Source organism: Buteo buteo, chromosome Z (assembly GCF_964188355.1).
Source record: "Buteo buteo chromosome Z, bButBut1.hap1.1, whole genome shotgun sequence".
NCBI classification, from domain to species: Eukaryota; Metazoa; Chordata; class Aves; order Accipitriformes; family Accipitridae; genus Buteo; species Buteo buteo.
The window spans coordinates 41,685,493-41,973,850 of NC_134204.1; the positions used below are offsets into that span (position 1 = coordinate 41,685,493).

General features: G+C 40.9%; 4 protein-coding genes and 1 long non-coding RNA gene across 13 annotated transcripts in view; 2 read left to right on the forward strand and 3 right to left on the reverse strand.

Moving 5' to 3' along the window:
- Positions 1 to 3,661: 3,661 nt before the first annotated feature.
- SMC5 (structural maintenance of chromosomes 5) lies at positions 3,662 to 58,992 on the reverse strand. 4 transcript variants are annotated; one of them, XM_075019685.1, is made up of 24 exons: positions 58,840 to 58,992; positions 57,033 to 57,174; positions 55,825 to 55,877; positions 53,325 to 53,487; positions 47,084 to 47,218; positions 45,846 to 45,986; positions 41,342 to 41,503; positions 36,734 to 36,805; positions 35,561 to 35,816; positions 34,224 to 34,378; positions 32,406 to 32,519; positions 31,219 to 31,313; positions 30,883 to 31,015; positions 28,699 to 28,872; positions 28,393 to 28,562; positions 23,919 to 24,042; positions 20,802 to 20,924; positions 14,859 to 14,984; positions 14,084 to 14,179; positions 13,581 to 13,685; positions 13,267 to 13,386; positions 9,003 to 9,182; positions 8,814 to 8,909; positions 3,669 to 5,963 (listed from the first exon to the last, which is right to left on the reverse strand). In XM_075019685.1, exons 1-24 carry the CDS (start codon positions 58,974 to 58,976, stop codon positions 5,823 to 5,825), a joined length of 3,213 nt encoding a protein of 1,070 aa, XP_074875786.1. In that variant the 5' UTR covers positions 58,977 to 58,992; the 3' UTR covers positions 3,669 to 5,822. The 4 variants fall into 4 exon arrangements, with proteins under 4 accessions (XP_074875788.1, XP_074875787.1, XP_074875786.1 ...); XM_075019687.1 differs by lacking the exon at positions 9,003 to 9,182 and having other exon boundaries at positions 3,662 to 5,963; XM_075019686.1 differs by lacking the exon at positions 32,406 to 32,519 and having other exon boundaries at positions 3,668 to 5,963.
- Positions 58,993 to 63,423: 4,431 nt separating this feature from the next.
- MAMDC2 (MAM domain containing 2) lies at positions 63,424 to 127,305 on the reverse strand. Of its 2 annotated transcripts, XM_075020398.1 has the most exons (14): positions 127,199 to 127,305; positions 126,952 to 127,065; positions 94,609 to 94,874; positions 93,836 to 93,920; positions 92,736 to 92,873; positions 90,170 to 90,426; positions 87,130 to 87,223; positions 84,317 to 84,463; positions 83,187 to 83,452; positions 72,693 to 72,786; positions 70,868 to 71,020; positions 65,813 to 66,069; positions 64,667 to 64,751; positions 63,424 to 64,380 (listed from the first exon to the last, which is right to left on the reverse strand). In XM_075020398.1, the coding sequence occupies exons 1-14, from the start codon at positions 127,227 to 127,229 to the stop codon at positions 64,319 to 64,321; spliced, it is 2,049 nt and encodes a 682-aa protein (XP_074876499.1). In that variant the 5' UTR covers positions 127,230 to 127,305; the 3' UTR covers positions 63,424 to 64,318. The 2 variants fall into 2 exon arrangements, with proteins under 2 accessions (XP_074876499.1, XP_074876500.1); XM_075020399.1 differs by lacking the exons at positions 63,424 to 64,380; positions 64,667 to 64,751 and having other exon boundaries at positions 65,845 to 66,069; positions 70,872 to 71,020.
- A 51,208-nt stretch (positions 127,306 to 178,513) lies between these two features.
- On the reverse strand, positions 178,514 to 186,319 carry LOC142026678 (uncharacterized). 4 transcript variants are annotated; one of them, XR_012648883.1, is made up of 4 exons: positions 185,901 to 186,319; positions 185,614 to 185,774; positions 180,174 to 183,355; positions 178,514 to 178,726 (listed from the first exon to the last, which is right to left on the reverse strand). It is a non-coding gene; the product is annotated as an uncharacterized LOC142026678 (long non-coding RNA). The 4 variants fall into 4 exon arrangements; XR_012648885.1 differs by having other exon boundaries at positions 178,514 to 183,355; positions 185,614 to 185,771; XR_012648884.1 differs by having other exon boundaries at positions 178,514 to 183,352.
- A 96-nt stretch (positions 186,320 to 186,415) lies between these two features.
- PTAR1 (protein prenyltransferase alpha subunit repeat containing 1) lies at positions 186,416 to 227,535 on the forward strand. 2 transcript variants are annotated; one of them, XM_075021814.1, is made up of 7 exons: positions 186,416 to 186,547; positions 193,774 to 193,943; positions 208,919 to 208,985; positions 214,288 to 214,392; positions 218,175 to 218,388; positions 223,625 to 223,941; positions 224,523 to 227,535. In XM_075021814.1, exons 1-7 carry the CDS (start codon positions 186,462 to 186,464, stop codon positions 224,869 to 224,871), a joined length of 1,308 nt encoding a protein of 435 aa, XP_074877915.1. In that variant the 5' UTR covers positions 186,416 to 186,461; the 3' UTR covers positions 224,872 to 227,535. The 2 variants fall into 2 exon arrangements, with proteins under 2 accessions (XP_074877915.1, XP_074877916.1); XM_075021815.1 differs by having other exon boundaries at positions 224,526 to 227,535.
- A 27,648-nt stretch (positions 227,536 to 255,183) lies between these two features.
- The window catches only part of APBA1 (amyloid beta precursor protein binding family A member 1), a 100,181-nt gene continuing 67,006 nt past the window's right edge, over positions 255,184 to 288,358 (forward strand). The window contains 1 exon segment of the mRNA XM_075019500.1: positions 255,184 to 255,321. The gene's annotated coding sequence lies outside the window, so the exon portion shown is untranslated.

Sequence of the window (288,358 nt, forward strand, 5' to 3'; positions counted from 1 at the left end):
GGGAGCAAAAGAATAGTGGAGAAAAGCTGGTGGAATTTGGTGGAAAGCACAGAGATGGAACCACTGGCAGGGGATGGCACCACTGGGAAAGAGCTGAGCCACAGGAAAGGATGTCAGCAGGTAGGCTGCTACAGTGCTGGTTATCACCTCTTTCACCTTCTGCCTCTGCTGTTGCTACTTGCCATTATTTTTCTGTGCTTTCCCTGCTGGCTTTCAACACTGCCACAGTAGTGCCTGAAAAGCTTTCAATGGCTAAACACATCTGGTTCCTGTACCCACCTCTCCTCTCCCTGTTTAACAGTTCAGCCTTGTCAATAGCTAAAGTTAGCACTGAAGTAAAATGAAGATTAGTAACTACTAAATCACCCCCTGCATACAAAACACTGCCTTTCATCCAGGCTGTCCTAATATACAAAGGACAGCTGGATCACTGAGCCTTACAGAAGCGTGGCTTTTGGCAAGCCTAGTCTTTGAGTCCAACAGCAGAGAAACATTCCTGTGATTTTCAGACGTTCAAGGCTGGGACAGAGGGAGGATTTTTCTTGGAGCGGAGGTGGATTTAATTCCCTTTCCCATCTCCTTCCTCTCCAAATTATGATGTACTGAATCCTGGTTTTATTCTTAATTAGCAAGGTACTGGGGAAAAAAAATGCTTCTGTAACAAAAAGTTCTAGGAAAATTTATTTTGGACATTGTGTTTCAGTGAGTCAGAACTGAAGAGAGTAATTCTGGCTCAGAGTTATTTACAGTAAAGCTAGAGTGCCAAGGTTCCCCCTCGCTTCCCGCGATGTAGGTCTCCTGCCAGACACCTCCCATCAGATATCATGCCAATCAAATCAGAAGAAACTACAGCATACCTTTCAAGAAGCAGGCCAAATAAAGACAAGAGTGAGGACAGGGAAATGGTGCGTGCAACATCAAAACACCTTCCATAAAATGACAATACATTTTGATGCAGAGTTACTAGGTATTGCTGAGCCAACATAGCCCTTCTCCTCAGTGTGGTGCTCCTTTCCCAGCACAGGTGGTGCTGAAGATTGTGGGGTGCAGTGACAAGGGAAGGAATTATGCATTGTGTGGGACCATCCCTTAGGCAACCCCTGGGGACAGCCTGTTCAGCTTAGCTGAACGCTAATTTAGGTGAACACTGAGCATCTTGAATTATGGACCTCCTTCTCACATCCTTCCCTCCCCGAGACAAACCCCACTATCCAAAGCCTAAGCATGGACAGCATAGACAGTATCAGACAACATGTTAATGTTATGCAAGTGTTTGTAAAATAGAATGACAGATTTCACATCTTACATACCTGCTCTAACACTTTGCTTTCAAGAAGACACCATGGAATGGCACGGGAATTGGGCAAGGAGGATGAAAATTAAGGCCTATTAGTAAGAGATGTTCAGAAAATTAAGCAGCCTTGCAGTGCAAGGGAACAAGCAGGAAACTGCAGGCTCATAGAAGAAACCCAAGTCAGTTTCCACAATCCATAGGAAACAGTGTTTGAATATCATCCAGAAGCTTCTAAAAAGGAAGCATCAGCCAGAGAACTTAGTAACAAGAGGGAGCATCTTGGCATGAACCATACACAAGAGCCTCTAGTAGCGTTTAAGTAAAATTTGCCATCAGGCCTGGAGCAGGTGCCTATCCTGGCCTCTGAAGAGCACCTACCACACTTTTCAGTAAGCATCCTGCAGCCCAGACCAGCTCTGTGTGTTTCATCAGCTCTCACTAACTCCAAAGCCTGGAGAATAGATGTTCCCAGTCAGCAACAGCCTTAACAGGCCTCATTTATTTTATTTCTAATAAAAGTCCAAGCTTCATGTAAGCATGTTGAAAGCACTGTAGCTGTGCAAGGGTCCCTCATTCTAATTTGCTGCTTCATCCAGTTAAGCAATGACTCCTAGTTAACAATAATGTACATGCACCAGTGCGGTTTACAGTCACAAAATACAGTTAAAGGTGATTTATAAGTGCTTGTCAGTATTTGGTTTCTCAAGATCTTTTTATTTCTCACAGCAAGTCACAATTTCCATGCTGCTTCTCTCTGTCTCAATACATAAGCAGACACAGATGTTTGTCAGAACTGCAGATGGTGGTGGAAGAGGATCTTTGCCATAGTCTTCAGCTGGTCTAAACAACAGGGAAAAGTACCTATTTTTGGAGAAAGCTCAATTTATACTTCAGCTGTCAGGACTATTTAGGGTCTTTCCACTTCTACATTTTTGAGAGGTCCTGCCTAGTCAGCAGGAAAAGTTGGATACTACATGTATATTTAACCTAAACACCCCCTTATCCCCCCCTGCTCAAAGTTACAGTGAAATTCATTCCATGGGTTTTTATAGCCAGAATCCCCAAGGAGCTGAATAGAAGTAGCAAAGCATGAGGAACAGCAAGAAAGCTGGCAGCACGGAAGGGGCCTATATGCAGGTAAGGAATAGCTAAATAACACTGTAGCTACACTGAGCAACTCGGTGTGGATTTTCATGACTGAATACACTATCCCGTTCAAAAGACCTCCTTTTAAGCCAGAAGGTCTCCGTTTGTGGACAGGATGCACCTGTCACACAAATTAGCAGGTTACTAATGGGAACGGGTGTGGGAGGCACACAGTCATGTTGTATAGCCCATCTGCAAATAGCAATGGCTGCTTTTATATACTGAGTTTGTTTTATGGTTCCTGTTTTGAAGGCTTTAGCTAGCAGAGCTGCTAGATAGTGAGGCTCTGTAGATCAGAAACATGACAGTGGTACGGTTTTGCAGCTCATTACACTGTCTGGGGTAAGTTAATATGAATGACAGTGTCATATTAAGATTGTAGCCAGACAGGTCGAAATCAGGACCTCTGGTCAATAGTTGACAGACCTCCAAGTAAAAAGCAAACACCCACAAGGCCATCATTCTCTTCACTTGTGCAGTGTGGCAGGCACGTATCCAGAAGACATCGTCTTTGAGATGGGATCTGAAGTGCCATCCTCTTGCAATAAGTCAGACTTACATTTCATACCTCAGCCTGAAACATGAGAAAGGAACTGAACTCTAGGAAGAAATCCCATGATGTTCTAAGATGACAGCATTAAGAATAGATAGCCAGTGTTGTCTAGCCATAGAAAAACTCAGTCCTGACACATGTTCATGTAAGTAGTTTCACTTAGACACTGAACACAAATTGCACTTTTCATATAGTGATCCTCAGAGACTAAGCAGAATGTTTCCATTCAATTAAAAAAAAAATTAAGCATAAAGAACCCAAGTATTTTGAAGATCAAAGAACACATTTAAAACCCAGATCTTGCAATAGCATGGACAGATAAACCTGAAGCCTCAATTAGTCGAGGATACTCTCCTGGCACACTCAATCCTGGGACCACAGCCCAAGTTTCCACTCCTTTAGTTCTTCTGTCAAATATTTGCGTATGGACGCTAATCCTCACAGAACTTATTCCAGGAACTCATTTCACAGTCAGACAGACCTCCATTGATCAACAGCGGCCTGCAATATAAGAATGTGTAGTTCTCTATTCCTTTAAAGGCTCATCTATTCAAAACAAGAATTACAGTACTTAACTTCTAATACCCGAAACCTTTCAGATCCTAGCTTAATTCTGCAGTGGGTTATTTTATTTCTAACATTCTAACATAAAAAGCCTGACATTATCAATTCTATTGGCTAAGTTCATTGACAGGATGCTGCTAAGAAAAACTCCCACTCAAAATCAATTGGACACAGAATTTTCTGTAAAATTCTATTGAATTACACTCCTCCTGTGAAAACAAGGATACTGCGTATTTTCAGATGGTGTCCTGGGACTCAATCACTTTTACATACATTTTACATACCAATCAGTTTCCATTTCTTTACAAATCATACTCTTCACAATTCAGCATTAATTTTTTTTATAGTTAACTAAATAACTGGTGCTTAATTTTAGGTATTCAGCATTCTGTTGAGAACATCCACTTTCAAATGCTTAACAGTTATGGCCAAAATCCCACCAATGAATTTTATGGCTATCTGTTGAAAATCCACTGCATATACAATCACTCCAATGCAGCTGAACCCTTGTAAAAAGCTGTCATGACCCGGGCTGGACAGACCAGGGAGTCGTGTTAAATTCGGAATTCCCTCAGGCTAAATTAAGGTGAAATGACACCAAACGATGAGTTTTATTCATGGCAGAAGCAACCTGAACTTGTGAGCCCTTAACAGCAGGTGCGGGGATTTCTCACAGCAGGAATTGGCATGGAACTGCCTCAGTGACCCGTGTAACCTGCGGTAACCATACACATCAGTTCAGGGAAGGCAATAAGGAGATCCCTCCCGCTGGGTCACGAGGTTCAGAGCAGACCCCCTTGCTTTCTAGACTCCTTCTCAGAGAGGAGCCCAGGGGCGGCTGGATCTGCTCTTAGTCCCAGACTTGGTCAGCGGTTGATGTCTAAAGGGATGAGTTGTGGGGGTTATGGAAAAGGAAGAAGAAAGGGAGAACAGGACAGAGACAAAAAGAAAGAGAAAGATTTCACCGGCCCTGGGTTCGGCGTTGGTCCCACCAGCCGAGGGGTTCCGGGTCCTGTTCTGGAGTGCACGCAGCTGGGGCTTCAGTTTGTGTCCTTTTATCATCTCCTAGCCCCTACTTCGTGTGGGCAATCGAACTCATTAGGCTAATTAGGTGTCTGGGCACTCGAACTCATTAGGCTAATTAGGTGTCATGCATGGTTTGTGAGCCTTTGGGCTTGGGGGTCGATTGGGGGGTAACTTCCCCTTCCCTGCAGACCTGAGCTGCCCTGCCCAGCATGTCAGAACAGGGCACTGTGCACCCTCCGGTGGGACCTCCCCCTCCTGCTGCTGATGTCCAGTGCTGATGGGCTTCCTTTCACCTGTGGTTCCTTGCTGTGCAGGGTTCTTTATTATGCAGAGTTCTTCTCAAGCAGAACTTGCCCCACCACAATGTTTGAGACATTAACTCTTTCAGTCTCTCACAAAAGCCTCCTGATTTTAACTTACATGTGAAATCAGCAGGACTACTTATCACCAAAAAGTTTCACTTGAAAAAAAAAACCAGGAAGTTATATATTGCTTAATTTTACTTCTGCAAGCTAACTAGCTCATTGTTTCAAAAAAACCTGGCTCTTTGTCAGTCTCCTTGCTGAGAGAGACTTGCTAGAAAAATAAAGACCTTATCCTTCCAGGAATACAGAATGGAACATTAGCTCAAAAATAATAAATAACAATAATAAAGTATATTACTCTAACAATAACATATTCTTTATATTAACTTTAGGTATATTTTCACAAAAAAAACCAAAAAACCCAAGCACAGCTACTTACAAACCATTCCCTTCCTACACATCATCTTCTTCATTCATTTCCATTTCAATAGGAAAAGTTTGGAGAACATGCATAACTGTGTTAGGAGAACACTATTTACCAAAAGCAAATTCCAATTTTTGGAAAAAACACACACAAACAAACCAACATCCCACTGACACAGAATTAGTCCAATATAACCTAGAAGCATTAACTGTACTTCTGATGCTACATTACTGACAAAACAGCAAAACACAAGAAAATTCCATTTTATTTAGAACTACTACTGAGAAAAAGTAGGCTCTTTGGTGAAAGAGGCCACTTTGAAACATCTGAAACAAAATAATGTGCTTCAAATCTGTTACACTTTTATACCTTTTAAGAATCAAAGTTCTTAATTATCAATTTTTTGCAGGTTCTCATCCTTCACAATTTTTGAAGTCTTGAAAGCCAGATGTTCCAAAAAGTTCTAGAAAAACATTATATATTTTTTATATATATAAATGTATGTATGTATCACTGTTCATCCATCCTTCCAAGTCGCCGCCGCCGCCTACAGAAAGACTTTAAGTTCCATTTGTTTGCCTCCAACATAAAAGGTCCATTGTAGACAAACAACACCGTCATCTTGTCATTGTAAGTGAGATTCTGCAGGAGCTGGTGAAAAACACAAAAACCAAAGTCAAAATAGCTAGAAGGCATGTTCCTCATTATCTAAAAATGGTGAAGGAGGTCTGCATAAAGCCTTAGATCTCAAAGGTTAATATAGCAGGATTATAACCTTTCTGACAGATGATGCATATTTATTCCTAGAAATTCCCCAAAGAGACTCCTCATTCTTCAGGCAATTTCCATGCTTCACTATTCCTACTACAAGAAAATGTTCATATCTAATCTGTACCTTCTTGCTGCAAATGAGGTCATTACTCTTTTGCCATATCTACAATGGGCAGGGAGTATTGGTTATTTTTCTTTTTTGCCAGGGCAGGGCAGGAGGTGGAGTTAACGTGGGCACAATTATTACATCTCTATTCAACCTCGTGCTTCTCTGAACTAAGCAATTTCCATTAGCAGAAACTCAAAACTGTCAAAACTTCTTAAAAGTTGCACTGCTGTCTTCTGGAGTAACTCCAGCCACTGTACTAATTTTCCAAAGTGTAACAGCCAAAACCAGACACTTACCATAGTCCAAATCTTATCAGGCGCAAGCCCAGCAGACATGTCATGGAAGCTGTAGGGTTATCTGCAGTGCTCAGGATGACTTTTAGCAATTTACTTGCAACTGACATTCAACTTGTCACCCACCGTAAGTTCTCTCTCCCCAGTCATTTAGGCATTTATGCCTTTGACCAGATGCTGCTGTTGATTTTTCACACTTAAATACCAAGTCCTATGCTTGTTCTGTGCTGAAATGCATCCTGTTTTCAAATAAAGTTACCTAATCTAAGATTGTTTTGAATTCTAATCTTGCTCTACAGCAAAGAAGCATTCACTCCCAATATGGTGATTATTTGCATGTTTAATAAATATAATCTGTTTCAGCATAGATTAATATTGAAAATACTGATTTTTCAAACCCAAGACTCATCTACTCCTTCTGACAGTGAATCACAACTATTCAGAATACAATTTTCCTAATCAACTCTACTGCATATTAATCTATATCGCTTCCCCTCTGTAGCTTGCTTAAAAATACAGCCGGGAAAAGTGTCAACATACTGAAAAAACCCCATGGTAACAGTTTTTCCTGTATCCACTGGATACATACACAGAACTTAGCTTAGTATGACAATTTGTCATACTGTCTAGTATGTGATTACATACTTGCTTTCTAGTAAGTGATGACATATAGCGTAGGCTCAGGAACTGCAGGTGAGCCGCTGGCACAGACGAGTCTGGCTCTCTCCTCAGCCTGCTCTGTACTGCCTTTTAATTACCCTCTGATGCAGCCCACTCAAACTATCTCATTGGCTAAAACCTTTACATGAAGTGCTACCTCAATAATGTTCTTTGTGGTAGGTCATTACAACTTCACTGTGTCAACTGTGGTGACCACCTACTTGCAGTTGAGCAGGGAGTAGGGGAGAGAGAGGGAAGAAGAAATACCTTCAGCCACCTCTTCGTAATGCCATCTCTCACTGCTGAAAGTGGTGCAACACATTCCTTCATCTTCCTCTTACCATAATGTTAAATGGAGGGGTTTTTTTGTAAGCCTCTGAAATTTCTTACTTCTGCTGTCTCATTTTTACTCTGATTTTTCTGGTTAGCTCTGCATGCTCAATTTTCTGCCTTCTCTATTCTTAGCATTTGACAGTGAGCTCAACTTCTAAAACAGACTCTGAACCCTAGACTATCATCTTCTTCAGTTCCTCATATGTGGGAAGTATTATAGTTAGTAGAGCTACCTCTATCCTTTCAACATCCAAACCACTCTCCTGTTTCTTGAAGTAGGAGAGAGCACAGAAAAGCAGATCCAATGAGAGAAATTGCAACAAGACAGAAGGGGACAGATAACACACAGAACAAAAACGAAGTAATGTGGACAGGAAATGACCAAACTGTGTGGAGGTAAGTAGACTGCAAGATCAGAAGGAACAACATGCATCACTGTCCTCCTATTTTCAGTCAGGTAAACGCTGTAGGTGACTTTTCTCAGGTCCTTCAACTGCTATTTGCAGGAAAGAGTAGCACACACCAGCCAGATTTTCTAAAATACAGTGAAGTATGGGATGCAGGAGAACTGGTATCTTAATAAAATGCATACAGCCCGTTACTGAATGCTTGCCTTCTCGGTCTACAAGTAACCTTTCCTGGTTCAACGTGTCTTGGATCAAGTTGAACACAACATTAGTCTGTGTTAAAGGCGCAGGTGAACAGCCACCCTACTTACTAGTCCTTTCAAGCCACAGCATCACATCACCATGTCACTTAGTAAGTCAGTTATAATTTTTTTTATTTTAACAGAAGAGCACAGTTAAGCACTGGTCATTCTTCACTGAAAAGCCCTCTTCAAGACATTCTCCATGGAGCATAGCACTGGCCTTTCCTGAGCTTCTAAGTCTCAGATTATTACTTGAATAGTTTTCCCCCATTAATATGGGACTCCTCTAGTTCTTTTGATATCAGCAGCACTAGCCTGTTCCAGTATCATTATCCGAATTGTTTGGAAGCTGGTCTCTGCTACAATCCCAATTCTGTGTGAGCTAGAGGCATTACATTTGACAGGTTTGTTACATGGTACCCCTATCCACTGGTAATTAACTTGTGATACTTCCACAGGGGCCACAATTCCAGAATATGTTTAGGAAAAGATGAGCCTTGGTCTAAGTTGTCTGAATTCCTGCCAGGACTGTCCTTAAAATGGACAAATTCTCTCACAGTAATATTAAGTATAATTAAGTTCTTAGGTAAACCAGAGATAAGTTGTACAGTGTATACAGGATTATTATCACACAGAACTCAACTCTCTTACACATTAAACTTTCAATTTCATTTTATGCCACATACCTTTGGTGTAATAAAGAAGTACTGAGATGTGCTTTCTTTACAAGCAGTTTTCACAACCAGTTCAAAAACTCTTCTCTCATTCATTGGATCCATTCCCTAAAAGAAAAAAGAAAAAAAAAGTATGTTATCTCCACTATGTCATAAGCATCTATATAGTAAGAGGTTATATACTGCACTATTGAACCTCACCTGATTTATTTCATCTACAACCCTGAAAGGACATCTGTTGAGTTCCTGTAGAGCCATCAGGTACAACATAGTGGAAACACTTTTCTCACCTCCACTCTGATGATATGGAGTCAATTCATGAAGTTCAGTGCTACGGTGGAATTTGACTCTAATGCGAATCCCGTACTTATCATACTCCTCCTATAAAAGCCAGTATCTGTTAAATTCAGTTTCTCTGTACTACAGCTTATTTGATAATGACATGCAAATTAAAGGAAAATTATGTCAAGTGTTCTACAGGGGTCTACAAACTACTCAGGTTTGACTTAAGATATTAATTCAGTTTCATATATTTTCCTTAACTCTGATCTATTCTTGTTAGATGGGAGAATTTTCAATACCACTCCCTCCCCATGACAATGACTTGTTAATTTCTGAATCCCTGCTAAGAAAGACTTCATACATATCAAGAACACTGACAAGAAAAAAAGTTCTTGGCTAGGAAAAGGAGGAAGCAGTGTCCCTATAAATTCCATTCATCGGAAAAAATGCATTATGGTACAGGATGCCATCAACTTGAACAGTGGGGTGATAGGGTGTGTGTGTGTGTAGGTTAAGACCTCATCTGAACCTCTTCAAGCGCAAGCAGTCTAATAAAATCCTTCACTTTTCCTCCACTAGCAGATTGACATACAAAACCCCTACAAAATCCAAGACAACAATTTGCCTTTCATACTCAGTCAGGAAAACCACACATGACAATTCCAACCCTGGCTTTTCCTTTAACAGAAAACTGACACTTGTCAGAAGTCTGAGTCAATGATGTATAGGTGTGGGAACAACAGACGTGGTTCAAAAGAAGGCCCGTGCAAAGAAATACATTCATGATTCGCAGAAAAAAAGAAATCTTTGGAGTACTTGCTAGTATTTCTGAAGTTCAGGTAAACTCAGTGCAGGGATGGGAATGGAATCCCCAGTGCAGAAAGCCCATGCTGATTGCTTACTGTTTGGTCTACATAAAACACAATCTTTATATGCACCTAACAAGTTAATGAGAGCTACAGGGAAGATTCAAAAGTTTAAGGAATCCGAGTTCCAAGAGGTCTATCCATATTCACTGTGGAAGCATAAATCCTGTACTTGGAGGTCATCGACTCATGTTCTTCTGATAACACAATTGTAATGCTTAGGGTAAAAGAAAGGAGTGGAGGTGATTCCTGATGGTTACTCACAGAATACTTCTAGATTTAGAAAGGATAGTTGTGGCAAAGAGACAATGAGAAGCCCATCCCATAGAAGCTGGCACATGCCAGTTTGGTTCAGATTGCCACATACCACAGTCATCAAAAAGCATATGAACCTGGGTGACCTGGCAGAACAGAGTCCCATTGGAGGGCTAGCTTTTATGAAGAACAAGGTCTAAAAGCCACTATGAAGTAAATAAGCCATACCATCTTAAAGTCCTAAAACTGCCTTAAGGAACTGCAAGTCTGTAGGAACAATTTTCAGCTTCTTTGCTACCTTCAGGTCTTGTTTTGGGAAGAGTAATGTACATACCAAATAGCATCTAACATTGGAGAGGATCTATCAAATCCTCTCAAATCAGCTAATGTGCTAAATCAGAAGACCAAGCCATCTTTTGGTGTTCCTGGTGTTTTACTACACCTGCAGGCAGACAAACATCCTCAGGACTGGAAAGTGTAAGGTCTTACACTGGTATTTACTTTCACGTACTACAAACCTCTGGTGCTTCTGGTGTACCAGTATTACAGAAACATGAACTGTGAAAGCTTGAGGCTGAGACAAATGCATACACACTTTAGGAGAGAATGAAGGTGACCTGACGTAGTTATAAACTCACATTTGTAAAGTGCCAACTTTTTCCAATTTTGATGACAGGTCACCATTCTTCACCCTCGATATTTTCCCTGCTGGCAACAGGCTGGCACTTTCAAAGATAAACTGAAGACCTGCCTTGAGAAGGAGTGTTATATGACCATGACAGACACACCAGAAGAAAGCAATGCTTAATGCAACTAAAACTATTTGCAAGCTGATTTTGGTTACCATTTCATTCTCCCCCACTATGGAAGAAATTTCTTCTTTGGCATTTAATGCAGCTTATCAGAAGAATAATTAGCTTCTTGGATTTGCAGATTGTAGTTTGATAGCCATGCCTCAATCAGGAACCTAAGAAGGAAAATCATGGGGCATGCTTTCAAAACAAACGAATGTTCCTGCACTGACCTTTCTGGAAGTGGTATTTTGCTAAGGGGAGCTAATAAGACATTATCCTAATCAGTGAAGATAACAGCACTATAGCTTAGATGAACTTTCTCCATTTTAGTAGGATTTGGTACTTGATTGTCAGGATCAATCTCAACACACCCACTACTGTGGTTGCTCATGTCCCGGAACACTTAGTATAGCAGAATGAAAAAAATATCCTTAAGTTCACAATTTAGTTCCTGCTTCTCCTCTAACAGATACTTGCAGAGCTTTTACTATACTCTTTGTAAAGGGATGGAGCTGTGGGACATCAAGAACACAACGACTTCATGTAAGGAGAAATAAACAGGACCTAAGGCCTCTAAGCCCACTGTACTTTCAGATGCACTGGCACAAACTGAAATGAGGCTTGGAGAAGTGTACAAGCTACACGCTGGCAAAACCTCCAGTAAAAAAGACCCACCCTCCAGCACAGCCACAACAGCATCAGAAAGTCAGGCCTTTGTTGCCAGACTACTGGGAATGCCAGTTCATGTAACTGACAGATATTCCAGGACCTGTCAAGAATGATGCTCAAAACTCCCTGTAGGGAATCGAGGAAGGCGAGGGTTATTACTACTAGCACTCTGAATTCTGGTTACCAAGTGCTACCAAGGAAAGTTAGAACATTCACCAAAGTTTCTGCTAGGATGTCAAGGAAGAACCTAGTGAAGTGTTTCACACAGTAGGTACTATCACCAAGGACATCATCAGATGCCAAGGTTCCTGCAGGGCAGGCTAACAGAGGCTTGAACTTCACTGTCACAGGAATATTTCTAACAAAGATAATTCTGCCTCAAGTGTCTCTCTTTTGATAGTTGCAGGTCAGGGCAAAATAGTCTCCTGCAGAGAAGAAGGGTAAGGAATCCAAGCTCTAGAACAGATCATTCACCTCTCTATTACAGGCATTGATCGCTTGACGAGAAAGTTTTAGTCATTGGCTCAGTACCACTAGCTAATCTCTTAAACTATTTGTGACATCTTTGCAAGAGAAAAGCAAGACCTTCCAAAGAACATATTCAGAAAGACAGCTCAGACTCCCTTTGCTTTTTAATTGCTTTACTGTTTTTTCTGTATACTCTCTCCCAACTTACTTTTAGATAAAAGATAGTATTTGTGTAATATAGATCTGATCCTGTAGGGAGCTATCAAAAGAACTGAAAAGTCCATGTTTTAATGTCCTAGTGTTTTATAATACTAGTTTCTATGCAAACATTTTAATGCAGTTCATGTAAAGAGCCTTGTCAGTCACTATTCTGCCTCTGATAATAACTACTGCTTCAAATACTTTAAGAAAAGCTGTTTGAGTAATTTACAACAGCAAAAAATGTTTAAAGTGTCAACTTTCACTATTATGGAGTCTATGCATTACATATGACAGTCTTAAAATCATCATGACAGAGATCAATTTAAAACAAAATACCTAATTTCTCTTCAGCCCACTGCACTGAGTATTTCTCCCCAAGGTACTATTGATGCTTTAAACTCTTCATCAGAGCTAAAACCTGCCTATAAATGTTACTGGCGGCATTACAGGCTGGGCCAAATGATTGCTACTTCCAAAACAGACAAAATGCCAGCAGACTTGAGTAGCAACTACATGTAGAACCAACTCAATACAACACAATAATAGTAGATTTAGATTTATCATCTAAATGATAATAGAATAGCACAAATTAGCTAAAAACGGAGAATTAAATCACTAACTTTATAAATCTGAGTTACAGCTAAAGTAAATACAATGTTTCTAACCGAGCCCTGTAAGTTAGAAAAAGTTTCCAAAAGTCAGTGAGTTGAAGTTCTATGCATCTGGACAAAGACTCATTTTCCTTTAATCAGACTGATAAGTCAGTTCTAGCACAAAAAAAGTGTGTTCGTCAGAAAAAGTTTGGGTTTTTTTTTAAAAGAACATCTTTCCTACAATCCAAATGGCAATTTGTATTTTTTTCTCTAGCAATATACAAGCAAAAGATGATGCACGAAAATGTTATTCTTCCATATGAAAAATAAATCATACCTCATTTTCCACATGAAGATCAACTTCACCAACACACTGCATAGAACTAAAGAAATTACTGAACTTCCCATTAATTTGCTCAATCAGCTTTTTCAAGGGGTTTAGCCACCTTTCTTTGACCTAGAAGTAGACATATCCATGTAAAACCATTTTTAATAACTGAATTTTCCTTTAGAGATAGCTTTTAAATTCAAAAATATCATAATTACAGAAGCTAACAGCTCAGTTTACACTCAAGACAACTTGGAATGTTACTCTCTATTTCTGTATATACATTCTATTCTAATAAAGACATACTGATATGATACAGTTACCTGTGAAATGTTTTGCTTATAGTTATCCAATTCCTTTTTCTTTTCCTCTAGATACTCTGTCAACTGCTGTATTTCTTCTATCTGCTTATTGTATTCTTCAACAACCTGCCAGAATAAAAAAAACCAAGCAGTCAACAAAATGTTTGCTAATTCTGACCTTGACTGTAAAAATACCACACTGCACTGGTTCTGTTCAAACACAATTATATAGATCATTGCACTGGACACTGAACAAGACACCTTCCTAGCTGTAAAGTAAAGAACTGGATAGCATTGCTTATTTCAGGATACTGCAATTTTTTTTTTTTTTTTAAAGGCACAGAACACACTGTTCTTTCAGAAGAACCTACTTAAAATTCTAATAGATGCAGAATCTGGCATTTACAGCACATTGTTCCTGCTGTCTAGCTTATTATACCAAGAGATCTAGCACAGAGTGGGAAGCGAGTACAGTACAGGTGGAGGGGGAGGAACGGAGGGCGGAGGGAAAGCAGTGAACATACCGAAGCATTCAGGCCTGTGAAACAGGAGGCCCTGGTTTTCTCTTCATTCAGAAAAGCATCAATTTCCTCCAATGTGGTAGGAAGAGCCTGAAAAGCCTACAAGAGAAAGGATGCACATGTTACACAGCAATGCTAATGAAGGACTCAAGTTCGCTAAAAAGAAATTGAATAAGCCATAAAATATTCTACTACTTTTAATCAGGATGTCACACATTCAAAATTTAACACAGGAAGATTCCCTCACAAACTATTCTGGACAAAAAAGGCTGGAAGGGCTACTACATAACAAAGATTCACAATTAATTGCTCCTTAGTTGCCTACCTTGTGCAGGTACGGATGCTTATGGACTTGGTATAAGCCAGGGGCTATGCTAGTTAAGCCATGCAAATACTTCTAGAGGCTGGGAAGACCTCCAGGTAAGTAGGCTGGCCCAGATTTCAGTTCTTTTGCATTGCTCCATCAGAGCAAGATGCTAGAAAAATACGGCCTCTAATTATTTCTGTGAACAAAACACTATGGATTTTAATTGAAATTTCAGATCAAATTTTCACTCCTCTGTGCATAAAACAAAGTGATATAGGATATCCCAGCGCTATTTAAATGTGCTTTAAAAGGGTAAGTGACAATATATGAGTCAACAGTAACAGAAGTAAACATGATCCTTTACTGGTAGCCTTCCAATAAAAAATATGTAATATTCTTTGCTGGAGAAGTTAGAATGGTGTACAACATCCGAAATTTAAGAGACATGTGGAGATTTGTTTTTGTACATACAGTTTGAAATTCTTTTGGAAGACGTTGATCCGGACTGAGTTTGCAGACCTGTTGAGCTTTTTTCAGCAATTCCTTGCAGTTCTCTGTAAGAAGTCGCTTCCTCTCATCCAGTTCACAAAATCGTTGCTGTGAGAAAAGATAGTAAAGATATTAAAATACACTTTTTTTTTTTTAACTTTATTATAAATTTCCAGAGGTGATACTAGCAGACTGGCAACAAACAGCATCCGAATCAGGGAATGTAGGTAAAATCTGACTGCTTAAAGATCGAAAAATCTTTGTTTCGACACACAGAACTCATTCTGCCTCTCTGCTCAGAGTCAACAGATGCCAAAGTAAACTGATCAAAAGCCTGTTTTTTTAATATAGCTAAATTTATTTTCTCTCAACTAGAGGACTGTGTACGTAGATTCAATATATGCCTCAAAATAGGCTATTTTACAGGAAATCTCCTATAAGCCAAAACACAACTACTGTGAAACTTCTTTTTTATTAGCTCCCATTTAACTGTATTTATCTGCTTAGGAGAACATGGTGGACATGATGTACACCAAATGGTATTTTAGCTGAAATTTTACAGAGTAAACATAATTATACTATCAGAAGTACTTTCTTTGCTGTTTCATATCCTACCTCTGTAATACAGCCAGCAAAATACAAAATGGAAACACACATGATTTTTAAACTAGTGCTGAAAAATAAGTGAAAAGCAGGTACCATTTCTGGTTTTGAACACTGGTCTCAAGGCTAAACTATTTGGAACTTACTACAGGTAAGTGGCCAGCCCAGCCCTGTGACTTTCACAATACAATGTTACCACAACCATAATTAAAATACAATACACAAAATATGATACCTTCATGAAACACCAAGTTAAAGATTATCTCAAATAAGCATTGTTCAGGCAAAAAACTTGGGAAGCCTTAAGTATCTCCTCCCCTCTGCTCCCAGAAATCTCACTCACCTATCTCTATATGCATGGTTCCTACCACAGGCCTGCTGCTTCCAAATGCTGAGCAGCAGTGCTTGGGAGTGACGGCTTGCTGCTATCTCCTGGCTCAGGTAAGCACCCAACTGCAGATAGCTGGGAACTGCCAACCACTTAGAAGTGAAAGGAGTACATACTAAGATACTGGAGCTTTTAATCCAAGTTATTTTACTACAATATATCTGCAATATATCATTCTAACAGACATTACACCATGGGAATACACCGTTTTCATTTCTTTTAGAGGCACAAAATTCTAACTCAAAATCCATACGCACAGTATTTTGCTTCAGAACTTTCTTCTGACAGTTTGGGAAATTTAATTATGTTCCTACATTTGGGAGAGCTTTATCTTCTCAGTTTTTGTTGTTGTGTATTTCAGTTAAATATGGGAGCCCTCCAGTGGCACAAAAATTTTGAAGTGTTCATTTGGAGATTATACAGTTAGATAAATGTTTGTTCTACATTTTTAAAATACAGGACACAGACACTGATAGCAACTCGCATTACTTTCTGGCAATTTAATTAATCTTTATTTACTAAATACCACAGAAGCAGTAGTAACAGATACAATCATGAGTGATCATCAGTGGAGTTCTCACACTCACTCAAGAATTAGGGCTGCCATTCTCTACAGAGTATATCAACTCAAAAATCCTGTTTTTCCTTCCCTCCACCAAGTACTAGGAAATAGATTTTGCATTAGAGGTAAGCATTTCACAATCTTCACAAACACACTGTAAAGATATTTTTCTACACTGTGTCGATGTTTTCAGAAGGGGGGGGGAAAGGACTTTTTTAGATTTTATTTTATCCCTCCCCCCCTTCATAAAGTCTATTGTAGAGAAGGAGGGAAATGTCACATGGGGGCAAGAAGGACTGGCGTTACAGCTATACAGATAAAACAGCAGTAAGTGGAGGATGGCCCTCCTTTTGGTTACAGCCAAGATCTTAGTCATTCTGAATTAGCACAAATAAAACTGTGCACCACAATGCTTATATTGCATTACGTATCTGTGTATGCCCTGTAATACATTCAATAAACAATTTTTTAGGAACATTTTAGAAAGTTCTAAATTAAAACTGGACTGTATTTTGGATCTGAGAAATTTAAAAGCCAACTGGCTTCACCTGAAATATATGTGACCTCATGATAATGAAGGCAAAAGATCCAGCAAAAGGCAACACACCTGTACTTTTTTATACAAGAAACATGACTTTTATACTTATGTGTTTGACCATTTCCAGAGCCAAAGTCAATTATGAATCATCTGAAGTGGGGAACTGCAGCTCTCAATGGTACATAAAGCTCCCACCCAAAAACCTGCAGAGCTGCATGAAGCAGGATTTTAAGCTGATCTCTAGGCACTGAAAATCTGAAATAGATTCAATGTTGAATATGCCTGACCCAAGACTAAGGAAAGTAAAATTCTTCAGGGTGTGAAAAGGAAAATACATGTTTGGGCAGAGGAAAACCTCAGCATTCAGCAAGAAGACTGGGAAGCAATAGACATTTGATGTGGTTATGAAGCACGCACTAGAATAAATGCACTGACAGTTCAACAAAAAGGTTAAGTCTCAATTTTCATTCAGCTTTACCAGTTGATTGTCATGGCCACATGCTAAATAAAAGTTAGATAAATATAAATATATGATAATACACAAGTTTTGACTCCTTCTCCCTCCTATATATTCAAAAGTGCATGGCAATGTTAAGGTTCCTGTTGATTTCTTGAAGATGCCTCAATAAAACCATCTAGATAAAAAAGTAACTCTAAGTAGAAGGAAATTACTGTTTTGAACACAGATGCTACCATGAAAAATCATAGCCTAGACAGAGCTTTAAATTCGTTTCAGCCAACGGCATAAGAACCAACTTGGAAAGAGCTTTATCTGGGAAAGTTCCGTACTAGTGCAGGGCTGCAATTACAGCTTCCTGAAAGGCATCTACCAAACAGGAGAAACCATTTATATTCTATATGCACAAGCAGTTTGTATTCTGTCGTACTCATCAGTATTGCAACTGGTTTTGTGCAAAATAAGAAGCTGGTTAAAGAAAATACAGTTACCATTAGCCAATGTTTTCTCATGAATTAGTGTTTGGATGCATGCTTGGTGACAGCATTTAATTATTTGAAGTTTGGAAATTTATACATAAAAAACCAATCTACATTTTCTTAAAACTTGGGTTAAGGAGCAAATGCTATGGTGTACATATTGAGTATTAATACCAATTATTTAAACAAATTTACACCAAATGAACCTGAAAATTAACAAGCTATCAAAGCAAGACAATCAGGCAAGACTCTTTGAAACAACCATCATAAACATGCAGGCAACTGTGCCAATTATCTAATGAGCAGATGGGGCTAACAATCCTCCCTAATGTTCAGTATGGGTCACAAACACATTTGCTTCTTAGGCTCATTAAATAAATTAAATACAAGGAGTTGTCAAAATAACACTAAGGTTCCCACTTGAACTGCAATGACAAAACACAAATCCCAGAAATCTGTTGTTGCTAGCTTGACTTGTTCGAAAACATGTACTTTTTTGGCCTTTCCACCTAAGTGATTAAACCCCCCACACACCATAAAGCAACAAACATGCTGCTGTCTCCACAGTATCCCAGTGCCAAGACCTCACAAAAGGAACACACGTGATCTTCTCTTAGATGTACTAAGTGGGGTTTGTGTTTGCTTCAAATCTTAATCAGATACTTACTCAGGTATTATAAAAACTCAAGATTGCTTGACAAATAAACACCATGAGTAAGCACTAAGTATTAACAAAGTTTTGCAGCTTCTTCAGCTGACACCCACCATTCCAATTTTAACAAATGCATCACAACTAGCATATGACCCACAAAAATGTCTGATGATTAAATAGAGAATTAATGGTCCCATAATTGTAACATTTAGGCTCCAATTTAGTTCACAACACAGCTTTTGTACAACATACTTATTTCTATTCCTGTTTGGCTTCCTCCTTTTTTGCAGGTTTATTTATTTTATAAAAACGTGCAGTAACTGTGCAAGACTTCCTTGAAGTGTTGCAATGGCATCCTCACAGGCAGCTTTGGAGCAAGACTACCTTAACACAGTACTGCTGTAGAAAAAAATTTATCACAGCCAAAGTCACCAAGTTAGAGGGAAGGGCCAATTTAAAGATACTATTTCAAATTAGAGATGAAGCTGAGAAATACGGAGTCTTCCCCATGAAAGTGCATCTCTTAAGGCTGAAAATAAGAAATAACACTGAGTGTACAACATACATCATTCACAGGGCAATACAGGAAAGAGGACTTCTAAAAAGCAGGCTAAGGACTTAATTCAAAGATTCAACATCCAGTAGTATATGGGGAAATGTGGCTTTGGACTTCCATGTACGTGAAAACTTAAGATGTACTTGAATACTCAGAATAGTTTTCCTCTGGAGCAGTTAAACTTCTCAAAATTCTACTCACTGATTTTATGGGGGTTTTTTGCTGTGTAGTCACTGATTACTGATTTTACGGGTTTTTTTTCTGTTTTAATGTTCCTAGAACCAATCAGCCAAAATGTAAGCTCTGATATGATTCCCTCTACTTATGTGGTTGAATGTACCCCAGTAATGACTAATAGGACCTCAGCTAACGCAAACACATCTTCACTAGGGAAGGAAGCAATTTGTGTTTAACCAAGAATTATCAGAACATTTACCTTACAAGTCCTCTCTACTGATCTGATCAGACCTATGCACCTACCTATGCACCAGCCCAAGCTACTCTCTAAATGATGACGAAGATGGGGACAGAGAGAACTAAAAACATTAAATAAATTTCCCAGTGATGATACACGCTACTCATATGAGGTTCACAGCTTTCTAATACATTCTTACTCCTTACTGAGCTCCAGCAATGAAGTGATTTGCACTGGATTTTGATAAAGTCTGAATAACAGCTGCATCATGTGAGAGAACTGATGAAATAGTGATTTTCCAAGTACCATGCTGGACTTGCCTCTGTCTTCAAGTTACTTTTTGCTCCTCTTAGGAGGTTCTCCTCTTCCTAATTTTCTGCAAGTGATGACACGTATAACCTCAAGTGGTTTTCTGAGTACATGCCAAGGCCATTCTTTTTGGAAGCGCATATCCATCCAAAATAACTATCACCTACCTTTTGAACTGCTTTCCAATTTAACAGCATTTTTTTTTTTGTGGATCAGATTGAATTAGCAGTAGGTTATAGTTAACCTAACTCTTGCAAGATAAGGAAAAAACTTCCCATCCTCTACTTAGACAGTTTTTTCCCTAGTACATCGAAAGACCGTACTACTACACAAATATAAAAATTGAGTTCTATGCACCAATCCATGAGAGGTCACAGCATCCTCTGCTCTTTGAAAAGAGTACTTCTCTTTGGAACTAATCTCTCTAAGACTGCCTTTTAACCTGAACACAGCATAGCTTCCTAATATGATCAATACAAAGACCATTTATCTTCCTTTCTGTCCCCCCAAAAAGGCATTTAATTACAGTAGGAGGAAATAAGCTATGAAAGAAAGGTAAAACAACTCTGCTCTACTCTGACACAGTACTTTCTGGTTCACCTTGAGCTTGCATCTCCCATGTGAGTTGGGGCTATTTGTTTGTGACAGACTCAGAAGAAAAACAATACTTCCAAATAACAGCTAGCCTTTTTACACACACCATGCATTATAATAAAAAGATCCAGAACACGATGACTGTTCAGCACATTTTCACAGAAGCTTAGCTGTCTTAATTGAGGAAGGCAAAGCTCCTATTCAGCTTTAAATGAAGAGGCTGAAGTCAAACTACAGAAATCAAGGCTAAATATTTAGTAGTACCAATATCCACTTCTAAACAAGACACAGAAGCATCCTTTTCTACACCATAAAGGCTTCCACAGAACATGTTTTCATAGTAGATATCCCAGTATTCATAGCAATGGTTACCTCTGCAGCTCTCAGCTGTACACTTCCTTCATTACACTCTGATTCTAGTCTGTTCTTCTCAGCAGCCACTGTAGTGCTCTGAAGAACCAAATCTGCTTTGAGGATGTTCAGCGATATGCAATTCTACATAGGAAAACAGAAAAATGTTATTTTTTTCCACAAGAGGCTCAGAACTGATATAATGACTATCAGGCTTTAGAAACTATCCATTTTTTAGTCATAGAACACAATCTCACACCATGTTCAGCTCTTCAACACTGCCGTCTGTCAAACTAAATGAAAAAGAAAGGTGACTTACTGGTGACCCAAACTCTTCAAGATGTATAGTCCCCATGTACTTTTAATCTGTAAACATATAAATATCACTTGCAACCAAACCATTTTACACCAAAAAAGCACATTCTCTTTCCCTACAGCATATACTCATGCGTGAAATGTAAGAAAAGACAAAGCCATCTGAATTCTTTCTTGGAAACAGAATGAAACAGGTAGATTTTGGTGGACTACTTAAGTCACACACAGAGATGGAAAAAGGTCAAAAAATAAACACATTAAGATATATGCCTCTCTCACTCACAATGCAAGATGACTGACCGGATGTACAGTGACTCTGGTGTCTTGTGTCTTAACTGGAACAGCATATGACAACAGAAGGAGGCTCCATTTTGGAAGTTTCATAACAGGTTTTAGTGATCCCCAGAACCTGGTTTGACAACTTTGACATTAAAGTGGTTGCTTCTTTATATGAGTCAGCCTCAGGAATGGTCTTGAGGCTTCAAAATCAGCAATATATTCTTGACTGTGCAAAGCGTAGCTTCAAACCTCGAATTATGGGGCACTGAGAACAACAGTTGACCTTTTTTTTTTTTTTGTGATGGTCATATAAATACAAATGAATCCTCTCTCTTAATGAAAGGGAGGACAAGGTTCCAACTGTAGACCTAGAGGACCTACGGGATGAAGTTTTGAGATCATAACAGTGAGCCAAGGTCTGAGATCTTTACTATTGTCATTTCAACACAAAGTTTCTACAGTGTCAACTTGGACATACAATAAGTTTATTTGTTTCCAACCCATTTAAACAGTTTTAAAACAATTATTAGAGAAGTAGACTGAAAAAAAAAAAAGTCATAACGAAAGGAGATGAAAAATGGAAGCAGTTAAGATTATTCAAAGACAACAGCACAAAGAGAACTACATGCAAAAGCAGTGCCAGAATCTGAAACAGTGGCACAAAGCTGGTTCTGTCAAGTGGTTGTAAAGTATTGATGTGTACTAGGTATGTGCCAGGTATGCTCTGCCTTGTGTATTTGTGTAAATATACATGCAGCCTGTCACTCTAGTTGACTGTTCTATACAAGCCCCAGAACTCTTAAAAAAGTAGATCATATTGCCACCACGCAAACACATACAAATCCTATATATGTTTTAAATTTCCTTTTGTGGCAGGAGTATTTCTGAAACATATGACTGCCTAATTTTTTATCACTTTAATAGCCTACAGCTAGTATAAGTACAAAACCTATTGAAGAAAGCACATAGACTGCCATGAACTTGGAAGCATTCATGACGTTTTGTTTCAGGATGACCAGAAATGTATGGATTTCAACAATTTTGATAAAACATATAATGAAACATCCTTCTTGTATCTGACTGTCTTCCTCTCTTCAGTATGTACTAGCATATATTTCCTACAGCACACAAAGTGTGAAAATTAAGCTGATACATAACTGAAATAAATCCCTTTTGTAATCAATAACTATTTAAGGCAAATACTATCCATCCTCCCCTACACCCCTGGTATACTGAGAAATAGACAGTATGTGTCAAATCTGTTTTCCTATGCTGGGTGAAAAAGAGATTAAGACACTCCTTCAGGCAGGTCATACAGCAGTCAGTAAACAATTTCGGCTGCACTTTACAACTGCAACACACTTGGACAGTTTACATAGTGGGAAATGGGCATCAAATACAAAAATCAAAAGCATATTCTAGAAATTCCTGTTTTAAATACAGAGCATTTGTACAAGTTTTGAGAAGAATTACTTTTCAGTACTGTTATTACCTGCACAAGTTCTGTAAAGTAATCTACAGCCTAAGCAACCCTTTTAAGATGGCAGGTGTCTTCTGCCATTCTTTGGCATTTTCAAAATTGCTTTGGCTAATTGACCAAAAGGTGATGTCTGAAACACTCCAACTGTTGCAGTCCATGCCTATCAACAAACAGAAACAGCCCACACACTTGGAACGGTTTTTTCTTTACTTATTATATAAATACCAGCAACTGAAATGTACTGAAATCAGCCTCACTTCAAAGGTACTACCCAACTCTTCTCAGGGGTAAGCAAGAACACATTTCAACATTAGTAAGGCATGGCAAAGGAACAACATACACGCTCAAAGTGGTTGCAAGAACGACACCATTTCTTGATGACTGCAAAAGCACAAGCAGATTCCCTTGGAACTAAAAGTAACTGTTTCTTGTTTCTTAGTTATTAAAAAAAAAACCCTAAGCAAATTCACTTTGTGGCAGCTCCCATTATTAGGGCTTACAGGCTAAGCTAAAGCAATAATTAAGTCCAGACTGTTTTCTTCTTTTTTGATTTAAAGAAAACCTCATGACATTGGAGCCTGAGAGTTGAGTACCTCTCCCATCCTAGCCCTCTTCCACAAGCACAGATCCTTACAGTTTCAGGCCAATTTTTCACATGACTAACGACTACTTTCTTTTTTCAATAAAACAACAACAAAAAAAGGGTGAATATGAACTAGGCTGGAAGCAACAGTTCACAGAATTATGTGCTATTCTGAAAATGTACAGGCTGAAATGGTTACAGAGTTCATTCCTAGTTCATTCCTGCATTTACTGAATGAGACCATGGGTTATATGACTTCAGTCACTGAGAGTCTAAATCAATGCAAGCAAATGATCTACAAATCAAATCAACGACAGATGAACAAGTTCAAGTTCATAAAAGCTTCAAAAGATGTTTACTCTGAAGCAAGTTAGCTCGTAAATATTTACAGTAACACATCCAAATATCGCATACCTCCTACTTAAGTTACAAGAATGGGACTTTTCACAATAGTGTAACCACACAAGTTAAAAATACATACCTTTATGTGATGCATTAGTTCAGTAACAAGCCTTGCTTTTTGGGTATTTATTTCTTTGATCTTTACATTTGCCTGTTGATATTCATCCTCTAGGCTGATAGCATCTTCTTCCAGCTGTCTTAAACTATGGGGGGAATCAATATTTGATTAATTTTAATTAGAAATAAATTGTACAAAAATTCTTAATCTTGGTGATGAACCAACAGTTAGCAAGAATAGGAATTTGTATACTTAAACATTCTGAACATTAGAGGCATTCCCCATCTATGCATTTTAAACCTAAGAAATTCAAAAGACAAAGAAGTCATAATTAAAGAAACTTTCATTTTGGCTACTAAGAGCACCACTCAGCAACGATACTCCTTTACTGGTGTACATTTCAGATTTAAAAAAAAAAAAATCAGCGTAAGAATTGACATTTTTCTTCTGCTGCTAGTTCCATGCAACAATACAACACAGGAGAGTTCAGCAGGTTTGCTTAACTCTTTTTATGTGTACTAGTAAAAAAACCTGTGTCCTCAACCTTCATATGAAATAATCACGATGTTTAGTGAGCTGCAAAGCATTTGGAGATCTTAAAAAATGGCCAAACAGGCCAAGAGGATGATCCAGGAAACTAGAAACCAACAATTCTTACTTTGATCCCTGGGAAAGTTGTGGAGCAAGTCCCCTCAGAACATAATTCTAGGGGCATAAGGGAAAAGGTGATAAGGAAGAATTACCAAACATTTACCAAGGGTACATCATACCTGATGAACCTAATCATAAAACAACTGGATGACAGGAGATCAGGTTGCCATTTACCTCAAGCTCACCTGCACACCCAAAAAGGAGAGACAATAGCAAGTGGGGGAAGCCCAAATAATACCCTACCCCAGCCACCCCCAGGCCCATCACAGGAGCCATCAGCCCATGAAATGCCCATCTCCACAAGCCCAGAGCGGCATAGGGGCACACTAGCAGGCAGGAACCCAAATTAAGCACGCAGAGGAAGGGACACCCTGTCCCAGGACAGCCTTAGCATCAGTGTCCAGGTGTGAAACCCAACAAGGGAAGTCACCACCACATCGCCCTCTGGACTGAGGAGTGCTGTTCCCTGGGGGTATAGGAGACATTACATGATGCAGCAGAAAAGCATTTTGTGACTGTGCAGGACTTACTATTGGATATTCAGGAGAGAAAAATGCAGGGAAAGGGAGGGATCTAGATGACTCGGAGACGAACAAGTGTGGGAAAATGGAGGGATATGGGGATAAAAGGGACAATTACATGTAAATAGCTGGCTGGTCAATACAGTTGTCCAGCCATGCCCAGTTGGCACACTCTCTTCTTAATTCCATTTTTCACTTTTTTCCTAGGTGAGGGACTCTGTTCAGTATTCATGTGTGTGTATGGGAGTCTGAGTGCAAGCAGCTATAGTCAGATCACAAGTCAGAGGACAGGGCCTGCCATTGTGGTGCCAGCAACTGGAGACCAGAGTGAGTAGACTTAAGTGACAGCCACTAGAGTGGGACCACAGGTCAGTGGCCAAGAGTCCATGGTGCCAGCATCTGGTACAAGTGCAGGTACATGTTTGATCCCCAGCCAAGACCAAGACAGACTAGCTGGCAAGTAGGTAAAGAGGCCTGGGAACCAAGGGGGTATGTGTGTCACTAACAGTGAGACCACAGGAAGAGATGGCTATTGGAGGGACCAGGGTAGTCCAGCCTGGCTGCCAGAAACCATGAGATCTGCTGTATCTAGGGGTAAGACCTGCTGGCATGTGTATGTATTTAAGGGTAAGATGACAGGGGTACTGGCTACTGGGGGGGGTCTAAGGGAGTCATGGCTACCTCTGCACATTTGTATGCCTCTGTGTCTCTGAAAGCAAGACCACAGAGTTAACTATTGGGAGACCAGGGACTCCCAGCCAGTTCTGCATGTGCAAGCACATGCGTGAGTGAGGCAGCCTGTACGGGCAACAGGAGGAGGGCTGCAGCCTTGGCAGTTTGCATATCCAAGTACCAGCAAATGGGGAGACTGAGGTCCAGCAGCAGCTACTGCATAGACTCAGTGTCTGGACCCAGCTGCTGATGGGATCCACATTGCCTCTATATATGCATAGGTTTCACTAAGGGAGCCCCATCCCCTAGGAAGAGTAGGAACATGATGAGGGCACTCATGCTGTGTTTGTCCAATTGCCCTGTGTGTCCATCTGCGCTGTATGTGAATATGTACATACGTGCTGTTTAGACATGTTCACCCAGAGCACATTTACTGGGTAGACAGGCTCAGCATCACCACTGGTTGCACTTGGGAGCATTAAGTTGCATCAGCCCCACCTTCCTCTCAGGCTGCTAGATCCACACTCATTCCCCTAACTTTCTTAATGCTGTCTCCCACAATATTGTTGTACTCAAGTTGGAAGACTACAGTCTGGATGGATGGAAGACTACATAGCTAAAAAAAAAAGTGGTTGGATGGTCAGGCTCAGAGGGTCATGATTAGTCTGTTGTATCCTGCCTGGAGGCCAGTATCAAGTGGCGTCCCACAGGATTAAGTTCTGGGACCTGTCCTGTTTAACATCCCCGCCAGTGACACGGAGGAGCAGACAGAGGGCGCTCTCAAGTTTTCAGACAACACTAAACTGGGGGGTGCAACAGGCCTGCTGATCTGAGGGGTCTGCTGAGGCTGGAGGCAGGGGTCCACAGAAGACTCATGAGATTCAGCAGTAACATATGCTGAGTTCTGCCCTTGGGAAGAAAGTGGCTCTGGCAGTGATACAGGCTTGGAAGAAGGATACTGCCTGCAGAGAAGCTCTGCAGGGAATGACCTGAGGTATTGGTGGACAATAAGCTAAGCATAAGCCATCAGCACGCCCTGGCAGCAATAAGGTCCCCCAGCATCCTTGGCTGTATGAATGGAAGCACAGGCAGGTAGAGAGTGATTACTCTTCTTTGTTCAGCACTGCACCCAGCTATGCCTCCTGCACCAAACATCAACAAACTGGAACAAACTTGAAAAGCAAACAAGATAGTCAGGGGCTACAGCACAGGCCCTGCAAGGACAGGATGAGGGTGCTCAGCTTGCTCTCCCTAGACAAGAGACAGCTTCAGTACACCTAACAGCAAGCCCCCACTATTCTTCCCACAAGGAAACCACTGACAGGATGAAACCAGGCTCTTGTAAGAGGTGCATAGTAGAAGGACGACAGACAGTGGACATAAGTTGAAACAAGAAAAATCCAGACTAGATGTCAATAGAAACCTTTTCCCCATAAGGACAGTCCAACCATGGAACAGGATGTCCAAACAAGTTGTGCAGTCTCTATGGAGACTTTCAAGATGCAGTGGGATACAGGCCTGAAAACCTGGTCTGAATTCAGTGTTCACCTTCCTCGGAGAACATGGCTGGACTACAGACTACACGAAGTCCCTTCCAACCTAAGGGATTCTGTCACTGTGTATTACTTTCAAAATTATATCTAGCTTTATTCAGATAGTCATATCAATTAGAAACATGAATATTTGAAAATAGTTATAGTCACTGCAAGGATTATTTACATAATTTCTATCTCTACAGAAAGACACTAATTTTTTTGTATAATGTGGATAACAGCCTTGTCTGTAGTTGTGTTAGGATTCTTACCCCTATTCAAAATTAAAAGAGTGTAATTATTTTTTCAAAGGGAAGGATTTAATCAATATTTGTTTAGGTAAAGGGTCCACCTCCTGCCTTCAAACTGTATTCTGTATTCTAGTAAAACACCATGACAATACATGTATCCCTAACAAGAAACCTGAGAGCAATACTTGGCTTTGGGGCTAAGCTCACATCCACACTGTTTAAAGCTGCTTCTTTTCAAGCAAACTGGACACTTGAGACTATACAGCAGTTGATTCTGGTCCCTCTAACATCCCTGCAGCCCTATTTTTCTTTTTTTTTTCCCCCCTCTCAACACTCTTTTCAGTTTAATGTACCATAAGTAATGCAGAAGTGACTGAGCAGCTGCGTGGTGTTTAGTTGCTGGCTGGGGTTAAACCACAACACATGCCCAGGTTCTCCGTTATGACAAAGCAGTAACAGAAGAGCTAATTGCAGAGGCCCACAAACCCAGAAAATACATTAAGACAAATACTGTGGACAGTCAGGGTCCAACTCAATCCCTGACATGCTTACTTAGTACCATTTATGTCTATTATGGTATTAACTAGATAAGTGCTACCAAGACAGAAGACGATGGTAATATTTGAGTAAATGAGTGCAATGACCTCTCACTGGAATCCTACGAATTTTTTACATTGTTACATCGTTTCTCAATTACTGTCTTAATCTCCATTTCTAAACACCTTCTTTGTCTTGATTATCACCTGTGTCTGATGCTCAACTACTGGTTGCTTTGTAAGTGTAAAAGCACACTGCAGTAAGAGGAAGCTGAAATACCTTTGTTACTAAAATTGTTCAAGTTTTATAGATAATATGGCTTGTTTCCTACCTATCATACTTCACACCAATTTTTGATTCCAACTGTCTCCTCCTGTTTCCTCTCTCTAAAAGCTCCTTCTTCTGTTGCCTGAGCTCATTGTCTCTGTGTTCCAGATGTTTCTGTGTCTCAAACAATGTAGTCAAATGCATATCCAATGACTTTAGTGTGTTATTAATGTCCTGAAATAAAAGAAAACACACCACTAGCATTATTACTACAAACATACCATACTAACGCATGCAAGTAGGCTATGCTTATTGCACAATAAAATTGGTAGTAGCTCACAACATATGCAGCACAGAAATAAATTCCTACCTGTTGCTCGTTTTCCAACTGCCTTCTTTCATCTGTATCCACTGAACTAGTGAGGAACTGTGCTTCTCTCAGGGATGTGTTGGTAGTGAAGGTTAGGTTTGTATAAGCAGATACTTTAACAATGTATTTTTCTTCTGCTGTGTATATTTGCCTAAGTTTGGTTTCTTGTATGACCTAAAAACCACACAAAAATATTAATCTGACAAAAGCATTACTTAAGGCAACATTTTTCAGAACAAGGAATAAACTAGCTAAAACCAACAGTAAAGAACTTCGGCTTATGCAAGACTCTGACTTGTTAACAAGCCTTTGCAAAAAGATGATGCTACGTTTAATGCACTATTATACTTATAATTCAGACCGGTCAGCAAAGAACTGTTAAAATACTGTCAAACACAGTATGTTACCATCACCAGTTAAACAAGTTCTGATTACTCTGATATTACAGATAGACGCTGGAAAAGCCTGTTAACATTTGTACTGCATCATGAACAAGGATTGTACTGGCTGTAGATGCATAACATGCAAATGCAGCCTGTGTACCAAAGAACCCAAAGTGCTTAAGAAATTAACAGATGAAACCATAAGGTGAGCTGTAATGCATAAACTTCAGTGAACCAAATGTATCTGTAGGAAAAAAAGAAGAGGCATTATAATACTAGAGTTACTATTTTTAAATGACTTATGTAAAAAAGGATATTATAAATAACCAAAGATTTACCATAATGCAAGGTAGAATAGTACTTCAAAAGGATATAAAATGTTAAGTAAATGAGGAACAGCAAAAAACCTCCACAGGACAACGTAAATTTGACTAAAGATTTTTTCAGTTTACATACACAGCACCAGCAATATTGTTGATTTCATTCCTGGACACTGAAAACCTTTACAGCTTTACAGCTCAGACTGTGGCTGATGACATTTCCATCCTAGTCCTCCCACCACATGCTCAGCTCTATGAAACAGGTCTCCTTTAAAAGTAAAGATTTCTCTGGCGTATGTGAAACGAAATGTTGCAAACAATGCATTTCTCAATGAAAAATAATAAAAACAAAGAAAACTCTACACAACTGAACTGAGAAAGTGCCATGTGCAACACATTCAGAATAGTGGCTCATCTTTGCCCCTAGACCAGTGATTTTTCACTTGCTGCCCACAGAGCTCTGGAAAGGAGGGAGTACCTAAGGACTAATTCTGACTGGTTTACAAAAATGTAACTCAAAGACCTATTATATAGGTAATCTGCTTCATCAGGCAATAACAAAATGGTGGAGGAATTGCAGTTTAAAGAAAATAATTCTTAGAAAAAACATTAAGAGAAGAGCTTTTCATCTAGGACTCCCTCCACTTTTACTTTCCTCTTTCTCATTCTTCAGAGCCTCAGAAACATAGAAAATAGGAAGGACCAACAGCTATCCCAATAAAACAGGAATGGTTCTCAATTCACAGAGCCTGTTCCCCAAGTTTCTCAAAAAAACAATTCTTATGGTTCTCAGAGAGCCCAAAGTACTCTTCCAAATTCAAAGAAGAGTTCACTCTCTGTACAAGATAGACAACAGCTGTCCAGCATAGACAGAAAAGTGAAAAAGGATTTAAGTTGAAAATTGTCATTTGTGTTACCCATTATAATCCAGCAATGATAGGCTTGCAAAAACCCATGAAAGACTAAGGTAGGAAGGTTACTGCTAGTGGGAGCTCTCAGCCTATTCCTAAGAATCCAAAAGGTTTATATACTATTTACCACATTAATTCTGACTGAAGCTATACAGCTGTATTTGCCAGAAACTGAACATCTTAACGTAATTAAAAAAAAAAAAGCAGCTTCTAATTGTTGCTTTAAATATGACAGGTCAGCATTGTCATGTACTACTAACTGTTTGATTACAATTTTGCCCAGAATATCTCGGGCGCTTAAAGTAGAAGTTTTATTATAATAAAACAACTTCATATAACTGACTTGGAACAGTATGCAGGTGAAAGATACATTTAACTTTCTGTGAAGTACTGCACTAGACTGACTGGATTTGTTAAAATGTCTTGCAATATGTTTGTGTATAATTAATAGTTCTCACTTCTAAAGGCCAAATAAAAGGCTAAAGCAATTTTTTGTTTTCTCCACATGAACTTGCCAAAGAATTTCTGAAATAAAACTCAGGTGTGTTTGTGCAATTTAGGACATCTCACCCTTTCAATCATGTTTCTGGTCTTCTCTGTTCCCACAGGCACATCATGAACATGGTACTGGGAGCAAAGATAACTCATCACAGGATGAGGAGCATCAAATAACTCTCGTAAATATGAGAAAAATCCGTATCGGCTGAAGAGGAGAAAAAAAACATGCATCAGAAATAAAATTTGGCAGGTAAGCAAGCTGAAGTTACTGAAGAGTCAGAAAGAAAACCTGCTAACCCAGAACAAACTTGATGAAAATTTTATTTTCATAGAAAATTCTAATATATAGCAACAACACCAAAACATTGTATTTAAAACCATTCCCCACTGATATAATCTGATACATACTGCAATTCTTCAATAGGTCTCGAAGGGAGGCTTTCAGCACGTGATTCAGCAGGTGCACATACAGCATTCACTCTTAGTTTCTGATGATCACGCATCTAAATATAGATTATTTGGTAAAAAAGAGCAGAAAAATTCACTAGATGAAAATCAAGTATTTATTCTTGGTTCACAGAATTAGAATTATTTTAAACTGACAACCTCTGAAGAAACCCACAAAAATCCACTCTGGCTCAGGCATGACTGAGTTCTCTAAAAGCCAAGCTCAGGTAATGTCTCTCCATGAAAACACCATGCATTAGAGAAAATAAAAGCAAAGAAAGAAATCCAGAGCCAGGTGCTCATCTAAATAGCAGAGCTAGATGTAACAAGAAAGCCTCTTCTTTCAGGCTGTATGGCTATTTTGCACAGATAATGGCAGACCACTGGCTACAGAGACTCTGAAAAGCCTGATCCTAACAGGGCAGAAAACATTGAGGATACAAATTAAAGATCAGTTTAGCTGGTTAAAGCAGCCTTGCACTGGGTTCCACAACCACAGAGGCAAGATAAGCTCCCAGAACCTCAGGTATCACCACTACTGTTCACACATATAAAACTTACTAGCTTCTGTGAAGGGCAGATACATCTTCAAAAATTGCAGGAGAGTTTGTCATTAATCACACTATTCTGTGGACAGTAGTTAGGAAGCATTATGACAGTTAATGCCAATACCTTGTGGCTTTTTCCTCCTGCATCATCTAACTCTCAAAGGGAACAATCTCCTTATCCCTCCAGGGAACAGCAGTATTAAGAAAATATAAGCTTGATTTGCTGCTCAGACTACTGTGTTCTCACAAAAGATGCCCTCTCGCCTCTTCAGTCAGGAGGCATTGGAAAAGCTCAGTACTAAATTTGTAGCTTCCTGCTCTTGCCATTTTCTTGTACACAGTATTTTCTCCTCAGTGATTGTCAATGAAGACAAAAGTTATTCCTAAAAAGAAATATTTTCTTAATATTCCTGCATCCCTTCAGTTGGTCTAGGCATTAAAAAAATCTTACTCCAAAGAAAACCTTTGAATACTTTGTATTAGCTATTGTGCTGATCTTGCCAATCTGAACTTAATAAATACAGACTTACTTGGTAGACTCCAAAGTTTAGGGCTCCTACATCAGTATTTAATCAATTTTTAAAATTGGTGCCTACTTGCCTCCACAAGAAACTTTTCCATATCTTCTTGACTCTCAAAAACAAAAGCCCTCATGTCATTGGATGAAATGTGATTTTCAACATATTTAGCATGTCTATTGTCTTTCATATTGATCTGATAAAGAAAGGTAGTGAGAAAGTGACTTAATACAAGTGGGCTTAACACCCCCCCCCCAAAACATTTTAAGCATTCAGATGATATCCTCCATTTAATGAAAACAATGTTTAAATGTCTTTAAAGCCATATTCCCTGCCTTTTTGCAACCAAATATCTTGGGATGAAACCTACAGTAACTCACATGTCATTGTGTTTAGTTTTTAGCCTTCCATATCCTTTCACAGCATTCCTGGAGCTATCAATGTCTCTACCATACCACCTCCCCCTCTTCTGCTCCACCCTAACCTTACAATTGCAACCACCACCATCTCACGCCTAATGGCTCTGCTCCAGTACTACTGAAGGTGTCTCACTGTTTATAAACAATTGACCTAAGGAATCAAAACCAGAAAATGCCACACTCCACAAATTATTCATATGCAGTTCCCTTTGATTTGGACACAGTGGGTATCACTGAATACAAATATAGAATTGTGAAGCCCTAGAAAGGCAGAGATTCACAGATTCATTGAATTCTCTTTGAATTCTTAAGAAAAAAAAAAATCCACGTTTTAAGATGGATGAAGCTTTTCATATGCAAATGAAATGTTAATGTCAGAATTATTCAGTAACTTTCACTAGTAATGAGACATTATGTCACCATATGTGACATACAAAGGCAAAACTACACATACCTACACAATTTAATAACCTAAAGTTAGCCAATGGCTGGGTACACTTACCAGCAATTTGAGAGCTAGAATTTATAAGTACATGAGACTAACTTACATTATATCAAAGAAAACAAATTCAGACATTAGTGGATGTTACAGAGGTTAATGAGGCCTTAAAGTAAAAGCAAAGGCATCCCGTCAAGGCATTTTTAAAATGGGCTTGATGTGGTCTTCTGGGAAGAATTGGAAGTTCTGGTAATAACAAGAAATACTTGGTATTTATACTAAACAAAAGGAATTTTGAACAGTTCTAGCACAAAAAGTAAGAGTTGGTATACAAATATTCAACATTCAACTAATTTAAACTGTAGCAACACACTATTAAAAAAAAGTTTGCAATTCTGAAAAGAAAGAGGAGTGCACTGGAGTTTTTCATCCTCTTCACATTACATGGAGCACATATTGCAAGAGGCTGGGATAATGGTGGAGGAATGCACTAGAAAACCAAGAGTCTCTTTGAAAATTTAGCCCTGCTATTCCTAGCTAGTACAGTGTCCATCAAACCAAAACACAAAACAAAACTAGGGATAGATTAGGTGTTTCTATGTCTGTAGCTGGCTGTGCAAAGCAAACCACAAAAACATCTGGGGATCACAGCGACATGTTGTAACAGTTGCTGAGCAGGTTGTGCTATAAGGGGAGGTATTCAATTGTAACTACCACTGCTTTTTTAAGCAGCAAATAAGTACTTAAGTCTAAATAACTGGATGTACTTTAGAGGAAATCTGCAATGGGCCCCTTAATAAAGGACTGCTCCTTGAGGAGGGAAGGTGAAGGAACCACCCCATTTTACTCAATGTTGATTATTACTACATTGCCTACAGAATTAAAATTACAAATAGTTCACCATGCTAATGTATCCTGCGTGTAATTGGCAGCTCATTTCAAGATGTGTCTTGAAAGTCTTAAAGTCATTCTCTAAGTCTTGCAAGGGAAAAATAAACTAAACGTTAACTGGTTAGAGTGACATGCAAGTAAATTTTCTTACTTCAAGCATCATGGGTTCACAAACTTTTTTTTTAAACTTGTCTTTGTTGTTTCTTAGCCACATAAGAGCAGAGTGCGTGTCTCGGAATTTCCCTTTAAGATTCTCTTCCTTCATATTCATTATATTATTAAGTTGTCCAAGGCGCTCAGTTATTCCTGTAATTTAAGACAGTTTTGTAAACAGAGTCCATAGCAAGTACACACCAGTATTTTCCACTATTTATTGACTATACTACTCCGGCAATAAGGTTGTTACACTATAAGAATTAAGGGTTTCTCTTCCCACGATCAAGATACTGCTTATTCAAAGGAAATCTTAAGAACTGTTAAAACTTAAAATCTGAAATAAAATGAAGACTTACCCAAAGGATAACAAAATGTGGTAGTGCAGTAAAAGCACAGGAATTTAGTCCTAAAATACCTTTCTTCAATACTTCTACTACCTTTGTATTTAAAACAAAAAACATCCCAAGAGGAAAGAGGTGGGACTAGCAACATGAAATCTGTGTTATTTCACGCTTGCAGATAACACAATGTGTGACAACAGACTGTGTGCAAAAGCATTTGCTATTCAGAGGAAACAGAGTTTGACTACTTTCTGTGTTTCTCAAGGTAAATATAGTGTCTCCTTCCCTAGGTCACTTGGTCTCTCTATACCTCAGTTTCTTCTTCAATTCTATGACAAGTTAAGTGCCAGACAGATAGGTACATGCAAATGTACTACACTCATCAAGGAATATATGCAACCTTACCCATCAAGCTAATTTTTAAATTTTGTTTCTTAGAAAGAACTACTTGTAAATCCTAGGCTAGTATAAAGAAATTTACTATAACTAAGGTTAGCTCAAGTTCATCTAGAAAAGACAAAAGCAACATCAGTAGCTAATATACTGCCAAAGAGATAATTTTAAACACTGCATCTTCAAAGCAAACTGCTTTTGCTTCAGGTTTGGGTTTTTTTGTATCCTGCTAACAGTATACACCTTCATTTAATAACAGAAAAAAATGAAACTGGCAAAGCAGCCTCCTTACCCAGAGATCTGAGGAAACTAATTTTTTGGAAGGCTAGTTTTAAGGTCAATTGCCACTTCTGAATCTTCTTGTTCTTCCTATTTTGAAAGCAGTTTCTGTTACTTTTAATAAAACTGATAATAGACAAAAGGACTGCTACACATGTAAGATACATGTGAGGTAAACATTTGAGGTCTCAAATTATTTCACTACTATGACGCTTGAGGTAAACAGCTCAAATTATTTCACTACAGTAGGACAACAAGCAGATTCTGTACAAACAGTCATAAAAAAAGAAAACAACAAACAAAAACCCAGGTAACTTACTTTTCTCTTCCCTCTTTTGGTTCATTTTCTCTGCTGTTAGATCACTGATATCACTATCAATATTTGCCCTTTCTTCTTGTAATTTTTTCAGCTCATTATTAACAGCATCAGTTTGTGGCTGAAGATCTGCAGAGACTGCCATTGTACTGAGCTCATTCTTCCACTCCTCTATCATCTTCTGAGTGTTGTGTATTTTCACCTGTCTGTCCATTTCTTCATCTTTTTTCATTCTCAAAGCTTGATGAATTTCCTCAATCTAAGAATTTTGAGTTATTTCCAACATTAAAGGAGTTTAGTATAAAAAAACCTGTGACAAATAACCAGGGTATCTGTGCAACTGCTATTAAATGCTGATGTAACAATGGACTAAAACCATAAGAGTCTGTTAGAGTTCCAATATCCCTATGACAGTTGAAGAACTGGCAAGATTTTGTAAAGATTTAGGAACATTTAAGCAAAAACACAATCAAGCCTTTAAATAAAATTTTGAAGTTCCTTTATTTTTACAAAAGCAAAAGCTTAAAGCTTAAGACCTTCCTTAATACATTAAAGGTTAGTTTAAGAGTGCATAAAACCTATAGCACAAACACAATGTGCAACATTGACTCTGCACCCTTATACATTTAATTTATACACTTCTTTACCGAGTGCTTAGGTGAAGTTCTGTAACTGTTTTACAACACACCTCTGCGTTTTCTTTTTTAAAAATGCTAGACATATACACTTAACAGAAGCAATAACTCTAGAGTCTCTCTCAGAGTATGTGAGGGCATGTTTAATGCTGAGTCCATTAGTGTAATAGAGGCTGTAGCTTTTCAAGGAAAGCCTGTAATATATAGCATATATACACATTGTCTTTTCCTAAGTTTGTTGCATCAAGGTAACTGATTTTATGCAGCATACACTTGTCCCTTAGTAACACCTGTTTGACTAACAGGCATTTTAAAGATCCATTGTGTACTGCAACGAGTGAGGTGTGCAGGCAGTTGCAGCCTCTTCAGAGAAATTTCCCTCTCCGCTAAATGACGAGCAGACAACCCCCCCCATATCTGTGTTTTACTGCAGAATTTAAGTAGCAGCATTCCGCCTGAATGCAGCATATACTATAGCTAGTACTGAATTAATACATTAGCAAAGAAACACCAAAAAAGTCACAAATATCAAGACTCTTACTTGTTTATCTTTCATCTCCAAAGCATCTTGTTTCTGTTTACATTTCTGAGAAACGTCTTTAATTTCAGATGCCTGCATACAATGAAATATTTCAATTAGATAGTAATAAATTCAGTTATATTTGTAACAAGCAGTCATATTTTAAAGACCATTCTGTATATGCATAACTTGAGCATTTATTCCACATTACTGACAAAGTCATACTCACTAGCTTCTTATTATTCTTTCTTGTATCTGTAACATGTTTATTTTCAGCAGTTTGTGAAGAACTGAATAATGGCATATGAACTGTTCACAACCATTCAGCTATAGATCTGCAAATCCAGGCATGACAGACAGAGGAAGTCTCCTAACCTAATCTAAAATTAGAATAACTCCATCCCCGATTTCAATAAAAATGTTACATTCAGATCCTTGCACTTATAAAATGTTCTCACCTCTTTTTCCAAACTGACTTTACCAAGGAAAGCTTATACTTAGAGCAAGAAAGGCATAAGTTCCTAGGCACAGGACAGCCAAAACAGAATTTGTCAAAATCATCCTACCTCTGAAGTGCATTGTGCTAAAGCTATATTCTAGACAGCTGAGCTTGACAACTCTTCAGCTCATGTGCAGGCACCCCTGTCTACTCTTTCTCTATCCTTCTCAGCTTCTATAGAGTTGTAGAATAATATAAGTCAGAAGGGACTTCTGGGCATCACCCAGTCCAATACCTTGCTCAAAGCAGGTCTCACTAAGTCAGGCTGCCCAGGCACTTCCACAGGTGAGTCCTGAACACAGGGGAAGTGTACTATGCTTTCTCTACAAAATTACTTCCTCCTTTCCTGAACGCTCAAGGCTGAAAACAGTGCAAGCAGAATACTGGAAGACTGCAGAAGGATGGACTGTAAATTTCCAGTGCAGACATGGAAACAAACACACACAGCACTCTTGCCAGAAGAAATGTCTTCCTATGAACTGAGTTGCACTGAAAACGCTAAGATGCGTCAAGAATGGAGAAAATAAAATTACACAGGATCTTTTCTCTCCCACAACCTGACAGATGCACAAAAACTTAAGACCCTGACTCTACAGCTGTCTGCATGAAGGCAACTTGGAACAATACATCTTGGTCTCACAGTTGACTGCTACGCAGTACTGATTCTGTGATGCTCTCTCCAAAGACCTCAGGCAGGCACTCTGAAGCAGAAGCTCTCTCCCAGGAAACTAATGCAAAATATTGACAAAACCATTCTGAAGGCTCTCAAAATCAGGACACTAGTAAGGAACTGGAATTCAATTTTTCAATTACCATTATATTTTCAGTTGTTATATTTATATATACCTACCATACAGAACAGATTAACATCTGTAATTGTCTTTATGGTTTTCAAGGTACAACCACAACACACTGCTTTATATTGTCAAATATTGCTAAAAAAATTGCATTGTACAGTCCACTCTGTTCAAATGCCTTTAAAGAGCCTAAAGCGGAAACTATTCTAGGCTTCTCTCACACAATTTCATCAACCTCTTCCTACAAAATGGGCCAATTTCTTTTCTTCAGAAACTACACATCCTACACACCCAAAGCACAAAACTTTACTAGGAATTCTTAGTCTAACCAAATCCTTAAAAGGGTTTAAACACAGAGAGAGACAAGAGAAATAGTTATGCAGTGTCTCCATACATTAATTTCTTCCCAGATTTAGCTCTGCCAGTCCAGCTCCTTCCAGGCAAAATCTGTAACACCATTCCTGGCTTTTTACCAACAAAGTGCAAACAAGACGTAATGAAGAGGTGGTTTATCTCTGTTCTCACATACATATACTCAAGCCAAGAGCAAGATCTCAAGAAGCAGTCAGGATTACAGTTATTTGATAATGGATATAAGCCTGGACCAAAGGGTCTGAAGACAATTATGTTCCCTTCAGGTCTGTGTGTCCAAAGTAAGGAGGACTTAAAATGCCTTCCCTTACTACCAAATTGAAATTTGACCTGAAAAAAACAACTTTTGGGCCAAAAATAGAGTTATACTGTTTTTATAATTAATCAACTTCTGCTGGCTTACAGCATAATGGTGTGAAGTGCTCACCAAATGCTTGCATCTATAAAGATAAAATTCTAAGTTACAATAAATTCAAGCACTATCTACAAAAAAAGTGAAGAACTAATGAAGAAGGAGCAATTTAAGCAATTTTAAGGTATGGTACTTAAAAGCCTTGAGGCTTTGCCTTAGGTCAAAACTATCTCCTGACAATGCAAGCAGCACTGATTCTCCTTTGAAAAAACTTCATTTTCACAGCCCAACTAAGAAGATATGTGGGAGGGAAACAGATTTCAGTACCCAAAAAAGAGCTACTGTCAAAAGTTCAAAAAGTAGCAATACATTTCTAACATTTTGTTAACTTGCTTGATGTCATACAAATTATTCATGTCGTAACCAGCTATATAATATATTCCCTTAAGCATTTTTCCACGATTTTGGACTCTATGGGGGCTGGGCTTCTTCAAGACGGAATATTAATCACTCAAATTAGACTTGGACATATCATTTAACATCAGAACCAAAACTCAGGTTTGAAAATGTCTTATAATATTATATAAAACATAGTACCAGCTACACATTACAATCAAAACAGTGGTAAATAATCACTGGAAAGCAGAATTAGAATATCTCAGCAAGTCTTAAATAAATTATTTATTTCAAATGTAGCATCCTTCCTTCTTCCCATCTTTTTGGCTTCTGAAATGTTATAGAACAAAATGCACCTAATTCATTCTCTGGGCCCAAATTAAACACCACTTCAGCATCCAGCTAACCTTGCGAACGTTTAATGTGTGAAAGCCTTACTACACAAGTTTAGATTGAGCAGAAAAACATGTTGATTTGAGATTATACGTCGATCAGCTAGTACATTCCTCCAATTTTTCTTTCACAGTTCTGTAGCAAATAGCCTATGTTAAGCATGTTAACCTGCAAGTTGAAACTAAAATGCTCATTGTTTTGTCCTAGGTTTCTCAAACAAACAAGAGTATAACTTATAAAGAAGATAACCTTTACAGAATATAGCATAATACTTCTAAGATTTGTGGTAGCAATGGTTCAGCAGAATTTTTTCCTGTTTGAAAAAATATATTAGGATAACATCAATAAAAATGAAAGATATGAGTAAAACCTAGCAAGATAATACCAAGCAGTGAAAACGAAGCTTAGCAGTTCATAAGCATGAAGGCACTTACTGCATTATGAAAATTAATTTCAAACTTCCAGCTGTTAACTTTCCTCTAAGGAAGTACACTTACTCTTAAAACAACAAAAAACCCAACCACGCCCCAAAAAAGCCCACTTCAATAGAACTACAACATTTTTAAACATTTAGGTATTTTTAATCACAGCATAATAAACTCTTGCAGTACTGTAGAGCACAAAATTAAAAGGATACATTTAGTAAAAGGTCTTTCTTAATAATAATAATAATAATAATAATAATAATAATAATAATAATAATGTACTTGGGTGTAGTATTGTCTGGTACAGTTTATATCACAACAAAAACAGAAGTGGTGTGAACAACAGTCTGTGGTTTTGGTTGTCTGGTCTTTATGGTTTGTTTGTGGGGTTGTGGTTTTTTTTTTTTGGGGGGGGGGGGGTGTCTTTGTTTAAAGAAAGCACACGGACAGTGTATTAGCTCACAGTGCACTAAATGCCACTGAAGTTTCAGACCCTGATTCTACAAGATGCTTCATGACAGCAGTCCTCTACAGATGTCACACGTGTCTCCACAGCAAGTCCTTTGATCTGATCAGTCACCTTCAAAGAGAACTCACTGCAGCAAACGTTCTCATGTTATCATTTAACTTTGGTTATCCATTAAAAATTTGTGCAGCCTATGCATACAATGACTTACACAGCCTTAATAGTCCATGATAGTTAAAATCCTGCAGAGAATTACAGTACTTTCCTGTTTGTCATAAAGAAATAGTAATTTCCCATATCCCCAGAGAGTGAGCAGCTATTAAAAAAACAGTTAGTAAGCTGTAAGGCATAGGTAGGTTTACCATTAAATTCTCATATGCATAAAAGTATTCACAGCTGATGGAGGGTTACCACCTAATAAAAAAATTATACCCTACTTATGGAATTAGGTTAAATATTAGAGGAATGCTTTCAGGCTAGAAAAGTTGTAATTTAACTTAACCACCCGAACTGGCTACATTTTAAGAAGATAAACAGAGCATCCACAAACCCAAACTACAGAACAGATGAAAACAGGCAACTAATTCAACATAAGGATTTAACTCAGGGAAACTGTAACATTATATCCCTGAAGATTTTGAAGGTTCTGTGAATATAAAATTTGTGTGCTCTTATAATACCAAGAGAGTGGACTCTCCGAGTTGCTACTGAAGGTTTACTAAGAAATGTATTCCTTGAGTTTTACTGCTTTTAATGGAATAGAGACATGAAGAAGGCAGTGAGAACCAAGGGCACAAGTACTTCAGAAAAACTTTTCTGAAACCCATCATTACGGCACACTAGAAGAGATTATTGCTTTACACTATACAAAACTGAACACAGACCTCCTGAAATATTACATACGTTAGCTGAGAACTTAAAACACCTACCTTATCTCTGATTTTTATATCCAGATTCTTAAAATATTCTTCAGTTTCTTGGATTTTTTTTTTCACTGGGAACTGCATTTCTTTCAGATTCTTCAGTTCTTCCTTGGCTTGGTCTCGGCTTTGTTTCACTTCCTCATGCTGCTGACGAACATTTTCATATTCCTTGGAGGAATTGAAAGTAAAATCATTAAAGATATTCATCTTCTATTCCAGTATTTTATACTGCTCTAACATTTTATTTAATTGTACATCAGTCTTAGGAGAAAAATATAATTCAGAAACTAGTATTAGAGCAACTACTTAAGTAATCCTCTTGTTACTAGTCACTGTGACTAGGAGATGTAGGGATCATTCAGTCCCCAGTGAACAAGAACACACATTTAATGGTTCTTCAATAATATGCAATTCAAGTAGCAGAAGAAATGACCAATTTGTCTGCAATTACCTTGCCTCTAAATCCATCTGGGATCGGTGTGGAAAAAGTAATTCTTTAGCCCCTTCTGTCCATAGTTTGAGCACTACTTAGGCAGACGACCCCAAGCTAAGGAGCAAATCACCACAGAAAACTTCAGGAGAAAGAAAAGGAAGGAGCTGGACAGATCATCAGAGCCAGTAACAGACATAACCCTGAAGTAAACCAAGGAGAGAGACAGAGCGGAACAGAACTTTGGAAAACAAACAAAACCCCCAACATACACCACGAATACCTACTATCTAGGGAGCTGAACTGGAGATGCATCCCTGAGAAGAAAGAGATGGTAAGCAGTGTGGTGACCAAGAACCTCCACTTCAAGAAGGTGGGAATGTGGGGGAGAACGTAGGCTGAAGGACTGATTACTAGTGAACTTTTGTGTGTTATGCTCTCTGGACTAAAAACAAACAAACAAACAAGACACGTCCCCCCCAACACCCAACCAAAAAATACCCCAAACCAAAAAAACACCCCAAAACCCCAACCAACAACAACAAAAAACCCCCAAACCAAACAAATGGAAAAAAAAAGAAAAAAGAACATGGCATTCTATGACTGTTAAGGGTTCATAAGAAAAAAAGATACTCAGAGGACCAGGAGGACAAGTAGATACGTGTACATGGGGGTGCAGAGGAAGAGAAAGCTGTTGGATTTGGCAGGCATTAAAGAAAGCCCCTGTTTAGAGCATTTGCCTGGATTATTCCAAGCTTTGGAGCATTAAAAAAAATAATAAACAAAGATAGCCTGCAACCTCTATCTGTAAAAGCTAACTTTGCTTTATCTGCTACCACTTTTTCCTACTTAGTTAATTACCCTGCTTGTAAACCACACATGATTAATCACAAATAAATCAACCTAGGCTATTAAATCCAAATTCTTTCTTCATAGTACCTTTTTCATAAAGCTAAAAAGTATTTAAGAAAGTTGCTGTAATTCTGTGATGTGGAGTACAATCAGTAGCCACCATTACAAAGTTACAGAAGCAAAGCAATTATACTTCCACTTAGCTGATAGAATAAGCTTAAAATTTAGCTCTGCTCTAAATAAGGTATTATATTTCAAGGTTGAAGCAAATGCACACACAATTACACCTCAATTCTTCAGACACAAAGTACAGGCAAGTTTCCCCGGAAATTCTCATGAAACGGTTTTTATACAGCAAATCCCTTTAACACTTCAAGACACTTTGGTAACCTTTAAGCAAATAACCTTGATGCTTGTAATTATGCACTTAGCTTCCAAAGGATTTCAGCCCTCCCAAGAGATATTTGTGCCTGAACTATATAACAAATCTTTTCTCAGCTGTGAATGGAAGAGAAGGAAAAGAAGAATGGACACGGCTTGGTCTAAAACACATCTTCAGAAGTATGTGTTTTCAGGACATTTGCAGCAGGAGGAACCGCACCTCCTGCTGCTAACTACCTTAAAACAGTATACCTTAGTGTATACCATACTACCTTAAGCTTAAGCTTGGAGGGGTAAGAAACCCCTTTTCTTTAAGACCCTACAAAAGAAGGGCTATCTATGTCAAAAAAACTGTAGCTCCTTAAATCTGCTCACTGATTGTAATGACACGATCATTTGATGGAAGTCCCATTAAAGTACACACAAGAACATAAAATGTCCCTTAAATCCTTGAGTCCAAATCTTTAACGTTGTAGTCCTAGGATCCATTTTAAGGAATTCAAAACAGATGCTGAAAAACTTATTAGACACAGACATGTATAAAAGTGGTGTATAATTCTCCACATACAGAAGCAGCTGGCACTGACTAGAAAAAACACTTGACTAGAGAAGTGTTCCTCAGGTGAAAAGCAGTGGAGTCTTCAGAATAAAAACGCAGTTCTACAGTGGTCAAATAGTAAAACAAGTTCAGCAGACTTCCTGTTTGCCACTAGGATCAAGAGATAATCTAGTGTCACATTTCAGTTGACTTGTTTTCAGGCTGCCTATCTTCTCCATTTCATAACATACTGCAGTATTTATACATCTGCCTCCTGGCTGATTTGAAGGATGACCTAGCTACTCTGTTTTGTTACAGAGGCAATTCTAAAGAGATAGGTATGTTTGGTCTACAAGTAGAAACCTACCTTTTAGGGACGACTGTGGAGGGGGAAGATGCACAGAAGGAAGAGTAAACTCCAGTACTACTCTCAACTTTGGTGAACCCAATTTTAAGACATCAAAAATGTTTATTCTTAGGATTAAACAGTGCTAGAACAGATGACAAAGAAATATGCCCTTGTAAGAGGACGTGTTTCTTCTTTTAGAGAGAGATTGATATTTGCAATATAGGAGAATATCCAATATAGGATCCCAAAGAGCTATCTGAAGGATTTGACAAACCACAAAATAGCAATGATCTTACACACTGAAGATCACAATGGAATGTGAAATTTTGTTGCAGCCTGTAAATCAAATATCTTCTACCTAGTAAAAAAATTACGTTGATGACCCTTGACTTCAACTGTAGATTTTCCACAGGCAACTGACTTCTGGTAAACAATCTGGTACACACTACTGATTCTGTACGACAAATCAGAACTTCACACAGGTGTCAAAACACACTGTTGTTTCTATGGATTCAGTGGTCAAAAAGTTAAATTTCTCAGAATTGAGTGCACCCACCAAAAGTATTTAATACACTCTGCAATGCAAACTGCCTAGAAGACAGCAGTGAAAGAGTATGGTGTGAAGAACTCTGTCTAAATCTGTTTAAGAAATGTGTAACTAACAGCAACATTCTCAAACTTATGGAAGGCAATTTAACTGACAGCAGGTAAGATTCCTAACTTAGCTTCCCTCCTGCAAGTTTCTGACCAGCCTTCAGAGTTCTGTATCTGCAATATTTTATAGTAGAGAACAATCAGTATCAGTTTACATTAACTATGCAAGACCTATACCTCTCCTAATAAAGTAACTCTCTCTTCTTGTTAATTAAACCAGGCTAATGCACATGCAGTAGGAAAAACCTGCATCATTCAGCAAGTGCGGAAGTCCAATCCTAATGGCACAGAGCGTACAGCCCACCTCCTTCGCACCTACCACCATCCATCTATTTCAATTACTGCTCCTATACTCCTCTGTGCTGCTAGCACAGAGGTGTGAAGGCAGTGAAGGTACATGCCCTGAATCCAGTTGCTCTCAGGATACAAGGGACATAAAGTTCTTTGTATACCCATGTGAGGCTTTGTTATCTTCAAAATTGCAACAAAATACCTTGCAAAAGTTTTCTGCATCCTCCACAAATATTACATGTAAGTTTTCATAAGTTCTGTATCTGTATTTCATGAATTCTGTAGTGCTTGCAAACAAGGCAAACAACGTATTGCTTCAATATAGTAAAATCCACGTCAGCTTAAACTGTTTAGACTAATTTAATCTGACTATTCAACAATCAACTAAACTACAATCATCAAAGTGCTGTTCAGAAAGTCCTGTTTTGCTTTGTATAAATGACCTGTCCTTGACTCTAGACTCTTCTAAATTTATTTAAAATTTCCATCTCTCCAAATGCCAACATTTTTGAGATTGGCAACCTATATTCACCATGATTTATGTCATGCACACCAAACCTCAATTAATAAATAAAATTAGCAAAGGGGGAAGGCAACCTGTAAAAAAAAAACCAAAACAAAACCAACAACAAACTTGTTCTATAGAAGAAAAAAGTTACAGCTGGAAGAAGCAATTGGAACTGGCTAGGCACTTGAATTAAGCCAGTTGTGTCAGCAAGGAATAAAGGGAGTACTGCTCTTGGCCCATATTGCTGGCTTTCCTAAATGGGCAGTACCTAAGTTACTTCTTCAGCAACTTCTTCAGCTGAGCTACATAGGCAAGCAAACCTCTGATCAAAGCTAGGCCAAGAACAGTATTTCAAGATCTGGCCTGTTTGCGCTAAGCAACTGTAATGATGTTCAAGTTACTCTGGTCAAACTTCTTTTAAAGAAAATTTTGGCATATTTCTAATATTTCAGTATTAGGAAAAATGGGTTGGGTAAGAAAAAAACTGAAAAGAAAAGAAAAACTTACCACCCAAGGCCTTTTCCTCTCAAGCATCTCAATTAAGTCTAGATGGCGCTTGCGCTCATGGTATCTCTCAACATCTTGCTTGTATCGTTCAAGCCTCTGTCTCATTTTCTCCAAAGAGTTAGTTTTGTCTCTGAACAAGTTCTGTAAGAATATAAATTTTCATGTTTTACAGTATCTACTTTGTGAAAACACTTTTCAGAAATAGTCCACACCTCAACTGTACATTAAGCAGAAATTTAACACTAGGGAGGACATTTTAGTACAGTAGTAATTAGAGGGGAACAACCCAACTACGAATAGTTGTACAGCTTTTTCAAGTACGTTTATCACATAGTTTCTTTGAAAACAAATCTAATTTAAATGGAAATCTTAATCTGAAGAAAATACTTTAATTTTTTAAAATACATTTTCTCAGGAAAATGAGTATTGCCTAGACCTCAAGCATCTATTAATCTAGACATTTCTAAACCACTATAACTGGGTTTGATAAATACAAGGAGCAAAAATGCTTGCGAAGTATCTTGTAGAGATCTCTAACAGAAACATTAAGGTTGGTATTTGAATGTAGTATGTGTGAGCAGAAATGCATGTGTGTGCACAAGCACAAGAAGAAACAGCAGAACAAAGGATTAAAAGAATGGCCTGTTTGGCTAATGACAGACACTGTTCCCAAGACACTATTCCCAGCAAGGGACACATTATTTCTGCAAAGATTACTAAGCCTGCGCTCTGGTAAGATCACAGTACAACTAACTGTAAGGGAAAAACCCTGCAACCCAAAACCACGATGGCAACAAGGTTGCAGCTTATTGCATACACTATCCCTTCTCCTCTTTGTTGATATTCCAAACCAGGAAAAACAGGTAGCAGGCAACAACTTGTCCATAATTTATGGAAGTTGAAGTCAGGAAAATTAAAGCAAAAGACCACCCTATAACAGCTGATGACTTCTAAAAGATCTGTCCAGAAAAGTTGTTACCAGTCAAGAATCCCAAAGAAGTGACAAGTACTTGACAACAGGCATCCCTTGTCCTCTGTGTCCAGACTGCTTGTTCATATGTCTTCATGCTTATGAGTATGTGGGTGTCAGAGTGAATGAATTCTGAGAGAAGGGTAAAATCAACTTACTGCAGGCTTTGTAAATAAATATCACCACCTAATTCTCTAAGATCTCACATTAAATTTTATTATGCTAATTTCCCTATAGTCACTGCTCTCTCTCTAATGTGCTTGTTTACCTCCAGTTCTCTTTCCTTTTCCCTAAAGTTTTTCAGTTCACAGTGAAATTGGTACATTTCTGGAGGACCGACAGATTTTTCAGTGGCTTCAAGCAACTCAATCTTACTCAGTTTTGCAAATTCTCCAACTCTGTCCTACAAAATAAAAAAAGTTACAGAAATACAGTATTAGTTAGAACAGTGCAATACAGTAATACCGGATTAAAATACCACAACTTCTCGTGACTATCACCTGACTTACAGTTCTATGCCAGATAGCTCTGGAATAGTTAAGTTAAGCGTAGGATGATCATCTCATAGCAACCAAACCTTCCTAAACATTTGTAAGATTTGATACATGGTTTCGTCGGAGCTGTTCTGGAATGATTCAAGCTTAAACCTTAGCTGTTCTTGGCTGCTTGGCAGCTTTTGAGGGTAGCTGCTAAGGCCATGGATTGGTTCATTATTTTTGAATTGGCTATCATTCTTCTGAACAAGACAGTTTAGTAAAATTAAAGCTTTTATTCCACTGTATTCTTGTTCTCAGGCTGCTGAGGCCACACCTTCCCAGTATAAATACTATGATCAACTAAAAAATTAAGCAATGTAGAAGATAATATTAAGGCTGGCAGCCAAGGGTATCAGGAAGCATTGCTACTGTCCAAGGCAGCGGAAGAGCTCAAAACTCACCAAGGCGATCAGTTTCAGTGCCAGCACATTCTGCAGCAGAGCACGGGATCATGGCATACAGGGGGGTGTCCTGAGCAGGGGAAACCCCCAAAGAGCAAGGAGACCTGCCAGCTCTCAGGAGGGAGAGCTTCTGATGAGGCATGGGGGGGGGCAGGACTAACGGCCATTGCCCCCAACTCCCACCAAGGGCAGCCCGCCACCAGAGTGGGCAAACAGGGCCTGGCACAGCAGCTGGCATGGGAGGGCGCCTCGTCAAAGGAGGGCATTCCACTGGACGAGTGGAGAGGCTTGAAGTCCACATAACCCAGCAGCCAGGCACCATTCTGTGACCACCTGTGCAGGCCCTGGGCACCCATCTACCTGACCCTCAAGGCAGAATGGTGGGCACTCACCCGACAGCAAAGGCTGCAGCTCCGGCTGGGGGGTCTGTACCATCTACCCCAGCGGTGGCTGATGCCTCAACCCAGACGGAGCTGCTGGAGGGAGAGGCAGCAGTGCAGACCTCAGACTGCAGGAAGTGCCTAGACCTTTCTCCTGGGGCACGGACAGGCAGCAGACCTGCCTGCAAAAGGTGTGCCCACGTGGAGGACCTCCTGCAGCAGGTGGCTAAGCTGCAGTAGGCAGTGAGAAGGCTGTGTAACATCAGGGAGGCTCAGAAGGGCTTAGATAGCTGGTTCCAAGCACAGTCTGCAGGGGACCCACAGCCCACAGCCAAATAGCCAAAAACTCCCCCACCAGCACACACAGAAGGGAGGGGGACCAATAATGCACAAGAAGGGAAGCTTGCAATGGCAAAGACCAGCTGGAGGAAGGGACCTCTACCGAAGCCTGAGGTGCCCTTGCAGAACCACTTCACCGCTCTGCAGACGAAAGACCCATCACATCAGCAGAGACATTGGAGCTGAGTAAGGCAGCCCGATCTGCTCCCCATGTAACAACCAGCACAACTAAGAAAAGGCGATGGGTGATAGTAGTAGGCAACTCTCTTCTGAGAGGTACGGAGGCACCCATCTGCCAACCTGACGCACTCTCTAGAGGGGTGTGCTGCTTACCGGGGGCTCCTATCAGGGATGTCACCGAGAGACTACAAAGTCTCCTACAGTACACTGACTATTATCCGCTGCTGTTGTTTCACGTGGGCACCAGTGATACAGCTAGGAGCCGACTGAGGAGTATCAAGGATTACAGAACCCTGGGAGCAGCCGTAAGGGACTCTGGAGTGCAGGTAGTTTTTTCCTCTATCCTCCCAGTCAAAGGGCAGCGGTTTGAAAGGGCCAGTCAAATCTAGTGAATCAACAAACGGTTATGGGACTGGTGCCACAGCCAGGGGTTCAGCTACTTAGACCATAAGACTCGCTTTGAGAAACCTGGTCTACTGGGGGCTGAGGGGGTCCATCTGTCAGAGAAGGGGAAGAGCATCTTCGGTCATAGGTTTGCCAAGCTGGTGGAGGGCTTTAAACTAAAGTTGCCAGGGGAGGAGAACCCAATCCATCCCACTCCTACCAGTTTGACACCAGTGCCAGCAATAGATGCCCAGAGCCTGGAGAGGGATCACGAGTCAGCAGGAGAGCACCTGAAGAGCAGCACAAAGAAATTCCAGCTACTCCAGCCAGTAAGTCAGCTTCATTGGGGGCCCAACTTAAATGCCTCTATGCAAACGCACATAGCATGGCAAATAAACAAAAGGAGTTAGAGGCGTGCACACACATGCAGGACTATGATCTTACTGGTATCATGGAGACGTGGTGGGATGGCTCCTATGACTGGAGTGTTGGAATGGAAGGATACAGGCTCTTTAGGAAGGACAGGCAGGGGAGACAAGGAGGGGGTGTTACTCTCTGTCAGTGACCAGCTGGAGTGCATGGAGTTCTGCCTGGGGATGGACAAGGAGCCAACAGAGAGCTTACAGGTCAGGACTAAAGGGAGGGCAGGGACAGGTGACATTATGGTGGGGGTCTGCTACAGGCCACCCGACCACGAAGACCAAGCGGATGAAGCTCTCTATAGACACATAGGAGCAGCCTCATGTTCACAAGGTCTGGTCCTCATGGGAGACCTCAATCACCCCAATATCCACTGGAGGGACAACACAGCACAGCATAAGCAATCCGGGAGGTTCCTGGAACGTGTTGATGATAACTTCCTTCTCCAAGTGATGGAGGAGCCAACAAGGAGAGGTGCTATGCTGGACCTTGTTCTCACCAACAAGGAGGGGCTGGTAGGGAATGTGAAGCTGAAGGGCAGCCTTGGCTGCAGTGACCATGAAATAGGAGAGTACAAGATCCTTAGGGCAGCGAGGAGGGCACACAGTGAGCTTACTACCCTGGACTTCAGGAGACCAGACTTCTGGCTCTTCAGGGACCTGCCTGGTAGAGTACCACAGAATAAAGCCCTGGAGGGAAGAGGGGCCTAAGAAACCTGGTTAATATTCAAGGATCACTTCCTGCAAGCTCAGGAGTGATGCATCTCAACAAAGAGGAAGTCACGCAAAAAGCACCAGGAGGCCTACATGGATGAACAAGGAGCTCCTGGACAAAGTCAAACACAAAACAGAAGCCTACAGAGGGTGGAAGCAAGGACAGGTAGCCTGGGAGGAATACAGAGAAATTGCCTGAGCAGCCAGGGATCAGGTTAGGAAAGCTAAAGCGCTGATAGAATTACAGCTGGCCAGGGATGTCAAGGGCAACAAGAAAAGCTTCTATAGGTAGATAAAAGCATGATAAAAAGTGATAAAAGGAAGACTAGGGAAAATGTGGGCCCTCTCCGGAAGGAAACAGGAGACCTGGACCTCCAGGAAATGGAGAAGGCTGAGGTACTCTTTGACTTTTTTGCCTCAATCTTCACTGGCAAGTGCTCCAGCCACATTGCCCAAGTCACAGAAGGCAAAGGCAGGGACTGGGAGAATGAAGAACAGCCCACTGTAAAAGAAGATCAGGTTTGAAACCATCTGAGGAACCTCAAAGTGCACAAGTCCATGGGACCTGATGAGATGCATCCACGGATCCTGGTGGATGAAGTGGCTAAGCTACTATCTATTATATTTGAAAAGTCATGGCAGTTGGGGGAAGTTCCCACTGACTGGAAAAGGGGAAACAAAACCCCCATTTTTTAAAAGGGAAAAAACGAAGGCCTGGGGAACTACAGGCCAGGCAGTCTCACCTCTGTGCCCAGCAAGATCATGGAGCAGATCCTCCTGAAAACTTTGCTAAGTCACATGGAAAATAAGGAGGTGATTAGTGACAGCCACCATGGCTTCATTAAGAGCAAATCGTGCCTGGCAAATCTGGTGGCCTTTTATGATGGGGTTACAGCACTGGTGGGTAAGGAAAAAGCAACTGACAACATCTACCTGCACTTGTGCAAAGCATGTGACACTGTCCTGCATGACACCCTTATCTCTAAATTAGAGAGACACAGATTTGATGGATGGACTAATCGGTGGATAAGGAATTGGCTGGATGGTCTCACTCAAAGAGTTGCGGTCAACAGCTTGACGTCCAAGTGGAGAGTAGTGACGACTGGGGTTGCTCAGGGGTCAGTATTAGGACCAGCACTGTTTAACATCTTTGTCGGCAACATTGACAGAGGGATTGAGTGCACCCTCAGCAAGTTTGCTGATGACACCAAGCTCTGTGGTGCGGTCGACACACTGGAGGGAAGGGATGCCATCCAGAGGGACCTTGACAGGCTCGAGAGGTGGGCCTGTGCGAACCTCATGAAGTTCAACAAGGCCAAGTGCAAGGTCCTGCACATGGGTCAGGGCCATCCCAAGCATAAATATAGGCTGGGCGGAGAATGGGTTGAGAGCAGCCCTGAGGAGAAGGACTTGGGGGTGTTGGTTGACAAGAAGCTCAATATGATCCAGCAATGTGCGCTTGCAGCCCACAAGGCCAACTGTATCCTGCGCTGCATCAAAAGAAGCATGGCCAGCATGTCGAGAGAGGTGATTCTGCCCCTCTACTCTGCTCTTCTGAGACCCCACTGGAATACTGCATTCAGCTCTGGGACCACCAACATAAGAAGGACATGGACCTGTTGGAACGAGTCCAGAGGAAGGCCATGAAGGTGATCAGAGGGATGGAGCACCTTTCCTATGAGGACAGGCTGAGAGAGTTGGGGTTGTTCAGCCTGGAGAAGCCTCCAGGGAGATCTTATAGCAGCTTTCCAGTACCTAAAGTGGGCCTACAAGAAAGCCAGAGGGACTTTTTACAAGGGCACGTAGTGATAGGACAAGGGGTGATGGCTTTAAACTGAAAGAGGGTAGGTTTAGATTAGACGTAAGGAAGAAGTTCTTTACTGTGAGGGTGGTGAGGCACTGGCACAGGTTGCCCAGAGAGGCTGTGGATGCCCCATCCCTGGAAGTGTTCAAGGCCAGGCTGGATGGGGCTTTGAGCAACCTGGTCTAGTGGAAGGTTTTCCTGCCTTTGGTGTGGGGGGGTTGGAACTAGATGATCTTTAAGGTCCCTTCCAACCCAAACCATTCTATGATTCTGTGAAAACCAAGACTGGAGTGAAAGGTATGCTTGCCATTGCTACAGTGGCAGAGAGCAAATAAATGAAAACTTTCAACACAGTATTATTCACTGAACTGACATTTATGTACTAAAGAAAAAAAAGCTGTTTTAAATACAAAAGTTATATTGGCAGAGTATGCAGAAAGTTCTACTTTAAACAAATATCGTGATTATGTAAATGAAAAAAAAAAAACCAACCCAGAATATTTGTTTCCTCAGTATTAGCTTTCTAAATTCTAGTGTTTTTCAGCATGTCTTCTTCAATGCACTTCTCCTTGAATAGAACAATAAACCCATGGTTGGCTAGGCTCTGAGAGCGTTTCCTTTTACTGCCACCCCTTATGATCCACGTGAACTGGGAAGGTCTTAGTAAGGAACCTGCCATAACTTTTTTTTAAGGTGCAGTTGTGAGGCAACTTAAGTTATCTGCACAGAAATCCCGACATAGCTGAGCATGGATTCAGATATGGAAACTGCTTGTAGTATTTGTTAATCTCTCTCCTTTAGGATGTATTTTCCATCAGGATGATTTTACTCCTTCGTAATTTGATCTGAAGTATTTTTAACTCCTACACTACACTCAAGAATCTGTTGAGCCACAGACATTACCAATAAGGCTCTACTAGCAATCTCTGCTGCAACTGTAGAGTCATTTAGTAGGACTGCTTTTTGCTTTTTGGAGAAAGAAATCCAGAGAACTCTTCCCCTTCTATAAGATCTCAAGATCTTAAACAAAAAATCTGCAGGGAAATTTTTATAAGAACATCCCTACAGCAGCACAGACAAGACAGAGAGATACCACTGCTAGTGCTGCTACTCAAACACCAACGTGGGGAACATCAGCAGCTTTCCTTTCAATGTCAGCTGACAGCACGTACAAAACTGTCACACAGTGCCTCCCTTCTTTCAGCATCACACCAGTATGGCTACCTCATCCCTCTCATTCTTTGTGCTGTCCTGTTAAATCACTGAAGTGCTACAAAAGCTAAGCAGCAACAAAACCCTCTCCAAACACAGCACTCCATTTGTAGCCACTGTCTTTCAAAATTCCTTCATACCTGAGGAAGAAACTGGCACAAATTGTCCACCTGGATGTTTAAGGCTGCAATCTGCTCTTCTACTGTTTTCAGGGTTGTTGGCTTTCTGTTGATAAACCATGTTGATGTGTTGTTCACCACTTGAATCTCACGTGTGATGATGATGTTGTCAGGTGTCTTAGCCCTGATTAATAAAAAGATGTGTCTACACTTTTGAAAATATACAAAGGTTACCAAGTGCCAAAGTATGTTAAGAGTTACGGTATTAAAACTTTTAGATATCTAAATATTTAATATAAGTTAACTGCACAGTAGCAGCACATTCACATTTTATGCTTCAGAAAATGTCCAGTACTTCAGTGATGAATTAATCTCACATGGAAAACATCAAGAATATCTGCAAATCTTAACTCAGAGGAAGTTATTCATAGAAATGACATACTCATGCTGAATGTGGGGGCTGGAACCAGATGATCTTTAAGGTCCCTTCCAACTCAAACCATTCTATGGCTCTATATATGAACCATTTAAAAGTTGTTACAGATGAGAATAGTTTACATAACAGTGTAGTTTTTTATATGACATTTATAGTAAGTTTTAAAATCTGTATGCAGGAGGTGCACAGTAACACTATGCCTTTGAAATAAAAAATATTAGTGTACAGAACTACATCTATAGTGTATATACATGTATACATTCCATTTGGGATTAAAAATAGTATCGCACAGTATGAAAAATACTAATTTGTTTTCATTTTCTGCTTTTAAAGAACAGCAAAGATGCATCAGTTGGCCACTTACTTCTCTAGCTCAATACTTACCTTCAAAAATTTGGTCTGGTTAAGATGCATCAATAATAAATGAGCAATGAGATAGTCATAAACTCTTGAAATTTTGGTCACCATTTTGATTTAGAAATTGTCTAGTGTCTGTTCAGTCAGTATATTGTTAAACATGGAGGATAAGGGCTCATAACAGTTTGGAGTCCATGTACCTTAGGAGACTTAAGAATAGAGGTCAAAGTAGAAGTGAGTAATTCAACAGCTTCCAGTGTTTGCAATAAATGCCATAGGGATATGAGCCTACTTCTTGAAGACTGTGTGATTATTTCCTCACAGGTATCCACTACCTTATTTTAATATACCAGAATTCCTTCAAAAGACCTACAAAGCCATGCTCCTTTCTTTTATCAAATTAAGGACTTCTTAGTACTATAACTCTTGATTTTAGTTACAATCCAACAGCCAAATTCAATCAAGAGACTGCATGCTTATAGAACTCAAATTTTAAAATTTCTGTCAAAACGCAATCTTCTGCATCATTGGTCTCTCACCCTAGATGTTGCATTTAAATATCTTCTACCAATTAGACGAAGGACTGAATTACCTTGCAACCACTACAGTAAAAATGCTAAGTCTTCACATACTGCAAGTCTCTCTTCAGACTTTCAAGTAGCATTGGGATGTATCTATGTTGAAACAATCACACCATCTACCTGAAAGACATCCTACCTCCTGACCCATTGCTTGGCCACTCTCCAAAGAATGTCTTACTTGATCACTCCCATAAGAACAAAAGTGGATAAGATTTTTTCAAAGACCTGTTCCAGTATATCTTTTTTCCTTAACACAACCTTTTTATACAATTTGGTCAGGGTGGCCAACTCTTATACAAATTAACTCAGGCTCTGAATCAGTTGATTAGTTCCATGTTATATTTAGCTCAGGACAACAGATCAGGTCAAGGCTTATCAAAACCACCTATGCTATTGCAGCTTCATGTTAAGATCTCCACAAAACCCATGCATTTAGGAACTCTACTAGGACAGTCTCTCTTTAGTTGGCAAAAAAACCCACCCCAAACCTTATAGGAAGCATGTAATATTGCCCTGTAACCACAAGCTACTGATGGAATTTTACAGAGTAAGTCCAAATGACTTTCAGTTGCTCTGTTTTGCAAAAGCTTACCTAGAAGACTGCATTAGCTGGAATTAGTCAGATCTACTTTTTTTCTTTTCTTCTTTTGTTTCAGTATGTGATGTTTTCAGCAAGAATGTAGAGGACCCCCTCATACCAGCAGTATCAGTATAAGAAAGTGAAGGTAGAACATTTGGTTTTAAAATTTAAGACTTTTTTTTTTATTATTATCTTTAGAAATAATTTCCAACCACTATGTCATGATGGCTGTACTGACTATACCAGAATCATCTGAACCTTAAATGTAATCAAGCGCTAAACACACCATATACATCAATCTTTATCTATATATTCTTTGTACATCGAAACAAGATAAAATGCTTCAGAAAGAGAAACAAAGACCAGCTATCACTGCTTATTTCTTGCATGGTAATTATTTAACCTTAAAATTTTGAAGTCTGGATAAAAAAAAAAAAAAACAAAAAGTAAATCACCAGCTTAAAGACAGATCTCTGTACACCAGATTTTTTTTCACAACTTTATGAGTGACTGTGTTGGGAAACAATATAACTAAAAATGCATGAGGTAATACATTTAATTACTTACAGTTCAACTTCTACTACACCTTTCAAGCACCCCTGCTTTACGAAGAGACCAACCTACAAAGTTAATTATAGAAGTTATTACTGCAAAATAACAGTGTATTAAAATGTAATCTCTTACAAAAATATCTATTTGTATAATAGAGTTGCTGTAATGGGATATTTTATTGAAAACTCACAATTAAAAACTAAAATTTATTTTGGATAAGTATTAACTAAAAATAAAGGAAGACACTATTATCTTCCTCATCAACTAGCAGCATTAGAACTTCCTCCACAAGTTAACAATTTCTGGTCAATTTCAACCTTCAAAACTGCACAAATTATAACCAACAGATCCACGGAAACAAGAATTTCTCATGAATTCAGGGAACAAAGGCAATACAAATGAAAGACATTACCAAATATCTGTACTAATAGAACTGCAAATTCTAAGAGTATAAAAATACATAAACATGAAAAACCAATAAAAATACCAACACACAGTGCTGCCATGCAGTCAATTTCCATACTTATATTTGCTTAAGACTGAGCTGCAACCAGAGAATATGTACATTTAGGTATCCAGATTCAGTGCTCCAAAGGTTTGCTGAAATATATCCCATCCAACCAGAATATCCAAGAAAGCAAGGGCAAAACTTAAAAATTTGACAATACAAACTTCCTATTATAATGTCAACACATGATATCTCTTGGGATCAAAAAATGAAAATAATAGTAGAACAACCCAAAACAATCCAAATTCCATTTAAATCAAAGATCAGTGGCTCCATGCTATTAGATAAGTTCTCAGACACACTAAGGATATATGTTATTTCTACAGATTCTGTATACTTGGAAACATAAGTTAGACTTTTTTTTTTATTTCTCCTTTATTTGGTATTTCTGATCAAATGTTATTTATGCATTAGGTGGCATTTCCCTTCCCCATTGTGGAGGCTTAGACATCTTCAAATATAACCTCTAGTCTGCTCAGGTGCCAGTACAATTCAGGTGCTTCCATTTCATAATTCAGCCAAGACAAGTAGTTAAGTAAGACAAAACCCCTTTGGTAAAAGCCTTCATCTCTGGACCAGGTTATTCTACAATTTGGACACCTTTTTATAAAAATAAAGCAAATCAAGGAAAACAGTCTTTTTCCCCCTCCTCTGCTGAACAGGGCTTTTAATGAAATTCAGATTAAACATGAAAAATACGAAAGTTCATAGTTACCTTATCAGCCCGCCCTATGAAAGAAGGTTTTCCAGCCAGTCCCAGGCAGATGGCACAAACAATGCTTGACTTTCCTGTTCCATTAGCACCTACAATCATGTTCAGGTTGGGTCCTGGACGTACTTCACACGTGTCATATGTTCTGAAAATCACAGTAATTTTTTGAACCTTACAAACAGTATGTCATCTTAAAAAAAATTTACTTGCTTAAAAACACTTTATGATTATATCAAATAAGACAGATAATTTTATCATATCTAGACTCAATCCTCCAATACCATTTTGTAAGAAAACATCGGAGTGAAAACTAACACTACAATAGAACACTGTGGAATACATTCCTACCAGCCAGAGTACTTAGAACAACTTTCTTCATAACAAATAGTTATAAAGAATGAAATCCAACCACATAATGACAATTTTTATTGACCTTACTAGGAAATCATATTATTTTACATATTTAAAAAAAAAAAAAAAGAAAGAAAATTGACTGAATTCAGTCAAGTCTGTTACATTTAATTCCAGCTGCACTGCAGTCACAGAAGGAGATTCCACTCATCTAACCTGTACAACGTACTTGGGTCTTAAGCTCTGCAAGAATTCTGTGGAACTCTGTATCGGTACATCACTGCAGTAGCCTTCTTAAGTTACAACAACCTAAAACATTAGCCTGTTATCACTGATTTTTTTTAAATTGTATTAGACATCTTTCATCATGTGCATCCAGCATGCCTAGTGCAATAGCAACTACAGAAAGAGACCAAGCCCCAGCATGCAAATTCAAGACAAACAACTAATGTTGGTATGATCAGTAAGATCCCAAATTCGTAACGAACTTCACCATTTGATGTTCTGTTTCCGCACTGTACCAAACACACAGAGGGGAACTGAGACACTAACACCAAGGAAGAAAGAGAAAGCAGTTAATGGTAACACAGTAACATAATCCATGTACTTCTGGAAGAGAAGGTATCTGAACCCTTAATGCTGAGGCTTAAACTACCATGTTTGAAGCTTCACTTAGATCTGTAGTGTGACCCGTGAACTACACTACTCAGAACTGTTATCAAGGCTGACATGGAGCTATCAGCATACCAGCCACAAGAAAATGGCCTGAAAACTTCTACTAGCAACTGCAGACAGAACAGTATTCCCAATACAGAGAGGCTGGAGAAAGTACATACAAAAGATAACACCAAGGCCAGTCCTTGCTGCCCTATTAACATCTCCTGCACTCTCTCCTACTCCACTGCTTGACAATCACCTAACTGGGAGAAAAAAATGCATGCAGAAGCTGACATGGACAACTGGAACCACCACCTTAGGGGATGAAGGGCCGACACGACCACCACTGGGGAACGCAGCCCCAGGGAAGCGACACTGCACTAGGAACATACAAGATTCGTAATCCACAAAGCAGGTGCTCCCCGCTCTGAGCAAGGCATCACCTTCCAAGGAAAAAATGTTTCACGCACTCCGTCTTCCAGCCCCGACTCGCCCCGGTATCCAAGGCCTTAATAAGGCTCCCTGTTAACCGAACGTGACTCCTCGCTCCGTGCACCACGGCGGAAAACAACAGCCGCGAGCAAGTCCCTGCCTCGCCAGCCCGCGGCTCCGGGTCTGGCCTTCCTGTCTTAACCGCCAGCTCCCGAGCCCCGCACCCACTTTTAAACGGGACTGAGGGGGGGAAGGAAGCCGAAGCCGCCCAAGCGAGCCACCGACCTCTGAGGCGGCCGGGAGTTCACGGCCAATGGCCGCCGCTCGCCCGCCGCTACCTGGGAGGAGAAAGCGCCCACCGCTCACTCACAGAAAGTTCTCCATTAAGACCCTGACGATGGAGCCCTCGACGAATTGGGGGCGCGCCGCAGAGCTCCTCACCGCCCGCTGGCTGCCGCCGTCGCCGAGCTGAGAGGCGCCCAGGCTCCATTTCCCCGCCGCCGCCATCTTCGCCCCCTCAACCCCCGGCAGCGGGACGTGCCCGCGCCTCGCTCTCATTGGCGGGAGGGAAACGGCGGGCAGGTGAGGAGCGCTCTCATTGGCAGATGGGGCGGGACTAAACCGCGATGAAGCTTTGAATTGGCTTGCAGCCTGTCGTGCTGGTGCCCATTGGTCAGAGGAGAGCGGGGTGCTGAGGGGGTCCGGGAAGGAAGCCTGTGGCGTTGCTTTTGGTTCCAGACAAGGAGTCGGGAGGCGGCGGGTCTTGGCCGTGCTCCCCAGTGCTGAGGCAGCTGCGCGGCCTGAGGCGCAGCTTTGGCCTCTCCCGGCCGGCGGGAGAGATCCCTTCCCGCCTCGCGGGCTCGCAGCTCCCGGTCAGTGCTGCGGCGGGAGGGCGGTGACTCCCGGCCGGCGTGCCCCGCGGTGGGGTGGCTCGGGCCGTGGAAGGCCGGGCGCTGCGCAGAGGGAAGGTGCCGATGCCTGCGCCGCGCCCCCCCCGCAGGCGGCCTCCCACCCGTGCTCACCCCTCCGAAGAGGGGCGACCGGCACCGGGGACCGTCTTCGGCGTGCTTCCCGGAGGCCGCTGCCCGGAGCGGCGTGGGAGGGGGTTGGGCAGGCCTCGGGGCTGCGGGCCCCGGCCCCTTCGGCTGTCACCGCCAGCTGCCGGCCTTTCCCCGGCGGCGGGGCAGCGTAACGCTGCGCGGGAGAGTGGCGATGGCGGCTTTCCCACGAGGTGGCAGCACAGCCGAGCAGTTGGGCGGCCAGTGCTTCGGAGGTATCTTCCTTCCGTACTGGGGACAGGGTTGGGTTCCGGGCGAGCGAACTCTGCTTTCATAGTTCAGCACGTGTCTGCGTTTGTTTAGTTTTTCTTAATTTTTGGCAAATCAACAGAAAAAAAACATTTTTTACATGTGTTACTTCAGAGATCAGGACGTCTGTAGGAAGGATAGGTGTCCTTCAGAAATGATCCTAGAGGAATGCATGTATGTGAGATTTTGGCACCGTGACTGCAGGGCCATCACCAGTGGTGTTGCAGGTGCCTTACTTTTCCCACATGCTTTATCTTTTCTCTCAGACCAAGAGTTCCTGCTGGAGCACAAGGCCTCATAACTAGCCAAAGCTTTTATGAGGGACCAGGGGGCTGATTAAGACTGCTGAAAGACAGAGATAAACTGCTTGTGCTTAAGTGGAACTAGGTAAAGGAATTGACACGTAACTGGAGTGATTTGTCCTAGAAAGTTTACAAGTTTTTCCAGTATGAACCAGATACTTGGCATGTGGAGGCTTGCAAGGCCACTTGTACCTAAGCAGCTGTATCTGTAATACCCTGCAAAGACTGAGACTGCCATAATACCCTGCCAAAGACTACTGAGACAACAGTATCTTTGGGTGGGGATGTAGCAGAATTGGTATCAACAAGAAAAAAGTAATTTAAGGCAGGTTGCTTCTTTGAGGGTAATTTAGGTAGATAAAGAGAGGTACAAGGGCAGTGAAAAGGTTGTTCCAGATACAGGGAAAAAATGGGGAAAGAAAGATTAAGATCCATTAAATAATGAAAGGGACTTCTCCTCCAGCAGTATTGAGTGCAGATGCCCACAGATAGTAATGAAGGTGACCTGCATGTCCAAGCCCACCAGGACATCAGACAGCTGCTTTGGATAACCCACTGAACTCTACCAGGTCCAGGAGACCTGGTGCAGAATGATGAGCATAGAAATGAACCCTAGCACTATGTGGTATGGAGGGAAAGGATAATGAAATTGAAAGTATGTCATTCATATGATTTGTGAGAATAACTTTGTAATGGCTGCGTAATAGAGTGCGAAATTGTATCATTGTAAATTAGTAACACTGGTGTGTCTATTAGTTAATTAGAATATTACTTGATTTATTAGTTGGTAATGTTTTATTTAATAAATAAAAATTGTAGTCTCTGAAATCAGTTGTGTCTCAAGCTTGCAGACTAAAAGGGTAGAGTTAGACTCATTAAGTAACCAAACAAAAGAGAAGGAGGCGGTAGATTAAGAAACCATTTCAACATATTCCCACTACAGACTGCTGAAGAGATCCGTTTTTCCCAGAATTTGTCAGGGAGCGTTTTGCAGGATCTGGTGAGTATGCATGCTGATAAGAGCTGGAAAAAAGGAGATGGCAAAGGCTGCAAAGTAGGCCAGGCTTGGACCAGGCGGAGTTCTTGAAAGAAGAGAGGAAGGTTTTAAAAGCTAATACAGAACATAAGAGCAGCAAGATGTAACATAGTACTATAGCAGTGAGCAAAGGAACATAGCAGGGTATGCAGTTGGCAAAGAGACCAAAATGCTGATATTCAGAAAAAACATATGCACAGAAAGGTGCAGGAGGTGGACAGGAGAACAACAGAGGAGGGATGGGAAGAAAACAGCAAGGTTAATACAGATCAAACTTATGTAAAGGAATATTGAAAGTTTATTCATTCATACTTGAGCAACTAAGAAACTTGAAATCACAAACTGAAATGTTTTTCCAAAGTAAATGTTAAAATTAAGTAAATTTCACATTTGACACCTAGTGTTTTGTTTGAGGTAGGACGAGACTGATGTTTTCTCTTTGACAAAATGTGAAGGTTAGAACCTTTTGACTCTGTCATGTTGCAGGAAAAGTGTACTCTCTTCAGCCTTTTACCTTATACAGCGGTCCTTTCGGAGTGGTGGGTCTCTCGAGTGTGGGCAGTCACACTTGTGAGCTGTGTTCAGATCAAGGTAGATAAAATGCCAGGTCTTTTAGTGCTCATCTTGTGCTGTCTTAGTGAAGCTTCATGACTGTAAAGTTGGATTTCTGTTAGGTTTATTTTGGTGTGACACAATAGTCAACCAGAATATGGTTTCATTTGCATTAGCATAAAGCTAGAATAACAATGATATTTTATGTTGTTATTCTGGTTTTCCGTTGGTGTAACTGAGATCTGAATTTGGCCTTCTTTTTGGAAATTAATAAGCATAATGACAAAATGTCAACTAATGGAAAATATTTAAAGAATAAAGAGTATTAAACAAGAGGGCAGTAAAAGGCTTTTTCTTCTGATGTCAGGACAAGTTCAGTCCCACTCCAGCACAAAGCTATATTTAGAGCAATCAAATACAAGCCTGTTACTGTTTGGGGTGTTATAGCTGCTTTTGAAGGTTTCTTTTTAATTTACATTTTATGGACTGTGCCACAACTGGGATCAAAGCAATTACTTGTAGGTTCTTCAGTAGCTTTTGAAGAAATTTTCAGACAGTAAACAGGCCCAGTACAGCATGCCTCAGAACTGTGCTTTGCCCTGCTGTGGTCCCTCTACAGCTACTGCAGCAGTGAGAACAGAACAAATAGTAAATAAAAATGGATCCAGGGCAGAAATTAGTTGCACCAGGAGTTTCCTATCTGGACAGAGCTGATGGAATGTTTTTTATCTCACCGTAAAACTGAAGTTTGCCAGTGGAGAAATCTTAATGCACCTTCCCTAGTTTTCAGATGTTTGGCAGCCATTCTTTCAATAGTCTGTGAATTTCCTATTCTATAAACCGATATTCAGCAGGCACTAAAGTAATTTAAAGCCTCCTTTGAAATTCTCCTTCTGTTCTTTAATTCGTGCAGGAAGAAATGGGTGTAAAGGTGCTGTTGTTCCCTACTGAAAGAAGAACTTAGGCTTTTTTTGCAGTCAGGACGGTGCTACATGCCCTGTGGATAATTACTACCCTCAGCGAACTGACAAAATCATTGCACTAGTGAGGTCCCTAGAGAATGCTCAATGGAGAGTGAAATAGAGTACTTTGCTTATGTTCTTATTAATAATTTGATCTGAATGTTGATACCAAAGCATACGCCTTACAGATAGTGACTCTTAGGCAACAGTCCATTGTTTCTGGTTGCTTTCATTTTCAGAATAATAGCAAGAGTGATGTGTTCAGAACCAGCTGCCAATGGGGACTGTAGGTAGCTAGGATAGACAGTTAAGATGTCAATTCCTTTTTGCTCTTCCTCAGTCTCTAGGAAATAATAAACTGCTTCCATCTGTGTGGTCAAACACGTTAGTACTGAATGTATTTAACTGAACAAGCTCTTCAATTGTTTGTGTCATCAAAATGAAAACTTATTAAAGATGCAAGCGGCTAGATTGTCCCAGGTGCTGTTGATCCTTATAGGCCATTAGGAAAAATGTGTACTTGTTCTGAAAGGAGAAGAGGCTATTCCCCCGTTTGAGGGCTCACATCTTGCAGCAACATCTTGAATGTGGTGGCTGTTAAGAATAATTTCTATGGCTAAATACAGGAACTTCTTACAGCAGATCAGATGATTGCTTTTTGTCAGCTATCTTAGGTGATGTGACCCACACATTTCATTCTCTTCATATACAAAATACTGAATTCAGGCTACTATATTAGGTTCAGTTGTTTCTCATTACACCAGTAACTATAAAGTCTAGAGCAGAACAATAAGATAATTTTCAAAGTTACATTTTATTAGGAAGTTATCATAATTTCAAAACAAAACCTTACACACAAACACATAAAATCTTAAAAATTAACAAGTTGTGTGAATTCAGTTTCCTATTAATATAAATGCAAGGCATCTGTAGTGGGTAAAGTGTAAGTGCATTCTTTTGAGTGTACAAATTGATTAAAAAAAATCCCCAAGACTTGTAAGCCAGAAAACATACAGCTTTGAACCATTTCATTTAATACAGTCCAAAATGTCAGCAGCTTACACTGAATTATACTGGAACTCTAAAAGTGAGTTTGTTATTGGCAAGGACGACAAATATATTTGTTATAGTAAATGAATACAAAACCACAAAAAATTGCCAGCAGAGTGTTAAGAGTTTCCCAGAGAGATTTGTCAAGAATAATTGCACTTAACCTGTAGGCTATTACTAGTAGCTAATACTATTTTCTTTATTATTTCAAAATATTTATAATTTCCTTAACAAAAATCCATTCTGTACCCAACACGAAACATTCACTGAATGCAGATTTAAAAATAACACAATATTGGATTTTAATTGTGCACCCTTACTTTCTTCTTTTTAACTATATACCAGAAAGGTTAAAAAAAAAAAAAAAGAAAGCATTAAAATGACTGATCTGTGCAAAATGGGAAGCCTTTATATAATAACTGATACATCATGCAAAAGAGAAAAAAAACAGTCTAAGAAGCCCTGAGTCGATAATTTGATTGCAAAGGCAAGGAACATGAGTGCTCTGAGTTCTTCCTATATATTGGTGCATATTCAAACCAGTCCAGTATTTACTTAAAAAATATTTTAAAATAGGCAGTTTGTGCAGTTTCTCACACACAAATCTTCTACGCACTTCATTCCTTTCAGCAGACTGTATTTAATACTCAATTTCATTTAAGTTGTCAGGATAGCCTGATGAGAACTGAATTTCTTCCACTTCTAGAATACAAAGAAGGGGGAAATACTGTAATTATTTGTATTTTTATCATACAAAAGAATGTGTAAGACAGAATGTAATTACCATGCTGGATTTAAATGGGACCACCACAGCATGTTTACTGGTCCAGATTCTGAGCATGGTCTCGCATCTTATTAGAACACAAAAATTCTGCACTAACCAAGCAGCATGATACTAAATTCAGATCCATTCAGTGGGGATTCAAGGGAAGACGTTATCACCTACCTCATTACTAAAAGCACTGTGAATTGCTAGGCTTAAACTTACCTAAACAGGGTCCTGCCTGGAACAGAATATCATCAATAGCAGTGTCACTTCTCATTGACACACCACGGATTGCCTCAAAAATAATCTGTAAAGGTAAGACACAGCTTTTCATGAATCCCACAGGATGAAGGACTAAAAAAATGTAATACCCATGCAGTCTATTCAAGGATCTAGTGTGTCCTGAAAGCCTGCTTCTTGGAAAGAAACTTCTATGCTCCATCAGTGGACTGATTGCCCTGGTCAGAGAATTTGGGTGTGTGCTATGCCAAAGGAAGCAAATCTGTTCTCACAGTTTGTTAAGAAATTGCTGTGTGTTATAGACCACTGATGAATTTTCTCTAGTGATGTGACATTTCTATCTTGTTTTTCAGCCCAAATGTGCCATGGTGTGTTGCCCATATGCAAGCAAGACTTGAGGGGGAAAAAAGGCATTACAATATTATGTTATGGTCTTACTGATGAAGCTAAACTTGCTTTTCTGTAAAAGGTTTCCCCTCCCCACCCCGCCCCCCCAATTAATTTTCAGGCTCTTAAGGCAAAGTGATTAAAAAACCCCACACAACAGCTTTCGTTAGTGATCTGTGCAGTTTTGTGCCCAGTGCTGTTTCAGTCAATAGCAATTTCAGCTTCCTCTTTGACAGAGAAACTGAAGCAGGCTTTATCTCTGGCAATACTGAAATGATGGCACTGTTGAAACCAAAGGCAGAGTTCTGGCTTTGCATCATTCCTTGCCTTTGGTGCCACCTCAGAAAGACTATCCTGCAAGAAGCAGCTGTTTTATCACAGCTTAGTGGTTATGTCAAATCTAGACAGGGCTTTAGACAGCTGAAGGAAAAGAAATTGCACAAGTGATCTAAATAAAAATTACCACCACTGACAAGAAATGATGGGAAAACAGCATTTAAATACTTTTTTAAAAATTTTGAATTAATGAACTATTTTCATACTTGCAGCCTATTAATGTCTTTAATAATTCCCTCCCTACCTTCATTTGTAAGAAATTACATGTTACTTCAGCTTGTTCAGGTGTCCATTCAATGCTCTCTACATTTTAATTTTTTTTTTTATACAACCCAAAACGTGGATTCTAGCACATAGTTCAGTTCAATATTCCATTTTGACTGCTTTTTGTTTGTTTTTTCTTACCTGGTAGTTTCTATCGCTTTCATATTCTATCAGTCCCCTTAACCATGAGATGCTTTGTTCCCCTGTCCTCCTCCACAAAGGAATCTCTTCATCATCACCTTCCTTTTTTAGATAAACACTTAATAATCCAGTCCCAGCTCCATACATGTGATAGAAAAATGTCAAGCACTGTTTTCCAGTTCCTCTTAGTGATCTTGAAACTAGGTAGGCTCTCTGTCCGTAGACCATGTTGGATGCCTCTATATACATGTAGTATCCTTAAAAAGATATACAAGCAAATATTAGCAAAGTAGAATACATTCTCTCAGCATGTTCATTATGGTCAACATGCTCATTATATAAAAAATGACTGAAAATTATTGAAACTATTTTGATACAGATATTTATGCTGTAGACTCTTGTATTTGTGAACTGTAGTATTTGTGATATTGTAATAATTTTGTAGTGTAATAATGGTAATATTTGTGAATGCTAATATAAGAACACTTAAAGACTTGTTTATATCTGATGAAATACATAGCAACAGAAAGGAATACAAAATCAGCTGTTCATAAACCGGGAATGCACTCTGACATTGGTCAATTAATTGGAATTCAGAGACAGCTGCATGTACATCTGAGGGTACAGTTTATGCAATGTGTGGAGCTGATGCTATTAACAAAGCAAATGAATTGAAATACCTCTTTTAAATCACATATGACATCAACAATATTTTTCTTTCTGTGATCAAGACGTGAAGACACAAGTGAGGAAAACTAGACTCTCTAGAATCCATGAATGAATGAAAGATTGTCATGAACTCTAATCTGTGGAAAAATTAGTCATTAATTGGTGGCAGGCAAATTACACATCCCCCCACCCCCAATCCATTATTCTGTTATTTCCAGTTGGAGGAAACTGAGGTGTGTCAGAAGACTGAGGAGCATCCCCACCTCATCCCATCTGCTGCTGCATGTGGCAGCTGTTCTGTGTCTTGAGATGTACACTCTGCCAGCAGGCAGCAAACTCCGATTTTGCAGCAGCTCTTCATGCAGTCCCACTGCTCCCTTTTTGTGGTGGTGGAGAAAACAATTTGCCCTTCTGCCACCACAAGTTCTGGCACTGAGATCACCCTCAGGGGGAGAGGGGATTCCTAACAATCAGTAAGGCAGGAGAAAAGCTGAGAGTGGAAAGAGCAGCCAGTGGATGCTCAGGGTGTCCCTCATGATACCCAGAATCCTATTATCTACACAAACCCATGCTGAAGACATCCCTTCTGACCTGGGTTGTAGTTTGGTGGTGAGCAGCAGTGGAGAGAAAAGGTGAAAAGGAAAATTATGTACAGCTGTAGGTCTGTAAAGAAAAGATAATTTCATACAGTGTGTTGGAGAATTCCCAAGGCTACTTATACAAAACTTAGTGCAAGCCATTGTGGGAATTTTGATGTTCACAATGCTTAAATGTTCCGTGAGTTAAAAATCAAAGCCTACAGCTCATACTACAGTTTAATAAAATAACCTGCCTTTAGTTCTAAGGCCTGAATCATATTATAAACTTGTTGGAAAGACTAGATCAGCTCTTAGTTTTGTGAATTCAAATCTATGCATTTCTCAGCACATCTTGCTGCAAAGAGATGTGTGAAATAAGGAATAAACATTGTTGTCAGAGGCCAGGCTTAAAAGATTCTCTTGCTTCACCAGTTCTAAAGTTGAGCCATCAGCCTCGGATCTCAGAATCAGAAGCCTCAGATCTTAGTGATCTACATAAACTGAAAATAGGTCTAAAGACAGTTTCTGCCTTACAGATCAAGAAAATTGTGCTAACGGCCCATTCCAGTTCTTGAGTAAGAAACAAGTGTTGCTTCTACTATAAGGAGATGGTTATTGTCCTTGGAAACACAAGAGCTGGGACATATAGAGTATTTGAAAGAGGAAGAATAAAATATATTATCTAGGGAATAACCCGGGGGGGAGGGAAGGCATCAAAACAACCTGAATGTTAAATCCTTTTATGGAATTGAGTTTGGTTACCTACCAAAACAACCGGCAACTTTAATGTGATGTAGTCCTTTTGGATTATATTTTGTAGAAAAAGAACGGTCTGCCAGACAATACAGAGATGGTGTACAGATGCTTCTCCAAGAGTCTCACCCACATTTCAAAATAAAAATTCTCAAATGAACTTTAAAAACTGTTAGGAAAAATTCTCACTTATTTTAAAGCTGGTGGTCACATGTCTAGTTGATGCAGAAGAACTGGAGAGCATGGGTAAAAAGACTTAGAGACAGTACGTCATCTAATTCACTCTAATGTCATCTAATTTTTAAATTGAAAAGGGACAAGAATTTCAGTATTCCCCTTTGAAAGTCATTCCACAGTACAAAGGTATCATTATTGGGAAAATGTTCTTGATTTGTAGATAGCCTACATCTTCCAGTTAGATAACTTAGCCAATAGATCTGGTCAGAACAAGGTCAGGTTTGTAAGTAATGTTTCTAGGTTTTATTTCATAACACATAAGAGAAGTTTTAAGCTTTAAAACTTACTTATCTCTGAAGGCTATTCATGTTTCTACCCAGCATCAGTACTGTTTAGAATTAACAAAGGAAGAACATAATTTCTTGGTGATCTGAAATTTCAAGCCAAAGAGAAACATTCCCATCTGCATTCTCAATTCCACATGTAGGATGTTGGCCATACAGCCCCCCACACCATGAATTTACGTCTCTCTAGTCAATTTCCATACCTTGCTGAAGATGCAACTATTACAAAAATTTTACCAGGAGATAGGGAAGGGAAATTTTGCTGAACATGTACAAAGCCATCTTTTTAGATAAAGAGATCAGAAACAAGACAAAACATTTGTTATTTTATTAACTAGAAGCATTTGTTATTTTGTTAACTAGAAACAAAAGGGTTTTCCAGAGTCACTTGAATTAAGTTTGCATAGAGCAAGACTTCATATGCACAGCTGAAATAACTATGCTTGATGATGCTTAATGTGGTTTACACTCAGTCACAGCTGACAGAATAATAACAGATTTTGGTGAGCCTTTTGAGGAGGCCAACTGCTTTTGTAATCCAGTTAAAATTTTTAACAGACTGGATAGATGGCTACTGTGAATAAGCCAGCTTGTCTGCAACTGACTTTATGACTTGTTGAATGAATGCTAACCACTGTGAAGGAGGGCAAATCCAAAGGCCCCAAAAGCCTTCTTAGATCTATGTAAGCATTTAAAGTTCACAAGCCTTAGGGCAGTTCCATCCATTATACTAAGTCAGTGGAGTTGTTACTGAGGTCCTCTGCAGGAACACAAGCACCCAACGCAGTGATGCACTTTGTCATTTCCAAAAGTCAACAGGTACTGCCCCTAGTGTGGGGGCAATTCTGATGCAGTTTTCTGTGTGCTCGCTCATGCTAATGGGGGCCCCACTTGCCTAAATACTTTTATTACACCAATAAGGTTATGGAGGAGATTTTCAAGATAAAAGGTCTGTGGGACCTCTTTTATTATCCATGTTTTCTTCTAAGTTTGAACAGGAAGGTGTTCATGAAAGAAGAGATCCCAACCACTTGTTTGCCTTTTAGTTTCACAGAATATTCCCATAACCTAGGGGTTTGGAAGAAGGCTTTTCCATGGGGTCTGGAGAGTCATTCTCTTGGGTTTTTGTGGCAAGGTTTTGGTAGCGGGGGGGTTACAGGGGTGGCTTCTGTGACAAGACACCAGAAACTTCCCCATGTCTGACACAGCCAAGGCCAGCCGGCTCCATGATGGACCTGCCGCCAGCCAAGGCCAAGCCCAAGCCCATCAGCAATACTGGTAGTGCCTCTGGGATAACATATTTAAGAAGGGAAAAAAAAGTTGTAGCAGCACAGAAACTGCAGGTGGAGAGAGGAGTGAGAACATGTTAAGAGAAACAGCCCTGCAGACACCAAGGTCAGTGAAGAAGGAGAGGGAGGAGATGCTCCAGGTGCCAGAGCAGAGATTCCCCTGCAGCCCGTGGGGAAGACCATGGTGAGGCAGGCTGTCCCCCTGCAGCCCAGGGAGGTCCACAGTGTAGCAGATATCCACCTGCAGCCCGTGGACAACCCCACGCTGGAGCAGGTGGGTGCCCAAAGGAGGCTGTGACCCTGTGGGAAGCTTGCACTGGAGCAGGCTCCTGGCAGGACCTGAGGACCCGTGGAGAGAGAAGCCCACGTTGGAGCAGGTTTTCTGTCAGGAATCATGACCTCGCAGGGGACCCACGCTGGAGCAGTGTGCTCCTGAAGGACTGCACCCCGTGGAAGGGACCCATGCTGGAGCAGTTTGTGAAGAACTGCAGCCCATGGGAAGGACCCACACTGGAGAGATCCTGGAGAACTGTCTCCTGTGGGATGGACCCCACGCTGGAGCAAGGGTAGAGTGTGATGAGTCCTGCCCCTGAGGAGGATGAAGTGGCAGAGACAGCGTATGATGAACTGACCCCAACCCCCATTCCCCATCCCCCTGTGCCGCTGGGGTGGGGTGGGGGTAGGTAGAGAATCTGGGAGTTAAGCTGTGCCTGGGAAGAAGGGAGGGGTGGAGGGAAGGTGTTTTGAGATTTGGCTTTATTTCTCATTACCCTACTCTGCTTGACTGGCAAGAAATTAATTTTCCCCAAGGTGAGTCTGTTTTGCCCATGGTGGTAATTGGTGAGTGATCTCTCCTGTCCTTGCCTTGACCCACAAGCCCTTTGTTATATTTTCTCTCCCTGTCCAGCTGAGGGGAGGCGGAGTGATAGAATGGCTTTGGTGAGCACCTGCTGTCCAGCCAGGGTTTACCCACCACAGTCATCCTGTCCTTTTTTCTCCCAAAGGAAAGGTCTACTTTAGGACACAAAGACCAAATTACCCACTTGGTCTGCAGGTAATTCAGATTAAACATCACATTCTCAAAACCATCTGTGGGTCCCTAAGAAATGGGTTTACTTCGTTTGATTAATAACTGTTCTGAACAGAAAAGTAAAAACTTGGTCTGTGTTCTAGGTTATCATTTCAAAGTATTTTTTATTAACTATCAATCTCTGTTCTGAAAGTTCAATGTGGAGCTTAACTCACCTACCCCAGTAGTGTGGTCTCCTTTCGGTCCGGTGTAAGAAGTGGGAGTTGGACCCCTCCTTCTGTGCCAACTCCCACGACCTCTCTTCTTCTGGGTAAACACACACTCATCTTTTTCAAAAGTACACTCTCCAGGATTGGGCAGCAATAGATCTGTAAGGAGAGGACACTGTTTAAAACTGCAAATATATTAGACAGATACAGGGAGAGATTACACAAGGTATGTATTGCATTCACTCACCTGCTGAAACCACGTATCTATCTAGCAATACTTTCAGTTGTCATAAACTTATAAAAGCTAGCTTCAAACTGATGTACAAAATTTAATTTCATTTTCTTCACAGCTTTGGGGAAATCTGTGCCCTAGTCTGGCTCACTAACATATACTAATATTCTTTAAAGCATCTCATGCAGTTTATTATCTCATCATAGCTCTTACTCTGTTCACAATGGGCTCTACCAGTGTAATTTTCTTCACTACTGTGGCACCCCAAGCAGTTTAATGAGTTCCAGCATGTACAACATGCATATTAAATGAGTATTGTCAAAGATTTGCATTCCTGTAATCTGAAATCAAATGCCACATTTAGCTCTCCTATGTTGCCTTGGCACCAGATTCTAATACTGCATACAACAGACCACAGAGCTGTAATTACTAGAGTATTTTCATTATTTCAATTCTATTAAATGATGCAGAAGACAAAAAGTTGACAATTCAGCTGCTTGCCAGGAAGCTTCTGTCAGCTCTTCTGCTATAATCTGAATCTGTATTTCAGAAGTAGACACTCTGAGCTGCTTTCACCTTTTGAAAAGGAGGAAGCCTTGTTGCCTCACATACTCCGGGGCATTTTTTGAGCATTTTTTTGCTGCCATCAGTGACAAGTCCCAGTATGACTATATACCAAAGTGTCAGTTCTGCAGCTTTGGTTCCTTTTCAAATTACTTAGGAACTACAGAAAGGCAAAACAGACAATTGTTGGAAATACTTTAGAAAAATGGCATCTTGTTTATACATGTGACTTCTCTTGTTCTGTAATTGTTAGCTGCCTGAATGCATGAAATCCAATCAAAAGAGGTCATTAAATAGTTATTATTACATGGAAAATAAATGGTACGGTAGATCAGCCTCATCACCATTTCAAAGGCATGGCTTTATTCCGAAGAAGAATGGGTTTATAGATTGTGCCCATCTCATAAGAATGGTTTCTAAATTAGGATACAATCATTGTATTGTCAAACCTCAAAAAGCCCCAGAAGAAGGAGTTTGGGTGAGTTCAGAGAGGTTAGCCTGTGCATGTCAGAGGGTAAAGTCTCAGTCAAAACCATTCAGTTCCTCTCACTACAGGAGGGAGAGTTAGACTCGGTCTTCATCACAGAACTGCAACTCCGATAAGGGATTGTGTCTTTGCCTCGCACAACTGTACTTCTGGACTTAAAAGAATAATGCTGTGTTTTGAAAATATTGCTTTTGGGTCCATTCCTGGTTTCCTAAAAGCCATTTGAAAACTGCTTTCCCCTCAGCTGGACTGTTTTGTTTTTTTTAAATTGTAGTTCCCCAAAAGGAATGCTCATCTATATACAACTGCACTGGAGTCAGTGGAGTTAATTAGGAGTTAGCTGGTTCTGCTGTGAACAAAACCTGGCCCTTGCTGTATGTATGCTACTGCAAAGATAGAATTTATGCAATATTTATTGGAAAGAGAAAAGAAAAGAAACCACGGTGGGATGAAGGCAGCTGTAGGATGGGCTTGGAAAATGAAGGTATGCGATGAACTCTTACTAAAAAGGGTAGCAGCTGTTGGACGACAAATATACATGGTCTTACCAGCAGCCTGGCAGCTTCCCAGGCTGAATGATATATCATCCAGTGCTACAAGTCCACAGTCCCAGAAGCTTTTACACCAGCTGACAAAGACAACCTGCAATACATGAAGGAAGTTTCAAGTATCTAACAAAAGCCGGCACTGTTAAGTGTATGGAAATTTAGATTTTTCCACATGCACTAATAATTTTGACATCTATAGAACAGAATTGATGAATCCACTTTGTTTTGGCACATACTAACACTGCCAGTGACTGAAATTTCAAATCCAGTGGGGTTTAGATGTATGTTTTCATTCAATAGCAAGTGTTTTCTCACTTTTATAGGCAAATGATGTATCTCAGTATGTAGTTTCCATTTTATGAGGAGAGTGTGTATTTTTTAGTGTATGAGAAAACATGACTCACTGAGGTTGTGGTTTTCCCCCCCAAAAAAACAACATGAACAGCTCAAATGTCCTCAGCTATCTTATCCTTACAACCAGGAGGTTTTATCCATGGAAAAATAAATTTGAACGAGTAATGCAGAGTGATGGCCAAAAGAAATGGCTGTGGCCAAAAAAACGAAGAACAATAGAGATGAGATGAAACTACTGCATAAAATGGAATTATTCAGAAATGACACAAGGCCATGATATCATAGAGCAGGAGGCTAGAAATGCTAAGCATCATTCACAGTGTTCATATGGGTTTCTGAAGAATAGCTTCCAAGATGTTTTATTTGACTACACATTAATTCTGCCATGGAAAATACAAGTCACTCATGAGATGACAAAATAAAATGTAAAGAAACTGTAAGAATCCCAGCTGCCTTTCTCCCAAGGCTGACAGAGATATGTTCGAATTACAGAAGACACAGTAAGGTTGATTTTGTGAAAATACTGCTGGCAGTTTTCTTTGCCTAACTACTGCAAACTATCTGTCTGACCATTGGGGTTATGACCAAAATTTGGGAGGAGCTTTTCAAAACAATTCCTTTGTGATGAGGTCTGAGCTAGTGACCAGAGATGGATGAGTGCCACTTCTAACAGTTTAATATTATGGAACAACTGTAAACACCTCAGTTACATATTTGAGGTTTAATGCTGACTGACAGTTTCATGTGGATACTAAAAGGTTGTTAAAAGTCGTGCATGCATTATTTAATATGTCCTCTTTTAACAGGCTCAGTAACATCTTCAATATGGTCCTTATACTGGATTTTGCTAGATTGCTTTGCTATGTAGTATTTTTTTACCCATCTGCTTATAAAACAGCCTGAGATGTAACTACACTTAAACCTTTGAGGAATGTATGGGTTATGCTGCTCAAGATGGAGCAATTTTCAAAACCATTTTCCATTCAGTGCTACCAATCCTGGTAATAGTAATTATCTGTCTTGTAAATTGTTGCAGGTATGGACTTGAGGAGTGCCCCTGCACAGCGTGCACAACTGCTCAGTGTATCGTGGCCAAAAACTGGCCTTTTTTTTTTTTTCTTCTTTTCTGTAGAGCTGCTCTCTTAGCCTTAAGGCTTAACAGGACAAAAATTGTTTCCTACTTTGTAAGTTCATTCTCAAGAAACAGGCGCAATCTATTAAAAAATGGTAGCATCTCTTGGAATAAAGCATACAATAAATACTGACGTTGGGTGGACGTCATTCACCAGACTTTTAATAAATGCATTCTGGTGAACATTTGTAATAAACTAAAGACATATTATAGTCCTAAACCCAAGAATCTTCAGAAAACCACACATGAAAGGGTGAGGTCAGTCCTCGTTTTGTGAAACAACATTTCCACACTGTGGAATGATGTTGTAAGTGATGTTTTCCTATTGACATCACTGGGAGCAGGATCAAGTTCTTTATTCTTAAATTGTGATAATTTGTTCCATACAAGGTATGTAATTACCCATTGGATCCTGCAGAAAGCCCTCTATTTCAAAAGCATCGCAACAATAACTCTTGGTCTCTCAAAGGGCACTGAACCGGTCGCCTTTGTACAATCAAAGGATTGATCTGTTTCTGTGACACTTACAAACTTGTTCAGCTTTGTCATCTGTAGCTTTAGCATTACTAATTCTCCACTTGCTTTTTGTGGCATTGAGTGACATGCTGCCATGAGCAGCCTTTATAATTGCACGGGCGTGGGGGAGCTTCTGCTTGGGAATTTGGAGTTTCCAGTATTAGCTATAGCAAATGTACTGAAATAGTTCATTGTCCCCTTGGCTTATTTTGTTGCTATATTCTTGATTTAGTTTTAAGCAACGGGGTAGAAGATATTTTTATTCACAGGTCAAATTTATTCACTCTTCTTTTTGTCCTAAATGTCCCTTTTTTGTCATAAAAGGACATCTTTGACTATTTGAACTTCACCTACCAAAATTGCATCAATTTGGATTTACTCAGCTACTCATCTTCACCCTATGTCAGCTCTCTGAATCCTTTCTGCAGTCTCGATAGGACTAATCTCATGATGCTTTACATTTGTTCTTGCTTTGAGTTAAAGTATTTCCTAGGTCAATTCTTCCAAAAGAAATTTTTATGAAGTTATCTCATGCCTTGGAGAAGAGAATAGGGCGATCTTTCTGCTCAGCTCACACTTTCTTCATAAAACATGACAGATGAACAACATACTAATTGTTTTAAACTAGGTAACAAATCTTCCTGGACTTGCATGCTATCTTGGAGGCTAAATTAAAACCATTATCAAATGCAGGCAGTTGTTGCCTGTGTTACTGAAAAATAAAACATATTTTCCTCTCATGTCTCTTTTTGTTCCAATAACAGGACACAGCCAGGGCATTAGTTTCCTTCCAAACCATTGCCCTGATTTCTGGAAGCTGGTTTGTTTCTTTTCCAGTGCTTAATCAATGTTCCTGGCCTGCAGCCTCAAAGTATCAATAATCAGTTCTTAGCATTTATCCTGGATTATATCAGTAATGAGCAACACCAAAGCAGAGCAGCTGGTAGAGCAAGCAGGGTTTGACTTCTCCCAGGACACGCTGTTGGGTTGTGCTGCAGACACTGAAGTGAGGTAGAAGGGACTTCTCAACCTTAGCACTCTGCATCTCTACAAATGAGTTAAAATGTATGCATATGAAGTTTACTTGCTTTTGGAGGAGAAAAAAAGAGTAGGACATGCAGTAGGGTACCTCCAGTGTAAGGAAGAACTAATATGGAAACTTGTAAAATGAGGTTTGGAGGGAGCTGGACTGAGAACAGGAGACAAGGAGAGAAGATGGCCCCAGATCCCTGTGGATTCTGTGTATTTTCTTTCCTACTTGTTTATCCCAGAAAGTATAGCTCTTGCTCAATTAGAGAGCCAGACCAACTAAACAAAAGAAAAACTGTGACAGCAGCCAGATCTGGTGACTTAAAAGCAAGCTATGCCTCTGCAGCAAAGTAATTCGCCCAATTTCATCCTAGTCAATATTCCTAGGTTTAAACTACATACTGTATATTGGTGTAGACACAAAACTCAGTCTGTTGCTTACACACACATACTTCAGTTCAATGTCTTAAAGGAGAAAGGCAGTTATAGTGGAGTTGGAGGTGGATTTTTTGTGAGAAGCAACTGCCATAGCTTCCATACAGTGACACAAAACTCAGTACTATGAAATCCAAAAGTAACTCCAGCACCAGAAACAAATGTGTGACATGACACAAAGAAGCAGTCAAGATGTTTTCACAAAACCAGGAGCCTGACTTTTCAGTCAGTTACACTAGTACACAGCCATATAAGTGGGTAAGCCAGTGACTCATCACCAGCACAGGGAATGGGAGAACCATTCTGATTGTCCCAGGGCTATTCAATACAAATGTTATCAGTGTAGACCAAATTACTTTTATCTAGCTTAATTAAACTAGATTTTAAATGGCTTGGGTTTTTTTGGCTTAAACAGTCAGAAACTCATTTATCAAGAATGCAAGTAAATTATTAAACCAAAATTAGAATGCCTGCAAGCTTCTGTCATTTAAAATAAATTGATTTAAAATGGCACTCGCCAGGCAAGTTCAATTTCTTGCCATGTAAATACAATGAGCTTCTGCAGGAAAAATAACGGATTATAAAATCTTCTACATAGATAATTGGATAACATTGGTAATAAGCTTGTGACATTTGAACAAATATTTTTAAAAATCTTTCCTGTCCAAGGGTAAATGGGTTGCAGAAACAAACAATAAAAGAGAAACATAAAGCTAACAAAACAACCTAGGGCCACAGGCTGTTAATGCTACCTCTGTACTCACTGGATTGCACGGTCTAGTAGAGAATATTGCCTGTACAGAAATGTATACAGGACACCGATATCCTCAGCTGTCACCCAGGGCCCTCCTGGATTTCCAGAAATCTGCTATTATGGGTCTATCTTCTTTTCAGTGAAACAGTTTCCTTGGGTCATTTTATAAGAGGGAAAGGTTCTTGCCTTCAGACTTAGGAGACTTGTCAGATGATGTGGCATTGTAATATCACAATATTAAATACCCAGAACAAAAACTGAGCAAAAAAAGGAAGTGTCAGTTAAATATCACAGACACCAAAATGAGCTATGTAATATTTCATGCAAGATATCTCCTTGCTTAGCTACTGTGAAGATGCAGGCCACTTAAGTCACACTTTCTAACCTGAATAATTTTTAGTTTCCAGTATGTTGTTTCCATAACAGTATATCAAACACCACAAGACAGTGGCGTTCACGTTTTGCAAGCACTAATCCTACTATTTTCAGACCCTAACCTTCTTATTGTAAATTGGCATTTCCAGTGGCTGTTCTTTAAGAAGTTTCTTGGTTTAGAGGTGAGAGATGGAAGGACTGAAGGGCCATACTATAAAACTGCAGCCCATTCCAACCTCTTTAGGTTGCATACCTTATTGTAGGAAGACTGATTAAGGGTCATATCAGAACAGTAACAAAAAGCTCCTTTATTTGACATAAGTGAGGGTTTTTCAGAGGAGGAGGAAGGGATGAGGACTAGGACGTCTCCTCTCCTCCACTTTGTATCTGAGTGGAGAACTGTGTCCTTTATACTTGGTCACAGGCATCTAGGACTTCATCATATATCCAAGATTGCTTTAGTCATTTACCTATGACTTCAGTGGACAAGCAGGAGACACAGATTTCTCAGCAGCAAAGACAAATGCTAGAATAATTTAATATGGAGCATCAACACAGTGATGATGTGAGAACAAAGGTCCAAAGACAATCCTACCAAGCCCTAGGAAGGCAGAGGGGTAATAATGGATGTTTAGAGACAGCAGTACAAGAAACAAATCAACCATAAAGCTATTTGTGCCATTATATTATGTTCAGCCCCCAGAGAGTTGAAGAACTTGCCGAGCTGGAGGTCACACCTGTACCACTGTGTTTATGGTCACTGTGAGGTCTGTTTTCCATGAATTTGCCTAATCCCTTTTTAAATGTATGTATACTATTAGCTTCCACAGCATCCTGCAGCAAAGGATTTCAGTGTTTAGTCATTCCCAAGAAAGTCCTCCCTTTTGTTTGTTTTAAAACATGTAAATATTGAAGTGCAACACTCAGTCATTTGATTCTGCTTTCTCACAACCGCAACTAAAATTAGTTACAGAGGATGGGTGAAAACAAACAGAGGAACTCAAGGAGAGTGAATTAAAAAAAAATCAGAGAGGAAGAAAAGTACATTGAAAGAATTAAAACCCAAGAAATGCTGCCACAACAACTCTGATGGAAGGAGGGTGGGCTGTTATGATGTCAGCTACCTTTCTGAGGATTTGTTTTTGAACCCCGGGGAGGTATTCAAGCACTACAGTGCTAGGTAACATTGCAAAAACTTGCATGAATGGATAAACAACATCAGATGTTTGCTTTTGAAAACCTGAGCTTCAGAATGGTGAACCAAATCTAGCAGAAATAAACAGAATGGATGTAAGTAGACCCAACTGCACTCAAACCTTCACTTTAATCTAGGCATTTGAACTTTGCTGTGAAGTTGCATAAAAGAAATATCTTTCCATGGCAGCATATACAGACAAACACACACAGAGTATCAAAATGCAGATACTTGCTCCACGGTGCATGTGAACATCTCCAGGTTACATATGCCATATTTTCAGTTAGCTCTGACATTTTTCTGCCATGTATTGGCCTGCAACATCGGTTTCAGTACATTCAATCAGATCAAAAGAATCCACATATTTCAGACTCAGATTTTTATGCTGCCCTTTAAGAGGCTTATACAACAAAGCATGAAGGTTTTCATTTATTTTTAAAAATGTTAGGAGGTTTTTTTTTATTTATTTCTACCTTCCCACATTTATTCCCCAGGCACTACAGAGTATAAAAACAATACTGTATGTGTATAGGATCATAGGTACTTACACTATCTAAAAGAGCGAGTGCCTCAAGTACAAATTGAGAAATCAGGATTTTAAATTTCCTGCCTTCTTGCTAGCATTATATAGCATATGTATTTGCAGTATGTACACATATATACATATATATATGTATAAACATTTATGACTTGCTTAGCTGGATCATACCCACCTAACCTTTTCAACATGGTATTTTCAAAGTGTCATATTAAAGCCTGTTGACCAGCTTCATGTTTCCTGCTCATAGAACTCAAGCCAACAATCCATGCCAGACTGCAGTTAGCTAATTCAAAAAGAACTTGCAAAAACCATTACACAAACCAAGAGATGAAAATCTGAGCCTTTTTATTGTCCTGATGCAAACAAATATGTTACCAAAATTAAAACACATCAGACAGATTTTGTATTGTTTTCAAAGCCTTGGGAGTAGGATTCATAGTAGAAGAAAGATGAAGGACATAGGTAATCAGGTATTTTAGAACAATTGTTTTCTGGCTGCAAAATCGCTGTGACCTTCAGGACTCCCTGGCCAAAGCAGCATTACAACTGCCTTACTGACTTCACTAGCCATTAAGGAACTGGCAGGAGAGTGTTTACTGTTTCCACAGGCACTGACCCTATCTACAAGTACACCGAGTAACCAAGAAGTTGATCAGCCAAACTACTGTGCATGCCTACAACTTATCATCCAAGTCTAGACATAATGCATCTCAGAAAACAATACAATGGGCACATCAGCCACCACATCTGTATTAGAGGAAAGGTGGTAGCCCTACCTTATTATGAGACCACCTCACTCCATTAAAAAACTGTTTTTCACTTGCTTGTAACATTGCCAAGATGCAATGATTTCAGCTCAGACTTTCCATGCTGGGTCCTTGCTTCAGGCTTGTTTTGGAAGATTTAAGCCAAAACAGTTCCATCATTTCCGAGAACAAGGCTAAGAAAAAAGGTTTTATTTTGCCCCTATTTAAAAAATTCTTTGAAAAGCTTGGGCACTCCTAGGCTTTGGAGTCGGAACATGAAAAGTGTCAGGGTTTGGTCTTTGTGCCAGAACTGTGCTTTCTGTCAAGTCATTAGTTTTTGAAAACCTAAAATTTGTAAGAACTCAGACAAACAGGGCAAACGGTCTGGGACATGGACAGGATTAGAGGGAAAAAAATTGGACTGTCCAGAGCTGAGGAATAAGATAGGGAATGGGGCGGGGGGGATGACAGGGAAGGGGAGGGTGTGCGGAATTGCTGCCTACAGGGCAGGATAGATAAGACAAAGATGCATCAGTGAGGAGGCAAAAGACACAAGGACAGGTTGGAGGAGACAGGACAAGAAAGGTCAAGCTTCAGCGAGGTTGTTTCTGTCATGTTTCTTTATACTGCCTCTCCCTCCAGAGACTGAAGTGTAATCCCTGACTTGCTGGTTCCCACCACTCCTTGCTGTCAGGCGAAACATGCTCTGATGCTCCTCTACCTCTGGCCTTCAAAGAAGACAGCTGCTGAAATGAGCGTTCCTTGTCAGCTATTTCACTAGGTCCTAGGCAGACACATCTTTACAGATAACTAACCTAAGTGTTTATACAATGCTTTATACACAGTGCTCCTTTATTTCCTTCTGTTGGCTTGGAAAAGAAGAAACAAATAAAATAAAGCACAAAAGGACCTTTTAAATTATTAAGGTTGAAGAGTTGGGCATGAGATTGCAAGGAAAAGCCAGAATCGGGTTCACTGTTCAACTTCATTCAAGCCTGCCTGTGAATATTACAAGCAAACATCTGGTAACTACACCTGTCTTTCACCCTTGCCTTATGGCAAGCAGACACACTTAAACTTTGGCATCATTTGTCTTTCATATGCTACCTTCTCAGCTGTAAACATATCTTGATATACTTTTCCATAATAACATGGACTTCAGGACTTCACCCATTGTCTTCCATCTACTATTTGTCTAAGGAAAACTTATAAACTGATGGTGTATATACACAGCCATCATGAAAACCATAAAAAAGTTATACAAAGTTTAGCACATTATAGCTTGCGCATGATTTATTATGTACCAATGGCATCTACTACATATGCAAAACTGCAACTTAAACCCTACTCTAAACCTAATTTAATTTTCCAATCCAGGAAAAAAGACAGTGTGAAAAAATAGGTTTAAAAAAGGCTAAGGTAGAACTTCACACCCCACCTCACCGCCAAATACATAGTTATTTGGCTAAGGGGTGTTTGAATTATGATATGCTGAACACATGCCAAGTTCTCTAAAGCTCAATAAATCTCACTTTTTGTGATATTTGAGAAATGCCTCCTCAACAGAATCATTTTGCAACTTGTTTCCATGGGAAAGAAGGCTTTCCCATCACAAGACCTGAAGGACCCACTGAAGGTTTTTGAGAATTGCCAGAGGCCAACAAACCCTCCTGCTGCAGAGCATTGGGTTTCTTCCCTGCTGCAGACCTTCGGGCTCAGAAGCAGTGAGGATATTCCCTTGACTTCTTTATTTCCCTCTGTGCTGCTTTCCCCATCTGTTACTGCCTACAGACAGACTGGTAACTACAGACATGAAAGCTGCAATTCATGAAAAGATTTCCATCCCAGGCAAGTTTCTTCACAAGTGTTTTAGATATACTAATTTCTAGGAAAACATAAAAATAGTTCCTCATAAATTCATATGGGAAAAGATTTTCCATGTAAATGTCAGATGCTAAAAAATCTGCCACCTACAAGGCTGTAAACCATTTTTAACAGTCATGCTCAGCTGTCATCACTACTCATACAGTGTATTACGTTATACAAGCTACTGAACCTTTTTGGAATTAATAAAGAAATACGTAAACAGGAGATGGCAAAAGTATGTTATGAGCTTGCCTTTTTAACCAATACCTTTTCATGATTAAAAAAAAAAGAGAAAAATACTTTTCTGCAAGTATTTTGGGATGATAATATGAGAGACTTTTCTATCATGCACTTGCTGGGCAGTAATAAAATTATTTTTTCTATATCAGTTGAAAAGGAATTAGAAATTCTATTATGTTTAATGCATTAAAAAACATACATAAAAATCACATCAATTTTTTAAGGTATCAGATCTCTGAGAGAAAACACTAGCCAACAATTAGGACTGAAATTCTCAGCGTAAATTTCCCTTTTAACACAGTTAGGCAACTTTTTTTTCCGGTCAACTTTTTCTTTTACAGTGTATTTACTTCAAAGAAAACCACTTTTTTTTTTTTTCCAGAAGAGTTAAGCTCAATAACTACTGCCATTTGAAAAATTACTTTATAGTGGGGAAAATGCTTAAGATGTTTGTCTGTAATTTAGAAATACTTGAGTTACAAGACAAGCTTTCATTCATATGTTCACAGTACTACTGCGCTTTGAAAAAAGGCTGGATTTATCTCAGTGTCATCAGGTAGCGATCCATCTGGTCCTCCTTAGATGACCCACAGATAGTGAAAACCCATTACAGCAATCAGGATAACTGCAGAAGCAGCACCTACACAAATGTGTGTAAAAGTCAGTCTTTGTAAAAAGAGTGGAGCTGAGGAATAACAGCAGCTTGAGAACTTACTCAAGAGGTGATGTGAAATATTTTGTTATTCTTATTAACTTGCTGAGATAATGAAGTGACCTATCCAACCAGACATTACAAATACTTCAAGTCCATTCCTCTAAATTACACTGACTTCTGGTTTTGTATTTTAACCCAGTGGTTGAGTTTAGGAAAATAGGATCAGCTCCCCATTTTGACCAGAACTTACGAGTACTGACTTTTTAGATTAATTAAAATCTGTAACTGAGTACAGTGATGAGAATCACACAGGAAACAAACAAACAAAAAAGACTGAACATGGAGCCTGCTGAGAAACCAAAACACAACCAGCTCTCATTGGAGCTCCTCAGGTGAAATCTCCACAAACAGTACAACTACAGTTGAGGACACCAGAGCAACACTGCCCCATTTCTGGTAGGAAGACCCTTTATCGGGGCTCCCATGGGAGCCAGGCTCTGAAGAAATACTCCACTCCCCACTGTACTGCCTGGGGAACTCTATTTCACTTTGCAGGTATAACTCACTTAGAATTACAGATAACAAAGAACTTTGGGAGGAGAAGGCAAGGAAAATCTCCATCCAGAATTCAGCAGATTTGAAGACCTGGCTCTTACCTTGCAAGGCATGGGCTTTTTGAAGGAGATTTCAGCTTGAGTCCAAACTCCCTTTGGAGAGTCCAAGACAGACCAGATTTTCTCTTGAACAACATGATTCTCCTCAAAGATATAAACAGCAAGAGTGCCACTCATTTTGAAAAACCCATATAAGGCATAATAAAAACGCAGACAAAACTGCAAGTTTCCTGGCAGGGTTGGGCCATACAGACGTCCAAGGTACCCAGGCTGTGATGTAAACTTTGTGTTCGCCAACAAGTAATAACCTGCAAGACAGTGCAATTATTGAGTACTTCTAATACACACTTAGCACAGCTGATTTGCTATTAAAGCAGCTTCCATTATTGCATCAGGCTTTGGTTATAAAAACAGTTGCTACTGGCAGGAAACAGATTATCACACTCTGTTTGAAAGGAAACAAGAATTTTTCTAAAAGCATCCCAGCTACTTCAAGCTAAACTGGCACATGGCTAAGTTACCAGAAATAAGCACTTTTCAAATTTACAGTGAAAAATTCTCTGGCCTGCTGGCCTCACTGGAAACCTGGTACCACTCCAAGACTGAAGAATGAAGGATGGGGCATAAGGCCTCTTATTGCCTGCACCAAGTGTAAAGAGGTGAGACTTTTGCACATATGATTAAGAACCATGAATACTCTACACAGAGATGTGTGAGTTTCAGAATTTATTATCAGGCCTTTCACTACATGCCTTCACTACACAACATTTCACATTTTTCCCTTAAAAATACCAACTATCATAATCCTAGAAGAGCTAAGAGCCCACCAGTCCTCTATATTAAAAGCAATGGGTTAAGCTACTATTGTATTTGCTTGCAAATTTTTGTGGAATCTTCCCTTCAGTGACTACAGATCAGTATAGTGAAGATACTCTGATTTTTGGCCTTGAGTGACTATTCAATAGGTGACTTTCCCCCTTTACATGTGGGGAGGCACAGCCAGAGTCCCAGATAGGACAGAACAGCATACACTGATTTTTAATGGCACGGAGTTGCAGTGAGGCAATCCAAAGAGTGTGCTGATGACATTATTTAACAGCGTGAACAATGATACAACAGGTTAACCTTTATATCCAGTTTGACTCTGCTAGTGAAAAGGAATTCTGATTTACCAAATCCCGTAGTGTGATCTCCTGCTCTATACACGTTACGCTTCACTTTCACTCTGCTCCATCCTGGGCCATCTTTGTGATCCTGGTAAAAATTACACAGATCTTCCTCAAAATTGCAGCCTGCCTCAGCAGGATTGAAAGGAGGTCCTAAAAGATAGATGCATATGTTCTGTTAGGAAGAGCACAGTATAATAAGCATAGGTATTTGAAGCACAAGGATGCCAAAAAATACTCTATTTCATCTTTCTTTGCATTACAGAAGATAAGCATGTGCAAAGATATTACACATACATACGCAATATTATTGTGATAATATCAAACTATCAATTTTCTATCGCAAGTGGGTGTTATTTTCTTACATTTTTGCTAGAGCTGGGAGGAAACCTCCTTCACAGTCCCTATAAAACATAAATAAGCTACAGATATTAAGAGAAGATTCCTCCTTCAGGACATAATGCACAAAGACATTCACATGATTTGTTTTCACCCTCCTCCTTCATTCAAAAGATATTTGGACAAAATGAGCATGAGTGTGCAAGTGTGTGCACATGGGTGTGATATTTTCATTTCAGTTTCCAAGGGGATAACCTTCTAACATCAACGTTTAATATTATTTTAAAGAACACTTTTTAAAAACCCTTTTGTAGTCACGTGTAACGTGTGTGCATATGCATGCCATAAGTGTGTAAGTCAAATAGCTTTCGGTTCATGTACTGCCTCATGGCTACTGACCTCTGGAGCTATGCCTCACTCATTTTAGCACTGCAGCAAAGAAAGCTGAACTGTTTATAGTGAGGTTGATTAAAAGCTAAGCTAAGCTCCCCAGCCCTGCTGATGGCTCCCTCTTGACCTGCGATGTGGAATTCATGGGACAGGATTTGCTTTAGTCTGAAAAAATCCTGCTGGTGAATGGGTGCTTTTAAGTAAAACATTTCTACTTCTTCAAAAGCCTCATCAGTCACTCTTACCAGGTGCTGGGGGAAGGAGGGGCACAACCCAAAGCCATCATGCAATTTTTGGCTACGTCAGGAGCCAGGACCCTGTGAGCATCACTCTACGGCAGCATGCATGACCCTTCTGCATGGAGGCTAAGAGGGGCTTCCTGGCAAGGGCAGGGACGCAGGTGATCAGCTTCAGGAGAAGGAAAATCTTGGCACTGGAGACATGCCTGTGGTCTTTTCAGCCTCAAATAAGCCAGATCTAAGCACTGCCCATGTCTCTTTCTCTGCCTACAGAGAAAAAGGAGGCAGCCCTGGCCTCCCTCCACTGCTTTCCCAGCTAAAGCAAACACAGTTGGAGCAATACCAGGTCCATGCAGCATTAAAGATTCACCCTTTGGTAAGAAAGTTTAATACTCTGGTACCTTTTCCCTCAGTTTGGCTAACATTGAGACCTTTGTTGACACAAAGTTCCAGAAAAATAAGGAAAAAAATCAATGCTGTAATATACACTGCTGTGGCTGACTACAAGAATGAAGATCTCTTGCCTTATAACATCTCTACATAAAACAATTGAAGATGGAAATAGGTCATAAGTCTGAAGGATTAACCAGCTTTGTTGTGGTTCAACAAAATATAAAGCAAATGATTGGCATTCATTTCTCAAACAGAAAAAAAACCCCTGAAATTCAGGGGTTCAAATTCAGAGTTATTAGGCAAAGGTCTAGCTGAACCTATCAAAGTTACCGGTCGGAGCAGATCTGAACATGGGCCATGATAGCAAGACTAAATCAGGGTTAGGGCAGAAAATACTATAACATTAATCACACACCTCAACACATATAAGCCATCTGAAAATTAAAATGGAAAACACAGATGAGCACACAGCTCCATTCCATGGCGTACTGCAAACATAACTCAGGACTTTTGTTGCAAAACAAAGCAAAACCAGAACAGGCATTGAGGAGTTAATGAAACTACTAGATTTACTCAGCCAAGAGTCATGGATTAGTAACATATCTGGAATCTACCTCCTATTGATACTTGAGCAGTATCAGGTAAAGCTAGCAGAGACTCCAAGCAGATACAAAAGGGCAAAAACTCTCTTTCTCCTTGATCACTTCAAAACATTAGCCAAAAATTCAAACTTGAGACTAAAAGAATGGATGGACTCAGTGGGAAACCACTAATCTACTTTTGCCTATTGCTTAGTGTTACAGTAAAACCCAAGCAACCAGTACACAGCTATTTAAGAGGCTGCATTCACAAATGATAAAGTCCTTCGTCCCAAGTGCCTCTACAGCAGAGGTCACGTGGATTCAGCTGACTTCTGCTGCTGTGAAAACCTAATAAAATCCTGACAGATGCGCCACTCTGAGATGAATAATACCTCCTGGAAGAGTGAAGACAGGAAAGCAAGGCTCCTGTTTTGGCTCTGAAGAACACCTCAGGGCATGTGGCATGGAAGAAGATATTCCCTACATTGGCAATAATGAAAAGGCCAGGACATTTTCTTCCTCATACCATTACACCTGGGGAAATCCCCCTCTATTTCCATGACAGGCCTGCAAGTGGTAACTTGTTCAAAAGCTGGGGTGATGTAAATAAAGCATTCAGTCCAGTGCTCCTGTTGCAGATCCCTGGGGCAAGGTCTTTGGAAAGGAAGCATTAAGGACTGGTTTCTGGATCAAACAAATGGCATTAGTGTTTATCTGCTGTTTTGTTGCCAGGAGGAAGAGGAGCTCAATTGTGCTGGTCCGATGAGAAGGTAGCATCTGCACATCACTACCAAATATTGCAAGTACTGACAGATGGTTCAGAGGGGCAAAGCAAAGAGGGAAAATAAGGAAGGTAAATAGCAGTAAGAACTCATACCTGTCTGATTGCTGCAGTAAACCGGAGAGAAAGAAATGTCATCAAGGGCAACATAACCTCCCTTGGCACTATTGAAAGCAACTTCAAATATTACCTGGAAATTATAATTGTTTGTTATTCATCTACCATATACACAACAATAATTTTGATACACATCTTCATATTACAGAATTCTGATCAGATGTCCCAGACAGACTCCAGGGCATCTCAGATAGCACTGCAGGTGTTAGGACAAATTAAATTATATCACTTATTAAGGATATACATCAGAGCCTGACCCTGGCACCAGATCTTTGCCCACTCAAGGTCAATAGAAAATTAAGGGGAACATAGCTCTTCTGCTGCTTTATGAAGCAGCAGTTTTAAAGATGCAGTAAGGCTACTGTCATGATACCATACAAAGCCAGTATTCAGGGTCATCAGTCTGTATTGACTAGAACTCCAAAGCTGCCTAAATATTACTGTGTCTAGAATCTAGCTGGATCAAGAGCGAAACCAAACTGTATGGATTACTCTGCTGTTACAATATTAATTGTTACTGTTTTCTCTAAACATCCTCAGACACTGAAACCCATGCTTTGGCATCAGCTGGCAGGGAAGATATCCTTTAAAAAATTTAGTTAAGATAAGAACCAAAAAGCTATTGCTGTGTTTTGTTTACCACAAAAATCAAACAACGTTTGTACTTAGCCATTCCCAGTGGACATCACTTCCTCAAGTAAGTGGAGGACAGTCTATAACTCTTGCGGAAGTGTCTTAAAATTTCTCTTAAGTAACAAAGCTCTGAGTTACAGGAAAACTTTGAGAAAAGGTCTGAATCGCAGGCAACCCCAGGGACAAAACAAGGATATAAGGACAGATGCTTCCAGAGCGAGATCCTGTTCAGTGAAAGCAATGCCTGTGATGTCTCGCCTAGGGATGGAAGCCAAACTAGTAGAGCTGTGAAAGAATCCCAAGCGATCTCCTTTAGCCAGATGAAACAAAGAGGAAGACCTTCTTTGAAGCAACAGAAGAAATTATATGCAAGGTTTAATCTTATTTCTATAAAGCGATCTCTAAAATAGTGACTCTGTTGGATTACATAAAAATTCCTGGAATAGAATAAAGGCCCATCTAGCCCAGTGTCCTCTTTCCAACAGAGGTCACCTGCAGAAAGAACTGAAGACAATGACAAGTTATCAGTTCTTCCTCCCTCACATTGCATTCCTGATGGATTCTTTCTTTCCCATTAATTTGTCTAATAGTTTTTTTAACTGATCAGAATAATGGTATCCATAGTACGCTGTGGAAGCGAATTCTACAGTTATGTGATATAGGAAAAAATTGTCCCTTTGTTTTATTTTAAAACAGATACCTGGTAATTAAGAATTTGGAACAGCAAGATAAACTATGAGAAAAAGGGAACGGTTAATCTTTTCTGTGTCATTCACAATTTTTATGAACCTCTACCATATTCTATTTCAGTCACTTTTTCTACAGGCTGAAAAGTGTTATTTCATTAACATAACTTCTCCATACTTTTGATTATCCCCATCTCCCTCTTGTAGTTCTAGGATATTCTTTTTTAACTGAAAGGGTTGGAGCTGCACACTCTGCTGAACACAGGGTTACCCTGTGCATTCATCCAGTGGTACAACATCCTCTGTTATGCGATTTATTCCAGTATAGTTTCCAACATTCTGGATGGTTTTATGAATGCCACTAAGAACTGAGAGGATATTTTCACAAAACTAACCACAGTAATGCCAAGCTCATTAATTAATTTCCATCTATAGTGCTAGGACTGTTTTTTCCCTTCCATGTTACTTTATTAAATAAGTAATTCACTTACTTATCATTCAGTATTATGAGACGTTATCAGACCTAATCTCCTTTCCCATACCATTTGAAGTCTGACAATTCAAGTGGATGACTTGGTCAATGACTTTACAGAGTATAAAAGGACTATGCAACATCTGATGAAAATTAGCTTTACCCCTAATAATTCCTGAAAATCTGCAGGCTTACAGTGAATTAAAAAAAATAACTTATGTGGAGTTAAAGCAAGTAGAATGAAAGCTGATTTATTTGTAATCCTAGTATTAGAAGTGTGTATATATATATATATAGGTATAAAGTGTGTCTGTGTGTATATATATATATAAAATCACATATATATGTATAAAATATATATCATATATTTGTATACATGTAAGTATATATGTGTATATATAATATATAAACACTGTTTATTTCAATCTTCTGATATTTATATATGTATTATAGAAAAGAATATATATTTTACATATATATAAAGATACAATGTATATATGCATGTATGTATATATACTATACATACACACACACACATTTTTATACATATGTATGTGTGTGTATATATCTTTTTTAATACATACATATATATATAAAATGTATATTCTAAGATTTGGCATTTTTTTCAGTAAACACTAGGGAATAAAGCATTCAATTTGTTTCTGATACTCTTGAAATTAATTATAGTAACCATAGGAGCTGATTTTCACACCTAAGGACTACTGTACTACTAGGACCCAAGTTTGGACTCTTATCTTGTGAAAGCACAAAAAGACTGAATTGCAGGGTTGTACAAGGTAGAGAATAGAGCTCGAATATTTTTTTAATTTTTATTCTGTAGTGGGAGGCATGCATTATTTTATGGTACTCAGCATCCTCAAAAATGGATCATCGAGTCACAGAAATATGGGACTGAGAGAGCACCAACATTATTTAGTAGGAACTGAAAGACCTCACATATGTAGGACTCTACAACCTCCCAAGGTATTCTGATCAAGCACTTCACCACCTGACTTGATCTTTGCTGAAAATCAAGCACCAGTATGGAAGGTGGTACCTCCTTGACGCTTATACAGTGGACAAAGGAAACAACAGATCACCAGCAACTTTATAACCATCTTTCAGATACTGGACAGCCACTGCCATGTTCCTGACTTAGCCTGAGTCAGCACTGTTGCCTGATGCAACCTGAAGTCGTAGCTGGCCTGTACAGGAACGATTGCTTTACCTCCATGGGGTATGGCGCATTGAAGTCAACTTCTGCTAGCGCCCAGTCCGCGCTCAGTGCACTGTCTGTTTTCCAGATCTCTTCATAAAAGCCACTCGTGTCTCTCAAGTAAACAGTAAAAACAATGCTACTCTCCTGCTTAAGTTGATAATAAAAAGATAAGCAGCCAGACATTGGGGCTGTGGTCTTCGGTGAGATTAGCTGGGCCACTTCCTGAAAATGTTTGACGTAAACAGAGTCCACATACATGTAGTGACCTAAAAGTATAAAAGAAACTTGGTATAAGGACACTCTTTAATGAACACCACTTACAAGAAGTACCAGGAGATGGGCAGGGACTAGACATGTATCTCTACAACCTGGACAACAATGGTTGATTCCTAGGAAATTTTAGTAATTCTAAGAGGTTTTTTTTTTCTCCTTTCCTCCTATGTACAACCCAAGTTGTTTGGCTAAGATACGACTGGCAAAACAGTCGGTCTCAGGTCTTTCTTAAGTCTTTACTCAAGACCTTTATATTCAAGAAAGCAAAAACTCTCTGAATTTTGAGAGCCCTTCATAAATGGAAAAATGTGTTACAATTGAGTGAATACCCTGCCTCCCAACAGCTCAGTATAGTATTTAGTCTTTTTCCAAGTGCAACTTTTACTGAGGCAACCCAAATTAATGAACAAGACTGTAAATAAGCTGTGTGTTTCCTCACATTTTCCTCACATGAACACTCAGCAGTTCATTTAATATATCAAATGAATTGGCAAATAACCTTTATTCTGCACATTTCATTGCTTGTATAATTCTGCTTGGTCTATCTAGGATTTGGTTTCTAAATGTTTTATCTTTACTGAATAGACTGTTTTTTTGTAAAATCCTTAAAAAAGACTTTTGGGAGATGTTAATAAACAGAAAAATGCATTACAGGTGAGTAGACTCCCTCCCCCTCAACAGCCAGTATGACCTGCAGGATTTTCAAAGGGTACAGCTTCTCAGACTTTGATTTTGGGAGAGCTATCTCGATTTAAATGGGACACATCCACCTGCATGGATATGCTGTGCATGTGTAGTTTTTCTTCTTCTACACTCCCAGAAACACAGCATCAAACAGTATCAGTTGATGAATGGAAAAATGGTTCTTCACAAGTAGAAAACTTAGAGGAGAATGAAGTGTCAAACTGACAGACTACTTCAGCATGGACACTGCAAACTGTGCCGTTAGGTTTGTATCTACACCACTACGTTAATTAGCCAATAGTGTTCTCAAACATGGAGATATCACTTCTTGCTTCACTCCAGTGGAAGGAGGGGAAAGGGCTTGCTTGGCTGTAGTCTCCTCCAGCCTGCCCACTGTCAGGGGACTGGTGACTCTTCAGCGGTACTTGCCTGAGAAGTTCTGGGCTTCATTTTTGCTTTGCAGTTCTACCACGCTTCATTGCTTAATTATGATCTCCTTAGCTGATGTGCCTTCATAGCACACTTCTTGCAAAGAGAAGGCTCTTCTGTGACTTTTGGCTTCTTGGGGTCTTCTCAGTCAATGGTCAGCAGTGAGGGTTTGGTGTGAAAAAGGAAACACTGTGGCTACAAGAAAACAGATCCCTCCCAGTTGGCGATGTTTCCTATCACATTCAGTACTTTATTTAATAGGTAGAGCCACTGTCTGCTGTTGAAGTTGTGCTGAATTAAACTTCCATCAAAATTTCACCAGCATTTAGGTGCCATGGGGTGATGCAGGGCTGGACTGACACTCTGTACTCAACTCACACAATTGTGAAATAAATGAAAAGACACAGCAGTGTGAGTTAAGGAAAGAGGATCAACCCTGCTTTTCATGACACAATTCCCTGCACCATCACAAGCGTCACGTTGTCTGAGACGCACAGTGTGCTGCAGCAGCCAGATCTCCTGACCATCACCTGCTGTGGTACTTCATGCAACACTACATCAAAGGCTAAGCTATCCCCCAACCCTTCTCTATGACTATGTAAAACGTGCTCCTCTCAACAAGGTGGCCAGGACAAGTATTTCACACATGGAAGGTGCTGAAAATCCTCTAAGTCTTTACAGCATTCTGCCTCCAACGGACTGTATTAACAGCACCACATTTGACTGAAACAAACAAAACTCCGAAACTGTGCAATTTAACCTGAGATTCTCCAAACATGTTTCAATCCTTTAGCTTTCCTGCTCAACTCTCCTAATAGCCACTGGAAGGAAAACCCCTGCCATATGTACAGAGCAGCAGTACAAGATTTTAAAGCTCACTGTGGCCCATACTTTTGGAATCCACAGAAAGATCAATTTTCCCCCTTTCTGTCCAAAATTTTATCCTTATTTTGAGCACTTTTGAAGCCTAGCATAACAACTTTATTATAAAGCTTACATGAAACTTCGTGTGAACTTCTGAAAATTCCCCCCATCTTTTTCTAGTCCTTTTTTTCACATAAGTAATTCTTACCCCACCCAGCGCCTGGAGAAAAGAAACAACTCACATCATAATTTGCAGTGTAACAGTCACAGGTGGATCACAGACTCAAATTTTCCACTATAGTTCTGTTCTACATTTGTTGCTTACCCAGTTCACTGTTAAGTGTGTGGTCTTTGGGCAGGATAGACTGAGAATTGCGAATGTTCCCTCCACCAACAAACCAGTTGACATTGGGGTTCCAGCGGTTCACAAAGCCACAAAGATGATTTTCTTCAAAGTCACATTCTGCAATTGCAGACATCACCAGCTGAGTGCACACATTTCATTACAGAAACTGGAAGAGAAGCTATTGCTAAGCACTGGCCTCACTTTACATATGGCAGTGCAGATAACACCTGTATTTATAAAACTGGATGCAACAATTAACAGCTTATAATAAATGGAAGCAAACTTAGCCACAATTTTTGATCAATTTCTGATAAAATTTTCCTTTCCATCCTGTTCGGTCCACTCTATCTTTTCATTATTTGGCAATATAGGGCTGCTGTAATTTAGAATCAAATAAAATTAATGTAAAATATACCACTTTGTAGTATTCAATAGTCAGAGCAGAACTTCCACCTATAAATCAGGGATGGCTAGAAGTGAAGCAGGAGTAGTGTTTCATAGCGGTAGTGAGACTGCTGTGTTTCCTTCACAGAGTCAAAGTATTGTGACAATTCGGTTGGACTCCACCAGAACTCCCTAGAAATGCAAAGGTCTCCCGGCCTCCTAGCCACTGAGATTTTTGAACTTCATTAGCTGTTTTTGGCAAATGTCATGAGCAAATGGCTGTAGGTGTAAATATCAACAGAGTTTTGACTCTGCAGCCAGGAAGATGTCACTGTAAGGAAACATGAGCAGGCAGACAGCAGAAATAATGTCACAGCTGTTACTTTTAATATTTGCAGCCATCTAGTTTTGTGAAAATATAACACTTGTTCCTGCTTGAACAATAAATAGCTTTAGAATGAATTATTGTATGTGAAATGGCTACATATATCACAGAGATGGGTGAATAAAAACACGTATTAGTGTGTGCAACCTTAGCTTAAAAAATATCTATATCAAATATGGCAGCCTACTTCTCAATGAGGAAAAAGCCATTGTCTTTCCTCTAAACCCAGACCGTTAATTCAGTTTTAAAACTGCCAACAAGGCATTTTTTTCTCTGCAGAGAATATGAGAGCTGAGCAGACAGTACTTACCGATACAATATCCAGGAGTTATTTTAATTTCAAAAACTGCTATACTGGCAGATTTATCTTGTCTCATTTCACCTTCCAGTACAATCTGCAGAATATAAACCAAACTGTGAATTTCAGGGTTTCAGTATTTCTGTTATCACCCCGGACATTCAAACAGGACAAACAGGAGAACAAATTAAATGCATGTGGAGGGCTCATCACCCTTACAGTCAGGAGAGGTGCTTTTGCTGGAGGAGCTTGGCAGAATGCATTAAAGATGGAGTCAGTGCCCTTCCTCGAGCACAGGATGCACACTGAAGGACAATGAGGCAAGGCCAAAAAACCCCACACTTCACATAAGAGTACGGGGCCCCAGATTCCTCAGCTGTGGCTATACAGGACGTTCTCGTGAAGGACGCGATGTGGCGGGGTTTGGGTGGACGTACCCAGCTTCCGACTCCTCCCAGAAGGACGCAGAGGGCAGGGAGGAAGGAGGGCAGCTGCAGACCCGGGATCTGGGAGGTCCCGAATCTGCTCTGGGATGCCAGCAGCCCCGCGGGGCTGCCGTGAGGAGCGGTACCCTCACCGCACGGCTCAGCCGGCCGCCCCTGCCCATGGGCCGTGCCACACGTTCACTGGGAAGAGCACCGAACAGCTCGGGTCGCTGATTTTAGGGACAGAGGGGTCGACTGACTCACACCCTGCCAGCCCTAGAGGTGAAAGCCGAGAATAGGGCCCAAAAGGCGGTCCCCGTGCACCAGAAAGCCTGCGGCATCTTCCAAAAGCAGGCTTACCTTGTACTTCTTTGTGCTGTTCGTTAAATCTAAGCTAGCTATGAGCCAGCTGTCTGAAGGCTCCTCGGCTGACCACAGCAAACGGTCAAAGCTCTCTCCTTCCTGCCTCAGGTACAGGTTGAGCCTGGCGGGATCAGGTGAAGTCTCTGAAGTCGATGCTATCTGATAAATCAGTCTGACACAGCTCCACTCCTCAGAGTACAGCTCAGGGCTGGACAGCACTGCTTTCTCACCCTCATAAGATGTATCCACAGAAATGTAATGTCCTGGGAACAGACACGCATCAGAATAATAAATGTCAGAGGCTTTGCTTTTGCATTCCTGGATAAAAGTACTTATTTATAAAGGACTAGTTGTTCTGGGGCTAGGTCAGGAGATTCAGACCACCACTCATTCGTTAAGCAAGCCATTTAACCTTTTGATATCCCACCATACCCACACAAACATCACTTCACGTGTCTCGCAGCATTTTTAATGACAATTTTAAAATTATTTTAAATCTTCAGAGAAAGATGTTATATCAGTGTAAAGCAGATTATTAAGTAAGTATTGCCCTCCAGAACTGATAGCCTTGGACAGACGATTTGATTGACAAGATAATTTACACAGGCAGGAATATGCTGCAGGACTATTTAGTTGTTTTACAGATCAGAACTTTCTAACTTCATTTCTACACTTTAGATTTTAAAACAATACATAAAAAACACATCACAGCCAAAAACTTCTGAAGCATTTCTGGTTTCAAAGATGACGACTAGAAAGACACTCCTAAGTAGTAAAACTAACCTGTACAAATCTGCTGATTCAAAAAAGTGCTAAATGTAAAGCTACGTTTAAACACACCAGCACTCTCAATGGGATTATTTCAAAATTACTCTCTGGATGGATATTTTAGGAACAGGGCCTAAAACATAACCTTCTCTATAAAAACAAAAGAAAGGATGCGATGACAAGCTAAAAATGCACAAGGAGGCAAAAAAAAAAAAAAAAAAAAAAAGAAGCCAAAGAAACAATATGGAGAAAAAGGAGGCATCAATAAATAAATCAGAGCAAAACAGAAGCCTGGTCCTAGAGACTTTACTAACACTAAGTTTTTAATCAAAACTAAGATCAGGAGAGTAAAATGAGATACGGGAGTCACAGAAACCTGGAATGCAATGACAGAAACAAGTGAAACAGACAGACAAAGAAAATTAAAACAAAACAAAACAAAACAAAACAACAGAACAACAAAACAAGCTAGGGCATCCATGTCTGAAATATCATCCCACAGATGATCTGGAAAATGATCTTCCTAACCTAGTGGCAATATACATCAGACAAAACCCACTCCTGATACTAATTCTCAGCTGCTAGGCTGCAAGCAAGAGTTGGAAGAGCTATCAGGGACTGTGCCAAGTCAGTCCTTCACCCAGCAGCACATCACACCTATCCCCTTTAGCCCCCCCAAAGCATACATTTTTTCTTCTTTAACCTCGTTTCACTTGACCGCAGAGCCTGTTCTCAGTTTCCACACATATGTAAGCACTTGCTTAACTTGACACACTCTCCCCTCCCAAATCCTGCCTGAACCCTCCAACTCTACCAAGCCACCCTGGGGCTGCTTCCCAGGAGCTCTCCTATTGCCCTTTCACAAGTATTCTCTCCAATGTGAACAAAATCACCTGCATGGACAGCCACTGGCTCCCCAAAGCAAAGAGCAGGTACAGATCTTGTCTATGAGGTTCCCAAAGGCCTCTCCCACACCCCACTCCGGCAAGATGCCAGGAGCAGGCAGCAGCTCTGACAACACCTGATTCCTTGGACAGCGCATGTTACAGCATCCCACTGCATCTGCTCCCTCTCCCACCTGCAGACACTGTGCACAGCAACCCATTTGTACTGTACATTTTTGTTTAACAGATGTAAGATAAATGGTTGCTGCTTTCTAAGGGGGTAGATGCAGCCCTAAGCAGTGTAAGGGGCTGTGTAAAGACAGAAAAGCTGCATTTTCTTTCCCTTTTTAGGGAATGGAATTTTTTTTGCCTCTTACTGTAATTTCTCTTTATATCTACTGTGTCTGGTTTTAGTCTCTTGGAGGAATATAAAAAATCACTGGTTAAGTACAAGTTACTTGTTACTGCAGCAGCATATGAAAGAAAAATAAACACAGGAATAAATATTTTAAAATAGGCACCTAACGCGCCTGCCAAATACTTAATCTGCCACTTTGCAAAATGTAAGCGCATAAAACATCCATTTGCAAACCGGTATCAAGTTAGTTCACAAGAGTTAGCAGGCACAGCCTTTTTTTGCTGGCATGTTCTAGTCCAAGTTATGCATGTTTTTTCACATGCACGGAGGGTAGAAGGAAATTACCAAGGCTCTATCACAAGTTGAATGCTTCTCATACATTTGTTTTTAATCGATGTAAGTGGCAATATCCAGTTCAGGTGAATAATCTGTGGGTTTAGGCTAGTCTGAATTTGGATCGTTTTGCTTACAAAGAAACCTACAATTCAGAATCCATGCCTGGCAATTTCAGTGTAGATTTCAGTCCTATTTCTCTCTGCACTTCATGAGAAACCTCATAGGAAACTGAGCCTTCTTATAATATTCGGGTGGGGGTGGGGGTGTGTGTGATTTTGTGGGGGTTTTTTTCAGAAATAAATTAGTGTCAACATAGGAAAACACATTCACATGAAGACCTCAAATTACCAGCTATGAGGCTTAAATGACTGCCTGGCTTTAAGACTTAATTACAAGTAGACTAAGGTTCTTCTACAAAAATAGTGATTTAAAAGAAAACCTCTTAGATGTTCCAGTTGGGATGATTATGTTACTACAAACTTGACTCTGCGTTCTCTGTTTGCTGTACACTTGCTCTCATTTGGTCTGATTCCCCACTGATGTAACAGCAAAGATCATGAACTCTCTTTTTAATCGTTTTGGGGGGGGTTGCTTTTTTTATAATTTGACCTATTTGTTGAGTCTCCAGAAACAGAGTGTTCTCACCCCAAACCCGCTAGTCATTTTAGCATGTTCTGGAAGTTCAAATGTGTGATTGGCTCCACTAAAATCAATGGGAGCACTGATAGAGAGCTTTATGTGTAAGTTTAAATGCTTTGCTAATCAGGATCAGGGAGCCTGGCACTTTGCAGTATCAAGCACAGAAAATGCTAATGTTAAACTTCTTTCAAATGAATGCTGGCATTGACTAAATGGCCTTTATACTAAACTGTATTTCAGTAATAGCAACGACATGTGCTATTGCTGCAGAAAGGAAGGTCTCACAATGCAGACTTCAAGGACTGACACAGGGCAATTGTGAGAGAAAATCAATGCGAAGAGAGGGTTCCTTGGAGTAAAGAAGCAGACAACTTTCCACACTTGTTTGTGGGAGTAAACAGAAGGATATTTAGCAGTCTGTGGAGAATTTGATGAATGCACAGTGCTGTAGCCTCAAATCTCTCATTAAAAATACAACATACAGCTTCATTTTGCAGCATGCCACACCATTTTTTTCCTCAAAATCCTCCTCCTCCTCCAAATGCCAATAGCACTTAATTTATAGCAGTCATTCAGAAGTTATCAAGAGAGGGCTACTCCTCAGAATCACAGGAAAGCAAAAAAGCTAGTCACAAAATGCTAGGAAAAGCCTGATGACAGAAACACAAGCATACAATTTCTGGCAATTACTTGCTCAGGGGGCAGATGCAGCCTCAAACAGTGTAAGGGGCTGTGCAAATACAGGAATGCTGCACTCGCTTTCCAGCTTTAGGGAATGGCACGTTTTTTTGGCATTATGGTGAAGGCACCATACAAGCTTCTTCACAGACAACAAAAGCCAGAGACCGCTAACTACTTTTGATTACTAACAGCTAGCAGTTCCCTTGTGAAGGCAAACACCTAGAGCCAGGAGAAGAGATGGGAGAAAGGGGACTCTCAGATGTATTTTCCCTCACCACTCACTTACTACTCAGGCTGGAAAGTAATGAACTTTTTACCCATATTCCTATAATGACTTTTTACCTACTGTGTAACTTCACTGTCATCTCCTTGACAGCTGAATCAAACTGTACAGGACCAAGCACGTGTTCATTTTACATTCCTCCACTTCCAAGTAAAATATTGAGCCCAAGGGGGATTAGGACCCAGTGTTTCAAACCTATCCCTCCTCAATGCAACTATGCATTGTGGTGGTAAAACTCACAAAACGAGACCTTTAAAATCCGTCTGTGTGCATGTCTCTCATTTTGCTGCTCTAATAAGCAGTTCCATACAGAGTCTCTCTCAATTACAGTTGGTGATACGTTGACTCTATGAGTCATTCATCCAAATTTTCCAAATCTATATTTAATTTTTTTTATTCACTTACCACATAGGCATGAATACATCAGTCAGCAGTAATTATATTGTAATTGTACTGCTGGCTTAGGGGAAGGGGGGGGTTGAGATCAGCAATACTACTTTTTCCCCAAAAGAGTGCAGAAGCTACACTGATTGCTTTCTCTGTACGTAACACAAGATAAAATGGCAGACACTAGCTAATAAATTAAACCAAATTCCATTGACAAAATTAAGAAAAAGCAACTGGGATAACTAAAATCACCAGTTAGCTTTTCAATGATATATTTCCTCTGTAAAAATATGGAAGTGTAACCACAGACATGTTAGACCCTTTGTAGGGTTTATATCAGACACAGCTGTTCACTTAGTTCAGCAACAGTGCAGCTTTACAAAAAACCGCATATAAGCAGTAAGCTCCAAGAGAAACAGTATTAAGGAAATATGAAGCAGAAAAAGTTTGGGAATTTACATTTGATTAGGCATTCAATTATACGGAAAATCTGTGAGAAATGTCTTAAAGTTGCCAGTTATATTTGTATTTTCTCTGTACTTCCCATACAGAAACAGGAAAGAATATTACCAGGGTTTCTTAGGACAAAAATTGATCTACTGATGCTTTGTCTGGAATCTCAGTGTCTGGATTTCAGGCCATGGCTCTAGGTTTTTTTTTTTTTAAATATTGTACTGCCAAAAAAAAAAAAAAAAAAAAAAGGGCAGCCAAGCAGTTCATTTTTTAGGACATATTAAGCCTTCTTACATCTCCAGGACAAGTTAGTTAACAATATTAATGATACGGCCAGTGAGACATCATTTTGCAAGTGACGTTTGCACTTGGAAGCTATCCCTGTGTACAGACAAGGTTTAGATGAAGGTTCAGAGTTTGCGTTAAGAACATAGAAACTCTACTAGCTACCTCAAATGAGATTTTGGGTGAACCTAGGAGAAGGTTTGTGGCACAGGATAGGAAAGCTTCAGACTCACCACTCCACTTTTCATTCAATATCTTTTCAGTAGAAAGCAAACTTTTCAACTAAAGTGGACATTTTTTGCTAACAATTTCTCTTGAAAATCAGAACTGTGTGGATCAACGTTAAATTTGTCCTACCTATGAAAAGTTGAGGTTTTCTAAAGAAAATTCTTCTTCTAATCAGGAACAGTCACCATGCATTTTGGTAAGGCTTTTTGGAGGGATGAGGAAGAGTTGGAGGGTGAGGTGGGTTTTTTCCAAATTTTTTTGGGCAGTGTCTTGGGAGAGCAAAAAAATTGCACAAGCAAGTGACTTTTGAATTGGAGGGAAAAGTTTTGCCCTACAATTCCATGAAGAAAGTAAAAGTAAAAGATAGCCCCAAACCGATCAAACACACAAAAGCCTGCACAAATATTTCAGCTGGGCCAGCAATATTGTGCTGGGATTAGAAAATCAGCTTGAACTGCAACTATAGTGGCGATTTTTAATGAGAAGCCAAACAAATGCAGTTTGGACTACTTAAAGTCATCTTTCGGCCTACAAGCAGAGTGCTGTTATCGGAGCCGGAGGTCTCTGCAGCAAGTTTTGCTCCATGTAGCCTTAAAAGCTAGGCAGCATCACGGTAGTGGGCACTGAGCCTGAGCCCCAGCTCCCTGTGCCAGATACTGTGGTGCAGCTCCCAGCTGGCTGCAGGCTTCCCCTTGCTGCCCTCGCCTGCCTGCCACAGGGCAGGTCCCCTCTGGGCAGCCTTGGCCACAACGTCACCAAACCAGACGTGCATCAAGAGCCATCAAGAGCCACCGAGACCTCCTGTGCGAGCAAGGTCTCTCAGTAGCAGCAGTACATCCCAGGCAGCCGGAGAAAGCATCGCCTCTCGCCACCACTGCCGGCCTTGAGGAGGAGGTCTGTCCGTCACCCAGGCCCCTGGGGGGTCTGCCCCGTGCCCCCCTCACCAGCCTGATCGGGCAGACAGGGAAGTGCAGCAACAGCGGTCCACCCTTGCGAGAGTTGGTGGTTAAACGCTTCCCCTTGGTGCCCGGGAGACTTGGGGCAGCAGGTTCTCCCCCGGACGGACAGATGCATGCACAACGCGCACAGGGCTGAGCGACAAAGCCTGGCCCACGTTACTGAAGGTAGAGGCTCGGTCCGAGAACATCCAGGGTGGTGCCGTGATTAAAGCTACTTGAGCCCACAGGCCATAACTGGTGTTTTCATTCCCATCAAGCTGCAGATGACTTTATTCCTGGTAAGCCGTTAGATTCACACCAGAAGAACTGCACAGTACACACTAGGACCAATTAGCATTGTCATCATAGGAAAAAACTTTTTGGTCTTCCAACCTCCTTGTCTCCTCTGTGGTTTCTTAAAAGCAGCTCTGTGAAAATAGCTGAGGGATGGAGAAGCAGGAGGTGCTCTGTGCTCGTCTGCAGTGACTGACATGCACTGCTACTGTCAAGGCTCTTCCTCCTTTTGCATGTCTACAGGGGCACCTCAAGCCTAAAGCTGTCACCTTTCTGCAGCAAAAGCCTGTGGTCCTGCCTGGCCGCTGCCAGCCGCCCAAACCCCCCTCACTGCCCAGGCAGGCAGGGCACCTGAGGACCCCACTAAATCTGCCCCTGTGCTACGCAGCTTCTTTAGGGGGAACAATGGGGTTTCCAGGCAACTTTCCCAAAGCTGAGTAATATTTATTGAAAACAAAAGCATTTTGTAGAAAAGCACAGCCTCAGGCGACGAACACACAGGCAGTTCACCCAGGCAGTCAGGCACCTTCCCTCTGCTGGATGGACAGCCCTGGCAACAGGAGCTCCCCCAGCAGCTTTCTCTCTTACGCTCACCTTACTTCACAAACAGAGTCTCCCTCCAGGGACTGAGATTTATCATTTGACCCTTTGTTTGCCGCAGCCACCAGACCAGGCCAGAGGGCTCACGTTTCCCAAGATAGGGGATGGATCTTCAAAGGCTCCTTTCCCAGCGGAGGGCTTGGATTACATACCAGCTGCACCTCCTGCCCTGTCCTTTGGTCCCTGAGAAAGTTCAGAAATACAGCTGCTAGCAAGCTTGTCAAAAGCCATAAAAGTCATACAGTTAGCCCCAAAACACCCTGTGACTGCGGCATCTGGTGACAGCTACTAGCACGCTGGCAAAGCCTTCCAGCCTCGAGCTGTCTGCGTGCCTGTGGAAGTCTTGCAAAGGTCCAGCTTATGCTGCTGTTTTCTGCTTCTGATTTAGAGGAGTTGCTCCACCGCACTGGGGATGCTTGAACTTGTAAGAGCTTTTTGGCAACAACCAGGTCCTCTCCTTCCTCTCCCTCTTGAAGTCCCAAGATCCTTACATCAGGCACCAATTACCCCAGATCTTATGTTTGTTCCAAACACAAGCATGTGGGTTTGTTTTCTTTCACAATGACCTCACAGAGTTTTGTACACTTTGCAAGTTTTCTTTCTGCTTGTTCCAACCAACTCATCAGTCCCAGTGAGATGTTGTTCAGACTACTCAGTTCTCCTTTTCACACTGTTCATTACATAATTTTGACAACTTTTTATCTGCTGACACAAAGGCTGCCAGGTTCTTCTCTGTTATCTCTGGTTTTCCTTGCAATAGCTCTTTTAAAAAGCCATCTCTATGATTTCTATTAGCTGCTACACTTGAGCAGGGCATAGGTAAGATTTGGAGACTCAAGATTCTCTGTTGTGAATTTCTGAATCGGAAGTAATTCAGAAAAGCCTTTTCTGTATTCTTTGGCATCCTAAATCAGTTTCCATTGTCCCCAATGCACAGGGAATAGTAAAGATAAAAAAAAGATAAAGTAGGAATCATCAGGCATCCATTTGTTCATAGTGCTCATCTCTTTCATCACTAGCTTTATCCCTTTCCTAAATCATGTTTCCACCAGGATCAAGCACACAGGCAAAAGCACTGTGATAGCTCTTCCAGCACAGCTGCGTGTCCTGGCAGAGTGCAACACTGGGCTGTCCTCCTTCAGCAAAAAGAATATGAAATTTCACTCTTAGAGTATTCCCTTGCATTATGTTGTCTATTTACTTTGTTCACTGCTCCTTCCATTTACTTCTGCAGATGAACATGATGTGATGCAGTGGAGTATGCCTGTAACACGCTATGAGCTCTGCTTTGTATTTGTGCTGAGCACGTCTCAGCTGGCCCAAGGCAAACCTACCCACCCGCAGTCTACACAGCTTTGGCACTTTTTTGAAGAAAAATCCATCAGATTTGCAACCCCGTCCAAACAGTTGGCCCACACCCCACAGGGAAACCAACACATGGAAGTTGGTGAGCCAGACCGTAAGACAGGGGACTTCTTCTCGTGTTTTAAGAGGGGGAGGTTCTGGGCCATGCTTCTCCTCGGATCAGAGTGACAAGCACAACCACGGGGAGTAAAAGTTTCAGAAGAAAGAGATACTCCAACCCAAGCAACCTCCGATTTGGTTGCCTCATGTCAGGTTTCCATTAATCTGGAAGATCATGCTTTTGTGCTTCAAAAGCAAAGACTTCTTGGTTGAGAAACTTCCTTGGTATGCTCCAAAGGGGTTAAACTAAAAGCCCACGTTGCTCACTGTCTAAGCAAAATTCTGAAGCAAACCTGCACTCAGCCAGGGAAGTGGGAAGACTCTGCTCACAGCAAGCAGCAGCCCCAGGAGGGAGAGGACAAGTGAGCCTCAGAGCCAGCGCGAGCAGGAACAAAAGTCTGCCCAGCAAGACTTGGCTTAGGTGCACGAGGGAGCAGGGTCATGGTGTGCAGCGGGGTCCTGGGCCAGGCTGCAACACTGCCCTTGGGGAAAGAAAAAAACCTCAACCGGTAGCCTTCTGGAGTGCATCTGCAAACCACAGGGATGCATGCAGTGAAAGATTATAAATGCAAAACTCTTCTACTGCATGGATCTGCTCTCTCTGCATCTGCCAAATCACTTAGCCTACTGCATTACCCTGAAAACCAGCACATCTGCCTAAATGCTTGTCTGTCTCTCCCAGATACATCAGATCAACTAATAATATGTAACCTTTGCCCACAAGCCTTGTCCCTCTAAGGAAAGTTATAAATGTGCTTGACCTACATAAATTACACTTACTCTGATACTCACCTGGCCCCTAGGTCCTACACAGACTGAAAAAATACTTGAAATATTTATTTGGTTTCACTGGCTTCAGAAATTGAAATCCTGTGAGTTCAGTTTACTGCTTTCTGTAAGCTTGGTGGTTTTATCCTCTTTTTTTATACCACGATTGCTAGGATGACTAGCAGGCTCATGGTGGGCTGGTCAGTGATCTCACGTCACAAGATACGAACAGAGCTGCTAACAGACAAAGTACATATTTATATCTATGTCCTGAAATAGCTGGCTACAGAAAGTGCTTACAGGTGAGCTAGTCAGATCCTGACGGGTGCTAGCAGTAACGTGGTAGAAGGTCACCTGAGGGAGTCAGCCTAGTCACACCGTCAGTTTCCACAAGCTGTTGGAGGTCACTGTCTAGTAACTAGTTTATTACCCACTGCTGCTGTGGCAGCTCATTAGCTGCTGCTGTGTTTACTCAATGGCTGCTCTCAAGTAATCCACTCTAAGCAAGAAAGCAGCCGCAGTGACTCATCTTCTGCCCCAGCAAGCTTCATCCTGGACCAGGAACATGCAATGGTGAAGATTCAGCATCTGCAACCACAAAACCTGCAGCCAAGGAACACATCTATTGATGTTGAACATCACAACCACCAGGACCATGCCTAATGTTTCCTGGAGCTCTGCAAAACTGCATCCGGCAGTTAGCCACTTCAAAGGTCAACACTGGCAGCTTCAATTTTCTAGGGATGCTTCTAGGCTTGCAGTCCTGTACATCATTCCTGCATGGCAGGCGGCTGGTAGCAACTGAGGATGTGTATGAGTGAGTACACACAGACTGAGCCAAAATTCACAAAACTGGAGAATGCAGTTTTTCAAGGGTTTATCAAAATAGCCCCAAGTTAGATAACTGTAATACCTAGAACATCTCACACACATTTTAGGGGAATGGAAAGTAGTTGTACATTTAATCCTGGAATCTACATTTGCCATCTGAGCTTCAAGTATAACCTGTTGTACTGCCACATTCATTAGCTATTGAATGCCCTATGTTCAGAGATATTTGCCAAATGATTTTTCATTCAAGTATAATGCATCCAGCTTCCTGTCTCTTCCCTTTATGCAGAAAGTACACTTCAAAGTATACATACAGTAGAGTGCATCCATCAGAAGTTGAGCACAGGGGCTCTGGTCATAATGCTACTCCTGCAAGGGAGCTCCTTTCGACAGACGTTCAGTGATCGACTTCTGGCTGAGTACCCTTAAACAGAAACTGTTAATACTGGCAAAATTAAACAAGAGGTTAATTTCACAGGCCAGGAAGCCTGGAATTCAACCTATCAAGACTACTCTGAGCTTTGTTTTTTCTTCTTCAATTGATACTCTCTATCCCTTTTTGTTGAGTGGATAATTTTAAAAATACAAAATGCTACAAATCAAAAGGCAGGAATGAAAGCTTGTTCTGCTTTTTTCCCCGAAACTTGCATGTACTTATTAACCCCAGAATGACTTTCCAGATTTTACAGGGATTATAGAAAATTGCACATTGATAAATTTATCACTGGTCTCAAAATTCAGAAGATCCCAAAGTATTTTACAGGATGCTGTGGGCCTCTGTGGAGAGGGGCTGATGCCCAGTGGCTCCCTCCGCTCTGCCTCAGTAGTTGCAGTCTCTAGTACCACTGGAAGGAGATTCAGCTGCAGAGCTTCAGCTCCAAGCAAGACATTTGGACTACCCAGAATTATGTTTGTAAGGATCACTTGTTATCAAAAGCAAAAGACACCTCCTTGTGCAAACTCCAGTCTAAGGGAACAGGAAGAAATGGATGCCAATGAATGTTATGAATGTTTAGGCATTTAGGAGATTTAGGGACAAGTATTTTGCTTTCTACAAGGTATCTAATTGCTGTCTGTAATCAACAGAGTTTTGATAAATTTTAGCTTCCCCAGGCTTTGTGTTTTAATTAAAACAGCCAGTCGAATTCTTCTTTGGGACTGAGTCCAAGTCAGTGAACCACATCATACATCTGAATTCATTCAGGCCATTGGATGTCACCCAGAATATGCACAGGGCTCTGCCATCTGTCTGGCCCCATCCACTCTTCATGTGTCTGTCATGCCGTGGTGGCCTCTCTGCTTCCCCTCACTAGGCAATGGTCAACAGACGAATTCCTTCAGGCTGCCCCTTCACATGCTCCCCAGCTGCCCAGGGACACTTGTCATTGCAGATGTTCAGACTTTATTCTTAACACAGGCCCCAAATGTTTCAATTTTTTTTCTAGATAACTTTGGAAGTCAAAAGCTAGTGAAAGTTCTGGCAAATTTTAGCAACGTCATTCCAGTGAATATCCAGTATTATCCCCAGGCATTTGCTTGCAAGGGCATTTAGCATACCCTGGTTGAGCTGTAAGACACATTTATCAAGACAGAAACAGCGCTTGAGATATAAACTGGTCATTGGAAAAAATCTGTCAATCTGACCCTGCCAGTTCATGACACTGTTTCCTTCAGGATATCCTCACTGACTCCCATTTCACTGCCAAAGTAAGTAAAAGCTTGTCAAAACTTTCCAAAGTAATAGAGTTTTTGGGCACTCGTTAGATTTACATTTTTCCTCCCTAACGGATTATTAAGGCTGTTAGGCCTCATTCTACCTACTTTACATCCTAAGATCCTAGCGTGATCACATGGAAGTTAATGAAGTTTAGCTAAATCCGTAAAACACCATTTAGATTAACTTACCTTAGTGCACTTGGGCTGCCAAATCTCACCGGGCACTTAACACTACCCACAGGTAACGGTGCCCTTGCAAATGTGTGCCCTGATTTATTCCTTGGAATGTAATCAAAGGACCCCCAAAGGCCCCAGCAGATCCAACCCCACGTCCTCCCAGCTGGCTGTTAGTACCAACAGTGCTTATAGATGGACGCTCACAGAAGAATTAAGTGTAAAACAAGCACATTGAGATCCTCCCCCCTGTGCCCTCCCAGTCCCTGCTGCCATTTTTCAGCGTGGAGGACTGCCTGAGCTTGTTGTGGTTATCAACTGTGTCAACAGATGAGCCCAACTGAGCAGCATGTGCCTCATACTTATTCTAAATAAAAAGAAACTATGCAGAAAATAAACCCTGCAGAAATAACTTTGCTCTATCTGCCAAGCTTTGTGTGGTCTTTCTAAAAACAATCCTTGTCCAGTTTTTCTGAGAAAGCCTTTTAGTGCCGTATTATTTGCCACGAAGTACAGTTCAGAAGTTATTTGAGACACGGCAAATGCTGGAACGCTCAAAGGTGTTACCAAAGTTCATACAGTGTCAATGAACACGTTGAGCACTGGTCCCAACACATTTTCTGTGTGTTTACAGTTTCCCCAGGAACAGTGAATTCTCTAATGGAAAAGTATTTTCTGCAAACATGCAGCCTTTGGGGGGAAATCGGAGCCAGGAGCTCGCGCCGAGCGCACGGGAGCGCTCCCACACGCCGCCCTCCCCGCTCGGCAGCGCCGGCTGGAGTCCTGGCGTGCCTGGCTGGCCACTGGCAGTGACTCACCGCTTCATTTCTGGTGTCAAGAGATGGATTTTTCAAGTCTCAAATTGTCCCGGCAGCTGATCCCACCAGTTCTGCCTGTTACCCTGCAGAGTCAGAAACTTGTGATGCCTGCAGAGAAAGCTTGTTGTTTATGGAAGAAATTTGCAGTTGTACTCGCCCAAGAAGTATCAGTGGGCATCTTTGGGATTACAGAGGCAATTAACTCCATATTAAATGTTAACAAGTGATTAGACTAGCTCCACAACCTTTATTTTGGGTTCAAACTTCACACATATGCTGCCCATCTTTTAAAAGTGAAGGTGTAGGATTGTCTTTTCCAGCCTCTGCTCGAAGCTATAAACTCAAATAGCATTGACAGCTGCTCCACAACTCACACACAAGAGATATTTGCCATGAAACATGTTATCAGTGCAACTTTCTGACATGGTCCCCACCCTCTCCCTTTACTGTGGAGCAGGAGAAAGACACATTTCCACAGCACAGAGAGGGTGAAACTCCCAGAGCTGCTGCTCCTCCTCCACACCTCAAAAGCTGAGAGTAAACTAGGCCACAAGAGTAGCTTCTTGCCAAGTTTTATCTTGGAAAACAAGAGAAATATTTATGACTGTTGGGAACTTGGAAAAAAAAGAGACAACTTTTCAATGCATGATACTGAAATAACCCAAAGTTTTGAGCCAATATTCCTATAACTACAGTGCTCTGAGGGAGGAAAACATAAGGTCTCGCACACCAGTCTTCAAAAGTCTGGTCTCTAACGCTACTAAGAAGCTGATCCAAGCCGACCTAGTGTACGACAATCATCTAAGGCCAAAAATCTTCACATTCAAAATTTAGGAAAATGTAATTTCACAAGATCACTGCAAACCAGAACTTTGCTATATAGATTTTATTTTTTCATTTAAAAAAGAAAAATGTTAATGAAGGGGGGATCAATAGAATACATCGTGCAAATACATAAATAAATTTTCTGTATATATTCTTAAGACGCAAAAAAGCACACAATGCTTTAGAGAGCAACGGATACAGCATGCAACACAAAGAAAGCAACCAAACAGGGATATTCATATATGTGGTTATTTCCTTGTTTTTAAAAAAGTGCTCTATTTTATTTTCTTTTCCACAGGGTTTTTTTAATCCATGCTGGCTTTTTAAAAACCTGCTTTAAAAAAGAAATCAAAGCCTGCAATTTCTTTTACATTTTGCAAATAAAGGAATTGTTTCTTTGTTATGCTTCCGACTCTTGAGGCATAGTACAGGAGCACTAACGGTCAGGAAACTGGCCTCAAGAAATGCCCGTGGTTGTCCTTGCAACCCTCTGGGGAGGAAAATGGCTCTGTTTCCCAGCTGTTCTCAGACCCATGAACCAAGCTGTTTCAGGAGAATACAGACTGATTCCAGCAGTGGAAGCATACAACGAATTTTAAACCTGCTTTCCTCCTCTACATCTCTGTGCCACGTGCAGCCCAGTCAGGAGAAGATTAAACCCACGGAGCCTTACTGAAAACAGATCTAACTGGGTAGCTCAACCTCCGCTTAGCTATTTCATGAGAGAACAAACCTGAGTTACTTCTTTGTATCTCCCTCCGTAAGTAATTCAGTAGTATATGAGGGCTTAAATTCTGCATCAGATATGAAAGTGGAAAGAAAATTATATCAACTAAAAGTTTGTTTAATCATGGCCTGAGGGATTGCCAATGGACCATTGGATAGAAATTATAAGCACAAGCTAAATTATCTCTTATATTAAGCAAAACCTGTGGCTGCCTGCCAGATGATGAGAAATAACTATATGGTAGAGGTCTGCAGATGGGCAGGTCAGTGACAGGCAGAAGGCTGGCAACTACCAAAACCTGCTGCACCTAACGTTTGTTCTTTGGCATGGAGGAAATGTGTCACAAGAAGCAGCTGGCAACCTTACTGGGACAGGAAAGGAGTCCTCCGGTGCAGGATCTGAGGCAGACATGTGCATTCCTTAATGACTAATTTTCGTGGTTAAAACTGATGAAGACACTCCCCATCAAGCACTCACCTACAGAACACCGTGCACAGGCTTGCTATTGCTGGTGTGACCCAGACATGCAGAAGTGCGCTGTCTTTTGTCAGGCTCATTACCTGCTTTACTCATTTGCTCAATCTCCAGGACATCCAAAATCCCTAACATCAAAATTTCCTTCTGGGCACATTTTCCCTCTGCAATTTATATCCTTTCTTTTCAGGGAAGAAGTGTAGATAGACATTTGATGGGACAATGAAATAGTTTAGTAAGTCTTTCTTATTGAAAAGCAACTGTGGGCCACTTTTTCAAGATGCTTACCCTTCTTGTGGGAGTTCCTGGTTATATCAAAACAAATGTGAGATAAACCAAACTGGGCACGCTTTGACAGTGTCCAGTTAACATTATTATTTATTCTGCAGATGATGAAGGAGATTCCCATTGTAGCACCATGGCTTGAATTGTCAAATAAAATCACACCTCATCTTTTTGAATGCCCTTCCACAACAGCTCAGAGTTAGGTGCTAGAATTCAGCCTCAGGGGGGCCTTTTAATAAACATTAATTGAAAAGGAAAAGTATACTTTCTGCTCCAGGAGACCTGAAACTTTGGTTTTAGTTTGTATATGGTCATATTGTGTCTTAGTACAAGTGTTGCCATAGAATTACCACATATGGAAACCTGGGCAACAGATCATGCGAACAGACATAATCCTAATAATGAAGTATGTAAACAAACAGAAAGCAAATTCCACTGCAACCAAACTGTACTCATCAGACAGACCTGTTGTAGTATATTTCTATGCCAGCTATGAAAGAAACATGGTAGCATAGCTGAATATAAAAATGAGGTTCAATAAAATTCAGAGCCTGGTCAAGATGAGTCAAATATTAATTATGATATTCAAAACTACCAGCCATTTGTTAACCTCAGAAAATTCTCAGATATTGATAACAATCTTTGATATGAGGGATACAGATTTGATGGATGGATGACTCAATGGATAAGGAATTGTCCAGATGCCCATATCCAAAGAGTTACAGTCAACAGCTCAATGTCCAAATGGAAACCAGTAATGAGTGGTATGCCTCAAGGGTCCATACCGGGATTAATACTATTTAATATCTTCGTCAATGTCATGGACAGTGGGATTGAGTGCACCCTCAGCAAGTTTGCCAATGACACCCAGCTGTGTGGTGCGGCTGACACGCTGGAGAGAAGAGATGCCACCCCGAGGGACCTTGACAGGCTTGAGAGGTGGGCCTGTGCGAACCTCATGAAGTTCAACAAGGCCAAGTGCAAGGTCCTGCACATGGGTCAGGGCAACCCCCGGTACCAGTACAGACTGGGGGATGAATGGATTGAGAGCAGCCCTGCAGAGAAGGACTTGGGGGTGCTGGTGGATGAAAAATTGGTCATGAGCCAGCAATGTGCACTCGCAGCCCAGAAAGCCAACCCTATCCTGGGCTGCATCAAAAGAAGCGTGGCCAGCAAGTCAAGGGAGCTGATTCTGCCCCTCTACTCTGCTCTGGTGAGACCCCACCTGGAGTACTGTGTCCAGTTCTGGGTCCCCAGCACAAGAAAGACATGGACCTGTTGGAGCAAGTCCAGAGGAGGGCCATGAAAATGATCAGAGGGCTGGAACACCTCTCCTACGAGGACAGACTGAGAGAGTTGGGGTTGTTCAGCCTGGAGAAGAGAAGGTTCCAGGGACACCTTATTGCAGCCGTTCAATATATGAGGGGGTCTTGTAAGAAAGATGGAGAGAGACTTTTTACCAGGGCCTCCAGTGACAGGACAAGGAGCAGTGGTTTTAAACTGAAAGAGGGTAGATTTAGGTTGGACATAAGGAAGAAACTATTTACGATGAGGGTGGTGAGACACTGGAACAGGTTGCCCAGAGAGGCTGTGGATGCCCCATCCCTGGAAATGTTCAAGGTCAGGTTGGATGGGGCTCTGAGCAACCTGGTCTAGTGGAAGGTGTCCCTGCCCATGGCAGGGGGGTAGGAACTAGACGATCTTTGAAGGTTCCTTCCAACCCAAAGCATTCTACAATTCTATGATACTAAATATGAATGCAATTGTGGAATAAGTTGGTGGGATAGGAGGATAAAGCAATTTGTACAGAGTACTTCATTACAGTTGGTATTTCAAAATCAATTAATTTAATTTATGTTAGTTGAAAACTAAAAATATGTCATCACTGAAGATAACAGCAAAGTCAATTATTTGGACTAATACCTTTGTAAGCAGTTTGATTTAAATCTGACCATGGAATAAGTTAATGACCTCACCTCCAGAATAACAGTCTGAAGCTGAACAACCCATCTAATGCTCGTTCCTGATGCTTACTGAAGTTGTCACAGAGCAGGTCCATCTTCCCTCACAGCTTATTGCTCTTTGGTTATGGGTGCTTGCAGACATGTTGCTGACATGAAGCTGTTACTATCAGCTACAGATGATGGGCAGCAGAAGCAGTTGGGATAGAGGGCTCGGTATTTCCTAATTTTTATAATTCTGTCAGCTTTCTGGGAAAATATTAAGGTTTGTTGTTTGACAATTCACCTCCATGAAATGTCGGAAGAGCTAAAGAGGCTGAAAAGCAGAGCCACGACTCCAGGTTAAGGATAAAAATTCCATGGTGCATATCAATTCCTATTTGACCTGGACTCCTTCAACATCTCTCTCTCAACAGTTTTACTGTGATCTAACCATCTAGTGCCTTCATGACTTGAGACTCTGTCACTCTAGACTCTCACCCATGTCCTTGCAGGGCTGTATTTCTTGTAGCCTTCAGGTAGTTCTGCGGCTAACAGTGACTACAGGAGCACTAACAGAAACCCTGCAGCAGACTTCCCCTGCACATCATGCATCCTCCTCGGCAACATGTCAGTAGAGTCACCGGTAAAATGTACAGATCCACTGTGCAGGTACAGCCTGCAAACATCTCTCTCCAAAAGACCTTACAGGCTGCCTTCTTCTATCAGGCTAGAGAGATGCATTATTATAAGGACCCTTCAGACTGCCACCCTTCCCTCTCAGGGAGTTTCCTGCAGTACAATACAGGTCGTACACACCAGGATGGTACGATCACCAAATTAGAAAAGGCCTCAAGAGGGAGGTTTAGCTAGTACGGATGTCCAGCAGGCAACAATTCCATTTTCCAGCAAGTTTCAAAGATTAAGTAGTTTCTTCTCTTTTCACAGAATCATTTAATATTTTCAAACCATGGACTAATATTGAAACTTCTACTGCTCCAGGCGTCAATTGCAGCTTCTCCTTTCTCTCTCACTTTCTCTCTCTCTCTCAAATAGCAAACAGAGATACCTAAGCCAACAAGTGGGTGCCACATGCAATCTTGCAGTAAGCAGCTAAGTTATTTCTCTTAAGAATAGTGGACTAACTTGCAGGTTGACTGAAGGTATAGCAGTGAAATTCCCTTCTAGATGCATAACTAACAGAAAACACAAAATGGTCTACCAAAAAGAAACAGCACAAAAGCTAAGCAACTCTGGAAAGGCTAACTAACACAAACAGATCTAGCTGACCCAGCACAGGAATTGATGTTCTCTGCTAGTAAGGGGTGATTGATCACGTAACTCTATTTTTGGCTTCAACACCCAGCAGCTGTGAAGTCGACTCCAAATTAATGAGTGCTTTTTCATATAAAAACAAAGACTGCTTACACCTCTTTGCTTTTTACCTGTATGTTGTGGTCTAAACTACACATACCACTCATCTTATTTCCATATATGACAACTTAACTGTGCAAAGTTCTCTCTTCTTTTTCAAACAAACTACAGTTACTGCCCTAATAACTCTCCAGTTTGACACTTAGTTTAAAATAAGCACTGGAAGAGGCTATATTTAGAGAACAATCTGGTATTGGTATAAATCCTCTCATGTTTCCACTTAAGCACACAAGAATATTCTTGGCCACAAAGAAATCCCTCTGCAAAAGGCCTTCTAAGAATTAAAATGCAAAGCAATGACTATATAGGAACCAGTAAAGATTCATGTGCTTGAACTCCTCCTGTTTGTTACTAAACTTCAACTAATCTTATACAAAGCAACAGCGTAGATTAGCATTGCCTAGCTATATGTATGCATATTTAAAATATTACAGATCACCCTACTTGAAATGCTATAAGCAACAGCTTAAAATGAAGAATTCATACAGCTACATGTAAGTTTTCAAGGATATATATGAAGATGTTAATAACTGGTTTGCTGACAGTAAGTACTGTGAAGCTGAATATGCAACTGCAGATGCAGATGCTAAGCATACCAGTGTACTGACAGAGACTTGTAAGCAGACTTTATTCTGCATACTGGTAGATTTTATCATTGTTTGTGCCCTGGATGTTATCATGTCTCCAAGGCATACCTCTAAGGGAAAAAAATCAAGTAAATCTGGTTTTCTTAAACGTATTTATTGTTGCTATATTGGACACACTTTTAAAATCCAGGTACCAGGATGCTTGTATTTGCAGTTTTCATTTGGGTATGTGTATGTACTCTAGCACCCTAGGCAGCCTTTACTTCCCTTTATGAGAACTTAGGAATTTAAACAATCACAAATTAGTTTACACTTAGGAAACATGGATCTTCTGATTACTGGGAAGGCTCTGAATTTGTTCACAGCTATGGGAGTATACTGCTGCTTAAGCTATGGCTTAAAGCCTGAGCCATACTAAAAGCTCCTCATTTTCTTGCTGCCTGTATTGAGTAAATTTTCTATTGAGCTTTTAAGGATGGCACCAAACTGTAGGGCTCTATAACAGAAAATTACTCACTGTAGAGTAGAGGCAAGATATAAAACCAACAGCATTATCCCAGCTCTGCCACAGATTCTCACTGTTGTTCTGCCATAATCATACAGGACAAAATTGGCTTTCACCTGATGCTTGGGTACTCATGATTTTCCTGAGATAAAAAAGGTCTCAGCAAGATTGTGAAGCATGGCGTGACATATGGAAATGTGTCTCCAAGTCTTCTGGTCTTCTGGTTCCAGCCCCTGCTTAAAGCTTGTAAGTTTTTGTGACTGCTTGCCACAATTGTGTACATGTTTAAGGCAGGAAATACACTTCTCTGTACACTAGGCACCTGGCATATGGGGGAAGGAGAGAAGAAGGGATTTGCTAAAAGCAGACAAAAGTAATAAATACTGATAATGAACTGCAAGTCAGCTTGGGGATACATGGCTTGGGGGAATTAAGGCCTCTATTTCCCAAACAGATGCAAGGCAGACAGCACAGACATCTAGGTCTGTTTCATCAATTGACTGAACCTATTCTGATGAGCTGAGCACAACTCAGAGTCCATATCCATTCATTTGTCCACCTCCCTGCTGACTCCACTAAACAATGGTGCCAATTACTGTCAACTCTGTTGTATGGCCTTAAATGAACTCAACTCACTTTGGCTAAAGAGCTGTGAGATGGTACTTTCAGTCAACGACATTCATTTGCAGAATGGTCTGCCAAGAGTGATTAGCTGGAGCAGAACTATTTTGCTAAGTCTTCAAATAGAAACTACTAAAAAAGTAGGAAATTATGAGGAACAGACCTTTTTGCAAAATGCATCAGTGTGCTATGCCTTACTTTATCTGTTTCCCATGAAGCCTTGCAGCCATAAGCATTAGAAAACCATAGCTACATGATAATAAAGCCCCCAAAATACCAGTAAGGAACAAGTTCTCGATATCCTGTTAACAATAATTAAGAGATCCTTTATCTAACAGGGGATCTACAACAAACTCCCATTTCTTCTCTTGAATGAGGGTGCAGAGATTTCATCTATACATACACATAAATGGACTCAGACATGTGTACATACATGTGACTACTCTGTTTGATTCTTACCTCAAAAAGTACCAGAAATTCTCACATTCTTCATTGTGGGTGGAGATCTCTCTGAAAGACCACTGCAGTAGGGCTTTTCTCAGCTTTCAGTTGGAAACATGAAGATACCACAGAATCAGAGGATGGTTGAGGTTGGAAAGGACCTCTGGAGGTCTTCTGGTCCGACCGTTTTGCTCAAGCAGAGCCACCTAGAACCAGCTGCCCAGGACCATGTCCAGATGGCTTTTGAATAGCTCCAAGGATGGACACTCCACCACCTCCCAGCCACTCTCACAGTGAAAAAGTGTTTCTTGATGTTCAGAGGGAACCTCCTGTGTTTCAGTTTGTGCCTGTTGCCTCTGGTCTTGTCACTGGGCACCAATGAAAAGAGCTTGGCTCATCCTCTTTGCACCCTCCCTTCAGGTATTTATATTTATTTATACAAGATCCCACTCAAGCCTTCTTTTCTCCAGGTTGAACAGTCCCAGCTCTTGCAGCCCTTCCTCATAGGAGAGATGCTCCAGTCTCTTCATCATCTTCATGAGCCTTCATTGGGCTCTTTCCAGTATGGCCATATCTCTCTCGTACTGGGGAGGCCAGAACTGGACACAGAACTCCAGAAAGGGTTTAACTAGTGCTGAACAGAGGGGAAGGATCACCTCTCTTGACCTGCTGGCAACACTCCTCTTAATGCAGCCCAGGACACCATTGGCCACCTTCGCCACAAGGGCACATTGCTGGGTCACGTTCAACGTGGTATCCACCAGGACCCCCAGGTCCTTTTCTGCCAAGCTGCTTTCTAAATAGGCATCTCCCACAGTACGTTCTGGCACAGGGTTGTTCTTCTCCAGGTGCAGGACTTTGCACTTCTCCTTGTTGCACTTCATGAGGTTCCTGCCAGCCCATTTCTCCAGCCTGCTGACATATCTCTGGAGGCCAGCATGACCCTCCCATGCATCAGTCACCCCTCTCAGTTTTGTATCATCATTAAACTTGCTGAGGGTATCCTCCACCCCATCATCCAGGTGATTAGTAAGGATGTTGAACAGGATCGGACCCAGTAGTGACCCCTAGGGTACACTACTAGTGGCTGGCCTCCAACCAGACTTTGTTATAGCGATCACCACGTTCAGGTCTGGGCCCAGCCATTCAGCCAGTTTTCAATCCTCACCACACCTCTGCTCATCCAGCCCATACTTCATCAGCTTTTCTATAAGGATCGTACAGGTATAGAAAGTCAAACAAACAAAAAAACCCAAACAGAACTTCCAGGTATGTGAAATGTAAATAGGTGCTAAAAGTATTGAAAATGTTTCAAATTAAGACTGGAAGTCCTCTTTCCTTGTTCTTCAGCTTCTTATTGCTTATAATGTTACAGCCTCAGCAGCTAAGTTTCCAGTTAGTTCTCCAGCAGGAGAAGCCTAGACTTCGTACTTCTAAACTGATCTCAGCTAAGATGCCTTTAAGCACTAAAGAGGCAAGAGACAAATTAATTTTTTCCCCTTTCAAAACAGTTTTTACGTACACCTTTGGGCATTTCTACTGTCCACCTGCAGCACGCATGCAGTGAGAAAGCAGCCATGCCACAGGACAGCTCTATTCCTGTATCACCCACACCTTGGCTGCAACTCATGTTGCCTTCGCCATGAGCAACGTGAGTTGCCTTGCCTTCCCAGAGCAACTACACCTCAAAGAATATAGTCTTGCAAATATCAATAATAAAAAACCCAATAACAACAACAACAACAACAATAACTGTTGCCTCAGAAAGATTTTTAAATACAGAACACATTGGTTAAGCTCATTAGTCCTGAACTCCTTTATGAGAGGGGACAAGCCCCTTTCTTTAAAGGAAAATAAACCAGATTTTCCTATTGTATTTCCTTCCATTCAGATTTTCTAGATGAAGTCCTTAACACCCAACACTCTTTAACTCAGAACTGACTTTGCCTTACAGCTACCTAAGAGTATACGAGGCTAGCCTGGATTCTCATAGCCAGGCACCAACCTCACTATCTAACCCTGGAATGAAGAAACAGCCAATCAAATGATGTTTGCATCCTTTCTGTATTTCACAGTTCCCTATTCCAGACAGACTACTTTATCCCACCTGCCGACACCAGCCTTCTTCACAGAGCTTCTCAAGTCATGTTCACGATAGTTACTGAAAAGCAAAAAAATGTGTTCCAGGCTGGAAGAAACATGGTTCAGCAAATGTAAAACAGGTCTATGAAAGGAGATATATTTTCATTGCAAGATCTACACATGAATCATGGAGTGACATTGGACAACTTAGTTTACCCATCTATACATCAGCGGAGGATTTCTACCGCAAGTAAAAAGTGCTTTGTGGAGCACTTAGAGCTTTATTGAAGGAAAGTGTTTACACAGTTAATCTAAACTTTGCTCTTAGATACAGTGCATGAAAACATGATCTTTAATGTTATTATCAGAAAAAGGGAAATCTTCTACTTATTCCAGAGAACAGGTAGGACTGTCTGGCTTCCTTACCCTCCAGGTAGGACTTTTTGCCACAAATGGATCTGCTCCAAAGTTGAATGCAATAGCATTTCCCTAGACACCACTGTCACACAGAAGCCTACTTCAACCTTTATTCAACCATGAGTGCTAGACAAGGCACCAGTCTTACAGTAGTAATTAATTGATTGCTATGATGTAACACCAAAAAAAAAAGAGAATCTGAAAAATGGAGAATTACTTCCTTTGATAACTTTGCATCTCACTATGGTTTTGTATACAACAGCTATAATTTGCCCTTCCATTTCTGTAGCTCTTCCTATATTTTTAACAAGAAATACAGTTTGTGGCCCAGCAAATCTGAAGAAACTCATTAAGTCACAACAGATCCTCTTTAAGTATTTTAATGGTTCGCTACTTGAAAACTGAAGACTCTATTTCCTAAAAGACTCTGGCTGATATTTCAAATGGAAATCTATTTACCATGATTCATGGATATTTTCATACTAGGACTTGCAAGGTTTTCAGAACAGAGCACAGTGTTAGTAACATGTAGCTGATACTTTATCAGAGAATACATCTATTTAAAACAACCTTCAAAGTACACCAACACAATTACTCAGACTACTCGAGTTGTCCAATATACTGATCTTGAGCCACGTTTGTCAAAAGAAAATGCGTTGGAGGAACAGCCACATAGTGTGTAAGAAACACTCTGTTAATCAAAGAGCATTTATAAAGTGATGGGCACTACATTGTTCTGTAAAATTGTAGGAATCTTTGGCTTGATTATCGTATGAAGGACTATAATAATCAGACTTGAATTTCTGGCTGCCTAGAACCACAGGGAAGGACGGGCCAAAAGATGCCTACTCTTTCAAATGGGGGTAATAAAATATGTTCAAATGATATAAAGGCTTCTAAGCAATAAAAGCATTGTATGAAGTTACATGGATGCCTGTGCTGGCTTTTTATCTGGCCTTCTGTAACATTACTGCTACAAAGTAATATTAAGACAGTAAAAACTGAAAGATTAAAGGAAAATCTCTCCTGTTTTTTAAAGCATATTTTCTTCAGATGTAACAGTAGGAGGTGTAACCCTGTTTGATAATTTAATCAGTCAACTAATTACAGTGTTGCCTGTACTGCTCTTGCACATGGTGGCTGGGTATGAAAAATCTCAGAAGGTAATATAATGGGAGAACTACAAAAAAAAAGGGGGAACACAAGACAACTAATTGTAACTGGGTTTGGCTTATTTTTTCAATAAGCTTTCAAAGATTTCCACTTGATAGCATCCTATATAATAAGACTGTTAGGGCATTTTCAGGCTGATTCTATTACAACTCTGAACAGTCTGTACCATATGCAAGGTGAACAAGTCTTTTTACTAGTAGAAATGCTTCTGAAGTGTCCGTGGTCACCATTCAGCACAAACACAAGCTTATTTTTCCTCACTACAGGTCTTGACCCACGTTAGATCTCAACCGAAATTTATACTGAAAATTGACAGTGCTGAAAACACCATTCCTTCCCTCCAAAAAAATGAACTGGCAAATGATTGGCTCTCCCGTTCATTTTCAAGATGCTTGTACTGGTAGTGTAATAAGCATAATGACCACAAAGTACTGCCTGTCAGCAGTTTTACTTATACAAAAACTCACACCATGCATGCACCCTGAAATTCCTAAAAAGAAACTTTAATTCAATTCATTTAAGTCTTTCATTTTTTCAGAAAACTGAAAATATTTCTAGCTGTTTTCAGCAAGTGATTTTGCATGTCTGTACTTGTATTTTAGCAAACTTTGACAATATTTGCAAGGTCAGTATTCATCCTGTTTATAACAGAAGCTGAAAATGTATTATTTAACCTCCTATTAATGGAGAAGATAACAGTACAAAGCTACAAAGCTAGACTGATTTACTAATCCTGGGCCCTACCCGTCTCCATCACAGCCAGCCACAGCAGCTGTGATTTCAGGCAGGAAGCCATACCTCACCCTCCAGCTTTTGACTGAGACATGCCCAGATCCCTGCAGCCTTCCAGCAGACTCTGGGAATACAGTCACCTTGTGTACATGTGCAAGCTGCAGTGGTGTGACCATAGTCTCTCTGGGTAGGCTGTGCAACCAACATGCGCAGTTGCATCGTAAATTAAAGCTAGCCCAGGTTATGTCCCAATTAAGCTGAAGGCTCATATCGAGTGGCTGCTACACAGATGCCCAGACAGTTTTTCATGTAAACATGCAGCATTTTGAAATGTGAAGCTGCAATATAATTTTTACTAAGTGTGGTTTACAGTGCTGTATCAGTGGTAGAGAATCATGCAAGTTGCTTCACCCTATTAATGAGTAACAAACCTTGTTACCTGGAAGGAATCAGTTTTTTTCTGGGTTACGTGCAAGTTACTTGTTCGACTGAGGTGATTTGGCCTCCATCACCACTCTCAAACACCCTTTTGCCCTCCTACAGCTTTTAAATTTTTTTTCAAATTCTAGTGGCAAATTATCTATTTTCAGTTGCTTTCATGCAAAACAAAGTCCAGCCTATTGTCAGGAGTTGCAGGTATATTTGGTAAAAATGAATTTCATAACAGCCGTCGTCCTTCTCTTGTGGCCAGCCTCCATGGCTCAGTGTAAAATATACTAAAATAGCTTGTTGACTCTCTAAGCACTGAATCACTAACAGCTGTATGTGAAAATACACTTCTGAGAATTTTACTGTCCTGTGGAGGAGAGGAATGCTTTGAAACTCATCTCTCACGCAGTGACTCACCGATAACAATTTAGGATTCGTTTGTTCTCTTGCTGCAAATGGAAAGCCAAGACTTATCAAAAGTGTCACGCACAGGCAGCTGCTGCTGAGGCCCTCCATGAACATAAAGTGCTCTTGGCCGTCTTTCTTTACACAAGACCTGCCTCTGAAGATGAGCAAAAAGTATGCTAATAACTTTAATTTGGGCATAGTTCAATAAAAATGCTATTGCCTAGAAGCCTAGGACAGAAGTTATACCTGAGCAAGCAAAAATGTCAGATTTCCTACTGGTATCAGCAAGACAAGGGAGAGGCTGGAGCAAGGCTAAATGCTACTCACACATGGTACTATTAAGATGTTGGTGACAGACTGAACAAGAAAATAGCAAGAATAAATGAGCTGCTAACACAAGAGTAGTGGCTCAGTAGCCAAAGTGGAGTGTACAGGAGAAATGGTACCAGAGATGAAGGAGATATAAGAAGAGCAAAAATGTCTAAGTGTACCAGAAGTATGTGAGAGTCAGCCTTTTTTTTTTTTTGATTCCCCTGGGAGTGATTGGGAAGGACAGCTGTCACTCCAAATGCAATTATTTTGGCCAGGAAGACAAACATTTTAATTATCAGGTCAAGGCAAAATAGACCATGTGCCAGTTTTAATGGCTTCTCCATTCCATCAAATGGCATTCGGTGCAGAGATGTCCAGACTACACATTTGGGAGACCCAAACCGATACGCTCTCATGGCAGGGTGGATTTGTCAGCTGAAAACCTTGCCAGCAAGCGAGCATTGCGGTATGCCGGCCTGGTTCTGCTGCAGGTAGGTACAAGCCGGTGCAAGTCTCCGTGAATTACCCTCTATTTTGCTCCCAATTACACAGTTATCACAAACATGTGAGACCACTTGTCTCATCTTAGGGTTGTACAAAGCCAGCAATGTTATACCTTTTTTACATTTTCAAATTGCTTACTTTCCTATGTACAGGAAGTACTGCAGTTAGATGGAAAAAAAACTGAGACTACAGATGTGCCAATCTATCTGCCAGTAGGTTTGTAACTGAGCACAACACAGCACACGTCAGATATGAACTGCGCTTGCTGTGCAACAAAATTTAGGATCACCAGTGATTACCTGTTTCATCCTCTGCATATTACAACCAAATGATGTGGCATTCAAGATGAGAGAGCTTAGGTCAAAAGAGGTCAGTTTTAAGTCATATGGCACAGCTGTAAATACAATCTATTTAAATGGTATGCAGGCCATGTTTAGATTTGAGATTCCTTACACTGCTGCTCTCATGCCTGACTTATCTGATGGCCTGGGATGGCTGTCCTGTCTCTTGAAATTATCTTCCATCTTAAAACCATTTAAAAGTGTAGCTATATGATAAGTACGTCCCAAAAGACAGACTTCAGTTTCCTGACGCTGTTGTTAGTGATGTTGCTTGCTTACCTCCTTACCATAACCTGTTACCTGACCTTAAGTGTATCACAGAAACAGAGTCTTGGACTAATGCAGCAAAAAGTAGGCATGTTTTAAGGAGAAGGCTATTTTTAGATATATTGTAATTTATTACATCACTCTTCTGAATGAAATCTATTTCTTTTTAAGGATGAGTCTCCCTCAGAATACTGCAGAAAGAGAAAACATTATTAAAGAACTCTGAAATGCATACTATTAAAATATATCCCAGTAGACATGAGATTTGAAGTAATACACACTTGCAGAACTTTAGAAGAAAAGCAACACACAGGAAACTATGCATTTAAAGGTGCCAATGATCATATGAGAGCCAGATGCATATGGCTGGATCAACTACCAGTACTTACAGCTTTAGCAGTTCAGTGCCACATAGCTCATTATAGAAGATCAACATGGAAAGTTGCTTGACAGCACTCCACAGAAGAGCAAAGGTGATAAGGAGACAAGTGTACAAACCCCCTTGCCACTACTACTAAAATAGCTTCAAGTCCACTGCAACTGGCAGTGCATGGGCACATTTAACAATGACCACTTGCTTTTTGGAGCACATTGCTAATATAAATAACCTCTCTTCCCTTTAGCTTGCAGGGGTAGTAAGACAAATTTCTTATCTAATGCTTAAATCCAGGCAAGCAGATACAGCACAGCAAACTCCATTAGTGCAAATTTGAGCTGACGGCCCAAATACACATTATTTGTAGCTCTATTAAACTGGTCTTTGTTAAAATGAAGGGAGAATGAGAACAAAACGTACCCACAGACACAGGCACACAAAAAGCTGTACAGATATTCTTGGCAAAAATGTAAACATTGTACAGAGTCACAGAAAAGATGTGCCATAGTTATTGTGTGTAATGAAACTTACTATAATAATGCTATGAGCAGGATGTTCTTACAGTCATGTTATGGCTGCCTCTGTGCTGGACAGGGCTGTGAGGAAAGCTAAAAATGGCAAAATCCAACCCTGCAGAATGGCTGCAACTGACATAAGGCTGTGTTTCCTACTGCCATTTCAAGTGGGTCTACATGGCTTTATTTGTCACACTACTCAGGATTACTGCCTGTTACATACAGCATCTTCTTTTGTTTTAAAGTTTTACACTTACAAAGCATGTGTCCTCTGAAATAAAAGCACAATTTGGTTAAACAAAATCTCAAGATTATTTGATGAAATCCTATCATACAACGTTTGACAGTATGTATTAGAATTAACTAGGTCCTTCCCTTGCAACACATAAACTGCTGACACAGAAGTAAATTATTGTGGAAACTGGCCACTATAGCCCTGCGAAGCTTTCTGCCCCAACTTAGCTGGGCATAAACTCATGCTAAATATACCTGTTGGTGTTGGTGGTAAGCAACATGCTATTCAAGCTCATCAACTATCTCTAAAGACCACAGTAGTGATGAATATAGATCTGCTTTCCGAGTTTCTCATCCATTAGTTGGGTCCAAGGAGTTTGATCTTTGTCTTATATTCTGTACCTGGATTTTTTTTAAATAAATTATCTGTTCAGAGGCATCATGAATGCAAAAATATTTATAGGAGCATGCCTACACCTCTGAGTTAAAATGGACCATTGACAAATTGGTTTATGTGCACTAGCAAATCACTTAAAGCTTGAAGATCTTATCACTGGTCCCTTGATCACACACGAATTCATCTGTTGCTCATCAGATTTCAGAACCAGGATTACGTGATGATGCCCTTTTCCTGAGCAACAACATTGCTGTGTTTCCTGTGTAGCTGGTATCCTACAAACACTTACTTCATAAAACACATCACATTTGCATGGGATTTACCAGCTTACACTGAAAACAGAACTGGCACATTAGGAAACATGCTGCCTCAAGCATGATGCTGTATTTACCCAGCCTGGGCCATGGCCTCAGCTGGGTGTGCTTCTCAGCCACAGGTAAGCACGCAAGAAATTTACATCCTCAGCTGTTTCTGTATTTTACATTTTTCTTTGCATGGTGTTTGTCTGCTAACAATCATCACAATTCTAAAATGCAAAGACTGAGTTAGCAGATGACTGACTCAAAAAGCTGACAGTTAAAAAGAGCACCTTGACGTTTATACTTGAAGGTCCTACTCCTGAATTCAGAGCCATGTGAGAGAGCTTGAGGCTTACAGAGGGTTTCAGTGAAGCAGAAGTTTATGGGAGCACAGGTCCACTGCACAGATACTACAGTAAAACGACTGATTTATTTCTTGTGTAGCTGATATCCGACAAACACCCGCTTCATTAGGGCCTGATTTGCCAGTCTTGAGTAAAGCAGTGAAGAGTGAAACAGCTATCTGTTTCAGCATTGACTATTCTGGTTTGATCTTCGTTTTGCACTTGACAATAGTTTTATTGATATTTTGAACACAAAAAAAATTCTCTTATTCCAGAACTACCAGAATACTCAAGAGAAGCCAGAAACATTTAAAAAAGCAATTGGACCTTAGAAACCTATTGGTTTAAGTGGGAATGCATAGCTGTAAACAAAAGCAAAATTTAGCCTCACACTTCCTTTCTGTGCCTGGCCCTTCAGAAAATATTGGCTTCCTTAGCAACCAGGCAAAAAACTTTCAAGTACGGAGTGGAAATTTCTGGGCAGGATTTTAGTTATATTTAAATCATCTTGACAGTCTGGCACAACACCACACTACTGAGAGATTTATAAGATGAAAGAACTTGCACTGCAAGTCAGATAATCCCTGTAAGAGATTTGCTGTATATAACTCTATATTACAAATCATATTTTAAAATAATAAAACAATTTTGAAGCAATGCAAGAAGTGGAACAATTCAAAGCTAAGCCACCACTCCCATCCTTCACTTCTTCCACTACCCCAGTAAATCACCACATGTACATACACTGACCTGCAAATACCCGGGTCCAGCGCTGCGAAAAGGAACATGGTTTTACTAGACAAAAGACTAAAAGAGCATCTAAAGAAGACTTGTTTTGCACACCTGCTACACAGATTTGAATGAACTATTTTCAACTAGATTTAGTTATAATTCTATGAATGTATTTCTGAGGAGGCACACCTTGTGTGCCAAATGTTCGCACGGAACGACTTACAGTGATTAAATTACAGACTGCAGAAAAAAGGTTTATAATGGAAATGCTGACAGAACTATGCCTATTAAGAGAGCTGGTATACCACATATTCTCCCAGAGTATAAGTTTAGTTACATATCTCCGAAAAACAAGATCTACAATGACAGAAGCTGTGTAGCCACTGGTATGCTTATGGTCACACAGAAAAATCAAACTACAACAATAAAAATAGTGTTCTGTGGGCCAAAAAAAAAAAAAGTAGGCTGCTGCTGATCCAAATCTCTGATCAAATTTCCCAGCTTCTTGAAGCACCGTGGCATGGATGTGCACAACGTGATGCACATCCATTTCTGCAGGTATTACTCCCAGCATCTCACAGTCCCTTGGACCTGAATCAATACCACTACCATGTGGCTCCCCGTTAATCACAAGGAGGAAGTGCTGCTTCCAAGACAGGTGGCTTAAGAGGGCATGTTAAGAGGCATAACTGGGAAAGTAGAGATGGTTACTAAATTTCCACCAGTATCTTCAAAAAATGTGGGAAAATCTATGTATGGTTACTAAATTTCCACCAGGATCTTCAAAAAATGCGGGAAAGTCTATGTATATTTAAATTAAAAAAAAAAAAGAAGAAAAGAAAAGCAATTATTTTAATCATGACATCCTCACAGCCTTTTCTACATTAGCATTCTTTATACATTCTTAAACCCTTATGATTAATCTAAAAAGGAACAATTCAGGTGACTTATTTTGCACATGTGAGAACTGGGTATCAGTCAGGAAAAAAAAAAAGCATTATCAATGAAGTAACAAGTGGAATGACAAAACTGGACTAGCCACCTTTGAATGGAGCACTGATGAGGGGTAGTGAGGGGTGTCTATTTCTGTCTGTACTCACTTCTTCATTATTCTGGGCACCTCTTTTAGAGCTTAAAAACTTTGAAAACTCATAGTCCCTTTCACTGTGTGAGCACAACTTTCACTTTATGAATGAGGTTGTGGCCAAACATAACCAAAACTAAATTATTTTATTACCCAGTTATAACCATATTGTATTTGGTTTTGTTTAGTCTTTGGTTTGCTCATATTAATTCTGTCAAAAACGGGAGCCTACACTAAAAACTTACCAAGTAAGAGTTACAGTTGCATGGAAACTCTGTACAGTGAATGGATTTTGTTCCCTCTTGCAACAGCAGTCGGTCTCAGTATAGTCTAATACAACTTCTGAAAAACTAAGAGCCTATTTTTTTCCTGTTGAACTGTAGATACCACAAACTGGAGAAAAGTCTTCACTGAACATGTTGTAAGGACACTCTTCACAAAGATCGTCTCCTGCCCTGAAAATGCATGCACCCCTAGAGTACAGCCCAAAATACATTTTTAGAAAAAACAACAGTGCAGCTTAATAGGAATTTGACAGGTGTGTTTCTTAGGACAAGTTACCTACAGGAGGTTTGATAAAAGTCACCTTTTCCCAGCAAAAAGTGAAAGAAGTAGGAAGGCGGTTTCGAGGCATCCTGCAGAAACCTGCGGCGAGACCCGTGCCTGGGGGCTGAGGGGGATCGGACGCCTCCCCGCAGCCCCTGCAGACCGATCGGCTGTCAGGGGACTGACACCCGGAGACCGAAACTGCGCACGGGAGGGATCCGACGGCGGCCGTCTCCCCGGGAAAGCGGAGCAGCGCGGCACCGCGGCCGCGGGCTGCGGCAGCGCCCGGCGGGGGGACGGCAGCGCCCGGCGGGCAGCGGCAGCGCCCCGGGGGGCAGCGGCAGCGCCCGGGGGGGGGCGCGGGGGGGGGCGGCAGCACGCCCGGGGGGCGGCAGCGCTCTTACCTTCCCCGTGCAGCGCCCAGGGCAGATGCGCGTAGTCCCACTCGTAGCCGCAGGCGCTGTCCTCAAAGGCGCACGACCCGGGGGAGAGCAAGGCCGCCCCGGCGAGCCGCAGAGCTGCAAGGAGAAAGCCAGCCCCCGGTCACGGCCCCGCCGGCCCGGGGGCCGCGGCCGACCCCGCAGCAGCGCCCACCCCGCGCCCCGGGCGGGCGGGGGGCGTCGCGGCGCGTTCCCCGCCGCCGCCGCTTACCGTGCGCGGCGAGGAGGCAGAGCCGCAGCATCTTCCGCGCCGGGGGAGCCGGGGCTGGCGGCGGCGGGGCGGGCGGGCGCGGCGGCCAGGAGCGCGGGGGCGCGGCCGCGCCGAGCCCGGGGCGGCGGCGGCGGGGGGGGGGGGGGGGGGGCGGCGGGGCTGAGCGGGCCCCTCGGCACCCCGGCGGGGCGCAGGGAGGCGAGCCGCGGCCGCGGGAGGGCAGGGCAGGGGCGGGGAGGGCCCGCGGGCACCCCCGGTGGGCGGCCCGTCCCACCTCCCGAGTCGGAGCGGGGTCGGCCCCGGACGGGACGGCCGGGGCTGCAGCGTCCTCGGGGGTGGGGGTGCCGCCGCCCCTGCGGGCAGCCCGCTGAAGTGCCTCACCCCCGGCCCCCCCTCACGGTAAAAACGTGCTTTCTAAAGTTTAAGTGGCTTTTCCTGCGGTTCAGCTTGTGCCCAGCGCCTCGCTCCCGTCGCTGGGTACCGCTAGAAGAGCCAGGCTCCCTCTGACGTGCTCCTCCGTCAGGTATTCGTACACGCCGGTAAGATGCCCGCTCGCACACATCTGCAGAAGACGAAGCGGCTCCCGGCCCGCCACAGCCTGCCCTGCCGTCCTTCTCTGCCACAAAACCTGCCATAGCGGAGGGCCATGGCAGGCCACCCTCGCTCTTTTAGGTAAGAAAGGTGCAGGAGCTGCTGGGGTGCTCCGAGGGCTGTCGTTCACAGGATTACAGGGTAACTCGGGAGGGGACGGCAGGAGGTCTCCACTCCAAGCCCTGCCCGAAGCGCAGCCAGCTCTGGGCTCAGACCAGGCTGCTCAGGAGCTATCCACTTGGGACTTGGTAACTTCCAAGGCTGGAGATGGCACAAGCTCTCTGGGCCCCGGCTCCACTGCTGGGCTGTCCTTGTGGAGGAAAATGTTTCCTCCTTAGAGACACTCTGAATTTCTGCTGTTTCAGCTGTGCTGCTGCCTCTCACCCTCCCGCCGTGCATGCCTGTGAAGAGCCCGGCTGCGTCCCCTCCATCCCCTCCTGTCCATACCACGGCCGCTGTTGGGTGTCCCCAGTCGCCCCTCTTCCCAGCTGAACCAGCCCCGGCCCTGCAGCCTCTCCTTGCAGGACAAGAGCTCCAGCCCCACCGTCTCCATGGCCTCCCCTCCCCTCCCCTCCCACCAGCTTGTCAGTGTCATTCCTGTACTCGGGACCCAAACTGGAGGCAGCACCCAGACAGGGGACAGTCCCTGCCCTCCCCTGGCTCTTGGGGCCATGTCCTGCTCACACCACCCCAGGCACCGCTGGCCCTCATTACTGCCCAAACACATGGATGGCACACAGATGGCTCCGGTTCAGTTCACTGCCCACCAGTGCCCAGGGCTGTCCCCCAGAGCTGCACCCCAGCACCCCCAGCCCCAGCCTGCACTTCTGCAGGGCCCTGCTTTCCAGCTGCTGGGCTCAACATCTTCCCTTGTTGAATTTCCTGAGTTCCATGTTGGCCCCTGTCCATGTTGCCCTCAATGGTAGTCCTGCCACAGCATATCTACTGGTCCGCACATCTGGTATCATCTGGAGACTTGACATGCGTGCCCTTCGTTCCCTCTTCTGGGTCTGGCTAAGCCCATGTAACATAGTCTAAAGACCCCTACCCTCCCTGTTCAATGGTTTTGTATTCATCTTGTCTTGCTTGCTTCGGCAGTTGTTGTGCAACGCAGTTTCCCATTGAAATGTCTGGGAAAACCTAGCTGTCCAGAGGATTCCTCAGTTTATCCCAGGGTAAATTCACTTCAGCCATGCTTTTGAATCATCACATAAACTAATCAGGTACAGTGAGAAATTTGAACAATTGACTTCCTGAAAACATCCTTCAAAATTACAAGAGGATGTAGCATGTCAGAACCTTTTTGGTGGACTGCTCCAATACCACTTTCTACCAATCCACAGGCTCCAGGGAAACAGGAATGAGCATCAATCCATGGAGACCTGCATTTCAACAAAAAAATGTTTTAATTCATGCTAGCTAAACTCTTCTTAGTTATAACATGTAGTTATATTTCCTAATTTTCTCAGACTCTGTATTAAGATTTGCTTCTCATGGAAATGGGTATTCCAAGTACAATCACTGGCTTCAATAATACATCATTTGGTAAGGCTATGTCAGGGAAGTACTAAGAATAGTGCAGAACAGCTACATAGGGTTTTTCTTCAGCCTTTGTAAGCAAATGTGTTTGCACAGCAGCCCACACAGGCTGTTTCAGGTTTTTGCCCTTTATTTTTCATAATGTTAGCAAATTTTGGCATACATCAAAAGCCTTAACAGGTTTCTAAGCAAAGTCACTTGAAGCCAGGAAAAGATCTCTTACAGTCACTGAGTTTTTAAATTCCTGAATAACTGTGATGTAACCTCTTAAGATACTTTACATATTACCATTCCTGAATCCCATGTAGCATCTGGAAGTTTTCCCCTTAAATCGACATAGGCACTGCATCTAGTCAACTGTGCTAACAGCCCTGGCAGTATCTTGTGTGATCGCTCCAGCCCTCACCCATTTCACATTTTGCCTGTGAAGATTTTTGGCTGACAGACTTTATTGTGTTTGGGGGCGAGGAGGTTTATAATATCCGATTAGCCAGGTACGTGATCTGCATCTTCAATAATGACTCCCAAATGTATTTGATTTGGAAGGTGTTAGTTTTGTACCTAGAAGAATAGACTCTGTATTCTCATGGGGAGGACATGCTTGCTAGCTTTGGGGAACAAAACAATGAATGGTTTATAGAAGGTCCTGTAACCTCCATAAAGTTATTCAATATTTTCCTTTTATTCCTTGTGCATAAATGACAGGTCCTTAATTTCAGCCACTCCATTGTAGGAGGACTAGAGTGGCACCTACCTTGGAGATACCCACTGGCAATTTAATTTTAATTTGCAATTCTTTCAATTTCCCCCAAAACATACTAATATTTGGATCCCTCATTCATGCATTTGCACAGTGACATTCACAGGTTTCTTGCTCAGATAGTTAGATTACACAAAATTTGCTGCATAGATCACTTTCCAAAAATTCCTTATTCCCTTTCCTTTCCTGTAGGAGCTAGTATACTGGCAGTGCCCTGAACTCTGTCATTCACCTGTACTTGTTGTTGTGTTCACAATACTTCTGTAGTACTGTCCTGGTTTCAGCTGGGATAGAGTTAACTGTCTTTCTAGTAGCTGGTGCAGTGCTATGTTTTGTGTTCAGTATGTGAAGAATGTTGATAACACACTGATGTTTTCAGTTGTTGCTCAGTAGTGTTTAGACTATAGTCAAGGATTTTTCAGCTTCTCATGCCCAGCCAGGGCACCTGACCCAAACTGGCCAATGGGGTATTCCATACCATGGGATGTCCCATCTAGTTTAGGAACTGGGAAGGGGGGGCAGGGATTCACCGCTCGGGGACTGGCTGGGTGTCGGTCGGCAGGTGGTGAGCAATTGCCCTGCGCATCATTTGTACATTTCAATCCTTTTATTACTACTGCTGTCATTTTATTAGTGTTATCATTATCATTATTAGTTTCTTCTTTTCTGTTCTATTAAACCGTTCTTATCTCAACCCAGGAGTTTTACTTCTTTTCCTGATTTTCTCCCCCATCCCACTGGGTGGGGGGGGAGTGAGTGAGCGGCTGCGTGGTGCTTAGTTGCTGGCTGGGGTTAAACCACGACAAGTACAGAATTTACAGCTGTTTGTTTAGCTTTTGCCTCAGAGCCAAAAATCATAGAATCACAGAATCATAGGATGGTTTGGGTTGGAAGGGACTTTAAAGATCATCTAGTTCCAATCCCCCCCCCCGCCACAGGCAGGGACACCTTCCACTAGACCAGGTTGCTCAAAGCCCCATCCAGCCTGGCCTTGAACACTTCCAGGGATGGGGCATCCACAGCCTCTCTGGGCAACCTGTGCCAGTGCCTCACCACCCTCACAGTAAAGAACTTCTTCCTTACGTCTAATCTAAACCTACCCTCTTTCAGTTTAAAGCCATCACCCCTTGTCCTATCACTACGTGCCCTTGTAAAAAGTCCCTCTCCAGCTTTCTCGTAGGCCCGCTTTAGGTACTGGAAAGCTGCTGTAAGGTCTCCCTGGAGGCTTCTCGAGGCTGAACAGCCCCAACTCTCTCAGCCTGTCCTCATAGGAGAGGTGCTCCAGCCCTCTGATCATCTTCATGGCCTTCCTCTGGACTCGTTCCAACAGGTCCATGTCCTTCTTATTTTGGGGGCCCCAGAGCTGAATGCAGTACTCCAGGTGGGATCTTGATGAGAGCAGAGTAGAGGGGGAGAATCACCTCCCTCGACCTGCTGGTCACACTTCTTTTGATGCAGCGCAGGATACAGTTGGCTTTCTGGGCTGCAAGCGCACATTGCTGGGTCATGTGAGCTTCTTGTCAACCAACAACCCCAAGTCCTTCTCCTCAGGGCTGCTCTCAACCCATTCTCCGCCCAGCCTGTATTTATGCTTGGGATGGCCCTGACCCATGTGCAGGACCTTGCACTTGGCCTTGTTGAACTTCATGAGGTTCGCACAGGCCCACCTCTCGAGCCTGTCAAGGTCCCTCTGGATGGCATCCCTTCTCTCCAGCATGTCAACCGCACCACACAGCTTGGTGTCGTTGGCAAACTTGCTGAGGGTGCACTCAATCCCTCTGTCAATGTTGCCGACAAAGATGTTAAACAGTGCTGGTCCCAATACTGACCCCTGAGCAACCCCAGTCGTCACTACTCTCCACTTGGACATCAAGCCATTGACTGCAACTCTTTGAGTGAGACCATCCAGCCAATTCCTTATCCACTGATTGGTCCATCCATCAAATCCATTCTCTCCAATTTAGAGACAAGGATGTCATGCAGGACAGTGTCAAATGCTTTCTAAACCTTCGATCATACTCCTCTACCAGCATCCCAGATGGATGAAAACAGCACGTATGCTAACCTTAGCACCCATAATAAAATCAGGAAGTTATCATTTTTTCCAGTGAATCACTTCCCACATGCAGCCTGTGGAAATGGTGTGTCCAGAAACAGTTTCTGAATGTCCACAAATACATTCTCTGCTTTTCCTAAGGACACATGCCAGGCCTCTCTGGATACATCAGGCAAAGAAAATAGGTGGCAAAAACTCCCTCCAGATCATTTCTTCTCAGGTAGTGAAAAAACTTCCTCCTCTTAGAAACTCATTCTATTTAATGAAACTAGTGGTCTTGACCAGCACAGGTACTCTCATTTTGGTGGGGTTTTTTTTCAGTTTCACCTGTGGTTTCCAGAACAGGGAGCCTGCCAGCCCCTCTTTGAGTTTCTGCGCCAGGGAAAGTTGAAGAGTATAAATATCCCACAAGAGAGGGCTCCCTCAGCTCTGCTCTGAACTCTGTCAAAAGCTGTATTATCTCCTTGACAAAATCTTTCTCTTCTGCCAGGGTGCCCCATTCCATCTCCTCCCCCAAGGAATGTCCTGCCTTGGTGAGATCCAAGACTTGGCTCATTTTTAACTCACTTTATGCCTTGCTTTTACTACAAGTTTTATATTTTCAGGTTTGTTTTTATACATCACAGACTCCTTGGGTAGTTTCTTGCAGGGTGTTCTGTATCACACTCCAGTCACGAGCTGGACTCTTCTCAGGGATTTAAGTAAACCCAAAATGCAAAACCGGCCCTTCAGCTACAAGCTAGTCATAAACTCTATGGGTCTTTTATCTTCTTTTGCATTCTCTGTTTAAAAACATAGCATTCCCATAATTCATTTTTTTATGGAGTGCAGAATAACACAGCTTGTTAGAGACTTTAAGTGCTTCAGAACCAGCTTCTTCAGAAATAAGGTCAGCTTTCCTTTTCTTGCAGGGTTCTGTTTCTCATGCATGTACAATTAAGCACACTTGTCCGTGTTTTCAGGGAATGCCCTCTTTCCTATGGCTTCTACCTGGTTCCATCTCTACTCCTTAGCTTAATTTATTCCTGATATTCTAGACAAAAGATCCTGGTAGGATGCAAAAACTCCTTATGGTGCCATGCCTTCAGCCTTCTGTGAATTAGATTCTTTTTCTGAAAAAGAAGTCCAGATCGAGATAGGCCTGAAGCTGCCAGCTTTTGCAGTTACCTCCCCAAAAGTTGAAATGGTGCCTGTGTAACATCTTCACCCAACTTTTGCAGCTGTGCCTTTGTCTGCCCTGCCTTCCCATCTCTGTTGCAGTGTGAACAAAGCCCACACAAATACACAAAGTCAAAGTCAAGGAGGTTATAGATAAAAAAAAAAAAAAAAAAAAAATGGGGGGGGGAGCTCACTACAATCTTTACCAGCTGGCTAGCAAAAATAGGCAGGTTCTCATCAGAATCTTCTTCAGAATCAAGTCTGTTGGACTACAGTAGAATGGTTGCTTCCTCAGAAATATGACAAATCCAAAAAATAAACTGTCAGCTAAAGTTTTTTTATCTTTTTGATGGAAGTACCATGTTGCTTTAGTCTCCTCAGATTTTTACTCTCTGTTAGGGCTGCCAGTTGTGTCACAATCATATATCTCTTGAGATGACCAAAGCAGACTCCTATTGCTGAAGAAGAAACAAACAAAACTTCACACACTGCATGCCATTATGTTTCATTATAATGCAGTGACAGATTCAAAATAACTCTTTGAGTGATGTACACAGAAACTCCAGACTTGAAGAGAATCAAAAGGAAATACCTTGCCTTCTCCTAAAACTATTTTAATTTCTCTTCCTTTGTTGCAATACTGTTGCTGCAAGTTTCTTTTAATTGGTCAGTTAAGACTATATCTCTCAGCCATAACCACTCCCCGTGCTACAGAGAAGATGCATTCCCTAGCTTTCCACATCACACACCTCTTTTCCCATCCCTCCGTTATCTCTCCTCTCCCATCCTATTAAACACTAGCTGCTTGCTTTCACTTTCGAAGCCTTTCACGACCACCATTTCCCTGGCTGGTTATTCCTCAGCATCAACATCATCTTCTACTCACTTTGATCCTCTCACATATAAGAAGCTCTCCATAATCATCCACATAGTTTTTTCCTCATTCTGCTTCAGGTTACTCCTTAAAGGTGGTTTCTTCATGTTTTGTTGTTTGGGTTTTTTTTTCCTGTGAGATCTGTAAAAGACAACAACATGGAAACTGGTGTGCTGTGTCCAACATAAGTTATGCAGAATTGTTCCATTATATTTACTGGCTGGCTGGCTCTTTTTATCCACTGTCCCTTTTCATAGGCAGAAAACTTTTGGGAGAGGCAAGGATTACTTTTATTTCTGGTTTTGTACAGGGCCCAGTTTAATAGAGGTACTTTGGCTCCTAATTGCTATGGTAACACAAACAAGAAGAAATAACAATGAAATCAGGATCACTTCATTTGTTACATTGCAAATTCTGAAATTCTGAGTTATCTGTCTGTCCAGGCTGCAGACACAGCATACTTGCCAGATCTGACTTGTGGCATACAATAACATTTAAAATACAGACTTTCATTTTAAGAGCATTCTGGTCCCTCCTCAGTAAGAAGACTTTACCTAGGATTTATCTAGTCAAAGCCATACACACTTATGATTTAGGTTTCTATTCCAGTCCAAACTCTCATAGCTAAAATCCTCAGAGACTTGAATGATCTCATTTCAGAACATATCTGCTGTGAAGTATTTTTGACAGCTGGCTGACTAATATCTCTACTCAATCTTTTAGAATAAATGGATTTATTCCTGTTTCAAAGAGTGACAAACTCTTGGCAGGTCTTTTAGCCAAGCTTTCTGAAGCAAGATATGCGCACCTGACATTAATTAATTTCAATACCAAGGCAGCTGATTAGCTAAATGTCTCCAGCAGCGTTGAAAAATACCCATTTTTACACAATATATACATACAGTATCGAATATAGTGCATTATACAGTATACACCACTTTTGAAGAGCTGATGCCCCAAATAGCCAACTAATACTGGTGACTCACCAATATAAGCACTCGCTCAGAACAGCTGAAGTGGCTAATGTCCCCAGTTGTTTTCCTTACTGGTCTTCAACATGTTGCAGCTCTTAGCAGGGATGGCTTAGCTGCACATGCAGTGGCTTCTCAGCCACCAAAGTTTACAGCTCTGTGTGTTAAATGGATTATTAAACTGGCATTCCAGGTTGCTGTAATCTGTCAGGAGCCAGGGAAGTAACAAGAGAGGTGTGTAATGGCAGAGGTGTGTGTCAGTGAGATGTTCTGAAGGGCAAAGGGAAAAGGTGAGCAGAAATGTAAATAGTGATTAATATTTGGAAGTTAAAGGGAAATGCAATAGATGCAGAGTTTGTGGAGACATTTGAGAAAACATTTAAAGTAATGAGAGCAGTGGTTAGGGCAGATACTTTTTGAAGTGTAATTTAGATTTGCAGATTAATTTAGAGGAATTGGAGGAGGATGATAAGGAATTTCTGCAAGCCTAGGAAAGCCAAGTTGTGACAGACAAACTGAGTCAAAATCCAGGCAAGGGTCTTGAGACAGTAAATATTAAAATGACATAAAAATTCCTGAAACTGATGTAAAACCTCAGAGTGGCCCAGGAGACAGTCTTCCAAGAAATGTGTAGAAGAGGTAGAAGAGAACAGAACATTTTCCTTAATAATGAATTTGTAGAAGCAGTTTGCACCTTATTAACTCACATTCCCTGAAATCTCACCCTGTCCTTTCCTGCTGCTAAATTAATTATGCTGTCCTCTTCATGTCAGGGAGTAATGTAATCACACATATGTTAACCAGGCTACCTCATAAGGGAAAACAAATCTCATTAAACATTATATATGAGTTTTTGAGGAGTACAAAAGCCTTCTACAGATGGCAGAGTTTAATTCTGTAGGCACTTCCCCAGTTCATTCCTAACCAGCCAGGAAATGAGTAAGTCACATTTGTGCTTGTTGCCTTTTAAGACAGGGAATGCAGAGGTCCAGGATAAGGCAGAAGGCCAATTACATCTCTTGTTAAATCCTATTATTAAGTGAACTTGCTTTAAGGACAAAGTTGATCCACAGCCCACAATTTGCCTTACATTAATTTGACTTCTTTCATATTTCCAGATTAACTGCAACACCAGAGAAGCAGAAGAGCAATGATTAAAGTCTGCGCTTTTCCAAATTCTCTGCACTCCTAGCTACAGATACTCTCCTCTCCAGTGTTTGTTTTGAAATCCTGGAAAATACACTTTGTAAAAAGATCTCATTGCATGCCCAGGCACATCCAAACTTTCCACTTGTTCTCAGACATTGGACACCAGTACTCTTCTCAGCTGGAAAAGGACATCAGGGCTGGACAAGGAAATGAGGTCTTGTAGCACAGTTCATATTTCAGTCTCCTCATATACGTGTGTTAATGTTATTATTTTATGCCTTATATGCTTTAATGGTACTATAATTATGTGTGGCACTTTACAAGGCTAATTAGGCAGAAATCCTGGCATCTGTTTTATTTTATATTTATCTTCAATACGAAAAATACCAATAATTTGAGCTGAGGTCATCTAATCAGATTAACTTTGCGTTGGCATAGTTCTTATGTCCTTTGCCCATTGTCTTCAGTTCTTCACAATACCAACTGATTCTGCTCTTGCTTATGAGACACTTTCTGCAGCTGCTGTCTTCTCCACTCCCTGGAAGTATGTCATGCCGTAGGAATACTTCCATTGGCTTTCACTGGGCTTCTCACAGAGCAATGTACAAGTCCACATAAGAGTCTAGAACTGTCTTTCTGAGGACACGAGTACATTACATCACAGAGTGACCTTAACAGAGCAATGTAGTCATATTCGGTTCAGTTTTGGTATCTGGCTTTATTGCAGCCCTTGCACACAATGCTTCTGTTGTTCCCAGGGACTTAGTCCTGGTTAGACCCTACGGGCTAAACTCTGTCATAAATCAAGCAGAAAATGCTTAAAGTTCTTTCTTCTTTTCTATGAAGGTACTACACTACAAAATGCAGTAAAATGAATAAGGACTCCCCCTTTGTGTTGCTAACCAAGAGGTGGCATGTAACAGTGAGAGCAAATAAAAGGAGTATACATACTCCTGTCTTTTTTCAAGTTTTCTGAGGGATTTGATTCCTAAGAGAAAACCAGAGAGAAGCTGGGTAGAAAGTACTAGCAGCCAGTGACTGTGCTGGCCCTTTCTGCTCCCATATGGCTTACGTGCCATTTCGGAGGCAGGGGGCAAGAGAAGAAAGGCACACGTGGGATGAGCAGGAAAAGGTCCTGACAGTTTTATTTGATTTTTCTGATTGCTATCACATTGCACTGTTAGTAGCAAACCGCAGCTGCCAGCTGAAGCAGTGGGGAAAGGTCCTACTGCTGCCATCTCTGGCATGAGCCACATGTGCACATCAACATAGCAAGTACATCTGTGTGCTTTTTAGGATGGCTCAGAGAGGAAATATTTTCACGTTCTGTTGAACTGGTTCTGTATAACGTTTTGGAAGGCTCTGCTCTGAACAGCCTGGTATGGTTTAGTACTAACAGAGTACATGTGTTTGGCATGTTGTCCCTGCACACTGTGACTAGATTTAGTATATTTACTCTTCCATGCACTGAAGTTGCTTCTGGTGGTTGACACCCTGAAAACCTCATATGGAGATCATGGAGCTCTCCGGTATTTCTGGTTTGCTGAGGGTTGGTGACTGATCTTAAGAGGCACCTGAATTTATTAATGGAAATTGCAGTCGGTCCAGTGCCAATTCATCTGCTGGGACTCAAGAAAGGGAACCATGCTGTGGCTGAGCTCGGCGAGATCAGCCAGTACTGAGGGTGCTCATACAGAGCCATGACAACAGACGGGAGGGGTTTAGTCTGTTTCATATGTGGAGTCAGCATCTGCTGCATATATGTAAAATCAGTACTGCTGTACTTCCAGATAAAAGTTTAGTTAGTGGCTGAACTGAGCAATCTTTAGAAAAAAAATTTTTAACAATTCTGCAATGTACATGCTGCTCATAGTAGGGAAAAGACCAGGTGGCTGATCTCAGAAAAGGTGAAGCTGGGCATGAAGTCACAGCTCAGTAAAGCTGACTCTGTGAGTGACAACATGTAATGGAGTTTCCTCGCATAAAACCAAGCTACATCACCTGTGCTTTGCCAGCAAGAGACAGAAGCCATCACAAGAGAAGACCTGGCTTCACAAGGCAAAGTGGAGGCCTTCTGTGGTGGAACTCACGAGGTGCTCTGCTAAAGATAAGTAGTTATGAAGTGAACTTGGAGAGAAGAAGAAGGAAATATTAATATTTGATATTTTTGTCTTTTGGGCTCAGTATTCAAGGAGGTTTTGGTTCCTGGACAAGACCACAGAATTACTTTAAGGTTCAGGTATTATACTGAGTATTTCAGCTACTCAGGTGAGAACAATAATAAACACTTCAATTAAAGCTGTACTTTAATTACTGAATGTTAGTCATATCTAGACAAAAAAACCCAACCCCTGCTGCTGTACATGAAGGTATGGGTTTATATGTATACAAATTTAGAATAGGGGCTACTTGCAAAAATATAGTCTAAATATTAATTTCAACACAAGTACATTTTTCATTTAAAGTGGGATTTAAAGTACACTGAAACAAGATGTGCTGGAGCAGGCATTTATATAAAGATTGAAAGTGTAATTCTAACTAGTAAATGGCAAATTTTTCCTATGAAGACAAAATTCCAGCAAAGTCTGGCTCAGGGTAATGATGGTTTCATCACCCATTTCCAACTGGGTGGGTTTGATATCCACTCTGGTGAAGCATAGCATGAGGGTTAGAGTTCGGGAAGCAAGGATCCTCAGGTTGGAGTAACACTGAAATCCTGCTCTACGCAGAGAGGTGGATGGAGGTGGGCTCGGGGTTGAGTGGTAGGTCATCATACATTTTGAACTGGGGAGGTTTATCATCTACTCTGCAGAAGGGTAGGGTTGGAATTGAGTTTAGGGCTGGGAAATCAAAGACTTTGGAGCTGGAATGCCAGCAACACCCTGCTCAGCCCAGAGACCTGGGATGGCAGCTGGGCTCAGGACAGGGCTGTAGCTCAGCGCACATCTGGAATCAAGAACTGGTCTTCTCTCCTGCAAGGAAAGCTGGGTTGTAAAAGTAGGGGCTAGATTAGTTAGCTGAGTGCCACCATATGATCCTTGGAGCAATGTGTAATTGACAAAACCAAACTGTTCTTTCCAGTATAGTCTACCTGTATTCTGCTATACATTTTAGCATTTATACATTTTTAGAAAAGTATTATTTTGTTTAAACAATATTAAAATGCCATTATCGTATTTGGATGTTACAGAATAAATCAGGCAAGAGAAAATTTTGTAAAAAATTTTGTAACAATCCAGAAAGAACAAAACAATGTGGACAGTATTCTCTGCTGATTTGTACCAGATGCTACACTATAGGTGTAAAAGCAAACGTAATTAGGCCTATTAACAACGAAATAACATCACTGCTCATTTATAAATAACTCTTACTTGTAGGCATGAACAAACAAAAAAGACATCAACAATTGCAGAAAACCTTTCTATGGATGATGTCCCTTTTCCTTATTGGTTCTGTGCCTGTAACAATCTGTTTTTAAGATTTCTTTGAGATACCAGCTGCAGAAAAAGCAGGGGAATGCCCAGCTGTTCAAAAGCAACTTCACTGTCCAGAGGACTGCATAATGAAAAAAATTAGGGTTGCCATGGCAAAATATTATTTGTGTACAAATAAATGCCCTGCGGTCAGTTTCTCCCTCAGATGACAGTACATTTGCAGAACTTGGAAGAAAACAGAAGAGAAAGCCAAATATGAGGGGATGTGCAGAGATGGAAAACGGAAAAAAAGGAAGTGAGACAGAAGAAAAGGAAGATTAGTTCAGTTCTGTTTAAAACTATTAGCCCCTATTTTGTAGGACTGCATGAAGTGGATCCGTATGTGCCCTATATTGCTGTAAAGTAGTAGCTTTCCAGGGATGGCTTCCTAAGACTGGCACTAGGGTAATAAACCTCCCTGGCAGGGGCAAAATAACTGCCCAAAACAGTGCAGAAATTCTGCAGAGGAGGGTTGCTCTCTTTCAGGGAGGCCTCCAGGACTGGTTCAGCTGTGTCAGGAGCTTTTCTGTCTCCTGAGTGAGCAAAGAATTGGCAGACACCGTGTCGGTATTGTATCCTTGGGCTTTGGAGTCCTACAGCTGGAAGTTACTGCACTCACCAGGCTGCTGGGCTAGGATTTTGTATGGCTTGAAGTCATGTAGTAATCCATCTCTTAGCTGGGTATCTTCTCCCACCTTTGTCAGAGCTTTCTTTTTGCCAGCATTGGCACCATCTCTTCTTTTGAAATATGCTGAATAGAGCAAGGATATATATGTATATAAAAAGGAAAGACATGTTCACAGCAACAGCAGTTCCAGCTGCAACATCAAATAGTAAGCATATGAGATTAAAAAAAAAAAACCCACAACAGAAAACAACCACCACCCCAAAACCAAGAAAGCTGACATACATATGGCACTTTTGCCTGAAGGGGCTATGACTGAAGTTTTACAAATTCATATCAAAGTGAAGAATACTCTACCTGACGGCAAAGGAAATCAGGATACTCGCTCATGCTGGAGATTGCCGATTACCACAAAAAGTACAGCTTCACTTTTAGAAGCCTTCCAAATGAGGCAGCTCCAGCTGCTCTCCGTTTTTCAGTTTGACACATACCGTAAATATACAGACCACAAGATAAATATATTTGTAAAGCTGTACAGGCAGGTATTGCCACAGGGTTCCCCCCCGGCCTGTTCACGTTAAATGCCAGTATTTCAACAGATTGCATACAACAAAGAAAGATTTCTGTAATGTATCACTTACTTTGATTACAGGTCATAACTTGTTACTTACCTGATGAAAAACTTGAATGGCAGCCCACGGTGTTCCTGCACTTGATCCTGACATTCGGCTTGTTTCACAGGCATAACTGGCCTTTTGTTTTCCTGTTACACCGATTTGTTTTGATCTGTGAATTTTGTGGCACTCAAGCAGTGTTGAAAGTCTTTAAGGTGGCAGTTATTGCAATGGTATGAGAAAGGAAATTGTTGGAAGGAGAAAGGAGAGGGATGAAAGAGGTGGTTGTTTATTGTTTGGAATCATCCATTTCATTCCTTAGCAAGAAGAAAGCATACTAATGGACACAGACGTTTATATTTTTTATGTTGTTTAAACATTTAAGGGGTTTTGTATCCCGATTTTACACTTCAGACTAGTTCTTCCTGATTTACCCTGCAGTTGGTGTGAGGAGAGTGAGGCTTCCCAACCTGAAATGTTATGTAGCCCAGGTTAAGGGAGTATAGGATCCAAATAATGGACATAAATGCCTTAAACCTCAGAGGTACAGAAAAAACCCTGTATATTCTGGTCTTTAAAAGCCAAGTTCCATGAAACAGACAGCACCACTTTGTCATTCTTGATTTACTTTCCAACCAAAAGCCTTACCAATTTGAAAATCTGCAAAGACAAAAAAAGTATTCCTCAGGTTAAAATATTTGTTCCCCAGGAATTATTAGGGGCAACTGTTGGATGTTATGAATTGTCCCTGCTTGGCAGAAGAATGACTGAGTCACACTGATCATCTCTAAACAAAAAAGGAAAGGCAAAAAAAAAGAGTAAATCCAGAAATTTCAGAGGTTCTTCTTCCTGTTTTTAAAGCTAGCAAACAGATGAGGCTATTTCTTCTAAAGTTTTTCACTTAGACAGAAAAAGAAAAGCCAAAATTACATCCCTTCTTGTGGTTGTGGTTTGCACTGTCAGCTGGTTTGATCAATGTCTGCAAACAATTTGTGTATGCACACTGGGCATCTCACACCAGGCCAAAATGATCAGATGTGCAAGCAGTGGTCTTTGCACCAAACATTGCACTTCATGGTAAACAAACAGGTTTCAGCTGCCAACAAAATGACAGATCTGTGACTTCCTTGCGACCATGTAGAGACAAAAGCAGTGAGTGGGCATTACAGCAGATGGCAAGGTCCAAGGGGGAATATGACTAATAATTGATGACACTGGGTATGAGGTTGCCACAACAATGTGCTGTTGTGGATGGAGTCCTATGACTGGCTTACAAAATACGGGTATTTCTCTTTGAGTTGTGTTCTCATCTGGTTAGGAGTATTCCATTTTTAGTTCTAGCATCATGACAAGATGAGTTCAGTAACTAGCAAGCTGACAGATCCCCCATTTCTATCAGTTTCTAGACATTGATTGTTACTTGATCTTCTTCTGAGACATGCTGTAAGTCTCACTAAACTTTGTGCCTCATCTGGCAGGCACAGTAGTACCTTTATAGCCTCTTTGTGTTGTTTACCCAGTAACATCCCCAAGGCTAAAGCTCACAGATTTATGGTTATGATCTACCAATTTCTGTAGCCAGCTAGGGAACAAACAAGAGTAAGTGATGAGATACTCAGTTACAGGTTGGTCAATGAGAGCTGGTCTTCTGCAGATCTCCAGGGCAGGGTTCCTACTCAGATTTGACAGCTGTCCCATGACATAGCAACAATTTCATCAACTTCTCCAGACTGACTCTGAACCATCTACTGCTCATCAGTGCTCCATTTTTTCCAAGCACTGGTGCACTTACTTCTTTGTCCAGACCTAGTGGTATGAAAAGTGAGAGCTGGGCTCTGTCTAGCTTGTCTAATAACTCCTTTTTGGGAGATCACTACATTTCAGTTTTAAGTTATCTTAAAAGAATACATCATGCCTGACTTTTGTTTTGGTGACAGTTGGAAAAAGTAGGGAGAAAGAAAACTCCACCCTTGCTCATGAGACAGCCATGAGCCCAGGCAGCATTGCAGCGCCTCGAGAACCTATCCCACTATGGTGAGCTGAGGTGCCCCAAAGACATGGTGACGTAGAGGCATGACACACCATCATGACACAGAGAGTGAGACTGTCTCCCATGTGGAGCAGAGAGCTAGTCACTGTGGGTAAAGGAATATGCTGCGCTGCTCTTGGGAGTGGAGGAAACAGCACACATCTGTGTTCACCAGGCATATTTACGAGGCATTTTGCACACTTATGTGGTTTTACTTTATATATGGGTCAATGATGTCATAAGATTGCAAGGAACAGCTAGACTGAAGGAAAACTGTTAGAAAAAAGGAGGAATATGAAGTAATAGGATGGGCAGGGAGGTCTGCTGGTAGAGGACAGCATGGGGGACAGAAGAGGAAGATGAGACTGGCTGCTGGAGCAAAGAAATGCAAGCATGTACTGCAGCTATTTTTCATGAGGTAGAATCATATGTAGCTGCCTCATTTTCCCTTGTTATATTAATCGGCACATTGTAATGTTTGCAACGAAACAGACTGGCTTTTGAACAAATATGAAAATTAAGATAGCTCTGCCCTGATGGAAAAGATGCAGCTTGCAAGAGAAACTTGCGCCACAACAGTAGCCACTGTGAACAAAAGCAGATGGAGAATAATCCTGATCAGCATGTTTCCTACATACAACCAACAGAAGTTCAACTATCTTAGACAGCCACAGAGGCTATTTAACAATGCCAAGTTTTAAAAATCAGCAGACCTTGGTTATTTCTGTAATGCAATAACTTCATGTTTACAGCCACTTAATCCACGCAAGCTTTTGCAAGCAACCTCACCTGCCAATTCAGTATATTTGCTATTGTGCTGTATTGTTCCCTTTTCTGCTACTCTGCTAATTTTAGATTTCATATCGCTATGCTTTTCACTTGAAGACTTGTCTTATATATTTCATAATATAGTATGATACCACTTCAGATTTCTAAATGGCAGTTACAGACATTTCCATAATGTAAAAATCAGTTTATAAAACAAAATCTGAGTGATTAGAGCTCTCTTTCACTGAAGACCCTAGGAAGGAGGTATACACAGAACCACAGAATCACAGACTGGTTGAGGTTGGAAGGGACCTCTGGAGGTCGGCTGGTCCAACCCCCTGCTCAACCAGGGCCACCTACAGCCAGTTGCCCAGGACCTTTTCTGTGAAGCTGCTTTCTAGCTGGACAGCCCCCAGCATGGACGGGTGCATGGGGTTTTGCCTCCGCAGGTGCAGAATTTTGTACTTCTCCTTGTTGAACTTCACGAGGTTAAACACCACAAAATACACCATGAAACAAAATACATTTTGTTAATTCCTCTTCAGTAAACCTCCCAAATGCAGAAGCTAGGAAGGAAGCTAGCTTCTAAAGAATTAATTTGTCTGCTCTATTTTTAACATGTACAGCTGAGGGCAAATCCCATGCAGAAGAATCATTAGGTATAAACCTAAGTCTGATACACTTTTAAGACTATATAATATGCAGTTCTATGGGAACAAGATGGGCAAGTAGAGATTTTTCCTTCTTACTAGACCAACTGTTATAGCTGAAAAAATTAAATTTTAATTGTCCTGCCTGTGTCCATAGACCACCACGGCTACAGCACTGTTTCCTTTTCTCTGGATCACCTTTTGGCTACAGCATTAGAATAGCCATTAGTGCAAGGGCTAAACTTGGCACTTTCACATTTCAGGGATTCCTACTGCTATTGTCTTTGGCTTTGTTTATCATGAACTGACAAGTTGCATCTGGGATTTTAAGATGTGAACAGCCTCCAGCTCACAAATGTGGTGGTTAAAAAATAAAATGCCCTGAACCTTGTTAACACTGCAAAGTTTTAGTAAAAACTCACACAGCAAACAGCATTTTCATCTGCTCAGTAGTGAACTGAACTCACTATCAGAGGAGCAGACTGTGGCTATTTCTTCTAGGAGATTCCTTAAACATAGAGTACCTTTAATACAGTTACTAAATTCTTGTGATCTGGAAAACATATCACTTATCTCAAAGTAGTTTCAGAGGCATAGCATTCTGATTATTATTGCAGGCATATCTGTGAAACTGAAAACACTTAACACTTTGTTACTTTGGTATGCAACTAAAGGTAATTTATTTTCAAACTGTTTAGGGGGCTTGGTGCGTCTGTACCCAGTTATCTCTGCATTATGGTCTCTAGGAGAGTAAAGTTACCCACTGCTAGAGAAAGTGATGTGACACTTGTGATACTCTTATTTCTACTTTACATATCCATTTAAAGGGTTATATCAATAACCTCTTTGTATTTCACAGTTACTTTTCAAAAAATTAAATTAATTCTTTACTAGGTTCAAATAAATACTTTTTTAGTTAAGTTTACCTTTACAGGCAACTATTTTCATTCACACTGCTGAAAACAAAGATCATTACAAATTTAGGAGGGCCTAATTCTTCATGTATACTAATTTATATGCAGACAACACTGTGGATTTGGGGCAAACCACTGGCCATTTTGCTTTGATAAACACACCAGGACTTTATTTATTCTTGCTTACACCAGCCAGCTGAACAGTCACCAAAGTGAAATAGAAAGACAAAAATCAGGACCTGAGCAAGGACCGCAGAAGCTGACTCATAAGAAATTGGCAAGCGCCACATAATACAGGGATAGAAAACGTGACACAGGGCCTGTGTTTGTATCAAGCTCTGAAGACACTGCATTTTCCTTCCCTCAAATGAGATATTTTCTAGTCATGAGCTGACTATGCATTGTGATTTTCTACTAGGTTACGTGTAAACATATTAAAGGAGCCACTGTGGTGGTTATTCACCATAGTAGTAGGCTCTATAAACACTTGCAAACTTTGAGTCATAATGAGTGCAAAATCTGTAGAATCAGAGATAAAATGTCCATTATCCCAAAGTAAGGAATGAGTTAAAATAAAAGTGAACCATATTTAAAGGTATAATGCCATGCAAAGATGCTGACAAGTCTGAGATGAGCTGAGCTGAAAAGATCATGGCCAGTTTAGTACTTAGCATGGATGTGGCAGCAATAAAGTAAAATGGTTATTAAAAGCTACAGTGCATATGCAAAGTGAGTGTATTTCTATTGAGACAAGCTATGTCATTTTGAAGAAGCCAGAAATTCGATGGAAAAGACATGCAAATCTACGCCAAAAAGGTATGCCACAATCAACAAAGTCTTCCTACTTGGAGTCCTCAGATTCAGTCCTGCCAGGAGCTTTTCATTATTACTGCAGACAGCTTCTCATAAAACATGAGTGTGAAAGCAGCAGCTGTTCCTTTCTGCAGACATGTGGGGAAACGTGGTATCAATCAGAAAATAATATCATTTTTGTATGAAACTCATTATGCACAAAACATAACAAAATTCCTCATTGTGCTCAAGAACAATAATTTGTGCTCAAGAATTACCTGTGCTAGTTTTCTTCAAATAGAGGAATTCCCAAACAACCACCAGAAGTGGAGAATTCTGTGGGCAGAAGTGAAAGCATTTGGTTTTAAAGACAGCCATATAGTAAACAAGTCTTCACAAATTTGTGTAAATATAAATCACATATAGATCCTAATTCTGATCTCCAGGATACTTGTGAAAACTAGGAGAAAGCCTTCCCAAGCCAGTGGAACTACATTCATGCGGAAGTTCAATTTAAGAAGAAAATACAAGTACAATGGTGTAAACCAGCTGGTGACCATCAGGCCTGTTGAATTCAGACCACAAACTCATTAAGGCAGGAACTGCTTCTTTCTTTGTGGCTGGTGTCTTATTCCTTAATTGCCAGTGTTACTACCAAATGAGAGTAAAACGGAAAACTTTGATTTTTCCTAATTTAAAGCAGAACTAGAACTACATGAATTTGTTAGAATTGGAAGCTAAAGTTTGACATGCATAAATAACAGAAACCCTATTACACCATGTCAAGCACTACTCATGTTTGACTTTGCTATGTTCACGCATTGTGTTCAATACTAACATTTTATGCAATCATCTCCTGCTTTTAAAAAAAGAATTAGCCATTCATGTTTCTCTGTGTACAGTTCAATGAAGATTCAAAACCCTTGATGAAAGTAGGTGAGAAAAACACCAGTGTTGCAACAAACATACTTCTGAAAATGTTGGCACAGGCAGAATTAAGTAGTCAGCCTACTTCAGTCTGTCTCATAATGATGTATTTTCCTGGTTTTGTTTGTAATATTCTCTGAATATTATTAACTAAATCTTTCCACTGATGGTTCCAGTGTACCAAAACAACACACTGAATGTTGTAAATAGAAAATTAACATAGTAAAAGGCCAGAGAATAATACACTGTTAATACCTAGTTAATTTCTATAATAGACATAAGCAGTAAAAAGACAAACCAAAACATAATCAGACTTTGGTTTCAAAAAACTGCACTTAATGACTCAGCTATCCTCCCACTGAAGGAAGAAACAGACTTTCTCTTGATACTAAAGGAAACAGGCAAAGGACTTCAGTCACCTAGAGGTGCTGCAAACTGAAAAGATGTGTATCCTTTAAGACTATGTGGGAAACAAAGAGAACATTACATTTTATTCTACTTTGTTCACTGCTATTTGACACTAGAAATAGAAAGGTAGTCTCAATAATACCAAAGAGCTTCAGTCAGCCACTAGAACATCCAAACACAGTAATAAAGATGCTTATAAATTTTTTTCTCTGGCATCTGCTGGAGGTGATACTGAAAAGGCAGCAAAAACCAGAGGTCCTAACATAGATAACCTGTGCTTAAAAAGCATGCTCTGAGCAGCATGGTTGGGAATTGTCTCCAGGAAAGATGCAAAGGACAAATAGGGAATGAATCCATAATGCTTATGAAAGACATCTTATCTCAGCTCACTCTCAACATGACAGCAGAAGTTGAAGAGTTTTAGTTTCAGAACAGGAACAATCCAGTGTTTCTTAAATGAATTATTGTGTGAATAGGTTATTTTCTTTACATCAGTGTGCATTTTTTTTCCTAAACAGGTTTGAGATTCAAATTTTCTAGTATACTTTAACAACCCCTGTAGCACTAGATTAAAAATTCTCCTTTCTCTTTCAACGGTATATAGATTCACATTCACATTCTGAGTATCACTTCAGCTGTAGGCAAAACAGCTGCTACTTCACTGGGATGCAAACTTAAATCCAGTTCTTGTTCCTATATATACAGTTTAAGTTTTCTTTGTGACTGAAGGACACACACAAGAGGCAGTGGATCAAATTCTAGTCTCATCCAATCAGACATAAAATATAGCAAACCCCCATGAAATCAAGCCAGGCAGAATAACATACAAAAGAAGCCAGGTCTTCTAGGCAGAAGCACTAATCCATCTGCAAAACAGCCTCACATGTTTTTTTCTTTGCCTTCCAATCAGTTTGTGTACAACTGTGACAGCCGTTTACCATTTCTGCCACTGCTTATCCTCAGGGCAACCATTTATTGTACAAAGAGCCTCTGCCCTCCTCCACCGTCACCAGCTGCAACTGTGGATCTCCAACCACCCCACAGTATTCAACTGGGTTCTTGGCAAACTCCCGTCCCCCCTAGAAGTGGTGTCCCAAAGGCTGAATTTTGATTTGCATTTGACAAGCATTCCTGTGTTAAAAGAATTTGCAGGGTGTTCACAGCTGAGGGCAACTTGCACACAAACTAGTCATTTGGAGTCAGTGACTACGCCAGCTTCAGACGTAGATTTAACGTTGTGGGTTTTACAAGCCTTTGAAGCTAACCCCAGAACAATTGTCAGCATTTATAGTGGTGATTTCTAACATGCCACTGGGGATTGCTTCATAATCAGAAAGAAAAGAAAAAGAACCACAAAAGTAAAAGTCCTGCCAGAAAAGAAGTAGACCAAATCAGACAGATGGTTAATATTAACTGAAAGGGCATCCAGATTTGTGATTTTCTTTTTCCTTAACAGCAATATCAACAAACAAGTTAAGAAAGCTCATAATATTTCTTCAATTACCCATTCAAACTCTTGGTCTACTTGTATTGCATAGGTGATGGGCACCATCAGCTTTGTCTGCCATACCGACAGGGCAAGTGGGGATAGGTGGAGATCACACAGTGTTCCAGAGACTTCTCCTTTTTAACTAAGTAACCTTTTTTTTTTGTCCACTAAGAACACAGGTAACCCATGTTCTCTGTCTTCGATCATTTTTCGGATGTGGAGTATTAACCTTGTATCAATGGATATGGATTATCTGTTCCTCTGTAATTTAAATACAGCTGCACAAGAAAAGGAGCAAAGGGGTCCAGGCAGTAACTGAAACAGCTGTTGCAGTACTAAGAGAAACTGGTGAACCCTTTTGTGACAGAGTATATCCTGGGAGATAACAGCAAAAGGCCTATTTTTCTACTCCAACTAAAAAGTGAAGAGAACAAATAGAAGGAGGATTCAACTACAGACCTGACTGTCTCCTATAATTATGGTATAAAAATAGGGATGTTGTTCTCTCTGGCAGCCCGGAGACTGATCAAGGATGTTACTCTATCCACCTGCTTAGGGTCAGACCAAGGCAGAGCTACACAAGACCTGCGTCTAAACTTAGTAAGACGTCTGCCACAGCAGTGATTGCATCTGCAGTCCCTGACACCTGCTTCAGGGAGAGACCCACAGCCAGGAGGTCAGCCTGGCGAGGAATGGTTTTTATCCAGCCTGCACGGGGCCAGCAGCTTACGGAACAGCATAGCTGTGCCCACACTCCATGGCCGTCAACCTGAGCCTGCTCCGCACTGTCCTTGTGATCCCGATTATAGTTGCTATTTTTAGGTGGCAAGCTATGCAGAAAACTAAAAGGCATAATGCACACCCTGCCACTGCAGTATTACTCAAACATCACGCTAATGATGTGTTTTTCCTGTCCTAGCACAGGGCATAAAGGCATGCACGGACCTCCTGGCATAGCATGTGGTGAGAGAAGCCACAGATGGTGCAATGTGTATTTGTTCTGCCTGTTTGTAAAGACCTTGGGATTGAAATACCCTGCCAGCTCTGCCCAAGTTTCCCTTGCCCTCAGAGCAAACTAGCACATGTACATCCTGAACCACAAGATAAGGTCCTTGCAGCAAAGCAGGCATTATGATAAACTGTCAGAATATTTGCTCCCATACACTCTCCAATGGTAGAGGAAATGATGTCAAAGAAGTTCATCTAGGTGCTCTTTTTTCTCCCATACCAGTCCACTCTGTAACTAGGTCCCCAACAGTATTTTTTCTTCTTGATGCTCAAGCCTTCACTCAAAACCTAGAGTTCGTGGCCACTAGGCGGTTTTCTCCAGGGCCGAGAGCCATGTGTCTTTCTTCTTGGGTGGCTTCCACAGTTGGATACTATAATCAGGATCAATTATGGATTTATTTCCTACAAAGAACAGCCACTTCTCATGGTTTACTCTGTCTCTTGGGCCACTGCATGAGACATTTTAGATTCCTGTGTCCCAGACAGAAAAGAAATTCTTGCAAAAGAAATAGGAGAAGGTTTAGCAGACAGGATTTCTTGGAAATAATTCTTCCTACATATAGTAGGCCACAATGTGGGCAAAATGTGTCATTAGAAAGTTATTACTAAGTCATGAGAAACCCTCTGAAAATATTAGGGCAATCTGTGTGAAAATCTTTTGAAACATCTGAAGATAACATTTCAACATCAGACAAAAGAAGTACATAGATGAACCAAAGAAGAAAGAGGGAGCAAACCCTGGCTTTTTCATACATGAAGCTTTGTCTATGCAGCAAATGGGGATTCAGGCTCCTACAGTCCAAACCAGTGAAGCATCCCAGAAGATGCAGCTTAATAAAATACCACTTTGGTGGAGCCACACAGGCTTCCCTAGGAAACAGCCCCATGTGCCCGTCGAGTGCCTGGGAGTGTGGAGCTGCCAGGGCTCCAGCCTCAGCTGGGCAGGGGGACGTGCTGCTGGGCAGGGGGACGTGCTGCAGGCCCATGGCCCAACAGACAGAGGAGTCCCTTCTGCTGAATTTCCTGAACAAAACCTGAATTGTCAATGTACACCAAAAGAACAGGTCCATGCTGAATGGTCCTCTGCTGTAAGAACACCTCACCCACATAAACAATTGCTCTGGCAAAACAAAGGTAGCCAGGCTTCAACACTTCTTCTTTCCTACTCAGATGCGGACTCAATAGTTCTGCTCTATTTTACATGCATGAAGGGTACAATCCCAGTATAACTGCAGTATGCTGCTTATGCTGTGCGCTGCAGTCAAGCCGGCTCCCATACAAGGGCCCATGGAGCTCTTTGTGCATGGAGCAGTAGGAGAAGGTGTGTCTCCTCAGTCAGCACCCCAAGAGAAACATCAGGGCCTTGCTGAGTCAGCAGTTGCAATAACCACCAGGAGAGATATTCCAGCCCTATCACTCTAATTGATGCAGCTGTTAAGACTATCAGATATCAGTATTTTGAATGTTTTATTTGTCACTATTGCCAGATGTCAAAGTACTTATTAACACAGATGCTAGTAGTATCAAAGATGCCTGCTCTGAGGTTATGGTGACCCATATAAAAAGTGTCGGTTCACATTCCTGCGGTCTGGAACTTCAGATGAGTCCTATTAGCAGATAAATCGTACATTTAGTAAGTGTTTATTTGTTTATAATTGTACTTGCAGCTCCAGCTGACGTATCTGTAAGACCTTGAAAAAGTCAGGCATGACCCAGTAAACGAGAACAATGAAGAGGCTTTTAGAGACATACCACACTTCAAGATGAAGAAATATTTTTAGTGCTTTCTCCTTTGTTACAGTTTCCCTAGCAAATTAAAAACTATTCTTCAGTTGTTTAAAAATAGGTTACTGAAGTAACAACCACTTTCCTTCAACTCCTCTTGAATTATGGGGAAAAGCAATGGGGAAACACAAAGAAGGGGGTAAATCTTTCACTGTTGATTTGTTTTGGTTTGCACCGTGTAACAAAACTGTGGCTTAATAAGTCTAGCACATCCCTTTGAGTGAAAAGGGTTTGTTTTCAAAGCACAATTCTTTCTAGAGTAAAAGTTAACTAACAGGATAGGGATTTGCTATCCCCAAGATGCCCAGATTGGACAAACTCAGTTTACAAAGAAAAAAATGGTTTTTGCTGCCTACCTACCTCATACACCTGCATGGGTTCTCTGTTTTATGTGCTATTGCCACAAATATTTTAATTTCAATTGTTGATGAAACATGAAACAGGATGAGTCCAGTGGAACAGAACAGAGTGGGGATAATGGAAACAGAGGTGGATTTGAGACCTTCTCTCTGCCTACATCTTTTCCGGAAGAGCTGTTCTGCATGGACTGTCAGCATAACCAGGACACAGGGATGTCCAGGGATAAAAGTCCTTCGCTATTAGCTGCAACCAGTAAGGAACTGAGTAGGAGATACAATAACAGTTCTAGTTTGAAACATGTTTTGTGTCCTCTTAGCTATGTTTTGAGTGGTTAAACTGCCATTATTATTTCCCAGTTTAACAGGAATTCTTCCAACTCCTCATGTTCATTAGCATAAGAGAGCAAAAGAAATGTTAAAACAGATTATGAGTACTTGTTTCTACAGTTTAAATAAACTGTCTTATTTTCAGTGTTTATTTTTAGTGAAAACTACAGCTAGGATAAGTATTTACTTGTAACATTTTTTCCACTCTTCTAACTTTAAAAAAGGTCATAGCAAAATACATAGCTTATATGTCTAAAATGAGAATTGGCCCTGCTTCTTTATCCAAATGTAGAACTTGTCCTCCCTATGCGAATAGCTTGGATAAAACAGTAATTTCTTAAAAGTATTGTCATCACTTGTATATAGGAAGAGACAGAGCTAAATTTTAGTTAAAGAAAGCTTATAATTTTAGCAATACACTTCCTTTTTGCACTTTCTTGGTCCCATTTAAAAATTCTCCTCTCACACTCCTCCAATTTGAATACCTATTCTCTTTGGACTTTTTCTGAGCTGAAACACAAAAATTGTTTGATTTCATTCTGAGGCCACTGAAAATTTACTGACAACTGTAAGCTTTGTCCTAAAACTCTGCAAGTTTTTTCTCATAGGGAAAAAGGAGAAAAGTAAAAAGAGTGAGTGGGGTCAGCAGAAGTACTGAAAATTTAAAATAGTGAGAATGGTAAACCGAAGTTCTAAATGAAAAGAAAAAGAGATTAAGTGTCCAAATAATACTTGAAATTAATTTTTCTTTTGAAATTTCTCTACCAACAAAATGAAAAATCAAGTCACAATCATTATTGTCTCATGGAAAAAGCCAAAGTCAACAACACCACACTTTTCTGAGGTATATTGGTAAGCAATGTGTTGGAGAAAGAAACAATTTATGTACCTATTTGTGTACCTGTTATGAAATGCCTCAAGGTCTGTGAGGACCTTACCAGTGCCAATGCATATCAGAGACAACCCCTGCAAATGCTGATTTATTTGGTACAGCAAACCACCTAGATACATATCACAACCTGAAAGACAGCTTTTTCTTTCTTAGACTGTGTGAGGCTTAACATGACTATCACCGGATGCTTGGGCTTGTACATGCCCAACATAGCACAGAACAGGATGTACCACAACACACCAAAGAAACCCTAAATTTGAGTTGTGCTGCTACAAACAACTGCAAAAAATAATACTGTCTATTCCTTATGAATATATGGTCATGCTCTCATGGTCATCCAGTGAAGCAAGAGGCATAATCTGAGAATGGCCTGCTGTGTCCCTGGTTTTATCCATCAAATCCTTATGGCATCTGCTGGCTGACAGAGAATTCTACTAATTCTAATTCTCCTACTTTTGCACAGATTTTCAAGGCCAGTGGCAGACTTGGACTTCTGGACAGGTAAAGTAGAATAGAATACATGGATCTGAATCTGAACAATCCATACATGGTTCTCTCTCACATTTGTAAGTATCCTGTTACCAGCTTCACATTCTCCATTCATCACCACTATGTTGCTAAACATAAGCATATCCCAACAGGTATGATTCCAGGAAGTGACTTCAGCTGTCAGTTGCCTTTCCATTTTAGAGTCATAGAATCATTTAGGTGGGAAAGGAACTTTAAGATCATCATCATCATAATTTTGTGCCTTATTTGTCAAATTACAGAGGACAGGACTGGTCTGTACATGACTAATGCCTAGAAAGATGTGCTCTTGAGAACTGAAATAATTCACAAAAACATCAGATCCTAAAGGATATAGTGCTAAGAATATGTGGTGACCTTCTAATGTCCTTGGATGAGGCTTTGAGAAATGACGTGCTACTACAGAAAAAAAAAAAAGAAAAACACCCAGAACAAAATGCTTGCCCTGAGACAAAAACACTCTAAAATCTGCTAGATAAAAAGAGTTTACATAAATGTGTTTCTATAACAGTTAATCTACAGAAGCAAAATATGGAAGCGTGATTTCCCTTTTTTAGGAGACAACTTCTCAAAGCAAGAAGACCTGGCAGTTTTCTTGCAGATGAGAATATCCCTCAGGACTTATCTTCAAGGAACCATGATGCAGGAATTGGGTGTCACTGGCAGATGGTAGGTTATCCTGTGTCCTTCCCTCTCATTTCACTCCTAAATGGATTTCAAACGCAGCATTATATTTCCAGTATGGTTATGTGATTATAATACTCCAATTCAGACAAAAGAGTCAAGCTACTTGTGCTTTTTCAGTCTTTCAGTTAGCATCCTCCTAGCTTTAATATAAATTATAATGCCACATACTGCTGTCTGGAACTGGAACTGCAGCAAAGCATTAACTGTGAAACGTAGTGGATATTGCAAATAACATCAGACTTGGTAATGTTCAGAGAGCAAAAGCCAAAGACCACAGTTTTTCCTAGGAAAAGAGGAAAGGACAAAAAGGCCTCTGATTCTCTATTCCCCAGCACCAGTCCACATTTACATTATCTCCTACCCAGCTAGTGGGGGAACAGCTCATAGAAATCTTCAAAGCGCCATTTTTGGCTTCAGAAAAGTTAAAAGATCAAGTTGGGCCTTCATGCCCATTACAGGACAGCTCAAAAAGACACAAAAAGCCCCAAGACAAAATGCTGTAGACCAGAAGATTCCTTCTCAGCCAGCCCTGAATTCACAGGACTGAGTAAATCTATTTGCCAGCTCTTTGTAGGAAAGAAGGAGGAGAAAGACTGGCTTCAGGCTTCCTGGCAATGTAGCCACAAGTGAATTAACTACCCCAAAGTTTTAAGAGAAAATGTTGCAACTAGAATTCCCTTAATCACAATGAAATTGAAGAGACATGATGGGAAGCCTAGTAAGTCCTCTGTCCTCTTTGCCACCCTATTCTGTACCTCTTCCTGACGAAAATGTAAAATTTCCTTACCTAGGAGTAGGGACAAAGATAGCTACAGGTTCAGGTAGGGCCTGATGTGAACACTCCAAGATTTTGCTACTGAATGAAGTCTAAGGCATCTCAGGAATGATGCTCTGCTACCACAGAATTTCATGGCAGTCACAAGGTCATAGGAAATTTGGTTTGGAAGGAGTCACAGAAGGTCTCTAGTCCAACCTCCTGCCAAGAGCAAGACCTCTTCTTAGCTCAGATCAGGTTGCTCAGGGCTTTATCCTCTTGGAGGTCGAAAGCCTTCAGTGATGGAGATGGCACAGCCTCTCTGTGTCGTGGCTCCACTGCTGAGCTGTCCTCACAGGGAAAAAGTTTCTCCTTATATCCAGCCTGAGCCCTTTTTGTTTCAACTTGTGCCCACTGTCTCTTATCCTCCCACCATGCAGAGCTGTGAAGAGCCTGGGTCTATCTCTTAAATCACTTCCCTGTAGGTGCAGGGAGGATGCTCCTATTAGGTCACTCACAAAAGGAAAAGATGCAAAACTTAACTAATAGAAGGCTGGATTGCTGCTTTAATGTGGTTGTCAAGTAGCAATGGGATTAAATTCAATTTAAACCTAAATTTAGGGAAATTCATATTGTCCCAAGGCTGTTTATTGGAAAAAATATATACCAAGATGTAGTTTTAGAGGCAGGTGGACTGTAAGTTACATACTCTTCTTAAAACTCTGTTAGTATTTGTTGTGGAGAGTTAGTATGCTACCATTATGGGCTAACTCTATTCCACCAGTTAGCCAATGAATACAGCCAAAGCTCTGAAGCTGCAATGAGAATAGAAGCCTTTCGCCAGCAAATACGAGATCAATGTAACTTGAATACTGATTAGAACAGACAGTTTAAATTATTCTGATATTATTTTCCTGCAGTCCTGGCAAAGTTCCATTCCTTGGAATTTACTGGTACAATTTTTTTTTTTTCCCTTGGGATTGTTTTTAATTGCTGTGAGCTTATGCACAGCAGTTTCAAACGTTGTTGAGGTGGCAGAAGAGACTGTGTCCATGAAAAATATCACACTTCAGTCCTAAAATGTCACATCTGAAACAGACACAGACATTTGTAGCTCCTTGTGTTCAGAGACAAGTAAGGGCAACAACAAAAGCCTGACATCACAGATGCATTGAGGAAGGAAATGCAACATTTAAAGGGTGAAGTGAGAGATCCCAGGCCACAAGCTAGGATGTACAATGTCCTGAGTAGGTGAGAGAGGAGCAAAAATCCCAGCTAGGCAGTAGGAACCCAAAACATGACGTAGCCTGGCAGCTGAGTTTTGCACTAACCAGCAAAAGAAACCTTTCAAGATTACCCAGCGTGGGCAGGATAAAGTTTTCCATTTGTCTGCTGAAGTTCATTAGACCCTTAGATACTATAGGCCTTATTTCAGGTAGCTGCAGGGCTAAAGACCCTCTCACAGATTTCCTGGACAGATAGCAAGGTCCTGAAGTGCACTATGAAATACAATGCATTCACTAAATTACTTGCCTTGATTAACTTAAGAATTTTTATAATTTTGTGACTATTAAACTGAGTGACAGCTGAATCGTCTTAGAATAGAAAGGAATAGAACAGAGAAGAACAGAACAGAATAGAATATTTCAGTTGGAAGGGACCTATAATAATCTAGTCCAACTGCCTGACCACTTCAGGGCTGACCAAAATTTAAAGCATGTTATTAAGGGCATTGTCCAAATGCCTCTTAAACACTGAGAGGCTTGGGGCTTCGACCACCTCTCTAGGAAGCCTGTTCCAGTGTCTGACCACCCTCTTGGTAAAGAAATGCTTTCTAATGTCCAGTCTAAACTTCCCCTGGTGCAGCTTTGAACCATTCCCACATGTCCTGTCACTGGATCCCAGGAAGAGGAGATCAGCACCTCCCTCTCCATGTCCCTTCCTCAGGAAGCTGCAGAGAGCAATGAGGTCTCCCCGCAGCCTCCTTTTCTCCAAACTAGACAAGCACAGAGTCCTCAGCCACTCCTCACAGGACATGCCTTCCAGCCCTTTCACCTGCTTTGTTGCCCTCCTTTGGACACACTCAAGGACCTTCAAATCCTTCTCAAATTGTGGGGCCCAGAACTACACACAGCATTCAAGGAGAGGCCGCACCATCGCTAAATACAGCGGGATAATCCCCTCTTTTGACCAGCTGGTCATGCTGTGTTTGATGCACCCCAGGATGCGGTTTGCCCCCCTGGCTGCCAGGGCACACTGCTGACTCACATCGAGCCTGCTGTCCACCAGCAGCCCCAGATCCCTTTCTGCAGGGCTGCTCTCCAGCCACTCCTCTCCCAGTTTATACTTGCCTGGCATTACTCCATCCTAGGTGCAGCATCTGGCGTTTAGACTTGTTAAATTTCATCCCATTAATCATTGCCCAGTGCACCAACCCATCCAGATCCCTCTGCAAGGACTCTTGTCCCTCCAGAGAGTCAACAGCACCTCCCAGTTCGGTCTCACCAGCAAGCTTGGTAATGGTGCATTCAACTCCTGCATCCAGATCGTTGATAAATATATTGAACAGAACTGGCCCTAGAACTGAACCCTGAGGAACACCACTGGTGACTGGTTGCCAGTCAGATGCAGCCCCATTCACTACAATCCCTTGAGCCCTGCTCTTCAGCCCACCTTCAGCTCTGCCCCTTTTACGCTAGGCTGCTGCAGGTAGTCATCAAACACTAAAGAAACTGTGAGACATGGGTTATCTAGGTGCTTGGTATAATGAAAACACCCAATTCACTGAATCAAGTGTGATCACAAGTAACATTTAGTGTTTGTGATTACAATCAATAATTTTTTTCTCATGGCAATAGTAAATGACCCTTATAGCAGCATAGTTGACCAGAACAGAGTTAAGAAACTAAATAATTTACTGTTTGCACTAGATTAAAATGTGAAATATTTCAGGAGATTCAATGACAATGAAAATCTTTAAATAACAGTTACTATAATTCATCAGCCTTAACATTGCTTAATTTTTATACTTAATTACATACTCATTTATCATGTCAGCTTGTACCACCAATTATTTCATTGTCTGTCATTAATAAAACAGTAACTGAAAGATCAATAAATTGAAATTCTGGCAAGAATATTCTGATGTGATTAAGCTCTGAATACATGAATGAGAAATTAAACCTATGAAGTAACAATGGTAGGAAATCTGCAACTACAGTACCCTTAGCAACTGACTCTTCACTGGCAGTCTAGAGGAAGACTTAGATAATTATATCCTAATCCTATGCAATATTCTCTCAAAAGTAGCACTCTATTTTTACCTCTCAACCTCATTTTTAAGGAAAACATACAAAAAGGATGAACCTGTTAAACAAATTTCACAATTCTGCTGAAACCAAACACACTGTTCAGTTAAGACACATTTATTTTATGATCTTTTACAGTCTTTCCCAAAACTCTGCTGACTTCCCTGTTTCACAGATTCTAATTATAAATTTCTTTTGCTCCAAGAGGGATAACAGTCTTCAGTTCTCTCCGTCATTGCACTCCATGTTCCAGAAATTTTCTTTTGATTTAACCTTTTTCACTGAAATCTATCTAGTTGATTAATGCAATTAGTTACTTAATTTCACCATTTTCATGACAAAACAAAGACTTTCTAAACCCACAGTCCCATAAACAAGGAATACCTGCCCCAGAAGTAGCACAGTCATCAGTAGGCTTAAACAGATGATGAAAACACATCCCAAGTGTTGTTCTAAATTATTCTAGCCAGGAATTTGCTACTTCCTTGTTAGACTTCATGTGTCTGAAAACTTTCTTTTGTCCCCTAAATATATTATGTAATCCTCTAACAGTTAACATCTAGTCTTCTAAATCTTCTGTTATTAAAATTATCTCAAGAAAGTGCTCACATGCTTAAAAGTTTGTGTATTTTTTCTGTTAAATTACCCGGTCTAATTAGAGACATGATTTCTATATATACTTTGTCTCCTGTCTGTCCTCAGATCACCACAGCTAAACCAACACTATCATTAAAAGAGCAATCATTCTCTTAAATATACTATTTTTCTGCAGCTATGACACTCTTTAACTATGAATTGCTGAAATTAACATTTAAGTTAAGAGTTTCAGAAGCACTTGTCATGACCTACAACTGATCCCGTTGAAGCCTTTATTTGAGATCCATTGATTTTAAAGGAAGAAAAACAAGGCCAGTACTAAAAACCTTCACATACCTTGGCCTTTTGTACCTAACTCCCATTGAAATCAAATGCCTACAGTAGAGTTAGGCAGGTAGTAACTTCCAGGTGTACCTGATTAGTTACGATCTTTCTTCCTGCTGCTCTACATCACTGCTGAGCAAAGAGTATGTAAGATCTGTCTCTCAAGTGGGCATTCATCTTTTTGTGAGAGAATATTTTACAAGAATAGAAACATCAGCTATCTCTCCTGGTGTGTTTGATTTGTCACTATGAATTATGAGTGGTAGTTCTGTTACTAAGATGCTCCAACAGGTTTAGGACATTGCATCTGTGTTTGTGAAGGAAGAAAAGGAGGGATAGGAAAATGAGAAATGCACATGATTTTCCCGCCCCTTGTACTTGACATACATGATAGGCACTATGCAGACTCACCTTTACACACTTTCTCTTTTTCTGTACTGTTTGCAAAGTAGACTTTAACCAGCTTAAAACCTAACAAAATTATCTGAAAAACAGGATACAGACTTGCAAATATAGTCCTTGTCAGGACATGAATCTAATGCAATTGTAACCCAACAAGAGCCATCTATGAAAATAAGAAAGGCTTATCACATAGGGCCCCCAAACAGACTCTGAGAAACCTAAAATCTGAGTCCAGATGTAGCTTTGTTTCCAAGACCCACAGAATTTTTTTTTGTCCTGTTTTCTCCCCTTTCAAGATCCATCTCCAGATAAAAAGATAAAAGGAATATATAACAATATCCTGTAGGTAAGAGTTTATTTTCCAGGTGTGCCCATAGCAAATACATGACAGTTAAGACTCTTTGGTTTCCTGAGATGGTCATTTCTTCTTGAGAAGCACCTGGAGGTATACAACAGTTCAGTATCTCTCCAAGCTAACTTACCAACTCTCTTCTTCTACATCAAGCTGTTGTGGAGCAATCTTTGCAAGTTTTTTGTAAAATGCTTTGTTTAGTCTCCAAGAAGTTGTCAACAGAAGCTGTTTACACATCTTATCACAACCTCTCATTGATCTATGAAAAATAATGGACAGTTCAAACACTATCGGTTTTGCTTATCCACAAAAACTGCAAAAGAAGTATGAAAATAAGTAAGGATGAAGCAAAAAGTATTCCATTGTTCCATTGTTGTTTTATTTTTTCTTCCAGTAACAAATTGTTTTAATAACAAGGCTAGTTCTAAAACACAGTAAATACCATGGGGAGGATATATGCCATGCACAAATTTACCAGATATGACTAACACTGTGTTTAATTTAACTATAAGAAATCCCAAACAAATTAATACTAAAAAGAAGTTGAAAATGAAATGTTACTCTGTTTTTTTGCTAGGTTCATAAGCAATGGAAGGAAATATTTCATACATAGGGTATTTTTGATGGTAACTGGACAGGCAATATGCAGCAGCAGGAATGATTAAAAATATTCCACTTAAAATGTTATGGGTTTTTTTTGTGGAAACTTAAGCCAATTAAGTTTCCATGTTTGGAAGAGCTCCAGTAATTCACATAGTGACATTTAGAGTTCTCTAGGTTTCAGGAGTGCATTGCTGCATGGTGGCTTCATACACAAAATACTGCAGTGAAAAAAGAACAAGAGGACATTCAAACTGCTTTTAAATCTCCAGATATATAAAAAATTCAGGTTTTGCCTTATTCCAGTTATTAATGGCAGAATCATTTCTCTTCTTTCAGGTTTCAGTTGTAGGGAAAGAAACCAACTAACAAACAGCACAATAAAGTGTTTATATGAAAATCCCCAAAGAAAATGTACAATTTGTAACTTAGAGTGGCCAGTGTTTGGGATGGGGGCTATGGTTATTTTAATTCTATAGAATTGAGCTTAAGCCATCTGTATATTAAAAACACTAAAACCACTGAGAAAATACCTTCCTAAAAAGTCCTGAAAAGATTCTATCTGCTGAGTGCAAGACAAGATAGATTTTATGTTTTATCACCTTGACTCAATAGTTAGGTATCTCCCTTTGGTTCTGAGATGAGACAGTGGAGGAAAAAAAAAAGGAAACTTATCTGGCTTTGGTTACAAATCTGGTTCTATGATGTTATAGTGATTACAGCACTAAAAAAAAACCAACAACCAAAACCAAAAAAAACCAAACGAATCCCTGAGAGATTAAAAGAAGCAAAAGCGAGATGATTAAAGAGTTTAAAAAAAATGCATTTTGAAAATTCTTTCCTAATAAGCCAGGAATTGTGGCTGCCTGCAGCTGAAGAAACCTAATAAGACATGTTCTTGCTGGCTTTTACAGATGGATGGGGCCATGCATAATGCAGACTCAAGGGTATCCATTTAGGTAAACATAGTGACCATTCATGGGTTTTGTAACATTTTCTACATTTTTCTAAAGTGTTCTAATGATCAGGACATTCAAGACTGACTACCTTCTAATTAACAAGAACATGACATTTTTACAGCAGCCAAATGAGAACAAATTTTATTTATGTCTGCACATCCTTAGCTAAGATAAATCATTGTATTTCTGTTGACTTCAGTGAAATTACTTGTATGGCATTTGAAAACACTCTATCAATATGTCATAATAGTTTTAAGACATAGCCATCAATACTCTAATCAGCTATACATCTCTCAGATTTATGTCAATGGTCTAAATATAATTGTCAAAGGAATCTTGAACTGATTTGGTGTTTAACTGTGATATGAATTGATTCAACTCTGACCCTTGAAATTCTGAAAGGAGATTTACAAAAAGGGCTGAAAATTGAATTCTACTACAGTTGTAGTGGAAGCAAACACAGAATACTAGCAAAAGTAAAAAAGTAAGGCTATGCCATTTATAGGATGCATCCAAGACAATTTCTGACAAATCTTAAACCTTCTGACACCTCCTTTATAAATCACATGCAGCTTTAATGTCAAACTTGAAGTTTATTAGATGCAGAGGAATCTAGTACATAGACTTATGCAACAAACTTTTAAAGTCTTTTAAAACTTTCATAACACCTTCTTTGACCACTCCAGTTTTTGCCCACAGGGAGAAGAGTATGAGAAAGTGAAATATTTCTGTCTGTATAAATTTTTTGTCTTGTTTCAAAGAATCTAACTCAATAGTTTGATTAACTATTAAGTAGGTATTCTTTATTGGCAGCACTGGGTGCAGAGGGGATCGCTCCATCTATTGAGCACACCATTGGGCCTAATTGTGCAGGTTAAGTACATGTTCTACATACATATTCACTAGATTTCTGAGAAATGTTATACATATTCATTAGTTTTCCGGGAAACTATTAGCATATGCAAATATCCTTTATGCAGGTCTCTGGTAGTCTTCAGGAGTCCTCTGGTGGTCTTCCATAGTCTTCCTCACTTGTTCGCTACTTGACCCTCCTCAGGTGATTCTGCGCAGTATGGTCCTTTACACGTTTTGATACATCTTATCCTAAAGAATGCACGTTAGTCCCTAAAAAAATGCTTGTTAGTGCTCTTATTATCTAAGTTTTCATTAGTGATGTAAAACCATATGGCTAGTTTAAGTTAATTATCTACAAGGACGAGTACTAAGGCAGGAGTTCTTATCTTTTCCGGCCCTATCTATTCAAGCAAGGCCTCTGCTTGTGCCTTCTCAACAAGACTGTAAATTCATCAAACATTTAATTAAGTTTTGTGATTGCTCATGGCTCCCTCTTGCTCATCACTCCCTTTGTTTGACATATCAGTCCTTGACAAGTACCAGTCTCTGGCAGGCTTAATTCTTGACACACCAGACCTTGGTATGTAAAATTACAGAGAGATAATCAAGACGAGCTAGATCATTAAGCAGCAGGCAGTTTGTTCTCTATATCAATATCTCATCATGGAGAACATACCATCACTCAGAATGGAAGGGATGTCAGAAGCCCAGCCTCCAGCTCAAAGCAGGGTCAATACTGAATTCAGATCAGAATGCTCTAGACTTTGTTTAGTTAGGCTTTTAAAACCTCCTGAGAGGAAGATAGCACAACCACTCTGGGAAACATGTTCTACTACTTTATTATCCCCCATAGTGACTTTTCTTCCTTATATCCTGTTAGAAACTTCCCTGTTTTACTTTATGATCACTGTCTCCTGCTGTGCATCTCAGCAAAGAGTGTGGCTTTGTCTTCTCAGTAACCTCCTTCTCAGCACTGGAAGGCTGCCATTCTGTCCCCAAAAGCCATCTCTTCTCCAAGCTGAACAAACCCATCTCCCTCCTCCCCTCCTCCCAGAGTCTGTGCTCCAGCCCCTGACCATCTTGGTGGCCCTTGCTGTATTCAGGTTCATCAACATCTTTCTTTGTTACGCTAGGGGCTCAAAACTGAATGCAGTTGTCTCACAGAATCTAGAGGAGACATCTGATAAAATGCAATATACCTTAAGTTCAGTTGATGAAATGCCCCTCAAGGATCATGGGGCTCTCCCTTTTTGCCATTTTTACAGTCATGACAATCAAGAGAGAAAGCTGCAGAATTATCTAAAGCCGTCAAAGTCAGTAATTTTGAGGGACTGAAAGAGTTAATGCCTCAAACATTGTGGTGGGGCAGGCTCTGCTAAGCAACGACGAGCCCTGCCTAGCCAGGAACCCCAGGTGAAAAGAAGCCCATCAGCACAGGTCGCCAGCAGGACGGGGAGGGTGTGCTGGAGGGTGCACAGCTCCCTGTTCTGGGGTGCTCAACACGGCAAGTCACCGTGCATGGCAAAAGACCATGTCTGCAGGGAAGGGGAAGTTACTCCCCAAACGACCACCAAGCCCACGGACCTATTTCCCAAAGGCTACCTAATTAGCCTAATGAGTTCTAGTGCCCACCGAAGAAGGGGCAAGGAGATGATAAAAGGACACAAACTAAAGCCCCAAGTGTGTGCGCTCTCAGGAACGGGACCCCTCGGCTGGTGGGACCAACGCTGGACCCAGGGCTGGTGAATTCTTTCTCTTTTCTCTTCCTTTTTGTCTCTGTCTTGTTCTCCCTTTCTCTTTCCTTTTCCGTAGGGCCCAGATCTCATCCCTTTAAACATCAACCGCTGACCAAGTCTGGGACTAAGAGCAGATCCAGCCGCCCCTGGGCTCCTCTCTGAGAAGGAGTCTAGAAAGCAAGGGGGTCTGCTCTGAACCTCGTGACCCAGCGGGAGGGATCTCCTTATTGTTTTCCCTGAACTGATCCAAAAATAAGCAAGGCTTGTAGTATATGTTTTGTGACATATGGTTAGCACATGTTATATGGTTTACTGATGTAGTTCTATGCCAATTCTTATTGTAAGCAAGTAAAAGTTGAGTTTTGTGAGTTAAAGGATCCCTGCTGTTGTTTCACCTTAATCCTGACCTGGGAATTGGTGAACCTGAGTCATCGTCCTGAGAAATTGGGACATGACATTTTAGCTGGCATTACGAACAGGATTCCCTGAGTCGAGGAGGGTTAGAGAGCAATACTGACAATCCACCCAATTTACGGGAGGAGACAGTTGGGAAGTGACTTCTCAGCCATTGTCTGGGAGAGGTCCAAGCAGTGGCAAGCCATGGCTGCCCAGGAAATGCCGGAGCTTGACTGCTTTCCCTTTCTGAAAAATTGGAGGAATATAAGGTGTGTCCCCCTGGCGTCAACCCCACCAGGGACGACATGGGCTCACAATAATTGGCATGACCCTAAATCAGTGGCAGAAAGAATTACAGTGTTGGCAAAAGAGCAAGAACAGAGACTGGGAAAAGGAAAGGCCATAGTATGGAGAGTGTTGGGAGCCACTCTAATGGCAACTCAACAATACCGGAGTGTAAGCAAATCTGCAATAGCATGTGGAGTGTTGGGAGCCATTCTAATGGCAGCCCAATGGTATAGGAGTGTAAGTAGATCTGCTGAAAGCATGAAATCTCTCCAAGACTTGGTGAGGGAGCTACAAAATCAGTTGGTGGAAGAAAAGGCTAGAAGGATAAGAGCAGAGACCCTGTTAGATGTGGAATGCAAGATAAATCACCAACTTCAAACTGACCTGTTTGACTTACAAGATAGGGAGGAAGTGTGAAGTGTGAAGCACTTAAGGACTGGAGCAGAGCTAGTGACTCCGATTCCGAAAGTGAGTCTGGTTTTCCATCCCTAGCAAAGAAAGACAACCTTGGTCACTGACTCAAAGGGCAGCTTATTGAGCGGGAGGTTTAGACCCTCTAGAAAGAGGAGATCCAATCAGTATTGATACCCCCAATATTGATCACTTAACTGAAAGTATCCAAAAAACCGCCTGTATCCAATTTATGCATCATAGATGACTAATCCGGAGGGAATCATCCCCGATGCTGTTGGTAGCTGATAAAACTCACTTGTAAGACCGGTTAGAGGACACCCTGACTCCGCATGCAGGAAAACCTGCCAGGCTGAGAACACGCAGAACGTAACTGGGGGGAGGTCACCCAGGAATTAATTAATTATGGAAGGAGAATGGAAGTCAGGAGGAATTTATTATGCACCGAAGGAATTGAGAGGGGAATTCCCCAAGATTTAATGGAGGGGATACCTGCCATGGCACTGGAGAAGCTTGTCCATGTGTGGGAGGGAAAGGGGGAAATAACCCCAAAAGAAGGACCAGCTACTCAAGTTAAGTGCTGGTTGCCAGGAGATGAGACTGTGACAGAAACTATAATGATATTGGGACTAGATTTGCTGCAAGGATGAGCCTGGATAGACTCGAGAGGAAGAGAGTGGGTGTTTGGTCTCCCCACCGTGTCTGTACAACTATTACAGCCTGCACCTGAACTACCCCTTTCTAATATTGTTAATGTCCAACCTCACCCGCTCCCCTCAGGGGCGAGAGAAGGGATCACTTCGGTGATAGCTGAATTATGGGAGCAAGGAATAGTTGTCCCCACACGCTGACCTAGTAATTCCCTGGTGTGGTCAGTCCATAAACCCAACAGAAAGTGGCAACTGACCATTGACTATTGATGCCTGAATGCCAACATGGGCCCCTTGACAGCTGCGGTGCCTAACATAGCTGAGCTAACTGTGGCCACACAAGAACAAGCCCATCAGATTTTAGCAACTATTGATGTAAAAGATATGTTCTCTATGGTCCCTTTGCAGGAAGCAGACAGAGACCACTTTGCTTTTACATGGGAAGGTGTGCAATTCACTTTTACTTTTCTCCCCCAGGGATACCGGCACTCACCAACACCTGATCATTACGCATTGGCTCAAGAGCTCGCCAAACTCATTCCTGCAGAAGGAGTTAAGGTATACCAGTGTATTGATGATGTATTGATTGGTGGCCATGATATCAAAGTAGTGGGACAGACGCAAGCAGAGATAATTACTCACTTAGAAGAATTAGGACTCCAAATTCCAGATGAAAAGTTACAACTCCCATCTTGCGAAGCAAAGTTCCTGAGTATCTGGTGGAGGGGAGGAACAGTGTGCATTCCCTCTGAAACCTTAACTACCCTCAAACAGGTTAAAATGCCTGGAAATAAGAGGGAACTACAACATGCCCTAGGTTTGCTAGTATTCTGGAGGAAACATATTCCCAATTTCTCTATCATAGCCTGGCCCCTCTATGACTTAACATGCAAAAGAGGTGCTTGGGACAGGACCTCCATTCATGAGGAAGCTCTGAAGCTGTTAATCTGTGGGGTCTTAGGGCCAATACACCCGACAGATCCACTCCACGTCTAGCGGGGTTTTGCAATTCACGGACTGTCCATACATGTGTGGCAATGCAGACCAGAGGGTCCAACCCGACCTATCGGGTTTTACTCGTGCAGTTTCAAAGATGCAGAAAAATGGTATTCAGTTTGGGAAAAAGGCCTCTTTGTAGTTAGCCTAGCTTTGCAGGATAACGGGAGCTACTTTACTGCTGGGTTGGTCCAAAAGTGGATACACAAGGAAGAAATACAGTGGGTTTTCCACACCCCATACTACCCTCAAGCAAATGGTATAGTAGAGCATACTAATGGACTTCTAAAACAAGCCCTAAAACCCCACAAACTGGGATGGCTGCAACAAGTGCCAGACACGGTCATGAAAGTAAATACCCACTGCTGGGTGAATGGATGTCCTAGACTGACTGCATTTTGCCCGAAGCCTCCCTCCCTACTTCCAGGAAGAGCAGATAAGAAAGATCCAATACACCCACTCCACTATTGTGGACAACCTGTTCTGGTAGATTTACCCACTGTAGGGAAAGTATCTCTATGTGTGAATAGCAACCGATGCACACGGAAAAGACCATGAAATCCACATGCGATGGATAGTACCCTCATTTTAATCTATGTATGCTTTACATTTGCACTTTGTAGAACCAAGGAGAAAGATGGCAAGGGATGCATGTTAGTCCTGATATATTAACTGTTATTTGTGTTATCAGTTTATTGTTATTTGTAATTTTTGTCTGTTATTATAGAGAAAGATGCTTTGGGGAGCCTTCTCCCTCATCCTTTCCACTGGAGGACAGGGAAAAGATTCTCCAGATTTAGCTTGGAATTTGATTCAAGGTTTTATGCACCTCTGGAATGACACCAATCCAGGGGTTTGTACAACGGAATTAAATTAGGCCTCATTAATCTATATATCACCAACCTTGTGGGAAAAAAAAAACGCCAACAACAAAAAAAACCCCAAACCAAACCCCAACAAAAAAACCCCAAACCACAAAAAACTCTCTCTGACAATTCAAAGATTCATCTTCCCTGAGGGGGAAACCTTGAATCTTGTGGTGGTGTTGTTAAAAGAACATGGGATATATGGGATGTTAAATCTCACCAACGGAGAATGCTGTCTCACCATATAAAATGCAACTACCTCCTTTGAAGTGATAATGAAAAGCCGGTCAAAGAAACTCTCTAAGACTCGTTTTGGAGTTTTAGAAAGCATGCATTCTTTATTGCAGCACTGGATGCACAGGGGATAACTCTACCTAGCACGCATACCACAGCTTTAGCACAAACAGGTTATATAGAATAACTAATTACATATTAATCAGATTAGTATACATATACATAAAAATGTTTATAACTGATTATCATAGTACTGCTTACATCTGATGATGCACAATGAAGAATTCATTTGAGTCGAAGGGCTGCTTTTATGACCACTGACCCATTTGAGATTCTGTTGGCTGTCCTTGAAGTCTTTGTTCTTGTCCTTGTTCTTTGATCTTGAAGCTTAAGGCAGTTTCAAACATGTGGTCAGTTTCAACATTGTTCTCATCTAGCGTACAGGAACATCTAGTCATAAGAGCAAAGAACTGCAAAACTTACAAGTAACTACCTCTACTAGTTAATTGCTTGCCTATACTTTTGTCTATTATTTCAACCACGGTGTTAGTATAAGATTTCTAATAATTATTTACCAAATCTCACTTTTACAGTCACCTAGCAGTAAACCAGTATCCATGGCTAGTACAAAATATTAAAATCATCAAAATATTTAGACATACCATATAGAATGTATGGAAATATGCTATCAGAAGAAGCGCGAAAGAAGATGAGAGAAGTTACAGGCAAGACTGGAGAAATTTCCCAAGCGATGCAACCAAGAGATTGACTTAATGGAGGATCGTTGCTGACCTCTCTCCTAATGTCCTTGGGACTCATGGCATGGGGAAAATTACTTGTTAGCACTGGACACATGTTATGTAGATTTTTTGTTCTTAATGCTTGGCTGTGAATTTGTTCACTGTATGATTACCCTTGCCATCCCTTCTCTCTCTTCTCTCTTCTCCCCCTCTTCTGTCTGTTAAGTGAAGTTTTATATGTTATCTCTCTCGTTTTTCTCTGTCTCTCTTTTCTTTACATCTAAATCACCAGCCTGGGATAAGACTACAGAGAATATCATATAGACAATGTTTCAGCCATGGGGTGGTGTGAGACACTGAAAGAGTTAATGTCTCAAAAATTGTGGTGGGGCAAGTTCTGCTTAACGACTAACTCTGCATAGCAAGGACCCACAGTTGAAAAGTGGATCAGCACAGATCAGCACCCATCAGCAGCAGGACAGGGAGGTTGTGCCGGAGGGCGCGCAGCTCCCTGTTCTGGCGTGCTCAACAGGGCAAGTCACCGTGAAAGGAAGGGGAAGTTACTCTCCAAACGAACCCCAAGCCCAAAGGCTCACAAACCACTCATGACACCTAATTAGCCTAATGCCCGCCCAAAGGAGGGGCAAGGATGATAAAAGGACACAAACTGAAGCCCCACGTGTGCAAGCCCACCAGAACCGGACCCTTGGCTGACGGAACCAATGCTGGACCCAGAACCGGTGAAATCTTTCTCTTTTCTCTCTTTCTCTTTTTTTTCCTGTAATCCCTACACCTCATCCCTTTAAGACATAAAACCGCTGACCAAGTCTGGGACCAAGAGCAGATCCAGCTGCCCCTGGGCTCCTCTCTGAGAAGGAGTCCAGAAAGCAAGGGGGTCCGCTCTGAACCTCATGACTCAGTGGGAGGGATCTCCTTATTGTCTTCCCTGAACTGATCCCCAAATAAGCCAGACCTATACTATATGTTCGGTGATGTAGGGCTAGCACATATTACACAGTTTACTGACATAGTTTCATGCCAATTTTTGTTGTAAGCATACCAATTTTTGTGGTGAGCATGCCAATTCTTGTTGTGAGCGAATAAAAGTTGAGTTTTCTGGGTTAAAGGATCCCAGGTGTCGTTTCACCTTAATGCTGACCTGGGAATCAGCATACCTGAGTCATCATCCTGAGAAATTGGGATGGGACAGGTGCATGTTATTTCCTGCATTCAGGGAAGGTTGTTGCTGAACACTTAATATATATCTGTCACAAGATATTGCTCCTTCTGCCACAGCTAAAAATGGTACAAAAATCAGCAAAACAAATTAAGAAGTACTGTCTTCAGCATGCATTAGCCTACTTACTACTTAAATATTTCTTTGCTTTACAACAATCCCTCTTCCCACTTGATATATATAGAAAACTTTTACCTTAAAACACACAGATTAAATTTTAACCATATTTTCATCATATAATGCTATGCATATTTTCGGGCCATATACCATTCTCATCCACATCAGGTCCCCTTCATCAGCACGGCTTTAAGTCAGGGGTTAAAGGTCTGGATTGATCAGGGGAAAATTCTGAACATGAAGTCTTTCAAACTTTGGATTGAAGGGGCTGTTTCAGTTCATCATGACACAAACCATAATTTCAGAGGTCCAGTTCAGAGTTCTATAATGCACACAGACATAAATGCTCATTATGCTGTCAGAAATACCACATTGGAAGTTTTCTTTCATTAAGCATGGACTTCTGGAACTCTTCAATATAACTTTATATTCCATAATGATACAGGGCTGAGAAAGATAAGCTTGATATATGATGATCCAAGTCTGCAAGAAAGCAGAAGAAAACTCACACACTTCTGATGAAGCAATCCAAAATGTGGTGGAGTTTTTATGGCAAATGCTGTATTATTTACCTCTAGAACCATTCTTCATCATTTTATCACCTTTCCTGTAAAAGAGGTTCTACACTTCTTTACAAAGAATGATGGAGAAATGGGCTGACAAGAACCTCATGAAGTTCAACAAGAAGTGCACAGTCCTGCACCTGGGGAGGCACAACCCCATGCACCAGTACATGCTGGGGGCTGCCCAGCTAGAAAGCACTTTCACAGAAAAGGACCGGGGTAGGGGGCGAGGGGGCGGTCCCAGTGGATACTGAATTGACCACAGTCAGCAACGCACCCTTGTGGCAAGAAAAAAGCCAACAGCATCCTGGGCTGCATCAGGAGGAATGCTGCCAGAAGCTGGAGGAGCCGGGCCTTCCCTCCACCTCAGCACTGGTGAGGCCACACCTGGAGTGTTGGGTCCAGTTCTAGGCTCCACAGTGCAAGTGAGACATGGACACACTGGAGAGCGTCCAGGAATGGTCCACAGAGATGACAAAGGGACTGGAGCATCTCTCCTGCGAGGAAAGGCCAAGAGAGCTGGGACTAGTAAAGTCTGGAGAAGAGCAGGCTTGGGGAGGGATCTCACCAATTTATATAAATACCTGAAGTGAGGGTGCAAAGAGGGCAGAGCCAGGCTCTTTTCAGTGGTGCCCGCTGACAGGACGAGAGGCAGTGGGCACAAACTGAGACACAAGGAGGTTCCCTCTGAGCACAAGGAAACGCTTTTCACTGTGAGGGTGTCTGAGCACTGGCACAGGTTGCCCAGGGAGGTTGTGGAGTCTCCCTCCTTGGAGATACTCCAAAGCCATCTGGACATGGTCCTGGGCAACTGGCTGTAGGTGGCCCTGGTTGAGCAGGGGGTTGGACCAGCCGACCTCCAGAGGTCCCTTCCAACCTCAACCACCAGTCTGTGATTCTGTGAATAGCAGCGAGCAGCTAACTGTCAGGCCATGAGCTCAAAAATAAAAGTTTCTGTAATCAAGAAAGCATGGGGAGTTCATTTTAGCCATAGTGTGATGGTGACTGTGCTACTTTCTGCAATGGTGTGAAATAAATTTTCCAGCGGAAGGTTCTAGAGCATGCAGCGGTACCACAACAGCCCCTAAAATGCATGCTATAGCCCACCCCTTTGTCATTCATTGCACCCTTCTCACCTTCTCACACTAATGTGGCTGCTGTGAGTGCACTGTTCTGGGCACTCCTCCACAACTACAGAGGGCTTTTTACCCACAGTGCTTCTTCTTCCCAAAGACCCAGCTCAATATTACACACCAAATTCGGTTGTTACTTCAAGCGAAGAGCACCTGGGAACAGTGGCAGACTCAGGCCTACTCTGTATGGCATTCATCACTATTAACTGAAAACTCTCCTGTGTTTCAGGCACTGATGAGTATTCCCTAACAAACATACAGTTCCTAAACCTATAGGGAAAGCAGTATTTCAAATACCATCTTCATCACTGCTTCATCCATCAGTAAAGAAGCCTACAATCAAAGCTATTTGGTGCAGAAATATATGTAATAAATTATTTCAATACAGGAGAGGCACTGGGCAATATGCAAAATACTGCTTATTTTTCTGTCTCTTTGTTTTTAAGACTAGGATTGAAATATCATCTTGTATTGTAAATCAACAGGTAGTATTCTAGAGAACATTCTCATTAAGAGGAGTGTATTCTAGCCACAGCATTTTCTTCCCACAGCCACATAGAGGAAATCCATCTATCTACAACCAGAGCTTCAAGCCAAGGTAGGTCAAGTCTCTAAAGGCATCAGCAATAAGGTTTTGTTGCACCCCCTAGTGTCTGAGGGCAAGCTTCTGTATGTTAAAAAGTTATTATCTTGTAATTGTTCTTGTCTTTACATCAAATTATCTTCCAGCAGCCACAGCCAAACTCAGGATATTAAAATAAAATATGTGAAGTGCAAATGCTTTTTACCATAAAAGCCTTTTCATTCTTCACTTTTTTCTTCAGACTGTACTAAAATAGCATTTAGTACTTTCACTGCAAGATCAAAGCCTTGAGTGACTGCTTCTGAAAACAAGCACTGATGAGTTACTCCAAAAACCACAACCGCATAATACTGTTAAATCCAAGTCCAAAAAGGTTTGAAAAATGAGGTTAGGGGCTAATATAAATCAGTTTTCTACAATTCCAGTAAGAGCTGCTGTTCCAGCAGAACATAGCACATGGTTTCTTCTTTTTCACATTTAGAAACAGCAGCATATTACCGGGATTTAACAAAGAAGGAATGCAGGAAATGCCAAACATCAGAAATTTATGTTCTACCTCTGTTTGCCCTAGGCTTGAGAAACTTTTAATCTCTGCCTTCTCGCAATGAGTATTAAATGTGCTTTCTACAAGTCAGATGATTCAATATGAAATGGGGCTTTGTCAGCCCTACCCGAGAAGTGAAGTCAAAACAACTGTGCTACCACCTCAGTTAATGATGAAACAAAACAAAAGAACTCCTCCATTGCATTTTACTACCACTCATATATTCAAACGTATTTTCCTAGCACTCAGGAGCAGTAAGGTGTTTGATAAGAAGTTCTGCCATGAAGAACACCACCGTATTAATTTAATCAAGTGATAGTAAATGTTTCAAATTTATAATCTTAAATAAGAATAACGTAATTCCATGATGTTATGGTTTAAACACTTGTCTTCAGTAAAGAATGACAGTGCTGCTAGATCAGTAGAGAGTGGTTTTAAGCTCATATTGTCCAGTATTTTAAGAAGTCGTTTACAGCATTTTTTTGAAGTGTGAAACCTTTTCACAACAAGTAGCAGTGGCTGTGCTTTATGTTCATGTTACATAGGTTCAGTGCAACATAGAATCTGACACTTTGGAAAACTCTTGCACCTACTGCAGATTTACCAATATTCTTCATATTTACTATATTACTATTCTATGTGACAGCTGTAACATTTAAATAAACATAAACAAACTCAAACATATTAAGCCATACCACTACAAAATAAGAGACAGGTCAGGCCCTGTTCTTACATGTGGCTGAATTCAAGTTTGCATCCATGTGAGTGTAAATGGAGTTGGGTTTCTGAAGAGAAGTTGGAGAAAGGGTTATAAAATGCCTCACACAACTGAGGTAAAACTGTAACCTGTTCTCCTTGATTCTATCCTAAAGAGTGCTTTTCAGTTTTGTTTTTTTTGTAGAAAACCCTTCAGAAATTGTCCAAGCCTGACATTTCTTGTGTTAACATACTTCAGCTATAAGAATGTTTCTAAAAATAAAAACATCATCACATAATATACCTTTGTGGGCAACTGAATAATAATGATAGCTAGTTCATTTAAAGATGCTTAGCAAGAACTGCAAAATGCACAGCTGATATAGAATCAAAACATGTTTTACTTTAGACTTGGTCGGCTGAAGTAGTTTGGTTTCATTATTCAAAAGGTGTCTCATAGAACTGTGCCAGCTTTTGACCCTTAATTCACTCAGTTTATGAGATCACAGAGTAACTCAGAACAAAAAAACCCAGGAGATACTCTCAGGGGGTTGTTGACTTGGAAACTGCAGCACAGCCAACTACAGTTTCTTGGAGGAGTCCTATACAAATACTTTTGTTCAACTAATTGTTTAGCATAAATGCATTTTATTTCTCTCCATACTATGTCATATGACCAGAGAGGTCTGCTTAGCCAGCATAGAGCAATGTAGACTTATTCCTCATTTTGCCTTAATGCCAGCAGATCTGACCCAGAAAATGTACATCCATGTCTGCTATATTTGCAAAACCTTATTTGTTTTCTGTACACATCACATGATTATTCACAGACTGAATCTATCTTTAGTCTTTTATATAAAGAGGAAAAGCCACTTAGTTTAATGGAAGTGAATTTGCATCTAACCTTCTCAATGGAAACTGCACATTTAAATGTTATGTTTGCTGAACAAACCAAACCTAAAGGCCATGAAGATGCATGTTTCATTAATCAAAGTTACAAGCAGGTCTCACAGATATGTGCATTTAAATTTCTGAGCTATAGGAAATGAGAAGGCCCAATTAATTACCCCCCTGTATTTCCTTGTATCAAATCAAGCCAGCATAAATTCCTTGAATCCAAAGGAATCTCATTTATAACCTAGTCTTTGGGATCAGCCTCTTGCTGCCAAGGCAAGGCAAGGAGAAAGGAAAAAAAAAAAAACAACTTGCATTTTTGGTAAGCCAGAATGAGCCATTCCACAGATTGAGGACCAAGGTTAAAAACTAATCTTATTTATAACACTATTGCCCTACTATCTCTCTGCTACCACCTTTAGTTCAGATGATGTTTGCAGTTGCATTTCATTGCACTTGAGAGATGACAAATAAGATTTATGTCTCCCCTTCAGAGTAAACAAAACACCTACTGACAAACAGGATTTTGTGCATTAAAGAATAAGTAAGATCAAATCTGTTTCCTAATCACTAAACTAACACTGAACTAAACAGCAATAAAACTGAGACGTACGCAGCTATAGCCTATTGCCAGAACTATCATAACTCCTCTTTACCTACATTAACGTGCACCTAGCTGAGTTCTTCCCTAGCAATATCCTTTAAACATTCTCCAGATTAACAACTACCCTCTCCTATTCACCACCTCAAAGCTACTTTAACTTAATAAGAGGTGTTTGGAATTTGAGTCATCAACAGCACTACAAAAGCATAACTGAAAAACATGCAAACTGAAACAGCAACTGCAGATACCAAACAGGCAGACTTATTCCAAGAATCCCTCTATTTGCTTCCCAGCCTTTAAAAGAAAGGTGAGACTTCATCCATTCATCATACCATGGGTCCATAAGTATTTTGCCATCAACTTCACTAAAAATGTAATTTCACCACTTACAGTACAGAGGAACAAACAAGTCCCCGATTCAAAGTAAACTTCAATCGTGATATCATCTCCTTGTTTCTAGCAATCCATGTTACTATCTGCATAATACAGTGTGGCATTTTAAGTTACAAGTACCAGGACTGAGTATTGCAGGATCTGAAGGCTTCAGAGGTGACAGCTGTTATTCTCAGTAGCCCTCTGCTTACAGGTGTTTTTACATTATCTAGCATGATTGAACTAATTGAAGCTTGGATGCATCACCCTTAAATAAAACTGTTCGATTCCATCAGGTCAGTATACTTTGAAAAGTCTGGAGGGTAACCATAGCCCAGGAGGGGCGAATAAGGGAGGATTAAAAAAAAAAATCCTTGAATAAGCCTTATCCACAAGTATTTATTTTATATATAACATAGTTTTCCTCCATGCTTCAGCATTATCTGATTTCTGAGAGCTGTAGATTCACAAGCTGAAGCCTTGATATTAAAAAAAAAAAAAAAATCTTTTACTTAGGATAGATGGTACACACACACACCTCAATCTTTTTGGTAACTGCAGTGGAGGTCAAATTCCACTTAAAAATTGGAATTATTTGGGACATTTTATTAGAACAGTTCAAGAAGCCAAATCAAATGAAATATTCTACACTTTAAAGACCACATTTGGAGTACACTGTGTCCAGTTTTACGCTCCCCAGAACAAGAAAAACAGTGACATACCGGAGAGTCGGGGGATGTCACCAAGGTAGTCAAAGTCTAGAACACTTATGTGTGAGCAGAGGCTGTGTGTATCATTGTCACCTGAATATATGCCCAAACCTACAAAGAGAATGCAAAAGCAGAGGGCTGAGTCCCCAGAGTCTTTATTATTCTAAGTGTTAAAAAAGTGACATAAAAAGAAGCCTTGTGTCAACTCTCCCTAATAAGAGCAGATAAAAATCCCCACTCACTTTTTTCATTCAGTCACCTGATTTCTACCTGTTAAGAGCAGAGCTTTTCTATTGAAAGCAGAGCAGTAGCCCAGATCATCTGTGATACTTAACCTTGGGGAGTCACATCAGTCACTTGTATTAAAAACACACATGCTCTAAAATATTCATCTTAAATGCTCTCTTCTCCAAACTTACATAATTTTACTGCTGACTGATATGTCACGAGTCAGCTACTTTTAGTGTAATGACATACGTAATTCAGAAACTCCTGAACGCTAGCATCAAAAATCACAGTGAGAGACAACAACTTATTCTTCACATTTTATCTAATTCACATATCTCTTCTGTATACAGGAGAACCCAAAATTCTCTTATATAACATTCTTTTGAAAATAAGAGCACAGCTATTTCTATTTTCAAAAACGTGTATTTAACAAAGGTAGGAGTGAGGAACTCAGCTGCATGAGGAGCCTCATCTTTAATTCTGTGCATTTTATGACATTGCAACTGATCTAGCAAATATCAATAACATTAATTAGATGTCACTCCTTCCTCCCCTAGACAGGTAAACAGGTAAAACTATCAAACTGCTAATTAATGATCCATTCCTTTTTTAATTTTTAAACAGCTTTGACAAAAAATCCAAAACACTGCAAGAGGTTTTCACAGTGGGAAGGATGCGAGACAACTTTCCTAATCCCTTGGGCAAAGAAGGACTGTTTGTTTGCCTATCAAAATTTATATGCATAGGTACACACGCTGATGTAGCAAAAGGGGAGGAAAAGCCAGGATTGGAGGATGATGCAAAGCTGCACATTTCAGAAAATATGTGCAGCTGAAGACTGGCAGAATCCAGTAACTGACACAGCTCAATGGTATAGCCTTAAGTTGTTCCTCCTATCCAATACTGAACTACTAAACCTCCTGGAAAAGAAAAATGAGAGACTACACCTCATCCAGCTAGAGATGACAAAGAATTTGTACGAGTTCAAGGGAAGACTAGGGTTTCTTAATGAGATCTTCTGAGGGTTACTAACAAAACAGACTACAGTCTTTTGACTTCCCTGGAGCCGACGAATAGTCAGAGGCTAAGAGAGTACTCTAACGGGAAGAAGACAGAGGAGACTATCACAGGCACAAGCTCCTTTTAGCCCTCCCTAGGTATCCAGGTATCCATCTGTGGCTTCTGATCAGTGACAGACTCCTGGAGGCAGACAGTCTCTTGGTCTGAACCAGCAGAGTTACTCCTATGTCTTGATTTTTAGCTATGTAGGCAAAAACCTGATTGTCTCATCTTTGGGGAGACTGAAGTAACTCAGCTTTGTGCTCACTACCCATATTAACAACTCCAGCTCCATGGAAGAGGTAGAACTGGTAAACAATTTTAGGGAAGAGTTGATCTCGTCATGGCTATACTTTAAACTGCTGGAGGAGGGTACTGGTTCATCAACAGTATTTCTAAGATAAAAATAGCAAGACAGCTTCCCAGCACACACTCCAGAGACATTAATCACCTGCAGAATCCCAGCTTAATCAGCAGCATGACCTTGGTCAACACAGCAATGCAACCACCTTGTCATGTTTCAGGGAGAGGGCTGTAGCATATGTTCTTTCTCTTTTAAGCACAACAGGAGGAAAAAAAAAAAAGAGAAGAGAAACTGACAGGTATATTCCAAGTGTCCTAATATACAACAACTCTAGTCATTAATCACAATCTTCATCTCTAAAGCATGAGTTTGCATTAAGTTTCATGTTCAGCTTTTCCACATCTCTATTTTTTATATTTGGAATGCAATGACTAAGAATATTTTTGCAGAATTTTCATTTTACTAAAGCCAGAAAAAATAGGCTTAACATTGCTTTCAAGATCTGCAGGCCTTGGGCATCAGCAAGGGCTTCTGGAAAACTGTTCTGGTCTCTGTCATTATTAATTGAGCAGAAGTCATCCACAGGAGATACTTCAATCAAGAAACACAGCTTGCCTTCTTAGCAGCAGGGCTCTCTAGGTAACTGTAAGAGCGTTGAGACATTAAAATAAGGATAGGAATAGAAAACCATTAGAAGAAAATAAAGCAGCGCGTTATGTTCAGAAAGGCAAAGAAGTTCTCACTTGTAGCACCTAGTATTTCAGAAATGTTTTAACAAGCAAGGTTCCTGGTCATGTAGAGAAACCTGACATTGCAAGTTAATAAAAATAGTTGTTTACATACTATTCAGCCAAATTGTCATTAAAAAGCCGTAACAACTGAATTTTACATACAGTCGGAGTACAGATATTTTTCCCTGCCAGGGTAAATGCCTATGACACGAAACACTGTTGTTCAAACAAGGATACAAGGCCAGAAGACAATGCCAGACAATGCTAAGAAACAGAAAGATGAAAGCTATGCTGCATACTTAATGTTTCTCCATAATGTTTGAGGATAATACACTAGGCTGCACTGTCCCGTATTTTGTATACATGAAGAATGACAGGTGTCCTTAGTTAGCCATGGTTTTTTACTTGTATTTGCTGCTGGCAACATTTCAACTGTGTATTAAAGAAATGAATCATATGTATCTGTGACTTCTTGAAAGTTTGGACTCAGAGTACAGCACTATTTTAAACACTACACAAAAGAAGTACAGACTTATTTTGAAGCAAGATGCTTTCTACTTGAAAAAAACCCCAACCAAAACCCAAGCAACATTATTTTTTAATTAGAACTCTTTATTTAATTTGACAACCAGGCTTGATTTCTTATCTGTTTAATGAGTGATGAGCTAATAAGGTTGTTATACTTGCACAAAAAAATTTATGTGCTAGTAATTCTCCATTCTAATAGCTAAACAAGTACTTTAAAATTACTTTATATATGGTGTGAATGAATTGGAAACAAGTCTGTTTTCTTAGTATTTTGCTCATTGCTTGAGGAACTACAGGTTGAAAAGTTTCAAAATATGCAGAGCTACCAAGAGAGTGTACATTTTACATATGTAACTCCTCAAATTCACTTACCTTATTTTACATGCATGCAAAACAAACTGTAAGATTTATATTGGAGGTGGCAGTTAATTTTTGCACACATTTACAGAAGCGTTCCCAGCAAATTTCAGATCTTTTCATTTTATTGGAGCCTACCATTACAAGCACTGCTAGTCTCCTAGTGAAGACAGAATGACACCTTACATACTTGTAGCACACACTTAACCTTGGATTTTCATTTTGAACTGTATTACATGAGAATAAGTGAGATGAGACTGCTTATACTCTTAACTAAGGAGCATTGTTTACCTCCATGGACATATAATTTCAGTGGATGCTAAATATGATTCCTATTATCTAGAAAGTTTTGAATATAGAATTATCTCAACACAAGAACTGTAAGAAACCACAAGTACTAGTATGAGCCAAGAAAGATTTAAGAGATAATATTTAAGGGGTAGATTAAGCAGGGCAAAGTATCTGAATGCTTACTTGGGAGATCGAAGAAAAAAGGTGTTTCCTTTGAAATATGAGTGAGACTCCTTATCTATCCAGTTCTCTGAATGCTTACTTCCTCCCACCCGTTTACCATTAAGCAGGACTGAGACTGGAAAAAACAGCCTAGGGTGACGAAGAAATTGAGAAAGTAGGTAGGTGGACAGCCAGTACCAGTTTGGACTAACAGAACACATTCAGTAGCACTGGGATAGGCTAGCCAAGGATTCAGACTACAAATAGTTAACACACAAATTCAGGAGAAGACCAGTTAAACTAATTGTTGCTGTTACCATCATTCACTGGGTTATGACAATTTGTGGTTCAACTAAGACATGTAAGACATGATCATCACAATAAGAGGAGGAATGGTAAAAAGGCGATGAGATAAACTGACACATGCAACCAGCACGAGTCACTAGGATGTTACAAATGCTGCTGTCAGTTTGCCTCACATCTTGAGATCAGTGGCAGCAATTAAAGGCTAAGACTAGAACTACTATTTGGGTTTATATGATGAGGGGTAGTCACATTGGCCCAGAGAAAACTCAGATTAGAACCGAGTTATGGGCCGTGCTACAAGAAGCCTATGAACTAGCTATTTTCAATTCCAGCTGTAACATAAGCAGGGGGTAACAGCAAAGGAATTCAGAGGTGTTGCCATTCTGCTATTACAGTGGGAGTACCTTTGGGAGCACAGGGCATGAAGCTAAATTTAAATGTGGTGTGGCGGGCTGTTGCAAAATTGGAGCTAAGAAGAAGGCCCATATGTGGATTTAGGTCTGGCAGTCAGTTCAAAGCAATGAGCTAAAGAAAAAGAGGGTCAAGAAAATCTGGCAGAGTAACAGGGAGACTAGCACAGACTTCGGGGAAAAAACCAGCAACAAACCAACAACCCCAAACAACAACAAAAAATCACTGGTCTAAAGCTGCAAACAGTTGTACTTCACTTCATCCTGTATAGAAAGCAAGTTTTTGTACAAGACCAGTTACATTTGAGTAACTCAATTTAAGTCCCCGGATACAAAGCACAGCAAGGGACTCTCCCTTGTGGGACCCAAGGAGGCTCCTGCCTGCACTGCACTTCTCAGCATGCTCCCCCCCTCACCTCCGGCCCTGCAGGCGTAATTGGCATTAAAAGCAGCAAAAACTTACCTTCCCCTTAAAACTGCTGGGCTAAAGCTATAATAACACTCCATTATAAGATCTCTAGAGCAGAATGCTACCATTTATTATTGAATGCTCACTTTTCAGAAGTGAATACTGCTTTAAAAACACATGGACATGTTTTAGCTATGTTAATACACAGTTTGCTCCACTTAAAACTGCCAAGGGGACAGTTTTAAGCTGTCATGTGGTTTCAGCACATCCATCAGCCTTTATGGATGGCTGAATTCAGCCGCCTAATTATGCTTCTTTGCAATTACAGTCAAGTCCCAAATGGATGTTGATACTCTTTAATTCTTGAGCCTTTAGTAAAACAACAGTTAACATTTATAGAGAAAAGAATGGATTACATACCAATACATTTCAAACTTTTATTAACTTATTTTTTCCCCAAAATTGTTTATGTTCTCATTTTATTAAAATGAAACTTAAACTGAATATAACTAAATGAAGAATCTGCAACCTTAGTGACGATACTAACTTTTGCCATTCTCAATACAGCAAAAAAGATGCAGTCCTGCAGTCTCTGTACAAGCAATTACAGGATTCCTTGTATTATTTTTCTAGCTTTATACTTAAATACTGTACAAATATGCTAATATGCTATATATTAATATATGCTAATATATGAAGGGCTAACCCATCCTTCATGTTCACCTTTTTCAATGTAAAATACAGAAACAGTATCTTAGGAATTTTTTTATACTAGACCAAGATAAAAGGTTAAGCCTTTACTAAATGAAAATTTACTTAGTTTTTCTACTGCCTAACGAGGTTTTAAATTTACTTTTATGATTTGTAAATGTATGTAAATTTACGCAGATTTTCTGAAACAGTCTGAAAACTCATTAACAGACATACTTTCAGAGCTACTGTGGACTGCACTTAATTCGGCAACACACATACTCACTTCCAAGCCGGTCAGCACAGTTATCACAACACCAGACCTATAAGGCATGGGCATTTGCTGATCTATTGGTATCTACTTCAGCTGGTAACAAATAACAAACCTGTTGCATGTAATAGAGTTTGTACCAAAGTTTATAATAATAGTAGAGTTACATTAGTGGAGTACATTGCAGAAACCTAGAACAAAAAAGAAAATGAAGACAACTTGAAATTGAAAACATAATTTCAAAATATTAAGATAAATGGACCTCAGCAAAAATCTTTTAATTAGTTGCAGTTTTTAAAATACATACACAAGATTATACCTTTGATTTACAACACATAAGAGAAATAATTTATCACACAAAGAATGTGCATATCACTTTAATAATAAAATAGTTTTGAACTTTCAAAAACATAGTCCTCAAAATTGAATGGTAACACAGCCTGTGTACATATAAATATGATACACAAATATAAAATTAAGAATATATTAGCAAGCTTATTAAAACATCTGGTTTTCCAATTTGTAGTGTTTCCATTAATACAGATTATCACCTCCTTCCTCCTCTCCCTGCACTGAGAGTAAGTGTTAAACAACTATATCCTCCTACAGAACCAAGCACTATCATTAGTAATTACGGTAAGCAGAAATCTGGAGGTGTTAGACAGTGGAAGGGATGAAGTAGCAGAAATTATTTTGTATTCCTGAAGCATTCTGCTCCACCATGACCTCATTTTATGCCTCCAAACAATGCTCAAATATTTCCTCCATTATGTCATCAATATAGACATAGTGCATTTCTTCAAGTACCAGAGTCCACCTTCCAGATTCCATATGGCATATTCTACAATATCTATTATGAAGTTGGAGTGGGAGAAAAATATTTAATGAATAAGAAAATCCATTCAATTACATACTAGATCATTGTAAACAGTTAATTTTTTTACTTTGCTTTTGCAATCCTTACCTAGCCGTCCATTACACACACATTGACATCAGTAAGGAATTTGTTCCTTACCCTTTTGGTTTCCACATGAAGGATACAAGGGTTTTTGATTTAAATCAGTCAGGAATCAAGCTGCCATCACTGATTCACTTACTTGTTCGTATCGCAAGACTGCTGTGAAGAAGCATGAGTTAAAATATGTAGATATACATCAAAAGGAAATAAAGTGGTCACAGAATTCCATTCTCTGCCATCCTTATACTAAATGAAAATTAATGCTATAATATATAAAACCAATGCTCTTACAGGTAAGGAAATACTCTTGAGACTGACCTCTGTCCTTCCCTAGAAAATGAGAAAGCATTCTCAAAAGTAATAGGAACGGACCACCTAGGTAAATTTCTTTTCTGTGGGTAACAGATATATAATTCTTAGATTATTTAATTATGGTGTATTTTCTGCAGTTTATTCTTATGCCCTGTGTGAAATTTAAAAAAAGAATATTTTCTGAAATAACTTATTATAACTACCCCAAAATTACAGCAAGTATGCTAGGCTGACAACTCAATAATCACTCCCAAAAGCTACTGTACACTAGCATGTGCAATATTAGTACCAATGCCTGCCTTACAAGCTTTGACAATGTGTGTAAGTACCTAAGGTATGCAATTTAAATAAATTTTATTATGCTTTTTAAATGAGAATAGCAATTTAATATTCAGTCCTCTTCAAAAGGCAGGCATGAAGTCATACACAGTATATCGTCAGTTAATTTCACTATTCTAAATAACTACTTTTGCAACTTGTAAGCACATTAGTAGTTTGGTAACAATTTTCAGTACTTTCAGAACAGAACTTCGCATTGTTATGACTGATTTTCACTTGTACCCAATACCAAAACTAAAACAACCCCAAACAACCCCAAACCAAAAATTAAGACTTTTAATCCATTGAGTAATTTTGGCATGATTAACGACATTTTGAAGGTGTTTCTTTTAGGTCTAATTGACCAAAACCTCTTTATGGAATTCAGACCTCATATATAGCTGGAAATATTTCATTCACTGTGTCACCTGACTGAAGATAAATTTGCTGCGTTCAACAAATTTGAAACAAACCTGTACATGAACAAATGGCAAGGGACAAAGCGAGAAGGCAGTGAGCCTGAAAAGCTAAGCTGTCAACTACATAAAGCTGGCTTACTCCTTTTGGGCAAGGCAAACAGGCATAAATTAAAAATTCTAGGCTATGCTGAACATAACAATCAAAGCTATTTTGAAAAAACAATTTGGATTTGTCAGCCAAAAATATCTCCCAGTGCCTACCTGGACTTGTACTACCTTTCCTCATATTTGTATTTTTACTTATTTGACATCCAGAATGCATCAGCTTGCTTCAATAATTTCAGACACCATACATCATAAGACAGTGTCTGTACAGTCTATGTGGTGAATGAAAACCTGGGACAGTACAGACATATAACTCAGTTACCTGAAACCAGCATTATTTAGCCTAATTTTTTCCACTTAATATATGGGTTATTAAGAAGGCCCCATAAAACCTCCTGTATCTAATTAGTTTTCTAATTTGGAGCTTAACACACTGAACCTTCACATAAATCTGTGGAGGCCCAGATTTGTGAAAGACTACAATCCTTTAATGTTAACAATCATATTTCAAGAGCCATATGACCTTACAGGCTCTCGCCTTCTCCTTATTTATATAAAAAAATTTACTGAGTTGAAGCCCAAACCAGAATTCAAGCATCATTCATTTTCTCAACAAATGCAACAGAGTAGACCAATTCTTCAGTACTTTCAAGATGGTATTTTAGACCTACTGCATGCTATTACATCCTCTTTTTCCTGGGCATGCACTGGAGTAAAAAGAACTACTTAAAAGAAAAAAAAACCTACTTGAATTCAACATCTACACAATTATTGTAATAAATTACTTTCTCAGAATCCTAAAAAAGTTTTGGCAAGTACGCTGTGCTACAGCCAACTGGAGCTGTTAATGCAATGCACTATCTTTTGCTTGCAAAGGCATTCAGTCCAGAATTCTGCAGTTATGGTGGCCTGCCATCGGACAGCACCAAGAGATCCTCACTTAGGCTATCTGCCTAAATTAGTCTTATAACAAAGTAGCCAGTACCGCCCAGAAGGTAATATTATAATGGTGAAAAAACAGAAAGTCACAGGAACTAGGAATGCAGAAAATCCCGGATTCTAGTTCCAGGGTACATGCTCTACATAACCTCCAATCAGAGGAGTATGAATCTGAACTTGCATTCAGAGTAAGTGAAAACAGAAATAAAAGCAGCCATGTAGAAAAATAATAGCTGCAAGGCTAAAGAGACAGTCATAAAAACCTAAAAATATTATTTCAGGGAATATATTGGGGGAAAAAAACAGAAAAAAGCAAGAAGTTACCTTTCAGCAGTCAAGCCGAAGAGGTTTCCAACACATCCTCTTCAGCTTTTACCACTGAGCTTCCATTAATGTCTTGTTTCACTTGGGATTCTTTGCAGGCATCACCTCCGTGTTTTTTTATTTGTCATATCCATCCAAAGAAACCCGATGAAATTTAACTACTGAAAAGGCAAGCGCCAACATGAAACACACCTCTGCTTTAAGGTTAGTTTACTTACAAATCCAGCAAAAAACTGGCAACTTCAGCGTGTGAGAACACATTCGGTGTTTCTCTAAGGGACACCCACCTTTCGATTCGATCTTTTACACATATCCCCGACCGCGGCGTTCTTCTCTCCAGACCCTTTCTCCTGTTGTTTTGTTTGTTTTTCTGAAGGAGAACACCCAGCGGGTCTACCAGCCCTCCTCGGGGGTGGTGAGGGTAACACCGGAGCGGATGACGATGACATCGTGAGCTTTCACAGCAGAGGCAGCTAAACGACGCGCAGTGAACGCTCTGTGAAACAACTCTCTTCGGAGCGGATTTCCGGACGACAGCCAAAACACAGCACTGACGGCTCGGCGTTACAACCGGCCCGTCACCCTCGGCCCGCCGGCAACCGCGCCCGGCCCTCCTCAGCGGTCAGGGGGAGCCACGGCGCGCCCGCGCTCCGGCTGACCGCCCGGGCCGCACGACGAACTCGAGGAACGGCGTTACCGCCCGCCCGCCGAGAGACCGCCCCGCCCCGCCCCGCCCCGCCCCGCCGTTTCCCGCGGCTCCCCGCGGGCCGCTGACCCGGAAGCGCTTTGCCCGCCCGGCGCGGCGCGGCCCGGCCCGGCCCGGCGGGTCCGGCTTGCGCAGGTGGGCGATGGCCGAGTCGCCGGAGGAGGTGGCGGTGCTGGTGCAGCGGGTGGTGAAGGACATTCGCAACGCCTTCCAGCGGAACCCCCACATGTGAGTGGGGCGGGGGACGGCGGTCGGCGGTGGCGGCCGGGGCCGGGGCCGGGCCGGGAGCGCTGCCCCCCCTCAGCCCCGTGCGTGCTCCTCGGCCGGCGGCGGCGGCCGCGCTCCCTCGGCTCCGGGCGGGCGGGGGCGCGGCGGTGCCCGTCAGGGCCGGGTGCCGGGCCCAAGGTCACGCCGTCCGGGGCCGCGGGGACCCGCCGGCTTCCCCCAGCCGGCGCGGGGGCTGCGGGGCGCGCCAGCCTGCCGGCGGGAGGGCGGGCGCCGGCCGGCTGCCCTGGCACCTCCGCTTCGCCGGGGCAGGTCGCTGGTGCCGCGTGTCTTCCGTGCTCTCCGGCTGCCTCGGCTTCTTCTGGATAACGCCGCGTACCTGCGCCGCGACGCCCGTGGGGGGGCCCTGCTGCCGGGGGGGGGGAGGGGGACCCTGCTGCCCGGGGGGACAGCCTGCTGCCCGGGGTGGGGGGCCCTGCTGCCCGGGTGCCCCGTGGCTGCTTCGTCAGCCCGGCGGCAAAACCAGCCCCCTCAGTAAAAAGCACTCGTTTATGGGAATCGGTGAGAGCTCTGAAACCTGGAAGCGATGAATATCTTTTTTTTTTTTTTTTTTTTAAGAGAAGTTCTTGAGCGAGCTCTACTTGAAATTGAGGTTCGGCGACGTTGAACTGGTAGCGTAGTCGAGGTGGGACTGACCTTTGCCTGCGGGTGGGTCAGGCGTGCCGAGCCCCGCTGAAGGCAGCCGGGTCTGCCCGTGTCCGAGGCAGAGCCGCAGCGCTGGTGGAAGCGGAGCTCAGGGCTGAAGCCCACTGAATTGCACCCTCGCACGAACGGCGCGGTTCGATGAACGCCGCCTTCGCGTCCGTACCTGTTCGTTCGATGAATGCCGCCTTCGCGTCCGTACCTGTTCGTAGAGAGGCCCGTGCTTCTCATTGTGTGTTGTTTTGAAGGAGACAAGCGCAGTGACTCTGTAAATACGAGCTGCAGTTATTGCTGTCGAGCGAGAATCGGGTTTACCTCGGGGGTCAGGTGGCCTGTGTTTTATTTTCAGTTCTACTGCTGGCCAGCTCTGAGATGCTGGTTTAGGTACCTCCTGTATTTCCTTTTCCTTCCCCGTCCTTTGTTGTTTTAAGACACAGACTGTTTAGGAAAGTGTCTTTCTATCTGTTTATGTAAACTCCATGGTGGTTATGGCAAATGAGGTAGCACATAATGGATAACAGCTTCATAACATAAGAACGGTGTATTTGTGTTGGTTGGAAACGCTGCAGTCTCTGAGGTGGTGGCCTATTAATCTGTTCCAGAAAATGGTATGCTAAACAACTACATAGGAAAATTTTACAGGCACTTCATATATCCCTTTGCTTAAAAGAGACGATTAGGATGAATACCCACATGTTTCTATAGATGTAGTAAGCAACTTGGGTGGGTGGCCAGGTTTTAAAATACAGCATATGGATGCTGTCTAAAAAAGATCTGCATTTTGCCACGAAGCTTCATTTTTAGGTTGCGAGGCATAATGAGCTGTAAACAGCCAGTATTTGTGAATGAATATTCTGATTCTTCTTAGTTCCTACTCCTTCGCCAGAATTGTTTACTGGGAGCAAACTATGAGCTTGTGTTTTTGAAGAATATGCTGCTGTTGCCATTTTATATCATAGATTCAATCTCAGAGGTGAAAGTAGGCTACAAGAGTTGTGTGCTTTGAGACTGATGCGCTGTGTCATGCTTTGAGTGAGAAAGCACAAGCTACTGCTAGTTTACCCCCTAAAGTAGAAAAAGCAGCAATTCGGTCTGCTAGATTTCTGACCTGCAGTACTTGAAATGGGACTGTGCATGGCCAGTGTAGACTGTAGGCCCTTTGCTACGATGCCTCTCTGCCTCTGGAGCACCAGGTTGCAGACATGCTGGCCAGACATTTTCATGTAACTCGGAGACATCTTGTCTTCCTGCTGGTGGTCAAGACAGTCGTAAGCAGCTGCAGTCCCTGGCAGATGTTGTCCTCTTGAATTGAGCAGCCTGTTCATGTCACAGATCCAGGTTTGAATTCTTTTACATGGCATCTCCTGGCTCCACTAAAAATAAGGGATCTGCATGTGTGTGATGTTCTTTTTCACATCTCATACTTTTATCCCCTACTCGTCTCTCTTCCAGCATTTGTTGTCCCTTGTTTTTCACTGTTCACTTTCCCCCTTTGCATCTGTCAGAATGCGTGTTTTGTTCTGATAGGTTCATGGTTTCGTAGGTTTTAAAGGGGGTGTTGTCTCTGGTCAACACTAAAAAGCATGTAAAAATACAGTTTTAGACTAAGTAGAATGTTGGATTGTTGTTTCTCTTTCTTTGCTTTAAATTTGCAGCAAGATTTCATCCTTTTAAGACAAACTTACTTCTAACTAATTATACAATACAAAATTCTTTTTGCCTTGTCTGCCTGATAGCTACACTTTCTTCAGCCAGATAACTGTGTCGGCATGCTTGCTTTCAATTTCGTAAGGCTATGAAATTTACTGGAAGATATTTTTACCCGGCCTTATAAGCATAGGTCACGATAAAGTCATATACTTGAGCTATCCCCCTGGAACTGAACGGATTACCAACAGTGAGCATGAGCAGATCAACATATAGTTTCTTTCTGAACTTTGCTGTTATTTTGCATGTGAAGTCAAACAGAAATACTCACTTTTCAGAAAAGTACATGAATTTGATGGATGTAATCGGAAGGATGAACTCTCAGATGGTAGCCTAGCATTTGTGTACAAAATCTGAGGATACCATTTATGGTTTGCCAAGAATCATTTATGTCACTGTAGCTCTGATAATTTTTTGTCTCAATTCATCACAGTCTTAATGTAGGAAAACCACCACAGTTCATTTTGTTAGATATGAAACTCTGAATCAAGGTCTTTCCTGGTGTGACAGCAAATTTCTCTGCAGGGGGTTTAGAAAGAAACATATTTCCTTAAGTCTTTGCTGTAGCTGAGTATGAATTTTTTCTTGCCAATGCTCTTTTTGTTAGATTGTTTAATACCTTTGTGCAGCATCGGTACTTCCAAATATACCATTAGTAAGTAAAAATAATTTGTTTGTAATAGTTAGTGAGAGGGGTCATCAGTGCAGAACTTTGTTACTGCAGCAGTTTCCAATCAAGTGGAGATTAATGTGAGAGCAAACAAAAGGAAACTCCTAAGGAGTGAAAGTGTCATATTTATAGCTTCTTTAGAAGTAAATATTGGCTAGAAGTACTTTGGATTTCAGTAATATATGTTTCATTTATGTGGTGTTTCATTTATGAAAGATTTTAGTTGTACCACTAAGATAATGGCTAATCATAATGTGCAAATTCATTTATTATCTGAAATTCTAAAAGAGAATCATGTGTATATGACACACTGCACAATAAGGAAAAAAAAAGTTTTAACTCTTGGATTTAGGCACTCTCTTCCTTAGCTTTCAAATGTTGTAAATTTGTTAGCCATGTAGTCATTTCATGAGACTTATTTTGATGTAAAAATATACACTTTTCAAGTGTCCATGCTCTGGATTGTCTTCCAGTATTAAAAGCTTTACTCAGCTACGTAGGTCCAGCCTTTATTGTCAGGAGAATCATAGTTGCATTGTATCCACTGATTGTGCCTTGTTCAGATCTCCCAGCCATTGTTTAATATCCTCTGTCTAATTCTGTGGGGAGAGATTGGGTTATTTTAAAGATTATCTTCCAGAAAAAAATGAGAGAAGGAATCTTCACATGGGCTACCCAAAGCTGAAGACCTGTCATAGTAGCATCACAAGAAATGCCTCCTTCCCTAGCAGTGCTGTGGTATTGCGATTATGTGAAAGAAGGAACTTTTTTGTATCATCATGGTTTTAAAAGTATAAAGAAGGTTGGCTAGGGCTTATTTGGGGAGGGCCATTGAATGTCTGAGTCAACAGACTGGGACTCTTGAAGCAGGTCCTGCAGTGGCTTCTCAGTACTGTTCTGCCACAGCTGAGGTTTGCACTGTGGACCAGGTCTGGATTGTACAGCTCCATGGTCTCCCAGGTCTCATCTTGCACATCTTCTTCGGCCTCAGCACGGGCTGAAGAAGCTCTGTAATGGCTGCAGACTTCATGACAACCCAGCTAAAAATCTTCCACTAAGTTCTGGCTGCTTGCATGGTGTATTTTAGGAATGTGAACAAGTGTGGTATCCTGTAAATACAGAGATAATTCATGCAGTTTTTGGAACTTGGTGGTGCTTGCTTTGAGGAAAATAAATGTAAAAGCACCAAATAACTCCTAAAGTTCAAGAGGCAATATCAGAAAACTGGGATAAGGAGAGAAACTAAATCTTACTTTCATAGTAGATGGTGCTTCTGGTAGTACAAAATATCAACAAACAGCAGCCCTCAGTTGGTGTCTCCTTCAGGATTGTGAGCAGCTTACACCTGTCACTTGACCTAAATGGAAGCATCCTCCATCCTGCAATGAGTTTGGGCAATCCTGTCATGAACAGGCACATCTTCTGTCACGTGGCCAGGGGCGGTTTGCACAAGATGAAGGGTACTTCAGTCACTTCATTTTACAAGCACTAATTCAGTGGCACCTGCTTACAAGTCTTGCTGCAGAAGCTTTCTTTGGGTACACGATAGAGCAGAGGCAGTGTCTCTTCGGCTGACACACCTGCCCTGTTACTTACTCCTGCAGATCGAGGAACCTTCAGGAGCAGAAATAGATGGTGGTTTGAATGAATTGTTTTGACTGTGAGGTAGGCACCCCATCTTGGATAAATCTGCCCTCCTGGTATTTTGCATTGTGAATTCTGTTCCTTTTCAGGAGCTGAATGCAACATGTGATTTCTGAACCATATGGATCATCAAAAACAATACCAAGGTGTTGGAGACAACAGTTCTACCAAATGACAAGTCCTGGTTTGCATCTTAGCAAAAACTGAGTAGTTAACAGATAAACCATTTTTTGTGTTGCACTGTATCATGGTGAATTTCATTATGCAGTGGTCTAGTCCTCTGCCAATTTTGTGTTCTGGAGTTGGGGTGTTTCAGGCTGACTTTTTGGCTCTGTGCAAAAAACCCTACAAGTGTGTCATTTTGATATGTTTAAAGCAGTGTTGTGAAACTTACCTCACCTTACCTCAACTTTTGTATTTGGTAAGAAGTGAAGGTGTGGATGGATGGTTTGGGTTTTTTTTTTTTCTTTCTCTCCTTGCTGTTTACCTTTGGTATACTGTTTGTAAGCAACAGCTGGTAAATTCTTGTGGTAATTCACTGAGTTAATTAGCAAAGCTGTGGGTGACTGCATCTTCATTGCAAGTGGGAACCTGTATGTCCCTATATGCAAGGCCAGGCAAAGTTTGGCCGAGGACCGAGTTTAACATTCATAAAAGAAAGGTGCCAGCAGTAAGTACAAACTTCAGGCTATAAGGTACCATGTTGAAAGAAGCAGACCGGAATGTCGTTTTAGGTCTAATCTGACTAGCTTCTTGAAGAGCTTAACTTGTGTTGAGTGGAGCAGCAGAGATGAGGATCTTGCTTTGATACCCATTGCTTGCAGTTCATGGGGTAGGAAAACACCTGTTTTCCTCTCTCAGAGGACCAGGGAACTGTAAGAGACCTGGGTGTGTGTTTGGAGACAGAGCCAAGTGATTTGTAAATATCTTACCTTGAGTTACTTGTGCTCTTTGTGGCTTGTGATGTATGGAAGATTAAATCTGCTTTCTGAACAAGCAAATATATTCTTAAACAAGGAGATGGCGTCACTCTTGATTACTTTCGTATTAATCCAGTGAGGACACAGAACTAAATCGGTACACTCAGATTGTCCAGTAAGAAAATTAGGTTAAGATAATTGAATTGGGGTTGTGGGGCTGACGCTTGTAGTGTATCTGTAGACCTTGTATTGAGAAAATTTAAGTTGGAGGATATGCTTTCTGAGATCACAAGAATTTTTTTTTTTTCCCTAAGATCTGACGATGTCCCTCCTCAGCAACAAAATTTTCCACTAAACAGGAGTTGGTGGAGAAATCATGCATAATGGAAACATAAAATAATGTTGCTTTCTGACCAAACCAGTGTGAATGCTTGACAACCTGTATTTGTTTCTAAGAATCTGTTAAAGCTGCATTTCCAACATCCCTACATACTAGAGAAAGCTGAGGAAAAAGTAAAATATGATATGGCCCTTTCAAACTAAACAGCTGAGTCTCTTCTGCTTTGTTTGCTGGTATGAATCTTTGTGGCCATCACTGTTGTTATTTTTTTAAAGCCTTGATTAAAGCCTCTCACACAAAGTTGCTGTTTAATCAGACCAGCATCTGTGTCTCAAATCTTACCCCTGTTCAGCAGACTGCCTTGCATAGGAGAAGGGAAAATGGGACGTGTGGAAACGTACATGTGGAGGTGCGCACGTTGCTGTCTATGTGACTTTCTTTTGCCTGATCTTTGATTTCAAAGCACCTGGTCGTGCTGCTGCAGGGTGCACTTGGGTACATTTGGGTCAGTCAGGTGCCTTTACTAGTTAACATGTTTTGTTTCACTTGCAGTAGCAGTTACAGCTCCATCACATCTCCAGCACAAAGTCAGGGGTACTTGTCTTAATGCAGCTGAGTTAAAATGCTTAGGTGATAATCTAAAAATACAAATAAAGGGGCCTTCCTCGTTTAGGATCTTTGGGAAAAATCTAATAAAACTTTTCCTTTTATCTTAAGATTGAGAAGAGCCAGAATCACCAAAAGGAATCTTCCTTTTGAACTCATTCTGGTTCATCTAATCATGGCTATTACTTCCATAGTCTTCAGCAAGTCTTAAAATATTTCTGGTTTGCTATCACTGCAGCACTGGGGAGCTAATACAAAATTTTGTAGTGGCTCTTAACTCAAAACCACAACCGGCTTTTATATTGTCTAAATAAATTGTGCAGAGGTAAAATACATTTACTTTTTTTGCTCAACTTAAATCTTTATTCATGCCTTAAAACATGTTTGAATCATTCATTTGCCAAGTTAATATACTGTGTAAGTTTTGCAGAGGATGGCTTTCTGAAAATGTATTTTACCCTACCTGCAGTTCTGCAAGAATCAAGAAGGTGAGTTGAGGATAATGAGTACAGGTTTTGGTAAAAACAGGGAAAAAGGTGATGGACTAACTGGGTGGGAAGCATTGCCAGTCTGCTCTATTGAGAAGAATAATTGGCATCTACTGGAAATAAGTTTAATTATTTCTTTCTGTTTTTTTAAGAGATGAGATTGGATTAATACCCTGCCCTGAAGCCAGGTATAACCGGAGCCCTATCGTCCTGGTAGAAAACAAGCTTGGTGTGGAAAGCTGGTGTGTCAAGTTTCTTTTGCCATATGTCCACAATAAACTTGTCCTCTACAGACAAAGAAAACAATGGCTGAACAAAGATGGTAAGTTACCCGTTTGGAGAATAGTATCTTATGTGATTCTTGATGCACATTTTTTATTTATCATAGAACCATAGAATCATTTAGGTTGGAAAAAACCTTTAAGATCGAGTCCAACTGTAAACTTAACACTGCCAAGTCCACCACTAAACCATATCCCTCAGCATCACATCTACACATCTTTTGAATACCTCCAGAGATGATCACTCAGCCACTTCCCTGGGCAGCCTGTTCCAATGCTTGACAGCCTTTTTGGTGAAGAAATTTTTCCTAATATCCAATCTAAACGTCCCCTGGCACACACAACTTGAGGCCATTTCTTCTCGTCCTATCACTTGTTACTTGGGAGAAGAGACCAACACCCACCTCGCTACAACTTCCTTTCAGGTAGTTGTAGAGAGCAATAAGATCTCCCCTCAGCCTCCTTTTCTCCAGACTAAACAACCCCAGTCCCTCAGCCGCTCCTCATAAGACTTGTGCTCCAGGCCCCTCACCAGCTTCGTTGCCCTTCTCTGGACACGCTCCAGCACCTCAATGTCTTTCCTGTAGTGAGGGGCCCAAAACTGAACACAGGACTCGAGGTCTGGCCTCGTTGTACAGGGGAACAATCACTTCCCTTGTCCTGCTGGCCATGCTCTTTTTCTGATAAAGGCCAGGATGCTGTTGGCCTTCTTGGCCACCTGGGCACGCTGCTGGCTCCTATTCAGCCGGCTGTTGACCAACACCCCCAGGTCTTTTCCTGCCGGGCAGTTTTCCAGCCACTCTTCCCCAAGCCTGTAGCGCTGCATGGGGTTGTTGTGACCCAAGTGCAGGACCTCGCACTTGGCCTTGTTGAACCTCATACATTTGGCCTCGGCCCATCAATCCAGCCTGTCCAGATCCCTCTGTAGATCCTGCCTTCCCTCAAGCAGATCAACACTCCTGCCCAACTTGCTGTTGTCTGCGAACTTACTGAGGGTGCATATTTTAGTCTATGTTGTCTATTTTGGATTGTTAAGGAATTACAAACAGATGTGACATGGGAGATATTTGACTGCTTACAAAGTGTCCTGTTCAGAGCAAGAATGAAAAAGGGTAACTGTGGTTTAAGAAACTGATTTTTTTGTTCATGGTTTCAGGTCTCTTCTAAATAGCAGTCAGCATAAAAAATATTCTTACTCTAGACTTATCTCAGTGTCTTATTTCTGGTGTTTATTCATTTTTTTTTTTGAGGCTTCTTTCTAGTATCTTCTACCTGCTGCGGCATTTTTCACATTTTCGTGTTCCAGAAAGAGGGATATCTTTTCTGTTGAAGAACACCTCGTGACTATTCACAGAGTTTAGACCTTTGGTGTCTCACATGCACCTGGGTTTCAGTTTGGGCCTGTTACTATATTTTAATTTTTTTCTGTTTGCGTGAAACTAACCTAATCCATAAAACACTGGCTGTGTCCATTGTGCTTTAAAATGACTGTCTTCCCCTCCTGGAATGCACCCAACAGCCACTATTCCTTGGGTTGTTGCCATGGTTTAAGCCCAGCAGGCAACAAAGCACCAGAGGCTGCTCACTCACTCCTCCCTCCTACCTCCCACTCCCTGGTAGCAGGAGGAGGAAAAGATATAAAGAAAAGCTTATGGGTCAAGACAAGGACAGGGAGGGATCACTCACCCATTATGGTCATGGGCAAAAAAACCCAGACTCAACTTGGGGAAAAAAACAGAATCAATTTAATTTATTACCAATCAAATCAAAACAGGATAATAAGAAATAAAACCAAATCTTAAAAACACCTCTCCCCACCCCTTCTTCCTTCCCAGCTCAACTCCACTCCTGTTTTTTCTCTACCTCCTCCCTCCAGCAGCGCAGTGGGACAGGGAACACGGGTTGGGGTCAGTTCATCACACGTTGTCTCTGCCGCTCCTTCCTCCTCAGAGGGAGAACTCCTCACTCTTTCCCTGCTCCAGTGTGGGGTCCCTCCCATGGAGACAGTTCTCCACAAAGTTCTCCAGTGTGAGTCCTTCCCACGGGCTGCAGTCCTTCACAGACTGCTCCAGTGTGGGTCTGTCATGGTTTAACCTCAGCCAGCACCTAAGCACCACGCAGCCGCTCGCTCACTTCCCCACTACCCAGTGGAATAGGGGAGGGAATCAGAAAGAAAGGTAAAACTCATGGGTTGAGATAAGAACAATTTAATAGAACCTTGAGGCACACGTCAGACTTCCCCATCTTTTCGCATCACCCACGAAGTGCACCCGGGTCCTTGAGCAAAAGCAATTCCACGAATGGGGTTACCTCTGCCTGAGGCAGCACTAAACCAGACTGTCTTCCCTAACGTATTTTTACTGTGCACTACAGGGGCTTTATGCCCTTCTACAGCACGTAAAAGTTCTGACTGGGCAGGGCCATCCTGATTGGGGCAGATCCTCTGGTGTTGGCTAACCAAGTGGCTTTCACTCAATGTGTATCCCAATGTTTGAAGGTCCCAGCCCCCATTGCTCTCAATGTAGCCTTTAACAGTCCATTGTATTGTTCAGTTTTCCAGGAGGCTGGTGCATGATAGGGGATGTGATAGACCCACTCAATGCCATGCTCTTTGGCCCAGGTGTGTATAAGGTTGTTTTGGAAATGAGTCCCATTGTCTGACCCAATTCTTTCTGGGGTGCCGTGTTGCCACAAGGCTTGCTTTTCAAGGCCTAGGATAGTGTTCTGGGTGGTGGCTTGGGGCACGGGATATGTTTCTAGCCACCTGGTGGTTGCTTCCACCATTCTAAGCACATGGCGCTTGCCTTGGCGAGTTTTTGGGTGTGTGATATAGTCAATCTGCCAGGCTTCCCCATATTTATATTTCACAGCCATCACCCTCCATACCATGGGGGCTTCAACCGCTTGGCTTGCTTAATTGCAGCACATTTCACATTCATGGATAACTTGTGCAATAGCATCCATGGGCAAGTCCACCCCATCTATATGTTGCATCTCTTCCCAGGTGGCCTGAGGTGTCATGGGCCCATTGAGCCATAAATAGCTTGCTCTTATGTTGCCAGTCCAGGTCCACCTGAGCCACTTCAATCTTGGAAGCCTGATCCACCTGTTAGTTGTTTTGATGTTCTTCAGTGGCCCGACTCGTGGGTACGTGGGCATCTACGTGACGTACTTTTACCATTAGCTTCTCTAGCTGGGCAGCAATATTTTGCCACTGCGCAGAAGCCCAGATGGGTTTGCCTCTGCGCTGACAGTTGCTCTGCTTCCATTGCTGTAACCACCCCCACAGGGCATTTGCCACCATCCATGAGTCAGTATAGAGACAGAGCACTGGCCACTTTTTGCTTTCAGCAGTGTCTAAAGCCAGCTGTTGCAAACAGACTTTGCAAACTGACTTGATTCACCTTCTCCTTCAGCAGTTTCTGTCACTTGTCATATAGGACTCCATACAGCAGCCTTCCACCTCCAATGCTTTCCCACAATGTGACAGGACCCATCAGTGCACAGGGCATATTGCCTCTCATTTTCTAACAGTTTATTATACAGTGGGGTCTCTTCTGCACACGTCACCTCCTCCTCTGGCGATATTCCAAAATTTTTGCCTTCTGGTCAGTCCGTGATCACTTCCAAAATTCCTGGGCGACTGGGGTTTCCTATGCGAGCCCGTCGTGTGATCAGCGCAACCCACTTACTCCATGTGGCATCAGTCGTGTGATGTGTAGAGGAGACCCTCTCTTTGAACATCCAGCCCAGCACCAGCAGTCGGGGTGCTAAGAGGAGCTGTGCTTCCGTACCAACCACATCTGAGGCAGCTCGAACTCCTTCATATGCTGCCAATATCTCTTTTTCAGTTGGATTAGAATGAGCCTCGGATCCTCTGTATCCCCGACTCCAAAACCCCAGGGGTTGACCTCTGGTCTCCCCAGGTGCTTTCTGCCAGAGGCTCCAGGTAGGGCCATTCTCCCCTACTGTGGTATAGAGCACATTTTTAACATTTTGTCCTGCCCGGACTGGCCCAAGGGCTACTGCATGAACAATCTCCCGTTTAATTTGTTCAAAGGCTTGTTGTTGCTCAGGGCCCCACTTAAAATCATTCTTCTTCTGGGTTACTTGATAGAGAGAACTTACAATTGGACTGTAATTTGGAATATGCATCCTCCAAAACCCCACAACACCTTAGAAGGCCTGTGTTTCCTTTTTGTTAGTTGGTGAAGACATAGCTGTTCTTTTGTTGATCACATCCATTGGGATCTGATGATGCCTGTCTTGCCATTTTATTCCTAAAAACTGTATTACATATACATATATATGTAAATTCTTCTGTACAGGTCCCTTGACCTTACTTTGTTTTGTGACAAAACCAGCTTTCAGAAGGATTTGGTTTATTTTCTTCCTTTCTTGAAGACTTCTGCTGCTGTGTTGCCCCATATGATGATGCCATCAATGCATTGCAGGTGTTCCGGAGCTTCACCCTTTTCCAATGCAGTCTGAATCAGTCCATGGCAAATGGTGGGGCTGTGTTTCCACCCACGGGGCATTCGATTCCAAGTGTACTGGATGCCTCTCCAGTGAAAGCAAATTGTGGCCGGCACTCTGCTGCCAGAAGGATTGAGAAAAACACATTAGCAATGTCAATTGTGGCATACCGCTTGGCTGCCTTTGATTCTAGTTCGTATTGGAGGTCTAGCACGTCCGGCATGGCAGCACTCAGCAGCAGCATAACTTCATTCAGGCTACGATAGTCAACTGTTGGTCTCCACTCGCCATTAGACTTTCGCACTGGCTATATGGGACTATTAAAGGGTGAGTGAGTTTTGCTGATCACCCCTTGGCTCTCCAGTTGACAAATCAACTTGTGGATAGGAACCAGGGAGTCTTAGTTGGTGTGATATTGCCACTGGTGCACCGTTGTGGTAACAATTGGCACTTGTTGTTCTTCAACCCTCAGCAACCCCACAATCGAAGAGTCTTGAGAGAGAGCAGGCAAGATAGACAGCTGCTTAATTCCCTCCATCTCCAAGGCAGCTATATCAAAAGCCCATCGATAGCCCTTTGGATCCTTAAAATACCCTCTCCTCAGATAGTCTATGCCAAGGATGCACGGGGCCTCTGGACCAGTCACAATAGGGTGTTTCTGCCATTCACTCCCGGTTAGGCTTACTTCAGCTTCCAATACAGTTAGCTGTTGTGATCCCCCTGTCACCCCAGGAATACAGATGGGTTCTGCCACTTTATAGCTTGATGGCATTAGAGTACCACTGTGCACCAGTGTCTACTAAAGCCTTGTACTTCTGTGGGTCTAACATGCCAGGCCATCGAATCCACACAGTCCAATAGACCTGGTTATCCCTTTCCTCCACCTGGCTGGAGGCAGGGCCCCTCTAAATCTGGTCAGAATGTCCATTACCCACTTCTTGTGAAGTTGACTCAAAAGCCCCTTCAAGAGGATCAGAAATAAGATCAGCCCTTCTACTCTGTTTGGAAACTGGAGCGGCATTTTTCCTGGGAAAATTCCGTGTTGTGGTGCTTTTTCCTTGCAGCTCATGTACCCATGCATTTAGGACCGAGGTAGGTTTTCCATCCAATTTCCTCATGTCCTCTCTACGATCAGATAGGTAGAATCACAGGGCACCTCGTGGTGTATTCCTTCTGTATTCTCTCTCTGGCAGAGGAACGCACACTCCTAATAGCTGAGACATTGGTCCTTACAGGTGAGGAGTGGGACATATGCTCTTTGATTTGCTGGACATCCTGGGACAGCTTCTCCACAGCCACAATGCAGGCTTGTATGGAGGACGTAAGATTTTCTTCGCGTTGCTGGAGTTGCTGAGTGATTTCATCCACCATCGGTGCCTCTTTGTCTTTCCAGGTCATTACTACCAGTGTGTTGGCATAGGACGATGGTGCGCTCCGTACAAACTTCCACCACATGGGTCACGTGCATTGGACTTTGTCTGGATCTTTAGGCGATTGTGTGTTATCTGAGTCACAATAAATCATCTGTAGTACGGCTAATTCCCTCAGGTATTGGATACCTCTCTCCATGGTGGTCCACTTGCTTGATAGACATACAATATCATCCTGAAAAGGGTACCTTTCCTTCACACTTGAGAGGAGTCGCCTCCAGAGGCTGAGGGCTGGTGCCCCTTTTCCAATTGCCTCATCAATGCCACCTTCCCTGGCAAGCGATCCCAGCAGCTTGGCTTCCCCATCTTCTAATTCCAGGCTACTAGCCCCACTACCCCAGCATCAGAGCACCCAGGTGATAATGTGCTCACCCATACAACAGCCAAAATCTTTTCACATATCCCACAGCTCACTCAAGGATAGGGATCGGGTGATTACCTCTGGTTCTACCTCTTCCTCCTGTTCCTGTGATGACACTGGTTCACCTTCATCCTTCGCTAAGTGAACTGGGTTTTTTTGTATATTTCTTCTTCTGTATGGGGGCAACTGATACTGATACAGGAGTTGGAGTGGCCACAGTGCCTGTCACCTTGTTGTTAGATCCAAGGTCCTTCTCTTCCCCTTGAGGATACTGAGTGGTATTAAACAGGGTTCGACAGGCATGGGCTAGGACACAGCACATTGCAGTGAGTTGTGTCTCCCTGGAATTGTCAGGGTGATGACAGCATACTTTTTCCAAATGCTCTGCTAGTTTTTCAGGATTCTGCACTTGTTCAAGGGTGAAGTTCCAAAATACTGGAGGTGTTTTGGAACACCACCCTAGGCATTTGCCCATACTACCCCACACACCCTGCCACTTGTAATTATCCAGCCTCCGGGCAGACCTCTGGGTGATCTTCTTCAATAGTTGTTTAACCTTAAACAAGGCCTGAACCACATTCAGTAATATGCTAGTTCCTAGCAATAGGACCATACTGGTCTTGAGATCCCAAGGGTATTCAAATTTTCCAAAATTCTCGAACACCATTGTAACTAGGCTGGGGAAGAACGGTGTCTCACCCATAGATTGGCTCTCTGAGGAAGAAGGGTGAATGGTGTAATTATTAATAGCTTCCCACAGATGGCTCCCGAAGTATAGAAGTGACAACAATGCTGAGTGCAAACACTGGATTAGTTCCACAACCGGTAATTTTATCATACCGTAAGCCAGTATTACACAATACATCAAAGTGAAAACCTTAATCCACCTCCCACAGATGATAAACAGTAGCACAGGGACTACATACAGCAAGTGGGGTGATACATAACAGAACTCTGAAAACAAGTGCCACAACTCTTAAGAACACATAAATCAACACAGTGACCAGTGACTATTAGACCAATGTAATAAATGCTTGTAACAAATTCATTTTAACAAGCTCTGGTTAGGCTTGTTGTTGTGTCAACCCTTCGTGCCCCACGTTGGGCACCAAAAGGGCTGTTGTGGTTTAGCCCCAGCCAGCAACTAAGCACCATACAGCTGCTCGCTCACTCCCCCCCACCCATGGGATGGGGGAGGGAATCGGAAAAAAAGGTAAAACTTGGGTTGAGATAAGAACAATTTAATAGAACAGAAAAGAAAAAACTAATAATGATAATAGTAACACTAATAAAATGACAATAGTAGTAATAAAAGGATTGGAATATGCAAGTGATGCACAATGCAATTGCTCACCACCCGCCGATCGACACCCAGTCAGTCCCCCAGCGGCAATTCCCCTCCCTCATTCCCCCCCAGTTCCTATACTGGATGTGACATCACATGGTATGGAATACCCTGTTGGCCACTTTGGGTCAGCTGCCCTGGCTGTGTCCCCTTCTTGCTGCCTGGGCATGAGAAGCTGAAAAATCCTTCACTTAGCAACAACTGAAAACATCAATGTTATCAACATTCTTCTCATACCAAACTCAAAAACATAGCACTGTACCAGCTCATAGCACTGTACCAGCTACAAGGAAGACAACTAACTCTATCCCAGCTGAAACCAGGACAGAGTCCCTTCCATGGGCTGCAGTCCTTCAGTCACAGACTGCTCCAGTGCGGGCTTTCCCATGGAGTCACAGCCATCTTTGGGACATCCACCTGCTTTGGCGTGGGGTCCTCCCCGGGCTGCAGGTGGGCCTCCGCTCCCCCGCTCCCCTCCGTGGGCTGGGGGACACAGCCTGCCGTCTCACCAGGGCTGCAGGGGCATCCCCTCCTCCCCCGCTCCTCCTCCCCTCCTGCCGCACTGACCTCGGTGTCTGCAGAGGGGTTCCTCTCACATCCCGATCCCCCCACTCACGGCAGGTTCCCCCTCTTAAATCTGTTACATCCCAGAGGCGCTACTACCGTCGCTGATGGGCTCGGCCTGGGCCAGCGGTGGGTCCGACCTGGAGCTGCGGAAGCTTCCAGCAGCTTCTCACAGGAGCCACCCCTGCAGCCCCTCCACTGCTACCAAAACCCCACCACACAAACCCAAAACAATTGTGTTGACTGTAACTATAGCTACAGCAATCTCCCTGGTTGCTTGATGAACTGGAGTTAAATAATTATGTTTTAAATAGTGGGATGCTAACAGACATCTGAGGCAGACTGTAGCATCTAGTCATCACATAACTAACATGCTGTACTATCTTGAACAGATAGGTTTTGAGAGTAGGTCTGTGTAGATCAAGGAAAGAGGTGTGGTTAGTAACATCTCTTTCTTGATACAACTGCCATTTGCTTTTTCTCTTTAATTTTTTAGTACTATAGTCTGTTTCACTTTTAAGTGTGTGAAGCCAGCTGTACACTTACCCTCATTAAAGTGTAGAGTAAGGGATGATCAGATGGTGTTAGCTGAGTCCATAAGCATGCATTTGAGCTTCCTTTGTGTTCAGGGATGATATGGAGAAAGAAGATTGAGGTCTTTAGTGAATCTTAGCAAGTGAGCATTGTTAAGGCAATGAATGTTGCCTAGTTTTATTTGCCTGAGGGCAGGGTCTAGACTTAGTAAACAGACTGCGATTCCTTATTACCAAGACGTGGATCTATAACACAAGCATTTTGAAAAGAGTAGCATTAAATGGCAGAGAAGGTTTGCAATGAGAGCATGAAGGTGCTTGTCTTCTAGTGGATGGGGAGAGGTTGTACATAGGAACTTTCTACCTCTTTGCAAGCCAGATCATGGTAAAGAGGAACCCATTCCACTGGCAACATACAGTTTTCCAGTGCTGGCACTGTACCTTGGGTGGTTAGAGTTACAAAGCACTGGCTTGACACTTGGAGTTAATTCTCCATTCAGAAGAGTAGCTTAAGAAAGTTGAAGTGTTTTCATGTGTTGTTGAGTATGGCTGACCTGTTGATTGTCCGTATTTTATTTTTATCTAACTGATTTTGTGTGTGTGTGTGTGTTCCCCCCAAACAGAAGGTTGATGTCATGTCATTATGTGATTATCTAGGAATAGTGTTTTGTGGACTTTGTAAATTTTACATTGCCCTTTATTTTTTATTTTCACATAATTTATTTTCTTTAATATTCTCTCTCATTACAGACATCTTTAAAAAACTTTTATTCCTAGGGGATGTGTATTTCTAACATGAGTAACTTCCATTTCTTACTTGGTCTCAGTGGTTTATGGTTGGACCTAGTAAGACCTGGATCTTTTTGATAGCTGCCACCAAGTTGCTGCTGATGCATTCAGTTCTGATAGAAAACAGTGATTGTGATCTGATTGCAAATTCAGAATTTATAATGCATCAATTATAAAATTTAATAAGAAGAGCTTTAATATAAGGAATATAAATTATGTTGACTCTGATATATAGCCAGAAACAAATTCTAGCATTTAAAGAGATGAACCTGCTAGCACAGGCAGTCTTAGCAAGACCAATGGTTCTCATTGCAGTGTTTTTTGCAGGTCTGAGGTAGGAGTTTGTGAGGTGTATTTTGATCATGCTGCAGGTCTTCTGCAGGGAGACTTCATTTTGGTCTCAAGTGTTATAGAAAAGTCCTCCAATAGAAATTGCCACGCAGGCAAAAACTTGTCTCAAGCGAAAACACAAACCACTGAGATTTGTGTCACTCTTGCATTGGGAGGCAGGGGACTGCTGACAGCTGTTTGCTAAAAGGCAGCTGGGTGCTAACGTGCTGGCACCCCTGCTCCATTCACACCGGTCCAGGCACTTTGTTGTGTTGGCACTGTGGCACATGCCTATCCACCGGGACGGTACGATGCGCTGATCGCTTGAAGAGTGTCTCTGCTTCCCTCCCAGATGAAGCTTTGCAGAACCCTTCCACTTAAAATGCAGACTATAACCCAGTGTTGGTAAATCTGGAGTGGCATGAAGTTTATATGACTGCCAGTTGGTTGGGACTTGTTTAGTTTTCTTCCTTTGAAAACAAAACTCCATTCTCCTTTGTTTCTTCAATTACAAAAGTCCATTTAAAATGTGTGAGGAGAGGTGATCTACAGTGTTTTCATGTCTATTGATATTTTGTGTCACTACTGTAAAACATGATTAGGACCTCCATGTTAATAACCTGTTTGTAAAGTCAGGTACAGCTTATAGAGTTTAGTATGTTTTACCATAATTGAGTTTCACATTTGATAGGAAATTTTAGCAGAAACTGAGCTGCAGTGGTGGAGGGAATGAAGGCAGAAGTCTTTCCCAGCTGGACTCACAGAATTGTGTCTAACGTGGCATAAGTAAGCATAATCTATCAAGAGATGTTACATTTTCTGTATATTTGAAATATCTTCAAGGCTTTTCCTCCAAATTCCTTTTTGTAGACAAAAGTGCATGCTTGGATTTTGGCAGAGTAGTTGTTTTCTTCTGAATATAGGTATAGATTTGTTTATTACTGCTACAAAAACTCAATTGCATATTCTATTGATCCTTGTAATAAACAGTAGTTTCAAATGTAGTCTTGTTACCTCTTTTGTGGTGTTTGAATTACTGTAAGCCATTTTAAATAGAACAGAGAAGAAAACCAGCATGCTGATTCAAGTGTGTGCTTTTAGATGTGGTGTCTGATATTTTTCTAGCAGGATCCTGGAAGAAGGAAGTGCTTTATATTCAGTCATTGATAGCTTACTGTGACAGATGTTTAATTCAGTTATGTTGTCTTTTGGATACTTGGAATCCACAATCATGACTACTTCCCTTATGGCTATTGTTCCAGTTTAGAAATTCTAATTTTACAATATGTTTTTGTCCTTTCTCCAGTATTTTTTTGATTTATGAATGCATATTATTTGTATTATCACAAGATGGTTTTCTGAAATTGTTACAAACTTCTCTTTTTATGCAAAGTATTGTTGTGCACGCTCCCAGAATATCCTGACTTCCTATAAATCTGTGTTTCTACTTTTACAACACTCTTCTGAAAAGCGCATCTTAGTGCAATACACTTATAAAAATAAAAATCTGGATACAGCCATATTTAAAAAGAAAATGAACTAAAAACATTGTCATGTTAGTCCTTTTGCAGCTGGGGAGACTTTCAAGTACAAAAAGACATGTATGTTGTGAGCACCTATGATGCTATAGTTTGCTTAAAATGTATCCAGCAGAAAGTACTTTTAAATTGTAAATAAAAGACATTGATTTTTGTTACTGACACAGAGGGAGCTAGCGGGCAACTACTGTCATTGTGTGCCAGATCTGTCCTAAGACTTTCTATTGAAAAGTGGCTCAGAGGTTACTAAAATTGTGTCATTTGACATCTCTGGCTCAGAATCCACACTTCATGAAATCTTCATCTGTTACATATTGCACAAAGCATCAAAGAACATCAACATGAAAGAACTGGGTAATGCTTTGAGATTTTCCTTGTGTCTGCTTCTTTCCTTTGATAATGTTCAGGACACAGTGAACCTCTGTAATGGGAAAACAGACAAAATGGTAGACAAGCTTCTCTTCAAATTGGGCTTGATTTGGTGCTGTTCCAGACCTTTGACATTACCAGAATAGTCATGTTAACTGGAGATCATGACTTAGTAGGATAAACAAACTATATTGTTCTAAGTGGAGTCATGTAGACTATGAAAACAGTTTCTAAAACGTATTCAAAAGACTAAACTAGGCTGTAATAAGCTTTTGCTTAACATGTCTTGTCAACCATATCATATACAGTGGTAGTACCTAATAATTACTAAAACCATTATTCTATTTAGAAAATCCAACACTCAAAAATTCAGAATTTTTTATGACTTGATTCAGAACTGCCTCTAAATCCTGTTTTTTGTTGCAGCATTTTGCTGCGTCTCTACTTTTATCCTGCACTGCACAGTTTCATTTACCTTTCCCTCCTATAGCAAACAGATTTCCCCCTGTAGCAAATGAAAAAGTCCTGCAGACATCTGTTCTGTTGCACAGTCCTGTTGCATCAATACTTACCATGGTTGAGCATTGGAGTCTTCAGATGCAGCCTGCTGACCTCTTGGCAAAGCGATAAGCAGCTGAAAATAAACTTCACCATGGGAAGTGTCAATCAACCTAGATTTGGTGTGCTGAACTCTGCATAATATGTTTCAAAAATTATACTAAGCCAGCAATTTGCTGGCGGTCCAGATTAAATATAACTTAAAGCAAGTTTAAAATATATGTGACTCTTTTGTCTAGGGGAGAAACTAGTATTAAAGTTTTTTGTGTTTTGAATTTTGTGGGTTTGGGGGTAGAGAGGGCTGTTGTTTGTTTGTTTTTGTAAATAACCACCAGTTGGAGACAAAGTTGGCTGAATGGGGTAAAAACGCAATTAAACGAATAAACGTATTTAGCCTTGCTTTGTGTTAGCAACAAAACTTGCAATTCCTGATATTATTTTTTTTTCTTTGAAGAAACTCTCAGTTGGCATGTAGTAGGTACTGTGAATTTGATGTAAAAAAGATATATGTTACCTTGGAGGAGTTATTATTAGCTTTTGGCCTGTAGCATTTTGAAAGGCAATTTTTGTGTATTGTTTATGGCACAAGGTAATAGTAGCAGAATAATCAGAGCACTTAATTACTTATATTTGTGATATGTAAAATTGAGATTTTTAAAAATACAGAATAACTACTGATATTTTGCGAAGGTAGAATTGAAACTTAAACAAAACAATGACAGCTCACAATTTTAACTATAGATCCTTATAAAACTGGTATTTTGTTAAATGTTGCCAATGAAGTTTTTGAATGTAGATTGAAACATTAGCCAGCAAAATACTTAGTAGGTGTTTAATTTTACATATGTGAGTAATCCTGGATATTTCCATTGGGCAATTCATCTGTCTAAAATTAAATAGGCGTTGAAGAACTTTGCAGGTTCAGGGATTGGACAAGTCAAAGAAAAAGCTTTGTATGCTTAGGCAGCAAATTAGAAAGCTTTGCACATATGAGAAATATTCATTCCCTGGCAGCAAAGAGGGGTTTAAAAGGAAATCTTTCATTAAAGGAGAAAAAAAATCTCAATTAAAACTCATGAAAATGGAAAGTTAAGTTAGTGCCTTGAGATAATTTTAAAAATACCACCGTAACAGCTTAGTGCACTGAAGAATTCTGCCCCACCCCCCCCACCCCCCCCCCATTACATGGTGAAATAACATGTTCCCATAAGCGGGAACATCATGGGAAGCACCATATTACTTTGCCGGACATAAATGAACGAGCAGTCATACAGTAATATACAAAAGTACTCCACTTTTTTGACCCACTTAAATATTAACTTCTCTCAAAGCTTGATTCAAAGATACACAAAGCCATGTTCCTTTGCATTTTGAATTAATGCACTCCATTATTGTTGCATTTCATCAGTGACTTTTTAAAATTCCATTTTACAGTCATACTAACTGCAGTGACCAGAGGTGTAGTTCCATGAGAATACCCTCTTTTTCCTTTTTCTTTTCCTTTTTTTCCTTAAAAAGTAATAAAGTGCCTCTTATTTGCTGGAAATCACCTGGAGTACAATCTGTTTAGTATGTTAAATGCAGGGTGATTAGGAGAGAATGTAGCCCAACTTCCTTGGCAGTAAAAGCCTGGATAGTCAACTTCAGTTTTGAAGCAAATTTCTTCTTCTTACTCAATTGCAAAATTACCGTGTAAATTTAAGAATTGTGTTTGTGGGACAGGTTAACTGATCTGACGCTGTGTCTCCTGAGAGCAGAGTTTAAGGGAGCCAACACAGCGATAGTCCCTAGTATCTCAAGCTTAAGTGGAGATGCCTCTTGAATCCCTGCTGTTACCCTGGTGGGACTCAGCACTGCTCAGATGGTGCAGTGGACTGCAAAGGGATAGGTTACAATGAAATTACTCTTCCATTCTCAGCAACTGTATACCTCAGTCTTGTTTTTACGACATTGTTAAAAATAAGTGTAATACATAAATCTACAGTCTGTCCAGTGCTTAAATGCAGGGATACAGACAAATGTTCTGTTTGTTCCTTTTTTAGTGAATTAGTCTTAAAACCTCAGTCTGAAGGAAGGCTGTCACTTCAGAATATGTTTGAAGTGTTTTCTGTGCAGTTAGCAGTTATTTTGTGATCCTGATTCATCGTCATGGTGTTTCATATTCCTAGCTACAGGTTTTTTATAGTATGTGTATTTTTTGTAATGGTATGGTATATGGCAGCCACCTGCAGCTCAGACTTTTACTGAAATAGTAGGGTATATTTTTGATGGTACTATCTTATTTAAAAATAAAAATTGGATTTTCTTTGGAGAATTCTCTGTTTATGCTACATATAGTGTGTCTGCAATTTAAATCACTAAATACTCACAGATTCTATGTAATGGCTGTCCCTTGCTGAGGGCATACTGTATGTTTGTTTATAGCAGTACAGACAGAGGTCAGAAACTTCCAGCTGCAAACTTCTCAGATGTACGTTGTTAGCAAGACAGAAGTCCATTATTTTAAAAAGTGAAAAGGGAGGATATGGCAGATTTTGCTCCCTCTTAAATTAAGCTAGCATTTCTTCTGGAATGAGACAGGGCAGTGTTTTACAGAGGTGGGGGTATGCATAGGTACAGCAGCCCGTGGAGGAGAGACTTTGAGGAAGGACAGGGATTGCAGAGAGAATGCTGCTGTGTGTGAATCATTACTGATTTTTGTTTCTCTTGTTCAATCGTTTTAGAGCTGATAGATATCACATGTACCCTGTTGCTGCTGAACCCCGACTTCACCACTGCTTGGAACGTCAGGTATGTTGCACTCAGCAAATGACATCAGAAAGACCTGAGCCTTATGTTTGAGTCAGCTGTAAGCTTTGTTTTAAGTGGTAATTAGTGACACAGCAACAGCTTTTCAGCTGAAGGAATGTTAAAAATCTCTTCTATCCTGTATGCCTTGCAGATAGTTTCAGACTGCCTTTTTTTTTTTTTTGTATTGGTAGTGCAGGCTGAAGATTACACTGCTGCATGTGAAGGCACATGTTTGGCTCACATTTTGAGGGGATAGAAGTCCCGTTGAACTGTCACTCCTCTTCCCTTCTGTCAGTTAAGGAAGACCATTTGTAACCTTTAGATGGGCATATCATTTTTGCTGAATCACGTAGTGCCCAACTGATGCCTGCTGCCTTCACTGTTTTCATTTTACCCCTCCCTGAATATTATACATGAGTCCTTTTGAGGTAACAGTTCGATTTGCTGCCATTACCAGTGCAGCTCATCAAAGCTGAATAGACACATTGCAAGAGAAGGGGAGGAAAGTGGCAATCCTCTATTCCGGACACATTCTCCCCCACCCTGCTCCTTTCTTCTACCTGTTGGGATTATCTGTCTTCACCATTGGTCATGCTGCAGCACCTGACCAGGAGGCATGATGGAGGAGGAGCAGGAATTTACCTCCTTGCTCTTAATGGAGCCCACAAGCAACAGTTCTTTAGAACTCTGTAATCTGATAATTTTTGTGTAAATCTCAGAGGTGGGGGAATACTCTCTGCTGCCTAGGTAAGACTGGAGACAGTCTTAAAGGAATAGTTTTAGAAGGGCTGGAGGGCTGACAGAAAATTACATGTTAGGGTCCAGGAGGGCTCTCATTAAAAATACGACTTTTGCAGTTAAGATGCATTACTGCAGAAGGAGAAATTAAACCTGGAAAGATGATGGCTGTGGGTAGCTGTCAGCCCTAGATACGCCAAATTCAGCATTTTTTAAATTTTTTTTTCTTCTTTCACTGCTGGTGTAGTTCTGAAGGATTCTGCTGTGATCTGTAGCTTTCTAGCATCTCAGGTCTAAGAAAGGTGGATGAAAGTGAGAGCAAAGGGCTTACTGTCATGAAAATGTAAGGCTTGAGTAGCTTTCAAGTGATAAAATGGAATTAGAAGCATGTATAAGTGCTAGAGCTACTACAGTAATGTGGTCTTGTGGTACTTAAAACTGATTTCAGGTTTTTGGTTTAGGTTTTGTGGAATATTTTTAATGCAAATGTATCCATTCTTATTAGTCTAGCTTTTTTTCTGCCTGACAGCTGAAAGGGTTTGGTCTTACGTACATGAGAGGAGTAGTTCAAAGTTGTAAATGGAATTAAAAATGTTCAGGAATATGGATGAGGATTGTTTTCACTTTTATGACATATATGGTTTACCAAACCATACAAATTACTACATAAGGTGATGTTGCTCCCCAAATTCTTGGCCAGTGACCTGATTGGCAGTCTGTCTTTGAAGCTTCATTTAGCATTCGGAGAGAAGCCGTTATACCAGCCAGTCAGTAGCTGTGGAGTTTACCGCTGAGCCTGCTCTAGCCGAGGGACTGCATTGGTGAATCTGACCCTACGTTGTTTTAGGCTGCTGCTGGGAGTTTGCTCTTTTGAAGGGTAGGAACTTAACTGGCCCAACATTTCAGTTTCTTTTTTATTCTGTGAAATTCCTACTTCAGTAAATGACAGGTTAAGCTAGCCAGACGTATGGCATATACAGTCACAGAGTAGAGGACAGACTGTTCTGTACAGATGCTGAATGTAAATCCTTTTCTGAGCTAGTATAAGCTGGGAACTAATTGTGTGGGACTTGCACTTGGCTTGCAGAACTTGATGGATCTGCCGTGGGATGATTGTTTTCATCTTGCTCAGAGGATGTTTGTTGTGCCAGATTCATCTTAGTTTCTCCACACACAAATTCACTGCTTTATTTTAAGGGGGACGAGCGTCACAGACTCTAAGTAGCCTAGAAAATAAAAAGTGTAATAGTTATTTACTGAATAGCAGCCCTGCACATAGAGTGTTTCCTGTAGAATTTAATGACCCTTTCATTTTAGGCAGGGATAATCCCTTTTTCCTATGTTGAATTCTCTCTTGAGAGCTTCAGAGATAGTGGTTGACTCAATAGCAATGAATTTGGAGATACAGAGATTTGTTCGAGAGTAGGAAAAGGAAAGGAAAGGAGACAGGACTTGACAGAGCAAGAAGACTGGACTGGCGGTGTGGAAGGCTAATGAGTATTTCAGCTCAGCTGACAATCATAGAAGGTGGTATCTGGTTAATGAAACACAGGAGAACATAAAACTTCAAATGTGTTAACCACTAAGAAGAGATAGGTAATCTATCTTGACTTTGTAGCTATTCTAAACAATTGTAACATGCCTGCGTAGGTTTGTCTTTTATTTATTTATTTTAATTAGAAGTGACTGGGAAGCTACAGAAGGGCAGGGACTATAACCTAAACCATGAGAACTGTGTTGTGTAGGAAGGCATGCTAAAGAATAGGAGACGTGTCGCTTCTTAGAACTCAGAGGGAAATCCCTGGTATACTGAATGGGCAACAGGACATCCCCAGTTGTTAATCATGATTTCAGTTATCCTGTGTTTTTAGTAGTTGAAAAAACTTCCAAGTTAAAATGACCAAAATCTTTATGTAAGTGATTGTAAAGGAATTGTCATAGGTGTTTTTGTTCTTGCTGATATACTTGCTGGCAGGTACAATTGATCAAAAGTCAAAAGACATTAGATAACAAGATGCTCTGAAAAGTCAAATGTTTTTCTGTCAGATATCAATGGCTTCAAAGGTGTCAGCAAAAACATAAGGCATGTCAAAATCATTTCATATTATCTTTTATGGGAGCTAGAGTTTTGAAGGCTGAAAAGTTATCTATGGTCCACATGACAAAAAAGTGAGCTAGAAATTATATATCCAAGTTGGATGTTTGCTGAAAGAGCTTGAAAGAGGTTTAGTTGGGAGTATACGATACTTTAGTCATACATGTGATTGAAGTCCCTTAGTTGTGAATGGGAGGGTCTGTCATCTGAAAAATCTATGAAGCTAAAAACTGCTTTTCTACCACAGCAGTGAATCTTGTCTGTAATGTTCCTCAACTTTGCAAAAGAGTAAGTTTACTTTACAGTTAATGCTTGAATATAGAAAGAGCAATTTCTTCAACAAGAGTTTAGGTTTTGGGAGGTAGGTGGCCTGGTAATCTAAATCTTTGTTACATATGTACATGCATTTGTTTTGAGTGTTAGACTGATCTAGGCTGCTTTTTCATTGTCCATGTGGTAAGTGATTTTTACCAAAATGTCACCTTTTGCATTGCAGTAATAGGGCAATTATTCCACCTGTTCTAGTGTTGACATTCCCTGAATCTTTCTCTTGTCTGCTTTGCAAAAGTCAATGCACTGGCACCAAACAGTCTGCTCAGTCTGCCTCTCCTGGATGGTATACCTGGATTTCCTGTTGAGCACCTGCTAAAAGCATCCAATCTGAAACATGCTGGAACTTGATTCAGATAAAAGCAAATGTCCTAGTAGCTAAGTTTCTGATCTCTGCAGATGGTATCAGGAGCAAAATTTCCTTAAGGATTTATTTGACCGTTGGTTCAGTAGCGAAAGAAGGGTCTAGGCTAGTGCCTAGATGTATACATCTCACTATTTTTCTTGAATTTGAAATAATATGTTGCTCACTGTTAGTGTTGCCACCATTAGCTTCTGACTGTGGGTATACAGTTCATTTAAAGCAACACAAAGCCAATATACCAGGTGGAGTCAGTTTTCTACTGAAAACTTCCGAAACAGGCAGAAAATGATGGTAAGTGCTCACACTAAAGGAATATGTCAATTTTTTTGTGAGAGTTGGGCCATAACTTTAAAGCCACATTACGTGTTCTGTGTTAGACTGCAGAGAATTTTCACCTTCTTACTGGATAGCAGCTTTTTTCCAAGTGTATTTCCTTCCTGTCCCCTTCCCCCTGCCCCCCCCCCTTTTTTTTTGTCAGAAAATTGATCATCTGCTCTTCACCTACTAGTGCACCTCTTGCTGAACCTGGTGCCATGCATATCATTATGATGAACCATAAATTATGAAAAAAACCCAACCCACAACCCCCCAAAAACCAACCAAACAAAAAAAATCCCCACAACTCAAAACAAAAACCCCACACCAAAACACCAAACCCATGCCAAAATTGGTTCTATCTATTTCTTGCACTCTCAGTTTTTAAATGTGACTTCTGGAGGTTCTGGAAAATGCATGTTTCCTGTCTGCAAATGGTACCTTTGGAACTTACTGTATCTTTACTTCAAAGCCACTGTCTACTAGATTGGAGAATAAGATATGGAGACTAATGTCCTGGGAGTAACTGGTGATGGGGCGATGTCTACGAACATGTTCAGGACAGACAGTGAGTTATAAAGCTAGAAAGAAGAATAGGGTGTGGGGCAGGGAATTCTGCGCAAAAAAGGCAAGAAAGATAAATACGGACTTTTACTTTGCTCTGTGTTGGTGGTACTCTGGGAAGGGTTATGGTGGATGAACATTAAATTTTGTTAGGGCAAATTCTTTTATTTTTTTGAACCAAAAGCTGTTTTACACATAAGTAAATTCAGCGATTTCAGACCTTGTTGTTTGAGAAACATTGTACACACACAGACTATTTCCCACTTCCTTCTAAATTTAAGGATCCTTGATACTGTATCTTGAGCCATATTTAAAAACTAAAAGTAAGTGAGGGGGGGGAAGGCTGTGTGGAAGAGTTACTGTATTTTCAGATGTACGGAATGATCTAAGGGCTTAATTTCAAGAAGGAATGTTTAGTCATATGTGTAAGCCCATTGGCAGCCCTTGTATCAAAGAAAAAAACAACAAAAAATGCTGCTTGTGTTAACTAAGATGCTTTTAAGAGTGTGCAGATAAAAGCAACATTATTCTCAACAGGCATTAGGTATAGCCAAAACTCCTTGGCTTTCTGATTAGTAGCAGAAAATGTGATGGAGAGCCACACTCAAATGTAGTTGACTCAGTGATTTTTGGGTAGGTTTGGGAACCGATGGGTTGTATGTGTTCAGATTAAGTTCTTTGATCTGCATTTATTTTATTGGGCCTGGTTGTATAGGGTGCACATATATATAGCAGAGTGGAATGGGTTAATCCACAAAAGGCTTTTTAAACTTTTGAACTTTGACAGCGAAGTTCTAGTATGATACAAGAAAATGCCATGCTATTTGTTATTGGGATCTGTGTTCTGTTTTCGGGTTACTTCTTTTATTCATACAACTGTATTTTATCTTTTGTAGGAAAGAATTAATACTGTCTGGCACTTTAAATCCACTTAAAGATTTGCATCTTGGAAAACTCGCATTAACCAAGTTTCCAAAGAGTCCAGAAACATGGATTCATAGGTTTGTTTCCCTTGCCTTCTGTTGCCTCCCCAAACTTAAACTTTTTTCCTAGGGTTTTTTTTCCCTGTGCTTGGGTTAAGGAGAGCCATAGATGAAGGAGGACATCTAGAAATACAGCAGATTCTTTGAGCCAATCACTGTAAAGTACTGTGCTTTGGCTTTTGAAGATACCTGCCTATATTTTATACTTAGAACTAAAATCATATGCACCTTTTTTTCTGCATATTTTTAAATAACATTTGGAGGTGGGATAAATTTTCCTAAAGGTTTATCATGTCTTGCAGCACCTAAAATTCTCAGCCTGAGAATTCAGATTCCATCAATAGTAAGTATTTGAGCATTGTGGGTTTCTCCCTTTTTCCCTCCTCCAACTTACTATGATATTGCTTGTCTACAGGCATTTCAGAAAGGCAAGAATCTGTAAAAGCTAATCTTTATAACCAAAGTTGGGTTCTTTTCCATTCCAATATTGGTCTTTTTGGTTTTGTGAATTTATTTGTATCATTTTTAACTTAAGCAATGTCATTAAGTCACCACTACTAAATATTAAAATAACAGAGCACATTTTTGGAAAAGATAACTCCAGAATTGCTCAAATGCACAAAGCTAACCATCTCAGTCATGACTGAGTGCACATAAAATGCCTGTAGCACAGCCAAGTGAAGTATAAATCCATTGCTCAACTTTGGTTAAAAAAAAATTAAAATCTTGGTATGTGTGTGATTTTCTTTATTATGTGTTTTTCACAGGGTAACTCATCCTTTTATAGACAGCCTTAAAGAGATTTCAATGTAACACATTAGAAAGCAGTTCACAATGCTTGCATTTTCACGTGTCCAGCATTAGGACAACTGTAAAGCTGATACCCCATTAGGGGACTCATACTGTCAAAAACATAAGTAAAGCTTCAGTTGTACTGATAATATATGAAATTTTGGAAGAAGGAGTTGTTGATAAACTCTTCTTTGTGAGTGCATGACCTTAAAATTCTCAAAGTTAACCTAGAATGTAATACATGGAATATTCCTAGGCGTTTCTTAACTTATAAGCAGCTAATTAATTTCTGTTAATTTCTTTCTTAGTAGCATTGATATAGCAACAACACTGATGAATTTCTGCAAAGTTGTTTTTTAATTTTGTTGTTCTTCAACTGCTTTTCATCATCTCCGTGCTACTCACTCATGCTGCTTGATTGTTTTGTTTGAAGCAAAAGAGTATGTAGAAATAATGGGAAAAAGTCTTGCAGTTTGTCATGGTTTAGCCTTTACTACATGGTAGCTAACACCAGAAAACTGTGATTTTTTGCATGTAACTAGAGCTTAACCTGGTGCCATCCATATGATTATGATGAGCAATACATTTTTATTAAATTAGTCAGGATGGTAGGTTCTTAATATTTATTTACGTCTTAGAAATAACAAAAAATTCTCTCTATAATGTCTATGCAATCTTAAATTAGGAGTATTTTAATAGTGTTATAATTGGTTGTTCTTTCTCCTATTTGCCTAAAACAAAAAAGTGTATTTGAGGATGATTGTACAAATGTTTGGCTTGTATTTGGATGTGCTGACCATGATTGATACATGTTAGAAAAGAAGATCTGCAAAAATTTTCTTTCTGCATCAGCATAGTGATTAATCTTGTGTTTTCTGTTCTCCCATGATACCAAATTTCAGACAGAAGTGCAAAAAAGTAGAATGGGGCAATTATAAAATTCAGTAGAACAATATCCAAATTTTTTTTTCTTACAAATGGCAGATACACTCACTAAAGATATCAAAATACCTGTCATACACTTTGCTCTATGGCCTTTTGCTATATGTTTTGGGGGTTTCATAGAAACATACGTACAGTGACAGAAGAAATTGAATTTCTTTTCTCCAAATTTATTGCAGAAAATGTTCTCTTAGAAGCCTCTGAAATAATACCATGATATTCAACAGGTACCAAAAATACATTTTAAATCTTCTGAGGCTGTACTTGTCTTTCTTTCCTCCCATGCAAGAAGTCCAGAAAATAGCTCAGATTTCATTTTATAATTTTTTTCTTTTGTTGTAGCCACAGAAACTATAAAATCTGTATTTTTTCATAAGCTCCTGTATATAAAATTCATCTGAATTAATTATTTTATAAAAAAATCCTCATTTTAAGAAACTGAAATAATTTTAGCATCAAAATAATTTGTCTTTTTATGGTTTTACTCAGAAGTTAATGAAATAATACTTATCTTTTGTTAAAGGAATGACTCTACTCATTTAGCTTTCATGCCTAGACATTTTAGAATTTACAGTTTATTGCAAATCTGCTGATTGAAGTGAAGAAGTACTAGATGGTGATGTTTGAATCAAAGACATTTTTAAAAAGCAAAAATTAAGTCTTCAAAATTACTACCTTTCATAAAATAAAGTTACACAACAGTCAAAGAGCATGGTTTGTTTGGCTGTACATCTTTAGTTAAAACAAATGTTACATAGGAAGGCAGTGTATGAATGCTGGCTTCAATCCACTGCTTATGATTTCTGCTGAGAAATGCAGTCAGGTTAAAAATTGCATTCTTATAAATGATCTTTCATACTGTCTTCCAATAGTTTAAATCTATTTTTAAAATAACTAAGAGAAAAAGACACAGTGTAAATAAAAAATACCAGTACAAAATAATATTCTAAATGTTTTCAAATGAGAGAACAAGCAGATGGATTACCAGATTGGTTTTTTAACAGTGGTTGGCTTATCTATTTTTTATTTTTATATGTATATATGCAATTTTATATATGAATTGCAAAATAGATTTCTCTTTTTAAAGATTTTTTTATTATTATTTTATTTTTATTGATTTCTCTTAACCATGAGTGACACCTGAAAAGTAGCGATTAATTGGTTTTGGAACTAATGTGAGCCAGTACAAAAGAGAAGAACCTCTGTGTTGCAGAGTGGAGGATGTCCAGCTTTCCAGAGCATTCCACATGGGCCCATTGCAGTTCTTGTGACACATGCAGCTGCGTGGAAGTCTACACATCTGTGATCCCTTTTTGTAGGACCCTTTTGTGTAGGGTCTGCAGATGCACATTTTCTGCAGCATTGAGGACACCTCTCAAAATACTCATCTAAAAATACTACTAAAATACTACTAAAAGTCGGTCCAAAGTAAAATTAAAAAGCCAAGTAGGAATCTGTGCTTATCTCAGTCACTTCAAATCAAATACATATAACTTGCAGTAAAAACATTTATTTTGGTTATATGTATAGCCCTTGAAACCGTAAGTCTTTTGCACTTTATTTCTGCTGGTGATGTACAGAAACTTAATTTGGCTTGCTGTGTGCAGTACTGACAAATGTAAAAAATACTCGCAAAGCACAGTTAAATTTTTTTTTTACTGAATCACTTTTTTCTGTCTCATTTTGGATGCTTAATTTAGTGGTATACAAGTCTGAAAGAGGAGCTCATTAGAAATCTCATGCAGACAGTTCTTGTGGTTTTTTTCCATGAATTTGCTGTTTCCTTCTGCTTTCTTTTAGTTTGCTTTAAGTAGCCATGACCACTTACATTGTGCGAATGAACAAATACAATAGACTTAAATTATTTTGGAGTGTGATCATAAAGTCGTAGCTTTCAGTATGGGAAGAGTTCAAATGGTTATGTTTACTACTTACTCATCATCTAGTTACAGTGTAGTTCAGATAACTGAAATAACAGAAAGGTTTCATTGATTTATATAAATGAAAAAACATTTTTTTTCTCTTAAAATTTCTCTCAACATTAACACTGTACATCGTTTAACCAGACGATGGGTGCTGCAACAACTAATTCAGGAAAACTCCTTGCCCAGTCTTGTGACTAAAGGAAACTTGGGAGCAGCACCTGTGGAGAGAATTCACCGACTAGTGCAGGAGGAAATGAATGTCTGCTCTGAAGCTGCTGGGAGATATCCAAGCAACTACAATGCCTGGTCCCATCGCATCTGGGTTTTACAGCATTTGGGAAAGCTGACTGTCAAGGTATAATACAATAGTGAATAAAGTCTTAAATTTCTTTGTGTAAAAAAAAATAAAAAATACTGGTTTGCCAAGCAGTGCCTATGACATGGATGGAGAGTGTCATATTAAGTTAGCACAGGTAGCTAAGAACGCTTTAAAAAAAAAGGCAAAATATTGCAATGAGTATGTTTTGCATTTTTCTTGCCAGTGTAGGCAGGTTCTGCTCAGCAGAAAGAACAGATTTTTTCTTGCCCATATACAAAGTTCTGTGTGTCTGTTGGTACTTAGTATTAATGAAATTGTGGCAGGAGGATAGATGGGACTGTGTGAGCTGAAATAAAGAAGGGACAACTAGAGATAATTCTTCTAACACTAATCTGGAAATTCCTCATAGAGAAAAAGATAATACATGACAGATACTATTTTGATAATGTGATGTCTTGTTTTGATACCCTTATTGAGCTTATCTGTGGTTTCAGAATATAAGACAGCAGGAATTTCAGAGAAAACATAGTAGTGCTTGTAACTAGTTTCTTCAGCTCCAACAGTATCTTTTGACAGCATTTAAACTGCGGGTTGATCAAGCTATTTCAGCTCCAATAGGGACATCTTACGCAGTGGCGAATATTTCAGATGACATGGTAGTATCTAAAACATCAAGACCTGCAGCAAGTTGAATTCGTTATTGTGACATGGTCTAAAATTATATAGGCAGGTTTTTAATACTGTGGTTTCTAAGCTGTTAGGTGAATTCCTTGTGAATATTAGGCTGATACAGTGACACATCACTCACACTTTCAATGGCAGCTGCTGCATTTTGCCATCCTGTAAATACATAGGGGAGTGAGGGAGGAATTTAGTGGAGGTTGTTGAGTCAGCATAGCTATTATTTGTATGTCTTATGGGCTAGCTACTGCTAGCAATGGATGTTGTTTACTGGTGTTTCCTGTTGTCACCTGAGAAACTCTAAAAATAGCTGTATCAGATTGGTAGTTAATAGCAAGTATGCTCCACACTCCACGAGGGAGACAGACTCATCTGCCTAGCAAGTTTGTATGAAAAGATAGTTGTGGAAGACTCAGAAGAATTACAGGATTGGGATAGATTGGAGTTTAGAAGTTAGGGTCAGACGTCTATATTAATAGGAAACAGGGACTTTCACGTAAGTCATTAACAGCTGTATTAAAAAAGAGGAAAAAATTAGCACTGTTAATTAAAACTCGAGTTATTTTATGCTTTAGTTAACAGTAGTTTGAAGATCAGGATAACACCCTGAGTGCTGTTTGCACTTGCTATTCCTTACTAATTTAAATAAACAAAGAATTGCACTGTGATAGAAATATCTTTTCAGAGCTGGAATTGTTCTGGTGGGTTTGTTTATTGGCAGTTATCAATGCTTTGTGTGACAAGTCAGAAGCATGCCTGTGAAGGAAGTGTTTTAAATTTGTTCATTCACTCCCAAGTCCATTTGCCAGTTCCCCTACGGGTCTTCTTCTTAGGCTGGTTACTAAGGAAGTGATAGTTTTCTCTAGTTTTGTCCAACTGGCTTTCGTTACCTCTGGCAAAATTTCACTGGTGCTGGTATTCCTTGAGCAGTGTGTTTAATCCATTGGGAAATCTTCATGTTGACTCTAGGCTTTTTTCGTGACACCACCAATGCATCTCTTCAAATGGCCTAGCAAAAGGCGTTTGGGATACAGGAAAATTAGGAAAACATGTGGAACATAAAAGATATCAGGAATCATAAAATCTGAGTCTAGGTGACTTTAAAGGCAGAATTAGAAAGTGATTATTCACAAGGTGTCATATGAGGAAAAAAGCAAATACAAAGAAGGACAGGGAAAAAGCAGACATAAGAGATTTTCACAAAAATATACAGGTTGTTTTCTTGCTGGATGTCTCATTTTGTATCTTCAGCAATTTGTGTGTTCGATTATCTGAAAAGAATGGTCAATTTCACTGAGAAGTAAGACTGGAACTTTGCTGCAAAAATTAGCAGATAAAACAGTCACTGTGATTTTCCAGCCATTTAATTCTTGCAAGGATGCCTCAAATTAGAGAACCCTGTATCATTTAGGGCCACATTTCTGCAATAGTAAAAACTTTGCCTGTAGTTTGAGGCAGTTTTTATTACGGTGTACAAGGAAAGAGAGGCCAGAAACATGATGTGTATATTGTATTATCATTGAAATAAGACTCAAAACAGGTTTATCATTTATGAAACTGGCCTGCTTTGGAGGATTTGAGGGGGTAGTTTGGTAGTGTTTGGGGTTTTTTCCTTTGTTTTGGTAATCCTAATGCTTCTGCAGACTGAATCTCAGTTCAAAATCTGGGAAAAAGATACAAAATACTAGAGGAAAAAGTTTTGGCCGTGTAGGAAGATCTCACAGAATATAGATGTTTCTTCTTTCTTACAAGAGACAGTGAAAAACATTATCTTGTTTGAATATAGAAATTTCAATTTGTTTTTCCTGCAGAATTTGAACCACATTAGCAAGTTTACATAGTGTTTGAATAGTGTTCATTAATGTCAACTAAGGATTTGTAAAGAAGAGATTGTTCCAAACCAATCTAATTTTTCTGGTATTGGAGTACTTGCCTCAGAAAAAGACAAGAAAGCTTGACTTCAGCTTTCTCATGTGACAGTACCATCAGGTAGTGGGGAAGAAACAAGGGCTCCAAACAGCTACTAATAAGTGGGTGCATAATTAGTTAGAGAACCAGAGTAAGAGGGTAGTATCAGTATAGTCTGTTAAAATTCATACCCATCATGATGCTTCAGAGAAATCATGCTGGTACAAAAATAGGATGTAGTTCAGCAAGGATGGACAAACTTTTTTGTTTGCTTTAGAGAGGAATACTCAACTTCATAATTACAGGATGGAGAGTGACTGATCAGGCCCTGCAATAAAAAACCAAGCAAAGAAACAAGTGGTGGGGTGGTTGTCATGAGGCAACACCTCTCTTGTTTGATGCCCAGAAGACAGAAGTATGTTCATAAGACACAAAGTAATTCTTCCTGTAGACATCCTCAGTAAAGGCCTTGGCTTTTTCTTAGATGACTGGACCTCCGAAGGTACCTGTCTTTTGTGTGAGTGGACATTGCTATATTTAATCTGGTTATCCTTAGAAGTTTTTTCCCCAGATACAGTTCCTTTTCATTTCCCCAGTGTCCCTGACCAGGGAGGAAGTTTGAGGCTGCAGTTTATGGTGGGTAAGCACTTTAAAAAAGCCAGCACAGGGTCAGGGAGGATAGTAAGAGGGAGTGCAGACCCAGAAGTCGAGGCAAAGGTCACAGAGCGCATACGTCCTATTCTGGAGCAGGATGCCAGTTCCATGGTACTCGGCTCACCACTGAAGGTAGAAGAGGACCCTTTGTAAGAGGTTGTCAAGAGTAGGGAGGGAGGTGTTTTCATATCATTTTGTCTTTGCGTCACAGAAGAATGGCAAAGGGCTTGTGCTGTTCAATGTGGAAATGGAGAAAACTGGCGTGGTAAGAAAGAACCTCTGTTGGAATTCAGATGTTACCTGGCCTTTTGTTTTACCTCCAGTTGTTTGAAGCATCTTCCACTGTTACTCTGAGGTTCCTAGGGGAGATGCTTTGTTTTTTGTAGATCTCAAGAGTTTTAATGGCAATCTTCTGTCTTGCTTTTCTGAAAGAGGTTTTCTAGTTCAGGTAAGGAGTGTTGCTGGGATTCGTTCTGTTTGCTTTCTGCAGGGAGTTAAAATGCATAATTACAACATTCCCCGGTAACATTGTAGCTTATAAACATGTCAGGTAAATGAATTGGATTATTCTGAGATCTAAGTTGGACATAATGTGTGTAGTATCAGTTCCAGCTGAATAAACACTGGTCTGATATTTATGATGTCACCCTTGAGCCTTGTGTTGGTTTTAGTAGGCTTTTAAATTTTAATGTTCAGAAATGTAAAATAGTAAGCTCAATTGTGCTGAGGAGAGAGAAGCTGATCTTGTGGTTTAAAGTGCAGAACTGGAGGTGGGGAGTTTTAGCCCCATTAAGAATCCGGGGAGGTGGGAGGCTGTTATTTAGTAGTGCCCTTCAGTTTGCTGATTCATAAAAGGAAGACGATGCTGGTATCTCTTGTCAAGATCTAAAAAAGCATCTTGAGTATCTTGGGTATCTACATCAAATGCTTACATTGTTTGTATTTGCTCTAATATCTTTTAGAACAGACACACCACAAAAAAGGTGTATAACTAGCACATTTCCATAGTTTTCTTTGTGGGGGGCTGTGTTTATGAAAGTTGCTTTGCATCGGCTGGTCCTGTTAAGTAACATAGGCGGCTTAGAAAAAGACATTAAAAGCAAGAATATATCAGTAAGGTTATATTCAAAGTCTTTAGAAGTAAACGAAAAAGGTAGTTTTGATATCTTTGGGGAGTTAAAACTCCAGAGGAGGAGCAATGTAAGGAAAGAGGTTTAAAGCCTTTAAAAAAATACAACCATTAGTTCTAACAGAGAAAGTAAAGTAAAAGAAGCTTTGCCCAATAGCCAAACTCACCCGTCTTCCCAGAAATAAATTTTGAAGGTTTAAAAACATTCAGAATTGAGAGAAAATTTGTAGGTGCCAGCAGTGTTAGAAATACAGCTGCAGTTATCAATGTTAAGTATTTACCACAGTTATTGTGAAAGCCTTTCTGGGAGTTCACCTATTGCCAAGTCAAGCAACTGAACCATGGACAAATAGTTTTGTATTCCACAGGCTCTAGGACTTGGAACATAATGTTAGTGGTTGACACTCTTTCCTGGAAAATGAAAGTGTAAATTACTTTAAATCCTCTTTTTTCTTTTTTTTTTTTTTTAAGCAACTCACCCACCCTCTGACATCCATAATGCACTAAGCAAAAATTAAAATACATCTAATGAATATCCATGTAGTTTGGTGTACCCTCTACCTCTGCCTCCAATAGTCTTTATTCCTAGCCATTTTGAGATTCTTAAACCACTGCTTATTTCTCATCATAAGTGGTTTGGGCTTTTTTCCCCTCACCCTGTGGGAAGGTTTCTGAGAGACCTACCTTTTCAGAGTTTGGAAGAAGTATAATTTCTTTTGTGCAGGGATACCTGCACACAGTGGAAAAGGCTGAGTGATTATTTCATTTTTTGGTGTGTGTTCTTAAACCATTACCACAGTGGCTGAAATCCCCAGAGGAGAGGATTACCTTAATACAGAAACAGTGGTGGTAAATTCCTCCTTTATACAGGTTGATAACTGTTTCTGCTTTTTGTTTCAGGTTCTCCTTGATGAGCTTTCATCCACTAAATACTGGGTATCCATGCATGTCTCAGACCATAGTGGATTTCATTACCGCCAGTTCTTACTCAAGTCCTTGATAGGCAGAACTGTGACTGACAATAATGTACTGGTACAAAATCAAATCATAAATGAGCAAAACCCTAGCCTTCAAAAGGAGGAGGAGTGTGCAGGGGCAGAAGCTGCCTGTGCAGAGGAGCAGAGTGTGGATCTCCCCCGCCATTTAGAGGAAGAATTGGAGCTCTGCACTGAACTGATTGACAGTTACCCAGGGCATGAAACCTTGTGGTGTCACAGGTAAGAGAACTTGGTCAAAAAAACATCCTTCTATTTGTGGATTGTTCTTTCCCTGACGTTTCCAGAGAAATTGTTCTGATTTTAAAAGTTACCACTCAATAAAAAATTTCTAAGCTACCATATCTGGAACCTTTGGAAAACATTCAAGACCATAATCAGAGCTATTGAATGGAATATTTGGTTTGGCTTAAGTATCTTGTTGATGTAAGCTCTACTTGTCCCTATAGTTTGTGCAAGAGACACAAAATAGTGTTAATCGGCTTTTTCACACTTAAAATGTTTAAAGGGCAAAAGATGAGCAAAAGATAGGCAGAAGATGGGTCAGCTGCAGAAAACCTCTGGTGTATACGTACGTACATACATACCAGCTGGGTGTATGTGCCTGCAGATTTGCCGAAGTAACACTGAGCCCTTTTTTGTAGAGTGTGAGCAGTGACAGCAGATTTTCTGTCTGTTTGTGGGGGAATCTGGTGGGATGGCAAATGAACTGAAGCAGTTCACCAGCAACAGCAGATTATTTTAAGTGTCTGACCTTTTTTTTTCCTTTTCTTTTTTTTTTCTTCCTTCCTTTTCCTCTGAAGAAGGTGTGTGTTCTACCTTCAGCACCACCTAAGCAACAAAATTCCTCTTCTGAGTGCAGTGGTATCATCTGTGGACAGCAGTGATGAAACTCTGAATAATTCCCACCACAGTCCTGCAACAAGTCCCATGGCACAAGCTATGGATGTTGATGGTTTGAATGAATCCAGCAGCAAACAAGGTTATACCCAAGAAACAAAACGCCTGAAGCGTGCTCCTATGCAGGACTCTTTTGGTCCAGAAGTGGAGTACCGGTTCATTGATAAAGTATTATCAACTTGTAGGGATGCGGACCAAGCCAGGTTTGCTACTGCTTATAGGAAATGGTTAGTTACTTTTTTAGGTCAGTGAAGGAAGAGTTTAAAGCCTTCAGGGTTCTTTTAGTGCAATATTCTCTTTTTAGACACAAATGCATGTCTTGGTTGCAAGTGTTAGCTAACCATGTGTTTCTCACTCTTTTAATGGTCAGTCCTAAAGTTCATATTCAGAGTAGAAGTCTCTCACTTTATTTATTAAAGAACTGGCATACCTTTGTATTAATCAAATGCAGTTTGTTCTTTAATCCTTTTAAGAAATCACTTTGGCAGCTTCCTACCATGCCATTTTCTTATCTTCTAACTTCTGCATTAAGGTGGACTCTGAATCATTTGGCTTAAAAAAAACCAAAAAAACAAAAAAAAAGGAAAAAAGTCCCAAATGCTTTTGAGACAGCGTGTCTGGAAAAAGAATAGGAGGATCTGTCAGTATCAACTAAACCTGTTTCCAGGTTGCTCTTTACTATAGTGGCATCTTGCTGATACATTATTGGATTCAGACTATATTGAGTGCTATTACTTTTGTATTAGCAACCTTTCGTAGAACACCAGACTGCAGTGTTTCTTTCTCAAGGCTCCAACACTGTTTTCCAACACCTTTTACTATTATAACTATTCTACTATTGTAACTGGATTTTTGCCTGCTTATTAGTTGTCACATGAATTTGATAGGAATGTCTGTGAAGTTGAAATCCTGAAAAGCAGATAGAGGAAAATGTGACACGAAATAGTTCAAACACCATTCACACTTACACTTACATTCAATGTTATGTTTGGAAATACTTTTCTTAGAACAGACTGCTTTACCTTTATTTCCTATTTGGTATTTATTTATTTTATCTCAACAATCCAGAATTAATGGCACTTGATACACATTTCTGAATGTATTATGTATACTGCAGAATCTCAGCCTGCTAAACCACACATTGGTAACTTGTATTTAACCAAGACCATACAAGTCCACTAGATGATGGGAGTAAAAACTCTTCTGACTGGTCACTGAGACTATACAATTAAAAAAAAAAGACAGCAGGAGGGAGTATCTCTTCAGTTTTGTTCTTTTGCAGAGCTTCAGTCTTTGAGGGTTTTTTCGACTCTTCCTTAAAAGCACTTCTCCAACCATACATCTCTGTTTACATTAACTGTAAATTTTAAGGGAATTTGAAACACATTTCTACTCCAGTGAAATGAAACATGAATGGTTTATTTTGTCATTTCCTTAGAACTTGTCTCTATAAGGGATTTTTTACACTAATGGAATTGTGCTGGTCCAAAGACCCAGGGGAGAAACATTGTACAAGTGTAGAAGTTTGTACAATGGCAACATCACCTCTGTTCCAAACAGACTATTCACTGAGGGGATTAGATTTTCAAGACAGAGTCTTTGCCAAGATTGCTTTATGTTTCTCCTGCCCAAAGTGCCTCCTGACTGTGATAAGATTCAAGCTGCTGTTTCTGTTGGGCAGAGAGAGCAACAATGAGGGAGAAAAAAGCCAGGTAGCCTGCTCAAAGGTATAATTTGGAAGGAAAAAAGGCACTTGAAACATGCAGAATTCCAACAGTTTTAAATAATTTGATGGATGGGGATTACTGTTGCATTTCAAAATGAAAATAGACCACCTCTAGTCTTAGAGAGTATGGTCATAATTCATTTCAGGCACAAAGTAACTAACAGAGACATTTATAAATGTACACTCTTCCGTTTACAGTATCTAGATAAGACTGACATAGGCTTTAGCATCTCCATGGCAAACCTTTGTCCCAGTGAGCATCCACACCTGCCTCTGTATAGCTAGGGATGACTTACACGCCTGTTTGTTTTGAAGTACTCAGGGATGTTGTCTTGGTTGATGGTTTTAGTTGCAGAAGAACGTAATCAATGTGTGAAGGAGGTGTGGGAATGGCTTGAGAGGATAATTTTGTCTTAAGATTCTGTCTCTTGACCACTGACAAATGGGTATTTTCAGGTACAAACCGGAGTCTGAACTTAAGTTCTTAACTCAAGCAAGAACTTTTACCCATCGCAGTGGACTTGATGCTCTTTGATTATGAAAGATACATTAAAGCATATGTAGAAACCTGGGTCAGCTTGATTAACAATATCCCACTAATGAGTAGTATGAACCTGGAAAGTATGAAGGCAGCTGGCAATGTATTAAGGATTATGTTCTTGGTTCTGGATTACTTAGTAATGTAGTTCTGTGTTCTGTTTACGTTGGCAAAAATTACCTGTTCATGAGAAAAATATTAGTGGCAGGAGCAGACTGGGAAATGGGAGCATGATAAGAAGTATTTCTTGAACTGTGGAAGGGAAGGCGTGCTCTCTTCTTGCACTGGAATGACTGAGGTTTTTAGAGGAAAAAATTTATATTAGAATCTGGTTTGAAACCCGTTACGTATTTCTTCCAGACTATAATCTGAAGTCTTAGTTGGCTTTCTTAGAGCTATGTCGTGGAAGTACTGTGCTATTGAATTAGACAATCTTTCCATCGTGAGCACTTAAGATCAGCTGCCCTCATATACAGGTATACAGTTCCTAATCATGTCAGCACGAGTTATGCATGCTTGTAGGAAGACAAGATTTGGTCCTATGTAGCTGAACAGAGTTGCATTGTATTTTCATACTTGGAAAATGTTCTGAGAGCTCTGATTAAAGATGACGCTGATTTTTTTATTACTTTTGAAAACACTGATGGCTGTAGTACGACTCTTAAGTGTGAGTTTTTAAAGCCTACACAATAAAAGTGAAATTGAAACAAGTCATATCTTCCGCTTTGAAAGAAATGCAGACAATAAGCTGTCTAAATGGAGCTTTAATTTTTTCATGGTAATAATATAAATTACATGAAAGAAGAAATTACATAACTAAATTACTTCAAGCTGCCAATGTCCTGAAGCCACTTACATGAAATAATTGAAGAGATGCTCCCAACAAATTGCATTAAACTTACAACTGTGTGATGTTCTGGCACTATGATCTTTGAAACATTCCTGTCTAACCATTCAGTATCACTGCAGAGGCCCATGTGGGCACCGCTTGAAGAAAAGAAAAGTGGCTTCAGGCCATTGGTAGTTAACATGCATAAAGGTTACCAAGTACAGCTACTTTAGGTTATTATTTCAGTTGTTTTGTGTGTCAGAGGTTTATAATGTAGTCAGTGAACATTCCTGCAGAGAAAATGTCCAACAGAAGCTGCAGAATACAAGGCTCTCACTCTGAAGTTCCTTCAAATATAAGATCAAACTTTGTAAATGTCTTCATATAAAGTTCAGCATCTTTACTGATTTTATCTTCTGCTATAGTATGTGTCATTTGAATTTATACAAATTCTTTTTGTTCACTGGATTAGTCTTTGCAGAAATTTTTTTGTGCTAGAAACAAAGGGTTTTGAGGAACAAAAGTAATTTGAAACTACAGAAATTAGAATAGAAGGAATCACATTTTTAAGGGGTTGAATTCTCTGCTGCTAAATACATTCACTGTTATTTCATTGGCATTTGGTTTGTCGTGTGTTACAGTCACTGGAGCAACACATGCAGCATTAATGACAGCTACAATATACAAAAAACTTGTATAAAGTTGTTATTGGAATGCATTGCTATAGCTGCTCTGATTAATATTCATTAATCTACTCATGCCTGCTTATTAAGTGTTTTACTGACTTCTTACATATTCTTTACACAATCAAATCCTTGTGTCATTTAAATAGGGGGAAAAGTAAATTGTCAGTTTATACTGTTTGATTAATTACCTTATATAGAACTTGTTTTAAGACAAGCAGAGTGATAATATAGTGAGAAAGCATAGATTCAGTCTTACAATCAAAATATCTGGCATTTCCAGTTTTGTGTTAGTGCTGCTTAATTAGAATGTGTAGCTAGTCTTTATGAACAGGAGTGAGTTTTTTCTGAAGTAGATAATTAATGAATTTTTAAAATAGTACTGTATAATATTGATGACCAGAAACAAAGGGGTTTGGAAAGGCTCGTCTGCATAGCTGGACTTAACAAGCATACTTTTTCAGAATAACATATAATAGAATGCACAAAATGTGACTACCAGAGAATAATTTAAGTGGTGAGTCTTCAGAGACTTGATGATTGAATTTTTGGACAAGGTTGGTTGCTTAGTTTTGTTTTGCCTTCTGTGAGGAAAGAATGTTCCTTAGTTTTTTTAATTTAATAGGAAGTGAAATGTTGCACTTACAGCATGGGGAAAAAAATCCCTCAACTCCTGAGCTGTATCTTCTAGAGCAATTTTGGAAAAAGCAGTGTAGATGTGACTTTTAAATGCATGTTTGTCCTGTATTCATTTGGTGATGAGGGGTCTTTACAATTAGATCTTACTGTTTTATTTATGTCAGATATAAAGGAAAGAGGGTAACTCACCTATTCTCAAATGCACTTAACATTCAAGTTAGTTTCAAAGGAAGTTCAGTGTCCCTGTCTAAGATAATTTTCCTTCTGTTTTTTTCCCTGTGTGCTGAGGTGTGTTTCCTTCCCAACCTCTTCTCTGTTCTTCCAACCAGCAAAGAAGAATGTAGCAAAGCATTGGTGAGGTGGCCTCTTTTCATGTTTAGATAACTCTGACTACCTCCCAAAAAGTGCTCTGATTGATGTCCTGAAGTGGAGTTCATCAGGCTCAATTTTTTCAGAACCTCATGCTAGGCCTACATCCTCTTTCAGAGGTGAAATGCAAGAGCTTTATCTAAGAAGCCATCTAGTTTCCCCAGGTGAGTTTAAAGGAGAAAAGCAAAAAAAACCCATCATGTAGTTAAAGTTGGGAAAACTAGAATTAGCATAAACTTTCATTAGTCTTTTCCTCTGAAGAGGCAATGTATTGCTGAAAAATGGAGGAAATATGTGCTTCCAAGAAGTTCCTTGTAGACAGTTTATGCTTTTGAATTATAGACCTGACACTTTCTAGTGGCTTTTACTTAGTGTGTAATGTTACTTCTCAGGGCATAGTCTATTGTAGTGAATTAGGGTACATTTTTACAGTTTATAATTATTGATTTTAAGAAAAACCCATAAATACTAAACACGTAATAACTGGCTTTTAATTTTTTTTGTCTAGCATAGCATTTTATATCTACCCACAAGCTAATGCTGTTCCTAATGATTCACACTAGACCTTACCATGTCATCTGCATCATATTGTTATTCTGTATCTTAAATTGCTGTTGCAGTCTTGCAGGAAGCTCCTGACAGTTTCTGGGTTTCTTCTCTGGGTTCCATAGTACTATTCAGTAGGATATTCAGTAGTATCTCACAAAGACGTATGTTGTTGTTGTGGTTTAACCCCAGCCAGTAACTAAGCACCACGCAGCCACTCACTCACTCCCCGCCACCCAGTGGGATGGGGGAGATAATCAGAAAAAAAAGTAAAACTCGAGGGTTGAGATAAGAATGGTTTAATAGAACAGAAAGGAAGAAACTAATAATTATAACAATAATAAAATGACAATACTAATAAAAGGATTGGAATATACAAAACAAGTGATGCACAATGCAATTGCTCACCACCCGCCGACTGATGCCCAGTTAGTTCCCGAGCAGCGATCTGCCCCCCAGGCCAACTGCCCCCAGTTTATATACTGGGCATGACATCACATGGTATGGAATACCCCTTTGACCAGTTTGGGTCAGCTGCCCTGGATGTGTCCCCTTGCAACTTATTGTGCCCCTCCAGCCTTCTTGCTGGCTGGGCATGAGAAGCTGAAAAATCTTGACTTAGTATAAACACTACTTAGCAATGACTGAAAACATCAGTGTGTTATCAACATTATTCTCATACTAAATCCAAAACATAACACTATACCAACTACTAGAAGGAGAATTAACTCCATTCCAGCTGAAACCAGGACAGTTGTAATGATGGGGAAGCTTTTTACAGTATCTGTGTTGATGCATTGTGTATCTTAGATTTATTTTTTTAAAAAACTTTTGTTAGGAGTCTGAGTACTAGAATTGCAAAAGCTTTTAGTCGTTCATAGCTGGCAGGTGGTTGTGTACAATACAACTATTCTGAAGACCAGAACTCTTAACTGAAGTCTAATTTATTAAGCATCTTTATCTGCACCATCTGGAACCTGCTGTTAATCCTACTGTATAGATGGAGGTGGGGAGAACCCACAGTGAAGTGCATATTTCCTTCACAGGACACTTTCTGAACAGAATATAATTCTGGTAAAACAAAGAGCTTTTCTTGGATGAGGTATTCCTGTATGTGCATTGTAAATAAAGCTATGAAATTGGTATGTTGTTAATACGGTAAGATTTCCTGGATGGCTGCATAGAATGAAGAGATTAATGGGGTTTTTTAACAGAGTATTACCTGTTAGTGAAAAATCACATAAATGATACAAGGTACCAGAACTTGTTTTTACAAGACAAAATATATTTATACCTACTGTGTTCATTCCCTTTTGTTCCAGTTTTTCTTTTTTGAAGTGGCTACATTTAAAACTGGGTAGTCATCTTGAAAAGTGTGCTTGGGAATGTCATCTTTAATTTCATATAATAGGAATATCTGTCTTAAATGGTTTTAAGTAGCATTAAGATCCAATGTAGTGACACCACTACAGTATTCAAGTTGGCCATTAAACACTGATTTTGTAACACAGTCATGTTCATTAAAGCACTATTCTGTGTAGGGCAAAATGTTTATTTTATCATGATACATGAAAAAATATTTAATTCTCACAGCTTTCTTATTAGGGGGAAATACAGTCGGTTTTAAACATAATATTTTGCAATATTTTTTCTATGAAAAATTCTCAGATACACAGTTGTGACCATTGTAAATTTTATGTAGATTTCCAATGCAGATAAATTGGATAAATGGTAAATTTTGTAGCAGAAATAATAAAATGATAATAGGACATTAAGACACTGAAAAGTAATCTGGTAAGTGACCAGTGTTCTACAGGATAGTCAGTGTAAAGCATTAAGTTTGTTTTTCACTGGTCGTAGGATGAATTCTTTTCAGAAGGGGATTGTTTTCTTTTCTTTTTCATTAGTAGCTTATCTGTGAATAAATTATCTGTATTTATGCTCCCATAATAAGTGTGCATGTATATGTAGGTGGATGGATGGATGGCAGAACTATAGTTATGTAATGTCCTGTGAAAAAGGCAAAAATCTCCCACATACAGCTATTTTTATATAACAGTGGTGATCTGCGAACAGAACTCTTCCATGGAAGGCGACCTGTCCTAAGTCTGAATCTAGCAGGATCATTGCCAATGTCAGGGTTTTTGCTGAAAGCAGTGAGATATCTTGCTTCCCCTCTCTGATTTAGTCTGCCCTACTTTCATGATACTTGGGCAAATGTGTGCATACACAAACCAAATTATTAGCGGTGGTGTTTATTCCAGGTGCTTGTAGGGAGTGTTTGAGATGGTGGAAGAGTTTGTAAGGTCTTGCAAGCTGGGAGAACTGGGAAGTGCTCAGCCAGTGTCCTACCTGGGGTATACCTTTCAGGGGTCTTCCAGGAAGGAACGCACAGGCATATTTTGTATGAAGTGCTTCAGCGTCACAGGAGACTGGGGAAAGTACATCAGACAGAAACTAGCAACTGAAATTGATATTTGAATACAAAAACCAAGTAGTCTTTTTGGTACTTTATTTTCAATATTTTTCTCACATTCTTTTTATAAAAATGAATCACATTTAAAAAAGATTTTCAAAGTTACTCATCATTTTGAATGCCTTCTAATTTTGAATTATTGGATTTGAGAGCTCTCCTTTAAGGGCTCAGTTTTATTGGAAAATGCTAGCACCTTTTCTCTCTCCTCCTAGACAATGTGATTCATTCCAACTGTTCTAAAATGAGCACCTGCAATCACAGGGCATTACTGAAAATATTGTTCATCTTAAATGCAAAACTTAAAGAAGCAAGGACATGTTCTGCTCATGCAGGTTTTTGGTTTGGTTTTTTTTTCATTTTCCCTTACTAGCTGCTAGGACAGAAGGCAGAAAGAATATGTAAGGAAGCCCTGAGTAGATATGTACAATATTGGTTTACTTCTTTTGGGGGTTCATTAAATCAGAAAGCTTAGTATGAGCAAGTAATAAACCCTCCAGGGTCCTTGTACAGAAATAATTTGTAAGATCTGGTTGTTAGTTTGTTTCCGATCTGAGTGCTTGATTTTTACATCTGTTGAAATGAGTGACAAAATTCCCACTGACTTCACTGACATAGGATCAGGCCATGCTGTGGAGAGGATATCAGCCACTACATGGTAGCTTTGACATATTTAGTGTGATGCATTGTGACTTCTTTGTCTTTCGCAAATGGTCATATTTATGGCTTCAAGGAAAAAAGCAGTTAGGGTAGTGTCTATTCATTAGCACTGTGACTGAGGAGAAACTGTTAAGGTTGTAGAATATTATAGGTTTAAAAGGGCAGCTAGAGAGAAACATGGGTACTATGAGGTATCAATAGCTAAGAAGGCTTCATTTTTTCCTCTCTTTCCCCCCTCTTTTCCCTTCCCCTCTTCCTCTCCTTTCTCTCCCTACCCCCACATCCCCACCCCCCCCCTCTTTTCTCCCTTTTCTAGTTGAAAAAAGTTTCATACAATATATTAGTTTCAGAAGTATTGCATATCAGTAGCATATAGGTCAATGCCTGAGTTTTATGCAAGGTATTTAGAGACAGATGGCAAGCTTTTAGGTGCCGTGTCGTAATTGATGCAATACTGAGGGGAGAAAGTCTTAATAAATAGTGAATGGCTTAAGTGTTGCAGTTCTCCAAGCGTGCTATATACATTTATGGTGCAAGAATAAACTGCACATTTGTCACCCTGTCATCTCATGAATGCTTATAACTAGGTAACAGCTAATTTCCTTTTTAAAATGTATCTACTTAATTTTGATTTGAGATGTTCTACACTTATGTGTTGTTATCTAGTACTAGGTAATTTTCTCCACACCTTTAATCCATCTTCAGTGTAACCTAGCCAAATATAGATTTTCATGGTTATAAATCTAGTTTTGCTGTGAAGGGAAGTTGAAATTCTGCCATATAAAATGTTCCGTTTTCTGATGTCTAGTTAGAAACATTGGAGGGCATCCTAGCACTTCTTTCCAGTTGTACACACTGAATTTTACCTTGTTTATCTTAAATATTTTGTATTGCATGTTAATTTTTACATATCCTAGTAGTACAAAAAAAAAAAAAAAAAAAAAAAAAAGCACCCCTACAGTCCTAACTATTCTATGCAGATGTCTTCCAAAATTTACAGGTACAATTTTAGTGGTGGTGGTTGGTAAATGGATTTTTGTTTTTCACTTATTTATCAGCAGACTTGTTTTTATATGTATTAGTGACATAATGGACTAAGCACAGCTGTAAGTTATTGTATTTCTGTAGAAAACGGAAAATAGTGTAAAATTGTTTTTGTTAAATGTTGGCAGTTTTTAAATAAACTTTTCACCTCCTAAAAAACTCTTGTTTTCTGTGACAACATATTTACCCTGGACTTCAATTTCATTGTTTACCAACAGATACTCTTCCTAATTATTGCTAATCTCTTTTCCATGATAAGCTTCTTTTAACAGGAACTGTGTCTTCTCTTGTGAATTTAGGTGAAAGCAGCAAAATTATTTTTGGTCTGTTTAAACATCAACAGTTCAAATGCATTCCTACATCTTTTGTTCAAGCTTAGTATATGAAAGGATGGAAATGAACAGCAGCTCTTCCATATAAGAAATTTCATTCTGGCAACGGACAGCTTGCTGTACTGTCTGGAGTTGCAGAACTTGGACAGCTGAATGATGCTCATGTTTCTGTAACTTCTTTAAGTTTCAGCATGATGTTCAGTGGCATGCTTGCCTTTTTTAAAACCAGGAATCAACTGGAATAGCTTATGCCAGTCTTTCCAGGGTCCATACAATTTCTGTGCTGTTGTAATTGAAGGGAAAACATTTTATGGATCTTAAAAGCAGGTAACCGCCCTCTTATGTTCAAAAAATATACTTTGCTTGATTCATATTAAAGATAGATGTGATACAGAAGCATGGTACTTTGATCCCAGTTGATTGCCTTTAGAACATAAATTTTGCTGTATAAATATTATGAGGCTACCTGAAGAAGAATCCTCAGGTGAACCCTAATCTGAACTGGATGAAAAGATGTATTGTTTTTGTAAACTTTCTAATTATGCAGATACATATGCATTAACACCTGGATCCACAATGTTGAGGTTTTAGATCTGCAGTTAAGCTCCTCAAATAGCACCCTACTTCATGTATAGTGTTGTGGTTACTTTTATCAAAAATTGTTCATCGTCTATCAAAACTGACTTATATGTTAAGGTGTCTTTCATAGACTTGAGTTAATGCTGCAGGAAATTTGCTTCAAGTCCTTGTATATCAGGGCAATCAATAGATCTCTCAAGAGCTTTCATTCCAGGCTGTTACCCAAATAATTCTGAGGTTCATACAATTTAAATAAAAATTAATAATTTATTAAATTATTAAATATTAATATAAAAGAATATTAAATTATTAACAGAATGTGTGGTTGGGCTTGTTTAAGCAATGGGTACATTAGAATATTTCAGTATAGCAGCATATATAAAAATTATTCAAATAAAGTTAGTTGTGTATGTTAGATATTTTACAGGGTATGACTGGAATTGTAGGTCCAATAATTCTCAAGTTTACTTAAATGTTTCTTGGATTGTCTTGTCATCCTGGTATCTTGTTCATCAGATACACATGCAAAGTAATGAGCTAACAACACATATGAAAAGACATGAAAAATATGTGTCTGCATGGTCATTCTTTTCTGCTTGCACTTTGTAATTTTGATTTGTTCTCTGGAATAGGGCTTCAAATCTTCCACTGTTTTCCATTTCCAATAAATATAAATGTTCTCCAGCTACTAAAAAGAATATGAAGACTTCTAGAGGTCCTTTGCTGGATGCCAGAAGGCAGTGGTGGCATTGTCTGGTTTCTCAGAGGTATGGAGCATCTGGCTGTTGCCCTGCAGTCTGTTTGGGGTTGCTACACCTTTGAAAAGCAAGCCATGGATTTACCGCTTCCTTTGTAACTGAACACCTTTAAGAACTTTCTGCAGTATCTGGTAAAGAAGTAAAAAAACAAAGGAAGTGGAAATGTTACGTCAAGAAATATCTCAGTAGAGAGGGGTAAGCTGGTGGAGCACAGCGTGAAAAAAAGCACAACAGAAGCAGTTTTTTCATTCAGTCTTGCCATTACCTATATGAGATGTAACTGATGTGGAGACATGTTGACAAGCTAGGAAGGCAGTGTCTAGGGGAAGAAGACAGACTTTTGAGGGCAAGCATGTTTCAATATTTGAAGTGGAGCACTTGCAAAGGAAGTTTTCTATTTTACTGTGGGACAGATTTTTTTATTTTTCTTGCATATATTCTGAACTCTGACATACCCTGTAGTATCAGTATTTCTTTTGCCAAAGTAACATTTTCTGGTGGCTTACAGCTCAAAAGGCAAGGTGCGCTAACAAAGGTTTTTAGCAGCAGAACCCGTGGGCTTCCAAAGGTCTTGCTTTCTTTCTCCATATAAGCCTGCTTGTTTAAACAGAATTATTAATCTGCCTGGCACCTTCATATGATTGGAAAAAGTGACCTCATCGAAGGTGCACTTAGTGGTTTCCATGGCAATCAGTGACTACCAAGTGGAGTCAAATAGAAGGCAGGAAGAGAAAGATCAGTCCAGCCATTTATTATCATTATCCAGCCTACAGTTAAAAGCATATATCTTTAATTAAACATGTACAGGCATAAAAGCAAAGTAAAACTTCAAGGCTTCCCAGTTGTATAGTGTCACTTCAGGTTAGCGTATCTGTGTATGCATGTTTAGCTGTATGGCAGATGACTCTGTTTTCAGCCAGGGAGATTTATCAGAGCTGCAAACAACCAGTGGAGCCATGAAAATTCAGTAGCCACAGATAATCTATTGACTTTAATTTCTTTCCTTGTTGGGGTGGCTTCACTACTGAAGGGCTGTATGGCTTTTTCTGAGGAAAAGGGAAATAGGAACCTTCCTCTCTGTGCATAACTGCTGTCTTTACAATGTACTGTCTGGCCCCATTTTGCAGGTGACTGGCCCCTTTTTTACCCTTTGCTGCCTCCCCCTGCTTTGTTCCTCCCTGTCCCCACTCCTGCAGATTCCTTCTTCAGTCTGCACAACTCCACCGAACCCCTTGGGCATGCCGGACCCTCAGGTTTGTATCCCTGTCAGTGGCAACTTTCCAATTTGCCTGTGGTTTCTTAATAACCCAGCAATCAGTGTGACAGATGAGGTCTGTTTCTTGCCTTTGTTCATCTGTTGGGTTTGTGCCTCTGTGTGTTGTTGTTTATGGCTTCCCCCTTTACTTATTATCCCCTTCAGTATTGAAAAGGTCTTTGACCAGATACCCTTAAGGGAGCAGAGGCTCCCTCCTTCTACACACCCTTGCACAAACAAGTTTACCTCTTTTCAGGGAAGTTGAAAACCTTGCTTCAGTGTAGTTTATCCTATCCCATGACAGCTTTATTCTTTACTTTCTGAAGCCTTTTCAGTTCCACTGGAAATGTAAAAGCTTTCAAAAAGGAATAGATTGGTTCCTACAGTCCCAGCAAACACAGCCTATTCAGTTTAGCAGTGCTTGACTTGAATTAATGTTGAAATTAAAATATGCTTCCAGCTGTTCCATCTGTGGTTGCACCATCTTACAAGGAAAACTGCAACTACTGCTCTAATTGAGGAATCGGAGAGAAGAGTGGGTGGCAGAAGTGCGAAGTAGTTTCTTAGGGAACTGGAATGGAGGTGGAAAGGCAACAACATGAGATATAAATAGACCAATTCATTCCCTTTCTGTCTTCCAAGACTTGGGGGTTTCTCAGTCAGCAGTAGGTCTTCAATTATAACAGCCCAAATCTTGTGTGAGAAAGAGAACAAGCTTGCATTAATGAAGTGAATGCCACCACCTGTGAAAAACAGGAATGCAGACTTAAAATGCTTATTGGTACACAGCAGGGCAAAGCTGGCTGCACTGAGTCATAGTGAGGAACTGGAAAATGAACTGGGGAAATGTCAGTTCTTTGCTCTCACTGCTAACAGTACTAATCACTGTGAATTTAGCAGTGCATGGGTGAAACTGTCAGATCACCTGGGGAAGCTAGTAGAAAGCAGTGAACAATGTGTTGATGACACTGGACATTGAGGAGAGAGAAAGGAAGGTATGCATCTCCATCTCTAAGCAGAGGTTTCCATAAGGCAAGCAGAAACACAAAGCATATTTTCCCTTAAACCTGGAGGGCAAAGGAGGGGATGAGGAGAAGCTTACTGAATTATTTACGTCTTTATGTCACACTGAATGTAAGATGGACTCACTATCCCAAAGGAGAGTAATCACACAGCATGAGAAACCTGCTTTACCACTGCAGGGAATGGGCCAAGGGACCTGCTTGTCAGAAGATCTCAAGCCTGATCTGTCCCTTTTGTGAAGGATAGAAGCTACTTTATACTGAGTGTTTCTGGGAGTCTGGCTAGGTCAGTGAAGTTGAGCCTTCCTTACACCTTCCTGTATGGTAACTAATTTGCAAGATACTGTCATACTTCTTTTTCTCTCCCTTTGTTATTTTCTGGACCAGTGAATATGGCTTTTGCCTGTTTCTTCTGTAGAGCCAAAGGTTCAATAGTAGGAATAAGGAGTATGTCCCCACTTGGACAAAGAAGGTAACTGTGTTTGGATGTGGTATGTGGTAGTTAAATGTACTAAGCAGTATGCTGTGGCATAAAACAGGAGTGATTTGTTATTGTTGTTGTTTGCATTTCGATGAATCTGTAGGAGGACAGGATTTCATCTGGGCTTTTGTGTTTAGCAGTTGGCTGCTGTGACTTTCATTCTGAAGAGTTTGAGTCATGTCACATGTTGTGAAAGAGCTTGTTAGTTATACTAAAGCAGATTATTAATCACCAAAGGCAATGGAAAGAAAGGAAACAAAGCTATTCGGTCCTACAGGTGTTGATCGTCAGAGTGCCAGCACTTAATAGTGTTTTGACAGTCAACATTGCCATGGCTGGCATCCCTATCCTCAGGGAGTCTACAGTCTGTTTATTTCACATTGGAATGAATGGGATTTTGATATTGATATTTGATGTATAGGATTTGATATTTTGTTTCTGGACAAAGAACCTAGATATTAGTGCTTTAATTCCATTATTTTGTAGTTTTCTCAGTTTTCCTAGGAAATAAAGCAATACTGCTCATGCTGTATACGTAGGTTATTAACACAGTGAAGCTAAAGACTGAAGCTGAGAAAAATAATGATTAATTTTGATCCTGCTTTGAAAAACCTGAGGCCTTTTTACACAGAGCACTTAATGATATACATCACATTTTACATAGCCCTGCTAACATTCAGCACAAAATTCCTTTTCAGTGGCAGTGTTCTGCATTGCTCAGCACACTGCAGGTCCTACTAGGGACCCAAAACCCAAGGAATACTCAGTGTGGATATATTTAACAAAATGCAAATTGGTTAATGCACTGTTGCACAAGCATTCTGTGGAGGAGTCATCTGGGACGCAGCTCTCTGGTCTGGCTCTTAGCTTCCACAAGTCATTGGTCATGCACTCAAAGGAAATAAATTCAGTCTGTGTGGAAATTTTTTATTCCAGTTTGAGTGATCTTTGTATTCCTATGTTTTCCAATAATATAAGAACATATATACATGTATATATAGTTTTTGTGATTTCAGTTTCTAAATTCCACAAAAACAGTAGATGGAAAGTGCTTAGATTAGTGAGTATTAGGCATAATTTTTACTAAGACTCCAATGTTGTAACTGCAGCAAAGAATCCATGGCATTTTTGTGATATACTACATACAAACCACAGTATTCAGTCTTAGTATTGATACTTTTTGTGTGATCATATTGCATATAGAAAAAACTTTTAATAGGTTAACTGTTTCAACTCCTACCTACCAGTTTGCTTCAGAAACTGCTAGCGAAGTTCATTTTTGCACAGTTTTCACAGCAGCCTTTACTCAGGAAGGTCTCTTGATACCAAGTTCTGATTTCAAACACCATTTCCCTTTTCATGTCATTAGTTACATTGTAACAGTTAAGATGCAAACAGTTTATAAACACCAGAGTCTTGCTATGTGTTAATTATCTATGAAGCATATTATTTTCAATGTAGATCAATATAAAGAAATATTACTATAAATCAATAAAACCAAGCTTCATTTTAATAGAAGTCAATCTAAAAAAAAAGTGCTTCTTTCCTTCTTTACTCTTCAAATTATTCTTATGGTGATACATTGTGAAACCATGACAACAAAAAAATCACAAGAGAGGTCTGAAATAGCAGACTACCTTCAGCTAAAATTAAGCTAAGGAAACGAAGAGAGTACGCATAACTGTAATAGTTGGCTACACCTTTACAGCAAGACTAAAATTTTTCTAAAGGAACTGTGGTGTCAATACTTTAAATTTGTCTATACTGGTTTGAAAGCACGTCTGTCCTCTGTAACTCTCCTAAGAGGCACAAAAATGTAGATGTAGGATCTTCTCTTCCTCCTGTCTTCCCTGTGAAAACATGTTGATATGTGAACATACATTTGTGTACCTATGTACACGTTTTGAGCACAGATGGAATTTCCTCACCAAAGTAATCAAAGATCCCATTTCTTTAGCAAAAGCCATAAGGCTGCCTTTCACCTTAACTTGGTTGATATGCTAATGCCAGAACATTTCTCGACTAGCCATCCACTGACACCTTTCACTCACTTGTACCACCCACTCTTTTCACCTCTCCAAATGACAGTCATCCTTAAACCTGACCCAGCAATCTTGCTTTGCAAGAGGGAAAAATGTCAGTGGAGAGAAACTGTGCATGAAATACATCATCCTTCAAATCTATTGGACTTTACATCTCATTTGTCGCTGCCATCTACCGTTTGGTGACTAGTGTTTATGCATATTCCCCCAGTAAGTGAAGGTTTTCCAAATGAAGGGTATAAAAGCACCTTTCTATATTGAACATAACAGACATATCTGAACTTGATCTAAACAAGCAGGCCTCATCCTGGGCTAATTTACTTTGACAAGGAGGATGGTCCATTTTCAGCATACAGGGTAACACACTTAACATTTAGAAATTGATTTATCTCTATACTTCACCATCAGCTTAAAAAACATGTTATAGCAGACTTCAGATACATTAATAGCTCTTATAATTTGAATGAATGCAAATATTAGCATAAACACAAGTCTATACAGACCATTGGTTTTCATTTAGTCTGTTCCTTCTGTCTCTCAGAGAACATGAAGACTATTCCAGTTTTCCACAAGGCTTTACTATCCAAATCTACCCATCATTAAACCCCACAAATATCCCTGACATCTTTTATGACAACTTCTCTTGTGTTGGGTCTGCTAACTCATATATTTCAATTGCTTCATATTTCAGTAAAAACTATTGACTTTTTTATGCTTATATTTGCTCCTGTGGTCTGAATGCAGGCCCCCACCTGGATGATTTCCTCACTGATTTGGATTAAGTTAGGCTGGCTTGGGTTTTGGTTTTTGTTTTTATGTATTCACTGAGCTTTAGAGAAGACACTGACTCCTTCAGACTTACATTACATTTCACTGATCAGCAAGGTATGGGTATCACAAGTTATCACGAGACTGACACTTGAAAAGGGATCACAGACGGTTAGTGGCCACTTTAAAATGAAAAAAAAAGAAGAAGAAAAAAAAGTCAGTTTCACTGGCACTTCTCTTTCAAACAGTGTTTAAAGGAGCACTTCCAGTCCTGCCAGGCAGTGTGGGGAGGCCTAGGATGTAAATAGCTGCAAAGTGCTCAAACAGCAGGTGTGCTACTGTGTGATATACTTTTTGCATGGGATAGCTACCACTGCGACATTCATGCACTTCAAAGAAGAAACGGTAAAAGATCATGCCTGATGTCTGTCAGGAGCTTCACCTTGAAAAAAGAAGACTAGTGGTGCATTCTGAAAGCCCCCATGCGCAAGTGATCTGCTGGATGCCTTAGATCACTAGCAGGAGGGAGTTTGTGATCCTCTGGGGATCCTTCACTGGGAGTATCTCCTTTTGCTCTCTCTTGGACTCCTTGGGGCTACCAGTGGAAGTACCTCAGCTGATGTTCTTCCCACTTGCTGAAATTCAAAAGCAAAGCTATCCTCAAGGATACCGGTGTCTAATCATTAATTTAAAAACTGAAATTGCAGGCAGGAGGCTATGGATTAAAAAATTGGAGCTGAGCCTAACTCTCGCCTGGTTTTGCCAGACAGCTGGGCTGATGCCATGACTGGCTTCTATGGCATCGCATGCAATGCTCAAAGTACTTGACTCCAGGAACCAGCCCACCAGTGAGGGCACCATTTGGCTTGGTGCTGAAGTGACAAAAAATCCCCATCAAGAAAAAAAATAATAATACAGTCACCTGATTAATGATAGAGTTGTTTAGGTTTTTTCCACATTCCGTAGAGCAAGCATTCCTACTGTCCGTGCTCCCTGCAAGTGTCTTTGGCAAGGGGCCTCACCAACAGATGGAACGGGCGCTGACCCTGCCAAGTCCTACGCTTCTTTCAACCTTGCAAACCGCATGCCACTGCTGCCTTCTCCAAATTAGGCTTTAAACTCGCTCACGTCCCTCTCCCTCAGACACTGCAGAAACTGTGCTGTAGTGGAAAGACAAAATGGAGGTGAAGCTATCAGCACTGCTAGAAGACACCCAGTCCAGAATGTCTCTTTTTTCCCCTGTATAGATTAATCTGAACCGCAGGTTGGGACTCTGCAGAGTTGCTGTTAGCAAAGGTCATTTGGGTGGACTGACAATGTCCTTTCTCCATCTGCTGCTAGGTCTTAGATAGGGAGCAGCAAGGTAGCGTTGAATTGTCCCATCCACTGTGTAGATCTCACAAGCGGGTAACTTGATGTATAAAACCAGCAGTGGAGCCATTTGGTGCACTTTGGCAGCGAGCTGGCAGAGATTCTGAGGGAAGTAATTCAGGTCTGAAAAGAAAGGCCTGGAAAATGGGAATTCAAAGAAATAAAAGTGACAATGAAATGTCCTTGCTAATAAGGTTAACACAAAAGATATTCAGAAAGAAAATGCTTGTGTTACAGGAGGTTTTGGTGAGGGCAAAGGGACATAATTTTCCGCAAGACCTTATTTCTTATCTCTTGCCTGAAAAATGCCTTTGTACCTCACAGCCACACAGAGACAATGGTAATGCCTGTGGTTGTCACCAGGAGTCCCAAACATCCACTCTTGGTTCCAGCAGCTACAAACAATCTGGATGCTGCCAACAGGTCAGCGCCTCAAAATCCCATGTATGGAGGTAGCTGAGGAGGAGTGCAAAGTAAGGTAAATCAACTCAGTCTCCTCCAGGCTCCCTGTGCTCCCTTTCCCACTGTTCGCTTGTGCTGGCTCCTGTAACCTACTAAAGGCCTATCAGGGTAAAACTACAAGTGCAGCTGGCATATTTAATTTATCCTTTTTATTCCTCCTGAGAAGTTCCTGATATGTAAGTTTTGCTAGAGAGTCCCCTGTACACCTGTATGAAAAACATGAAAAATCCCAGTTGGGTGTACAAGTGCAAGATACTCTTTCTGAATTCATTGGCTTCAGTAAATATCACATTCTGTTCAAGGCTGCTCTGAGAAGAAAAAGCCAAAGCAGTATGAAGCCAGGTATTTTACATAGATAAATTCTTCAATCTAATTATAAAGTAAGGTGCTTTATACTTAGTACACAAATACTCCTTCTGACTTGTAGCTGGAAAATACATTTTATTTTCCATCACTGTGGTCATTAAAAGTCCTAGGGTGTTCATGTCATAATCTGAATGTGTATTATAATCCGTAATACAAAGGAGGTTTTCTCAAGTTGTCTTTAAACTGTTACAGCTCTTCAGAAAAATATACAGTTTTCGTTTATTCAACAGTTGTATATAAAGAACCACTATCAGCCTTATTGCTTATCTCTTGCTTATGTCTCAAAAAACTGTAAAAACAGTACGAAAAATGACTGATTCACTAGTGAAGGGGAAGAGTGAAGAAAAATTACCTACAGTGTGTAAAAAAGGGGACAGTAAATTGAGAGTGACCTTCAAGTAGAATATAATCCTTTAGCATATTTCCAAACTTTCAAAATTGCCTACTTCAATGTCTTGTTGCTAAATTCCTCAAATACTACCACTTATCATGATATTATCCATGTGGCTGATTCATGACTGATTATTTGTTCCCTTTTATTATACCTCAAGCTTTCAGAATTTGTTCATATCTTTGGGATTTTATTTATTTTGTGTTTAAGTCTATTGCTGAGTATTCTGGAGGGCACAGCAGTTTTACTGTATTATACCCTGAAGAGCTTTCTCCTTGCCAGCTGTCTATGTAAGGCCTTTTCATAGATGAGGCTGCATTCTTTATAATTTAAATGAATTAAATATTTAGTATATGGCCCTGTCATGTCCCAATTTCTCAGAATGATGACTCAAGTCCACCAATTCTCAAGTCAGGATTAAGGTGAAACGACGCCAGGGATCCTTTAACTCACAAAACTCAACTTTTATTCGCTCATAACAAGAATTGGCATGGAACTACATCAGTAAACCCTATAACACGTGCTAACTGAATGTCACCAAACATATACTACAAGCCTTGCTTATTTTTGGATCAGTTCAGGGAAGACAATAAGGAGATCCCTCCCGCTGGGTCACGAGGTTCAGAGCAGACCCCCTTGCTTTCTAGACTCCTTCTCAGAGAGGAGCCCAGGGGCGACTGGATCCACTCCTACGCCCAGGCTTAGTCAGCTCTTTTATGTCTTAAAGGGATGAGGTGGGGGGATTATGGGGAAAAAAAAGAGGGACAGAGAGAGAGAGAGAAAAGAGAAAGATTTCACCGGCCCTGGGTCCAGTGTTGGTCCCACCAGCTGAGGGGTCTGGTTCCAGAGGGCGAATGCACCTGAGGCTTCAGTTTGTGTCCTTTTATCATCTCCTTGCCCCTCCTTTGGCCAGGCACTCAACTTCATTAAGCTCATTGGATGTCATGCACAGTTTGTGCTTTCAGAACCTCCAGGAAATGCGTCAGTGGGCTTGGGGGTCATTTGGGGAGTAACTTCTCCCTCCCTGCAGGCATGATCATTGTTTCATCTTTGGCCATGCATGGCGAGCTGCCCTGCTCAGCGCGTCCGCACATGGACTGCACAACCTCTACATGCCCTCCCATCCTGTCACATTGCTGCTGACCGGCTTCTCACCTGTGGTTCCTCATCATTAGGCAGAACTTGCCCCACCACAACATTTGAGACACTAACTCTTTCAGTCTCTCACACCACCCCCTGGATCAAACATTTGACTGGACTCAGTTATTGTAGACATCTTCTTCTTCCACAGTAGTAATATTCACATATCTGACAGGAGAGAAAGAGAAGAAATAGAGGAAAGCAAGCAGGTAATCATACACCACACAATTGCAAGACCAAGCATTAAGAACAAAAAACCACATAACAACATGAGTCGAATGTTAACAAGCCATTTTCCCCACCCTGTGAGTCCCATGGACATTAGGAGAGAGGTCAGCAATGATCCTCCGTTACACTGGTCTCTTGGTTGCATGGCTTGGAAAAGTTCTCCAGTCTTGTCTGTAACTTCTCTCATCTTGGCTCAGGCTTCTTCAATTGAAGTGGAGGCATTATGGATGGTGATACAACATTCCCCGTCAGTTAGATTCAACATCCCACATACCCCATGTTCTTTTAACAACAACATATCCAATGCTAATCTGTTTTGTAAATTCATTTTTGAAACCTGTTGATTCTGTAAATTCATTTCCCTGACAAATTGGTGTCTTTTGAGGGTCACATATCAGGTAAATATATTTTCCATCACCAGAGATGTTGTCATGCCCCAGGTATAATAATTGGGTACTCGGACTCTTTGCACCATGCACTCAGACTGCGCCTTGGGGCCATCAGCATCCCGGCACTTTCGACTCTGTAGGGATGTCAAGTAACTAAACACCTTGTGTGGACACATTGTTGGAATACCACTTCCACACTTTAGACCTGCATGTCATTGGATATTTAGATGGTAATACATTTTGCCATCTGAACAACACCAGAGGGTGCCATAAGGGGCTGGGTATTGGGGATTTTAACATGCATCCTTATCTTTAGGGTTATACAGACTGGTGGCTAAACCAGACGTGGGATATCCCCAACAGGCACACATACCTCTCATGAGGGTTCTTATTTCCTGGACAAACCAAGTTTCCAGTGGATTACCTGCACCACTGGTACAATTTAATTGGGTCGTACACTTAAAAAGAGGAGATGTATCATTTTTGGGTATCCTTTCAAAACCTTCTTTGTCTCACTGCCATTCTCAGACCCACTGATCCAGGTTGGTTTTTGGGGGGATTTCAATACACCATGAAAGTTTAGATTCTATGTGGTAATCAAATTCAAACGGGGTTATTATTTGTGTTGGTGATGGCCATCAGGGGACCCAAGTACACTTGGTATAGCTAGGTGCTATCGCCTTTGAACATCTATTTCTTGGGTGGACCATTGTTCATTTATGCCTGTGTCCCTTAAAAAATTCCATATGCCTCGAGATTCCTGATAGCATTTTTCCCCAGTAAAATTACAAGCACTACTTGTGTTTCACCCATTTTGCCATTCCCAACATTCGCTTTTCCATAAGTCACGAGATTCAAGGTTTCCTCCTCAGGGAAGAAGATAAATCTTTGAATTGTCAGAGGAAGTTTTTAGAGCCATGAAATGTCCCCTGGAAGCACTGTTCCAGGAGCAATTTGGTTTACATAAAGTATTGCCAGTGACAAGACTCCTTTTCACGAGACTCGTGATATTTAGATTAATGACGCCAAATTGAATTCCTTTGTCCACAGATTTCAGTAATGCTATACAAACACCTTGACTAGTGTCATTTGAGAGGTGCATAAAACCTTGAATCAAATTCCAAGCTAAATCTGGAGAATCTCTTCCCTGTCCTCCAGTGGAAAGGATGAGGGAGAAGGCTCCCCAAAGCATCTTTCTGTATAATAACAGACAAAAATTACAAATAACAATAAACCAATAACAAAAATAACAATTAATATAGTTAGGACTAACATGGGTCCCTCGCCATTGTATGATTATTTCAGCTTCCTGCAAAGCTAGGCTAACTACAAAGAGGCCTTTTTCCCAAACTGAATACCATTTTTCTGCATCTTTGAAACTGCACGAGTAAAACCCGATAGGTCGGGTTGGACCCTCTGGTCTGCATTGCCACATATGTATGGACAGTCCATGAATTGCAAAACCCCACTAGATGTGGAGTGGATCTGTCGGGTGTATTGGCCCTAAGGCCTGATATACCCCAGCCTCTAAGATTAACAGCTTCAGAGCTTCCTCGTGAATGGGGGTCCAGTCCCAAGCAGCTCTGTTGCGTGTTGAATCATAGAGGGGCCAGGCTATGATAGAGAAATTGGGAATATGTTTCCTCCAGAATACTAGCAAACCTAGGGCATGTTGTAGTTCCCTTTTATTTCCAGGCATTTTAACCTGTTTGAAGGTAGTTAAGGTTTCAGGGGGAATGCACACTGTTCCTCCCCTCCACCAGATACCCAGGAACTTTGCTTTGCAAGATGGGAGTTGTAACTTTTCATCTGGAATTTGGAGTCCTAATTCTTCTAAGTGAGTAATTATCTCTGCTTGCGTCTGTCCCACTACTTTGATATCATGGCCACCAATCAATACATCATCAATACACTGGTATACCTTAACCCCTTCTGCAGGAATGAGTTTGGCGAGCTCTTGAGCCAATGCGTAATGATCAAGTGTTGGTGAGTGCCGGTATCCCTGGGGGAGAAAAGTAAAAGTGAATTGCACACCTTCCCATGTAAAAGCAAAGCGGTCTCTGTCTGCTTCCTGCAAAGGGACCATAGAGAACATATCTTTTACATTGATAGTTGCTAAAATCTGATGGGCTTGTTCTTGTGTGGTTGCAATTAGCTCAGCTATGTTAGGCACTGCAGCTGTCAAGGGGCCTGTGTTGGCATTCAGATGCCAATAGTCAATGGTCAATCACCACTTTCCATTGGGTTTATGGATTGGCCACACCAGGGAATTACAAGGTCAGTGTGTGGGGACAACTATTCCTTGCTCCCATAATTCAGCTATCACCGAAGTGATCCCTTCTCTCGCCCCTGAGGGGAGCGGGTGAGGTTGGACATTAACAATATTAGAAAGGGGTAGTTCAGGTGCAGCCTGTAATAGTTGTACAGACACGGTGGGAAGACCAAACACCCACTCTCTTCCTCTCGAGTCTATCCAGGCTCATCCTTGCAGCAAATCTAGTCCCAAAATGTTAGTTGGTAGTGATCCCAATATCATTATAGTTTCTGTCGCAGTCTCATCTCCTGGCAACCAGCACTTAACTCGAGCAGTTGCCTGGGGCTGAGAGGTTCCAAATACATCGGTTACCCATATCTGTTTCTTGTCAGCAACTATGCCTTTGTGGTCGGCAACATCTTGTCGAAGTGCTGACATTTGAGCCCCGGTACCTACTAAGAAGGTGACAGGCGTTTTAAGGGGACCAAGAGGGAAAGTAACCATTAAATCCCCTTGGTTATTTTCTGTGAGCTGCCTCATATAGACCCACCCACCATCCCCCAGCTCACTTGCTGGGGACAGCGCATCTCATTTCCCAACTTCAGGTTGATTACATCTCCCTCTGGGGCTGAGGGAGTGTTTTTCTGCAGGCTCGCTTTAGGTTCTGCCCTAGTAATAACCCGAGTAGGTGGTCCTTCTTTGAGGGTATTTCCCACTTTCCCTTCCATGTGCGGACAAGCTTCTCCAGTGCCATGGAGGGCATCCCCTCCATTAAATCTCAGGGAATTCCCCTCTCAATTCCCTTGGCCCATAATAAATTCCTCCTGTCTCCCTGATTTCTCAGGCGGGGTGGTTGTTTTCTTGGTTCTATTTTCTGTACCACTGCCCGTTGTTCACCAGTTCCTCCAATTACTCCCACTCTCCTTCCATCATTAATTAATTCCTGGGTGACCTCCCCCAGGTTAGGGCTCTGCCTGTTCTCGGTCTGGCAGGATTTCCTGCTTGTGGAGTCAGGGTGTCCCTTAATTGGTCTTGCAGCTGAATTGCATATAATTTTAGGGAGACTGGCAAGCCCCTTACAAGCGGGGTCATTCAGTTGGGATCGGCTACCAACAGCATCGGGGATGACTCCCTCTGGATTAATCATCTGTGATGCATAAGTTGGATACAGGTGGTTTTTTGGATGCTTTAAGGGATCATTATTGGGGGTATCAATACTGATTGGATCACCTCTTTCTAGAGGGTCTAAACCTCCTGCCCAATAAGCCACCCTTTCAGTCAGTGACCAGGGTTCTCTAGGGTCATCTACTGTGAGAAAAACCCCCGGCCCCCAATATACTTGGGCTTCGTCCTCTGATAGCATGATTCCATTGCTCCCTGTCAGCAACACCCTCCACATTTATTCAGTCTCAGTCTCCTTTGCCGAGCAACTAAATGTTTCCTGCAACTTAGACAAATCCAAAGCTGAGTATGGTATCTGTTTTACCACAGTCTCTTCATCTTCCTCTCCAGCATCTGTTACCTTGGTTTTTATCAAAGGGTGCAATACTGCTTTACCTTCCTTAAGAGATAAGATTTTCCTATAATCTTCCAAACCTTTTAAAGGGTAAAGTGATTTTGGGTTTTGGGACTCTCATTTGTGTCTCTTTGCTAGGGACAGAAAACCAGACTCGCTTTCAGAATTGGAGTCACTAGCTCGGCTCCAGTCCTTAAGCACCTCACAAAGTACTTTCTCCTTGTCTAGTAAGTTACACAGGTCGGTACAAAGTTGGTGATTCACCTTGTGTTCCACACCTAACAGGGTCTCTGCTCTTTCCCTTCCATCCCTTTCTTCCACCAACTGATTTTGCAGCTGCCTCACTAAGTCTTGGAGAGATTTTATGCTTTCTTCCTCAGCAGATTTGCTTACACTCCTATGTTTTTGAGCTGCCATTAGAGCAGCTCCCAACACTTTGCATACCATGGCCTTTCCTTTTCCCAGTCTCTGTTTTTGCTCTTTTGCTAATACCATAATCCTTTCTGCCACTGATTTAGGATCATGCCAAATACTGTGAGCCCATATCATCCCCTATAGGGTACAACTTGCTTTATATTCTTCCAGTTTTTCAGAAGGGGGAAAGCAGTCAAGGTCCGGCATTTCCTGAGCAGCCATGGCTTGCCACTGCTTGGACTTCTCCCAGCCAATAGCGGAGAAGTCACTTCCAAACTCTCTCTGCCCGTAAATCGGGTGGATTGTTGGTATTCCTGCTGGGTCCTCCTCGACTCAGGGAATCTTGTCCATGACGCCAATTAAAATGTCATGTCCCAATTTCTCAAGACAATGACTTAGGTTTTCCAATTCCCGGGTCAGGATTAAGGTGAAACGACACCAGGGATCCTTTAACTCACAAAACTCAACTTTTATTTGCTCACAACAAGAATTGGCATGGAACTACATCAGTAAACCCTATAACATGTGATAACCGTATGTCACCAAACATATACTACAGGCCTTGCTTGTTTGGGGATCTGTTCAGTGAAGACAATAAGGAGATCCCTCCCGTTAAGTCAGGAGGTTCAGAGTGGACCCTCCTTGCTCACTACACTCCTTCTCAGAGAGGAGCCCAGGGGTGGCTGGATCCACTCCTAGTCCCAGCCTTGGTCAGCGGTTGATGTCTTGAAGGGATGAGGTGTGGGGATTACAGGGGGGCTTGGGGTCATTTGGGACTAACTTCTTCCTCCCTGCAGGTATGACTGTTCTTTGACCTCCAGCCATGCATGGCGAGCTGTCCCGCTCAGCGTGCCCGCACACAGAACTGCGCATCCTCTGCATGCCCTCCCATCCCGTCCCGTTGCTGCTGGCCGGCTTCTCACCTGCGGATCCCCCCCCACGTTGTTCCACAGGGCTCGCCCAGCCACAATGTTTGAGACATTAACTATTCCAGTCCCTCACAGGGACCTCAGGCAAAGTAAGTGCTTCAAAGCATAACTAGTAATATACTGTCCCCTCAGATCGTTTTAACATTAGAAAAGGGACAACCTGTTTTTATAAGCTATGGGTGGGCAGTCTACCCAAAAATTGCAACCCAAAAGAAGTGAAGTTTTCTATTCTAATATAAGAGGTGTCTGCTCCAAGGCTTGGCCAATGGGATGATGGGAATCATCAGAAAATAAGATCTGCAGAAATCTGCACTGAAATTTTTGGGAGCAATGAGTGCTTGAAAAAGCACTAGGAGACATCAGAGGGTGTTGAATCCCTGTCAATTAGAGGCTATCTTGCTGGTATGTCATAAGACATAATCAAAGAAAAGGGAGAAGAAGCATTTACAGAATAAAGCCTTTGAGATCTTCCTGTACTACCTTAAAGACTACACCCATTCAAGTGATAAAGCAAATGCAAGGCACCCATCCTCCTTGTGCACTTGTCTAGTGTGCAGGAGTGCTTGAAGATATGTTAAGGTTTCATTCCCGGACATGGGAAATCACTTTATGAAGGAAAATGCCTGCGGAACTTAAGTGTTTTTTGTGCTGCTAATGAGTTACGGACGGGACGCAGATGCACACGGTGAAATTTTAGAGATATGTTACATGGGAAGTGGGAATAGTTGACAATACTAGTGACTTCTAGGCTTGAAAAGCATAGATGTGACACTGTACTCCTGACTTACTTAGCTATGTCAGACCAAGCTAATCAAGAATATAAGCTGGTTGAGTCTAGGAGATATTATTCATTAGACCGCCTTCCTGCAGTTCATTGGTCCTGTATCAGAATTTGAAAACATTTCCATTTCTGAAAGCCACCTACTTCAGTACCAACAAGCTCCTCTGAAACAGCACACACTCTTCTAGCAACAGGTAATTCACACACCACTAGAGTCAGAGATTAATGCTTTTTGACATATGAAAGCTGTAACCCCAAGCTTTCAGACAGTAAAAAGCATTCATTTCTGTCCCTCGTGGATCTTGAGCTATCTGACCTCAAAACTATGTCAAGCTTGCACTGGTCTTTTCAGCCTGCAAGAGCTGTTTTGCCTTTGGCCCAAGGCTGAAATTAACAAGTCACAAACCTAAGATCATTGCAATGTCCAATTCCTGAAAATACATACAAACTGACTAGATTAGTAGACTAATGTAGTAAAAAACGTCTGAGCTGCTACTGGCAAGGCTTTTATCTAGGCTAATGGGTATATAAATAGAGGTGGAATGTAGACATGCTGAATCCAATAAATGTACTTTACAGACCATAGGGTTTTTTTCCCTGAAAAGAGAAACCTTCAGCATAACTTCTTCCCCTTTGAAGTATCCAGGCCCAGCTAACAAGATGTCCGTATGGAACCTGGGCTAGGCTCTTCCCCGTGAGACAGATGCTTTGCCGATACTCACACAAGCAGCTTGCGCCAAATGACCCTAAAACATTAGGAGAACAAAGGCAGACTGTGGTGTTGTGGAGCAGATTTAGATCAGATTTCAGCAGATTAGAAACCCCCTATGACTCTGTCCACGAAGCCCAGAGGAGCTCTGTTTGTACGCAGGAACCGAGGGGAACGAGGGCTCTAAAATCTGACAATTTCTGTCTGCCTTTCTACCTTCACAGCAGGGCTGAGCGGCAAGTGTAATCACAAGCCATCTGTGAGGCAGCGAAGCTGGTCTCAGCTGGTGCAGGACTTCTGGGAAGAAGGGCCGGTTTCCACCCATTTTCCCCTACAGTAAGGATGTCTTGGTCACTGGGGGGGTTCTGAGCCCTAAAAGCCATTGACACATGGGACAGTGCAAATGTTTGTCTTTAAATTGAAATATGGGGTGGGGCAGTGGGGTTCTATTTACAATGAAAAATTGGTGCAGTGTAAATAGCACCACTTACATAGCACAGGAGTGTCTGAATATGCCAGAAGCTGGCTGATTTGCATTTGTTACACATTACCACAATGACTTGGAAAACTGTCACCCTCACAAGGCTATCATTTAATGCCCAGCAGATTGCATAGGTTCATCCACAGCATTACTTCATTTTATAGATGTTACAGATTTGTCTGGGTGCTTTTGACACTAGTTTTTCAGTCAGGTTTTATTTACTGTATTTAAATGTGAACTGGTCAGTTTTAAAAGGGCAGTTTACATTTGTCCAGGGGGTTAATTTCATATAAATGTGGTTTTACAAAACTCAAAATTGTTTCTACTTTTTCAGAAGGAGCTAGAGCAAAACTGTGTCACATAAATGAAAGCTTTACCTTGAAAACAAACAGACCACAATTTCCAGCATTTTAATTGCAAAACTTGAAAGACAAAAAAATTGACTAAATAATGATGATCAGATTGAAAACATGTAAGAGCCTGAAGGTCAGTGCTAATGCAGCATGCTAACACTGTTGTGTTAGTAGTAGCATCTCTTCAGGTTCACACACAACTAGCTTTGCCCTAGAAGACCTGTCACGATGAGCTGTGAAAAAAATGGGGTAAAGTGGAGCTCTGGAAGAAAAATATATTTAGGATGTGAAGCTTTTCTTGGATATAGTTTAGCAGTCATGAAGACTGCTGTTATTAGTCTTTTGAAATTTTAAGAATGTAACAGAATAAGGTAGGTCGGGAGGGACCTCTAGAGGTCATCTGGTCAAATCTCCCTCTTAAAGCAGGGCAAATTTAGATCATGGTCAGGCCTAACTGCTTCATTATTTTGAGAAGGAGGACAGGAAGAAGGAATTTAGTCAGAAGTAAAGTGTTTTACCTAATGTAACTATGCAAGAAGCGATAGCTTTGGAAGTCTCTCACATGCATTCTGTACACCCTGAACTGTGGTAGCTTGGGGCCACACCAGAGCCCTGTATCCAGGCCATAGAAAAGAAGGGAACTGAGATCTCCTCCCGGCTTTGTTATTTTTGCTACAAAAGTTATCTCGTTGGAAGATGTCTCCAGGACAGGAAAGAGAAACATCAATGAATAAAAACTATTAGTAAAGGAGGAAAAAAAAAACAACCACAAAACCCCAGACGTGTTGCAATGTATTAAAAATAGAGGAAAGGATTTTGGTAGCAGTTGTCTAAGCAACAAAAGTCACCCCTATTTTCTTAATGTCTTCCTTCTTTTTCAACAATATTTTTTTCGTACTCTCATTTTCAGAGTCTTCATCTGCAGAGTACTGCAGCATTTTTGCTAGGATATAAAAGTACAGCTGTGCTTACAGAGTGTCTGAACCATATCATAATAGCGGAACGGGTGCTACGCTATTACGAAGAAGGAGAAAGTCTCTTTCAGGTACGTTTTGGGGAGGGGAAGAACAGAATTATGTTCCAAACTACCACCATGTTATGATAGTAACTAATTACAAGCCTCTATATATGTGCAGATTATTTATCACAGTTTACAGTGGGGCATGCTTAAACGCTTCACAGATGCTTTTCGCACTCTCTGAAGAGACAAATTCGAATACTGTTGAAATGTACCCATTTAGGTTGCAAATACTACAAATTTGCATTAGTTTCTAGGCATCTTAAAGTCTCCTACCTGCTTTTAAATGGAAAACTGATTAGATAATCAATCTGGCTGTGGGGGGAAAAAAAAAAAAGAAAGAAGTGTATTTCTTCCAATAGATTATTTCGGTTATGACTGTCCAGCCGTATTGATTGAAGTACCCTAAAACGCAAGACACTGTCTCGAGGAACCTAGGGTTTCGCTCGTCCGTGCGGAACCCCCGAGGCGGCCAAGCCCGGGGAGCAGCGGCTCGCAGGAGCGGCTGCAGGACGCGATAGCTGCTGTCGCCTGGGCGACGGAGGCAACGCAAGGACTAACGCTCCGTGCGCGCCCGCGAGCGGAGGCGGCGGCAAGCAGCCCTCTTTCCGGGAAGAGGCACCGCGGCAGAGCTTGACCGCGGGGAAACAAGCCCCCGCGCCGGCTGCCCGCGCGCACCAGGGTCTTCCCGGCAGCTGCGCCGGCCGCCTCGGCAGGGGCCGCCTCGGCAGGGGCCGCCTCCGCCCCGCCCCAAAAGCGGCGCTCCCCGCCGCCGGGCTCCCTGCGGGCAAGGGGAGAGGGCGGGGGCGAGGCGCCCCGCAGCCTGCGGCGGCGGCAGCTCGGGGGGGGGGGCTTCGGCCGCCTCCGCCCGCCGCTCCCGGCCCCGGCTCCCCGCGGCCTGGGGTGAGGGGAGGGCGACGGCGGCGGAGGCGGCGGCGCGGGGCGGGCGCGCGCTGACGCGGGGAGGGCGGCGCGGCAGGAGGGGCCGGGCCGGGCGGCGCTGGCGGCGGCGGCGGCAGGAGGAGGAGGAGGAGGAGGAAGATGGTGGCAGCGGGAGGAACGGCTGGCTGCCGGGCTTTCCGCCCTGCGCTGCGCTGCCACCCGCGCCGGAGCCGCCCCGCCTGCTGAGGAAGGCGGCGGCGCGGACCCGCACCAGGTGCGGCGGGGCCGCGGCCGGGAGCGGGAGTCGGAGGCGTCCGCCCGGGTCGGTTCCCCGATCCCCGACCCCCCCCCCCCCTCGCGGTGTGGGTGGCGGGGAGGCCGGCGGGCCCGCGGGCGGGCGGCGCGGGGTGGGTCCCCGGCCCGGGGGGAGGCGGCCGGCCCGCTCCCGCCCTCGCGGCGCCGCCCGGCAGCGGCGGGCGGGGGGCGGTGGGCGGCGGCGGGCGCCGAGCGCCTGCAGCGGCGTGCGGCCGTCCCCGGGCCGGCGGGGCGGCTCCGCACCGGCCGCGGGGAGCGGCGAGCGGCACCTGCAGGAACGCCGCGGTTCCGGGCTCCGCGGGCGGGGACGTGCTTTCGCTTATTTTGTCTGCTTAATTATGTTATTGGGTGGCGGTGGGGTGTAACGCCGCGGGGAGCTGTGCATACCCTAATGCGCTGGTTTGCTGCTTTTGATTTTTTTTTTTTGCCACCCCGCACCTTTTCCGTGGTGAAAAGGGAGAGATGGGGGGGATGTGGAGATTCCGCAGTCGCCGATCGAGGGGTCGCTGTCGCAGCAGGACGGGGAGCAAAGCCCTCTCCTGCAGGAGGTGCTGCCGGGCTCTCTGGCCGCGTCCCGGTTTGCCGGAGGGAACCCAACGGGGCCTGGATCTTCCCATCCTCTCCGTGCCTGTTCTGCTCTCCATCCCTGGGCTGGGGGGGGAGGTGACATCTGCTACTGTCAGGTACTGGTTTCGGGAAAGGGAGGGCGTCTTCACCTTTTCTTCCCGGAAAAGCAGTTGGATACAACAATTGCCTAAATCGCAGTTGCGGTCAGCGCAGCCGTTATGTGCTGCGTCTGCTTTCTGGAAAGATCAGTGTTAACAGGAGCAATTTACCAGGACTTGTTTTATTGCCATCATCGATAAATCCGCCTTTTAAGAGAGATGGGAACGTGGGCCTAGGCTGGAAAACTACCACATCTTTTGCTTTCCCCTGTCATAGCTTTTTTTTTGGGCTGTGGAATTGCAGTTTGCTTTAGAGAGCGCGTTGCAGATCTGGCTGTTTTCATAGCTGCTGAGGAACTAGAAGGCAGAGATGTTTGCCTGACTCTGCATATATTAAGAGTGAGCTAATGTGGGTGTAGGGCAGATCGGGCATGTAGCATTTTTCTTGTCTTTTGGCGTGCGTCGTGTTACACCAGCTGATGAGAGTACACCCAGGTGGCTACAGTTTTGCATCTGCTCTGCGACTGTGGCCCGTAGGGTCCCAACCAACTTGCCCTGGAAAATATTCCAGTCACAGTACTCCAGGTTCTGCTGCATTGCTGTTAAAATCTGGACTGGCTGCACCTGCCTTTGCAGCCCGTGGCTGGAACAAGCACGTGATACCTGATTTTCCCAAACACTGACAGTGACATAGAATGTGCTTATTCTCTAGGTGCTATGTTTTAGTGGTAAGCAGATAGCCAAAAGTGAGGTACGTGTTTACCTTTTGCTCTCTTGGGGTGGGGTGGGGTGTAGATTGCCCAGAAACACTGTTTGGGAGGGAAGGAGAACAGTTACCATTGAATTCTGTGCATTCATGTGTATTTATACTGAAAAATTAAGTGTCCAGCAAATAATAATGGAAGACCACAGGCAACTCTGCAAAAGCAGAAAATTTAGCGTTCTAATGCACGTTGGGACGGATGTTGTGGATGTCTAGTGAGTGAAATGTAAACCTGAGTGAAAGACAGCTTACCTTCCTTGGAAGATGTGACCTGAGATTGAGACATCTATGAGCTTTTAGGCCAAACTGATTTCTACAAAGTAATGGCCGTTCAAGGTTGGCTGTGTAGTATGAATCATACAATTCATTGGTCTAAGTTTTCTTGGACGTTTCTAGTTGTAGCTTGAAGCGATACTTTTATCTTACATTAATGCGTTGTCCTCGCTTAAAATGGAAAGTTTTCTGGCTAGTATGCTGTATTCTAACAGATGCAAGGCCAGCCTTTTGGAAGGCTATTAAAATAAAGGTATTCACAGATTAGCCCTTTGGTTATAAAATATAAGAATGGTGGGAAGGTGATTTGGTACATCTAGGTAGGTAGAAAAGATAGGTTTGGTGTGTTGGAGAGGAGTGAGAGACACCAAAGCTTTATTGTGTAACTCTTTTTGGTTCCTTAATATAAAATCCTTTTCACAATTTCTTAAGTTAATAATTTAGTTCTCAATCATTTGTTTATAAGTCTTCAGTTCCTTACATGTTGGGAAGAGTGGAAATGGATTCCAAATTTTTTATTTGTTAAAACTGTCTTCATGTGTTTAAACCATAGGAAGTAATGCTTTGGAAGAAATTTTGTGATGCTGAATGTGGTGGCATGGTGGATGCCAGAGGTGAAAATCTCAGCGTAGACCATCGTGCCCATATTCTTGCGGGGCAGGGAAAGTGAGTGTGGATTTTTGGAGATAAGCCCAAACATCTTGTTTGCTCTATGTGGATGAAAAAGCTCCATAATGCTTTGAAATCAGGAACTACTAATTTTGAGGCTAAAGTTTGTGCCATCTGTCTAATAAGCAACGTTAACCAGAAACCTGAATTCTTTGCATATGAGATTTGAATAGTTTTTAATTGGACCAGGAACTGGCTTCTGACTTCTTTGGTACCATTTTAAGCCACAGTCATATGCAATGCTTACCTCCTTAAACTTAAAAAGCCTGAAATATGAGGATTATGTGGATCTTTGAAACGTAGGTAACGTAGCTGGCGTTAGAGCTGACGTGAAAGACATGCGGGTGCAAAGAAATTGAATCTCCTGTTCAGCTGCTTATTTTGTGTTTTTAACAGGCCAGCGTGGGTAGTCATTTGCGGTGGTGTTGTTTTTTGGCTTTAGGTTGTCTTAGTGTGCAGTAGTGTTTATGGCAAACAAAACCAGGAAAAACAAATAGTAAATCCAGAAAAGGTGGCTGGGAAAATACACAGTACATTGGTTCTGTGGTGTTACTGCATGTATGTGAGTTCAGGGTTAGTATCCAAAACTAATGATCACATTAAAAAAACAAACAAACAAACAAACTTAAGAGTCATCAAATAGACAAAACGAAGGAAAAAAATCAGAGAGCTAAAACTTTTAACTTGCATCTCATGGCCTAGATACTTCAGACCAGATTCAGCATTTTTTCCCTCAGCCCATGAATTGTCTGCTATTGTTTGTAGCTGTTCCGGATTTATATGAGATTATGAATTAGAAGAATCAGACCTTTTCCCTTAATGCTCAAAAAAAAAAAAAAATTAGAGGTGCTTCAGATAGTTTAATATGTGTTGTCCATAGGCAGTGCAGCTTGATTAATTGAAGCTTAACTTTGAACAAGATCCTATTACTGTAGGTTTAAGTGAAGCCTTTATGTTCCAGTAATGCATTTTTAAATGTGTTTTTTTCGTTTCACAGAAGGTGAAGATTCCTGCGTAATGAGAGAACTAGCAAACAACCCTCTGCTCATTTATTTCTAATAGACTGCATGTAATACATGTTGGATAGGGGTGAAAGGTTTCTGAAAAACAGATTGATTGTTTTTGCTTCATAGTATTGATTGATTTGATAAGCCAGCTGCTGAGACCAGTGTGATAGTATTTTTCTGTTTCCCCTCCATGAGGCTGTGTTCTTCTAAAAAAGCTGCGTGTTTGTTGCTTTACTGAAGGGCCCTAGGGAAACATCTTTATTTGCTGCTTTCACATATGCGGGCAAATAATTATGATAATAGCTGTCCTAATTCTGAAGAAATACGTACAGGAGCAGCATAATGGCTACATGACAACTGTGGATGGCAGAGGACTTAGCTGAGGATACTCTAGGACCATAGGATGGTGTTTTTCCACTAGACCCTTTCTGCTGGAGAGGGTCCGTCTTGACGTAGGAGGAGGAGTGGGAATGGGAGTGCAAATCTGTTTCCAAGGAGCCAATAGGGAGATGCTGCTGGGAAAGTGGCATCTCAGCTGGTCCGTTGTGTTGTCCTTACAGGGTCATGTCCTACAAGGTGTTTTCCATGCTGTGTTCTGTCTAATTGCAAATACTTACTGGGACAAGTTTCCATCATCCAATAAGCCTGTATAAGCAACTGTTTGTCGATAAGCAGTGGGGTTTTGTGCATCATCAAGGAATGTAGTGAGGGAAATGGATTAGAAGTATTTAAAACAATAAGTAGTCTAGGTGAGGAAGACCACACTAGGAGCCTCTGTTTTTCCCATTGCCTGGTGAAAGGAGGAGGAGACATTCTGCGATGTTTAACCAATTATTTCAGAATGTTTAAAAAATTTAGAGTGTTAAAATTTTTTTTTTCTTAGACATGTACCCTCCCCCTATGCTGTCCAAGATGTTCTTGGATTATCTGTTTGGTCTGTCAAATCTTGCTCATAAGCCAGCAATTAAGCGTTACTTCTTTCTTTTTAACAAGCACTTCAATAAAAATTACTCTCCATAAGAAGATGACTGCCTTGTCACCCATCTCAGGAAAATGTGAGTGTAAGGAGTGAGAGACTTCATTAGAAGTCTGTGGTTGAGTGTGACAGATGAGCAGCACATCTCTGGAATTTGGGCTGAATCCTTTTAGTGGTAGTTTCTTTTTTCAACTGATTAAACCTCCTTGACACCCTTTTTGTGCATCAAGGGCATCCCTGCTGAATTAGATATTCAAGCTTTCAACTCTAAAAGATGAGAACAGATCAAGAAAACACCAGGACAGCAGAGCTATGGAGTCTACAAAACTTGGCCATCTGCTACCAAGATCGACTGAGAAACTACCCTACATTAACTCACTGTTGCTTTATTTTCTCCATGCTGGGGATGTGTATCAGGGGAAGGATTGCCTTTCTGTATATGTGTGGTTGAGGTATAGATTCAATAACTAGGAGACACAGGTTTGATGCCCTATATTGGTCTGATTCCTAATGTATGCTTAGGTTTTTATTTGTGGATTTATTTATTTATTTATTCATTCATTCTGATATATGAGTTGCAATTCTTGCCAACAGTGTTACTGTTACCATGTATTTATATAGTGTCTATTCTGATGGGACTTTGATCATGTTTGAAATCTTGGTGCTTTGGAAATCTTAAATATAAGTCTTCTTTAGACTAAATTTAAATTAGAAAAACATATTTAAAAGAACAACTGAGAGTAATATCTAAAAAGGCTCCTGCCAGAGCAGGGTGAGGAGGTGGGTAAGGGTAAAAGCTCTCGTTCTAGGTCTTACCCAGGCTAAGGTCAGCGGAATGCTTTAACTGACACTCTCAAGTGCAAAGAACAGGCAAACCCAGTAGCCTTCTCTACGTTGGATGTCTTGGGTGAATTTTTGGAGGGTGGGTACTGCCTCCACTGTTGGAAGAGGAAATTAGTACATTCTGTGTGATGTGTGTGGGGAGCTGAGGACTTTTTTCTTATCTTTTCTTAACAGCTTTCTCACACGAGCTTTTTTATGATCACAGAGTAACTTGAGTTGGAGAAGATCCCTAAATGCCATCTGATCTTAGCTCTGCTCAAATTGGGTGACTAAGGCGAGAGCTGCACATGCCATGTTTGTACCTCTTGGCTTAACTAAAGCATGAAGCTCTGAAGCTGAAGCGATGCGCCTCTCGTGGGTTTCAAACACAGGAGCGTGCAGAAGGTTTTGCTTACCACCCCGGCAGAATGGGGCATGGCTGCTGGAGACAAACCTTCCTCCGACCTGCCCTCCTCCTCTGCCGGCCGAGCCGCCATGGAGAGAGCTGCGTGCTCTGCTGCTGCCGCCGTTGGGGCAACGGGAGTGTTGGGGTGAAGAGCGTCTACTGTGTGAGGGAAATGGTGATTACCTCCTGATGGGTGCTGGTTTTTAAGTCTGTCTTACTATAGTCATTCCACCCAGGAAAGGGCTGAAGTATAGGGGGGTGTGCTGTATTAGCTTATCCAGTGACCTGATAATTTTTTTCTTTTTTTTTTTTAAATTGGATATTTAAGATGATCAAAATGGAGAAAAGCAATATCCAAAAGTTTCAGAAACATTTTTTTGTGTTAAATTATGTTGCAACAGTTTAAAAACTAGAGTGCTATTTTTTTAAAATGAAAGATTGTTAAGCAGCATTCCTGCTAACTATGTGCTGTGCAGTTACCTTTTACCTAATGAAGAAAATCTGCCCCAGTAACTTTGTGGTGAGCTGACAGAAACTTGTATTAAATAAAAGAGTCAGTGTAAAACCAGTCTGTAGCTTTGTAACTCCATTGCAGTTTCAGTGGATATTTTACATACCCTCTCCATGAACTTCATGTGTATTTCTGGTATCCACAGCTATTGTACCTTTTGTCTCAGAGTGATAAATAGGGATGAACTCAGGGTTCTGCTCTCACGCAAGAATTATCTTCCTTTGCTGATAAATGATTAATGCAATCCACTTATGAGATTGCCATGACATCATTCAGATTTTGGCATGCTTAATTTATTTCATAACAGTGAGAAAATCCCAAAGTCCTTGAAAGCTTCTTCGTGCAGGATCATGCAAGGGATGCGAGGAGCATGGGAAAGACGTTTGAGCTCGATGCCTTCTTGGCAAGGAGTTGGACATCGGACCAAGGGGACAGCGCCATACTTCATAACATTGGCTTTGCATTAGCTTCAACATCCAGGCTTTAGACTTTGAACTACAGCCTTATGATTATTAGACTGATTGCTTAGCCCTAGCTTAAAGTCTTGTCCAAATCCAGCAGTTTTAATGGGTTGTATTTTGAGTATGGTACCCTTTGGGCCACACCAATTTTGGAATCAGCAGTATTAGTTGCAGCTAAAGTCGAGTTAGGGACTTAACACATCCTCACATATCTTTTTATTTCTTTACCTAAGAAAACTGTAAAGTCTGAATGTCTTTATTTCAGCTTAGGTCAAGCTGCTTTTGAATGCAAATTTAAAGGTAATTAACACATCTGTATTTTAGGAGTTACACAAATTTAATGCTTCGATATACAATACATTGAAACATGTTCTGGATTCAAATCTAACTACTTTGTTAAAAAGAAATGGTATTTCTAGTTAGCTACTGAATTGATTATTTCTGGTTTTGGAGCCAAGATAGCCCAGCTTCTTGAACAAAATTTTTGTCTCAAGGAAAGCCAAATAAGTAAGCTGGAAGGAGAAGAGAAGAATAGATTGATTAGGATGTCTATAAGCTGCATGTATCACTGCTTATTTTAGATAAAAAGTAGTCTCAGTAGTGTATCAGGTAACTCTTTGCGTTACGTTGGTTATCACAGGTGACATGGAGCATCACCTGATGTCTTCTGCCGCACTGGTTAGGAGAGTGCCTATATCACTGGGATCCAGTTAGCTGTCATTGACCAGGAATACCAAAATATTTCCTACAGGAGAACTGGTTCTCTGTCAGACTCCCTCAGAATAAATTACCCCCTGATAGCCAATAGAAGCATTTTGAGCTGAATGGCAATGTGGAAATACAGTTGCATGGAAAGCACAATCCTAGCTTTCATACACTTAATATTCATATAGTCATTTTTGAAAAAAGTAATAAGCTCTCTAGTCCAAAAATGATTATCTTTTGGTGAGTCTCTAGGAATTAAAACTGCAATGAACAGCCTTTTTTGTACAGAGCAAAGGCAATTTTTATATGTCACATTTCTGGTATACAAATTCATATTTTATTGAAGATGCTTTTTCTTCGGCATATTTATCCATGAAGATAATGACTTCTTAGGTAGAGGTCCAAAGATTATTTTTTTTTCCTTCCAGTATATAACTGTGTTGAAACCTGGGCAGTTCACAGTTCAATTTTGATATGCAGTGTTAAACTCTGTGTTATGGTCATGTAAGCAGTGGTATCCACAGGCGCAGCGGTGCAGGTTTATATACATACACTAGGTACACTCTGGATAACAGAACAGCACAAACAACAATAAGGTAAGAGTTCCTTTTTTATTAAGAAACAGTACTTTGTTTATTTGGAAAAGGAAGACATTTTCAGCTGCCTGTAAAAAAGCCTTGTGTTTTCAAATGGCAGAGTGTATACAACAGTGACTTTAGGGCCATCGGACATTGGAAGCACTGAGGGATATGTACTGTACTTCTGTAGGTGTCTTACACGTGGAACCAGAGGGTGAAATTACAGGGAAGGAATTCAGAGGGTGGGGTTGAATAATTCAGGGCTTCTTGTGATGCAAGGAAGAGGAAGATATTTTTTCAGTCAGTTAAAACACTTTTTAACTCAGTCTGAAGGTTTAGTAATCATATGAACTGCGAAGTCTTAATGACAGTACACAAAAAAGCTGTTATTCTTCCATTTTTATTATATTCTGTGTCACAGTTATTAACGCTTAGTGTGTTAAAAAATCAGACACACGCCCCTTGAAGACTAACCTCTTGCAACTAGGTGCACATCTACTGTCACTTTATTTACTCTGCCTGTTGAAGACTTTCCCTCTCTCCAGTGTATGACAGGAATCCTGCGGCTTCCTGGCCTTTTGCAATATCTCACACAGTTATTATGGCATAGTAGCGTTCAAACCTTGGTGGCATCTTTTTTGTGTTGGCTTTTGGGATGTAGTGAGGTGCTGAATAGTGGGCATACCTGATAATCCAGATAAAACTCACTGCTTTAGTGCCTTTGAGAAGAATCCAATGAAGTCTTTGGGTGGATTTTGTTGGTCTTCACCTGGCACCTGTGGGGGTTCATGCTAGGGAGGGAGGACACGTTTGCAAATACAAAGCCATCAAATCTTTCAAGTATGAAGTGGCATGCTGTGAAGTCACCTATAATTATTCACACTTAGTTTGAACAGCATGGGAGACCCAGCTGAAATGCCATTAGGTTTTAGGAGGGAAGCCTCTGCTTGCAGAGGAGAGTTGTTGAATGCGAGGCAGCGGTCTGTCGCTGTGCTTCACTGGAAACCCACCCGTTTTGCCCTGGTGCCAGCCGATGAGGAAGAGGCCTTGCACCACTCTTGTGGTCAGTCTGTCCAGTGGCAGCAGTCTACAGGTGACATGTGTGCGTAAGGGGGTGGATATGGGAAAGGGAGGAGTCTAGTTAATTATTTTTTTTTTCCCCTAAGAAGACAAACTGGGATGTTGAAAATGCAAAAAAGTATCGGTCACCTGTTAAGGAAGGGTCAGGGGAGCTTGTCTGAGGTTGGTGGCAGGAGTGGGTTATTTAGGAAAAAATCAGACTTGCCTGAGACTTTTCAGTTGTATATCATTCTGTGTTCACCCTGGTCAAACTAGCCCTTCCCAAAGCTTTGCAAGCACTGTGGCAGTACAGCTTTGTGAATGGTTTCAAGATCAAGACCAAATTTTACCATTAGTTTTGACTACAGTAATTGGAGCAGTGCTTACACAGAGGACTTTCCATGTTGGCGCCTGTCATTGCTCTTTAAAAGTTACATCCTGTTTGGAGAAGAGGAGTGAGGAAGGGAAGAGACTTTGTGTAATTGGAACATCCATCTGGTACATTTTGATGACACAGCATGTTAGTGAGTTATCTCATACTTGCTGTAACCAAGCCAATGCCAAATACATAACAAGGACTTAGCACACAGTACAAAAAGCACCTGCTGTTGTACCTGAATATTATGTATTCAGACTGTTACAATTTCTGAACTCTGTTTATTCTTGTGCGCTTGCTTATTAACTGAATCTTTTGAAGACACCCTAAGATCCCACAACCACAGCTGTTTAAGAAGAATGTTCATGAAATTCAGAATTTTTTTACAAAGAGGAAGGAATCCCCCTGAAGATCTCAAGCCTGTTTTTATTATCCAAAGAGCAAATCTTCTGGCTGCAGTCCTGTCTAAAGAGAAAATGTATGGATCAACATGTTAAGCTTCAGGGGTGCAAATCTGGAAGCCATTTGCTGCTGAGGAGAGACTAAAGCCTTAGAAGTTTAGTCTTTTGTTCTGTTGCTCATCAGCTGTGATACTCTTTCCCCACAGGCAGTGGTTTCTGAATTCTCTTTTAGTTGCTCCCAGATCTGTTCTTGCTAATGTTTGTAGCTTACCAAGTACTGACACAGAGAACTGATGAGATTTTTGACACTTTCACTTGTGAGGAGGTATTTGAGTGTCAGAAGCAAACATGGAGTGAAAATATACCAATGTCAATTTGCATTTTATGAGATGGTGGTGGTATTGTTGCCAGTTTTTGTCTGGGGACTCAGGATCATAGCAGTGCTTTTATTTCTATTTCCAGGATTATATTTATGATCTCAGATTCTTCAGTCTCAGCCCCAGGTACCTCAGAGGAAACCTTCCTGTGTGCTAGTTATAATTTTCTTTTTCCTGTCCCTAAGTGTAGCATGTGAAAATTGAATTCCTTCTTGTAAGGCATAGCATTGTCATCCGTTGGCTCCATCTGTGTGTGCACAGCGCTTGTGACAAGGTCTGGAAGGTAATCTCATGTACACATTTTATTTTGCATCTGGTGAGTATCTGTTCTAGTTTTGCTGTGGGTACTTTGTATTTTAAATGCCTTTGGATTGTATGTGGTGAGGATTTAATCCTCTTCTTTTTCCTCTTTCCTCCCATCTGTATCTGGGTTGTAAGTTACATCATCATGTTTTCCACTTGTTCTTCTTTGTCCTGAGGAGGCTAATTCTTCTGCTGCTAAATGTGGCCCCATTCATGAATTCCCAGGACATGTGACATAATCCCCAAGCAAATGCAATGATGTAATAGTGGATTTTTATCTGCAAGGGATCGAGGTTAGAAAAAATGCCTTTGCAAGGGATATTATCAACCTGTGGAAGACACATGGGGAGAGAGTTGAGTGAGTTCGTGTCTGGGTGTGCATTTAATCTAGAAACATATGTTTCAGAAAAAAATAACTTTATCTCTTGGGAATTATAGGACAATCATGGACTGAGTTAATGGGAAAACCTTAGAGCTTAAAAATTGGCAGATGCTTCACCATTGTGATAGAAACAGCTTCACAGTCCACAGTTTGGAGCCAGCGGCCCACAGCATCTAAATAAATCTTTGTCTCTTCATGCTAAAGACTTGGCAGTGAGTTGTTACTGTTCTGCATAGCTCTGATAATCCAGAGTTGGGGAAAGTCTTCCCATTTTCTGTGGCCTAGTGAATTTACATTCAAAGAAATAAATTTTTGGCAATTTTACATTTGTGTTTTTATTAATGCTGAATATATGAATAAGACTGCTTCTGATTTTTTTCTATCACACTAATAAAGATACTCAGTGAATTACAAAGATAGAAGACCTTGTGACAGGCATGGACAGTTTCTCTTGTTGTCATCTGCATATCAAGTACGTGGCACTTCTGTAGTGTTCGGTTAGCAAAGGAAGTTACCCGTTGTTGCTGCTGTGATCATACACTGCTTTATATGAGGGTTTGTGTGGTTTTATTGATTAATTAGGGACTAATGTATTCCTGGATAGCAGAAGCAAACTTTCTCCATTTTACTTGGTAAACCTTATGCTGTCAAGAAAAGAATTACAGTAATTTTGAGCAGGAATTGGGTTATTAGCCTACCCTGTGAAAATTACATTTTGTTTCTACAGCAATAAAACAAAATAATAAAACAAAAATAAAAACCAAAAGTTCTTTTGTTTTGTTCAACTCTTTGAATTGAGACATGACAGAAGTCCAAAGTTAGTGGTTTTTAATGTCTCTTGTGAGAAAAAGATTTCACTCTGCCAATTTTTGACCTATTGAAGAGAGATAGCAAGGCATACAGGGACTTAGTTAAGGGTAATGTTAGAATCTTAATAGCAAGTTTCCAGTGTTGGAACTTAACTTGCCATTAAAGCTCTTTGCTTTGAAAGAACTTACAAACTTTTGATCTCTGCCTTAGTTGTGTGTCTCTTACAATGTGTGTTGCTTGTCTTGAAATAAATAACACAAGGATGTTCAAAGTGTAGGAGTGATTCTTAATAATTGGAGAGGACTGAAATGTTTTCTCCCTTTTGTTAATAAAGGAGAATAATCATATCTCCTAACTGAAAAGCCCTGACAGAAGCAGCAGGAAGCAAAGCTGTGTACGGTAAGGAGGACTTAACTGTGAATGATGGGGTGAGATACAGAAAGGAGAACTAAGTGTTGAGAAGAACATCTCAACACTAAGGTCTACTAGACTGTGAAGTAGTCTCACAGGGAGTGAGGGAAGGTACATTTTTGGAGAGATGAATACTTAGTGATGCAAGGGCTTCAACAAGGTCTTTGGGAGACCTTATCACTCTCTACAACTACCTGAAAGGAGGTACTGGTCTCTTCTATCAAGTGACTAGTGATAGGACAACAGGAAATGGCCTCAAGTTGCACCAGGAGAGGTTTAGATTGGATATTAGAAAAAATTTAAGGGTTGTCAGGCATTGGAACAGGCTGCCCAGGGAAGCGGTGGAGCGACCATCCCTGGAGGTGTTAAAAAAATGCGTAGATGTGGCACTTCAGGACATGGTTTAGCGGGCATGGTGGTGTTGGGTTGACAATTGGACTCAATGATCTTAAAGGTCTTTTCCAACCTGAACAATTCTATGATTCTATACTGTAGGGAGCAATCCTCAACTTGTGTAACCTCTTTCTGAGGGATTTTGACATGGCTTTGCTTTCCACAATCTGGGATGACTTCATCCTTGAAACTGATATAAGCAGATTTTCTTTTCTTCTTTTGTTTGTTTGTTGGTCACCAGATGTAGTTTTCTGATATCGTTTTTTTTCCAGGAGAGCAACCATATGGTGATGTGGTAAATCATTTTCCATTTTACTTTTGCCCTTGAAGCAGCATTCCATGACTCTTTAGGTGGTCAGCTGCTTTAGGTTGATATTTAAAGTTTTGTTAAAATATAGTAGAAGTTAGAAATTAACATTAGTGTGTTTGATCCTTGCAAAAGAAGATCACAAGTTATTGGTGAGTCAGTTTCACCTGTCTCACAGGTGATCATAGCATAATTGCATATGGTCATGCTTTGTAGTAATTTTTTTATTCCTTTGCAATTGAGTGGAATGCTTCTGACAAGTGCGCCCTGTGCCAATGGGTCCATCTTTTATGTAATTCCAGACATGACCACAATTTGCGCTACTTGCCTTTCCTCCTTAAAAAATACAGGCAAAGTAAAATCTGTAGAAAAATCAACTTAAATTGTAAGGATCAGATAGATGCACAGTCAGTGGCAGAGGGAGCACAGTACAGGTGCTAGGTAAAAAGAGATTAAGAGAAAAATGGCTGTAAAAGTACCCTCAATGAAATAATGTCCAGTGTGGGAAGGGGGTTAGTTAATTTTTTTGAAAGTGTTGAAACAGAACAATGCTTGGGAGTTAAAGATGTTGGAAAAAATAATTCTAAGTGTTAGGAGAAGCTGTGATAATGCTGGGTTAACTGAAACACTGCTAGGGAATATCTTTGGAAATGATTTATAGGGTTTGGGTGTTAATATAGATCAACAAAGAGTTTTTTAGGTCCTGATTGTAAGATTTTCCCTCGAGGGAGAGTATCATTTCTAGCTGAGGTGTCTTTGGCTGCCATAGCTGGCTATCAAAAGAAGGTGCAGGGTGTTTGTATACAAACTTTTTTTGCTGGAAAGATGAAGTAGATACTACGATTGTAAGATGCTTTGAGCTATTTGAGAATATCTCTCCTTGCTTCTCCGCAGGAGGTTCAAGCAGTGCCACTGTAGCCCTGAGGATTCTCATTGTCGTTTCTCTCCAAATCTTGTTTCCCATGCTCTTAAAATCTGGCATTGTGGCAAATGCTTGTTAGCAATTGAAGACTGATTAACATTATTTCTGTAGACTGTTGGTGTCTCTGTAATCATCCTGAATATCATGATGTTCTTTTATCATATATCCACATTTACACATTTTACCCATCACTGTAATACCTTCAGCATGCAAAGCAGGCAGTGCTGCCTGTTGAGCAGTCACAGCCCGTACTCTCACAGGACCAAGAGACATTAATTAGGCATCAAGCCTGACTCCATTGAGTGGTGAGGTTTTGATTGCAAATGGTGTGGTTGCAATTGTGTAGGACTGGTTGGTGTGGCTTCAGTGCTACTCAGAACTGAGAATATTATTGTACAGCAAGTCATTGAATTAGCTGATTCTTTGGATGTGTTTTGCTTGCAAGTATTTAATGGTCTAGCAGGTTGTACATACTGTTTCTCCTTCCCTTCCTCCCTCAACTTTTTTGCTGAGGAAGAGGTGAAGTTTTGAGTCAGAGCTGAAAAACTGTACAATCTCCAGTAAAGCAGCTTCTATAAGAGGTATAGAGCAGATACTGATACATTTTATCTTTTTCCTGCTTTTGAAAGCTTTGTGAAATCCATTAATTTGCCAGACCTTTACAGCTGTCTAGAACTGGAACTAAGGTGAAGTTGGGTGGAGAAGGTAGTGTGGTCCCCATAGCCATGTGCTGCACGTGGGTGGCTCGCTCCGGTGAGGTGACCCAGAAGACCGCTGCAGCGATGGTTTCTGATGTGGAAGCCTGTTAGTGAAACAGAGAAGTTACTTGCTGTGCTGGTGGTCTGCCTGTCAGTTGTGCTTCATGACTGCTGCACTTTTCCTGTGTTGTGTTAGTAGTTTGAGGAGTTTGAAGACACAGTGTAGCTTTGAGGAGTTTGAAGGCGCACCAGAAAGTCTGTCAGGGAACTACCAACATTTGGTTTTGTTTTTTGTTTCTAAGTTTGATAATAAATTGCTGATGTTGTTATTGTTGTTGTGTATGTAACCCAGATCAGAAGTCATTGAGAGAGTGGTGGGATGGTAGAGCAGCTCAGGTGCAGAGTTTGTGACTTCCAGGGACCTACTAAGGTTCAGAATAACATTATCTTTTCAATAAATACAAAACATGTCAATAAAGACTACTGCCTGATTCCTGGGGCTTGTTATTAAGGCAATTCACAGTCTTCCATGACTTTTGGCTAAATTTGCTGAAGCTTGTGCAAAGGTTTAACTTGTATGTGTATCATGTGAAAAGTGCTACAAATACCTGGAAATGAAAAGTATTTCCAAGTGCCCTTCTACTTGTTGCTTTCTATGTAGAGCAACCAAAAAAAAAAAAAAAATTAAGGTGACATTTCCACTTCAATGTAGTAAGGAGAGTAAGGGTAGAAGTAATTAAGTGATAATCCTCTCTACGTGTGGGAGATGACCTTTTTTGTTTAAAGTAGCACTTAGATTATTTTAATAGTAGTTATTATGTTGCGTGCTTCTGTTTACATTTTCACTAACTGCTTGCTCTAGAATAGCTCCTAGAAGTACCCCACAGAGATGAGCATGCTGGCATTTTCTGAGCAATGAATAGGCTAGCAGAGCATGGCATTGTGGAAGCCCTGGACAGCAGCTGAGGCTATGCTTTTGAGCTGTGACATCCAAAATCTCTGAGGTGGAAATTAGTGAAAGTGAAGGGTATTATCAACAGCATTATTTCTGAGTTTAACTGTATCTTCCCTAAGTGGGATTTTCTTCCTGGGGATCCCAGGATTGCAAATCCTTGGGAATTTGAAAAAGTACAGGAGTAAAAAATAGAAAATATTAGTCTCAAAGATCCTTTGACTTAGCAGGTCTCACTGATCTACTTCTAGCATAACTGACTAAGTCCCAATGATTTTCACTTTCTCCAGGAATTTAGAAGAAACAATATTTTTAAGGAAGAAAAAACAGTCCAGAGGCATCTGATTTAAATCTCTGCAGCTCTGCTATAATCCTGGCAGTAACACAAAGCTGTATACAATTTTGTGGAGTTACATTTATTTAGAATAAACTGGAGGTCTATCCTTAGTATTTAATCCGTGAGATTGTTACTGTCAAAGGCTTACTTGGGAGCTGAACTGAGGTGGCACTGAGGCATTGTGGACACCTCTGGAGGATATGCTTATATTATATTTAGAAGCAATTTTGCTACATAAATTTTCACTTTTTTTTTTTGGTACTGTTCGCAAACAAAATCTGTTTAACTCTTTTTTTTTTTTTTTTCTCATTGTAAGCTGTGTACCATATTCTTGTCACGCTTGCACTCTTTTAAATTCAGAATGGCTCAGTTGATTAATGGCTTTTTCAACTTTCTGATGAGCTCAAAAGTGAAGATAACTCTTTAAAATTTTGTACACTTGATTGTGACTGGGGAAAAAATACACCCAAAGAAATCTGTAAGAGAACAAACATGCTGAATAAGTAGACTGTTTCCTAAATAGTGCTCTTATCCAAATCTTTCTTCGGGCAAAATGACTTTATTACTCTTCTGTCTCTTTTCCTCATGCTGGGAGTTTTGATTCTGTTCTTGCTGGAAGAATTTTCTTCTTTGGTTTTGGTTTTCTTCTCTCTTTTTGTTTGTTTGTTTGTTTTTGTTAGGAGATCCATTGGGCAATATAAAAACCAAAATGCACCACCAACAAAAAAATCCAAACCCCAAACCCAGAAACTTGTCAGTTTGGACTCTGGACAGCTGTTTTAAGGCAACTTTGGTGTTAAAAAGGCATTTTTTATTATGAGCTACTAAAAAATGTTCTCCTCTAACGTATAAGTTTATGAAGCTTGAGGGAATAAAAAAAAAAAAATTGTTCCCTAGCTGGATCATATTTATGGGAATGTAGATAGTGGAAAAAAAGTATTCTAAATCAATAGTTATATAGTAGTTTCCACGTAAAAGACTGAGGTGTTTTAAATTGCCTGCCTTTAACAATGTGGATGCATTTCTTTAGATGATCTACAGAAACTTCCAAAAGCTTTTAATTATTGTTTTGTTTGCTTATTTCTAAGTTTCCACACAATTTAGTCAGTGGCTTTGGCATTAAAAAGCATTGTGAGAGTTTCTCGTGCAGGATTCTTCGTTTGTCCACGGTGACAGAATGTAAAGATTAAGACAAAAGCCAGTAATGTAATCCTGCATATGCTTCTGGGATGGAAGAGGCACTATTTAGCCTTGCTTTCTGGCTATATTTTTAACTTCTTAGAACTATTAGGTGGATGGGCAAATGCCCTTTCAAGGAATTGCCACTACTAGATCTACATTTCTGTATTTGAGAAGTGCTCTTGCACAGTTACTCCTGTGCTTAATCTTTTGCTTTCTGTCATAGTTTGTCCTTATTTGATTGTCTTGTCAGAGCCCAGCGAAGTTCAATAGGCAGGTTGCAAAATTTAGAAGTCGTCAGTCCTGGAGTAAAGCCAAGCAGGAACATCAAGTATCAAAGGAATGATTGCTGAGTAGGTGGATTCTGTACATTGGGAAGGGGCTAAACTTTTGAGTAGTATGATGTTTGGATGTTTTTATAGAAACTCTTAAAGTAGACCTGCAGTTGATAAGGTTACAACAGACAGAGTATCTTCCCTTGTATGACTTGTAACTGCATTGCATACCTCCTCCACTGCCCTGGCATCAGCACCTGGCACACGAAGGTGGGACACCTCCTGATCCCTGCTACACTGGTGTAAAACTGTGTCAGCTCCAGGTGTTTGAAAATTTAAAGCCTTTTCAGTTTCTTGTAGAATTCAAAGCAGCAGGCTGTCTGGACTACTTGCCTTCACAATACAGTTAGTTTATGTTTGGAGATGATTGAAAGTGAGTTTAGGAAACCTGGCACAAGAGTTTTCACAAGAGCTAGCACAGCTTTTCTCAGGGAATGGGCACAAACCCTTCCGCCTCCTCCTGCCAGAGACCAAATGGCCTTTCTATGTCCTGTCCATGTCCCACGCAGAACCCTTGTGTGGCTCTTGAACATGGCTTCCTCGTGGCGTTTCCCATGGGATTTTGGGGTGTTTTGTAATCTGTAGCAGGTTTATTGTGTAGCATCATGGAGAATCTGGGGAAGGGATGGGCAGGTCTTCTGGCTGGCATCAGGGACATCCTATAAGTGACAGGTGGGTGCAAGGTTTTAAGCATGGACATGAAAGTGCTGCTGTGGGAAAGAGCTTTCATGAGAGGATCTGGGAAGAGGGTCTGGTCCGAAGCCAGGACTGGTTAAATGAAGAGCATTGGGGATCTGTGTGATGTGCTAAAGACAGCCCACAGGACTGTGATTCCCTCGGTACTTTAGAGAAGAAAACCTGTAAGGAATTACACAGGCGCAAGGATCCATGAAACCTGATTTTCATAAGACTGGTAAGGACTTCATAAGTCTGCCTTTCTTTTACTGCTCTGTTGTGTTCTTGTCCCACTCCCTGTATCCTTACTACACATCTCCCAGGAAAGCCAGGAAATTGGTCAAGAAGCAGAAGAGGGTGAGGATACCGTCAAGCTGAAGACCTGCTGAACTGCTGGCCCGGTCGTGCACGCAGGTCGTCCTGCCAGCCACTGACCGGACTTCTGCTCACCTTTCCCTACTGGGAGGATGAACTGGGATTGCCCGTGAAGCTTAAAGGAAGTCCATTATCTTTAAGACTCCTTGAAAATAAATTTAAAATTGGACAGTGGCTAAAAAGTTAAGGATGAGAAATAAAGAAATGTTTAATCACTTTAAAGTATTGTTTGTGGATTATCAGCCTAATAAAAAAGCCTACCTTCCAGGCTGTTTAATCATAGGGTTTTTTTCTTTAAGTGTGATATTATGCATACGTTGTAAATCTTACAAGCTTGTGTGGTTCTTCGTTTTCTTTTTGGCAAACGGTAATTGAAAATCAGCAACATAATATATTAATTCTTTAATGAAGCTTTGATTTTTGCCTATGCATTTTTGTTTGAGTAATATCAACTTGCATGAAAACATTATGTGTACTTCATATATGTGATAGCCTCTCTACAAAACTGCTCACATGTAGATAAAATAACATCTGGTTTTTATTTTGTAAGAATTTCTTTCTTGGTTGTGGCTTTGGTGAACACTTGGTGTTAGTTTGTTTGGGTTCTGTATGGGTCTTTGAAGAGTTGATGCTATATGAAGTGTAGAATTTGGATTCATGTATCTAAAAACAGATTTTAAATGTTTTGCTTTTAAAAAAGAATATTTCTTTTGTAATTCTGAATACACTATGTACCAGACCATGACTACTTCTTTTTCCTTTTTTACTTCCCTTTTTCTTTCTCACAGCCACTTGAGTTATGATTAATTGAATAAACAATTACTGAAGTATATTAGAAACCTTATATGGCTTTTCTTAGTTTCAGCACTTGTCATTTTGCAGTTGCAGTGACCTTTCATAAAAAGATCATGCAATTAATAGTAATATTTTTCTTTGCACAAACAATTTTTTACAAATGAATGAGCTCTTCAGGAAAGTATTTTCTGTAACTTTAGAAGAAATATACAACCTTGTGATGACCAGACTTCTGCATTTTTCAAGTATCTTCTTTTGACATTTTTTCAGTAAACATTCGAAATAATTTTGAATCCCTGCCATCAGTAGTAGTTGTGCCACTACTGCTGTCCAGTGAAAAACAGTCAGTTATGGAGAAGAAAACTCATCAGGTAGAAGTAGGTTTGCTAGACAGTAGGCTGATTTTGTGTATAACATTTTCACTGCCATGAAACAGAATTTAAGGCATCGGTATTAATGTATTAGCATAGCTTAGTGAAAAGGGTGGCATTTAGACTTCTTTTTTGTATTTTGTTTTCCATCTTGGATATTATTATCTGAATTGACAGATGAAAATACAGTGGACATTTTTTATTCTCAGCAGTATGATCATTACTGGGTGTGTCTCTTGCCAGCATTTTTAATACCGTGGTGGTTTTGCTCTGTATGTCTGAGCTAGACTATGAAAGAGCTCCACCATATCAGAAAGTGCACAGTTGCTATGGAGGCTATTGACTTTGGTAGGGGGTTGGTGGTTTGTTGGGGTTTGGGGGGGGGGGGGGGCGGAGTTTAATGCTAAACTTCAGATTGAATACTAAGCTTGTTTGGATCTCAGAAAATTTGAATTTCTTTACTTTTCTAGCCTGTGCTTTGATCTTCTATTCAGTTTCCCATTATTCTTTCCCAGACAATAAATTTTCATTCAGAAGTTAAATGCTATTAATTCCACTTAAGCAGGAGACACAAGAGTGCCAAACAATAGTCCCACTCCATCTTTGTAGGAATAGATAATGATCTGCCTTCAAAGGTATACCACCTTCTGTTGGTGTTAGTGTTGCAATTTCTGTTTGATTTGAAGAATGACTTGCTGGTTTCTTCGATGCCTCTTTCAGAGGATGCTGTTCAGAATTGTTCGTGGAGGAGGTGGAACTTCATTACATCTCAGAAGTCAGGAATGCCCTTTGGTGGTATCACACACGAGTGCCTCTCTAAGTACTGGCATTTTTACTGCTGGAATGCAGAATCAGCTATGTGTGCTATGGTGGGATTTATTGGCTGAACCTGAACAGAGGCATTTTGTTCCTGTTTTCTCACATCTTTCATGGGTGAAAACTCGTTGGTTAGTGGCAGAAGAAGGGATTTTTAGCGCGCTGCTAGTTATTATAAATCAGTGTTTGTTCTCTGAAGTGCCTATGTACTAAAATAATGGGATCTCTGTGTATTGTTATAGTGAAAAAGCGATTCAGTCTGTAGGAGTTTTAAAACAGGATGCATCACATTCTATCACATTTAGCATTGTGCAGAACTACATGGGCCTTACGTTGGTATGACATGGTGCTTTCAGAGGTTGTGAACTGTGGAACAAGGTTAAGTAGCTTAAGGAGGTGTATGTGTTCTTTGTCGATGATGAATCAAGAGATTTACTTTGAAAAGCAGGTTAAAGATGCAAGAAAGAATCTAACCATAATAAGTTACTCTTTTTAAAAGAATTTTAAAGATTGATTTTATTAATCTGTTGCCTTCTACATTTTTAATTCCACTTCCTGAGGGAGAATTGTTCAAAGACTACAACTGTTTTGATGATTGATTATTTTGCCAATGTTTTTAATTTTTTTTTCCTCTGGTAAGTGTGAGGTACAAAGGTATCCTTGTCCTACAAGTCAAGTCAACAATTTTTGGGTGTTTTTTTTTTAATTTATTTTATATTTAGTATTTTTCTTCTCTTTGCAAAAGGTTTCCTGATACACTTCTGGTTTAGATTTATTTATTTGTTTCAGTGGCAGTGGGAAGAGGCTGGGTGAATTCCACTTGGTGCTTCCTCTGAGATTAATTTTGATCTTGGCCATAAGACGTATTATGCAAACCCCAGAGAGGAATCTCGTCACTCGTTGTTGAAATGGAAACCTGCGTCAAGGTGGATTTTGCAGGATTTTTTCAGTAGTACTCAACATTTTCTTTAGAGGTGTGAAAACTAGAGTAGAGAGGTGGCAGTCTTGGGGGACCCAGCAGGGTGTTGGGAGGACAGAAAAACAATCACGATGAGTCTTCAGAGAGGGAAGGGAGAGGGAGGTGCTCTTCAGCAGAGACCAGAGCAAGGTGCATGGTACTGCGGTGAGGGAGCAGCTGGCTAAGTAGCAGGTCTGCAGAAACCTCTGTGGCGGTTGCAGCTAATGACAGCGTAAGATGGATTGTCAGTGACGTTACTGAAAGGCAGTTGCTCTACTGAGAGATCACGAATATGGCCTTAGGGGAGGCACGAAGGATGCTTGGTGAGGGCCCAGATGGTGTATCCTGTTTGGCACGCTGTGTTGGAAAGAGCTGGAGGGAGTACTGAAGTCTATAGGTGGACTGGCAAAACCATGCAGAGTGAATCCCCACTGTCAAGTGGGGATTGTTTAGGCCAAAGAGCAGAGGGTCCATACAGGGCACTGAAAATAGCTGTGGTAAAGAGGTGGCAGGCAATCTGTGCTTGGTTTGGCAGGACTGGGTATAACTGATCAGCTTCCACTGAAATGGTGAAGAGTTCCCAGAAGAGATCTTCAGAAAACTTTACCAACAGTAAAAATATTGAAACACTCAACTCTGACCAAGTAACTATGGATGCTTGAAGGCCTTTGAGATTGGGTAAATACACATATCAGAAATGTCATCAGTGTCACTGATGCTGAAATTCAGGGACAGGGACATTGATATGATTGTGCCAGGCAGCATCTCAAGATATGACTCAGTGATTGCAGAGTTTGTTATGCTGTCACATAACTGTGTGGTTTGATTGCTTTTGTAGACATGGGTAAAATCAGTCCACTGGATGAGGTTTAAACATGCCCCCTCCCCCCCCCCCCCCCCCCAACTTGGTATTATAAAGAAGTAGAGAAATTTGCACAAGCCTCCATTTTCCTTTCTTCTCACAGCAGTACCCTTGCTGGTTAGTTCCAGCCAAATTTGGAAGAAGAGTAGAGACGTAAAAAATAAAGCCATTCGTTTTTAATTTATGAAGCAGTAATTCCAAGTGTTCATGGGAGGAACATCACAATAGTCATATATCATTTTATGACTACCTTTATAGCTCTTGACTCCGTCTGTTATTTTTTCCTTTGTACTGCTTAGATTTCATATGTAAGCTGTAGCAGGCGAGATAAGAACCATGTATGTGTTTGAAAGAATACCAATGGCTTTGTCAAAACTGTAACCAGTGATTTCCAATTTATAATTTAGATGCTGAGCTGAAATCTTATGACATATACCCAGGAGGCATCTGAAAAGGGGGTCTGTTTACAGTTGATGATTTTAAGTGAGGGCTGTAAACCAAATGTAATGGCTGCTCGTTTACTAGTGTTTTAAACCTGTTAATTTGTATTCTATATTGAATGCTAGCTGTCTCCCATGTTAGTTAGAAGTTGTAACACATCTGAGCATCCTCTTTATATGGGTAATCTGTAAGTGGAGTGAAAGGAGTCAGGCTTTCTTGCTTTTTAAATAGATGTGAAACCCCAGAAGGCCCACATCAGCTGAGCCTCTCTCTATCAAAATCCGAAGCCTCTACACTCATCTGTACATGTGAAGTATTTTCACCTGACATGGATATTGTGTGGTTGGTAGTCTGACAAGAAGCTTTAATTTATGGTGGAGCATGGATTGGGTTAGGACGCATTCACTTTGTGAGCTGTGGTTATGGCTTGTTTCCTCCCTGTTTCCTTTGAATGCAAGTTCTGTGTTGCAATTTGAAAGGAGAGTAGATGTTTGCAAATTAATAATGTCAAAGCCACAACTGAAGCCTAGAGTAATCAGTTCTGCAGGATGATGTTGATGTTGCTCAATTTTCCTGGGTGTTTTCTCTAAACCCAGCTCTGCTCTCTCTGTTTGCTTCCTGAGTGATTCTATATTTGGGAAAATGTCCAAGATAATTCCTAGAGGAAATGAAGAAATTTGAAGGAGATGGGTTTGGTGCAAAATACTGTCATATCTCAAAGTAATTGAGAATAGCAATATAATTCAGTTCATGTCACAAATAGAACAGTATGCCTGAGAGAACACAAATGGAAATTGCTTATGCAGGAAGGGGGAGTGAACTGCAATATGTTGGGTACTATTTTGCACATATAATCCACAAATCCATTCTGCTCAGATTCTTGTGCTATGCCTCTCTCTGTAGTATTACAGAGGGCCTCAGTATAAATGAATGGGTAATGTAATTAGTTTATCTCAGCATTTCTGCATGTTGAATTTCAATCCAGATTGTACTTTGGCACATCTTGCTGTGTGGTGTGGTATAAAGTTTATAGAGCTTTAAGAGGGAATGGTATGGTTAAATTTATGAAAGTGTTTCAAATTGAAATTAAGTTTCTTTTACCATACAAAAGCAAAACAATATGTCAAACCAAAATAAAGTAAATGAGTGCTAAAAATGAGCAATCAAGAATTATTCTGGTTCAAATAAAATGTTTTCCATCTTTTTTTAGTTTTGGGTGGCTAGTGACTACACAGAAGTCATTTATACTATCTGTATTCCAGAAAACAAGTTTTAATCTGGAAGGATTTGCCCAGCTGTTCTGTTGTCTTTGAAAGGTCACGTGGATTGGGAAAGTCCCTCTCAAGTTGAGGAAGGCAAATGTTGCACCCATCTTCAGAAGAAAACATCAGTCATGGAAACTACAGTCTGACTAGACTCACTTCTGTCCCTGGAAAATGTTGGAGCGAGTCCTGTTGGAACACATTTCTGGGCACATGAGGGAGGAGGCAGTCGTCAGGAGCAGTCAGCATGGATTGACAAAGGGTAGCTCATGCCTGACCCACCTGATTGTTTTCTGTGATAAAATGACCAGGTTTGCAGACGATGAGAGAGCAGTGGATGTTACTTACCTTGACTCTAGCAAGGTTTTGACCCTGTCTCCTACAATACTCTTGTATCCAACTGGGCCATTACAGTCTGGGAGGGAGGGCAACCAGATGGGAAAAAAACTGTTTGGATGGTTGGGCTCAGAGGTTGTGGTTAATGGGTCATGTGATGTCTAGAGGCCAATATCAAGAGGGGTATCAGAGAGGTGTGTCCTGTGACCTGCTGCATTCAACATCCCTCTCAGTGACCCAGAGGAGAGGACAAAAGGCACTCTTAGAAATTTTAGCAAACGACACCATACTGGGGGGACCAGGGCTGCTGTTTAGAGGAACTGAACAACAGAGTCCTGATGAAATTTTAAAAGGACAAAGACTGAGCCCTGCTCCAGGGGTGGCAGAGCCCCTGGCAATGATACAAGATTGGACAAAAGGAGGCAGAGAGCAGCTCCGCAGAGACCATGAACTACTCTGTGCCAGTGTGGTGTGTTTGACCTTGGCTGGCTGCCAACTGCCCATCCAGTTGCTCTTGCATTGCCCCTCCTCAACAGGACAGGGTAGGAAAATAAGATGAAAAAGCTTGTGGGTTGAGGTAAAGAATAGGAAAATCACTTACAAATTACTGTCACGGCAAAACAGACTTGACTTGGGGAAAATGAATTTAATTTATTACCAACTTAAAATGGAGTAGGATGGTGAGAAACAAAGACAAAATTTAACTGCTTTTCCCCTACCCTCCTCTTGCTAGGCTCAGCTTCAATCCTTTATTTGTGAGTCCTCGACCTTTTCCCTACCCTGTACAGTGCAGGAGGATGGGGAATGGTGGCATTTGTGGTCAGTCCATAACATCTCCTCTCTGCCGCTACTTCCTCCTCACGCTGTTCCCCGGGTCCAGTGTAGGGTCCCTCCCATGTGATACAGTCCTTGATGAATTGCTCTGTTACACGACAGAGGCCAGCCCCTGGCCTCTTCTCACAGAGGCCAGCCCTGCAGCCCCCTGCTACCGAAACCTTGCCACGTAAACCCAATACAGCCAGTCACAGCCACTTCCAGCCAGGTCTAAAACTCGTGAAAACAACCTGCTGTGCGCTAAAACCTCAGCCAGTCAGCGGAGCACATGGCATTGGTGCTTAGGCTTACTTAAGAGAGTGGCTGCTGGAATGGAGGAGAAACAGAGGAGATGGGTGGCTGGAGGTGCACTGTTGGAAGGAGATGACCCACGCTGGACCAACGTCACTCCCAAGGGACTGCAGCTCCCAAGTAACCCAGGCTGGGGCAGGTTGCCCCAAGAGATCACAGGTCTTGGAGGACCCACGTCATGGCAGGGACACCCCTGACAGACTGCAGCCCATGGAGGAACTCAAGCTGGGGTGGAGAAAGTGAGTTAGAAGCAAGCAGCAGTGGAGGAAGACAAGTAGGAAGCAAGGAGCAGCAGAAAGAAACCACACAGCACTGGCTCCAACCTCGTGCATTTCCTCTTGCTTGACCATAGGAATTGGGAGGGACTAAGTGTAACGTGAAAACAAGAGAAGTTGAGACCAGGAAGGGGTAGGAAGAGGTGTTGGACTGAAGTTGAGCCTGGAGAAGGGAGAGGAAGAGTGTTTCCCTAAATGTTTAATTATGTTTTTTTCTCAACACCCAGATCAGTAATCAGAAGTTTGTGTTAATTGGCAATAGGTGAAATGAAGTAAAATTCCCTGAGTAAGCTTGTTTTGCCTGCAACAGTGCCATAGCTGTTGTGTGATGCAACTGCTGAAAATCCAGTTTGTGATATGCCTTTTATTAGTTGCATGCTGTGAAAATGTTGATCAGTTAAACGATGGTCAGTTAAGTGTAAGTTATGTACAGCTACACTGCATTACTGCAGCATTTTTGCAAAAATCTCACAAAACTGCATTAATTTAAAAAAAAGCCCACAAAAATAGTTCTACTGTGTTAGTAAAGTTCATTATCCAAGTGTCCTGTTTCTAGCCATGAATGCTTGGGAAGAAGTATAAAGCCAGAGAGAGCGTGTTGTGATGGTTTGTCAACCTCACAGCATTTCAAGAACTTCCTCATTCAGAAGTACAGAGTTATCTTTCCAAAACAAGAGGAGAAGGAAACTTACATAGAATTACCATGCTACAACAATTTCATGTGTTTTCACCACATGATGTCTTAGGTCATATCTTACATAAAATTTGGGTGTTTTAAGAACAGTTAGGGTCAAAGGTTTTTTGTTGCTTCCACTAGAGCTCCCATTTGAAAGGTGCTGCAGAACCAACTTGTTATTTCCTGTCTAGATTTTATTTATGACTATTTGTTCTTTTGCCAACATTATCCTTCAGTTTAAAGAGGTTGGGGTTTTTTAATTCCAACTTCTCAGAGTTTTATTTTGTTAAGATCAAGTTTGGCTCTTCTAGACTCTTCTTGTAAGGAACTAGAAAGCTTGTCCTAGTTATATCCTTGTGCATTGCCTCTGTGCCTGTTTGTTGTTTCTGACTCTGAGATTCCAGCTGAGGTCTGAATGAGGTCTTTTGGTTTGGTTGTGAGTTTGTTTGGTTTGCTGCTTGAATTCCGATCTGGAATCCTGGGAACTACAAACAGAAGCAATCCTGGGCTACACAGACCGAGAGAGCCCTCTGTATTGAATATATGTACCTATTTCCCTTTGGCTAATACGTGAGGGAGTGTATTTACTGCCTTCTTGGCCCATGAAGGTATGTTTACAGCATTTAAAAATGATGCCTAGTTCTCAAGCAGTAAATCTTAAGATGCATTAGTCTAGAGGGCATTAGAAGTATTTTAAAATATGCAAAAACCAAGCAGTCTAAATGATGAAATCAATACAATTAGATATTTCATTCCTCTGAATTGTATCTATACCTTGATTATCCTGGCCTTATAGTTCCTTACAGACTTTCACATTTCATTAATTTTTTCGCAAATTCTATACTCCTCTTTGTGTCTAGTAATCTTTATCTGAAATTTAAACTTTGAACTTTGGGGGTTTTTGTTCAATGCTGAACTTGTACATAAAATATAGAACAGAATGGCAGAACAACACTTGCATTCAGAAGAATAGTCCTCAATGTATTTCTGAAGTTAGAGCCTAGGAGAAGAAAGCAAGAAACTTTGACAGCATTTTTCACAATGCTGTAGTTAAGCTGCTTCACATTAAAAGTATTTCAGACTAAACTCCTGGTATTAAAGTACCTTTTCAGTCATCCCAGGACACATCTGAAAAGTATGTTGTGGGGGCATACTTAAAATAATCTGAAAAAAAATTAGTATTTGTTTTTGCCAATGTCTTTGTATTTGCCTCGTGTAGAGCTAGACACTCTGCATTGTAAGGTTCATGCCTTGTTGGACTCTTGAATCAAAGGGAGGACTACAAGAACAGACCCTTCCATGCATACATGGAGATTTGCTTGTTTGTAGCATGGCCTGTGAGGTCCGCTTGCATGACTGATGTCATTGGGGGTGGGGTTTGCAGATTGAGGTTCTTTTGTCACTCAGCTGCATTTGAGAAACGTGAAGTGGATAGCCTTGACCTTGTGAGCTTTTCCATACAGCATGGTTGTTTATACACTGGACTCATTCAGCCTGCTAGTGCGCTTGCAACTTTTGATCCTAGATAGTTAAAATATAAGTTGTTTTCTGTATCTCCATGCACATTCAGCTCTGCGGCTGTCTGCTGAGAAAGCAAACGTGGATGACAACCTGTTGTTTGTACCTTGAATAGTTGTATGCCATCACTGGGGACAGTGCACAAGTTTGCCTTGTGAAATAGTCTGTGTTTCAGGAAGCCAACTGGTATGCTGCCTGCTATGGTTCCACCGAAGTCCAGTCACTTGGGGTTACATAGTTAGCTGGAAGCTGGGACTGTTGATCTGTGATTACCATTTGGAAGGAAGGTTCTGATCCTTTTTTCCAGGAACAAAGTCTCTTAAGCTTGCCTCCCGCACTGTCCACGGAATTAGAAAATAAATTGCTTAAAGCAGGTGACATTAATCCCTGACAAAATTCAACAAAGTTGAATTGGGCCATTATTTTGAGGCCAGTGGCTGTGAGATTATAGGTTTTTAAATCCTATGTCTTGAAAACTCTGTGGTCTTTTTCGATGGGTTGTAAGGTGATATTGTTAATGCAGAACTTATGTTTGGAAGGTTTTTCAGCGTTTTCTCTTTGTCACACCACTCTGCTGAGCTGAATGGGCTTAATAAAATGCCATTATTGAATTCTACCAGAAGTAGGATTTGCCATTTTCATGTCATTTTTTCAAGCAATTTTTTTAAAGGAAAAAGAACTGGGATTTTAAATATTTTATAACAGGTGACAAAGCCTCCGGCCACTCCTAGAGCTCTCATTGAAGCCACTGGCAGTTTTCCTTGCAAAGTAGTTTCAAGATTAGATAGGCAGCATACGTGGATTAAGGGGATCAGTCTGTGTCTTGGCCTGTGAGCCTGAGGATAATCTGGATCTGCCCTGCAGTAGGAGTGGAACTGCCGTGCTGTGAAACTGCTGAATTGCTCTCTGCCGTTAGAAGTGCTTCCCGTAGTACGTAGACGTGTTTACAAGGAATCTGACCTCTTCCTGGTGCCCATTCACTTCAGCGAAGCTACAGCAAATAGGACTGACTGCCCAAGCAGTTCTAAACCGTATAAACTCAGAAAGTCTATACTTTTGCTGACAAATTTAGCATCAATTTAAAACAAAAAGCTGTACCACTTCACCTTGCCACCAGCTATTTAATCCTTAGAGGACCTTATGATCTTGCATCATGAAGAGTAACTCAGCTCACTCCATTTGTGACACCTCTTCACGGTCTTATAAGCATATCTGATTTGAAGTGCTATCCAGTTTGATTGAAATAAAGTGAAATATTCCTATTCCTAACCTCCTGCATTTCTGTCAGGGTGCACAGAGAATTTGGTGATAAATTTTAGTTAAATTCACAGTCCCTATTTATAGATATTTAAATCTCAGTCAGCTGCAGTATGCCTGATTTAACTTGCAGTGCAAAATTCACATCACATACAATTAATGTGCTTGAGATATGTTTGATTTAATTACTGTTGTACATGCGCTTATGTACCAAGTACACATTTCTCATAAATTCTCCCAGATGATTATCTGCAGGAGATTTGTTTCAGGATGACATCGTTTCTGTATTTATAAACTGAGTGTTTAAGTAGACTGGCCTTGTTTTAAGCTTTATTTTTGTCCCAGCTACAAAAATAAAATAGATGAAGGAAATAGGGTGTAACTGTTCCCTATGCTTATAGAAATTGTATTTCAAAAGAATTGTTTCTCTTCCTCTTCCTGACCGTATTTCATGTTGCCAGTGCTGTGTCATTTTAGGACTCCTTGCTGATGCAAATTGTCCTTTCCACCTTCAGAATTCACTACAAATAAGCACTGATTAATTTTCACTGCAGTCTAGTAGCATGGTAAATTTTTGTGTCATGCTATTTGCTTGTTATAGATAGGGAAACTAAAGGAGAGATTTTATGTGACTTGCCCACTGTCAGGAAGGGATAAGACAGAAATCTGTATGTTCTTGGAGCATCCCTTTCTGTCTCAGTACAAAAATAATTAAAATACTACAAACTTGGAGCAGTGGCACAAAGTTTATCATAGAAATTCCTTAAGCATTGCAGCTACCTATTTCTTTGTTACTCTTAATAGAGAAAATTGGACTCTTACAATGTTTCTTCAAAAACACTTTTCTAGTGGTGACTGGTAGAAATACTCCATATTTGTTAATATTGTTTTTATTTAATTTTTTTTAAGCTATAATAATATAAGTCAAACTGATTTTGATTTAGCTTGGTAGGAGTACAGTGCATTGCTGGCATATTGGGTTTATAGACTGGGTACAGCCTTGTCTATATCTGCTTTAATACTACACTCTTAGAGGAAAATTGATCATGCCAGTTCCGGCAGCCTGAGGGAGGTGAGGCAGCTGCTGCTGCTCTGTGGCCCCACGTCCATCCAGCAGCAAGGCTGAGCCTGTGTTCCCAGTGGACGCATGCACACAGCACAAGTGAACACCACACGTATACATATACTCACAGCCTGATCAGATGGACAGACAGAGCACTCGCACAAGCACAGACAGCACCAGGGGCCTCATCCTGCTCCTCTCTCTTGCAGGGAAGGACTGGGTCCCCTAGTGAGACCCATATATATACATGTGGAAAATGTGGATCCTGTCAGCAGCTGGAGTCACTCAGTCTGCCCTGTAGCTGCCCCTAGGTCCCAGTTGCTGGCATCAGGGTGTACGAGCCCCGGAGGCCGCAGCCCTGCTCCAGTTGCTGGTACTGACCATGTCACTTGCACACCTGTACACACAAACACACAGAGCTGACTAAGACTCCCCTGGTCCCATAGCTCATCCCACTCTGCTCTTGCTCTTGGAGATGCACAGGATCTCTCACACCCAGGGCTGGCTGTTAGAGGCCCCTCTGCCCCCAGCTCCCAGGCCCCTTCTCCTGCTCAGTAGCTTGTCTGGCTTCATCTTTGCTCGCGATCACACGCTCACTTCCACATGCTGCAGTGCTGGCACCATGGACACACGGGCCCTCCAGCTGGTGGTCTGGCTCTAGTTGCCGCACCCAGACCCCCATACACACATGAACATCAAGTAGACAGTCCCTCACACAGGAACGAGTTAGAAAGGCATTTGACAAGTAAATAGGGCAGACTGTGCTGGTCAGGCACAGGGCATGGCCAGACAAGCATACCCAGCAGCCCACTATTCACATGCAACCAGCCCTTTTTATCCCCTTACTCCTCTGTCTTCCCACACTCATTCCTCATCAAATCACCTAAATCCATCCCTTTTCCTGTCTTTGGTTCCTCCCCTAAACTTCCTGTAATGAGTCCTGTGCAATCCCCAAATGCTCTTCCCCTGCATCCCATAATGTGTCTCACACCCCCGGATGGCAGCCCCACTTAGTCCAAAAGGTGATCCAGAGGGCTGCTCCTGATGGGTCGATGATGATCTTGGTGGGTTTCACAGCTGGACATGGGGGCTGAGGCTGTCCTGGGTCAGGTTTGGCAGGGGCCCAGACAGGATGATCCTTCCTTAGGAGTCTGTAGTTTGGGTTCCTGTCTGCAATTGTGTGCCCATGTGCTCCTCTGGGCTTGTGGAAGTGGGCCTCTGATGGGCCGATGGCTCCTGGGGGTAGCTGGGGCAGGATATTATTTGAGCTTCACCCCTGCCGTTGTCTCTCTGTGCTGCTTCGTGGGGGAGATTTTATCACATAACCTCACTGATACATCCTGTAAGAAAGTCAGAAATAATTGCTATGTAGATACATTTCTGTTACTGCTACGGCTTGACACTCCCTCTGTTAGAATGGAGACTTGAGCGCTTCTTAGCTGATATGAGCTGTTAAGATGTTTATTGATTAATGAACACTCTAAGAGGAAATACGTAGAGCAGCAATAGTCTATGCAAAATAATCTATACTCTATGCAATCAAATATACCAATTTACAATTTTATAATGATATAGAATGCAAAGTCTAAGTAATCACGTATGTGATTACTACTAAATTACAGTTTTCTAACTACTGAGGTGTAAATCTATTTCCTGCCTCCACCCCCCACCCACCCCCAAGTCTTAAGAAGATAAACCTGATGGAGAATCCAGCATGTCATCCAAGGGCATTTCCTCCAGCCTCCTCATGGACTTGAATCCACATGTCAGCATTACTACTATCTGTAGATGTCCACATACCTACCATTGGAAGACCTACCTTCCTTTTCCTCCATTCAGTTTGGCATTTTATTCTCTATTTGGTATTTTATTCTCCATTTTTTTCTGAATTTGGGCCCAGCTCTTCATTAGCCTTGCACCTCCATGTCTCTGCCAAAGCTGTTCCCAGGTAAACTGCCCTCTTGTTACTTTTTTGACATTGGTCCCAGTTTTGCTACGTCCATACCCATATTTCATATTTCATAGTTATACAGGCAATGTAAGCCTTATGTAGTGTCGTTGACAGGATTGCCTCAGTGTGAGTGGCTTGGCAGCCCAAAATTCACCTATTATTACCAACTTAGAGTGTTTGGATTTAGTTAACATTTTTCAGTTACTAGGTCTTACTATTCTGTTTTAGCCCTAGATCTCTACCTAGATCAAATTCATCATGATCAGGTTCTTACTGTATGTGCTGGAGCACATGCCAGAGCAGCAGGGTAACTTGGTTTTCACACTTCTGCTGTGGGCCGTCATGGTTTCTTACTAGGGCCTTAGGTATTGTGAGGCCTTGTGCTCCAGTTCGACTTCTTACTCAAAACTTCCTTTACATGCTATCCATTTCTTACTGAAGCCTTTCTGTTTAATTTACTTGGAAATAAATGAGTACCTTGGTGAAAGACACAGAGCTGAATCTCTTGATTTGCTCGCCTTAAGCCTATAAATGTTTTCATAAGCAAGAAAAGCTTACTGCTGTGAAATCTGCATATTACTAAGTGGAAGTATAGGGCCAGGAGGTTTTCCAGGCATGAATCTTAATTCAATTTTCTGTATATAGGTAGCATGAATCACTTAAATCATCCTTGATTAGATATTTTTCTAATCTCTTCTTAGGTCTCCAGATAAGGAGACAAGAGTTTCCACAGCCTCCAAAAGTAATCAGTTTTAAAACTTCATTATCCTTTAAAGTTACAATTGTATGTTTGGTTTGTTTGTTTGCTTTTTTTGCTTTGGGGGTTGTTTTTGTTGTAGGTTTTTTGTTCCCTGAAATCTGATCTCAGTATTTTTAGTTGCCTTTTTAGGCTGGCTGGTTTTTTTTTCCCTAGGGGACTAAACAAACTCATTTCCTTCAGTCTTTTCTCAGAGGCTTTGTATTCTAAGCATCTTGTAATTATTTGTTCTTCTCTGGTGCCTCTTCCACGTCCATTGTCCTCATCCTGTCACACTCAGAATCCTGCTGTTCTTACAATGCTAAACTTCATTTTTTTGTGATTGTGACACAATTATCTATCACATCTCAATTTTCAACACTAATTCCTCCATATTTAGTCAGAATAAAATGCCCTTTCCTGGTA

What these genes read in the sequence shown, in the direction of transcription:
- PTAR1 (XM_075021814.1), top strand. Translation starts at nt 186,462, where the DNA reads ATGGCCGAGTCGCCGGAGGAGGTGGCGGTGCTGGTGCAGCGGGTGGTG. An exon ending in ACAATGGCTGAACAAAGATG is followed by an intron (nt 193,944 to 208,918) that starts GTAAGTTACCCG and finishes CAATCGTTTTAG; the next exon opens with AGCTGATAGATATCACATGT. An exon ending in TGGGAAAGCTGACTGTCAAG is followed by an intron (nt 218,389 to 223,624) that starts GTATAATACAAT and finishes TTTTTGTTTCAG; the next exon opens with GTTCTCCTTGATGAGCTTTC.
- SMC5 (XM_075019685.1), bottom strand. Translation starts at nt 58,976, where the DNA reads ATGGCGGCGGCGGGGAAATGGAGCCTGGGCGCCTCTCAGCTCGGCGAC. An exon ending in TGTGCCAGTTTCTTCCTCAG is followed by an intron (nt 47,219 to 53,324) that starts GTATGAAGGAAT and finishes TTTATTTTGTAG; the next exon opens with GACAGAGTTGGAGAATTTGC. An exon ending in AGACCTATTGAAGAATTGCA is followed by an intron (nt 31,016 to 31,218) that starts GTATGTATCAGA and finishes TCTCCTCTTCAG; the next exon opens with CCGATACGGATTTTTCTCAT.
- MAMDC2 (XM_075020398.1), bottom strand. Translation starts at nt 127,229, where the DNA reads ATGCTGCGGCTCTGCCTCCTCGCCGCGCACG. An exon ending in ATGCGCCATACCCCATGGAG is followed by an intron (nt 87,224 to 90,169) that starts GTAAAGCAATCG and finishes TATAATTTCCAG; the next exon opens with GTAATATTTGAAGTTGCTTT. An exon ending in AGACCACACTACTGGGGTAG is followed by an intron (nt 66,070 to 70,867) that starts GTGAGTTAAGCT and finishes TATCTTTTTAAG; the next exon opens with GATACTACATGTATATAGAG.